This window comes from Ursus arctos, unplaced genomic scaffold, assembly GCF_023065955.2.
Source record: "Ursus arctos isolate Adak ecotype North America unplaced genomic scaffold, UrsArc2.0 scaffold_13, whole genome shotgun sequence".
In the NCBI taxonomy this organism is placed as follows: domain Eukaryota; kingdom Metazoa; phylum Chordata; class Mammalia; order Carnivora; family Ursidae; genus Ursus; species Ursus arctos.
In genome coordinates this window covers 47809628-48075305 of record NW_026622797.1, presented here as the reverse complement: position 1 = coordinate 48075305, position 265678 = coordinate 47809628, and the positions used below count along the sequence as shown (strand labels likewise).

Here is a 265678-nt window from a genome sequence, read left to right as displayed (position 1 = left end):
CTTCTAACACTGCCTTTCCTAGTGTCCTTATTCTTTCCGCTGCCTTCCCCTCATCAAAAGGTGCTCTCAGGAAAAAAACCTGAGCGCTCATTTATACCTAAGCTACATGGTGTGAATTTAAATCAGTATGCCACCTCTCTGAGGGGTGCTTGCATTTTAAGCCTCATCACCCTCTATGAAATGAAAGCCTTTGTTCCATATTAAAGGAATTTCAGGCATCAGGGAGCAGGCGGGAGGATCTGGAGGGTGGTGGTGGCAGGCAGGGCAACCAGAACCCAAAGAAATAAAGTAAACGGTGGAAACTTCAGGCACACAGTTAGAAGGGAGATCTCTTTTATGGACAGACTGATCTTTCAGGGCTCAACAGAGATGTGAGGTGTGGATGCGAGGGAGGTAGGTGGACACTCCTTGTTAAACCCTCCCCTTCGAGCAAACTTGGTTGCCTGAGTGCCAGACCCTAGTCTGGTTTGGCCTCAGAATCTAGAGGGTTGATTTCCTCAGGGCATCATTCGCCTGACAGTTCTCAATGCCTCTTCTCTTCTTGTTCTATCATGAAATTCTAGTCTCAAGCAGTCAGGTGCAATAGTTGGAGATCTCTGTCCAAAGAATCTGAGCATTCGCTCCTTTAGTGTAGAGAACGCACTTTATGCACACGCTAACATAGCATGTTGTACAGAATCGAAGGCAAATCACGTGGCTGCCAATGCCCGTCTTCCGGGCGCTCACAACCTAAGACTAGCAATTCTCAGGGAGTGGGACGGACATTATTACCAATAGCGTCCAGGTTAAGAGCCTGGGCTCTGAGTCAGGCTTCTGGTTTGGGTCCCCATTCCTCTGCCTGCCAGTTGTGTGACCTTAGGAAAATTTCGTCACTTCTTTGTACCTTACTTTCTTAATCTCTGTAATGGGAATAGTAAGGCCTCTCTCTCACAGGTGAGTAAGCCTCCCAATACAGCAGTTTTGGCTGCTGTCTTTGTGTGAAGAACACATTTTTGCTCCAAGGGGATGCAGCCTCTCCCTCAGCACAGCACTTGGAGAGTGAGGGCCAGGGTAGACTTTAGCCCCACTTGCCTCCTCAACCGGGCACAAACGGCACAGCTGTACTCTGTAGCCCGGTGGGATGGGTATGAAGAGCAGACTGAATGATCTGTGTGCAGTGTCTGGCATTGTGCTCAATAAATATTAGCTGCTATTATAATAATAAATATTAACTATCAATCAAATGCATAACTCAACTAGAATCAGTTATCAGTCGATAGTGTAAGGGGAAAAAACAACAAAATAGTAGATAATACAAATATTCATATGTAGCAGTACGATGTACTTTTATGCTACCAATTGACTAAGGGAATATTATATGTCAGAGAATTTACTACAGATCAGAGCATCCAACCACACATGAGGACTCGAGGAAAAACCAAAGGTTGAACCACATACCTGGTGAGGGCTTTTGCCTGCCCTGCTCTGCACTCTCGTCTGGGGACAGACGGACTACTTCACCTCTAGGCCCCCTGAAAGCACAGTTGTCTTCTCTCTCCAAGCTTGCTGCATTGGTGATCACACCTTCCTGGCAGAGAAAAAAATATGGATTCTTTCCATGGCAGAACGCATATAGAAGTAAGAGTAAACAGAAGTGGTGATGCTATCTGTAAGAAAGATGTTCTTAGAATTGCATCTTAAAAACAAAAATGGTCAGGAAATTTTATTCGTGCGTGTGTGTGTGTGAGTGTGTGTGTGTGTGTTGGGGGGGAGAGATATTTCATTAGTAGATTAAGCCAAAACACGAAACCAAAACCCTGCAACCCTTTTTTTCTAGGATTTAGTCTGTCCTCATAAGCTCCCACCCCACTACGGAGTCAGGAAAACACCTTATGCTTCCAGTCAGAGTAATTCAGTCTCAAGTCACTCTCTCCCTGGCAATTATTCAGTCTTTTGCATTCTCCTTCTTTCTCTTCAAGATCGGGTCTAGCAGTAGAGGAAAGCCCGTGTGTCTTCACAGGAGTGGCGCAGGGTCTCAGGCCCATGCTGGGCTTTCCTGTTCTCTGTGGAAGTAGTCTTTGTCTCACTGAACACCTTGCTTTTATCTGAAGATGATGACAATGCATGACAAGCAAGTCCCCTTTTAATGCTCACCTTGGCTTTCCTGGTGGGGTGGGCTGACTTGTTCTTCCCCTTCTCTAGGAGACTCTTTTAAGGAAATGGACCCAATTTCAGCTCACCTCAATTTGGGTTGTTGATGTTTGCAGCAGTGGCTAGGAGTGAACCCCAAAATCCAGTCTCTTCTTCTGGCACAGTAATAGACTCTTTAGTTGGGCAAATGGCTGCCCAGAATAAAGAAGACACTACCCAGCCTTCCCTGTGGATAGGTATGGCCATGTGGACTAAGTTCTGATCAAGAAGACATGAAAGTGTCATGCCCTTCAAGGGAAGAGTCACGCTTTCCTCTTTCTTCCCCTTATCATTGGCTAGACAGTGGATTTAGCTGTGGGTGTAAGCTTTTGGGGACCATGGGGTTGACCATAACACCCCAAGAATGGTAGAGCAGCAAGATGGAAGTAGTCTGGGTCCCTGATGACACCAGACCCTATGTTCTAGGTTTGAAAAAATACAGGACTCATATTTGACTTTGATTTGCCTTATTGTAATTTTCCTCATTTTCTCACCCCCATCCCCTCCAACAACCTCAAATAGGAGATAGATTTTCCTTGAGAATTGTAGGCATTTCCATTATTAATAATCTCAAGAAGAGTTCAACCATGGAAAGGATTTGAGGACTAAGATTGGTCTTGGACCAGAATGGGAGAATTGGCTCTTCCTCTCTTGGGGCCCCTTGAATAGGGCAGGACCCTGGATAGAGGGATGTCTTCTGTGGGGAGGTAAGCTAGTCTATGGGAGGAAGTCACAGACTTGGACTCTCTGAATATGGGTAGTTCTAAGTTGGAAACAGACAAGCAAAGGGGATCCTGCTGCTGACTGGCACCTGAAGCTGACAAGGTAGCTGGAGCCACAAGACCCTGACAACCCATGAGACAATCTCTTCCTCTCTCTCTTGCTCTCTCTGTGTCACACACACACACACACATGCACACACACGTGGTAGAAATGTCAGCATTCTGGGGAGCTCATAGGCCCTTTTGAAGAAGCTTAATTTCTAGCAATTGATGTGGCTCAAGCTGTCGCACTTTGAATCTTTTAAAAGCGGTCTGACCGGGGCACCTGGCTGGCTCACTCAGTGGAGCATGTCTCTTGATCACAAGGTTGTAAGTCTGAGCCCCACACTGGCTGTAGAAATTACTTAAAAATAAAATCTTAAAAAAAATAAAATAAAAGAAGTATTACTGACATTTGGGTGAGAGGCGGAAGGCTGGTGCTAATAACAGCTGGGAAGGAGGTGATGTTTGTCTTCAACCTCTTTTCATTTATCAATTCCCTTCACTGGTTCCAAGTGCCCTTCTTTCAGAGCGCCATCTTCCCAAGCCTGTTCTGTCCCACTTCCTCCAGCCTCCCAGTGTTATTGCCACCCTTTGCTCTCCTTTGACCCTTTCCTGCCCCAGATCTTGCTAACCCCTGCCTTCCGGTGCACCCCAGGTTCATGAGGCAGATGTAGAGTAGGGAATGGAAGGAAGCTTAGGCCACTTGCCCAAGGCCACAAGGCTAGTGAGTGGTGGGGCTGGCATTTGAATTCATACAGTCTAATTTCAGGCTCTGAGCTCTCTGCCATAAGTCCTCCAGACTTTCGAGATCATCTTTCCTTTAACAAACAAATACAGTGACATAAATCTATCTCCCACATCCTGTGGGAAGTCCAGCACCTCCCCACCATTTCCAAGGCTTCCTGGGTAGTGGGAGTTGAGTTATATTCTCCTGCTTATTCCCACTTAAACTCCCGATCCCTTCAAGTCCTTGCCACCATCTGCTGGCCTCTCTCCGTGTCCCTTGCCCACTGCAAGAGTGCTGTCTCTCTCCCTTCTTCCTTGAAACACACCTAAGCCCAAAACTGGCAAGTTAAACCCGCTCTTAAGGACTGGGGAATGTTTGGTCATAACAGAGGGTTGCCATACCACAGCAGAGCTCCGCAAAGAGCTGCAAATCAAAATGGGGCACGACTGTCTGCAGGCTCATTCCTGCACTTAACAGGGATGGGGCGGGAGCCCTGCTCTCAACTCCCTCCCACGCTCTTCCTAACTCCAGCTCCTCCGAGGGGCCTCATGTGTGGACACCCTGGCCCTGTTTAAACTCTGTACCACCCCCTTGGAACAGAGGCCTGCATGGGATCAGGGAATTCTGTGGTCCCAGAGGAGGACAGAGGCTTGGTGTGGACACACCCCATTGGCCCCCGAGGCAGGGTGCTGGCTGGTACAGGTGCCTGAGAGCTGAATCATCTCTCCCTACCTCTGCCCTCCTGCTACCGCACTAGTAGCCTGAAATCAGCTGTGGTGTGGTAGGAATATGTACACAAGGAGAACTGGCAAACTTGCAACTTTCAAACTTTACACGTCCTAGCACAATGCAGTGCGCATATAAACTGCCTGGGCATCTTTTAAGTGACAGACTGTGGTTCAGCAGGTCCGTGGTGAGGCCTGGGATTAGGATTTCTAACGAGCTCTCCGGTGCTACTGATGCTGCTATTCTGTGAACCACAATCGGAACGGCAAGGGTCTCAAGCACAGGGCCCAAGGACTGCTATTCTGAGGACCCTTCGCTTTGCCTGCCATGGAGAATTTCTCACTGGAGTTACCTTTCTCTGTAAGCCTTGACCGTAGCCATTTTGGGGAGCCTATTCTGACCCCTTTCAACATATTCTGGGTCATGGGGCCATGGTCTCCCTTGGTGCCTGGGGAAAATCCCCAAATTCCTGCCATTTCATTACGTGGGTCAAGGTTCTGATATCCATGGTGGCCTTATCGAGGCTGATGGTACTTTACAAGGTCCTGTCACAGTGCAGGGTGGGTTCTGTCTGAGCAAGTTCACATGTCAAGGCCGGTCCCTGCAACGAGTTGTTTGGGGATGTTCATCATAGAGATGGGAAGTGAGATCTCCTCTAAGCTGCCCCAGTGTCTCCACAGAGTTCTGGTTAACAGGCTGTGCATTTTGACAAAACTTGTCACAGAGAGGGTGAGTCTCAGTTTCCGGCCTGGACAGAACATTCACTGAGAAGGACTTTCTTGTCTGCATCTGACACTGTGGCTTTACCTACGGTGGCTCTGGTTTTCCTGCTCAGAGGCACGGTATTCTCAGGATAACCTGGAAAGCCCCAAGTCTTCTATTGTCTGCAACTACCTTTTCCTTCAATATCTACTCTAAGTGGTAGTGAATCCCTACCTCATCTCCTGTAGGGTTTCTGAAGTGCCTAACAGGCAACTCTGATTTCCTGCTCGCACTGAATATGGGTAAAGTTCAACCTCTTCCGTGGTGAGAGCCCTTCGCCCCCTTCCCTGTCCCTCCCATGCTCCTGATCTGCTCATAGGGCCACTATCACCACTTCGTGACACATTTTAGCTGAAGGTTTAGGGACAACGGAGGGGAATGGCAGCCCAGCGCAGACCAAATCAGCAATCTAAAACAGACTCTGAGGCCTTCTAACTTCATGGGCCATCTTTCACCTTAGGATCCCTGACCTTGGTGTGGCTCCCTCTCTCCAGACACCTCTTCTTTCCCTCCTTCCAGGGCCCTTGTCTCAGTGCCACCCAGGGATGACAATAGTTTCGCATCTTTATCAAGGCTGTACCAACTACTTCTTTTTCTTGGTGGCAACTTTCTCCTTCTGGACCACTGTAAAGGATCTCACTTTTTACAGCCAAACATGTCCCATCGGTGTCATTCCATAAACAGCCATCTCCCACTGAGATCGATACTAAATGCCAAAAGAAACCATTATTTTATATTTTTGTAATGATTTTTTTCTTTCCATTGTATCAGAAATTCTAGGAACATTACAAACAAATTAGGAAACAGTCTGGTGATTCCTCAAAAAGAAATGTACCCAAAAGAATCAAAAGCAGGGACTTGAACAGATATCTGTACACACGTGTTCACAGCAGCATTATTTATAGTAGTCAAAGAGTGGAAACAACTCAAATGTCCATCAACAGATAAATGGATAGAGGCATGTGGATGGCTCAGTCGGTTAAGTGTCCAACTGCTCATCTCAGCTCAGGTCTTGATCTCAGGGTTGTGAGTTCAAGTCCCACGTTGGGCTCCATGTTGGACATGGAGTCTACTTAAATAAAAAAAATCCAAAACCAAAGAGATGAATAGATAAATGAAATGTGGTATATCCATAAAATGGGATATTATTCAGCCCTAAAAAGGAATAACGTACTGATGCATGTTACAACATGGATGAACCTTGAAAACATTATGCTAAGTGAAATAAGGCAGACACATAAGAACAAATATTTGATTTCACTTATATGAGATCCCTAAAGTAGTCTTGTTCATGGAGACAGAAGATGGAAGAAAGGTTACTAGAAAAGGGGAGAATGAGGAGCTGTGTTTAATGGGTACAGAGTTTCTGTCTGGGATGATGAAAAAATTCTGGAAATTGGGAGTGGTGATGGTTGCATGACATTGTGAATGTACTCAGTGCTGCTGAATTGCACGCTTGGAAATGGTTAAAATGGTAAATTTTGTTATGTATATTTTACCACAATAAAAAAAAAAAGCCCAATTAGGAGTCTTGGCTCCTTCATCTTCCACACCCTCCGTACACACCCCTGGAGAGCCCCAGAGGGAACAGGTGAGGGCTGAGGGCAGGGTGAGCTGACTCCCGCAGCACAGCTGTGCTTGTAGAGCAGGAGGGGCTGTTTGTCAGATTCTGCTTCTCACTGGGACTCAGCATCAATGCTTGGCTCACAGGTAAGCCTTCCCTCTAAAGATCCCAAATGTTTTGCTGTTTTCAGTTTTCACCTGTCTTTTGATTGGGTTGAAGCCAGCTCCCTCCCTGGGATTAATATTCACAACAAGCAGCGAGCGATTAATTTAACCAGTTGAAATTTATTGTGCACTCGCCTTAACTCAAAGCCAGCTTCTGCTGGGTGTTTATTTTTCACCGTTGATGCATGGCACATGACAGCCCCTAAGCACCTGAATTTAAAGCACACCATTGTACAGAACTCCTGCTGCCCCCCCTTCTTCTTGCCTGAGCCCCTGAAATCTACAGAGCTCTGATTTCCACACTGTGTCTCAGAGAAGGTAATTCTCATCGCTGGCCTAGGGGAACAGTTGGTAGCCTTGAAGCACTTTAAGATTTGGATTTCATGCCTGGTGCATCGAGCTGGTGACTCGTTTCATTTCAGGGGACTTCAGTCAATAAATTCTGACTCGAACTTACAAACACATCCTCCCCCCGCTCCCCCAGGGCCATGGCAGAAACAGCTAGTTTGGGCTTGTCTCTCAGAGCATGAAACCCTATCTGCTGGGCCCATCCTCACTCAGTGCTGCACACGTGCCATTGGGCACCACGCAGCTCATCCAGCCCCAAACCCCTCTCCTCCTGCCTCCCTTGCTTCGCCTCAGCCCACTGGCCCTCCCTGCAAAGTGCCTGTCTGGAGAGGACTCTAACTGCGGGTGCCTAACAAGGCAGAACAAAGGCCCGCGTGCTCGCAGAGTTCCATTTGGAGTGCACAACAATTTCAGAGCACAAATGAAAAAAGAAAAAAAGAAGGTTTGAAATCTATAGCTGGCTTTTATCAAACCAGGACTTGTAGCTCTCAGCTGACAATCAGCCAGCAGCTAAAACCCACGAGGAATGGTTCTTCCTCGCGGCTTCTGGCTGGCTATTAGCCACCAGCGGCCTTCTGACCCTTTTTCCAGGGAACTAACAGCTGGCAGCCGACAAGGGCGCTGGCAGAGTGGGCAACTTTTGCCTCTCTGGAAGCGAATATAAGATTGGCAGGAAATAAGGCGTTTAAAAAATGACGATTATAGGCATTTTCACTTGCTTTTCTTTATTATGCTTTTGGGTTCTGGCTCTAATTGCTAAAATGTATTATGTGCTAAGGAGCTTTGATGGTTTTTTGGTTTTTGGTTTTTTTTTTTGCCAAGTAGATGTCTTTTCTTTTTCCCTGGCACAAATGCTAACCCAGATAAAGGTGCATTCTGCGAGTGTTGTCTACCTAGCCCTCTGCAAAGCAGCTGTTAATAAACAAGGATGATAGACAAATGGCCATGAGATAGGAGCTTAAGTGTGGTGCTGCTGCCTAATTAAAATGTGGCTTTGGTTTAGCTGGTCCTTTCGGGCAGGACCCTCTGCGGTGTGTAGCAGCTGGGGAGAAGTGAAATTGGGATGAAGTAGACTATAGATGGATTAACTGGCAGTGGTGTAGGATAGAGATGAATTGAATCTAATTTTTCTCTTCTATGCTCTGGATGGCTCTCCATTTTGCTGTCAGGAAGGGCAGAAATGGTAGGAATGGCAGGGGGAGCCAGCTGAGGGGCGAGTCGTGGGATGGACAACTGTCCCTGGGAGAGTGGAAGGCCATGGTGTGAGGATCCCACCCTTCAGCCACTTGGGTTCGAGAGGCTTTGCCACTCACCGTGTCTCCCGTCCTAGGGCACAGCACTTTGGGACTGAAGCTAATCTGTTATTTGCGACATTGCTGTTTTTATTCTGATAATCATATTACAATCTGCTATTGTAACGGTTGACTTATATAGAAAGGTTTTTTTTTTAATATTTTATTTATGTATTTGACAGAGAGACAGCCAGCGAGAGAGGGAACACAAGCAGGGGGAGTAGGAGAGGAAGAAGCAGGCTTCCCGCGGAGGAGCCTGATGTGGGGCTCGATCCCAGAACTCTGGGATCATGCCCTGGGCTGAAGGCAGACGCTTAATGACTGAGCCACCCAGGCGCCCCATTATATAGAAAGTTTTAATTAAAATGTATGTTCAAGGTAGCATTTGTCCAAAGAGCACCAGATGGATGAGGGCAAAATGCCTGGATCCTGAACCCATGTGGGCGACAGGATAGAGAAATAACTAGAAGGTCAAAAGGACAAGACTAGATGGAAGAAGTATGTTTCCATCACAAGCTTAAATGACACACATGTGTATGCATTTTGACTTAGTAAGCAGAGAATTTTCAAGACAATGGATTCTGCTTTTTATATTCTTGCCCAAGGAAAAAAAATTAGTCAATGTTGAGGAGAAGGCTTATTTTTCAAGATGGGCACATGGGTTTCTATATGCTCCCTTCCAAAGACCCATTAAAATGATAATGAAGAAATATGAAAAAGGTCTAACCCGACAACATGAAGAAAATTGAGAAGCAGGAATCTGTGGACAGTGGGAGAAGGAAGGTAGGAGAGAGGACAGTTGATTTGTTAAAGAAGTCTTCTCTACCATTTGTTTTTTAAATTGTGTAGATACATTACTCTGGTAAAAAAAAATACATTTTTTTTAAGTTAGAAGGGATCTTTGTTGTCTTGTTCCTACTCCAGTTTTTTTTAATTGAAGTATAATTGATATACAATTAGTTTCAGGTGTAGATCTTAGTGATTTGATATATTATACATCATGAAATGATCCTCATGCTAAGTCTAGTTACCATCCGTCACCAAAGTTATTACAATATTACTGACTAGATTCCCTATGCTTTAAATTACAACCCTGTGACTTGTTTATTTTATAACTGCAAGTTTGTACCCCTTAACACCCTTCACCTATTTTGTCCACCCCAACCCCTCCCCCTCTGGTAACCAACAGTTCATTTCTTGTATCTATGAGTCTGTTTCTATTTTGTTTTTTTAGAGTTTACATATAAGTGAAATCATATATTTGTCTTTCTCTTTCTGACTTATTTCACTGACCATAATACCTTCTAGTTCTGTTTACGTTGTTACAAATGGCAACATTGCATTCTTTCTTATGGCTGGATAATATTTCAGCGTGTGTATGTGTGTGTGTGTGTGTGTATACACATGTATACATACATACATACACACCACATCTTCTTTACCCATTCGTCTACCAATGGACACTAATTTTTCTTCCATATCTTGGCTACTGTAAATAATGGTGCAATGAACATGGGGGTGCACGTATATTTTCAAGTTGTGTTTTCATCTTCTTCAAGTAAATATCTAGAAGTGCAATTGCTGGATCACATGGTAGTTGTATTCTTAATTTTTTGAGAAAACTCCATACTGTTTTTCATAGTGTCTGTACCAATTTATGTTCCCACAACAGTGTGCAAATGTTCCAATTTCTCCACATCCTCACCAATACTTGTTACTTTTTGTCTTTTGGATAATAGCCAATCTGACAGCTCTGAGGTGATACCTTATTGTGGTTTTGATTTGCATTTCCCTGATGGTTAGTGCGGTTGAGCATCTTTTCATGTTCCTCTTGGCCACCTGTATGTCTTTTTTGGAAAAATGTCTATTTAGGTCCTCTATTTTTAAATTGGCTTGTTTTATTGATATTAAATTGTGTAAGTTCTTTATATATTTTGGATATCAACCTCTTATTGTATGTATGGCTTGCAAATTTCTTCTCCCATTTAGTAGGTTGCCTTTTCGTTTCGATGGTTTCCTTCGTTGTGCAGACGCTTTTCAGTTTGATGTGATCCCATTTGTTTATTTTAGCTTTTGCTGCCCTTGCCTGAGGTGATTGGTCCAAAAAAATATTGCTAAAAATGGTGTTAAAGAGTTTACTGCTTGGGTTTCTTCTAGGAGTTTTATGGTTTCAAGTCTTACATTCAAGTCTTTAATCCATTTTGAATTTATTTTTGTGTATGGTATAAGATGGTGGTCCAGTTTTATTCTATTGCATGTACTTGTCTAGCTTTCCCAACACTAGTTATTGAAGAGACTCTTCTCCCCATTGTATATTCTTGCCTCCTTGGTCATAGATTAATTGATGGTATATGCATGGATTTATGTCTGGACTTTCTATTCTGTTCTATTGATCTAGATGTCTGTTTTCCTGCCAGTACGATATGTTTTGATTACTATGGATTTGTAGTATAGTTTGAAATCAGGGAGTGTAACACCTTCAGCTTTGTTCTTCTTTCTCAAGATTGCTTTGTTTTTTTGGTTATTTCTTTTGTGGTTCCATATAAATTTTAGGACTTTTTTTTGTTCTAGTTCTGTGGAAAATGCCATTAGTATACTTTTTTTTAAAATCATGTATTTCATTTTAATTAATTAATTAATTTCAAGTAAGCTCTATGCTCAATGTGGGGCCTAAACTCATGACCCTGAGATCAAGAGTTGCATGCTCCATGGACTGAGCCAGCCAGGCACTTCACTATTAGTATTTTGATGGGGATTGCATTGAATCTGTAGATTGCTTTGGTTAGTATGGGCATTTCAAAATGTTAATTCTTCCAATCCATGAGCATGGTGTTTCTTCCCATTTATTCATGTTGTCTTCAATTTCTTTTATTAATGTCTTACGGTTTTCAATGTACAGGTCTTTCATCTCCTTGGTTAAATAGATTCCTAGGTATTTTATTTTTTGATGTGGTTATAAATGGGATTTTACAAAAAATTTCTGATAGCTTGTTATTAGTATATAGAAATGCAACCAATTTCTGTATGTTAATGTTGTATTCTATGATTTTACTGAATTCCTTTATTAGTTCTAGTAGTTTTTTGGTGGAATCTTGAGGGTTTTCTATATATAGTATCATGTCATCTGCAAATAGAGTTTTCTTCTTCCTTTCCAATTTGGATGCCTTTTATTTCTTTTTCTTGCCTAATTGCTGTGGCTAGGACTTGCAATATTATGTTGAATAAAAATAGTCAGCATGGGCATCCTTGTCTTTTTCTGATCTTAGAGAAAAAGCTTTCAGCTTTTCAGGATTGAGTATGGTGTTAGCTGCGGATTTGTCATGTATGGCCTTTATTATGTTGAGGTACTTTTCTTCTATACCCACTTTGTTGAGAGTTTTTTTCATGAATAGATGTTGACTTTTGTCAATGTTTTTCTGCATCTATTGAGATAATTATATGACTTTTATCCTTCATTTTGTGTGGTATATCATGTTGCTTGATTTGGTTTTGAATCATCCTTGCATCCCTAGAATAAATTCCACTTGATTGTGGTATATGATCCTTTTAATGTATTGTTGAATTTGGTTTGTTAATATTTTATTGAGAAATTTGCATCTATGTTCATCAGGGGCATTGGCCTGTAATTTTCTTTTTTTCTTTTTTTTAAAGATTTTATTTATTTATTCGACAGAGATAGAGACAGCCAGCGAGAGAGGGAACACAAGCAGGGGGAGTGGGAGAGGAAGAAGCAGGCTCATAGCGGAGGAGCCTGACGTGGGGCTCGATCCCATAACGCCGGGATCACGCCCTGAGCCGAAGGCAGACGCTTAACCGCTGCGCCACCCAGGCGCCCCTGTAATTTTCTTTTTTGTGTCATGTCTTTTTCTGATTTTGATAACAGAGTAACTGCCTTGTAAAATGAGTTTGGAAGTGTTCTTTCCTCTTCAATTTTTTGGAATAATTTGAGATAGATAGGCTCTAACTTTTCTTTAAATGTTTGGTAGAATCCACCTATGAAGATGTTTGGTTTTGGAATTTGGGTTTTTTTGGAAATTTCTAAATTACTGATTCAATTTCATCACTTATAATTTGTCTATCCTGATCTTCCGTTGCTTTTTGATTCAGTCTTGGAAAGTTGTGTCTTTCTAGGAATTTAGTCATTTCTTCTAGGTTTTCTAATTTATTGGTATGCAGTTGTTTGCAGTAGTCTCCAATGATCGTTAGTATTTCTGTGGTGTCAGTTGTAACTTCTCTTTCATTTCTGATTTTATTTAATTGGATCCTCTTTTGTTATTGATGAGTCTAGCTAGAGGTTTATCAGTTCAAGTTTATCTTTTCAAAGAACCAGTGTTTAGTTTTAGTCATCTTTTGTCTTGTTTTGGTTTTTTTAAGCTCTATTTTATTTATTTCTGCTCTGATCTTTATTGTTTCCTTACTTCTACTAACTTGGGGGCTTTGTTCTTCTTTTTCTAGTTCTTTTAGTTATTAAGTTGTTTACCTAGGAGTCTCCTTGTTTCTTGAGGTAGGTTGTATTGCTATGAACTTCCCTCTTAAGCTGCTTTTGCTGTGTCCCATAGATTTTGGAAAGTTGTGTTTTCATCTTTATTTGTGTCGAGATTTTTTATTTCCTCTTTGACTTCTTCATTCACCCATTGGTTCTTTAGTGGCATGTTGTTGAGTCTCCATGTGTTTGTATGTTTCCAGTTTTCTTCTTAGAATTGATTTCTAGTTTCATACCATTGTGGTCAGAAAAGATTCTTGATATGATTTCAATCGTCTTGCATTTACTGAGACTTGTTTTGTGGACTAACATGTGATCTATACTGGAGAATGTTCCATGTGCACCTGAAAAAGAATGCGTACTCTGCAGTTTTCTGATGAAATGTTTTCCATATATCTATTAAGTCATCTGGTCTAATGTGTCATTTAAGGCCAACATTTCCTTATTGATTTTCTGCCTGGATGATCTATCCATTGATGTAAGTGGGGTATTAAAATCCCCTACTATAATTGTATTACTGTCAATTTCTCTCTTTATGTCTGCTAATATTTGCTTCATATATTTAGGTACTCCTATGTTGGGTGTATAAATATTTACAAATGTTATATCTTCTTCCTAGATCGACGTGTTTATCATTATTTAATGTCCTTCTTTGTCTTTTGTGTTACAGTCTTTGTTTTAAAGTCTATTTTGTCCAATATGAGTATTGCTACCCTGGCCTTCTTTTCATTTGCTCTTGCATGGAATATCTTTTTCCATCCCTTCACTTTCGGTTTATGTGTGTCTTCATATCTGAAGTGAGTCTCTTAAAGGCAGCGTACAGGTGGGTCTTGTTGTTGTTAATCCATTCAGCCACTCTGTGTCTTTTGAACGGAGCATTTACTCCATTTACATTTAAAGTAATTATTGATAGATAGGTGCTAATTGCCATTTTGTTAATTGTTTTCTGGGTTGTTTTGTAGTTCTCTGTTCTCTACTTCAGTTTTTAATCGAGACCACACTTATCCCATCTGAAAGACACAAGGTGCCACCCTATTTTAAATAGTCCCTGGAGAACGGCAACACTAGCCTCTCCTTAACGAAGCCACTTCATTGTCTGACAATCTTCCTGGTTTTGATTCATATTTTCCTTGCAGCCTGAAGGTGATAATGTCCTGTCTGAAGGAGCTAATGTACATGCAGGGAGTAGCCCAGCTCCGTTCAATGAAGTAAAATATTCAGAGCTGTTCTCTTTATGTTTTATATAGCAACACATTTTTGTATGTGATTAAGAAACAAAACAACAAAGGGAAGAATGTACTAAGCTTATCAAAGTACAATAGTTGCCGCTTCACCAGAAAAACTAGTTTTCATTCTATTTCTGGTGCTGTTAGGCTGACCTTGGGGAACCAAAGATGTTTTGCACTGAAATGAAGATTAACACTTAACAGCTCTAGTCAGCCCATGGCAAAACTGTCAAATAGGCGAAGTTTGTCATTAGGATTTTTCCATCAGCCCTTGCTGGGTCTCTCTTCTGTCCCCTCTCTTAGCTCCAAGGCACCTACTGCTCTCTAGGTGCCAGGAAAACAGAACAAACTATTTTACACTAAAGTGTCATTGACTTTTTGTGAATTTTACCCTAAGGACATTCGCATTTCACATCATTCTGGATCCAATGAAGAAAGAGAATCGACACAGTCATTTGAACAGGGTTAGTATAATACAAAGAATTATTAACTGTAACAGGGGATTAAAGTCACAAAGAGTAAGAAGTAGAGAGAACTCTAGAAAATATAAGAATGGCAGACAAGGAGCAACGACTACCCTGAGGACTGAGATAGAGTGCTCCAGCAAGGCCAGCCGAGGCAGGCTTCCAGCCTTATTGAAGAGGTCACAGCTGTGGCTCCCAGGATGGCAGAGAAGACTCTGGGAGGCTGTACTGGTAGAACTTGCTGGAAATCTGCTTTCTAAAGTGTTAGGAGAAGATGATCATAGGGAGATATCTCACTGGAGGTACTCTCCTGCAAAACCACCCAAGGCAGGGGAAGCCAGTGCAAGCTGCTGGCTACTGGGGGCTGGGGGCCACTGGGCGTTAGAGGAGCTGGAGAAGCTGTCCTTGCTACGGGGCCTGGTAAGCTGCCGGTGTCTGCCAAACAAGCACAAGGGAGCTTGGACGGAAAACTCCTTCCTCCTGCGGTGTGTTTCCACGCATCCTTATTGACAAAGCTTAACCTTGTACCCGCTGCAAAGGAAAACTATTTAAAGGGTGCATGTCTGATTTTGAATAGCAGGCAATGACGGATGAATTTCGAGTTAAGAAGCAATAAATTGATCACTGGCACACATTTTAGAAGAGAAAGAAAAGATCAGGGTAATGTTGAACCCCGTGGGATTCTCTAGCGTTACCTTTCCAGAAGGGGCAGGCTAGAGAAGGTATGTTGGAGTAGGAGAGCCTTCTGACAGTCCAGAAATTACATCAGGTAGTTGACAGAACTATATATCCACATGAGATGGGATTATTAAGTGTTGCTTCTAGGTGGACAGGGAGGCTGTCAGACCTTGAGCTCTTGGTTAGTCTCCATTCCTAGATGTAGATGAAACTGGCTGCCTGCCCACTAATTTCACTTCTTGCAAGTACACAAGGAGACAACATTCCTCCGACTCCTGGCTTCTAGGTGAAGCTTCTGACAAGTTCTGCTAAAGAGAATGTGAGAAGCAGTAATAAATGCTACTTCCAGATGGGGCCCCTAAAATGTCCCATTAGAATATCTGTTCTTTATCCCTTCACTGATGACCAGATGAAGGCGGAAGATTGAGCCTTAGGCGCCAGAGAAGCTTCATAGGTTTTGGCGGTATCACGAGATAGAGAGAGCCTGACTAGGAGAGGTACGCAGGAGAGCTGTTCAACTCACATTAAACTAGAGTCTGACTATATTGTAAGTCTCTGAGACTTTGGGGATTTTTGTTATTGCAAGTAGTATTAATTTCCCTGACTGATACACCAGGTAAATTAAGACCCCCACCCCCAGGACAGCTGGTCTGAAACTGGAGTAGCAGAGAGACAGTGCCCATTATTCCCCCCCTCCTTTTTTTGAGCTTGTCAAAATGAAGAAGCTAGATCGTGTATAGTTAGTTGTTGATACAAATAGGTTTGACGTGCAGAACCACACTTGGCCTCCGTGCACAGAGCACTTGTGCTGGAGCAAGAAGGGAGTGCTTTCTGCCAAAGCTCCGCCCCAGCTGCGTCAGGGAGCCCCACTCCCAGCCCCACTCCAGGTGCCCCAAGAAGAGTCCCAAGGTCTGGGCTCTATTCTCCCCATTATTCACCGAAGAGCAGAGGCAGATTCGGTGTTCTCTATAAATATTAGAAAATGTATTGTCTTCCATATTTAAATATACATGTATAATTCCATAGATAATATGTGAATATACATTTTCCCCTTTCAATACGTTCAGACTCTCTTTGGGTGCATATCGGTAAGAAAGGAAAGATACAACACATGGGTTTTCTGCCATCCACAAAAACAAGGCCTCCTCTGTTTTACAGTTGTCAGGCTTTCAAGCCAAACAGGAGACCCCTCTGCCATCTCAGCCTGGGAGAAGCTTCAGTCCAGACCTCTGTGACTCAAGGCCCTGCCGAGAACCACTCTGCCTCGTCAGTGGTGTCTTGACGTGACATCAGCGGGGTTAGCACAGATCTCCTGAAGAGCTGCCCCCCATGATCCAACACCTGGTGAGTAAATCACTTTTAGCAGCAGCAAGGCGCTGAACAAAGTTTATGTAGGATGGACATAAATTTGGTCTGGAAAGAGCAGTTTCCTGTGGTGACAGGCAGCCAGGCTGGGGTGCTCTAACACCACTCACCCCTTTTATTGGATTGCAAATTGTATCACCTGGAGGCCTTTGGAGCAGAACAGAACACAAACCCAGGTCTGAGGTGGGCCAGCCAGTCAAATGCTGGCACTCAGCTTCCATCCCAATCCAAACTCACGACAGCCTTTTATGCCGTGAGTTGTGTTCGGTGTAGGAGATCTGTGACCCTGAAGACAGCACTCTTGAACCCCTAGAGGAGGTGGCCGTGCAGAGATTAGGATAGTGGAGTCCATCACCAGGCAGTGTGCACTCGGTTCCTGGCTTCCCCCACTTAGTAGCTGTGTGACCTTGGACAAGTCACTTAGTCACCCTGTTTTCCAGTTCTCTCAATGATGAAATCGGGATAATAGCCTTACTACATGCAATTGAAAGAGAACACGGCAACTCAGGGGCTAATTGAGTAGTAGGAATCAGTCTAAGCATGTAGAGGGGAAGAAAAGGAGATGCGAGCCCCTCCCCACCTCCATGCTGGGGGCCAACATCGTTCTTCATGAACACAGAAACTTTCTGGCAGACACAGAGGGCCAGACACATAAAAACCAATGCAGAATTAATACTTCCCTGGTTGTTCTCTCCCTCTCTTTTTTTCCAGGCAGGTGGTGGAAAGACCCTGGCAGGGAGTCAAGGGACCTGCTTTTCCGTCTCAGCCCTGTCACAGGAGGCATGGACCATATACCCAATCTTCCTGGCTTTCATTTATCAATAGATGGATGCTTACAGCAGCTGACTGGGGCGTTGAAGTTAATCTGGTCCATATTCATAATATTGACAATAGCGATAATAACTGCTACTCTCTCGATATTGAAAGCTTCCTGTGTCATTGTTCTTTAATTTTTTTTTTTAAAGATTTATTTATTTATTTATTTGACAGAGATAGAGACAGCCAGCGAGAGAGGGAACACAAGCAGGGGGAGTGGGAGAGGAAGAAGCAGGCTCATAGCGGAGGAGCCTGATGTGGGGCTCGATCCCACAACGCCGGGACCACGCCCTGAGCCGAAGGCAGACGCTTAACCGCTGTACCACCCAGGCGCCCCTGTTCTTTAATTTTTTTTAATTTTAATTTTAAGTAATCTGTATACCCAACGTGGGGCTTGAAGTCACAACCCTGAGATCAAAAGTCACATGCTCTACTGACTGAGCCAGCCAGGTGCCCCGTTTCACTGTTCTTAGTGCTTTATGTGAATTGGCTCAGAATTACCTTCTGATAGGAGGTAGTTACTATTTTTACACCTATTTTACAGATGGGAAAACTACGGAAGAGTGGTTAAATGACATATTTTATGTACATTACCTCATCAGATTAATGCATCTGGAGTAGGTGTTATCTTTATTATAGAGGACAAACTGAGGCTCAGAGAAGGTAAACATTCCACCTGTTCCCCAAAGAGAGAGTAGACTTAAAATTAAGTCCTTATAACATCTCTTCTAATATGAGCAGTCTTTCTCAATTATTTTTTTTTATTGAGGAACAATTTACATTCAGTAATGTGCACTAGTATGAAGTGAGCAGCTCAGTGGATTTTGACTTATGTATAGACTAATGTAACCACCCACCTGATCAAGATTCAGAACATTTCCTTCACTCCAGAAGGTTCCTCTGTGCCTTCTCCCAGTTAATGTCCCTCAACCCCTAGAAAATCACAAGGCCAACTTCTCTTACCATTGATTAGTTCTGTTTGTTTTTGAACCTCATATAAATGGAATCGTATGGAATGCACTCTTCGTGTATGGTTTCTTTCACTCAGTATTATAATTTTGAGATCTTATCCATATTGTGGCTTATATCAGTGGATTCCTTTTTATTTCTGTGTAGTATGCTCCACCGTACGAATTCACCCACAATTCACCGATCCCTGCTTGTGTTGATGAACACGTGGATTGTTTCCAGTCTGCGGCTATGGTGAGTGAAGCTGCTGTGAATATTCACGTACAAGTCTTTTTGTACACGTATGTACAGATTTCTCTTGGATATATAGCTAAGGGTGAGATTGCTTGCATGGTAGGCACATGCTTAACCTTATTGCCAGTTTTCCAAAGTGGTGGAACGAATTTATATTCTTACCAGCAATGAATGACCTTTTAGTTGTTCCTCGCCCAACTTTGGGATTGTCAGTCCTGTTGTCGGCTGTTCAGTGCTATCCCACTGTGACTTTAATCTGCATTTCCTTGATGAGTAATGTTGTTGAATACCTTTTCCTATGCTTATTGGCCATCTAGATATCCTCATTTATGAGGGGCCTGTTTAAGTCTTGTGCCCATTTTTAAAATGAATTGTCTTTTTCTTGTAGATTTATAATTCTTAATATATTCTGGGTATGAGTACTTTGTAAAAAATACATGTTGGGGGCGCCTGGGTGGCTCAGTTGGTTAAACGTCCAACTCTTGGTTTGGGCTCAGGTCATGATCTCAGGGTCATGAGATTGAGCCCAGAGTCGAGTTGAGTCCCTGCTCAGTCTCCCTCCACACCTCCCTTGCTTGTGCCTTGCTCACACGTGCCAGTTCTTTCTCTCTCTAAAATAAAATAAGTAAATCTTTAAAAAAAATTGATGTTGTAAATATCTATTCCAAGACTGAGAACTCACGTATTCACTTACTTAATGTTGTTTCTGACGAATATAAGTTCTTATGTTTAATATGACCCACATTTATCATGTTTTACTTTAAATAGTTGAAATCTTTCATTTATTTATTATTATTTTTTTAAAGATTTTATTTATTTATTCGACAGAGATAGAGACAGCCAGCGAGAGAGGGAACACAAGCAGGGGGAGTGGGAGAGGAAGAAGCAGGCTCATAGCGGAGTAGCCTGATGTGGGGCTTGATCCCGTAACGCCGGGATCATGCCCTGAGTCGAAGGCAGACGCTTAACCGCTGTGCCACCCAGGCGCCCCTATTTATTATTTTTTTACAGTTGAAATCTTTTAGAGAAATCTCTGCCTAGTCCAAGATCATGAAGATATTCTACTATGTTTTCTTCTAAAGGACTATTATTTTACCTTTCATATTTAGGAATATGATCCACCCTCAAATTAATTTTTATATATGATGTAAAAATTACACCATTTGAGGTGTGAAAGTTCATTGTTCCCCACATGGATATGCAAATGATTTGGTACCATTATATTGAAAAGACCATCTTTTTTTTATTAGATTACAATTGTGCCTTTGTTGCAAATTAAATGACTATATATATGTATGAGTCTATTTCTGGAGTCTCTATTCTGTTCCATTGGTCTATTTGTTTATCCTTCCCAATACCAATACCAATACTCTGTCTTGTAGTTTTATAGTAAGTCTTCACATCTGGTAGTATAAGTGCTGCAACTTTGTTGTTCTTATCAGAATGGTTTTAGCTGTTCTAAGTCCTTTGCATTTCTTATAAATTTCAGAATTTTGTTAATTTCCATAAAATTGTTCTGTTGGGATTTTGACTGGGATAGCCTTGACTTGATAGATCAATGTAGAGAAAACTGACATCTTAATAGTATTAAATGTTTTAATCCATGAAGATGAAATATCTCTTCTCAATTATCTAGTTTGAGTAAGAATAATTTGAGTAAAACTTAGTATTTTCAAATGGTTAAGGATAAAGTTACCATATGGTCTAGTACCTCCACTCCTAGATATATACCCAAGAGAAGTGAAAACATATGTGTAGGGGCACCTGGATGGCTCATTCAGTTAAGTGTCTGACTGGCTCGGGTTGTGATCTAGGGGTCCGGGGTCGAGCCCTGAGCCCCTCCTGGAGACCCGGGTAGAGCCCCAGGTCCCCTTCGCACTCAGCAGAGTCTGCTTCTCCCTCTCCTTTTTTTTTTTTTTTTTCGAGTTTAATGATTTTTTATTATATTATGTTAGTCACCATACAGTACATCCCCGGTTTCCAATGTAAGGCTCGATGATTCATTAGTTGTGTATAACACCCAGTGCACCATGCAATACGTGCCCTCCCTACTACCTATCACCGGTCTATCCCATTCCCCCACCCCCCTCCCCTCTGAGGCCCTCAGTTTGTTTCTCATAGTCCATAGTCTCTCATGTTTCATTCCCCCTTCTGATTACCTCCCCTTTCTTTATCCCTTTCTTCCCCTACCGATCATCCTAGTTCTTATGTTCCATAGATGAGAGAAATCATATGATAGTTGTCTTTCTCTGCTTGACTTATTTCACTTAGCATTATCTCCTCCAGTGCCGTCCATGTTGTAGCAAATGTTGAGAACTCGTTCTTTCTGATAGCTGAGTAATATTCCATTGTATATATGGACCACAACTTCTTAATCCAGTCATCTGTTGAAGGGCATCTTGGCTCCTTCCACAATTTAGCTATTGTGGACATTGCTGCTATGAACATTGGGGTGCATATGGCCCTTCTCTTTACTATGTCTGTATCTTTGGGGTAAACACCCAGTAGTGCAATGGCTGGATCATAGGGTAGCTCAATTTTTAACTTTTTAAGGGACCTCCACACTGTTTTCCAGAGTGGCCGTACCAACTTGCATTCCCACCAACAATGTAGGAGGGATCCCCTTTCTCCACATCCTCTCCAACAATTGTTGTTTCTTGCCTTGTCTATTTTTGCCATTCTAACTGGCGTAAGGTGGTATCTCAGTGTGTTTTGATTTGAATTTCCTTGATGGCTAATGATTTTGAACATTTTTTCATGTGTCTGTTAGCTATTTGTATGTCTTCATTGAAAAAGTGTCTGTTCATATCTTCTGCCCATTTTTTGATTTATTTGTTTCTCGTGTATTGAGTTTGAGAAGTTCTTTCTAGATCTTAGATACCAGTCCTTTATCTGTAGTTTTTCTGACTGTTTCCTTGGCTGTGCAGAAACTTTTAATCTTGATGAAGTCCCATAAATTCATTTTATCTTTTGTTTCTCTTGCCTTTGGGGATGTATCATGAAAAAGGTTGCTTTGGCCGATGTCATAGAGGTTGCTGCCTATGTTCTCCTCTAGAATCTTGATGGATTCCTGTCTCACATCTAGGCCTTTCATCCATTTGGAGTTTATTTTTGTGTATGGTGTGAGATAGTGGTCAAGTTTCATTCTTTTGCATGTAGCTGTCCAATTTTCCCAGCACCATTTATTGAAGAGACTGTCTTTTTCCCACCGGATGTTTTTTCCTGCTTTATCAAATATTAGTTGCCCAAAGAGCCGAGGGTCCACTTCTGGGCTCTCTATTCTGTTCCATTGGTCTATGTGTCTGTTTTTGTGCCAGTACCATGCTGTCTTTGTGATCACAGCTTTGTAGTACAGCTTGAAATCCGGCATTGTGATGCCCCCAGCTTTGTTTTTCCTTTTCAACAGTTCCTTGGTGATTCGGGGCCTTTTCTGTTTCCATACAAATTTAAGGACTATTTGTTCCAGTTCTTTGAAAAATGTCCTCGGTATTTTGATCGGGATAGCATTGAAAGTGTAGATTGCTCTGGGTAGCATGGACATTTTAACTATGTTAATTCTTCCGATCCATGAGCATGGAATATCTTTCCATCTTTTTATGTCTTCCTCAATGTCTTTCAAGAGTGATTTATAGTTTCTAGAATATAGGTCCTTTACGTCTCTGGTTAAGTTCATTCCAAGGTAACGTATGGTTTTTGGTGCTATCCCTCTCCTTTTACCCCTTCCACCGCTTGTGCTCTCTCTGTCTCTTTCTCTCTCAAACAAACAAATAAATAATAAATAAATAAAATCTTAAAGAAAACATGTGTGTACACAGAAACTTGTACATAAATGTTCATAGCGGTATTACTCACAATAGACAAAAAAGTAGAAACAACTCACATGTCTATCAACTGATGAATGGATAAATAAAATGTGGTATATTCATACAATGGGATATTATTTGGCAAAAAATAAAGTACCAATAGAGGTGACTGGCTGGCTCAGTCAGAATATGCTACTCTTGATCTCAGGGTTGTGGGATTGAGCCCCATGTTGGGTGTAGAGATTACTTAAATAAATAAGCTTAAAAAAAAAGTACCAATAAATGCTACAACATGGATGAATTCAGAAAACATTATGCCAAGTGAAAGAAGCCAGTCACAAATGACCACATATTGTATGATTACAGTTAAATACAATGTCCAGAATAGGTTAATCTATAGAAATAGAAAGTAAATTAGTGGTTGCCTAGGACTAGGGGAATGGGAAGGGATGGTGGGAGTGCCGGCTAAGGGGTGTGGTTTCTTTTGGGGTAATGAAAATGTTCTAAAATTGATTGTGGTCATGGTTACAAAACTGTGTGAATACACAAAAAGCCATTAAATTGGGCACTTTAAATGAGTGAATTGTATGGTATATGAATTATGTCTCAGTAAAGCTGTTTAAAATTTTTTTAAAAGTTATTTTAATCTATTGTTATGGGTTTAGACACGTTCTAATACAATATTATGTTTGACCCATGGCAGTCACATTCTGAGGTACGGGGGGTTGGGGCTTCAACATATGAATTTATGAGATTAAAAAGAAAAATTTTATGTATTTAAAAACGTAGATTTCTGGGTCTTGCCATCTTGCCCCCGGATTGGATTGGTAGACTGCGGCAATCTGCATTTAACTAAAATCTCACACCCTGTTCGTTCCCTTAGCTGCCTGAGTGGCAGTGAGCTTGCAAGGGGGTAGCCAGCCAGGGTAAGAGCTTGAGTAGCCAGGGCCAAAGACAGACTACAGGATTTCCCCCGTGAGTGGGAGGTAGAGGCAACTTTGCCTGAGGGTGTTTCAGTTTTAAGAAAGCCAAATGGGGTGTGAAAGCCCTAGCGTCATTCAGCTTCTGAAGAAAGTTCCTGTTAAAGGCCGCAGTCCCCTCTCCTTGGTGGTGCTTCTCCATCCCACTGGGGTTCCATCCTCCGGGGGGTGGGGGGGCACATATCTGCATCTCTGAAGGGTAGGGGGAGGCTCTTGAGATAGTTACATTTATCAAAAGTGGGCCTAAGGAGTGAGGTAGGGCATCCCTTAAATAGGCCGGCCCAGGCCTCTCCACATGGAGACATTCTCGGTGTGCGAAGGACGAGGTACGGGACAGGACTAAAGCTACAGGAGATTCCAATGTGGTTTTTTTTTTTTTTTTTTTTTTTTTTACCAGTTTCATCTATAAATCCAGGGCCATTCCCTGAAGACCAGGTCTCTGTGCCTCTAAGTTTGTGATGTTCTGGGGCTCTATACCGGAGGCCAGGTTCATCACATCCAATAGCGTAGCCCTGCCTTGAAGTGCTGGTCTAGAAGGCCAGACCGAGGCCCTGCCCTGCAGCCCCAGATCAAGTGGGGGAAGAGCTGTGAGCTGGCAGCTCACCCTGCTGTGCTGGGAGTCTGGCTCCCCTGCTCCCCAGATCTCTGTCTGACTTCACCACTGCTCTCAGGGGACTGACCACAGGTCACAAGGCCTTGTCGCAGCAAGGACTTGCTTTCTGAGGGATTGAGTCAGGCCAAGCCCAGCTGGCCTGACCCTGTGGACTTCTCTAAAACCGATGGCCCCATGGCTGGCACTGTCCCGCTGCCCTGCCTGGAAGTGAGCGCTTACAGCTGCCTCCTGGGGTGCCCCGGTCACCAGCCTTTGGTGTCCCTCCTTGCCAGCAGGGGCAGACCATGACGCAGTTGCCAGGGCTGCCCAGACCAAAGCTGAGGCAAGTGGGACTTAAAAGGAGAAGTGTGTCATGAATCATCTGCTGCTGTGACTGGCCAGCAGGGGGTGAGTGGGGGCGTGGGGGCTTTGGGGGGGAGGGTGTGGGGGGTGCAGGTGAGAGGAGAAAGGGGCACTTTCCCGGGTCCCCTGCTGAGAAAACTAGATTCAGCGAGTCTGGGGAGGGGCCCAGAAACCTGCATTTTAATGGATTCTCTTAGGGCCTGCACAGGCAGATTTGGGAAGTGTGGTTTTAGATAACCCTGGTGGGGCTTTGTGCAGAAAGCTTGAGGTAAGCGTCAGAGGTCAGCATCTGAAAGTGGACTTCGCTTCAGGTGTTGGGAGCCTCCCTCCAGCTGGCTGAGCAGCAAGGGCGTGGCTCATCCCATAACCTAGAACCCAAACCCACTTCCCTTCATACAGGGGGAGCCTGGGACAGGCAGGTCAGGCGGGGAGAAGCCTTGGGATGAGAGGATAGCAGGAGAGCAAGGCCGGGCCATGCCAGGCTGAGGGCCCAGAAGGAGCTGGCGGGCCCACAGCTGCAGGAAAGGTGGCCATCGGGAAAATCTCACATGTTTGCAAAAGGCAGCTACCGCGTCAAGCACCGTCTGCAGAAGCAGCTGCTTTCTATTCTCAACATGGGTCCGCGGGGCCTCGAACCTGAGTGGACGTGTGTGCCCCCCACCCCCGGGGCAGTGCAGACATACCCTCTGCTGCTCACAGGAAGCTGCGTGTGCCTGTGACTCCAGCCAAGGGCAGGGCCCACAGGTTCCCCGCCTACACGGAACGCTTCCTCTAAGGCAGGCTCCCAGGCTACCAGCCAGTTTCAGCTCTGGGCATGGGCACCCAAATTTTAGACAAGAGCAATCCTAACACTCACAGTCAAGAGGCGACCGACTTTCTGCCAGGCTCAAAGTTTCAGAAAGTTTTATATTACAGCACCGAATCCAGTGTTATGGTTCCAATCAATTCAGGAAATAAAATGTCTACAATTTATTTGGGTCTCTAAGACTCAGAACTCCCGGCCAAGAATGTGCCCTTTGATCTTCATCCCCTTCATCTGAAGCATTCCCTAAATGCATTTCCATTTTAAGGAACAATGTCTTATATTGGCATAGTACTCTTGATTGAAGAAACTCAGATTGTGTTTTAGGATTCCAGCCCTTGGATTAAATTCAGTGCAACATCCGAGTGCCTGATATGTGCCAAGTTCCTACCCTCAGTGAGCAGAGGCAAGGGGGAAAAGGCGGGGGAAGTGTGCTGTGGGTGCCACGGAGACATGGGAAGTCAAGTGCAGCGAGTTCTTAGGACAGAGCCATCATGTGTGACTGGGGCATCAGAGAAGGCTGCCTGGGGTGGGGGGGGGTTGGTTGAGTTTGGCCTCAAAGGATGGAGAGGCTGCTAAGACGCAGAGAGAAGGCAAAAGAACATTACAGGCCAGGGGAAAAGACTAGAGCAGGGGAGGGCATGCTTGGGGAATGGTAGGCAGGTCAGTGTAGCCAGGAACTAGGGTGGGGGTGATGGAGAGGGAAAGGGAGAGACTAGGCTGGCAAAAGGGCGGAACTGGACTGCAGGGGCCCAACCCAAATGCCCTTGAGTTGGCTCAAGTGACAAGACGGGGTGCTGCACAGGTTTGAGGAATCTCACGGAGACGGCGTTCAGTAAGTGCAGCTGGACCTCCAGATCCAGGAGTGCGGAAAGCAGCTTCTCCCAGTCACTCTGTCTCTGGTGGCCCAGGAGCTCCAGCCACCACCTCACCCTGCAGACTGTGGCCTCTGCTCCCTGACGGGCCTAACCCGACCTGTAGGCCAAGTGTCTGTCACCACAGCCCCTTGATTCTTGGTTCCTTCTCCAAGCCAACCATTCCATTAGCTAGTGGCCACTCAATGGATTGGTTCCTCCTGGTCAGGCATCTGCCTCTGGTATCAGCAAGCTATTCTGGTGCGGGAAGCAGATGCAGCCATCAACAAGAAACAAAGCAGCCAATGCCATGGACGGGTAATGGTGGACCTAAGTATAAGCCAAGTCCACCTCTCCACTGCATCCCGAACATTCAAATTGAGCAGCTTTCTATCTCTGAGGTTTCCTACAAATTTACCCAGTGTGGTTTGGGCTTTATCTACCCATCAGTACCACTGCCTGGGGCTCTTCGTATCTTCCAGAAACTGCCCCTCAGCCATCTGTGATCATGACTGAAAGACTTAGATTTTGAAATTGCAACCTGTCATAAAAAGACAAGACTGACCTATTGGGCCTCTGATTTTTAGACAGGCTTCCAGGATAGCTCAGGTTATTTCCAACTCTGGGGTCGTCACATACAGCTGAGCCAGGTGTGTACCACACAGTTTTTGTGTGTGGGGGGCACCATTCCCATGATCTCTTGGCATATTTACTACGATAGTTTCCTGGCAGATGGCAGCAGTGTCTGGAGGTAGGGTAGCTTTTTCTAATTTGCAAAAGGTAACTTATGGCTAGTGGCAGGAGGCATAAGAATCAAACTAGTGTCCAATAAATCTTGGGCCACCAGCAGGGGTTGGTGGGAGAGAAGGAAGGACTGGGGAGGAGTACTGGGGAAGGTCCCTTTGGCTAACCAAATTGGGCATCAAAGGGCTAAGAAATGTTGGTATTTGTGGGGTTCAAGGTTCAGCCCTGTGGGGCCATCAGGGTTATTGAGGAGGCAAGAGAGGCTAACAAGGTGAAGCTGAAGCATCCAGATTTGCCCTGGCAGGTGGGACTCTAAGGGCTGCGTCTAGTAAACAAATAATGGCCCTTCGTGGAGACATGGGGATGAAGCGAATGTGGAGTGTCTAAATAAAAATTCTATGGTTCTAGTGGGGAGGGGAGCAGGGTGGGAGGATGGGAGCGGCAGGGGAGGAGGGAAAAGGCACAGGGGCTGCTGTGGGAGTGCACGGCTGAGTTCAGGGCATCCGCCCCAGCTCTGAGTGCTCTGTTTCTGCAAACCTCCCTCAGTCGTGCCCAGATAGCAGCATTCATAGCCCCAGCAGTGCTCCTGAGCGGCTAGGGGGTTACACAAGGACTTTTAATTTCAAATACTGTAGACTGCAAAATCTTTCGAGCTGGAACACTGCTCTCCATTTTTGCATTTGACTCCGAAGCAGACTCCCAGCCAAGCACAGCTTTTGGTTTGATCTGTTTATCTTCCAAGGTCTCCTCTGGCTGCGTGCACACTGCTTTTGTTCTTGGCTTGCTGTTTTAAGTATAGCTTTGCTACATTTCCATTTTCTCTACTATTAAAAACCAAGTGCTTACTTGAATTAGAGCAGAAAAACACTGAATAGAGAGAAACACTGCTTCCCCTCTGAAACATGGTGAGGCCGTGGGTTAGTGACAGCTATGACGATGATTAATGCCCCGCGCTCTCACTTCCAGACCTTCAGGAACATATAAACAAACATTTTCTGGAATTTGCAGGTGAAAGGAGGGAGGTGAAGTGGCTCAGGCAGGATTGCGCTGATTACAGTCTGATTCCTCTCCCCTTCCCAATTACCTCACAAATTACGCTCTGGTGAACAGTGCGGGAGCTGTTCATATTTTAAATCAAACTAAAGTCCACTGAAGTAGGAAAATTATGCATTTTCCATAAATGATGTGGGCAAATTATTATTCAATTTTTAACAGGGTTTTTCCATCACTTTACTGTGCACAATGTAATATGGTTAATTTACCAGAAAGCATTGTTATTCATTCCCTAATTCTCAAGGCAACTGCTGCCATTTCCTCACCATTTCCTTGCTGTTCTCTGGGAACTGGCAGACCTTCCTGGCTCCGGGCTCTGTTGGGATGGTTTGGGTTCCAGAACCATCTCCAGAGGCTCTGCTTCCTGGTTTCTCCCGAGCTCGCCCCTCGGGAGGAGTCTGAAAGTGAAAGGATTCACATACCTGGGTTTAGTTTGTGAGTAACTTTAAATGAATCCTTTTGTAAAGACACACCAAAAAAAAAAAAAAAAAAAGAAAAAGAAAAAGAAAAAGAAGATGAAACCTCTTGCGATTTGGTAATATTTCCCCACAGTATTACATGTACGGTTTTCATTAAAAACACTATCTAATAACCATTTCATTCTCTCCTGCTTCTAATTAGCTACTCATTGATTACTACAGCGCAAGCACTTGATAATTAACCAAAGGGAAAAAATTCCAAAACAAAACAACCAAAGAACATCCCTCAACTGCCCCTACGTATCTTCTCTCATGAGTTTACATGTTGCATGGGGATTCAAGCAAAGCAGGCTAGCAAGTGGAAGGACAGGAAAGAATGCCAATGAGATCAGAAATGGGAGAAAAGCCCCCCACCCTGCTCATTGCTATCAAGAGAATGGGGAGGAGCTATTATAAGCCTCTTCCCCTGCCACTTTTTTATTCTCATATTCTGTAAATATATTTCAAACTGCTGTACCATTCCTGCTGGGACACTGGAGCCAACAACCTGCCTAAAACCTTTCTCTCTGTCCTTTTATGGACACCCTCTTATTTAGCAGCTCAGTAATCAGACTAACTGATGCATCAGGATGGTTTTGTGTGTGTGTGTGTGTGTGTGTGTGTGTGTGTGTGTTTCAGAGAGAGAGAGAGAGAGAATGAGATTGACTTAGTTTTTTTTTTTTTTTGGTTTGTTTTTTCTTCATTTAGATGCATTTGCTGAATACCTTACATATTTAAAATATGTGCCATCCCCTAACAGGGGTTGGGAATCAGAAGGAAACACATCTAAAGGCAAAAAACACTGGGCCTACAATTAAACAGTACATAACCTATTTCCACTTGTCCTTTAAGAGCAAGTTCAGGCATCACCTCCTCCATGAAGCCTTCCCTACACTCCCCATTCTGGGCTGGACAGCACTCCTTTGCTACCACCTAGCAGACAGCTTATTATTATTATTATTATTTTTAAAGATTTTATTTATTTATTCGACAGAGATAGAGACAGTCAGCGAGAGAGGGAACACAAGCAGGGGGAGTGGGAGAGGAAGAAGCAGGCTCATAGCGGAGGAGCCTGATGTGGGGCTCGATCCCGTAACGCCAGGATCACGCCCTGAGCCGAAGGCAGACGCTTAACCGCTGTGCCACCCAGGCGCCCCTTATTATTTTTTTTTTACTCTTTTTTTTTTTTAAAGTAAACTATACCCCCAACGTGGGACTCGAACTCACAACCCTGAGACCAAGCATCACACGCTCTAGGGGTGCCTGGCTGGCTCAGTTGGTAGAGTGTGCAACTCTGGACCTCAGGGTTATGAGACCCACATTATTACTTAGAAATAATAAAATCTTTAAAAAAAATCTTTAAAAATAAAATCTTTAAAAAAAATCTTAAAAAAAAAAAGGTCACATGCTCTACTGACTGAGCCACAGAGGTGCCCTGCAGAGAGCTCATTGCAACAGCGTTTTATGGGTCTCCGTCCTCACTGGACTGGGAATATTGTGTCTCTGACTTCCTAGTGCTAGCACAGGGGCTAGCCCATAATAAGCACTCAACAAATGTATGGAGATGGAATGAATGTTAAGTCCTTATATATATCCATAGTCATATCTACCATTATCCCACTACCTTGAACAGCCTTGGCAAAGGACGACTCTCATTCCAGCTCTGGTTTCTTCATCCTTGTCCAATGTCTCCATCCTGTTTACTCCCATTTGCTGCCATCTTGGACCAGCAGATTGACCTGACCAGACTTTCACTTCTGGGTGGCTCTGGTTGGTTTTCTTCTTCCCATTATCAAACCCTCCTGTTTTCTGTCCCATTCTCAGAGGGCTGTTCTTTGCTAGGTGAAAAAAGGGAATCAGATAAGAGAATTGATATGAATGGGGGTTAATGTCACCTCTCCCAAATACATTATTTTTATGTTAATAGTAATATTTTATGGACAACATCTTCATGCTGTGATTCTCAAGCAGGGTATGGGTACTCCCTGGGTCATGCTGAAGTGTGCCAGGAATCCTATAAGCTGTAGCCTGCTTAACAATGCACAACCTAAAGGTCTGGGAAAATAATTTTATGTGGAGGTAAAAAATGGATATCTTAGGGAGAATATACAAATTTCATGAAAGTACAAAGTTAGAATGAGATCTTGAAGGCCCCAGGTCCCAGGATGGACAAGTTTATCCCCATTAGCATTCGGGTGAATTCTGGGCAAAGATTTGGGAAGCACTAATGGGGTTCACTTCAGGCATAGACTGGGCCTTTAAATTACATGCTGAAGACTGGTGAGCACACATTTGCAAGGGGGCAGGGTTAGTGCATCCGGCAGCTCACAGCAAATTCCAGCATGCTCAGCAAGGGCCTAGGTCAGTGTATCATTTGCAGGTCAATCATATGCCCCACTACATGGAGTCCCTCATTTAGCCACCACCCATCCATCCAATGTCTACCAGCAGCTCATCATTGCTCTGGTGCAGGGAGAATGCTGGTGAGCCAGTTAGGCAGTTACCATTCCTCGAGGAGCTCACAATCCGGCAGGTAAGATGCATTAAAAGAAGAGTCATATTATTAAACACAGTATTACAAGAGGAGTAAGTATTCCAGAAAGGAGTACAGTATTCTGGCGGAGAAGTCGTTGGTCGCTGATCACATTCTTCTTAGAATCATCCCAGCCAAGCTGGGAAAACTCTTTTTATTTTCAGTCCTTAGAACTTTAAAAATAAAGGTGTGTCTCCCCCTGCCCCCATAGGATTCTGGATATTTTGCATGTTTGCAAAGAATGAGGCATGATTTAGGAATTGATTATGGAAAGTTTCTGGGAAGATAGGTAATATATACATTATGAAAGTCTATTTGAGATTTCAAAGATATTAAAGATACGAATTTTTCATTATTTCCTTCTCTGTATTTGGCATCAATTTTTGAGAATAAAATAAACATATATTAGTGGTACTTGCTTGTTAAATATGTACCCCACAATATCATTTTTAGAATAAAACATTTTTGAGCCTCCTTCCCCTTCCCCCAGATTGATTATTTTTTTCTTTCCTTCCTTTTTTTCCTCTTTTTCTCCCCCTCTCCCTCCTTTTCTTCCTTCCAGCAAATATTTTGGACAGCCTAACAGAATCCCCACAGTATAGTATCTAGTGGTAATAAAGCCAACAAAAGCCATCTAAACTTATTAAACTACATTTCAGGAACAAATTGACCAAACACCAATTTATCCAAATATAACTTGTTAGGAAACACCTCCTCTGTCAAGCGAGGCGCCCTTGTCCTGACACAAGGACACTGACACAAGAACGATGACATCCCCCCTGCGGTAGGCTCCCGTGTAGCTCCCCTCTGCACACTGCCGAAAACCTCACCTTCTTTCAAGACTCGTGAAAGAACCATGCCAATTAGCGCAGTATACATTCTTCAGGTCCCAAAGGAAATTTCAGATAAAAATTTTGCAGCTTCAACGCTACTAGAAAAATCCTCTGGTGCCAAGATTTAGCCACAGGAGGATTCCTGTCTTTCTCCGGGCAGGTAAACACCCTCTGGAACTTGTCAGAAAATCTTCAGTAGTGTGGCTGTATTTGAGGGTTTATGAATACCCTTAACTTTTCTGGGGGAGCTGCCTGGTTCCTCATACACCTTTCTTTGCCATGACCGAGTCAGAGCCAAATGCATCATTAGCTTGGGTCTACACCCCGATGCCCTAAGTCATGGGAGGTCCTGCATCCACTGCTGGCTCGCGGGTCCTCCCAGCCCATCAATGCATCATGAACGAAGCACCCCGGAGAGTGTGAGCCGCCGTGAGCCTGGGTGGATGGGAATGGTTTTGTCACATTTTCAACGTCTGAGCTTTGTCAAATGGTCTTCTCCAGAAGCTCTACTATTTGATTTTAAGAAAGTAAAAAAAAAAAATAGTGTATTAAGAAGCCCCCCTCTGCAGCGCAGCAATGCCAGATGCCCGCTCTCTGCAGCAGAGCAAGTACTTATTCACCACCAGTTTCCTAAAGACAAAAAACATTTCATCATCACTTGCTGCTAAGGTACCATTCGAGACCCATGCATACCTCGTTATACGGTGCTTCTCTGATACTGGGTTTCTTACTAGGGAAGATTTGGCGATTACCTGCATGGAGCAAGTCTATCGGCGCCATGTTTCCAACAGCGATGGCTTACTTCGCGTGTCTCAGTCATATTGCTAATTCTCGCGATATTTCACCCTTTTTCGTTATTGTATTTGTTAGGATGAACTGTGATTAGTTATTACAGCTCACTGAAAGCTCAGATGATAATCAGCATATTTTAGTACTATTTTAAAATTAAGTTCATATACTTTGTTTTAGACATGCTCTTGCACACTTAGTAACTACGGTATCGTGTAAACATCACTTTTATATGCACTGGGAAACCAAAGCCTTCGTTTGACTTGCTTTATTGAGGTGGTCTGCGTTGGAACCTGCACTGTCTCCGAGGTGTGCCTGTTGTTTTTCTTTCTTCACCAGAGATCTTTCTGGTCAGTGCATTCAGTTTCCTCACTCCACACTTCTACAACCTGGGAGAGAGAGAGGCTTCTTGGGAGGTGTTGGGAACCCCTGGAGGTGGTTTCATTTGCCTGGACTGGTCTACCTCAGGAATCTCTCTGCGCAGCACATTAGCTTTCAAAAGAAAAACCCTGAAAAGATCTCTGATTTCTCTGTATCTGCAGCTACTCTTTCATCCTGCAGCCCCATACTCAATGTTTCAGAGCATTTTGTCAGAGTGCCCTTGAGTTAACCCAAGTCCTTAGTTCTGCTTCATAGGAGAGAATCCACAACAAACTCCACTGATGAATTAAAGGCTACACTTTGGTTTGAAGAAACCAAGTTTTCTCTTAAAGAATCTCTGTTTAAAGCAGGTTATAACTTTTCAGAATTTTTTTTGAATGACCGCATCAGAACCATAAATAACAATCCTCCCTAGAATATCTGCAAATTATCCAACTTAGTGGATGTGAAGATGAAAAACAAAGTTATCTTTAAAAATATCTAGAACATGTTAACAAATTTCCCAGTAATGTGATAGTAATTGTTGAAGATGTTTGAAATTTTTATCAATTTAGCAATTGCATCAATACCAAAAACAATACCAGAAAGACTGGGTTTACCAGAAAATCCCTTTGTTTAATCCATTTTTAAAAAAATGTTGGAAAACCTTTCAAAATATAAAGGTTATTTCAGAAAGAAAGTTCTCCTGCTTCTATAACTCCCCGTGATAGCAATGATCTCCTAATTACAGGATCTTAGATCTGTAGGAACTTACAGCAAATCTCATCCAACCCCCTCATCTCTATAGACAGGACCCAAAACAGAGGTGCCAGACGGCTGCTGAAGGTCCCACAGCTGAATGAGTGCACAGCCAGGCACCTAGTCAGATCGTGTGGTCTACCCACTGCCCCTCCTACCACATGGGTTGTTTCCCTGCCTAGTGACACACTTACAGAGGTAGAGGACCACGGGAAATAACATATACTGACTCTAGGGCAATAAAGATTCTTCTTGTAATTGTCTTTCCACGACAGGTGGGATATAGAACATTCCAGTTAGAGACAACGTCTGAGAGAGTGAAATGTGAAAGTATGCTTAATCTTGCTTTAATAATCCTCTGAAATAGCTCGACAATAGTCCAGCCTTTTTAGGGGGAAGAACCCACTCCCAGGGTTTTAAACGTTTCTGTCATTTGGAAGTCACTGCACAATGGTTAAACGGACCAGAGAACTCCTTATCACCTGCTGTGGGGCAGATATGTCACTACTCGAGTACCTTCCATGATTTAAACAAATGAACAAAAAAATTCAAATGTAAAATGCTCTCTTTTTAATTACTAAATTAAGAAAGTTAAACAATTTAAAAATGTAAACTCACAAATAAATCATAACAAAAAAGGAATTAAGATTTCAGAGTTGCTACCCAGTATTAAAAACTTAATAGAAATAGGCTTTTTGATTTGTTGTTGTTAAACATGTAATTTAAGGTTGGTACAAACAGCAACTAAAAATGTAATACTTTTTTTTCTTTTTTTCTTTTTTTTTGGTGCATCCCCATGAAATGTAAAGTAGTGCATAGTTATTCCACTGGAGACTTCTTGGACATAGAGAAAGTCATTTCATTAGCAGTACAGGACGTTTGAAACACTTATTTTACAATGGGAAATGTCCAACCCCCACCCTCAGAAGTTTTAGTTGCATGAGAAAGTTTAGCAGGTCGCCATGACTCTAATGCTATGGGTTTTAGACCATTTAAATGTGGTTACAAGGTTTATTAAATAAAAAAAGTTTGAAACATTTCAGCATTCATATTTTTATACAAGAAGTATGTGTGGTATCCATCTTCCAGTTCCCCTGGTAGTTATTGGCCATTTGCTTGCTTCAATATGCTTTTAGGCTTCAAGAACAAATCGCAGTTAAGTCAAAGCAAACACTGGAAACAGAACTTGTGAATTCAGCTCTGGGGCTGCTTGAAATGAGTCAAAGGAACAGCCATCTACAGGTACAATCATGAACCAAAAAAGTGCAATCCAAATTAAAAAAAAAAAAGAAAAAAAGGAAAAAGATCATGCTTTGCAAAAGCCAAAAAGGAGGCCACTGGTTTGCAGAATGACACCAGTGCTTTTATGCTGATTTGGCAGTAAAATCCTCACTCTGGGTCCCGAGGCTTTATGGCCCAGGTCGGCCATGGTCTCCACATTAGCACCCACATGGTGTATGTACAGGGACATATATATTATATATATTCCTATTATAAAAAAAGAAAAAACCAAACACCTGTCCTGATTGGTTTTTGTTAAAACATGAAAAAAAATTTTATTGTTTTAGACAAAGAGGCCACTTTTGGAAAATAATACTTTTTTTTTTTAGTTGAATCAGGTGAAGACAGTTAAAATCACATAGGATTTGCATTTTAAAAAAAGGAAAGCACTAGGGTCGTTGGCACTGGAGTAACTATTTACACTGAACAGAGGTTTGGCCTTTTACATCACATCGATACAATGCATTTTCCAAAGTCTGAGAAATAACAAGGTTCTGTCTCGTATGCTTCACAGAGGAGGTTCAGATTTGGGGACAAGTGTCATTAATGAGGGCCATGGAAGTTCGTCAGCTTCAGAGTCACATGCAATCTGATCCGGGAGGCTCTCACTGCTTGAGCAGCTGGCTACGGAACTGAAAGCTAATGGGGAGGGGGCGGGGAAGCCTCGCCGAGAAGGCCTCTCTCTGCAGACCCCGGTCTTACAGGTTTTCACCGGGCTGATACTGGGGCTCTGTGGCGGTGAAGTAGTCTTCCAGGAAGCCCTGCAAGTACTCGAAAGTGGGCCGTTCTTCCGGGTCCTTTTTCCAGCAGTGGATCATGAGCTCATGAAGAGAGATGGGGCAGTCCTGCGGGCAGGGCATCCTGTAGCCGCGCTCCACCTGCTCCAGCACCTCCCGGTTGTTCATGCCTGCAAGACAAGGCAGTGAGTGTGGGCCCTGCCTCTCCCTTTCTTCTCCTCTGAGCCTGCACGTGGTGCAAACGTGTCCAGAGTTCTGCCTTGGCCCAGGGGGAAGCCCGGCCCTTCGGGGGACGCCGCCCCACTTGGAAATAAGCAAGGAGTGTGCCACTGCTGCACGCGGAAAGCTGGGTGATGAATCTCGAAAGCGTCGTAAGTGAAAGGAGCCAGACACAAAAGGCAACGTACTGTATGATTTCATTTATGTGAAGCTCTAGAAAAAGCAAAGCCACAGTGACAGAAAGCAGATGAGTCGTTGCCAGGGGCGAGGGGAGGGGAATGACTGCCATGGGGCTGCGGGAATGCAGAGGTGATGGAAATGTTGTATGTCAGGGGTCAGCGATCTACCGCTGTAAAGGCCAGATAGCAAATATTTGAGGCTTTGTGGGCTGCATATGATCCCTGTCACATATTATTATTTTTAATAACCCTTTAAAAATATACAAAACAAAAACAGGTGGGAGTTGGATTTGGCCCACAGACGGTCATCGGCCAGCTCCTGTTCTAGATCCCGTATGCGGTGGTGGCACTGTTTAATGCTTGTCAAAACCCACTGTGTTCTTAAAATCGTCGAATTCTGTTGTATGTAAATTACAATTCAATTAAACTGATCAAAACTATGAATGAGGCAGACACAGAAAAAGAAACCCATGGAATGAAAAATGCACTGTTCCACGTTTATAGCATCTATAAACTCCACGTCTGAATTTCATAAATTCATTTTGCTTATTGCCTGGGCCAGCTTTTGGTGCCCCACCAGCTGAGAGCTGCCATCATGTCCTCATGGCTGGGCACCGTCTGGCCCAGTGACCCCGAGGTGCTCTGGGGTTTGGTGACGTTGATGGGGAGACAGGGAGCCTCCAGGGCCCGTGTTTACTGATGACCTTGGACAGGCCATCTATCATTTGAGACCTTTGTGACCCTCCAGGGGAGCTGCCTAATGTTGAAACCTCAGGCTGCATCGCACAAACAGGAGTCGTTTGGGGGAGAAGGCAGCCTCCCTGCACGCTGGCCTTCCTGACAGAGCAGGAAATGCCATAGGCGGGGTGAGATGAATGCCCTGACCCCTCTTCCAATCACTGCTGACACTCTTCTCCACTTCTCCTTCCTTTTCCTGTCGTATCGTGTTCTGCCACTGCTCGCCAAGCACTTGTATGTTTTGGCTGCTCCTTGGCCCCAAGCTTGTAATCTGGAATCCTCTCCAACTTCTGATCTAGTTTACTTACAAAATCAAGAACCTGATTTCAAGCCATACAGAAACCTAGATGTCTTCCCCTACGTGTCAGGGACATCAGCAGAAGACCCCAGGACCCGCACCGAGCAGCTCCCTTTAACTCTGGAGGAGCCGGGCCCAGAGCACAACCCTGTCCCGACTTTCAGGGTCTGTTGCCATTTTCTTTGTTTTGTTGTTCCTTTTGGAACTGGGTTTATCCTGGCTCCATGGCTCCCAGCCACAGCCCTGTCAGTCACAGGCTTATGCGAGCCTTTTTGGGATGCTTTCTTATTCTCTGCCACTGGAACGTCTTGTGATAAAATCCATATTTTATTCCTGCTGTGTTGAAGTAGGCCTTCAACTTAATTATTTTCACATAACTTGCTCACATTTGGGAAGTGACCCTCATTTAGTGAGAGAGGTTTAATGAACCAGCACGGGCCCCCGGCCTCCCCACCATGCCTGACTTCACAGGTGCCCTCTTCAGTTGGGTGTTGGGTCAGCTCTGTGGCTAATTAGCTTAAATCTTCCTCCAACTCCTGAAAACCATTTTGAAAACTCAGGATGGGGCAGGGAGCTGGGAGCAGGGGGAAGAAAATGAGGCAGCCAGCAGGGTGTTCTGCGGTGCTCTGGACAAACCGGGTGACGGACAGGGATCAGCACGTCCTTAGCCACCATCCTGACACCCAACAAGCTTTGGAAACCCATGGTTCTGGTAACTCACTTGCCAGCAAAACTGATCTGAACTGACCTCATGTGGCCATAAAACCCGAGGCTGTTTCTTGTTTTTATGTATTCGTACATACTGCTATAGAAGCAAGAACGTCTTATTTGAATATGGAGCATGGCCCCGGACTCTCTGAGATGTTGTATGATGGATGGTCTATGCATAGTATGGATGTCCTTAAAAAAAAAAAAAAAAAAAAAAAGGCTGGGAGCACCTAGGTGGCTCAGTCGGTTAAGCGTCTGCCATTGGCTCAGGTCGTGATCCCAGGGTCCTGGGATGGAATCCTGCATCTGGCTCCCTGCTCAGTGGGGAGTCTACTTCTCCCTCTACCTCTGCCCCTCCCCCTGCTTGTGCCCTCTCTCTCTGACAAATAAATAAATTCTTTAAAAATAAGTGAATGAATGAATGAATGAATGAATGTCTGAGTTTTGGGCACATCCGGGCCCAAGAGTTTTGGCTGGGAGGCTCTGGCCTGAGTGATGGCAGCGACCACATTCCAGGTAGCCCAGAAAGGTTAGGAAGAGAGTGTAATCACGTATGAGTTCTGGCATTCTCTAAAGCCTCTGCTTTGTGTTTTACTACAGTCCTTGGTTTCATATCTCAGAAGCCATACGACCTGAACCTGCAGAAATCCCCCTTGTCCCTCCCCTGCCAGGAGCCCGTAGGAACTGGAAGGAAAGCCAGGCAGAAGGTCTGAACCTCGGAAGGCCCGATGGGCCCTTCTGGAAGGGGTTTCACCTCCCCCCACCCTCCCTGCCCCAAACGCCTTCTAATGCTTTACTCTGGCATTGAGACTGTCCAAAATGGCACCACAGAGTTTAATTAATCATTCTCCTATTGCTCTGTGGAGCGCATGTCAGTAAATGTTTCATTTCATTAAAAAACAAACTACTCAAATGGAAAGATTTCATGTATTTTTTTAAAACTCTTAGTTCAATCTCTGCCAATGGAAAGTTTAATTGGCCACTTGGGTCAGGCCTATTTTTCCAGTGCTCTGCCCAAGTCCCAGACATAGCAGATAGAGCAACTTGACCCTATACATGTAGCATCCCTTGAGACAGCCTGCTTCCTGGGCGGAGGTAGCCAGGGGACCCACACAGGCCACCAGCAGGCCCACACCATCAGTCACATGCCCACTCCTGTTCTCGCCCTGCCTCCTTTCCTGCCTGACTCCTTCCTCCCACTCCTCCTCTTCCTTCTCTTCTCGTGCCTTCTCTCCACAGGCTTCGTCAAAGCATGGGGACCATATGTAACCCATTCTGCACCCTGGGCCAAACCGAAACATGCCAATGACAGCTTTGCCAGAAAAGTGGGAAAAAAGACAATGCACATTTGGCTGACAATGACAGTGCGAGTGGGATCAGCTCTCTTCCCACTGACTGTATGCCAGAGTCCGCAAGGCCCAGCCGCGGACGGCACTGTCCCCACCCTGCAGTCAGGAGATGCCTGCTGAGCAAGGCTTAGGCTGGTTTTGACTCTACAAATAATAACCAGATTAAGTGGACTGTGTTCATACTTAAAGAAATAGTATTCTCAGCTATAAGAATTTTGATAAATCATTTCAAGAATTTTTTTTTTGCAAAAATGGGTTTTACTCTTTACATTCTATAAAAATGAGCCTATTTCATTTTTCTCTTTAGATGGTTTCATATTTTTGTTACCAAAAGAACTTATTAGTTCTCCTCTTTTAGCCACTTTCCCCAAGACATTGGCTTTACCTAGTACGTGGGAGGTGAAGGACAGGGACTGGGAAGGGGCTACGCATGAGCTTGAGTGCCAGGGCGGTCAGAGGAGAGTCTGGAGGGACATGGGGCTGCCAGAAGACAGGAATCTGGTTACCGCACTTCCTATCAAGGAAGCAGACAGGGAGGGAGGAGGGCGCTTGGGAATGTTTTTCCTTTTTCTCCCTTTTCATGGGGGAGAAGGCTAGCAGAGAAACAGAGAAGACAGAAGCTTGAAAACACGGCATATGGGCATGTTTTAGGGAAACACTGTCATCAACAGTTCGGGCCTCCAGGTTTCCTAGTGGGAGCTGCACTAGAGACCATTTGTCAGCGGGGGGCGGTCTCTCTGCTACCAGTAGGGCCTGACTGCAGGGGCGTGTCACAGTCACAAAGCACAGCTGGGTGTGTGCCCTGGTTCCCAACCCACGACAGAGGAGGACCGAGGGGCTTGGCCAACCCTGTCCTCTTCTGCCCCCACCGTGCAGCCCCCGACTCTCCACCCTCTCACTAGATCGGGAAAAGTGGGCCATTTCCAGGGGTCACTCCTGCAGGGCACAGCTCAGTGGTCCTCAGTCCACAGAACATCCGTGGGGCCTGCTGTGCTGGGGTTTGCTTTCCCAGTCCTCTTCCCTAGATCCTTCATGGGGCCCCCCGTCACCACGGATTTCCGGCTGTAAAACACGGCTGCGGAGAGAGCAGCATTTCCAGTGGGTCTGCCCAAAACCTTGCAGCTGAGATTCTCCAGCCAAGGGGACTGCACTCCCTTCCTGTCATTAGGGCCATATTATCCTTTCTAAATCATCTTGCTGGCTTCCTCGTGGTTTCGGAATTAGCGGCAGGCGTCGCACGCTCACTGCATGCGGCTGCCAACAATGTCGATTTCCATGTGCGTCCGTTTTCTTTCCCTTCTCTCCTTGTCTTTGCCCTCCTCCTCTTCCAGATTTTCCCATTCCTCTCCTTGGAGCTACCTACTAACTCCACAGAGACTCCCCTCCCTCTTTTCTGTCAGATTCTTTGCAGAAGGGAAAGAAAGCTCATCTCCCCTGAAGAACCACTTCACTATTTCCCCCTCTGCACCGCTCACTGATGACTTGACCTTCCCCGGCCTCAGTTTCTTCGTTTGTCAACAAAATACCTCCACAGTCACTGTGCTTTCAGCTGTTTCGGGGAAAAAAAAAAAAAAAAAAAAAGGTCTTCTATGAAAGAGGAGGGTTTGGCTTTAAGGGTTCCCATTTGTGCAGCTTCCTAATATGGATCTCGGAGGGGCCAGCTCTGCACGATCAGGGATTTTCACTGTTAGCAGATCAAGGCTGCATCTGGATTTGACTATGGGTTGCAAGAACCTGGATTTTTGTGCCACGGGAAAATTAAGCACTTTCACAATGGGAATGATGTTAGGTTATCAGACATTGAGATTACTTTTGCAAACTGAGCTTTCCATTCAAAGGAAATTATGTTCTATTGTGCATAAGGCTTTCGTCAGAGGCTCCCCCTTGCTTCTCTGCATAAACCCTGCAAAAAGCTCCTTCTGTTTACTCGCCTGTGTCTGTTGAGCAGTGCTGTGCTACTGCCAGGGGAAGGAGGACTAAGTTAATGGTGCTTGCTCAGCACGAGCTTGTGCTACAGACCATCACGGGCCCCAGCTGCCTTACTAGGCAACAATCAGGAGGTGTCATGTTAGGTCTGGTGAAGGATCAAAGTACAAATTTAGGGCAGATAGATACTGATCAAAGAGTATAGACAAAAATAAAGGAGTGACTCTGAGAAGGCACAATAATGTCTAGTTCTCTTTCTCTTGCCTCATTTGACCAGATAACCTCGGGGCAGCTGTTTTTATTAAAGCCCACCATATTAATAAATACAGAAATGACAGCTACTCAGGGGCCATAATACAGAAAGGTTACTTGAAGTTGGTCATGCAGGATCGTGAAGAACTCTTTTGTCCCAGAAAAGGAGGAGTGAGGAAGAGCACGAGGGTGTCCACCGGGAAGGCCATGGAAACACAGAGCTGAGAACGAAGGGCGGTGGAACACAGGACTCAGGAGTGGGAAGTTCCTCTCTGGCTGCCCTCTCTGCTTGCCTTCTGGTCCCCTCCTCTCACCTCTCACCAGCCACACTGGCCAAGAGAAATCTTGTAGGGAGAGGTGGCAGCATGACTCCTGGGCACTCCAAGCAGGCTTCCCTCTCTGGGGGAACTCAGGAGCTGAAAGGAGAAGCCCTAGGGACTGTGGACGGGGGCAGGGAGGGCAGAGGACAAAGCACCCTTGGCTGAGAGTAGAGGTTCTATTCTGCTTCCTATTTTCCTGGCTGGAGAGTCTGATCTTTTCCGACCCCAAGAAAAATCTGCTCTGTCGTCACGCTGAGCATAGCAGGAATAGTAAGAGTGCAGGTGATGAAAATGGGTTGCTGAACACAGAGGAATAAATGTCTACAATTCCGGGCTGTAGGGTGTCTGAGTGGGGCAGAGGGAAAGAAGGGTGCGACTTCTAATTCTCTAAGGAAGGTGGCTTCTAGCTTCACTAATTTCCCTTGCCTCTTCAAGACACCGTTAGGTGACAGGATATATTCACAAAAGCCAGTCAGCTGTCACTTACTAAAATTGAAAGTGCTTCAAATGCACGGATAAATGTGATGTGCTTAAGAGAAAGCTTCTGCTTTGCTAGATCCTGCCAGATTCACAAAGCAGGTGTTCAGCTGAGAGCCAGGGCACAGAATGGCCAGGACAGTCTGCCTAGAATGGTACTGGAACATGGTGTTTCGACCGACGACAGTGTCAATTTCCCAGAACAACTTTGAGGACAGAGGCTATCTCGTGGCTGGGACAATACATGCTATATTTATGTGTGGAGATGATGGAATAGAATTAAAAGGTTTTGCAGGCTATCAGCAAAACTAAAAAAATCTTGTTTCAAAAACCTCATAGGCATCATCTTTTTTTTTTTTTTTTGCTATCCCATCCATCTACCCATCCATCCACCCATCCATCCATCCGCCCATCCATCCATATGCTTATGCTTACTGAGAGTCTACCATGGGGGAGACACTGCTGGGCACTGGGGATATCTAAAGGAGCTCCTGTCCCCTTGGAGCTACTGCGAATTCCAGACACATGGATTGGGGCTTTAACAGAGATGTACTGGGTGTTGTGGAAGCAAGCAGACAGGGCAAGTCATTTGGCATGGACATGAAGAAAGCTGCACAAAGGAGATGATGTCTGGGCTGGGCTTTGAAGGATTCTGAGGCAGACAGTGAAGCCGAGAAGAATGACTCACATCAGAGGGACAGCTCAGTGTGAGGGTTGGGGGTGGCAAGAGAGAAATCATGTCAGATCATGTCACTCTCCCACTCAAGTCCCTCAGTGACTCCCCATCTCACTAACAATGAAAGCTAAAGTCCTCACATTGACCTAGGAAGACCCTATCTGATCTCCCTGGGGGCCTTTCAGACGTCCTGTTCCCTCTGCTCCAGCCACACTGGCCTCCTTCCCTTTTTCAAGGCCCTGTTTCCTTCAGGTCCTTCCTCAGACGTCCCTCCCAATGAGGTCCTCCCTTGCCACTCTCCATCCCCTTCCCAATTTTACTTTTCTCCCTACCCATTACCACCAGCCAATACCCAATAGAGTTTGCTTATTATCTCAGTTTATTGTCTGTCTCTTCCAAAAAGAATAAACGCTCTCTCACAAGGGCACAAGATTTTGTCTGCTGGTTCAGTGCTGCACTCTTGGTGCTTGAACAGCACCTGGCATACAGCAGGTGCTCAATGAATATTTGTGGAATGACTCAAGGAGCACACCCCCCCCCCCAACAAGGAAAGAGTTATTAAGGACTATGCAAACTAAGGCTTCTGGAGTTTATCTGGAAGGTGAAGGGAAGCCACAGACGTTTTTAACTAGGAGAGTAAGATAACTGGGTCTCCGTTTTCTAGGATAACAACCCCGGTGGTGACAGAGATAGAATGGGTGTGGGGGGAGGAGAAACTGAAGCAGCAAGTCCCATGAAGAGGTCACTGCAGAGCGGATGGCAGCCTGATGCAGGGCAATGGAGGCAAAAAGGAAAAGAAGGATGTGGGGGAGGGTTTGAAGGTGACTTAATGGGTTAAAATGCCTAACTCTGATTGTATGCATCAACCCCAGAAAACCCCTTTTATGTAAGTGTTGTCATTTCTCACATACAACAGTCCATCAGTACAAAATCCGTTCTAAACTTGATGCAAAGAACGGTTCTGCACCTTGGCTCACAGAAAAGCAAGCTAGACTTTTAGGCCTAGAGTGTGTTCAAGTCAGGCTGATCCCGGGGAATTTGTAAAGCGGAGCTGTTCTCTGGAACTGCCTACACCTCTGTGACACGTCTTGGAAGCAACCTCTGTCTGGGAGGGTGTGGTGCGTGCGACTCCTTTCTGCTACCTCCCTATTAATCTCAGTGTCCCATTTCAGTGTTTTTTCCTTTGGCTCTAAGGCTGTCATTCAATTTGAGATTGTCCTTCTCCCCTTCCTTTTAATCCATTCCTTTTACAGAACTCGCTAACTAACCAGCCGACCCATGTTTCATTGTCTCCTCAACCCTTCTGCTCTTCATGTGGTCACACCTCACATACTCCACTCTAAACTCCCTCTCTGATTCTTACTTCTGGAACTCCTTTCATGCTGGGCAGAAATGCCTGGAAAGCTTTATGAACCCATGGATAAGTCACCTTCCTTCCCTTGACCTCCATCCTCATCTACCAGCCAAAGTCCCTCTCCTCTGTGTGAAGGTGACAGAAGGTCATGCTCAGGTATGAAAGAATTCAGAAAAATACCGCCACCTACTGTTCTTGAAAAAAGAATTACTTAAAAATATACTCCAGCCAACTGAGAAATTTCTGCATCCAGATGTCAGACTGGAAGGCATGATGGACGGGGACTGGGAGTCTGTCCTGGGGTATCCCCAATAGGCACAACGATTCAGCACAGCAGAGAAGCAATGCCTGGGCACACACTGACTGACTTGGCCATACCAACAGTCAGAATGTGGAGAGGAAGGTCCTTCCTTTCACAGTGACGTCTGGATGAAGCTTAATGACACTGTGCCTTAGGAACTGTTATCCTTCATTAAGGTAATAATCCTGTAATTGGAATTCCTCTGTAAAAGCCTCTCCCTCAAGAAGAATTTACTGTGAGATCCAGAAGCCCAATTAAATAGGATTATAACGACGTTAAAAAACAAAAACAAGAAGTACCCATGGCTAGGAACAGGCCTGGGAACAATTTTCTGTGGCTGTTTGTGGCTGAAGAGCAGCTCATGGCGCTCACCCGCTGACACAGCTCTCTGGCCGCTGTTGCGGACCCGCCAGGCCCAGAGCCCCCCTGTGGCAGCGCACCAGGCCCCCATGATGACGATGGGCTCTGGCCAGCCTTTCCAGCTGCATAGCCAGGCTTCACGTCATGGCCCTCAAATTCCTTTTCCTGCTGCTCCTTGAAGAAGCTCTGTCCTCTTAGGCCTTGGTGCCTTCCCGTATGCCAGTCTGTATCCAGGACCTTCCTCCCTCTCCCTTGACTTGATGAAGAAACCCTGCTTGCCCTTTCCATGAAGCTTCTCAGACACAACCCGTCCCGTTACCCTCAGAGAAGCAGGGCAGCTCTCCCAGCCCCCTGGCATGTCAGCAGCTGCTCACAGTACGTAACTGCGCAGAATCAAGTGGACCTCGCTCTCACTGCAAACTCCTCCGTCACCCTCACAGGATTCTGAGGGAAAGGCACCTCTGTAGATACCCGCATCACGTGCCCTGACCCCATCATCAGAATTAAGGTTCGAGGCCCACAGGGGGTAAATTCAAGTAATTCATCCCACGAGGATGATTCCCTCTAATAATAAATATCAGAAAAGACTGATTTCTTCCTGGACTTGATACATATTTTATCCATCTAACTGTAAATTCCATGAGTGCAGGGGCAACATTTATTTATTTGCTCATTGTTCTATATCCCCAGCAACCACAACAGTGCCTAGCTCCAGGAAGGTTTTCAGCCGTTTCCTCAGAGTATGAATGTCTTATTTGTACTTATTTCCCAGGTAGAGCAAAAGGCCCGGCACAGTTCATACTCACGGACACTATGCTGAATGAACCTTAGTCTGAGTTATAAAAGGAGGCCATTTTCTTTATGCTAAATCCAAACTTGGGAAAAGCCTCTCCCTCAGAAGCACACACCTGCCTGCCTTCTCTGGGGCCCCAGACCCTGTCCCTTTGTCTTGGTTTCTGCCTGCAACCCTGAGGAACAAAAAGTGGCTTTGTGTCACTGAAAGGAAAGCCTTTACAGAAATGCAAAACAACATTAACCTTTTCCCCTCCGTGGCATTCAACACACTGGCTGACTGTAAACCTGGGGGATTCAGGGAGACACTCAAAATTCAGGCAAAAAAAGAAAAAAAGAAAAAAGAAAAAAAGGTGCCTTCATATCTTCAAAATCCCAAGACCTGCACATCCCCCGCCCCCCCCCCCCAAGAAGCAACTGAAAAATGCCCACGCTGCACTCCAGGCCCCTCTTGGGCAGCCCCTTCTCCCATGCTGGTTGGCTACTCTCGGAGCGTCTGCCCACTCGTGCATGCTGGCAGCAGCCGCCGCCACTGCATCAATAAAACTGACTTCCACCCGCGTCTCCAAACACCCAGTGCTGGCGCTTCAGAGACAGGGAATTTTGTTCATTTTGTCTCTGTGCCAACCTGGCTCTCCTAGGAGTCTCAAGGCCACGCCAACCTGAAAAGAGATCCTCTCTACTCTGCATTCTCCGAAGATGACCAGAAATAATCATAAAAAACGAACAAAGGGATTACAAATTAATCTGCCCTCGCTGTCTCCTCTGACTGCAAAGATAGAATTACAAACCCAGGATTTGCAAGAGATCTCGATTCCTCATTAATCTCCACTATCGTTTCTATCACGGCTTTTTTTTTTTTTTTTAAAGCTCCTTTCTTAGGCAGGGAATGAGGGGGAGCTACGTTCTTTCTTCACTCAGCAGTAACTGAAAAATATGTCCTTAACATTTCAGAAAGCAGATCGTCCATGTGCTATAATATAACCACTAAAGCGTGGAGGTGAAATGGCACGAGTGTCCTTTACACCAGCATCTGTTGAAATTAATGAATTTAAGCGTGGATAACCTAAATCTGTGGTTTCTTTGAAAAGCATGAATCCGATAGCCCAGAAAATTTCCAGGGCCTAAGAAGCTCCGATTTCTTTACTTTACACTTGCTTTCGCAGGGCATATTTTGATTGTTCGGATGGGCGGTGGGTGCGTGGCCTCGAGACTGCATTTTGCGTGTGCCTCTGCTCTCTCTGGCCATCTGGAGCTGGGGCCTGCAGAGAGAGCAGGTCCCGGCATTTTCCTGCCAGTTTCACTCCATGGGTCAATGCTACAGTGTAATCAAAAAGCAGTGGGGGCTTTTCTCCCCTTTCCTGGAAGTGTCTGCAAACTCTATTTGGGTGAGGCTGTGCCAGTACCATTGCTCCTCCTGGAGCCACGGCCGTGTTCCTACTGAGGAAGCACAGGCTCCACGAACCGGGGTGGACTGAAGCGCTCACGCCAGCTGCTATTTACATGAATCCCGGCACAGAATGCACGGCAGCTGCTTGTCTACGTGAGGTGCACGGTGGCTCCCAGCTCTGGTTTTCCCAGGCTAAATACCTGTCCGTGTTCCTCAAACTCACGCTTGGCAGAAAGTTGAGGCTCGGGCTCAGAAGGCAAAGTGTTAAGAGAGCATCCTATCAGAGGCCCATCTCTGCTAGGTCCCGCTCTTACCTGGGTATGGCACTCTTCCTTTGGTGACCAGCTCTGTGAGTAAGATTCCAAAAGACCACACATCAGACTTGATCGTGAACCTCCCGTACAGGGCTGCTTCGGGGGCCGTCCATTTAATGGGGAACTTTGCACCTGCAGAAAGAACATGTGGTGAGTCGGCAGGCAGAGAGCACGGCTCTGGGTGTGGGGCTGGGGGAGAAGTGCCTGGAAGCCACTTTCATAGGAGCAAGTTCGTAGAGGAGGATGGGAACGTGGTGAATAAGAATGCACTACAACTGAGCAGCTGTGGGGTCTAGTCCTGGTTCTGTGGCCTGAAGCAAGCTAGTCTAATTTTATTTTTCCCATCAAATAGTTGGCGCTCAAAGCCCCTTAAAGCTGTGGCTTCTAGAACTTGAATCAATAACCACACTGAATGTCATAGGTTTGGTCTGGATGTGGGGCTGACTTGTGATTTAGGAAACTAATTTTATGTATTTTTTTCCTTTGCTTTGAAATGATGTCATATTTTTATTAATACATATAGTGTTAAATCATAATGCAATTGTCACAAATTCCGTAGTGTGCTCTTAGGAGGCACACAGAAACCATATCCAACCACCATGCTTCTCCCAAGGTGAAGACAATTTGCTGCAGCCCATGTATTTTATGGAAATGGGCTCTATTTCCCAAGGCCTCCAAAACCCACAGCAGAGAAATGATTTTGCCTCTGGCTGCTTCCCTCCACCTTTCCCCCCAACACTGATAGTGGCCATCTTAACTCCTGGGACAGTTTCTTCTTCTGTACTCTATGATCCCTTGCTTACCTCCCTACCTTCCTCCTGCTAGCCAGAGAGCGTACTATTCACTGTTTGTTTTTAAAGAGCAGTCTTGCCTCAATGACTATCTTATGAGTCTGATTTCTCAAGACCAAGCAACAAATTCATGCCCAAGTCAGTAGAATCTTTTCTTTCAAATTTCTCAGATCATTAAAAGAATCCTCTCTCCAATCCAAAAGGAAGGGTGGCATCTACCCTGCTCTTTATAAGGCTAGATGTGTGTACAGGGAATTAAAATTGATTCAGCAGCCTGTGCTCTCATATATTAAGCTCAGCAATTAACAAAGCAGTTTCAGAAATTTCACTGAACAAACTAAAAGAAAAATACAAGGAATTTTTATTACTGATGTGAACACAATGATATGTTTAAAGCATGTTAATTTTACTTAGGACCTCCTAAAAAAAAATCACACAAAGGCTGACAGAAATTTTCATAGTATCTTCTATGAAAAGTCACAAAATGCAAAAGTGGCAAATAATTAAAATCTTTAAATTAGCATGGTTTTAATAACGAGAGGTATGATAAATTACAGCAATTAGATTTTTGTTTTAAACACAGTACATGATAACGTCTTTAGCAAATCTACCCTGGCATTTTCTGGCAATATAATTTTCCTCTCCATCTCTTTTATGCCAGTGTGAAATGAAATTTAAAAAATCCTACTATTTCATTATGTGGCATCTCACATTTACACTGGAGCAGAGAAGTTATTCTATAGTTTTCTTTTCCTTTTATGCACTGAGTTATTTTTAATTAGCTGTGTTTCTCAAGCATAATTATTTCTATCTTTTCTTAAGTGCTGCATGATTCCACACAAGGCCTGGTATTCTCCGAACAGTCGTTTTGTTTTTTAAAGTTTCTTTCAAAGCGTTATGCTGTGTGAGAACCTACCCTCGAGCGTTCTGTTCACGCAGCTTTTGGACTCTGAGCCGCTGGGATTAATGTGATAGATTATCTCCAGTGTTGAGAACAGACTTTGCCCTGGACCAGACCTCAGGTGGAGTTCTCTTATTTCAGAGAATTAAAGGTATATTAAATTCATTCCTATTTAAACTATCTCTTGAGCCAAATGGCTTGGAAATCTATGTCCATCTCGAAAGCAAAAAGAACTTTCTTTTCTCCCCTGTGCAGACACAAATCCTGTAAATAAAATGACAAGCAAAAGGAGCCTTTCTTCCCTTCTTGGAATCATTCAACATTTGTGAAGGTGTGTGTGTGTATTGCTGAAAGTAAACTGTTCAAAATTTGGATGAAGTCACCTTGGATTTTCTGAGAGAAGACTTCATAATTTGAGGTTAACAAAAACCCAAACAAATGTCAATATATCGGCCCGTTGTGCTAGTTGGCTTCATTGTTTTTTCATTACATCATCTACAACAAGAATTATAATATGCAAGCCTTCAATAAATAAATTTAAACAAAGGCTGTAATGGATCTCTGATAGGAAACCATTTGTGGATATGTGCTTTGAGACTTATTAGCAGGAGCTTTCGTAAATAAATTTATTTTGCATTAGTTTTCTTTTTTTTTAAAGATTTTATTTATTTATTTGACAGAGAGAGACACCCAGCCAGAGAGGGAACACAAGCAGGGGGAGTGGGAGAGGAAGAAACAGGCTCCCAGCAGAGGAGCCTGATGTGGGGCTCTACCCCAGAACGCTGGGATCACGCCCTGAGCCGAAGGCAGACGCTTAACCGCTGTGCCACCCAGGCGCCCCCGAAGGCAGACGCTTAACGAGTGCGCCACCCAGGCACCCCTATTTTGCATTAGTTTTCTAAGATAAGCAATATATTTACACCTAATGCATTTTGGAAGAAAAAGAAATAATGTCTTTGTCCGATATCCCTGACTTCTTTTCAGTCTTAAAATAGCAGCCACTGTTGATAAAAGAAGTTTCTCTAAAGATAACTCATATTTTCCTTTTCAAGGCAGAAAAAAGGTTAATAAATTAAAGCAGTGATAATCTGTTAATCATTGACTACGGTTTCAACAAAAGAACTGATGGCTGTCTGCTCTTTAACTCATCTCATTACCTCTACTTCCCCTCACCTTGGTTTCCCACCTCCTGGGGGTACAGATGCAGCTCCAAATGGTTTGTGGGGGTTGGGCGGGGGGGGGGGGGGAGGGAGGTGTCTCTGTCCAGGGCCAGGCAGGTTGTGCATTGCAAACCTCAGTCTATGAGAACGGCATCGCTAGGGCTGTATGGAACACCACCTACACAACCCCCACAGGTGGCCCTGTGGCGGGGGCGGGGGGCGGGGGAGGGCTGCGATGGGCTCTGGCCTCCAGTGAAGTCAAGAAAGCTCAGAAACCTGGAAGGAAGGATCTCCTGGGTGTAAACATTGCCTTTCCCTTGAAAATAAAGTTCTGCCCTGTCATATTTTTTTGAAGATACCATGACAGGCAGTAAGTCAGGATCAAAGTTGTCTCCTAAGCAGTATGGATTTGCAGAAAAAAGGAGACAGTGCCCAGAGGGCCTATACTACAATGAACTTGGCCCTACTGTGTAACCAGCTGATTCGCTCTTCTTGAAGTTCTCCTGTTTGGGAGCAAGATTCAGATGCCAATGCAATTTCCTCTTCTTTGCATTTTATCAGAGAAAACACAGCAAACTGCAGGTAGGATAATCTGTCACTGGTGTCATGGGCTTTGGAGGACACAGTAACTCAGTGAACTTGTTCAATGTTTAGATAAACCAAAAAATAAACACTAGAATGATGATAATTCCTTTATTTCTGACTGAATTACTTTAACAGTTTAGGAGTCTTTGAGGCCAACAGACAAAGGCCGTACATGATATATATATATGTATATGTATTTAATGCATGGACTTGAAATGTCTTTTCCACTGTTTTCCAGGCAGCATTTGCAGATTTTGTACCTCCCAGGGTAAAGCCCTTGCTGAAAGCCTGACCTGGTGCTGTCACAGGCTCAGGTCCTGGAACCACCATCTGGACTGGCGTCATTTACCTTCCTGTAACCCTAGTGAGGACCAATGAGCCTGAGGCCAAGCCATTTTCTGTGGTGAGTAAACATGCTGGTGTTTTAAATAATCATTTGTCACCGACATCCCCATCCTGTTTCTCTAGATTCTGTTGAGATGTGAACTGAGTGGTCATGAGCTCTGTGTAACGAGGGGGCACTGTACTCTCTCTCGGCTTCAACTGCTGTCCTGATCCCGCGTCCCCTGCGTTTGGATCACCCGATGGGCCCTCCGTCCTGAATTCCTGATCCGTGTTACGGATTCTCTCCTCAGCGTCTCCACTGAGAGGCCTCAAAAGGCCTCTCAAATACAACATTCAAAGTTTACCTTTCCCAGAATTCTGCTTTTTTTTTTCACCGTTTGTTGCCTTGTGAACTGCCCAGCGGGGGAGACCAGAATGCCGAGAATGCTCCTTATCCAGATGCTGTGTCTAAGTGCCCATCACCGTGCCCTCACAAGGCAGTGCTGAGCCTGCCCGGGGAGGGAGCTCAGTGCGTCTTCCCCATGTCCTCTTCGGCCCTTGCTGCTTTATCACTCTAGGTTGAGGCTGCTTCACTGTGAATGTGTCCGGGCAGCCTAACTACCCTCACGCTAGTCCTTACTCACACCCCGTCACCTGCCTGCACTCCTGCAAGGGCCTTCCAGCTGGGCCCACATGCACAGTCCGGTCCCTCCTCCCTACTGCTCCAGCCACTTCTTGTTATCCCTCTCCCAACCCCTCCCCCACCCCAACTTCTCCATTGCCCTTCTCTGATGGTTCCTACCTGCCACAGCGCCATGGGGCAGGCTGTTCTCCTTGTGGAAGTCCCTAACCCTTGGCTAGCTCCTGCTCCTTTCTTCTCAGCCTCAATTATTTGCACAGGGAGCCTTCGCTTGAACACTAAGGCTGGGGTTGGCTCCTAGCACTGTGCCATCAGAGCCCCTTGCTCTTTGTGGCTACTACCATTTAAGGGCAGATGAATACATCTGTTGTTTGGAGCATGCCTCTCTCAATAGATAGAGACTGTCCTTGAGGGCAGGAGCGTGTCTTTCTGGATGGCCACCTTATCTCCAGTACAGAGACCAGTGACTGGTGCACAGAAGATAGATAGATAAAGACAGATCTTTATCTATCTAAAGATAGACAGAAGATAGATAGAAGATAGACAGATAAAGCTGTGTTGAACGACGGAGGTACTGGACAGCTGTTAACCTTTTCAGCCTTTTCAGCCTTCCTTTCCAGGCTGAACCATCACAGCTCCTCATGAGGCTTATTATTAGTTCCTGGCTCTCCAGCAGGTCCTCTCCTTGTCCTCAGTGACCAGTGTCACTGTCCGCCACCATCTGGATGCCCTTATAAGGGTCTCACAACTGCCGACTGCAGAAAAGCATCTGTCACACACTAATGACACTTAGAAACACCTGGAAAACCCTGTGTTTTTACTGCCAAATGAAGTGTGGAGTGAATGTGTCTGAGGTGGAAGGAGCTCCAGACTGCTCCGTGAGGAGTGGGGGGCTTAAGTCACTGGTGTTGCAGCTGGGGGGGGGGGGTAGTTATAACGGTAGAAAGTCTAGGTGGCCAGAGGCCTTAAGAGTGTTCACGGCAGAACAAAGGTGAAAATCCTTTTCTGAATAGAATGAGATGAAGCCCGTAACTGGATGCCAATCACTCACACCCCCAGGCCCTGGTCTTTCTCAGGTAAAATAAGGTGAAGAGTCATTCAGGCTACAGGTAGGAGAAAAGAGAGGGTGGTGGATATATTCAGCTACCAAAGTTTGACCACAAAACAACATCAAACCTTCACGACTGCTGGCTGGTTTTGTTCTCTCGTTTCCTACCATGAATACTTCTGAGTTTCCCCCATGTGCCTGGCACCATACCTAGCGCTAGGGATGCGACAGCGACCTCAACCTCTGGCTCTCATGGAGCTTGCAGCTCAGTCTGGGAAGGAGAGGAAATAAATGAGTGCCATGATAGATGTCAGACAGTGACAGACGCTATAAAGAAGAATAAGGTGGGCTACAAGGACAGATTTTATGGGGCTCTGCAAGCCCCACGAAAGTCTTTGGATGCTATCCCAAGTGTGATGGGAAGCCACCGGGGCTTGTGAGCAGAAGAGGATGACATCCCACCTCCTTCTTTCTCCTTGTCTTTCAAATGTGGAAGATAATATATCACTACCTTGAGAACGATTTATGATGAGAAAGAACGTGTAGAGCATTTTGACTTTTCAACACCCTGGAGGAGCATGATGACATGTCAAGGCCCACGGGTGTCTCTTAGCAATCAGCATGGGGTAGATTATGCTTCTGTTGTCACTGCTGACGTCATGTTTATTTAACTAGTGGCTCTAGTCGCATTTGTGCTATTTTAGCACACTTTTCATGTTTGGATAATACTAATAATCTCAGCAACAAAGGAGTAAAACTTGGCATACTCCAACACTGTGCAAAGCTCACACATTTCCATGAGAAATGAATTAATTATCTTCTCTGAATTTATTCTTCCCTGATGTCCTTCCTTCCTTTCCAAGCCTTTCTTGTGTCTCTGCTTTAGGCTCTTCTCCATTCACCACTTGCTAATTGCAAGCGTCTGAGAGGCCGAGGTGTTGGGGACTCACCCTCTCTCATGACTACCCCTGACCATTATCTCTGTGGGAACAGGGCTGGAAACACTACACAGACTCTGTTTTTCATCAGAAGTCCCAGCTCTTGATTTGCAAACATCGAAGGGATAAAGCCTCTAGGGTGTCCCACCTTTATCTCAAATGTGGCAACTATGAATCTAAATTCATTATTTTACTAAATCATCTTACTATGAATAAGACATTATAAAGGAGATTCTTGTACTAGGTAGAAAATTTTAATAAATGACTGACCTGACTTAAAAAGCTTATTCTTACTTTAATATTTTAGGATCCAAATGGCGTACTTTTTTAAGTATCCCTTTTCTGGGGGTCAGATCATCATTCTGCCAGGCTTGTCAAAGCAGGGAAAAACCTAATAGCCAGCTGGAACTTCTCCCTCTCCTCAAACCTCTGAGCTAATCCATCACCAAGGTTTTTTTCCCTTTTCTTTCTTTCCTTTTTTTTTTTTTTTCAGTAATCTCTATGCCCAAAGCGGGGCTTAAGCTCACAAACCCAAGATCAAGAGTCTACTGACCGAGGTGGCCAGGCGCCCCGTATCACCAAGGCTTCCTGTTTTCCTCTTTGACATGTCTTTGCCCTTTCTTGTTTAAGCTCTTTGCTAAAACTTGTCTTGGATCCTTGTCCCTCTGATCAGTCCTCCTGTCATGGTTCATGGATTGTGCCCTGCCTTCGGCTCATTGTCCTTCCAACAAGTCACTTAAACCTCAGCTTCATAACGCTCCCTTCACCAACCACATAGGGGGCCCCCCACTGCATCACCCCCAAGTCTCTATTCAACTTCAGCTCTTGCCACCTCAAACACATCTTCTCCTCTGGTTTGCTGTCCCAGAACCTGTACCCTGCCCCTGGTGTAATCATACCTGCTGCTTCTTAGCTTGTTCTAAATGTCTTCTTCTCTTCCATCTCTATAGCTGAAGCCTACTCATCTCAAGTCCCACCTTCTTCATGAAGTCATCTGTGATTACTTCAGCCTTCATTGATCTCTCTGATGCACTTGGAGCCAATCTTACAAATAAGTGTTTAATGTGTGACAGGAGTAGTCTCAACAATAATTACACATATACTGAGTGCTTGCTAAGTGTCAGGCATCATGCTAAGTACTTTATATGCAGGACGTAGATGCCAGGAACAGTCCTGTTCTCCAGATGAGAACACTGAACACAGACAGGTAAAATGATAGGCCAAAGGACATGTGGCAATGGTGGAACTGGGATTTGAACCAAGGGAGTCTGGCTCCAGAGCCCAAGTGCTTCAGTGCTATAGCCCACGCTGCTGTGCCCATGTGCCCAACATGTCTTTCTGCTAGTTCTGCAGGTGTTCTTTTTATCTTCTTAAGTAGAATGTCAATCCTTTGAGGTTGGAGACCATGTTGTATACTTCTATTCCTTGACAGTACCTTGCCCAAGGCTGGTTAAAGAGTAACTACTCAACAAATCTTCAACTGGCTAAAGACAATTTATCCTAGCAATTTGTCCAACACTGTGATGGCCAAAGAAATTCTCTTCCTTTATACAGATTTAATCAAACCAAAAAAAGAAAAGAGTGAGCACACAGCAGTGTAACGAACTAATAATTGTTTTCACTCTTAGTGTTATAGGAATAAAATAATCCTTATCGTACTTTGGGATGATTTGACAGAATGCTCTTGGTTTTTAAGTGAAAACAGGAAGACCAGTTAAATTCATTAAGTCAGGATGGCTCATTCCAGCCCCCAGGATCCATTCCAGTTAATGACGGTCCTATATCCCTAGTGGCCAGGCAAGCTGTTTTCTCTGCCTCGAACGGAAGCAGTTCTTACTGGATTTGGTTGCTTACTATATTTCATCCTCATGCATTAAGATGATGGCAGTGGCACTGGAGATATTCAAATGAAAATGGCAGAGACTTCCACTTCCAAGTCTACCTCCTTCACTAAGTTATGTTAGTTGGCCAGGAATGGGAGGAAAATGCTCTGAAGTGAGCGCAAAGGGGCCCACTCTGTGGGTTGTGCTGTGACTGAGCGGTCATTTGTAGAAGGCCCAGGATGGCCATTTACAAAAGGAGCTTCAGAGTCAGCAGGTCTGGGCTTGAACATTCAATGTGCCGGGTGACCACTTAAAACCTTCCCCAGTCTCAGTCTCCATGTCTGTAAACTGGGACGATGATAACCTCATGAGGTTGTGGTGAGAATTATAAATAATGTAAGAGGTTCAGCACAGCAACTGGCACCTTGTGACAGCTGAATACATGCCAATGATTATCTTATTTGGACAGTAACGCAAAGGCATTTAGTTGCACCAGGTTAGCCAAAGCTTTCCAAACTTTAAGAGAGGAAAAGAGGATGAAGAAAATCCAGTGCGCTCATCCATCGATTACTGAGAACTTACTGAGGGTCCAATCAGTCCCCGGCACAGGGGGAGGGCCTCCTGAGAAAACCAAGCATGGGTTACCTCCTGCCATATGCCTTTCCAGGCAGCTGGGGAGCCAGGGCTCACAGGCAAACCCAACAGACAGCTAAATAGATTGTGGCACTGGCTTCAGGAAAAAGACGGCTTCGGAGAGAGGGAAAGAGGAAGTGCACAGGGAATGGGGGCTCTGGATAGAGGTGGCCACATTGAAATGCCGCAGTGTGACCCGTGGTTCTCCCTGGGAGGGGCTCAGCTTGGGGGCCAGGACAGGCCTGCAGGGGTGGGTGGCCAGCTCACATTATTGGCTCTTGGTGGAGAGCTGGGCTGTCACCCCCCCCCCCGCCCCCCCCCCCCCCCGGCCCCCAGCGACCAGGCCAATTCCACAGCCCTGTCTCAGAAAACATCCCCTCTGGCTAAAAAACTGGGCCAAGGTGGAGAAGGACAGCCAAATCCTTCCTACAGAGACTACAGTGGTGCCCTAATAGCATTTTCAAGGAGGGAAGGCATTAGCTTCAACAACAGACACTTTTTCTGAACCAAAGATCCATCCAGGGTCCCTTTTAATTAGGAAGCCACAAACTCTGTAAATTATTACATCCAAAATTAAATAATGTGCAGTACTTCAACTTTAAAGTCACCCTGCAGAATAAAGGAAAAGAAATCACAAACCATGCCCACAACAGGAAGCTGATTACACTGGCTGGGAGGGGTGACGAGGCAGGACTAGGACAGGATATCCTGTAAAAGAGGCGAAATCAGGGCTGGCCTGACCTGGAACTCTGTGGTTATTCAAACAAAACAATGAGTTCAAACCCAATAAAACCAGGCAAAGCAAAACTCAGATATTTCACACTAGGCCAAAGGAATGACTTTCAAATTTCCCAAACATGTCTGGAGCAACACAACTGTGTGTTTTCGAGTTATTCCTGGTGACACATTCTGCTGAAATTTCTCCTTTAAGTTCGTAAGATTTTAGCACCATGTTTTACAAGTAAAAGTAAAGGAGAGGTGCATGGTACAATGCATTCATGTGATGTTCCATCTGAAATGCTTCACGGTAAGCAGGGAATCTGAGAAAGAAGGAAGGAGGTAATGAGGAGAAGAGGGAGGAGTGCTGTCCCACCAGGGATGTGGGTGGAGGAAGAACAAGTTCGGCCAAGGAAGACAAGAACCAAGGGCCAGAGGCAGGGCCTGGATACAAAGACCGATTAGTTGGGCGTGGACCCGAAGTCAGGCGTGGCTGACTCCATGGAAGGGATATCTAAGCTGAGAGGGGTGAGAGAAGTCCCAAGGGAGGCCCAGAACAGAGGACCAGACAGAGAAGGGGGGCAAGGTCCATTGGTGAGTATTGAAAACCTAAATAGGACAAGCAGAGGACAGAGGGGAGCAAACCCAGCCACCAGGGAGAACGGGAGGTAAGGCTGAGGCCAGGGCACTAGGCCTGGCCTCCCGTAGTTGAGGAAGGGCAGGTAGAAGGTGAACTAGGAAGGGCAGCGCAGGCGCATGTGGAGGAGAACAGAGAGCAAGCTGTGACATTTCTTCTGCTATCTGTGGGGGAGCCAGCAGGCGAGAGAAGGCTGCTCTGGCCTCTTGTCTCCCTACCACCCTCCTCCCAATGGTGACCACTGGCAACCTAGGAGAACTCTCACCGGCAGCACAAAAGTACGAAATTCATTAGCATCTCCTAAAATCATGGGAAATCTAAGAACCTCCAAGAGGACTTTGCTTGAAGTATACACTGTGTTGGGGGAGGCTTGTTTAAGTGGTTCTCTTGGGTGGAAATGAGTAAAGGAGGAGTTTTGCCAGGTATTCTAGAACCAATGATCCTTCCAGCTTTCCAAGAGCCAAAGAGAAGCAAAATCAGAATCTGTGTGTTGGGCTATCTAACCACGTGTATGCTGCTGTCAGGGTCCTGAGAACTCAGACCTAAGTAATGAATGGGTGTCTGGGATGCAGCTCAACACAGAAATTATTCCAGGAATCCAGCCACCCCCAGAAGGGGCATTGGGTCTGGTTCAGTCTGACATCATGCCACAAAGTATGCTAGGCAGCAAGGACAAGCACTGGGGCTGGGGAATTGCTTGGGAACAGCTGGTGGTCATATTGAGGCTTTGGCGGGAGTTAGCAAGAAATCAAAGGAAGAGAGGATATGCAGAAGACAATAACCACTTCGGGGTGTCTTTTTCAAACCACCCCCACACAGGGCCTGTGCCACTGGGGAGACCAGCATGATGCTGCTGTGTGCCTTCCTTCAGCTGGAAGAAATGGAGGCTTCCAAATGTGGGGCGGTTTTCATCTGCACTGCCTGCCCCTGATTAGCCAGATGATGCAAATGAAGGAGTTCCTTCTGCCAGCAAAGCAAGATGAGGAAGCCAAGTGACATTTTTGATGTTTGATGGCAGTCTGCAGTTCCTATTTACACACTTTAAAATCACAGAGGGTGACCATCTGCTTCCTTCTTGCTGATTACTAAGAAACATGGGATGCACCGACCAAGGACATGCTCTTGACCATTCAGAAACAACCGCCAAACTGCTCTGCCCAAGACAGCACAAAGGAGAAAGACACCCCCCCCCCCTGCATGGAACAGAACACGTGACTGCCCAGTGCAGATAAAGAGGAAAGATATTCAGAGGAGCAGGCTGTCAGTGATCAGGGCTTACAGTGGTCCCATCTGTTTCCCCCAGGCTGTCAGCCTATAGAAGGACTGAGTCCACCTCCTTCCTGTAGTTTTAATCTTAAAAGAGAGTCTGGGGTAGGCAAGGGTGAGGTAAAGTCCCTTTCTTTTCACTGTGATCTTTGGCTTTCCGCATGTTCCTTCAGTGAGAAAAATGGATAAAAGTGTGCACAATTCGTCCCCCTTTCCCCGGCAGAATGACCCACCATCCCTGCGGTCAACCTGGCCCCCGCGGCTCCAGGATGGCTCAGCAGATAAACAAAAGCATCCCTTCGGAAATGCCACGGAAGCCCGGGGCTCCAAGTGGCAGAATACAAATGAAGGCGCTTTTCTGCCCAGTGACGGAAGTGTACCAAACTAGGGATCGGGGAGGCTGGATCAGAACCAGGCTCGGTTCCGGAAGGCACCCCACCGGCTCAGCGGGAGGGCTGGCTTCCACCCGGCTGAGGGCGTTCTGCCCTCCCAGAGGTTCCCCAGGCTCTCACCAGACAGCCCCTCGGGGCAGGAGAGTCAGTCCAAACGAGTTTCCTGCTCAGGACTTAAAACAATGGCTGCTTTGGGAAGGGTTTGCTTTTTGTCAAAGGATAGTTTGCTTCTCTAGTATGGGAAGAATTAGATTAAATCCAATGATTAAAAGGGTTCCCCGCCTACCTCCCCTTCCCTGACATTCGCTGTTCAGGTCATAGCACACTGTGTGGGAATTGCAATGCTGTTGTTGACAGAGAACAAGAAACGCATGTGCCGACAGGGGCAGAGGGAGGGCATCGCATGGCGAGATCAGCCTTGATGTGCCACCGGATTACAGAGGCCTCAGATGAGGCTGATTAATAATTCTGCAGGAGCCCTTGAGCTGGAAAGCTGGTGTTCTGAGTCTGATAATCCCCAGTCATTGTAATACAAAGGAAGGACAGAAATTGAATTCACAGTTCTGAATTGTTGAAATTCAAAATTTGAAAGAAACAGGGATATGCTTCTTCCTGACTGTGTTTGTCAACCTAGCTGCCTCCTTGTTTGTGTTAAATGGCTACTGTGCTTTTTGAATCCAAAATCTGATTATATTTAATTAGTACAGGCATCTGGGATTTCTAATACACAAAGAGTTATTAAAGTAACAAATCTTTCTAAAATATGTTCACCATGAAAGAATGTGTTAATTTATGCAGTAACAATTTTTTAACATGAAATAATTAACATGAAAACTGCAACAATTATGAATTCTTCGCAGTCTAATTTATACGTGAATTTTCCTCCAGATAATAATCCATTCAACCTAAATCTGCAATACTGGGAACGTTTGAACGACACATTTTTCTTCTTCTATTTAATACACAAACCTAAACTCACAGCAGGTCTTATACAAAGTCACGAAAGCCCCGGTTTCTACACACATTCCACAGACCCAAAGATTAAATTGCCTTGACATTTACTCCCCTAACAACGATCCTGTCATAACGTAGACCTTCAAAAAAACAACCAACACATACAGCAACTCTATGTTCCTGTCTTTGTGAGGATTCAAATCAGGAGAGGAGAGGGTTAAATAGGCAGGTGACCCGTCTGGGAGCGGTTAGGGAAAGACCAAGGGAGTGTGTGCTCTGCAAGTGTGTGTAAGCGTGTGTGTGTGTGTAAGCGTGTGTGTGTGTGTGCGCGCGCGTGAGTGTGTGCACGAGCTCGCGGGGAGGGAGAGTAGGAGGGAGGGAGGGACAGAATGAGACAGACACACACAAACAGCTACTATCAACCCACTGGATCAATAGTAGTGATATTACTATTACTACTACTAACTATAACTATACAACTACCAGCTCAGCATTTGCTTTGTGCTAAGCGCTTGAACAGATATTCCCGGGAAAGCCATCCAACAATTCTGTGATGTAAATAACTATTATTATCCCTGTTGTCAGAGGAGGGAATGAAGGCTCAGAGAGGTTAAGGGATTTGTCCAAAGTTTACAGGTAATTAGCAGCAAAGCTAAGATTCACACCAAGATCATTTGATTTCATGTATCGTGCTCTTAACCAATCCAGCCCCTCCTATCTGGTGTGTGTGTGTGTGTGTGTGTGTGTGTGTGTAGGAAAGCGGGGTCTGGCTATCCAGAAAGATGTAAAGCTAAGTGCTGCCAGGAACAGTGGGAAGGAGTGAATAAACCAACAGCTTCTTCTCTGATCCTTAAAACCACCTGAAAGATGACCAATACCAACCCTATTTCAAGAATGAGAAAGCTGAGGCTCACTGAGGCTAGAGCTTATGCAAAGGCCATGAGCAGGAAATGGCAGAGCCGGAATCTGAACCCAGACCATCTAGCTCCAAAGCTCCTGTGCTTCCCATTACCCCAAAGACAACCCTGCTGTGTGCAGGGAGGGTGGGTGTAGCAAACCATCCTCTCTGGAGGGTCTTGCAGTCACCACAGTGTCTGATTCCTGATGAAGAGCTGTGCCCGGTGCTCAGAGAGCAGGAGAGCACGCCTGGGAAGACTGTGGAGAAGTGACAGTGACTTTGGCTATTTTCACTGCTGTAAACAGATATCTATTAAATACCTACTATGTGCTCTGTGCTGATCTTCAGGCCAAATTACCTCTCTAGAGAAGCAGCAAGACTGGGTCCACAGACACTATGGATAATTGCTACAACAGTGCCCATGCATTTATGTGTGTGCCCGTGCATGTGCACGCACAACCATCAGTGACACTGCTGAGAATGCCCACCAGGTACTCAGAGTCAACAAGATGGAAAACAACAGAGGCGGCACGGAGGCAGGGGCAGTTCTCAGCAGAGAAGGCAAATGTGAGCAAAAGGAAATCTGCTGGCGCCTCTGGCTGGTGGCTGTGCTCAGGCTGGAGGGGCCCTCGGGGCAGGAATATAATACAGAGCCGTGACTGTCCAGATAGAGTCAGCTGGAAAATAATCAACTAATTTTTTTTTCTCTTAAAAGACTGATTCTTCTTTATTGTTGACTAGCAGTCTTTTTTTTTTTTTTTAAACATTTTTTTAGGTAAGAAAGATACTTTTCAAGGACAATAGACATCAAACACAAAAAGTTCAGGTCTAAGAGTGGTTTTTATATTCCACAACCCTCGAAGAGCTTTTATAGACAGCTCATGTAGTCCTGCACTACCTGTGTGAGATAATTATTTTCATTTCTCCATTTCACAGATGCTAAAACAGAGGCTCACAAAAGTCAAGTGATTTGTAAGTGACAGAGTTAGTCCAAACCCAGGCCTTGTGACTGCGAATCCTAGGCTCCTCAGTCTCACAGGCCCCGTCTGCAGTCCGGAAGGAAGTACACCACCAGCAAACAACACAGCAACCCTGTATTATACCCTTAAAGATATGCCCACAAAGTCCTCTGGGCGTTATCGACACATGCTAACAAGGCTTGTAGGACTAATGTGGTTTTTTTTTTTTTAAGATTTACTCATTTATTTGAGGGAGAGAGAGAGCATGTGCAGAAGGGGCAGAGGGAAAGGTAGAGAGAATCTCAAGCAGATTCTGTGCCGAGCACAGAACCTCACACAGGGCTTAATCTCGTGAACCTGAGGTCACAACCTGAGCTGAAACCAAGAGTCGGACGCTTAACTGACTGTGCCACCCCGGGGCCCCTAACAGTTCTATTCCTGGGATCTATCCAAGAGATAGCAGGACATCTGTCCACCACCACAGCAGCCGAATTCATAACGGCCCCAAATCAGAAATACCAGTAGAAGAGAGAAACGGATGTATTTGTAGAGTGGAGTGCGGCTCGGTCATAAAAGGGGAAGAACCGATCATGCAGCCACGTGGACGAGCCTCACAGACATCATGGTGGGAAGGAAGGCAGGCACGGGAGAGGAAGACTCTACGACTGGTTGACATGGAGTTCCACCACCAGCAGAAGGAACTCTGCTGACAGAGGCGGGCACAGCAGCTGCCTGCTCAGGTGGCTACAGCTGCACGGGTGGGCTTCTGGGGCTGCGGCAGGGGCTGTGCCTTCACCTGCAGGTGGTTTTAGGGGCAGACAAACGTGTAAAAACATCCTGAGTTGTACACTTCAGATTTACCCATTTTATTGTATGTAGTTACGGCTCAAGAAAAAGTAAGTGTCCACAAAAGCCAGCCGTTCTTATCCACAAGCCAAGTCTATCTGAACTTGTTAGGTTTAAATCAAGACTAGTCAGCTCTGAGCTTCCTGGAAGCTTATGAAGAAGCAAATGGAGTCGATCAAGAATTCTGCCACTGCTTCCTGTCTGTTTGTGTGAGTTTTGAAGGAACTGATGGTTGGAGGGGCTGGGAGTCTTAGAAAGCAAGGCCTGGTGACAGCCACCCACGCTGGTGGTTACGGGAGGAGGTGAGGTGTGGATGTGTGAGGACAGATGGACAGACAGCAGAGCCTTGGGTTGTCCGTGGCATAGGCAGGGCTGGGGCTGGCTCTGCTGATGCTGGGGTAGGGAGGTAGCTGAAGGCAGACCTCAGGCGATGGTGCAGCATGAGCAGAGGGGAAGGGAGTGGAGGGAGGCGCTGGGAGGTGAGCACCCGGTGAGGGCTTGGACACTGCACTGGGACAGACACCACCACAACCACTTCAAGCTCAGCAGACCAAACTCACCCTCTTTCTCTGCAAATGAGCTCTTCTTTCTGGACTCCCTCATTTCTGTTGCTGGCAATTCCATTCTCATGATGCTTGCATTTGACTACATGGGAATCACCGTTGCTTCCTCTCTCCCTTTCCAGCACAGTGTTTGAGGCTTTCCATGGTGTCTACAGTCCATGCATGTGTTTATTCCCCAAAGACTGTCTTGTACAGGACATAATAACAGGAGTATTTATTTATCACCTGCCATGTTCTGGGCACTGTGCTAAACACTTTACGTGTGTTGTTTTTAGTTATCTTGGCAAAAATTAAAGCATGAAGCAGGTAAAATATATTTCCACTTTACAGATAAGCAAACTGAGGTGTGGAAAAGTTAAATAACTTGGCCAAGGCCCCAGGGGATGGTTTTATGTGGCTTCGGTGCCGCTCCTGTGTGTCCCTCTGCAGACCTCCTTGGTTCAGTCTCAGGCTTCCTTAGATACGTAGCTCCTAGCAAAGTCCCTTTCCCAGACAAGGCATTCAAATAATTAATGCTGGCATTACTTAGAGACCCCAACTGAACAGAGTTTAGCAATGCGTTTACGATTAAAGAAGATCTGCTGTGATTGAGGGATACAGGTACGAGAGAGCAATACCAAATAATTTCGAGTTACCTCTCGAAGGCTGTTGGCAGAGGACCACCCTCACAGGCTCTGACCCTGGTCTTGACCTTCTCCCTGACACGGGCTTCTGCTTACAGTCCAGCGGGGTAGGGGGTGGTAGGAGGAAAGGAACACAGGAAGGGCTGTTTAACACATGTCCAAATTTCAATTCTACTTGTGCCCTGGGAAATGTCACTGCGTCTACCCAGGGCAGGGGGGATGGTGACAGACATTTCAGTGTGCCCTTAGATGGGAAACCCACAACCGTGTTGAAAAACAACTGTCACTTATTGTCCCCAAATACCTGTGTTTGGCACTCGCTTCTGAACACTGCCCACACTTCCATAATCAAGATTTATCCTGGCCGTGGCCTGTGGGTGTCATAAAAGCCGACTTGTAAATATTATCAGGCACATGGACCAGCTGTCTGGAGGAGCTGATTAACCCCCAGCAGAAACTTTCCATGCAGCACGCGTGCCATCTGCAGAGAGCACTAACAGATACACACCAGGCCCTTCCTGCCTCATAAAGAGGCCATGGCAGGCCAGACCCTCGGGAGGAATTTTATAAACAGCTGGGTTGTCCCAGAGCTGGAAAATGAAAGCTCTTTCAAACTCCCTCACATTAGAAACTCCCCCTTAAAAACTTTCCCATAAAATAAAGGGAAAAAGGGACTCATGCCTGATCTTAGTTTTTAGTTTTTTTTTTTTTTTAAATGACTGTCTTGATGAAAGGGAGTCAGTACAGCTTACGAGAGCAGAAGCCAGAGTGCTGCCTATACCTGGACTCAAATCCTGCCTCTGCCCTTTGACTAGCTGCATGACTTTGCACAAGTTACTTATCCCCTCTGAGTCCTATCACTTCCCTCCCCACTCTTTGCATGTACCCTCTCAGGCCTGGTCTCGGTAGGTATCCTGTAAATACCCCAGCTCCTTCCTTTCCCTCCACTGCGGGGGGCCATTTCTTTTATTCTCCTTGCAAATCCTGGAGCCCCACAGCCTTTGTTTTTTTCCCAAGTTCAGTTCCCCATGCCATTTACTTCTCCTTATCTCTTTCCAGTGTTTGGCACGGATGTGAAGATATTTGTGAAAGGGAAGAGAGAAGCAAACAGAATTTTAAGAGGGATGGGTGGGACACTCTATTTGGAAGTTAAGCTAAGGAAACACTGTACAAAGGGTCTGAAGCTGATCCTTCAAAAGGCATCAGGACAGCATGTGGGAAAGTGATGGTAGGGGTAGGGAAGCCACCAGAGGGGTGATGGGGACAGCTGGCGGGGGGGGGGGGTAGGACGTGACGGCCAGGGCTGAGGGTGGCCACAGTGGCTCCGCTCCACAGCAGAAGCCTGCTGTCAGGGAAACAGGTGAGGGGCTCTCACACGCCTTCCCCTCGGGCATCAGGCACCCAAGGCCACAGCCAGAGGACCCCACTCCATGAACTAAGCCTCCAGCCCTGTCAGCAGCACCCCTGCCAACATCTTTGGTTTCTGCCCTGCAACCTTCTGGATGGTTCAAGGCCAGAATTTGTAACCACAAATTCTGTAGAGCCCAGAGTCTGGGAGAAGGGGAGAGACAAATCCTGGACTGCCCCTTCTGAGGACTCTACTCACGCATGAAAGGACACTCTCCCGACTGACCGCCGAGACGAACTCCAATCTCACCCCTTCCTGAATCAAATATTCATGTCTCCAAACCTTCATCTGCTCCCCGTCCTTCTGGGTCTGTGAGTTGGGACGTGATGGGTTTGCCGCAGGGTGAACTCTCATTTAGGCCCAGGTCTCAGACCCAGTGACGCTGCAGACCCTCTCAGCTCGCCTTGACTCAAAATCACGTCCACACTTCTCTCTGGATGATCAGCGCCAATTGCAGCTGCCTGTGTGCCTTTGATTAGGGACACGGCCTGCCATCTGGCCCCACAGTAGCGTGTGTGTGTATGTGTGTGCGTGCGCACACGCGCACGTATGGGTGTGTGGGGGGAGGCATGCTCGCAGTGCGGGCATTTGGCTCCAGGACAAGAACTGCCACGTGTTAGGGAAATTCAAAGAGCCGAGCTGTCTGACCAACATGGGATTGAGCACTTGGATGGCATCTGCACCAGCCAGGGTCTCTGTTTAACCGTTTTCCTTATCACTTGAGACTGCTGAGAACGATGAGGGAAGAACTGGTGTGAAATGAAAGGATTTAGAAAGAAAGAAAGGATTGGAATTCCAGGGTGGCCATTCTGAAACCCAGTAGAAAGCACTGCCCTGCAATACATTCCAGTCACTGTTCGGCCCTGCTCAGGACGCCTAGGCTTGAGTAAGAACAACGGCCATGAAGCCTACCCACCTCCTTCAGACACGAGCTTTACGTTCTACAGGAGAGGCCTACATTCGACTGCAAACAGCACACTTAATTCTACACGCTTACCTGCTGACCACTGTGTGCAGATCCAGGAAGATAGAAAATAACCCTGGGAACTACCCCCCTGGCAGCGGGTGCTCTAAAAGTAGCCAAAAAGCTCCCCACCAGAGTGGCTGCTGATTTGGGATGTGTTTAATCTAGTCTGATTTCTATAAATCTTTGGGGGAGGGAGAATGGAGGGAGATGATTTAGAGGGGGTGGGGTGCTCGGGTGACACTGTTATTTTCTATCCTTCTTCTAGATCCCTTTTCTGTTCTTCTCCCAGCCCTTGACCCAGCTGCACTGACCTCTGACCTCTGGCTTCCTGCTGGGTTGGGCAGGACATTTGGAGGAGGCCCGAAGAGTGAGCTCAGGTATGAATTGCCTGGTCTTTCTCTGCCAAACGTGGCCTCTCGTTCTTAGCTCTGGTGGCTGCTCCCTCCCCACTGCCCTTCTGGCCTCAGTGGGTGGATATTACTTACTAGCTCTGGGATATCACCTCATGTTTGTTGGTTTCCCTAACTCTGCCCATACCTTTACAAATAACTCCTTTGTTAAATTCTCCAAGTGCGTGTTTCCGTGTTCTGCTGAGACTTCAATGGAATGATGAGCTATTATTTGACTGATTTTTTGGCCTTCCACAGCCCTCTTTCCCCAAACGCAAAGCGTCCCAGGCCTGGATGTGAGAAGGGCACCATGAACCAGGAAGACCACATCGGTGGACATTCACTCACCAGAAAGCAACACCTTGTCCATCTATTGAACCCACTACAGTCTCCCACCTGCAGAGCTATCAGATTCCTGCCAGATCAAGAAGAAAAACCTCAGCCGAAGAATGCCATTTCAAACATTTTCTGGAGGAAGGGAAGGGAAGGAGAGAGGAAGGACTGTGCAGTAAGTGACAGTTCTCAAGGATGTGATCACGAGCCATCCTCTTTAAATGCCCACCTTGTCTTGCTGTGTATTCATTGTCTTCAATCAATCTAGCCAATCCAAAGTCAGCAATCTTGCATATTAGTCCATTCCCCACTAGAATGTTTGCTGATCGCAGATCCCTGTGGATGTAATTCATTCGCTCGATGTAAGCCATTCCTGCAGCAACCTGTGGGAACCGAGGAACAAGACACGTGTCACACCATGTCTTGATGTACCTACACATCACTAAACCAGAGGCGGGAGTCAGAGGGCCACGCGGCCTACCTGTGCTGCCATATCCACAAGGTTTGGTAATTTCAGAGCTCTTCCTTCCCCATCTTTTAAGAAATCAAGTAGACTTCCTGTGAACAAAAGATTAAACCATTTCAATTTACTCTGAAAGATAAAAACACTGACAAAGGACTGTATTTGGGTTTCTTATTAGAAGTAATGAGGTGACTGAATGAATAATGCCATCAATGAAGAAAAGATTTATACAAAAAGAAAAAGAGGGTAGAAAACACTGTGTGCATTGAGAGGTAGCAGTTTCATCTTTCAGAAACAATGGTGACTCCATTTCTAAGGACAACAAAGGTTTGATAAAACCGCAATACATGGAAGGCGATTCCCTTTATGTCACAAAGAGGGACACGTGGGGATACGTGGGGAGCTGTACCACATCAGCCTCATCCCCCAGCAGCCCTGAATGGAGGAGTGACACGGGGAAGATGCTGCCCAGCTGCGTGGTTCCCGAAGGGCGGTCCCGGGACCAGCAGGGATGGCATCCCTCAGGGGATTTGTTAGACATGCACACTCTCGGGTTCTACCCAAGAAGCAGAAGCAGAAACTCTGGAAGCTGGGCCCACAAGCCTGTATTGTAAGAAGCACCCTGAGTGAATCAGAAGTGATTCTGACACAGAGCAAAGTTTGAGAATCACTGGCCTCGCTTATTTACAGATTTTAGGCCAAGGGAAGACTGAGGAATACAGAGTAGGGCAGGTAGCTCCCCCTGCTAGACCATGGCCAGCCAGGCCTCCAGGCTATCTGACACGACCAGCAGAAGCTTCAGAGCCCCTGTGACAAGCCAGCCTGGGGAGCTCAGGACCAACACCAGTGCTGAAACAATCCCGTGCAGAGGCTGGAGGTTCATGATGGCCATTCGTGACTGCTCTTATGCTTTACTAAGTTATTTGCCAAATAACCCTGGATACAAAGGACAAAGAGTCTGCCAGGAAAAAAAGAATTCCAAATATATTTAAAAAGAAAGTACATGGAAAGGAAAAATTACACTGGTGTCCTCTGATGCACAATGCATTGCCTTTTAAGGTTGTTTCTTGTTTGCTTTGTCTATTTTTCCAAAACAAAGTGATCTTTGGCTTATCCCTGGCAATAATGCTTTGATGAGAAAGAGAAAGAGCAAAAGAGAATAAAATGTGCTCTTTGGGAACGCCTGGGTAGAACAGTCAGCTGAGCGTCCAACTCTTCACTTCGGCTCAGGTCGTGATCTTGGGATCGTGAGATCGAGCCCTGAATCAGGCTCTACGCCCAGCATGGAGTCGCTTGACACTCTCTCTCCTTCTCCCTCTGTCCCTCCCACTTGTACTCTCTCTCTCTAAAATAAATAAAATAAACCTTAAAAAACTGTGCTCTTTAAAAGCATGTCTTTCTTCAACTGATGTTTAAGAAGAGAGCTGGAAAAACACTGAGCCCACAGACCCGTGTTTGATATTAACTGTTCAGCCCTGAAAAAGGAAATTCAGCCCATCGCATTCAAAATGATAGCAAATGATCATAGCCCCCCACACCACCCCTGATATTAAAAATGAATGTTTTCAGGGCACCTGGGTGGCTCAGTCGTTAAGCGTCTGCCTTCGGCTCAGGGCGTGATCCTGGAGTTCTGGGATCGAGCCCCATGTCAGGCTCCTCCACTGGGAGCCTGCTTCTTCCTCTCCCACTCCCCCTGCCTGTGTTCCCTCTCTCGCTGGCTGTCTCTCTCTCTAATAATAAATAAAATCTTTAAAAAAAAAAAATGAATGCTTTCATTATGGCCAGGAGCTGGGACTCCTGACACGTGCAGCACGAGAAGGTGTTGCATTTCATACAGACTTGGGGGGCAAACGCAAGGTCATGGTCTGTTTTAAACATGTTTTCATTAATGAGCACACCCTTTGTGCTTCCTGATGGGATTGCTTGACTCATGCAAAAACTAGGAAAAAAACAAGCAGGCAACACCATTTCCCTCCCCAAAACAACCCCTGTGAGTCAATTGTGAGGTGGGCCCCAACCTTTATTCATGTACTCGGTGACAATGTAGATAGGCTCCTCAGACACGACCGCGTAGAGCTGGACCAACTTGTCATGTTTCAACTTCTTCATGATCTGTGCCTCCTCAAGGAATGACTCCGGGGACATTGTGCCTGGTTTAAGAGTCTTTATGGCTACTTTTGTGTTTCCGTTCCAGGTACCTGCACACATCCCATGATATTAAGTCAAATTCAAGATCCTCTTTTGATGGGAAAAAAAAAGCTTTTAAATCAATAGCTACTTGCATAAAGTTAGAGTTTAACCTAGAAAAACTTTGGTATCTTTTTTTTTGTTGAATGAGGACAATCAAATGTAAGGACTCGGTCAAATATTTTCGACAGGAAAAATGTATTTCCTTGTGGCTATATTATGGTTTATAATTCTTGTAACTTTTTTCTTATTTTGATATATGCCACTTTCCTTTTCTGGTGCTCACTCATGTGATTACAAATTGGTACCAAAAGCTCTGGACAGTTCTTTACAAGGATGAAAGTCCAAAGGTTAGAACAGGCCTGGCCATCCCATTGCTATCCCTTAGGTAGTAGAGTGAGCATGGAAAAAACTAGATGAAGTTCCATTTTATGAAGTGTGCCATTAGGAAAAAAAAAAACAAAACAAAACATGGCAACACACTGAGGATGTCTGGAGATTACCTCTAGACTTTCAGCTGTCTGCAGCAGGTGGGCTACTTGACTGAGTCCTTGAACAGCTGACATATAAGTAAGATTACAAGTACGCTGATGAGCACTGGCAAGAAGCTCACGGTCTACTTGCCCCATAGTTCAACCAGGTAAGGAAAATTCCTCAGGTTTACTGATGGTCAGCCACAAGAACCATAGCTTCTATCAGTTAAGAGTGAAAAAATTAAACAGCAGCTAAGAGGGAACAGAAATATTTAGGCATAACATGTTAAAATCGAGTAGGTACAGAGACAGGCCTGGTTAATGATCATTGTTGCCTTATCTGTAAAATACAGGAATGGAATTGGATTATCTTTTGAATCTCTTTCAGCCCCAAAATTAAAAAAAAAAAATCTAGGATCAATGTGTATTCCATTATTAGTCCTATGACTTTGACTTAAAACTCTAAGGGAAAGAGAAAAATCTGCTAAGTTAGATTATGCCTTTTCTATTTAGAAAAGAAAACTGGTTTAAATTAAGATTAATTTTACATTTAATATAATAGATTTTAGAATTAAAAAATTCTGTAAACTTTGTCACCCTGTTCACATGGTTCATATAATTACAACATGCAACCTACAAAAATCTAAGTTATGAAAGAACAGCGGCTTAAACAAGAGTTCATTCAAACCTTATAAAATATCTGACCACTGAACATAAATGGAAAATCTGACAATCTGTAAGTGGTCTTTGCTATCTGAGTGCTGTTAGCATCCCAAAATTTTAAATAGAGATTTTCTTCTCTAGTAACAACCCAGTTAGTCTCACTGGCATGCCATCTTGATCCTGGCCTACCATAACATGATGTTCTATGCTCAGTGGGAAATAGACTCTTAATAATATGGCATAATGATTTAAAGTTGATAACTATAAAGTTTGAAAATAAATTTCTGTATGATGTCCGATTCTTCCTGACTGCATAAGTGACTGAACTAAAATCCTTGGCACCCCCAACTTCAATTACAAATTGGGCAGATGAGGGAGAGGAAGGCCATATAAAGATATTTATATATACTTATTATATAGTAGCTTACTCATGCACATATAAATGTGTATGTCTGAGTGTCCATCTCTATCCTTATTGCTCTATCTATATCTATGTAATACTTAATCCTTGCCAGGCTCTGTTCCAAGTGCTTTTGCTGTGTTAAATCTTTTAATTCTGACCCCCCCCCAAACGACCTACTGCTACACATAGCAACAGGTACTTATCTTTATTGTGTTTAATTGAATCTAAGAAAGGAGGAGGATTCCATAAGCACCAACATCTGTCTCACTAACAGATGTGTTTGGGTGGGGCCAAATTCTTGGATTTTCTTTAAGCAAAGCTGCAACTGATACAAAGGGTGTTCTAAGGCAGTGGGAGGCGCCCAGTGCAGTCAGCCTTATCAACGATATGACAACCAAATTGAGAGAAGTATGAACATCTACTGAGCATCTACTCAGCACAGGGACTCTAAGTATATTGTCCTATGTAGTCCTCAATCTTATAAAGTAGGTATCATTCCAATTTTACAGATGAGGGAACTAAGGCTCAAAGAGGTTAAATTAGCCCCTTACCCATGGTTAATCAGGTAGTAAAGATTCAAACCCAGGCCCATTAAGCAAAAAAGTCGATGGTCTTTCCCTATAGCAACCCATCTATAGTATCTTACCTTCCCAGGTCTTAGGAAGAAGAAACAACGGATTCTTATTGTATTGGTTTCTTGTTCTGTGTGTGCCTGCCTTCATTAACCATATGAAGAAGGATAGAAAAGTACAGCAAAGTATTGCCATATTCTCAAAATCTGCATGTCTTGTGCCTATCTAGCTATGCAGGTTAAATGTCTTGGTCCCAATGACTGTGTGGGTGTTTTTGCCCCAAACTGTCGAATTGGCTTTGAGATGCAGCCAAAATGAAATGTGCCCTCTGCCTTACCAAGCCACACTTCAGCGAAACACCCCTGACCCAGCTTCTTCTCCAGAAACAATGAATCACGTGCAACTTCCCAAGCATCTTTAGCCAATCCAGAAGTTTGTGGGGTACAACTCGATGCAATCACAGTTAAGTTAAAACACAAACCATCAGCTTTCTCTACAGGAAAGGGAATTAATAAAGAAAACACAATCCTTATAATCCATAATTATGCATGCACTAGGAAAGATGGAAGGTGACTTGCCCTTTAGGGCGACACTGCACTAGGTAAACATTTGCATTTGAAAATGAAAGGCAAGGCATTTGTGCAGGCTGGAACATTCCTTGTACTATTTTCCAGTTTATGAATTGAAACTCATGTCACAGCATAATTTGAGCCATCTGCCAATCTTGACCACTATCTCTCTTTTGGAAATTCTGGAATTCTGAAATCCAAATCAAATGTGTAATTCCCCACTATTAGTAATTTAAACCTTCTTTCAGGTCACACAGTCTTCATTTTTCACCTTCCATCTTTGATGTTTGGGATTTCCCAAACGGGAGAGCTAGTAATAGAATAATTAATTGAGTCTCAGCATACCCATCCATACTTCCCCAAACTGCCCATTTCCCAGTCTCTTGATCAACTGCAGGGATTCTCGAGGGATCTCCCAGACATCTTTGGTTTTGACAGACAGATCGGTAAGCCTTGGCATCCCTTTATGACAGGGAACTACTAGGCGGCAGCAGAGACCTGCGGCTCTCTCTGATGGAGTGGGGACAGCAGCAGGAGAGGGAGAGAAAAGCAGAACACGTGAAACAACACTTACAGTCACACAAACCCAGCGAGCGCACAGCGTTGCTCGAAACAGTGCTACGTTGGCAGAGAACGGCACACATCTTGGAAGATTAGACACCACACACTGAAACATGTTCATTGGAGGTAGAACAGAGGACATTTTACATGTGGACTGCTCCGTGCTTCCAGGTATAATATAGGCTACACACATACAGGTACAGGTATGGCTGTTTTGGTTTCTATAGTCACTAAAGAAGAAAAACGTTTTCCGCCTAATATGCTAATATCATGTCTCTGGAACCCTGAAAATACCTCCATTGATTTCAAAAGGTACATTTGGACTACAGAATGTCAGCACGACTGTCCCCTCCCTCTCTAATATCAAGGGTTCAGGGACTTTCTTTGCTTTGAATATGTTTAAAATTATAACTTCGGTACAGGATTTTTCCATAGAATGTTAGACTGTTATAAATGAATAAGACTGAAGATTATACCTGGCAGGGGAAAAAAGAGGTCACATTTCTCTAGGATTTCTTTGGCATTTTAACTGACTCTATTCTACCAGTCAGATACTCTTGCTTCTTTGATATTTCCCATTAAAAAAAAATCTTTGTAACAGTCTCCAATGTATAATTTAGAAATCTGGTTTCAAAGTAGAAAGAAAGAAAACTGAAATCTGCAGAAACTCAAGGATGTGAAAGCACTCTATTTCCTATGTAAAAGACAAAGGAAAAAAGTTACCATTTATGGGTTATTTGGAAATTTTTTTCCCTTCCTTCTTTCTTTCTTTCTTTTAAGAATATACCTTTTAGAATCTAGCAGCGGTGAGGGAGGAAATTGCCTGAATGCCAAGCGAAACATCTGTCAGGTAAGAAAAGGTAACAAAGCACGAGGAATCAGGGCAGTGACAAAGGCTGTGGAGAGCTGGTTTGTGAGATGGACAGAGCCCCGCCCCACCACACCCCACTGGAGGCCCCTCAGATCCAGGGAAATCATACGTAGTGTTGTTTTTTCTCCAGGAACCAGCTCTAAGTTACTTTTTATTCCTTTCTTTTTGGTAGGATCAGGTTCTGAGATGTTTAGGCAGGAAATTATTTATGTGTCGATATTTCAAAGGCACTTTATTGTGTGGGAGAGAGAAAGAGGGAAGAGGAAAAGCCAATATAAAAACAAATCTAACTTGAGATCGATTTTTTTTTTTGAGATTAAAAAATGTCTATTGCTCTTCATATCCCTTCTCTCCTTCCAGCTTTACGATGTTATTAAGGTGCCCTTTCCAACACAATATTTTCAAATGATCCAAACCCTGGGGACCCTGCTGATGTTTGGCTGTAATGAAATATATTTCGGCATTTGAAAAATCCTTACACATGCAGGCATTCTGAGTATGTCGCTTAAGCTCAGGGAGATATTCTGCTTCATTTCTACTAAATATTTCATTAGAAGCCACATAAACTAAAGCTATTCAATGCCCTAATCAACGAGTACTCCAAGTGTTGTTAATTTTTTCACTTTTTCATTAGTGTCCAGGATTAACTGATAGGCATTTCTTATTGTCATCTTCAAAAGATTGCTTTTTTTGGCGCTAAAAAATTATACACACATTTTTTAAATGAATGTGCATCGAGCAATAGTTGAGGTCAAGTCGTGTACTATTATGGGGTTTTGTTACTGTCCTGAAGAACAATATAAAATGTGTATATGTGTGTATGCATGTATATGTATACATATATACACACACGTACACATATCACAAAAAACCTACTGGGTTTAAGGGGATATAGTTCTCTATCTGTACATATGTGGCTATATAAAAATCCACCTGTGTGTATATGTTATATAGTGGGATACTCCTGCTAATCTTGGAAAGAAAGTGATCATTTTGACACTTGCATATAAGACCATAGTCTTTACTAAAATGTACAGATTGCACACCTAAACACCTAATAAGTATACATTTCTAGGAAAGACACTGATCTACCGACTATGTATAAGTTTAATACAATAGCTGGAACAGATCTAGGAGCTGTGGGTCACAGAGTCTACATCTAATTAGGAAACAGCAGTATCGGTGGAGAAGTAGAACATGATAAATGGATTGCAAACTTCATCGGGTCCTGGGAACGAAAAGCATGTGCAGTCACTCCTGTGAGTGTGGAGTGTGAACTGGGGGACCCCCTACAGGAGCCCCCCATGAGTTCCCTCCCAGACACTGCTCCCTCTCCTGTCACGGTTTCTGATGACAGACTCCAGGGGAACGGGAAAAGATGACAACTTTTACAATTTAACTTATTGCTTTGCATTTGGGAACTAGAATGTTATAGAACCTTTTGACAAACGTACGGAACTAATAATAACTATGGTAGAAAGACATCAACAGAACCTATTCAGCCAAGCCCCACCTTGTACGGCTGGCAAAGAAAACTATTTCACTGCTGACCTTGTATATGCTTCAACCCCCCCCCACCCCGCCGTGCCCACCCATTCCCTCCAGTATACCAGTGGTTAGTAGTTAGTGAGAATCAGTGTTACCTGAGTAATGTTGTACAAGCTGCTGAAGTGTTTCAAACTGGGCCCGGGTGGTAATGTAGTATCCGCCATTGTCAAGTTTGCGAATTTTATAATGTTTGACGTGGTCTCCTTTCATATCATCCCAGTCTCGGATTGACAGTGAGTAGGCACCTGGGAAACACAGGAAGCATTAGCAGCTCCGGTCATTTTGAGAGCTCATTTGTTTTTGGGGTCTCATTTACTTGAGTATTCTGATTAATAATTCTGAAGAGGGTGCACACACGTGCACACACACACTTCCACTCAGTAACAGAAGAAGAAAACATTCTTTCTTGCAAATGTCAGAAGATATTAGCAATTAAGTGATTTTATCCTTGAGAAAGAAATCTTCTTGGATTTTTTTCCTACAACACTCTCTTCCGTACCCTTGTGTTGCCTAACATGGTATAGACCCAACTCCCCAGGGGAGCGGACGAAGAGATACACAGCCCCGCAGGCTGGGGTCGCTCTCCTCATCTTCCAGCTTCTCTTGTGGGCTCCAGTGTGTGGTTCAATAATGAAAGGCCAGTGGCTAGAGGAAAAGCAGTCCTCAGTTTTGAAAAAAATAAAAGGAATGCAAAAACGACCTGTAGGACTGGTGCCTGAGGAAGGAACTAAAAGCTGTAGAAGATCGTTAATTCTAAAGAACTGCTACAAATTCTGTGATCTTGCGTGCCTGCAGGAGTGAAGCTGCCGGCCCCTGTTTCGGGAGGAACAGCTTGGTTCTGAGCCTCTGCAGTCCTTCTGGAGCTGTCTGCAGCTCTAGAGCCTGGAGGGAACACTGAAAATAGGGCTCTGCTCACAAGGCAGGGAGGATATATGCCATTTAAAAATCCTTGTACATTAGAGATAAGCCTTTCATCCCCTCTGACTAATCCACAGATTTGAATGACAACCAAGTTCTTCAACTCCTTATCTTACCTTTGGTGGTTTCACTTTCACGGATAAGAAAGGTACCTCTCGGGTTTCCAAAGGACAAAAGCTGTCGCTCAGCATCTTTTCGGCCAAGTTTTCCGAAGTACCACCTTTAAGTGAGATCAAAGGAAGGAATCATTTTGTAAGGATCATTCACCAGAAGGCAACAGCAATCTTCCTCACCTCTGATTGCATCCTTAGCCTTTCCCTGTCCGTGTTTTCCTAGCCCCATCTAGTTCCCTTTCAGTCTCTTCCTGAGTCCATCCCTCATCTATCTCTTTCACTCTCTGAAGAAAAAAAAGTCAGATTTGAATTGTGGGCGATTTTCCTTTCCTTCCAGAGGCGACAAGAACCGGTTTGTGTTAAAACCGCCGCCTGCATTCACAAGAAGAGAAATCTAAGACCTTGTTTTGAAATGGCGACTGCAAGAGACCCTTCCCATGCACATCTACAAGACCCTGGGATTTCTGAGCATAATTACAACCCCTGGGAAATAATGAAACACAGCCTTAGTCTACATAAGGATCATTAATCAGGCACTAAAAAAAAAGTCAGTCAGAATGGATAAAGAACAAAGACATGATATTTTCAGTAACTTTGTACCTATAGCAACTTTGAAAAAAATTGTCAAGACTACCCCTAATCTGAGATGACTGCTGCCCTTGGATGCTTGTTTTCATGCTCTTCCTGGGCAGCAGGTATGAGGATTTGGGTAAATGAAAGGATCTGCCTAGCAGATGGGCGGGGATCTGCGCATGTGTGCTCCGGCAGAGCTGCGGGGACAGGTCACAATGCAGAGGCGAGCACGTCCTTACAAACGACTGGCTGCTGCAGACGTCTCATATCCTCTCCGTGACAACACTCGGGTGCCATGTAAGAAGGCATCACATCCAGTCACCTCACAACCTCTGCTATTTATCTTTTATCTTCCCTTCTACTCTCCAGCCCTAACCGTGGCCTGGCAATTAGCTGGCATCTCCGTACTGGGTGCTCAATGAGCTGCAGCAGGTGCTGTGAGAATCCGAGGCAGCATTCAGGAGCGCCCCGTCAGAATCTGTGCCTAGAAACAATTTTAGAATATTCAACTGTGGAGGGATCTAGTTTCTAAAATGAAATTCTAATTCATTATACTTGAACATAGCTATTATGTGTTCACTGTCAAATTCTTTTGTGAATGAAAGAGCTTCACTGATGATAAGAAAAGACATGCTGCAAGAGAGGTCCTCAGTGACTTTTAAAGGCACCGGACTACGTAACGATCCTAACCTAGCACTAGATGGTAGAAAGAGAATCATAACAATTATTTATGAGAAATGACTTTCTGGGTTTGCATCCGTCACCCAATGAAAATGCAGCATAAACGCGAATAGTAGTGAAGAGAGAGCTGTTAGAACAATGGATGGAACTAAAACAATAGCATTTTCAGATAATGGTAATTAATTGCCTATGTAAAGCCATATGCGTTATCTTCCTAAAACACTATTTTCTTCTTAAAAAAAAGTATTTTAAAAATTCATTACATTATACATATATATAATTTAAATATATATTTGGTAGGTTCCCAGTTAAATCAATGCCATGTTTTAGTGGTACCTTTTATTCTGAAAGAACACAAAGATGTTTGCAAATCTGCCCTAAAATAAAAATTCAATACACATTCCTTTATTCTCTGATGATAAAACACACTCACTAGGAGAAAAAAGGAGTGCAGAACCACTGAGCGTTGAGAGTAGGGAACAAAAGCGATCTTCTCAGAGCAAATATAAAGGAATTAAAGGCAAGACGGTGGTTCAGTTGGGGATTTGGCGGGGTGTGCAGTCTAATCCTCCTCGCTGTGCCTAAACAAATCCAGGGCAAAATGCAGTATCAGAGCCAGAGGTTGGGTCTCGTGTCTGACTTTCCTTGACTCCCTTACTTGTAAGGGAACACTAGCAGAAGAGGCAGATCCCAGGGTATCAGGGAGGAGCACAGGTCCCTAAGTTTGGGAGTCATGGGCCAGTTTTCTTTCCCTCAGTTCAGAAATGAGGGTCGTCACACAAGCTACTCTGATAGTTCTCCCTTTTGGAAGTGCCTATGAATCTCTACAGGTCAGGAGAAGGAACGATGGTGTCCCTTCTAGAATTCCCTCAGCCTACTGACCATCTTCCCAGACTGGTACCAGTGAAATCCTTGGTCCAACTAACTGTTAGTCACAATTTAGTATCAAAGAAACCAACTAAGACCCCAACTCAAAGGAAAAGAGCATCTGAAATGCATCATCAGAGGATTTCCCCGAGCTGCGGAACACACTGTATGTGAGTCACTTCTACCTGGGGCATGGAAGGTACGTCTTCAGTACTCCCTTACTATTTGTGAGTCCACCGAGAAAGGAAATCGCATGCTGATCTTTAATAATTATGTACCCCCTTGACCCCCTCTCTGCCTTTGTCCTTCCCTCCCCACTCCCATTCTTTCTCCCTCCTTCTCTCTCATTTTTTTTTTTCAGTAGACTATAGGCTTAGAATCTTGGGTTCACAATAATAATATATGCTCTGGCCAGAACTTCACATCTTCCTGGTTAATTACTATCTATGGCAAGTAATATTGGGTTTTCACTAGGGTTCTGATAAAAAGGTCCCTTTCAAAGTAAGTATGTTTTTAAAAAGCAGGTGTAAAGAAAAAATATTAAGTTAATAATAGTACATGAATTACATAAATATGGCAAAAACCGCAGCATGATGCCTGGGAAAACATGGCATCACCATCTCCTCTCAACCCTGAAATTGCTCTAGTGAATTTCTTCTCCTTCCCGCACGAAGTTAATGGCATTTTATTGTGACGGCTAACTTTTAAAAGCAAGTAGTTGAGTGAAAACAACAAAACAAAACAAAACTTACTCTTCTGCCTGGATAGAGTCAACTGGAGCCACATAATTGCTGGGAATGTAACCAGTCTCTCCTGTTGTCAAGGAGCGGGCTTCCCACCAATCTCCTTCCCTGCAGAGAACAAAGAGAAAAGGGAGTGAATGTGTTGACCATTTCAATATTCTGTAGTTACAGACTCAATGCTGTAAGAGTATAAGACTATCTCCTAGTCATTCCACTGCCTGATTTCTCCAAGTTCCAACACAGCCCTCTGTAAGGGTCACATGGCTACAATCTGAGTCAACTGTGACTTGAATCCAGTGCTGTCTCTCATTTCTTATTTTATTTGCAAATTAAGAATGTAGCACCCTGGTCATGAGAGAGCTCTCTTGGGGTGAAGGGGCATTTGTGTGGTAAGTATCCCCAACTTGGACAGAGGGGAAGGGAACCCAGCCTCGGGCTACTTTAGAAAAACCCTGTAACCACAAAAACAAAATGGTAGTTACGTGAGGTGAAGGACATGTTATTGTGTAAACATTCACAATATATACATGTGTCAACCCATCACAGTGTACACAACGCATCACAACCTACACAATGTTATGTGTAGATTATATCTCAGCAAAGCTAGAAGGAAAATAAAGCGTGCCCTGACATGCTAATCTAGCTCAGTCTCTACTTCGTCTCACGTCCTGAGGTAACCAGCATCGTCCTGAGGTAACCAGCATCCTCCGGTACTCTCAGAGAGATGCAAACTGTTTGCTGGCTTTAGTGTTATTTTGTTAGTCATTTACCACCAGATGCATCAGAAAAGAAAAGAAAAACAGATCTGCAGATCATCTGAGAAAGGAAGCCTGCTAGGAGGCCCAGGAAGGACGGAAAGCCTACTCCTAATACCTGCCTTGCCTGCTTTCGAGACAAGGGTAGAACGATAAGGACAATAGGTTAAGCCTTGTTCACATTTTCAACCTGAGGTTATTTTGTTGACGAGCGACAGCACTGACCTGAGTCTGGTGGGCAGGAAGGAAGGGTGGGGGTCGCTGTGTGTGTACAGGTGCAGGGGGAGAACGAATACTGGCCAGGCACTGAGGTTCTGAGTCTCACCACTCTGTAAGACCCCGTGTTGCAGGCGATGGCCCGTCTCAGTCGGGGGGGGGGGGCAGGCTCTCAGAATTAGGGGCAGAAGGACGTGAAAGGGGGGCTTGTAACACCACTCTCAGCTTAGAACAAACAGGTCAGTTCAGTGGTTAGAGTTCATGCGTGTAGACTCACAGTAGTGGACGTGTGACAGAAAGCAGGAACAGAGCGTACGCAGGGCTGCAGCCCTGCCACGTGCGGTGTCCACAGAACCCTGTGCCAGCCCGCAGCGAGGGGTGCGAGGGCAGGGGAGGAGGCGAGGCCACTGCCCTTGAGCATACCAGACCTGCCAGACTGCTCTTCAGCAGGGGCCCAGTGCCTTCTCTCCTTTCTTTTTTGGTCCTTAGAGGCATCAAGAAAAACCCCTACCCTCCCCCCCTTTTTTTAAAATCATTTGTGGCTGGACTCTGTGTCAAAACCCTCAGCTAGGGAAGAAAATGTGTTGGCTTTTGGCCCCAGTCAGGATCTTCCTCAGACTGATGGAATTAGGTAGAGAATAACCGGCCTCTATATTAACACAAGCCTTACTCAAGAGCCCCATTCTCCAAAGGCCGACTCTCTGAGCGAGGTGACTGATGAGCAACAAGTCTAGATAGAATCTAATAAAGCGACAGTGACAAGCCCGCACATACTCTGGGTGTGGTCGCCGGGGAGTCCTTGGCGGTGCAAGTGACGTAAAATAGCCCATGAGAAAACAGGGTGCTGACAAAGGCTTTTAAAAACTTATGTCTTTTTTTTTTTTAAAGATTTATTTATTTATTCTAGAGGGGGGAGGGGCACAGGGAGAGGGAGAGAGAGAATCTTAAGCAGGCTTCGCAATGCAGGGCTCCATCCCACGACCCTGAGATCATGACCTGAGCCGAAACCAGACACTTAACCAACTGCACCACCCAGGTGCCCCTAAAAATTTATGTTTTAATTCATTTTTCAGTCTTTCCTTTTTCACCCTATTAAACAAATTTAAACAGATAAGTCAACCAAAACAGGGAGACAACTTCTCATACCTAAGAAGTCCTTTGTTAATAAAACTCAAATTTAGTTTATGTCCAGATTTGTCTTAGGAAATGACTGATACATAACAAAGAACATATGTGTATATGAACCCACCACTCGACTTAAGAGCCGGTCTTTACTGATCCCGTGGAATCTACTCTGTGCTGCTCCCTATTGCATTCCTCTGCCTTTCGGCCTCAAATCATGAAATTAAAACTGTTAACATTTGAACAGTCTGTACTGGCTTCACTTCTGTGTCCTCTGAAAGAAATTCATGCAGTTGTTAAGTACATCATCTAGGAACACATGTAGAAGTTAATTTTTTTCTTTGAACACATGCTAAGAAATGGCTTTGGAGGCTTTAAGATGGTGACAATGTTTACTGCTCTGAAACTCCACCAGATGGAGACATTTCATCATAAAAAAAATTAACAATACCCACCATCTCCCCACCTTCTCCTTTCTCTTTCCCTCACTCCACCTCCCAAACCCCACACCCAGGAAATGCTCCAAAATCGTAAAAAATTAAGAGCTTTTAGCAGAAGCTGATCTTTAATTGCAACCTTCATCAAGTTCTTTCTAATCAGTTTAAATTAAGAATGTCGTATCAATGTTGGGGAACATGGAAATGCCACCTGAGGCAGAAAGCCAATACATTTTGCTGGGGCTGGGACAAGCCCAGTCTTATTCAGATGATCTGGGATTAATCAAGTATGGCTGACCCTTGAACAACATGGGTTTGAACTGCATGGGTCCACTTATATGCAGATCTTTTCCAATAAAAACAGTACAGTAAATGTACTCTTTTCCTCAGGATTTTCTTAATAGCATTTTCTTTTCTGTAGCTCACTTTATTCTAAGAACACGGTATATATAATACATAAAAGAAATATGTGTTAATTGACTGTTTACCGCTAAGGCTTCCAGTCAACAGTAGACTTCTAGAAGTTTTTGGAGAGTCAGGGTTATATGCAGATTTTTGACCACCAGATGTGGGGGGAGCTGGCACCCCAAACCTCCCATTGTTCAAGGGTCAACTACAATTTCCATTTCAAATCCAGCATTAATATCTCATTTTGATGTTGGCACCGAAATAGTTTAGCACAGATTAGACTCCAACCATCAGCTCATTCTAAAGTCATGTATCAGGAATTCATGATTTTCTCTTAAGTGACTCCATAATCTCACAAGGGTTTTCAGTTACTCATGAGAAAGATAAAATCCTTTTCTTTTTTGAGGCCATCTCGGGTCACTTTTTTCATCAAAGGCGATCTGAGGTGACAAGGAAACAATGTAGTATGTAGTAAGCCTCACAGGTTGTGCCTAGATAGCCTGGTACAGACTCAAAACATCTATCAAAAAAAATCTTTTGAGCAAATAATAAATCATCTTTTTAATACATTAGAAGCCCAATTCACCCACAAATAAGACTCTTCAAATCATTCACCTTGATTTAGGAAAACAGAATCTTTACTATGCTACTTTTTACTTCTTGAATTATTGTGAGTAACATTATTAAAACTGCACTTTAAAAAAACCTGTTCTTACAGTTCAGATATTTCATTAATTTAGCGTTGGTGAGATTTTCTTTAACTGTTATCTTGCTTTGACTCAAATAGAGGATTTAAGGCTCTGATTTAGAATAACTTTCAAGTTTTTATAACAGCTTCCCCTATTCCTCTAATTTAAAGACTTATTAAAAGAGCCTGTTCTCAATCCCCGAAATTGCTCTTTGGGTTTGTTGGCTCCTAATACAGCCAGGAAGTGGCATTTGCACATAGAAGTCAGCCTGATCCGTTTTTATTATAAATGCTATATTCCTTCTCAATTTGGCTACTGCCATCTTACTGTCAGAGAGCATATCCATAACAATTTTATCCTGTGGTAGATGGGACTCTCTAACCCAGGATCTCTCCTTATCAAGATGAAAAGAACTTCAAAGCAGTCACTACTGGAGGCACTATTCCACTCTGTGTAACATGTTTATTATATTTTAAAGAGTGTTTTCAGGTGGTAAATCACTAGTCATGAAACTTGAAAATAGGGAATAAAATAGATGAATTTAAATAGTTTGTAAAATGGGTTCCAGTTGAATGATGTCCAAATGCACTGCCCTGAGCACTTGTAACAGGTCAGTGAAGAACCTTACTCATGCCGGGCAGCAGTGCCACTGGCTCTGGACATACGCACACACATGTACCGCACGGGTCCTGCTGCACTTGAAAACACAAAGACCAGCCCTGCCACCACCCGTTTCTGCCTCTGGATGGGGTAAGGAGTGGGAGGACACAGGCACTAGGAGGTGTGGCAGCTGCCCCAGGGAGAACAGAGCGCCATCCCCCTCCCCCCAGCAGAGGAGAGCCAGGGGCTGGGAGGGGCGGGGAAGGGGGGAAGGAGACGCCTGCCATCTGGTTCTCTATCATTGCTTTGTTTGTCCTTCATGATTTCCTCTTCCCTGTTATTACCCTTTACTTCAAGATACTGTATTTGTTGTAAAAAACCTTATTTTTTCCCCCATAACCCTGGAAAAGGACATTTAAATGGCTTGTAGGATGAGGAATTCCACTGGCAAAGTAGGAAGAACAGTAAATAAGGGAAAAAACCTTTGCAACGTTTTCTTCTAAGAGAACAAGGCCAGAGCCTTGAGGCCTGTAAACACTAAAGGCCACGCATGCAAATCATGAAACACAGATTGAGATAGACTGGATTTTCCTGGAATATTTCTCCAAAATTTCAACTGAATGCCACTGTCGATCCTATCCAGAATAACAAAGGAAGAAGTCATGAATTTGACTTTGGCAAGGACTGGCTTTGGAAGCGGCCTATGATCTGATGTGTAGATCCCCTTGCAGTGTGGACAAAACCCTTAGAGGAACAGCTGTGTGGTACTTCCTACTACTCCTTAGTTCTCACCTTTCAGAAGTTGGTTAAAAGTTCTAACCAACTTTGGGACTGCAAGAATATTGCACAGAATGGGGAGGGACAGTGGAGGGTACTTTGGAATTCAAAGGAGAAGCATTCATCTGACAATCTAAGAGGAGAAGCATTCATCTGACAATCTAACAATAAGGAATCATAAATCAGAAGAGATCAAAGCCAAATTCCCCTCTCCCCCACCTCCCAGCCAACCTTCCAAACTTTCATGTATCTAGAAAGGTTCAGTCCCTTCTGGGCTGGGAGGGGTGGTCCTCTGGGCCTTTCCGAGACCAAATGTGACACAACAGTCAGGATGCCATCCCCACACCTCACCCTTGGCTCTGCCACCTGCCAGTGCCTCTGTGCACCTGGGGCGCTCCCTAATTTGAGCCTCTGGCTCCTCATATGTCAAAGGACGACTGTGAGGCACATCGCAGACAACTGCTGTGAAGGATAAATGAGAACATTTGCAACTTGGTACATGGCTGGCACATAGGAGCCTTCAATAAATAGCAGCTGTTTACTATTTTAAAAAAATCTCTGTGGCTCTGACGGGGCTTGTAGGGGGCGGGTCATGTTCTTGATCTGGGTGCTGGTTGCACAGGCATGTTCAGTTTGTGCAAATACAGCCAACTGCACACTTTCAAAACATTGTGGAGAAACACGCATAGCAAAATTTACCATTTCAACCATTTCTAAGTGTAAAGTTGGGCAGCACTAAGCACATTCACATTGTTGTGCGACCACCACCACCACGCGCACTTCTGATATGTGCATATGTGTGGTTTTCTGCATATATTTAAATAGTTTTAAAAAAACCCACCCACACCCATTAATAATGATGATAATATTTTAAAAAAACCCAACGGCGCTACGATGTAGACACGGTCTTCTGAGGTCCACAAGAGTGACTGGCCTCTTGTGGGAGGAATCCAGCTCCTGTCCTTGAAAGGTGGTGTATTTTGAGAGTTGGGGGCGTCCCAGGAAGGGGTGGGCTTTCCAAGGAGGCAGGTTTCAGGCCTGAGGGAGTTCCCTGTTACAATGACCACTTCTCTTTGCTAGGACAGGGATGAGCTGGGGCGCTTCTCGCTCCCCTCGTTTGCTGCTCCTCTTTCTGGAGCTCTCAATAAAGCTGAAGAGCCAGGCTTTGACCGGTCCTTCTGCCACCACGGTTTGTTCTAGGAACAGAGTACAGAGCAAGTGGACCTGGAGGCATAGGAGAACTTTCTGGTGGGCCCCCAGCCTTGGGGTGGCATTCCTCCCCAATCCCTGGGGAGCGCTCACAAGGAAAACCTGAGGTAGGGCAGAGAAGGCCTGACTTGCTGATGGGGACATCACCATTTTCTTTCTTTTTTTTTTTTTTTAAGTGGCTGGGGGGGGCGGTGGGAGGGCAGAGGGAAAGGGAGAATCTTAAGCAGGCTCCATGCCCAGCACAGAACCTGACATAGGGCTCCACCTTATGACCCTGAGATCATGACCTGAGCCAAAATCAAGAGTGGGATGTTTAATTGACTGAGCCACCCAGGCACCCCTCCTTTTTTTTTTTTTTTTAAGTAAACTCTACACTCAATGTGGGGCTCCAACTCGCAGCCTCAAGACGAAGAGTCGCATGCTCTACTAGACTGAGCCAGCCAGAAGCCCCCACCACCGTTTTCTTTGAAGCCAGAAGTTTTTTGGCAGGCACACTGCCTTAACCTAATAGAGGCAATATTTAAAAACTACAGGGAAATATGTTTCCCTATATATGATGCCAAATATACCTATATTTGCTCTTCTTAATGGAGATATTAAATGTCGAATTTGATTCTATCCTTAGAATGAGTGATTCTTACCCTTGAAATGTCCCCATTGCCTGTTTAACTGTTGTTCCTACTGGTCACATTTAAAATGCACACATTGTAGTCATTCACAAGTGGGCGAAGTCACATCTCCTTCCATCTCACAAAGATTTCAGTCACTTGCGAATTTTCACTATGGGGAAACGCCTCCACAGGCTTCACCAATCAGAATATTTAGCAGTTTTGAAAACAGAAGGAACTTGTTGCCAGCTCTAAGTGAGGGCTCAGCTAGTACAACTTGCAAAATGCAAAACAACAACAACAAAAAACCCATCTTGAGGCAGAGAGAGGGTAATGTGGCTAGGCAAGCGTTGTGCCAATCATCTGAAAATGCAGATCTGCAGGGGGCAATTCTAGAACTTTTCCAACTTTAAACCAAAAGCATCCACTCTGCTACTGTGGTGTCCTCCCAAAGCTCCTGGGACACCAGTGCCATAAAACGCTGCCCTGGTTCATTGTCTCTTCACTTCCTAGGTTCAACTGCCACACATTAATGAACTTAGCAAGCGTTCCTCTAGCATTTCAGGCACCAAAAAGGCACAGGCTGGTAACACAAGTATTCTTTCTCAATCTGAAACACCTGCATACGTCCCCGTCCCTCTCCGAACTTACGAGCTGTTCAATATTTGGAATTTTTCTCCTTTGTGAAAACTCAGGTCATCTTCCGTCCGTGCTTCATAATCATAAAGGGCTACAAACAGGGTCACTCCTGACAAAACAAAATCAAAAGGGGAGAGATTATTACACAAGGGGAAATTAATTCCAAGAAATTACATCTTCACTAAAATCTCATTCTCAAAATCTACATCTAATCGGCACTGATAACATGGTGCGGTGATGTAATTAATGTGTGAAACCAGAGCTGCAGGGCTGAAGTTACTCCCTGGTCTTTGTAGGGGAAGCATGGTTTGATCTGACTAAAACCTAGAGTGGGAGGTGCACTTCTCTGTGTACGCCTCTGAACGAGTCCTCGGGAAGAGACAGATATCAATGTCACGTCCACAACCAAGGGGCAGCAGTGGTGTTACAGGTCAGATCTGCGGAGGCCTGCAGCAATTAAAGCTACAAATTCTCCTCCTCTCAGGAGCCCACGTTAGGTTCAGGGTAAAACATACCACTCTTCCCGTGACCTAACAGTAATGGAGAACGTAACAGGAAATTCCTTCTGCAGCCTGGGACTTGGAAGACCCTCTCCGTAAATGTTCACCCCAATTAGAGGATGTCTTGCTCTTGGCATCTGCAGTTGCTCTGGGGACTCCCTTTCTCCTACCACAAATTTGCCTATCCTTGCATTGATTTGTAGTACTTACTCCTCCTCGCACCCACCGTATGTCTTCTCATCTGGTGGACTCCCCACAGAGGCCTTCCTGCTTTCACAAGTCTGCTGTTAACAACAGAAAATCTCCAGCATCCCATTTGGCTTGGGACCGCCTTCTTATAGTAGGTAGAATTCTAAGATAGTTCTCAATGATTCCCACCTCCTGGTATTAATGCTGTTGTGTAATCCCCCTCCCCCGAGTGTGGGCGAACCTAGTGACTTGCTTCTAACCAACAGGGCATGGCAAAGGTGATGGAATGTCCCATAAGTGATCAGGCTTCAAAAGATTGCGACTTCTGTCTTCCCAGCGGATTCTCTGTATTGCCACTTCGGCTTGAACACTTTGATGAAGCGAGCTGCCATGTTGGAAAGACACACGGCAAAGAACTGAGGGTGACCTCTGGCCAGCAGCTAATGAGGAACTGAGTCCTGCCAGCACCACACAAGCTTGGCAGCAGATCCTTCTCAGTTGGGCTGTGAGGTGACTGCAGCCCGGCCAACACACCTTGATTGCAGCTGGTGAGAGGTTCTGAAATAGGGGACCCAGTTAAGTCATTCCTGATTTCTGACCCCCAGGAGCTGTGAGATCATAAATACGTATCGTTTAAAGCTGCTAAGTTTGCAGTAATATGTTATGCAGCAATTGTTAACTAATACATTCCATTTCTCTGCTGTCTGGCTCCTCATTTTGATCTTGGCACACTTCAAAGTGTCTGATGCGGCCTAAAGAATGCACACCATGGATTCCCCTCTTTACCAAGCTACCATTTTGCTGTGTCAGTGGTTCCGAGGGAGCAGATGGGCCTGTGCAACTATCCAAAAGACAGAGAAGGAGGTGGGTCTTGCTCTTCCAACCCATCCCTAGTGGGACTTCCTGTAGGAGAACTGGCATTCAGGAAGTCTGACCATGCAAAGCAGCAGGGCTCACTTGGCAACTTTAAATTTCTTTGAAAGGTTGGAGAGGAGACTGCCTTAAAACGAAGTGGAGGCCTGTAAGGTCATGCTTATTCTCACTGAACACTCTAGTAACAGATTCCTTTTGTTACATAATTTGAAAACAAACCCAAGCTCCACTGTGTGGAAGACAAGGCACATAAGGACGGTCACCTCCAATCTCCCACTCTCTCCCTGCAACGGGGCCGGCAAGTTCTCACTGGGTTTTTTATCTTCTAAGGATGGAGGGGGGAGTCAAAGGAGGTCACAGGGGCACACAGACACTGTTCTGGGCCTTAAAGCACTAAAAGCAGTGGTGGGGAGACAGACATGCACATGTAACAAAGCCAGATAATACAAGGCACAGAGATCTGCCAATATTTGGGAGTATTATGTTTCAACTTCCAAATTTTAAAAGGGACCAGGTGGCCTCTTATACTAAGATTATCACTGACTACAGTATAGACTCCCATGTTCAAGGCAAGTATCCCTTTCTAGTGACTTTATGAATGATACCTGCAGACACAGGGATTCATATCCAGCATTCGTGAATGAATGAACAAGGTCAATGTCCGCGTCAGCAGAATTCAGTCTGGTTGGCAAAGAACTCAGCAGGCACAGCAAGTGTGTGCTGGAGCATTTTTGGCTCTTTTTTCCCCTCCTGCATCCTCAGAGACAGACTTCCATAGTATGTCTCTTTCCTTCCTGCCTCCATTCCAGGTGCCTTCCAGCAAGGTAGGAAAGATTAGCAAGTGTACTAACATTCATTCCCTCATGCGAGGTCTACTTTAAAGAGAACTGGATCCACTACAACACAATGGTACAATGCCCAAAGCTCTGGGTCAGGTCCCCTGGATAGAACTACACTGCCTTGTTGCATGCCAGCTCCCCAGGTAAAAAGGCACAGTGGGTCCTTATGTAAGACATCTGCTCCCAGATGAGCCAAGAGCATAATGGCTCTTTGTATATTTCTTTAAACTTTTCTAATAAACAAAATGCTTTTGGAACAAATAATGTCAAATATCTAGTTACCATGATTCACATGCTGGGAGATGATTTGGAAGGCTAAGGATGCATGAGATAACTTACAAATATTTTGCAAAACATATGTCTGAGAATGTATGCCAGATATTTTATGAAGTATTAGCTAAGTCAGCAAATGTACATGGCAGTAAAACAGAGCCTCGTGGTGCGAAAGAGAAGGAAACTTAAAGAAAAAAAATGGGAAGGATTCCTTAAGGATACATAAGATTTGATTTTAAAATACATGAGATACATGCGTGATACACCTGAGGGTTGATGAACTCCATCATATGGAAGATGACGGGAAGATCAGAAAGAGAATCAGTGAAGATGAATGGCCAAAAAGGGATCCTGCCAAATGTCCCCACTGGCTGGGAGGTGACAGGCAGGCTGACGATTAGCAAGTGAGGGACGAGGTGCTACCCCCTGCAAAGCGGCTCTTAACTGGGGGATGGGAGGAAAGTGCGCTGATGTCTAGAGAGCTCAAAACAGACATTCTCAGATCCAGTCCTGGAGCTTCTGATTCAAAAGATCTGGGATGGGACTCAGGGTTTTGGAAAAGCTGCTAGTTATTCTGAGTCAGCCAGCCAAGGCTGAGACCACTGATTGGCCTGGAGCCCTTAGCAGAAGCTGTATCTCTGAACCCATGCAGAACCTCACAGAGCAGCAACTTGGGGTCACCTTGTACCATGGTAGCCAGCATTGCATTTGTCCACCAAGCCCTGTTTTTTTTTTTTTTTTTTTTAATAGCTCTTCTTCTGGCAGTGGCTAGACGGAGGCTGATGAAAAACTTAACGTTAAATCCTTAGTCAAAGGGAGCTGACTTGAACACAAATGTTCAATTGACAAAAGAATGAAGAGCACCCTAATTCTTACCCGTTCCTCCCCTGGTACGCAAGGTCCCGGTATGAGATGAAGAGTTCACACCTCCAAAGACAGTGAGTCCTTGGCCTCCGGCTGCGTGGAAGTTGTTGTAGTTTGGGATGGAGGTCACGCCGAAGCTGGGGTAGTGCTGCGGAGTGGGGTCTGTGCCATAGCGGTACCCGGAGCTCTGGTTCAGGCTGCCATCCCTCTCCTCCGTCAGTTTTGTTGCTTCTTTATCCTTACATTGCACACAGCCCATTATCTAAATTCCTGTGGAAAACAAAAGGGAGACACTTTTGGATGCTCCTTAGTTGCTGGATTAAAGGGGAATCATTTATAAGGCTCGCCCTTGGCTATTTCAGGCCTAAAAGGGACATGAGGAAAAGCAGTGGCTAGGTTGATGGTTAGAAGCAATCTCATGGCCCTTAACTTGACAATCACATTTGTTCCCCATGTTCTCTGGGTGACAGGAGCCACACAGAGTATGGTTACCGGCAGCAATGCCCTCAACTGAGGTCTGCACCCCTTAAAATCCTCGAACATCACACATCTGCTTAAAGATAGCCCAATAATACTTATGCTTTTCTTTAGTCATCTAAAAGAATAATGTATGCTCTAGAAAGTGAGTCCATGTGATATTAGAATAAAAACCTTCATTATGGCAAAAAAAAAAAAAAAAAATCTAAGCAAGAGGGTAGAGGAATGCTAGAAAAGCCAGAATACAGTCCCTGCACAGCTCACCATACTTCTTTTCTCACGGGTACCATTCTTTAGGCACACACCTGGTAAATCTTAAGCAGTAAGATGGTGATAAGTATCAAAATTAAAAAATAGTTGCTGGATGAAAAGTAAAATTAGGGACACCTGGATGGCTCAGTTGGTTAAGCGTCTAACTCTTGCTTTTGGATCAGGTCATGATCTCAGGGTTGTGAGATCGAGCCCCACTTTGAACTCTGGGCTGGGCGTGGAGACTGTTTAAATTCTCTGTCGCACTCTCCCTCTGCCTCCCAAATAAAATAAAATAAAATAATAAAATAAAATAGGCAGAAACTAAGAGGTCTGGGTATATTTTCAGGATGTCATGATAGCCTACAGTAACAAAATCATTTTCAGCTGCTAATTAACTTTCCAAATTTCCATTAGCTTTTGACATCTTTCAAAAATATTAAAAAAAAAATCAATCTCATGTTCTGGAGTTAGTGGTAGATTAAAAACTCAGGTCATTGTCACCCCACCCTCTTCCAACCTACTTCTCCTGTGCTTATCTTAGAAATGCCACCATCAATGACTGACTTGCTCGAGTCAGAATCCTGAGAAGCAAACTTATTTGCTTCCTTTTTACTTCTCACTCTCCTCATCTCACAATCTACTATCCAAACACGCCAAACTTCTCAGTTTCTTAAAGGTTCAATTGTTTCTGCTTTCCTTTAGGCCTTGGAATGTGGCCTTGAACATTCTTTGTTCTGAGGGCAACATATCCTTCATGTTCCAGGTATGACACTGCTTCTTCGGAAAGCCTTCTCTGATCCCTGTACCCGCCTTCCAAGGCTGGGGTGATGCCCTTTCTAAGTGCTCCCATGGCGTCTTGATTTCTCCCATCATGGCACCTATTGCACCATATTAAAACACGGTTTGTCCACTTATCTCATTGCCCAGTGGACTGGGGGTTCCAGGAAAACAGGGCCCTGTCCACTTTTGTCATGGCTATAATGCCATTGCCTCGCACACAGCAGGTGCTCAATAAACAGCAATCAAACGAGTGAAGATTCTCTAGCCCAGTATGTTTCTCTTTCACCCTTTCTCTCTGTATCCAAGACCAACCCTTCTCTCAGAGACTTATATTAGAGTTGACTGCATTTTTTAATCTATTGGTATGTGTGAGAAATAAAGAGGATTCAGAAATACAAGGTGAAGTCGGTTAAATGATCATACTTCAGACTGTAAAACCCTGTCGGGTTGATGGGGCTAGACAGAACATGCAATAGATGCCCCTTCCAAAACTCTGAAAAGTGGCCCATATGGAACCAAAGGATCAAATAAGAAACACATGACATCATGTGTAATTACATGTGTTCACTGGGGAGGGCAAAGCTGGTACAGGAATGGAAGGGACTTGCAGTAGTGAGGAAGAATGAAGAACTAGTTTTTCTTAGTATCTTGCAATCCGAAGTGGGGAATGCCACATCAGACACAGAGACTCTGGCGGGGGAGACTGTTCTGAGCACTGCCTTTCTGGGGAAAGGGGACATGAAAGAAGCATCAGACTGTTCTAACGTCCTCTTACATTACACATTTCAATAAATACTTATGGAATTCAATGTCAGTTCCTGAGAATGGAAATATCTGGAAATGAGCCGCCTACTGCTTGAGCTGAGATCACCCAATCTGGAACACATTTATGTGTAAATCATTCAAGATTAATTTACAGTATACTGGGTCCAACACACTCTCTAACTTATGGTAGATGAATGCCATTTTAACAAATTTCCAATAGGAAATGCAAACTACGTCCAAGGCATGATTTATTGAAGGAATTTCATCATTTGTTGTTGCTATTGCTTCCTAAGATTGATAAATATCTGGCTCACTTTATATTAACTCCTTCATGGCAGAAAGTTGCTTTGAGCTCCCACAAAGGCCAGACAGAAGACAGGTCTTGTCCTAGGTGCTTTTTTCAGGGATTTCACTGATATACTGTAATTTGAAGATGGGAGATCTGAATCACAGTCTCACGTCATTTACGCAGGCGATTCTCGGCTGGGGTTGACTTTATTCCTCTCACCCCCATAAGGGACATAATAGGCAATGTCTGGAGACAGTTTAGGTTGCTACGTCTCAGGGATAAGAGGTACTACCGGTACCCAGTCGGTAGAGGCCAAGGATGCTACTAAACATTGTACAACGTAGGACGGCCTCCAACAGCAAAGAATTAACTGGCCCCAAATGTTAATAGCATCAAGGTTGAGAAATCCTGATTTATAGAGGAGAAAGAATTTATATCTATGTCTTCAAAACAGTATATAACAGTTGTTTCTCTTATGTCTGTGATCAACATGCAATTCACAATGCCTTTCTTAGGAGAACAGGCAGGCTGGGTAGAAGGACACGATTTTAAAAATTGATATGAAATGCTGATTCTTCCCTAGAGGCTTGTTCCTTGAGATAGAGAAAAGACTCTAAACCAATGAGAACTCTCATTACAAACTACTCTTTCAACTCCAACAAAACAAAACAAAAATGACACATCAGAAACCCACTGAAAACAGGACCTTATATCTTCTCAAACTAAGAAAAAACTCATCTTTCACAATCCACCAAGAAAAAGTATTACCACTGGAATGAACAACTAACACCGTATATATAACTATGAAATAATGAAAGGAAACAAACAGTAAGCTCCTTGAAGGCAGGGATTATTGTTTGGTTTTGTTTCAGTATCACATCCCGAGGGTCTAGAACAGTGCCGCACGCTATGGCAGCTCAATAAATATTTGTTAAACGGTTACAGTGCAAAAACGCAAAACTAGTCAAAATCATTTTGGAGAAAACAGTTCTCTTTTGTAGAAGGGACAGCTCTGCTACCACTTCACACATTTGCAGTTTAGAGTAAGAAATGTTTCTGCACAGGTCTTGTTTACTCTCTTCCCTTCGTTGACAAACATAAAGAAGCCGAAATAGATCAGTCAATGCAGGCTCAAGACATCACAAGTTAATCACGGTGAGAATATCTATGTAAGAACTTGTGGTTTTCTTCCTCCCACTTGGGGTGGTCAGACTAACCATTTCCTGAGAGAAGAGTCAGAAGCCGCTCTGTGAGCTGTACCCAACATGACTTCAGGCTCCTTGCCATGAGACAAACTTCTGAGCATTCGAGTTAAAATAAAAACATCCTTTATTAAATACAGTTCTGCAGTGTGGCACTTATGGCCAATGCTGTAGGTCCATTAGGAACATATAATGTACTAACATACTTGCCCAAGATCTGTGGGGCACTGGGAAACACTGAATAATGTCATTCCGAAAGTGGGACCTTGGAATTACTCTGACGAGTAAAGCCTACACCATGAACTCTTGGCCATTCTTCTCTCCATGTTGCTGTGCTTAGAGAAACTGCTGGACAAGCACTTTGACCAATAAGATCCTGTGACTGCGGTCCACGTGTTTGGATTATAGCCACGAAGACCCCCTATTCTTCAATCCTTTGGCAAAACCAAAGAGCTCTCTTTCTATTATACAAGGAAAACCTGATTTACATAAGATTTCCTTAGCCCTGTGGATCCTGATGTGCCAACAGTGTTAAGCAACTCAGGGAAGAGTTGTCAGAGAGAGAATCTGAGGCCTGCCACACCCTGTTCCTGTGAGCATGGCAGACATCATCAACTGATCACAGCACCGTCTGCGGCTATGCCTTGTGCGGCCTTGGAATTCGTCTTCACATAAGCCCTTGGGCGATCCACTGAAGCGGGACATAAAAGATGGAATCTCTTCCCTACTCTGGGCCTAGGCTGCTTTGATCCAGAATGAGTCTGGCTGAACGTACATTCCCTCCAGGGATGCCACAGACTACGGCCGGCTGCAAGGTACACATTAAACACAAATACAACAGATAAGCTCACATTTCCCTGTACGCCACTCAGTAAAGCAACACACGTACACTCAGGTTATAACACTGCAGGACTTCCGAGAAGAGTTCAGAGAACCAGGTACCAAAAAGGGGAAAAGGCCACTGGCAGTCTTCTGCAAAGGAAATTACCTTCTCTTGAGACACATACACTTGCAGGCAGAGGAGGGATGGCAGGAGGAAGGAAGGTGAAAGTGACAACAAATAATTTTAATTTCAGCAGTGTGAGCACTTTTGTCTCAGAAACCAACCTAGGTGGGTGTGGAGAAGTGGGGCCCTGAGGCTTAAGTTGCCATCCTTGCTGCTGACAGCGCAGACTTGGAAGAGTGACAGGTCGAGCCACACTGGCCTGCACTCTGATGTGGCATGTTTCCTGCTGGTACCATTCACCATCCCTTTAGCTGGTCTCCACTTTACCTGGGTGAAAATCATAATAAGAATAAAGGAACGAGGAAGGGAACCTAGAAACCAAACACAAGCAACTGAGATGGGGACAGTTGAAAAAGAATTTAAAGCTGAATTGTGGATGGACTGCATGGTCTCATACACTTCTCCGGGAACATGGCAAGAACTGGTAGTTTAACGAGCAACCACCCTTTTCTGGTCAACAGTAGTAACACGAGGCAAGAGGGTGAGATGTGGCAGAAACACATCAGAAATGACTTGACTTCTGGGTAGAACAGCCATGACAGTGGGTTCTTGATCCTTGTCAGACTGGAAACACCGACAAGAATCAACCTGAGGTATCTGCTACATTCCCCATCAAGAAAACAAGTCCCTTGACAGTCTAGGGAAGGCTTGCTTTAGTTTTCACCACGTAAATGCTGGAAGCAAGACGTTCAGTGACAGAAGAGTGCCACGTTGGTAGCAATAGCAACTGGGACACGGAACCTGTCACCCAAATTTCCCAGCACTTTCAATCCTTTATGATGGGGTTTTCCTCTTTGTAGGACATTGGGTCCTGACACCCCACAAGACAGTAGTGGTGGTGCTGTCCTCTGGGGATACCGAGGACAGAAGGTCCAGTGCTGCCCGGGGAGGTTGGAGAGAAAGCAGGACCATTTGGACCGTCTTGGAAGCACAGACACTCCCAAAGGTCCCAAGGCAGGGAAAAGCTCACAGCTGGGATGGGATGTTGGGTGTGTAAATACTCGAGGCCCGAACCACAGTACTGGTATGGGGTCCAGCCAGTAGTCCCAGACTGGCTATAAAAAAAGAATACACAGGACTCTGCTTCTTTGCTGCCAAATGGAAGGAAGGACTGAAAGTCTGTGCCTTGCTGAAAAGTGGCATGGTCGACATAATTCCAAGATATGCCCCAGATTCCTGCCCTTGGTGTTATAAACCCCATACCATCCCTAGGACTCATGACTGATGGGATGATCACTCCCTCCATTAGGCTATTTTATTTGGCATGGTTGACTTTAACAAAGAGAAATTATCCCAGGTGGACTTGACCTCACCAACTGAGCCCTTGAAAAGGACCGGGCATTCCAGGGGAGGGATGTTTTCCACTGCTGGCTTGGCAGATAGAGAGGGCTATATGGCCAGAAGTGTGGGTGGCCTTTAGGAACTGAGCATAGCCCCCGGATGGCAGAAAGCAAAGAAACGGGGACCTCCATCCTACAACCACAAGGACCTGAAGTGGGCCAAGAACCTGAATATGGATTCTTCCCTGGTCAAGGCTTCAGATGAGAATGCTGTTGGCCAACGCAGCCTTGGGAGCAGAGAGGTCAGCCCCACCATGCCCAGATGCTCAGAACTGTGAGCTCAGAAACAGGGGCTGTTGAAGCTGCTACGTTTGTAGTCATTTGTTCCACAGCAGGAGACAACGAATACCTCTTTTCGTGGAATGGGCACCGCTGAGGTGAAGGCTCCAATCTTGGTAGCGATGAGGAGTATTAGACGAGGGCTCACTACAAACTGGGCGCTATGCTATGTATTGGAACGTCCTAGGTCACTCGATTCTCAGGACAGTCCTCCGACAGAGTGGTATGCTTTCCCCTCATTTGACAAGAGAGGAGCAGGGAGGTTTGAGACTTTGTGCACAGCTCCGTCAGGGGTGGAGATGGGATGTGAAGCCAGACAGACTGATTCCATGGTTGGCACATGGAGCCTGTAGACCTTGGACTCCTGGCCAGTCCACACGAGTGTGGGTGTGTGGCCGGAGGAGGGGGCGAGGGGCCTGTGGGGTGGCCCCCTGTTCCCCAGAGCCCAGCTTCATGTGCATGACCAATGGGGGCCCTGACATTGGGGGCTGGGCCTCACTCCCCCACCTGCACACCCTGCCCCAAGACTGTGGGCTCTGTAAGGGGGCTGGAACCACGCCAGGTGTGGTGAGTCACCGGCTTCCTTCATGTAGGGTCTAATAAGCATCTGAACCCATGACACTGCAGCTCCCCTTAGTCTCCTGGTATTTCCTAGACGTGGTGAATGTTGCATAGCCACCACAAAGGAGGGCTTCCTTGGGATAAGTGAGCTTGCCTACTGCATTTAAAACACGATTTGCTTCACAGGCAAAACTGTGGAACATATTTACTGTATAAGCTGAGCATAAGCAATGCCTCCTCCGAGCACAAAATAACAGATTTCTACTCTTGGTGGAGTCCCATGAGGGAGAGCAACCTCCCCGCCCTGCAAGCAATAAAATGTCACATCTTTGAGGTGAAAAGACTGATGCAGACACAGGAACATATATAGTGCAGACGCTAGCCACATGCAATAGTGGGAGAACGGAGCCTATTTAAGAACCAAGTCAAAGCTTTGCTTTGGAAATAACAAGAGGTGCTGTTGGATGATCATTTGTGCGTGACTCTGCAAGGGCCTCTGGAGGGTGAGGAGGAAGGATCTTGTTCTGTACCGCACAGCAAAGGAACTGAACTCATAGAAATTACTCCCACAAATGTCACACCACTTTAAGAAAAAAACCACATTCCTGGCACCTAGAAGATTTTTTGGCTCTCCCCACCCCTGGTTTGTCTTGTCAAATGACCCCTCACGCCAAGAAGCAGTGGCTCACTCCCTGCGGCATGTTCTCCCTTCCCTTCTCTAAAACCTTCCATTCCCCAGTGCCCGGGGAGTCAAAAGTACTTAATAAAAAAAGAAATGGAAGCATTAGACCCCGATGGTGAGATTTAACACTGCAGTCTACGAAGAGCTGGAACCATCCCCAAACCCAAATGGCCAAATGAGGTTTAACACCAAACCGTGGAAAGGCTCCAAAAGGAGGGAAGAACATTTTCTTACACTCACTTCACTTCGGATCTCAGGGTTAAGACAAGAGGGAAATGGTGATAAAAAATAAGGATATGTTTTAACTATCTATGCCAAAGGGTTCAGAAAGAATTAGAGCACAGATTATAAAGTTTTTCAGGCTTCTCCCACCCCTTTTAGGAGTAAAAAAAAGTTCCTTTGTGGTTACTAGTTTAAACTTTTATCTTATTTTTATTGATATATAATTCACATACCACAAAATTCATCCTCTTAAAGTATACAGTTCAGTAGTTTAAAATATATTTTTAATACATATACATACTACATATATATAAATACAGTATGTATATGTAATACATATATTTAACATACAAAGGAACCATTGTCACTATCTAATCCTAAGACATTTTCATTACCTCCAGAAGGAACCTGTATTCATTCAGCAGTTACTCTTCATTCCCTTCTCAGCCTCACCCCTGACAACCAGTGGTTTTATGTCTTTATGGATTTGCCTATTTGGACATTTCATATGAATGCAATCACAGGACATGTGGCCTTTTGTGACTGGCTTCTTTCACTTGGCACATGGTTTTCAAGGTTCATTCATTTTGTAGCATGAATCAGTACTTCATTACTTTTTATGGCTGAAAATATTCCGTTGTACGGATTCACCACTTGGTTACCAATCATCAGTTGATCGACATTTGGACTGTTGCCACTTCCTGGCTGTATGAATAATGAGGCTATGAACGTTCACGCATACGCTTTTGTGTGGACATATGCTTTCAATTCTCTTGGCTTCATATTTTAATATGTAAGGAATTTATATAGATTAAAAAAACCCTAAGATTAGGTAAATGGGAAAGCTTGTTAATTGGCAATTCAAAGAAAGGAAAAAGGACTTGTGCAACTTATGGGAAAATGTTACCTTCAGTAGTAATCAAAGAAACACAATGTAGATTTATGAGAGACTTTCACCTCTCAATTAACAAAATTTCAAAAGGAAGTCTGCCCAATACTGACAGAGGTCCCCTGAAATACCTACTTTCATATACTGCTGATAGAAGACCAGGAATTAGTGTATAATCTTTTCATAAACCAATTTGACAATATTATATATTAAAAAAAACCCTTAAAATGGGCCTGTTCTTTGTGAATCTGTACTAAAAAGACATTTTTTGAAAAATGACACATGAAGAGGTCCTATGATATGTTATAATTTGAAAGTTAGAAAACTTGCTAATTGTTTAATGAGAAGATGATGGCCAAGTAAATGGTAAGGTATGCCCATCGCGTAAAGTAAAACAGAAATTAAAACTTATGTTTAAAGAAAATTATCAGTAATGCAGAAAAGTGCTCATATTATATTCAGAAGGATCACATAATTGTGACTATACGACAAATGCCTAAAAAACTGTTTGGAAGGAAGGAAACCAAGTTGTTTGCTGGTGGTGTGTGAGGGAATAACACTATGGGTGACTGTTGTTTCTTCTGTTTTTTTTCCTTCAGATTTTCTTTTTTTTTTTTTTTTTTTTTAAAGATTTTATTTATTTATTTGACAGAGATAGAGACAGCCAGCGAGAGAGGGAATACAAGCAGGGGGAGTGGGAGAGGAAGAAGCAGGCTCATAGCAGAAGAGCCTGATGTGGGGCTCGATCCCAGATCGCCGGGATCACGCCCTGAGCCGAAGGCAGACGCTTAACCGCTGTGCCACCAGGCGCCCCTCCTTCAGATTTTCTATACTGAGAAAGCACAATTTTTATGAGAATAAATCATTTTTTTAAATAGGAAAGATCCCTTTAGTTTTATCAGTTACTAGATTTAATTTGAATATAAATTTTGTCAGTTACTGATTTAATTTGTATCAAAGTATATAACCACACATTGATGAAGTATGCTTTGTGAACTGAAAAATTAAGAGAAGGAAAGAGAATAACTGATTCTGAAAATTGAGAGGGAGGAAGAGTGACTGATTCTAAACTCTGTTAAGAAGCAACCTCTCCTCCTGGCAGGTTGGAAAGGTAAAAGGTACTGAAGGACAGAGAGATTTTTCCTTTTATTCTTTTTAATTAATTTATTTGAGAGAAAGAGAGAGAGAATCCTCAGGCAGACTCCCCACTGAGTGTGGAGCCTGATGCCAGGCCTGATCCCAGGACCCTGAGATCATGACCTCAGCCGAAATAAAGAGTTGGCTGCTTAAGTGACTGAGCCACCCAGGTACCCCTAGGGCAGAGGGTTTCTGGGTGAGTCTTTATAACATCTGTGCTGGGAAAGTGGGCAGTGAGAGAGCAGTGCTGGGAGGGGTGGTGAAAGCACCCAGATGGGTGGCCACAAAAATCTAATTAAGGGCACAGAATAAGCAAGGCCATAGCACACAACCAACTCAGAGGACCATGTAGGTGGCAAGTGGCAGAATGTGGGATACCAGAACCAAAAGCTGGGTGGCTGGATTAGTGGGTTCTTGAGAACCTTCAGGTCCAAAACTCCTAGGTACCTGGGGAAACGCAATAAAATCAGAATGATGGGACTCTGAACAATGCTGGAATATAACCGAGGAATTCTGGTTATTAAGGTATCTGCAAGATCTCTCGGTGAGCGAGGGCCTGAAGACCACACACACTGGCATGGCTCTAAGGAGGAGGGGAGAATGAAGCAAAACACTTTTGTTCTTTGGATGCTTGCTGTTGATGGAGACAAGGGGACTTGCTCAGGGCACCAGGAAGAAAAATTCTATGCTTTTTTCTCACTTTTCCTCTTGTTGCCCTCAGCCTTTCCTGTTCGGACATTCAGCCTGGCATTTTGATGATTTGACTTTTGACTTTGCCTAGAACTCCCCAGTCCTTAGAATCTGGCGCATTCCAAGCAGGGCACAGATAGTAACCGACACTGGTTTATGCAACCTGAAATTTTTCAGAAACATAGAAGATTCAACAAAGATTACTTCTTCCTAATGTTGATATTTGGTCAAACATCTTTCTACTCTCCTTGGCCCTGTTATATAAAAAAACCAGAGGAAAACAAAAATAAAAATGTAGGCTTCCTTTCATGAACTGACAAAAGGAAACAGGAGAGTCAGTGTCACATGTGGGCCACAGTGGTAGAGACCGGCTTTCTGGGCTGAACTGGCCGAGGGCCCAAGGGTCGGGGTGTCACCTGGCGGAGCCACAAGAAAGCACGTTAGCAGCGAGCAGCTGTGTGAACAGCGTCATCAGTGCCCCCGGCCCGCCAGCGCTGAGGCAGTTCACTCTCCAAGGCCAAACAAAAACCCTCGCTGCCAATCTCTCTGGTCTCCGCGGAGGTTCCTTGCCCGATGATTCTCCAAATGGGGCCTCATCCTTTCAGAAAACAGTGAATTCTTTTTCCCTTTAATTCATCAGTTCCAGTCAACAAGATCTACTCCTTTAAAGAAACAGAATGGACTCTGAATAAGGAAATTTTACTTTTCTTCTTTTTGCCCTCGAGCTCATGTTCGTGTTCGTGTCCCCACGAGACCCCCTTTCTGCTAATGACTTATCCGGTTATGAAGTCAGAGCACATCAAAATCTACCACCCTGAGAATTTGGCTGTGAAGCCACCTGCATTGTGTTTTTGGCACTGAGGCAGATGTCTTTTCTTTGAAGACTGACGTGAAGCCCTGTCCCCCCTCCCCTGGATCTTTATGTTGGCACTTTCTCAAGTTGCAAGGAATCAGCAACACTCTGGGCCACAACTTATGCTTCCCTTGCAGTGGTTTCGAATTTCAAAGCTTCTCAGCAGCTGTTTCGGTGTGAGTGCTGATAAAGTAGGCCTTCAGAAAACACGCCCCCTAACTCCATGGCCTTTAATGGGACAAGGAACAACAGGGACAGTGATGACGGGAACAAAGGAAACACAGAGGCCGGGGGACTCTGTCCAGCCTCCTGCTACCACTTCCGCGCCTGCCGATAGTGACGACCATCTCGGCCTTCCCTGGAGCTGACCTTTCTTACCCCAGCGAGCCCAGGTCGGCTGACTATGTGCTGGTTGCCAGGGACGCTTTCACAAGAGGTCCGCACTCATGAACGCAAGCTGAGCACCCACAGAGACCTGGGGAGACTGACGACGGGAGAGAGTAAGGAAGAGGAAGAGGACGTGGGGCCCACTGAAGGCAGTCAGTGATGCTTTCCCCAGCGACACAAAAAAACGGGATCTGGAGTGACGCACGGTGTGTGGGAAGAGCACGTGTGGCTAGACCACTCGTCGATGACCTACTTGGCACCAGACAGAATTCCTGTCAGGTTTCTGTTAACAAATCTAAAAAGGAAAGATGTGGTTTATATACCAGCAAACATTTTGTAAACACCGTCACTTATAAAATTTACAGTAAAGCAATTCAATAGTGACTTTTCACTTGGCATGCGAATGCGGCACAGTGTGATTTTTAGAGTGTTGTTTTGCCCAGTAATTGAACTTGGGGTTTATCTCCTTAAAGAAGACAGCACAGCAGATTGTCCCCTTGCAGATTCTGGTATCAGATAGGGCTGTCCTTGGCCTAAGGGGCAAGGGACACACAGCCTTGCAACCTTGAGGCCCAAATCCGTATCACTGAGAATGGGTAGCTGGAGGATGAGGTGATGCGTGGGGCAGCCTGCTCCCTGTGCCACCAGACCCACCCCCCTCCTCCATGGCAAGGCCTACGGCTATGCACCTGAAGACTCCACTTTCAGACTCCCTTGCAGCTAGGTGTGGCCATGTCTGATTCTGGCCAACCAGTTGAGAATGGACGTGATATATCCAGCCCCTGTGTCTTTAAAAGAGAGTGGGTTGCTCTCCATCCTCCTTCCCACTTCCTGTGGGCTGGATGGTGGATGTGGTGCTGGGGAATTGGCTTCAGCCAGGCAGAGGATGGCAACCCAACAGGGACAGGCAGAACTGCAGGACAGAGGAACCCAGGCCCTAGATAGTCTTGTGGAGCATGGTTGCTTATCTGCCTTAGAGCTGGGTACTCTGACCCAGCACGAGACAGGCATGAATGTCTATCTTGTGGGAGCTGGTGGATTTCTGTGGAGAAGAGTGAGTGGGGTCTCTTTGTTGTAACAGGCAGCCTATATTCTACCATAAGAAGGAAGGAAATCTAATGTAGAGGTCAAAGGTAGCTCTACTGGTCACTTATTTGGTTTTTAACCCATAGCCTCTAGAACAAATAAGAGCTTCTGACCTCCTTTGATACTGACAGTTAAACTTGTATTAAGGCAGGTTAGTAGGATAACAACAATAACAAGTTGTAACAATAGCTACCATTTATTGAGAACTTATTTTGTGCTTGACACTTCACATTTGGTATTTCATTTAATCTTCAGAACAACCTCAAAAGGGTATTCCACAGTTAAGGAATCTTGGGCTCACAGAATTTAAGTTAACTTGTCTGGGGTTACCCAGTCAGTGGGACTTGGACCCATGTCTAATGCAATCACATCCTCTTCCTACTCCCCCATGTTTCCTTTTGAGAAGCATGCTCTGTTCCTAGCCATTTTCTTCATACTTTTTGAAAAGAACAAAGAATAAGAGATTTAATGGTGTGACAGGAGCTGGGCATTGCTATGTCCTACCATTATTTCATTTTTTGCACTAGGGCTGAAAGTGCTCTGTAAGTGTTCTTCTCTTTACAGTGATCCAGCTTAGGACTGGCTTCTAAGTCTCCAGGACATTTCAGTCCTAGGTACCGGGCTCCTGGACTGGAGAAGGTCTGGGAGCAGTGGCATGGCCTGGGACAAGGCTGGGAGTTGCCATGTGGTCCAGACATGTCACTTGACACTGTGGAGTCCGGTTTCCGTTTTGGTCAAGCAATGGGCCTCAACAAGGAGCTCTAAGGATTCATACCAAGCCTAACACTCCTGAAGGAGCCCAGAGCCCTCCTGTACTCACTCAAGCAGAACTGAATCTACAAATAGGCCCAGAGGTCTCCACTCTCCACAGCCCTAGATGCTGTTATCAATCATGAGGACCTACAGAGTAATGTGACCAAGTAGTCAGGTTTGGCTGTGAATGCTCAGATATCCCTCTGCCATGGCCAGAGTGCGGACCATGCATATTATGAGAGTTTTAATGATGGGGCACAAGCTAGGCATTGCTATGCCCTAGCTTTTTATTTTTTGCACTATGGCTTACAATGTTCTTTCTTACTGTGGTTTTCAGAAGACCCAACTATGCCCTCCACTTCTCTTGGCTGCTGAAGTGAAGGACAACTTATGATAGGACACAACCAGCTCAGGTACTGGAGACCTACTGTGGTCTTGACCCACCTCCCCCTCCTCACAGGAGGCTCCAATTCTCTCTGAGTCTTTCCTAGAATTGCTAGGTATAGCTGTTCTCCGGAATTGCTGGAGATGAGGAAGTTACACAGAAAACAATAATAAGAACAAAGAACCCTCCTCCCCAAACAAAAGTTACTCAGAAATCACCATAGTAACAAATCACCAGTTTTCAACAATTTCATTTTCCTTGCATTCTTATCTCTCTTTTTCTTTACATCAAGCCCTACCTCTAGCCTCTATTCAGTACACATATTTTGCTCTTCTCTATGTGACAGGCATTGTGCAAAGGGTTGGGGATATGGAGTCAAATATACAAGGCCCTGCCTGCAAGGAGCTTATATGTACATAGCAGGGAGACTGTCAAATCTGGATTTGGGTTGGAGAGGGAGGACAGAGGGACCTGAATTCACCCAGGCCAGCCACTGTGAGGTACCTGACCCAGGTGAGGAAGGGGTGGGAGTACACGAGAGCACAGGCATGTGGTAGGGTATGGTTGCATGGGGCCTACTGGATTTGTTCCTGTGTCTACAGAGTGCTGAAACATGTGCCAGGCATCTTGCAAGGCTCTCAGAGGGAAAAAAAGCCAGGCTCCTGCTCAAAAGGAGCTTATGGTTTAATGGAACAGATATATGCAGCTGGGAAGGCGGCTGGAGACGAAGCCAGATCATAAACAGCTACATGTTCATTTTACTGAGCACCCACTGCAGTGCCTGACGCTGGTGCTAGGTACGATAAGCGAACGATCTCCTCTGATCCATCAACAGCATCAACGGCTTTGTGAACTGGGTACTATTATCACTGGCTGCATGTTACAGGTGGGGGAATGAGTGTAGGGAGGGCAAGTTACTTGACTAAAGCCCCACAGCTAGGTTGAGCTGGATCTTAACCCACAAATGGCTGAATCTAAGACATTATCTTAACCATGTGCTAACAGGCTAAAGTATTTGCACATTATCTAGCTGGTACTTACTAAGTATTAAGTGGGACTGGGTCTCGACAGACACAGACTGAAATGGGGTAGGGAGAGGAGAAGCATAGGGGAGCCAGACAGTGAAGCCAATTGTGGGAAGAGACTGCACACAGGTGGACGGAGGCATCCGAGTAAGATGTGACTTCTTCAGCTAGACAAACAACTCCATCCATTCTAGCTGCCTGTCTATGCCTAATTCATACCTCAGAATTCCCATCCCCAACTGTGGCAACACTGTAGCTTTTGTTGCAAGTGAGGATACAGATCTGAAACCATATTGGGGCAGAGGCAGGTTACTATGGGACGATGTAAGTTACATTTTCGGAGAGCCCTGTCACAAAAAGAAGCCCAGAATCTTTTGGGGTCGGCAGGAGTGAGAGATGTGCAGCTGTGTAGATGGTTGCCTAAACATGACAAAGACAGACAACAATGGAGATAGATACACATCTGCAATGCACGACATCTGGAAAAAGATAACAACTGTCCACTAAAAAGGGCATGTAACAGCTAATATGCAACAATGGACTGATGACCTCTGATGTTCACGAGAGGAGCCTGAAGAAGGGGCTAGGAGTAGAGGTGCAGGTGAGTATAAGGTAAAAAAGGGCCCACCACCCCCTCCCCCTCCAACCACGGGCAGTTTACTGCATCAAGCCAAACAGGAATGTCTTTTGGCAGAAGTGGTGGTTACACCTCAGTTTTGCATGGAATATGTAATACTAACAAATTCTTTAGGCTAATACCAGAAGATGGCTTATATTTTAGCTATGACAGTTCTGCTCACGTCTACAAGCTCACCACGGTCAGAGGATGGAAACTGCCCGTCCACCAGCAACAGTCATCAGTCAGCAGCTCTGAGCAGCAGCAATTTGGCCCAGCAGCAGGCAGACCTGGCCTGTCCCCAGAGCTCATGCTGAGCTCCTGTGGAACTGCCTTACAGACTCCAGGTGACAACGACCCAAGTGTGGCTTCATACTCTGCCCCAGTTCCGGTTCAATAAACCCCAACTGACTGGGTAACAATGGTACATGCTTGGAATGAGCCCAGGCAACAGCTCTGCCATAATTCTTTTTGACAAAGGCTGACCTGACAGGCTGATCGTCAGCCCAGGCAGAGGGAAAAAAAAGGTCTTGTGATTCACCAGCCTACACACCTTTGGTTTCTGCCTGGGTTCATCTTTAATCTGGACACACATTCCCTGAATGCACTCTCCACTGTCTCCTCTTAATTTCCTACGCATTGTGCTTCTCTCGTAAGATTTGCATTTTCTACATAGGTTCCATTGTTATAATGAAAATATTGCTAAAAATTAGTGGATCTCTGTATCTGTTATAGAAAATCAATTATTTGTACCAATTCCTGCTTTCCCAAACCCACTAAGCTGTTTACTAAGTTTGTTTTTCTTAACCATATCTCAGCTGTTTTAGATCTGTGTCTGTCTTAACATGCTGGCTGGTTAATCTTCCTTCCCATTTTTTTTCATTATTTCTTTTGTGCCTCAAATATCTGACTCTTCTCCAGCTTAAAATAATGCCTCAATTAAATTTCTCTTTTTCACTTTTTGCTCTGTTTCCCATGGCAAAACAAACAAACAAAATTTATCACTTTTTTGGTACCAGAGCATTTTTGCTTTCTCATTTAGGTCAGGTAACAAAATATCATTTATTTGCAAACCAAACCAAACCTACCCCAAACTCACCCCTTTATTGTAATTCTAGCATAAAGAAGTGATGCTATTGGCAGAATTTTCAGTCTGCTGATACAAAGTACTGGTAAAAATGTGGAACAACAGAATCCCCAAACACTGCTGGTGGGATGTAAATTGTTACGATTACTCTGTAAATTGTTATGATTACTTTGTAAAAACAATTTTATATTATTAGTGAAGATGAAGGTGCATCTATCCAATAGTCACAATTCCACTCCTAGGCATATATCCTAAAAAAACATGCCTATGTGAGCCAGAGGACATGTGTCCGCAGGTCCGGGGCAGGGCCAGGAACCTGTATTTTTTTATAGTTCTAGAGGCAATGTGGGGGCCTTACGCCACAGCAAGGGCCTGGGATTGAAGGCCTACAATATCAACTCAGATCTATCTTTGGGGCCGGGTCGCTCCAAGGCCTATGGTTCCAGCCACAAGAAAGCTCACTGGAGAGGAGTGAGGGGAAATGGCACAAGCCTGCTAGCTGAGTAACTATGCTTAGGGTGCTGATCCCTGGTCAAAGACAGCCAGTCTGAGGGTCTGGGAAAATTCACTGTCATTTCCTCTTCTTCCTTTTCTGTCAGACCTGGGTGCCCTAGCGAGGCTGGGCTTGTGTTCCTTATGCAAACTCCACCTCATCTGGAGACGTGCTTGGAGTTAGCACGATCACCGTCCTCACCTTTGACACAAAGCCCCGAAGCATCCACCCAGAGAGGGTGCTGCTCTGAATGTGCTGTTCCCTGCCAGGAGTGAGAAAACATCTAGGTGAGGCTTCAGGAGGTAAGGCTGAAGGCTGAGCCCTGGTAAAGAACCATGGTTGTTGTTCTTCTCTGTGCAAGCAATAACGTGGCATCCATGTTTGTGATTCTTGGTGTATTGAGTCCAACATAAGTACAACGCTAGGTGCAACTTGGCTTTTAATAAATATTTTCAAATGACAGTGAATAGAAAGTGAGATAAGGAACTTCTCAAGAAGCGAAAGCAGATGTGTGCCTTCCGGTGTGTCAAGTTGCTCTCCACCTTCCTACTGCTCTGTCTGCTCTCATTCAGGGAGTTTGTGTAATGGTGGCTGTCTGTCACCCTCACTTATGTTCATTTTTCCTCCTGAAGCCAAGAATGGCTTCCACCATCCCTCCCTCCCCCATTCTAGGTAAGCAAATGGGGAAAGTGCCTGGCTTGGCCAGATGACCTCCCTCCATTTGTCCATTCCCATAATCCTCCTATTTTGAAACTGAAATATCCCTGGGGCAAAGTACTGATTACCATGTGGCTATTGTTCTTTTAGGTTTTAAAAATATCTTCAAGGTGTCCAAAGTTTTACAGATTCCACTGGGCATCTGAAACCTGCCCTGCTATTCAGCCCCAGTAATGTACTGAGGGTGGAGGCCATTTGTTTAGTTTAATTCATTAACTCCTAATAATGTGGGGTTCTGGCAAGATGCAATATGTGTGGGAGATGATGATGTGATGTTGGGAGGAAATCAAGATGATGATATGATGTCAATACAAATGGAGTTTGGGTTGGATTTCAGGGAGGCCACACAGAGGCCATCTCTGCATGACTTGGCCTCGTTCCCACAGCCCTGCCAGGGCTCTGTCTCTGACTTAAGGCTGCTGTGGTCTCCACTGGAGCACCCTGCCGTCTGCCCAGCCAACTGTCTCAAGAGAGGTCCCGGCCAGGCAGTTCATTATTTGGGCACGTAGGAGAGAGACAGGAGTGATTTTTCTTTTAATGGTTTCAATTCCACTCCTTCAGTTCTAAAATGGGTTGCCTTCTAATTCTCTCCTCTTTTCCTCTTTGCTTCCTTTCTCACTGCATTCGGGTGTCAGAAGGGTAGAAAGCCATGACTGAGGGTTAGAATTTATATTTTGAGTAGGTGGCTAAAAGTATTCTTCTGGTTTCTTCCTTGTAAAATGGGGATTATGCTGATGTTTATAAGAACAGCCATTCTACTATTAATCACGAATAGGAAGTTACAGATACCTGACCATCTTTGATCTGAAAAAAGGCTACATCAATTTCATATGGTTCAAATGAGTAGATAATATCTATACCATTAATTGGCCGTGTAGTAGGTGCTTCACTGAACTGCAGGTTTACTAGGCATGTGTGTGCGGAAAGAGAGGGGGCATGCTGGAGCCTGGGGGTTCTCTGGGGTTATGGCTGGCCTTTCTATCCCAGGCACAAACGACATCCAGTGACTTCCTGGCTGCCCAGGAGATAGCCAATCTGCCATTACTGGTGTCCAGCTACACTGCCAAACTAATCACCTTGGATTAGTAATAACTTTTAATGAGTTTAACTGAGCAGACATAGTGAATTATTTTGATAAAAATTACAAGATAAAAAAAGAAAATAAAGAAGGGAGAAGGCTGTATTTCTCACTAAACTTTATTTGGTTTCGACTCAAGAAAGAATTCACTGGCTAGAATTTTCAAAAGGAACCACAACGTTTGTACGATAGTCACATTGTTAATGTATTAGTTAGAAGGCGGGGATGGAGGACTGTTTACTCTTAGAAAAAAAAGGAGCTTTTAGTATAACTCTTGGGTTAAAAATCTCAGTATGAATCACACCCTTGAAGAGCCAGTTTCAGGGGTCACTAAAACTATAGCACTCCTGTCAGACAGCATTTTTGCATCTACTAAGCTAATTTTCACATAAATACTAGTGTTCGAAGCACAGATTTCTCAGAAGCTGTAGTCTGATGACTGATAACCCGGAGAAAAGCACATGGATCTCAGGCAGAAGGGGTTATATTTAGCTCCACTACTTCCTCGAAGCCACAAGGAGACTGTTCAGACAGCCCTGGCATTTTGGGCACAGTCCTCCTGGCCTGCTATGATCAGAAAGCTCAACTCGAATAAGGAACAGGTGGATGTGGGGCAGTCACATTCTGATTCCTCACAGATCACTTCTGGGGCTCTAAGAAGTGTGGTCAAGCTCTCCCATTACACTATCCGTGCCCAGAGGGCCTGAGTCAGCTGAATGCAGGACCCTTCGTTCGCGCTCTAGGACTTCACAGACCAGTGGGGCTGCTGGATCCAGTAAGGCACCAGATGCTGGGCGTGGCCCCATCTCAAAGGCATTGGAGTAAGGTCATCTGGGCCTTCTCCTTTGTCAGTGCTGGGTTAAGAGCGGAGCACTCTTCCAGCCAGATTAGACACCGGGCCTTTAACAAGAACTGGGTGGTCTAGAGGGATATGGCTTTGCAACATTTTGGGTTAACAGTTTCTGGACTTGTGGCTTTTTCTGATGATAATCATTCTTGCTAGCCATCCACCCACAGACCTATATGCCCAACACTTACTTGTTTGCTGAAAATAGGCTCACTGGGTTTAGTAACGAAAAGGAGTAAATGACAGAAGAGAAAGACAGTTTGCTTGGTGGTGCCTGGAGAATCTCCAGAGTGCCAGTGGCGGCCCTGGCTCTGCGGTGTGCCGGGCTGCCTGGAATGTGTGTGGCTCACACTGGCCGTGGGAGAGAGGTGTGAGTGTGCAACGGTGCCACAAGCACACAAGCCCTGTGCTGGAGGAGTGGGAGGACAACTGCTTCTATAGACACAGAGCTTCCTCCTTTGTCTTCAGTCATTTGCTGAAAGGTCTAAAAGGCCTCAACTTCTACCTGGAGACCATGTATTGGGGTGATGCAGAGAAAGAAACCAACATATAAACTGAAAACTTACTTGGTTACTTGAAGGGTTTTTTTCTATTGGATTCTGGCCAATTTCTCTTTCCTGTGAAATAGAAAAAGCCTCCAACTTTCCCTTTTTTAGCTCTCCAGTTTTCCTGAGAAGGTGGACAGAATTAAAAAGTCTGAGCAGAATGGAGGGACTAAGTGGCCCCTGTTGGGACTATAAGGTTAAGCTAGTTAGACACCCTGGGGGCTTCTAGTGCATTCCACATAGGAGCCATGTAGACCTCCCAGTTGTAACCCCCGGGGCAACTGAGCAGGACGGGGGAGCAGACACTTGTTCACAGCCCTTCATGAGTCAGGGAAAAATAGGGTGCTTAAGACAACTGTGCCCCCACATACCTGTAAGTGAAGAATACGGATCTACACCCATTACCTGCTACATATTTGTGTTTTCTAACTGCTTAAGAATGAAGATGATAATAGAAACATGCACTGTTAATATGTAGCTAACAATGAAATTAATGATGTAACTCTGTAACGGGTAAGTAAAAACAGAATCAAGCCCAGAGACAAATAATTACTTTCTTATGTTTTTCTTGTATAAAAGTGCCAGGACCAGGCCTAGGATAAAGTGAATGAGACACCTGCCCTGAGAGCAAAATAAAGAGATGCCAAAAAGCTAAGTAATCAGGATTTTAAAAAATTGCATTAAGATATTTATCTTGAGGGTTTTTTTTTTTTTTTTTTTTTTTTTGGGTGTCTTTAAATTATGCACCCACGGAGAGGGCCTCACTTGCCTCCCTCTGGCCCCTGCCTGGTAAAAATACAACTAAAGGTGTTATATGACTGGAGGATGCCAGTCATGTAATTACAAATAAAACCAACTAACAGACCCAAGAAAGAGTCTTCAAATTTCCTTAAGATAATTCCTAGAAGTGAGGAAGCACTTCCACGTCTAGGAATTATCTTAAGGAAACAAGAAGAATGTGCACAAAGATTTGAGAGCACTCACTTCGGTGTTATTCACGACAACAAAAAATTGGAAATAATCTAAGTACTCACCCACAAGGGATTAACAAAATATGATATCATACCAGATTCCTATACAGCCATGAAAAATGATGACGCTGCAGAACTTAATCTTGGAAGGTGTTCATGTTAAAGTCAGAGGAAACATGCAAGTTAAAAAACACTGGGTGGAAATATGAGCCTGCTTCTCCAGTTTCCATTCTTGCCCTCTATAATCCATCCTCTACACAGCAATCAGAGTGGTGGTGTTTTTTTTAAGTTTCTCCTAGTCTTAGTATGGTTTCCTATTACATTTGGAATAAATTTAAACTATACAGCCATCCCTGTTCTGGCCCCTGCCTATCTCTCTGGCCTCCTCTTCTATGGCTCTCCCTTCCATGCCTCTTCCTTAGCCAGACGGGCTGACTGTAGAGCCCCCACGTAAGCTTTTCCCTTTGCCTGAAATGCTCTTCCCCCCACTACCCACATAGCTGGATCGTTCCTAGGATTCAGGTCCCAGCTCAAACGTCGCCTTCTCAGAAAGGTTTTTCCTGGCACCAGCTCTTAATTGGCCACTGCCCTGTCACTCTATCATATCATTCTCTCTCTCTTTTCTTTTAAGATTTTACTTCTTTATTTATTTGAGAGAGAGAAAGAGAGAGAACGTGAGAGGGGGGAGGAACAGAAGGAGAGGGACAAGTAGACTCCATGCTGAACTCAGAGCCTGACGTGGGGGTCGATCTCAGGACCCTGAGATCACGACCTGAGATGAAATCAAGAGTTGGATGCTTAACTGACTGAGCCACCCAGGCACCCCTCGTATTACTCTGTTTTATCTTCTTCATATACCTAATACTCTCAGAAGTGAACTTATTTACTTAATTCCTTATTTGTTTACTGTCTACCTCCCTCCGTGAGAATGAAAGTTCCATAAGGGGGAAGGCTTTTCTTGACTGTATACCCATGGATGCTGAATGACTACAGGTAGGTGTTTCTATACATACACATAGGTTAATGTACACATGCACATTCACGTTAAAAAGAAAAAAAAAAAAAAGGACTGGAAGAGCACAGGACAAAACATTATCCCTGGATGGGGATACTGAGTTTCTGGATGGTTCTAAGTTTCTTCATTTTGTTTATTTTAATTTTCTACAACAATAATGTACTACTTTGGAAATAATGAAAACAAAGTTTTCCCTCTGTTTTAGAGTACGATCACTATGAAAATGTTGCCTGGGCACAGCTAGACTGAGATTAGAGCCATGAGATGCCCGAACTGGAAAAGAGCGTAGGGAATGTTTGGTCCCTCCCACCTCTCATTTCAGAGATGAGGAGGTCAAGGCCGAGCAGGGAAATGACTACTGGCTTACAGAGCAGAACATGTAACAAGGAGTCTGGTGTTCTTCTCACTACACTAGTGGTTCTCAAACTTAGGACACACAAGAATTATCTGGAAAGGCTTGCGAATACGGACTGCTGGGCCTTACCTGCAGTTTCCAAGATTAGGTCTGGGGAAGGGCCTGAGAACCTGCATTTCTGACAAGTTCCTGAATGATTTCAAAGCTGCTGGTCTGGACCCACACTTTGAGAACCACTAGGCTATGCCACGTTGCCTCTCATGACTCTCTCAGAAATGTCTTATTCTTTTTGTAGGAATGGTAGTGATTAAAACAATACCTTCAGCCAAAGAATTAATAAAAAACTCTATCTTTCGGGCTCACTCCCCAGAGTTCCTAGTAAAAAGAAGGAAAGGAGACAGGGATACACAATTCTGAGGATCTGCTCTACACCAGGCATTGTTCTAGATGGATCCACATTTTGTTTATCTGTTTTGCTGCTGGAAACCTAAACTACTCAGAGGGATGAAGAAACTCACTTAAGAGCAAACAGCTAGGGAGTCATTCAGACAGATTTTAAATCCATGTCATTTGACTATATGAAGTCCATGCTTCTTCTCCAACCTTCAGAAAAGAAGGCAAGGTTGTCACTTGTGGCACTCAGTGTGGCAAGTCAATGTCTCCCAATGCAGAAACAAACACCCCCCCGGAAGTATTAGCATCATGTCATGCTCCCAAAGATACCGAAGGTGGGTACAACATTAACACCCGACCTTTTCTCTGGGCTCGAAGCCAAAGTTTATTCATTTACATGATATGCAGCTACTTCCAACTCAGACCCTCACAGTAGAGATGATTTGAGTCAATGCCTGGCTCACTGCAAATCATCTGTGAAATAACTGGGAAGGGAGAATTCATCGATCTCAGCTTCTGACAAAAGGAAGAATTCACACATGCTCTGTGGGGATAGAACCAAGCAGACTTTGCAGCTGAGCAGAACTGTCCCACTATTTGAAGAACTAAATCTGAATTCAAAGGCCAAAAGCCAAATATGAGAATGTATCACTTACCATTTTAGGTAAAAAGTAACCTGGACATTAGTTATTGCTCCCTTTTTACTTGTTGCTGAGGAAATTAATGAGAAACAAAATCTATGTGACAAGGTTACCCACACCTACAAACACCCACACAATCAACGAGTCACAGTTTGTCCTATTATTGTGGTCACACTCAATCCACGTTTGAAAAAGCTCTGTTAATACTGTAGTGGCAAAGGGCCTGGATACCATTCTTTAACATTATAGTTTTGACCAGAATTCCAAGTTAAGTACAAAGTTACATATTAGTGGGTTATTTCAGGAGCAACAACAACAAAAAGGTGAGTTTCTTTATTTGTCTCTCTGTATTTCTTATTCCACTTCATGATTCCCCCTTATGTTTTATTCCAGATCCCTGAAGCAGCTGTACAAACAGGTTTCACATGAAAATAAAAGGAAATACTTGCTGTAATTCTGGCTATAGAATCAGAGGAATGAGGGCTTTGAACAAGAGGGCTCACATGATGAGTCCCTTCCCATGCCTTCCCCAAGGATCCTTGGTGCCTCTTCTTTCAGAAGCTCATTTTCTAACTGTGGTCAGTGAAATGTCTGTACAGTTTGGCTAGCAAAGCTGCCCAGTGGAGACCTTGAACGAAAGAGAAGCAGGGAAAAGAGAGAAGGACAGAGTGGATGTAAAAAAAGGACAAGAGGGTCCTAAAGATGGGTACCCAAGAGTGGTTAAAATTTGATATCAAAGGCAACTTTGCTCTAGGGGTGCCTGGGTGGCTCAGTTGTTAAGCGTCTGCCTTCAGGTCAGCTCATGATCCCAGGGTCCTGGGATCGAACCCCGCATTGGGCTCCCTGCACGGCAGGAAGCCTGCTTCTCCCTCTCCCACTCCTCCTGCTTGTGTTCCTTCTCTAGCTGTCTCTCTCTGTCAAATAAATAAATAAAATCTTTTAAAAAAGGCAACTTTTCTCTAAACACAGTTATGAATAGGTTTAAGGTTTGGAGCGACTGTGGTCTTCTCTGTGCACAAATCAGTAAGGTGGACCAAATTCATAGCCTCTCATTTGTTAATGTCTATAAAGATATGGCTCTTTCACTCCCAATAACATGCATGGAATTTTGTTTATGATAGAAAAAAAGAAGGTCTGAAAGACCTTGTAGAACGAGCCCTGGGTCTCAAAGCCAATGAGCTGTCTCTGCAGACGGCTTCTGAGCTAGGTCTCTTAATGCAAGGCACGAGATTGGACTGTGCTGTATTAAGTATGAGCAAGCTGTCTTTTCATTCCCGACTCTCGCCCTTTATAAACAGTTTGGAAAATAGCCATCTTGCCTCCCCAGAGGAATGACGCTGCTGCAGCTGCAAATGCAGTTTCTGCAGCCGTGATGCCATGGTGAAATGTTTGCTTTTAAATATTAGACTGGCCTAGCAGAAAGAGTGGTCTTGTGTCTCCCTCTTCCTCCCTGCCTCCCTCTCTTTCTCCACCCCAACCCTACACACACTCACACACACACATGTGACAAAGCTCCATGTTTGCGTTAGCACCCACCCCTGTGTCCCAGCAAGGATTGAAGAAAAGACATTCCCTAATTTCTATCCAAATGGACATTTGTTCCATAAGTTGCAAATATATTTTGGCAGTGTGTGGCTGCTGTGGATTCTCACAGATTTCATAGTGGCCTTCCGCCTGGGGTAGCTCATGCAAAGACAAAAGAAAAGCTACTTGGCAGATAATACTCTTCAGGCCTTAGGGAGGGCACTCAGCTGGAAAGATCTGTTTTCGCTGGAGATCGGAAGTGCTTTTCCAGCAATTATTTGATCTTTCCTGGGAACTGGTACTTTTGAAAATCTCCCAGCCTGGTGGGAGCACATGGACTTCTATTCTGGTCTCAGCATTATCGCTAACCAGACGTGTGACTTCAGGCAAATCATCTGGCCTTTCCTTCACCTCAGTTTTCTCATTTGCTTGCTGGAATAATGATCCCTTCTCTGCTTAATTCATGGGGCTTTTGTGAAGTTTTATAAAACTAGGTGTGTATGTGAAGGCATTTGGAAAATATAAAAAAGCAAATTTATTGTTAGGTGGTATTCGTATTAGGTTTTCCCCTTTCTCCCTGCTCTGGTTTACATGACGTTGGTATGTTCTGGTTTTCTTTCTCAGAGCTAGGTAGGAATTCCCTCAGGCAGTAAGTGCAACTCAGGCAGAGAACATCATCAGATCTTGTTACCACTTGGAAAACGAAAGTAAAAAAATGCAGGACCAGAACACTGTACCATAGTCCTAGAAAGTCTGCTTCTGCTAGGGACACACAATACTCTGGTCCTCATTTGCCTCCTCTTCAGAGGTCCATACTGAGAAGGCTACTGCTGCAGTGTTGAATGAAGGAAGGAAGGGATCCAACACCCACCCACCCACCTTTTATAGACCAATACTACGTACCCAGCAGCCTGCACAGAATATAGGGAGGCAAAATGCTACCCCCCCTTGCTGAAGAGAGACCAGCCAACCTAAGGCAGACATGCAACAGATTTGTCCTGCTCCAACGTGGTCAAGTGTGCCCTCCAGAGAAACACACGTGTGCTCTGGGAGCTTGAGCATGTGTGTCGTTCCCACCCTGAGGAGGCTGGGACAGGTTCTCAGAGCATGGTTATCTGAGCTGGGCCTGCAGGAAGCACTGGTGAGGGACGGAGTGGGCTGAGTGCTCTCCAGCTCTTACAAAGGCACAGATTCTAGAAGGAACATTCCAGACAGCAGCCTTGTTGGTGTGATGAAAGCCAAGAGTGGAGATGGGCAACTAGAAAGTTGGTCAGAGGCCTAAATGTGAAAGCAGGAGCAGGCCATCCAAGCTTCTGAGCAAGAATTACACAACAGATCGGTATTTCAGAAAGATTACTTAACAGCAAGGAGGACAGACTGGAGGGAGAGGGTGGGGGGTAGCAAACGGATTTAAAATCTAATGTAAACATCTGCATTTCACAACACTGGACACTTTACAGCAAGTACTGGTGTAAGAGCATTCCTCTAAATTTGAAATTAATACAGCCAATCACAAATTAGGGAGGTGAATAGACAATGTCTTCCAGAAATTATTCTCCAAGCAATAAATTTCCCTTGCACAATTTAGAAAACACCCATTTCCCATATAATCTGGAGCAATCTTTGTGAAAAGGGAGTCACTCTATGCTTCCGAAATGTGGCTGATCATTTGTGTACTATGGCACCAGGAAGGGTCCAAAAGAAAAGGAAACTGTTGCCCTACTATGCACTGAGTATAAAAAGGGGGTGATGAACAGCTACCTGGGAGCTAATTTTGGAGAAAATATCTCAGAAATGAAAAGAGAATTTCTAATAATTTGGGGGAGGTTTAGCAAGGATTATGGACTTCTTAATTCCCTCTCTGAGCTTCTTTCCTTTTTTTTTTTTTTTTTTTTTTTTGAGAGAGACAGCGAGAGCTCATGGGAGTGCAGGAACATGCGCATGGTGGGGAGATGGGGGAAGGAGCAGAGGGAGAGAGAGAAGAGATTCCCAAGCAGACACCGTGCTCAGTGCAGAGCCCGACAGAGGGCTCCATCTCATGGCCCTGAGATCACCACCTGAGCTGAAACCAAGAGTTGAATGCTTAGTGAACTGTGCACCAGGCGCGCCCCAGTTTCTTTCCAGTCTAGGCATAACTCACATACGATACAATGTATAGATCTTAAGTGCACAGTTCAATGAGTTCCGACAAAGGTACCTGTGTAACCCGAACCCCTCTCCAGATAGAGAACATCTTCATCACCCTAGAAAGATCCATCAGTGCGCCTTGCTATCAGTCCCATGCAAAACAATCACAGTTGTGATTTCTACCACATAGATGAGTTTTGTCTGGCCTAGAACTTCATATAAATGTAGTCCTACAGTAAGTACTTTTTCTATTTACTTATTTTTGACATTTATCCACAATAAAATGCCTTTCACTAGTTTATTATTGCTGAGCAGTACAGTAGTTTTTATTGCTTCCTTCATTATAGTACTTTTTATTACTGAGCAGTACTCCGTGGACCACTATTTGGCATGTTTTTAACAGTCCTCTCTTTTGCTGGAGTGTGCAAGTGCCTAACCAAGGCAAAGCAAAAAAGAAAGGCATGGTGTGCAAGGTCAGGTGAAGTGGCCGACTGTTTTCTGTGTGGTCGAGGACTGACCTCCTAAGTCAGCTTGGTCTTCAGGACCTCTAACAGCAACAGGGGCTAAAACTTCGGGTCAATCAAGAAAACTAAGAGACAGGCCACCCTTTATGTTTTCTTAGTGCTGTATGTTTGGATCACAGAAACAGATGAAAAATGTCTCCAAAAGGGAGAGGCCAACTTACTGAGAACTCAGGTTCTGGGGATGAATGGTTAGACAAATGATTTAGGTAATTAAAGCATTGTTTAAGAACTTAAAGTGTGCCCATGGAGTCCTGCCCGTAGCCTGGGATTCTATGTCGTTCCTACCACAAGTGGCACTTCAGTAAGGGGACTGACGGAGCTCAGCAGAGAGAGGGAGTGATGTAGAAATACTCTCAGGATTCCCAGTTTCCCATGAGAGAAGTGCACCCACGAGAAGCAAGCAACGATGAGGCGAGACTGTAGCTGCGTTCAACCAGGAGACAATACCTGGAGGCTTTGAGGAGAGCCGGTGAGCTCCAGCTAAGAGGTTTACTGGGCAGCACAGGCGAAAGTCCTTACTCTGTGGAACTGTGTAAAGAAGCATCACAAAAGAATCCAAATGGCATCCAAAATGCATATTCAGTCTTCTCCTGTACATCTGTCACAGCTCACTATGAAAATCAGATATGAATACCGTCCTGATGACTTGAGACACACCACTTGGGTCAGCTCCTCCCCCTGTCACTACACAACGCCTGTCCTTTGAAAGGAACTAGTTATTTGGCTCCAACATTCCCATCATCACTGAAAGTGATGCTAGTTACAGTCACGCTGAAGACGCACCGGAAACACGAAGCCCTCGGCTCTGGGTAGAGGCTGGTTTGGTTCCAAAAATCATGTGGATAATGTGCTGCAAAAAGCTGGCAGGCTCCCTTTCCATTTTTCAGACTAGACACACCTACTTTCTTTCTATTTTGCCCAACCATTTCTTCGCAGCGATTACAAAGTAAATAATAACAGCTCTCATTTTTGTCAAGCACAAACTATGTGCCAGATACCGTGCCTTGCGCTTCATTCTCACAAGCCCTTGCGGGAGGAGCTGTTAGTACTCTTCCTTCAATGATGAGGACAATAAGAGCTAGCCACAGTGTCTACAGTCATCATTACTATTCCATGTGCTGCCTTTGCTCGTCTGCTTGGCGATGGGGGTGGGGAGATGTGAGAGATGATGCTGAACAAACAGAAAGCAAAATGATCCTCTTCTTTGATCTCCCTCCTTACATATTTTAACGTTAAATTTTGTAATTAGGTCAAAGTGAGCGACATCACTGTGGAGAGCTACAGCTAAAGCTGAACAATTATTTCTTAGAAGACCGGTAATTAGACTGACTTGGGGTGCAGGCTTCAGAAGACATACTCATTCTGATAGCAGTTACCGCACAAGACATCTCATAAATAAAAGCCATTTGGAACATTATCCACAGGAAACAGCTGCAGCTGGTAAGGGAACTTCTGACATTAAGGAAATGCAGGACTTCATGGAATTAGAGGAAGGCAGAAGTCATATATCACATGGTAACACTATCTTAGCAAGAGCTGGCCCATGTTTTCAATAGATACACTCATTTTATAGCAGTTTGTGCTTGCTTACTTCTCTTGGGTTTTCAGGAGACAAGCTTGGCATGCTAAGAGCAAAAATTCGAGAGAAATGTGAACTAGACTCAGGGATATTTACAATTTTAAAGGCTATAAGCCTGTGGTTGGTGCAAAGCTTGGGCCGGTCCAGCTGTAGAGACCTGTGCTGTCCAATCTGGGATGTCATCTCTAACCGCATGTGATTGGTCCAAACTGAGATGTGATGTAAGTGCAAAGTATGTAGCCACATTTCTAAGACTGAATAGGAAGAAAAGTATGTAAAGTAAGTCATCAGTAAGTTTTGAAATATTGATTGCATGCTGAAATGATAGTATTTTGGACATGTCATCCTAAATAAAATGTATTATTACAATGACTTTCAGGTGTTTCTTTTTGCTTTTTCATCATGGCTCCTAGAAAATTTAAAATTACCTGTGTTGCCTGCATTTGTGTTTTGCATTATAAGTCTACGGACAGCACTGCTAACATACATACGCAGTAACTGAAAAGATTGACCCAAGTTGAAAATGTACATTTGATCAAAAGTGGTAAACCATCAGCAGTGAAATATGTTCCCTAACAGGTAAATAAAGCAAACATGTGCACTGCTGTTGTGCTCTGACCCACTGATGACCTCAGGTAAGCCACTCATTCTTCCTGGGCCTAGCCTCTGCAATGGTTGATTCGGATAATTTTTTTTCTTTTCTTTTCTTTTTTTTTTTTTAAGAGCAGGGAGAGAGAGGGGAAGGGCAGAAGGAGAGGGAGAGAATATCTTAAGCAGGCTCTATGCCCAGAGCTGAGCTTGGTGCAGCGGCTGACATGAAGCTCAGTCTCACGACCCTGAAATCATGATCTGAGCTGAAATCAAGAGTCGGATGCTTGACTGAGCCACCCAGGTGACCCTGATTCAGATAATCTTGAATATTTCTTCTAGTGCTCACGTTTTAACTCCGGCAAACTCCTAAGGGTTGTTAACTCATGGGTGAAGTGAATAATAATAAAAAAGCCCCAAATATTTGCAGCTCCAAGGTTGCCTACTGATCTTTCACATGTGACACACTTTTGACTGTCTTTCTGGAGCAATAGCTAAAATTTAATGGCAATAATAATCATGTTTATAATGAACAGACTGAGCTACCTGAAAGCAGGAACAATGCCATTTGCCTGTGCACCCAAGTAAGTGGGTTTTATATGATAAGACTATATTCCTATAGTCCTATAAGACTATAGGAATATAGTTTTTCCTATGGAAAAACTTAAGAGCTCTTTAACCCCACAGATACTTACTGAAAAGTGAACCCAAAATGTTATAAAATATCCCAGGAGAGGGCAAAGAGAACCAGTTACTCTTTTAGTTCAGGTTCTGCCCCATTTCTTTTTATTTTCAAAGCATCTAATAATCTGCTGGAAGCTATTCTGCATCTCTCAGGCAAATTATACACTTTTTAGATGATTCCAGAGTTTTCCTTAAAAGGTAAAAAATTTCAATTTAGACAACTCAATTATAACTAATAGGGTAAAGTTTCAGCACAAGCAAGATAGATAGCATTCATGACCTCGTGAATATTTTAAGCAAATGTATGCTCAAAATCTACGTGTGGAAACAAATTTGGAAGTAAGAAACTGCAGGAACAAACGCCTGCAGTACGTAGGGATGGAAGTAAGAAACTGTAGGAACAAACGCCTGCAGTACGTAGGGATGGAAGTCTCGCTTATTGTGAAGACCTCCAGAAATACGGCATGATCTTCCCTGGAAAGAATCCAAGCATTTACACCCCCATTTCTGTTTGATCCCCCTGTTATATCTAATTTAAATCCGACATCTTTAATTCCTGAACATGGAATGGCAGTGTATTCAACTGTCACTAAGACACTTGCCCATTCTGAAGTAGTCCTTGCCTTTATTTACATGGCTCCAGATTCCTTCGCTGTGATTCTGCAACATGACCATAACGCCACTAATACGGACAAATCTTGCCTGTACCAGAGTAACTCAAGAAACACTCGGTGAGAAAAGGAATGTTAGACAGGCAGTCTCTTTCCCCCTCTTCCTCTCTTTTCTTCCTTCCTTCCTTCCTTTTTTTTTTTTTTTTTTTTGGTCTATCCATAATCATGTCACTATAATTCATGCTCTTTTTTTTTTTTTTTAAACTAACATAGAAGGCAAATTAGAAATTTTGACTGAATTGCTGAAATAAATGGCTTGGGCTTCAGCCATTCCAGACTTTGGGGGAACTTATTTTAAAAAGCAAAAAGAGGCTCCAACATCACAGAACAACAAAAGGATAGACTGGCCACCTTCACTTTAATGAAACTGGTAGAGCGGGAGTTGGTCAACCCATGAATGAGAGCAAGTCCTGGTGGGTCTATTGTGCAGGATAACAATTTGACTTGAAAACGGAAAAAATGACCCTGCATTTCTTTCCCTTTGCCACTACCTACAGAACCACATTTGAAAAAGCACTAAGAGAAGCAGATTAAAAAGAATAGCTTCTGGTTGGCTTTTCCTCAGCACTTTATACTTTCATTCCTTTGTTCTTTTCTCGTTCAACCTCATTCCCAATTATTGCACTGTTTTGGGGGCACTGGGGACAGGACGTCTGGGACACATAACATATTAGTCCATCTGCCTTTTCTGTGAGTTCTTTTCAGCATCTTTGCGTGGCAACAGGAAGGATGTGGGCTCCCTTTCAGATTCAAATGAGGCTAATCAGCCCTAGCTCAGGTTGACAACATCGTGCTTTTGTTACAGGGTAGCCTGAGAAAGCCAGAACCACCTCGCTAGTGGGGTAACCATTTCATCCCTGGGCTCAGGCTCTTATTTTTAACATCAGGTTCCTAGCCCACTCCTCACAGTAAAACCAAAAAACTGCTGACACAGTATAACTCAAGTGTATTCTTCTGTTAAGAGAATTCTGATTTTTAGAGTTGGAAAGACCAATGTTTCCAATGTATTTGAAGATGTTATGTGGCATAAAGTTTCCAAAGTGGCTGTGTCTCCTTCTTTCAAATTATTTATGAAGCTTGAAGAATGTGGTAAGAAAAGCCCACCATGCCTTTTCCCCAAATATATATTTCTAAATGTGCAAAAACAAGAGGTATTAAAATCAAATATAGGACTTTTGGTCTAATTCTTAAAACTGGATACTTTCACAAAAAGATCAAAGCAAAACTATGAAATAGAATGTGGTACCGTGTTGGACAAACACCTTATTGTTGAATTTGGGAACTGACTCTATTATCAATTCTAATACTCAAAACTTTGTGATCTTGACGAGTTATTTACCTCTTTTGAATCTCAACACCATCCTTCCATTTATCCATCCAACAAATATGCCCCATCTACTAGGTGCCCAGCCCTTTGTGAGCTAAAAAGGTGAATAAGCTATGGTCCCAGCACCAGAGCAACTTTTGATAAAACAAGTATAGAAACAATTCTACACAACTGTCACTTGGTAATTAAACAGTGCTAACAGGAACTCAGAAGAAGAAGAAATCACTTTCAATGGAGGATCAGTCAAGACTTCAACAAGGAGAAGTATTTATTTTATTGCTTGAGAGAGGAGCAAGATTTCTAAATTTAGAAGTTGATTGGAACATTTTCCACCTCAGGCACATTGGTAGCAAAGATGGCATCAGGGAGTCAGGAAAGCAGGGGAGACATTTAGGGAACAGTCACGACCCCACTCGGTGGTATAAGCCTGAGGAATGATGGTGGCACTGAGCAGACTGTCAGCCAAGGAAGCAGGACGGACCTAGTTTGGAGTGTGGAAGCGAGGCTCTGAAGAGCTCTGAGAGAGTGACTTGGTCTGCTAGCTCTATGCAGAATAGCTCAGCAAAGGGAGTACCCAGAAGAGGAGCGCACAGCTAAGAAGCAGTTTTGGAGGACCAAGCCAGTAGTAATTAATCTTGATTTAGGAAGGTGATGGGGAGGGTGGGGTAGAGGGACGGACAGGGTTGTTGACTGGTGGAATGGCACTGGGGGACTTGGTTTATCTCTAACATTCTAGCTGACACATTCTAGTACTTAATAGTTCAGCACACGTGAGGAAAATTGTTAAACCAAATGCCCACAAAACGGGTAAAAACAGCTTTGGATAAAATTCAGTCCCATATTTGAAATCTCAACATTAACTGGTCTTATTAAAATAGATTGGTCTTACGGAAAAAGTATCAAGGAGTGCTAGATGAAAAAAGTCTAATTTGGGTAATCCCATTAAAGTGTTTCAGCATTTGGTCTGATCCCTCATACAGGATAGGGATGGTTAGCCCACTTTCTATGTTGAAAGGGATCAGAGAAATGTGGTTCTTCATGGACTCTAGCAATGCATCATCCAAAAAGGTCTCTCAGATTCCCTTGGGAGACAGGAGAATGTGGGCTGGATACCAGAGCAATGAAGTGAATGAAAATATTTAAATGGGGCTGATCAATGAGTTCATGCCTACTTAGAAGGTAGGCTCTAAGAGGCATAAAACAGGGCTCTGAGCTCTTCAACGACTTTGCCAACATCTTAGATGAAGATATGGAAAATTTACTTGATAAAATATTCAGATGAGACAAACTTTTGGAGGGATAGGAAATGTTGTGGGTGACAATCTCAAGACACAAAAATATCTTGATAGGCTAGGGTAATAGGGCCAGAGCTGAGATGATAAAATTAGTGAAGGAAAATGTGAGGGCCTGAAAAAAAAAAAAAAAGTTGCATAACTACAGGAAGGTGGGCGTGTGGTTTGAGCAGCAGCACGTGTGAAAAAGATTTGAGGGGTGTTAGCTGAGTAATTTCAATTTGAGTCAATTGTTTGACATGGCTCAGGAAAGCCAGTGTGATCTCATGCGGTGTTTACTGAAATATATAGCATTAGGTCTGGCCTCACTTAAAAGAAGGTTTCAGAAACACTTAGAAACACAGGAGCTTTTATTATATAAACGTGTTGGGTAAAGTTACTTAACAAACCTAGCGTGGCTTAACCGAGAGAAGAGGTTTTGCTGGTTATCATATCCCCTTAGTTAGGCTGAGCTAAGGAGGTTAATAGATCACAATGAAGGACTATCAAACTAGAGGGTGCACTGACCCATTCTTAGCAAATCTGAACTCTGAGTCTTTAAATTGCAACAATAATGAAATTTTAGCCAAGAAGAGACAGAGACCATTTAAAAGGACAATGTTGTCCCTCTCTTCCTCATTAAGTAAATGCTAAACATTGTATTAAGTAATTAAGATATTGTCTGTCTGTTTGAAGGTAGGACTGTTTAAGTGTCTGAATAGTTCTGGAGTCCAAGCTGGGGTTTGCTTTCTTGATGGTTGGAGAGGATCATGAGGGAAAGGGGGAAGAGTGCCCACAGCCAACTCCCTGCAAGCACAATAGGGTACTATTTCCATGGGTGGGGGGAGAGGAGATCTGACACCTCTTACTATTCCCTCAGTGTATAAGTTGTGAATTCTGGAACTTCCAAATGTAACACTTACTTTATGTCAGCAAATCGGCATAATTTCTAAACAAAGTTGGATTTTTTTTTTTTTTTATTACAGGAAATTTGTTGCTGTGTGTTGTTTCCCTTCCTCCTGTAGTTGCTGCTTATCTTCAGGACAAGGACTGCATGGATCCTGGTGTACACCTCAAGAACAACAGACAAGAGCCATAGTCTCTCATCTCGACTGTTCCTCTTGAGAGAGAAATTCTTATATGATGGGGTCCAGTGAGTTTTAGCCTCAAATAGCATATTTTTCTGAGGGGCTTCCCTAGTAATTACCTTATAAGATATTTTTAAAATATATAGAGAGAGATATATACACACACTCGTGCATGTGTGTGTGTGTATACAATTTGAAAGTCTCTCAAGCCATGACTATATAGAATCTAGAACTTGTCGAGAAAATAACAGATACTGAAAAGACCTGGAATTATGTTGGGAAAAACTAATACAAAAACCGAAACTTGTTTTGCTCTAAGCAAAAGAGGACATTAAAGCAGTCTTTAAAAAAACTGATGGCTTGTTACATGGAAGAATATTTTCTTATGACTCGTTTTAATAATGAGAACTCCCCAAAGATGGTAGAGACTTTGTGACACTAGAGATGTTCGGGCAGAATTTAGATAAACAGATACTGGTTGGACTAGGTGAACTTTAAGTCTCCTTCAAGCACAGCAGCTCTTTTCTTTCCCCCTGAAATAACCCACAGTGTTAAATCTAACAAGGTAATCTGAAGGTGAATTCCTGGAGGCCAGGGCTTCTGAGAAACTAGATTGATAGTTACTTAGAAGTTGAAGAAGGGAATCCATGTCCTGAGAGAAAGAGGATGGTGCCGGCAAAGCGCACTTCGACACTCCTCCATGATTAAAGCAAATTGTCAGAACCGTAAGGACGGAATGACAAACATAGAGATTTTAACAATACCTCTCTGAATGACTGATGAATTAATAAGTACATAAAAGATCTGAACAACATAATTAAGAGGTTTCATCTAATGGGTATATTTTTAGAGCTCTGTCTCCCCAGCACCCATCAGAGAATATGCATTTAAAAAATATTTATGGAATGTTTTTAGGAAATCGATCACACACTAGGCCATGAACCAAGTCTCAATAAATTTTGTGGAACTGATTTCACACAAACAACATTCTCTAACAACAACAGATTTTTGAAAGTTAGACTCCTTAACAAAATGGTTACTAAAAAACTCTTACTTGTTTGGGAATTTAAAATAACACTGCTAGTAACTCATGAATCAAAGAAGAAACAATTACAGTAACGATAACATTCTTAAAACTGAGTGATGATGAAAATATTCCGTAATACAACTGGGCAGATTCCTCTAAAGGTGTAGTTAGAGGAAAATATTTAAATCTTATCCTAGAAAGGAAAAAAGATGGAAAATTAATGAGTATCCAACTCAAGAGGTAAGAAAGTGAATGAGAGTAAATCGAAAAAAAAGGGGAAGAAGGGAATAATGAAGGGTAGAAACTAATAAAATAGGCAACAAAGATATACTAGAGAAGATCAGCAAAGAAAAAGCTGTTTATTTGAAAAGGTTGATAGGAAAATCACCTAAATCGATCAAGAAAAACACAGGGAATACTCAAAATAATATTAGGAATAAAAGAATATAACTACAGATTCAGCAGAGATTAAAAAATAAGAGTGTATTATGAACAACTGTACGTCATTAATTTTGAAAATTTCAGTGAAATAAAGAACCTCAGAAAAACACAGCCCTATAACTGTTGAAGAAACTGATGTATCAGTTAAAAATCTACTCACCTCTCCATCAAAGAAAACAAAACCAAGAAGCACTAGGTTCAGATGATTTTAGAGAAAAAAAGATGCAAGTTTCAGAGATAGAGAATGGAAAAGCACTAGTATAATCTTACTATCAAAACCAGACAAGGGCAGTAGGGAAAAGGAAAATTATAGGCCACTTTCACATATAAACACAAAAGAAAATCCTAAAAATATATTAGCAAATGAACCCACAGTGCATTAAGTATATCATGGCTAACTTGGATTTTTACTAATAATGCGAGGATGATTTAACTTAAGAAAGTTGCTGACAGCAAGTTCCTCATTATCAGATTAAAAGAAAAAAACCCTCGATCTTATCAATGGATGCAGAAAAAGCACTGAGTAAAATTCAACACTTCGTTGTGATTTTAAAAAACAGAAACTCTTAGCAAACTAGGATCAGAAGGGAACTTTCTTAACCTAAAGAGTATTAACCAAATCCCAACAGCAAGCATCATGTTCAATGGTGAAATGTTACTAGCCTTCCCTTTAAAATTAAGAACAAGTGAAGGAGGTGTGCTCTCCCTACTTTTGCTTAACACTGTACTGTGGGTCCTGGTCAGAGTGGCAAAATAAGAGAGAGAAATAAATAAATAAACGTTGGGAAGGGAGAACTAAAACTCATAATTATTATGGATGTCACTGCTTATATAGACCCAAGAGAAATTACAGATAAATTATCAGAGTTGATAAAATGCCTTAGCAAACTATTAGTTCGATATGAAAACCCCTGTTCCTATGCACCAGCAACAGTGAGACAAAGTAATTTTTTTCAAAAAATAGAACACCTATTTTTCTTGACCTTTATTTCCTTTTCTTTTTTAGAGATTTTATTTATTTATTTAGAGAGAGAGAGAGTGAGCGTGTGCATGAGCAGGGGGAGGGGCAGAGGGAGAGGGAGAAGCAGACTCCCTGCTGAGCAGGGAGCTGGACATGGGGTGCAGGGGCTCGATCCCAGGACCCCGAGGTCATGACCTGAGTCGAAGGCAGATGCTTAACCGATTGAGCCACGCAGGCGCCCCTTGACCTTCATTTCCTGCTCTTCGATGCACACCTCATTCAGATAAGCATAGGATGATAAAAAAAAAAAAAATTAAGAGAAACAAGTGACTAATTATATTGCAAAACTATGAGTGGCAGAGAGCACAATTTCATGGATGGCTTACAGGACTCCTCTCTAGTCCATGGTTCCCACAGAAAAATTCCACTTGAAAAAAATGGGGCGTTGTAGATGGGGTTACCTTGAACTGTGGTGAATCACATGTATTACTGGAAAAGAAACACAAACAGGAAGTTCCAGGCCTCTGCAAATCAAACTCTGCCTCAAAGGAAAAATAAGGTTGACACCTTCTCTTCCACACAGCTTACAACAAAGTGAGCAGGAACCAGCCCTTCAAATGGCATCCCACACCAGGAAGGAGACAGATGTCTTGAAGAGAAAGGCGCTGGGCAAGAGGTAGGTAGAGAGAGAGGGTTAAGAAAGTTCTTCATCTATGTGAAGATAATATTGAGGGTTACTTAAAAAAACGTTTTTAAATTGAAATTTCACTACCTCAAGCACAAGATGATATTTACATTCTAAGAACTACCTGCTTCAACTGAACCCCCTAAACTTATTCTGTATTTGGGTCTATCCATCAGCAGGGGGCTTGGTCTGCTTGTGTTTTCAACACTCTTAGCGCGGTGTACTATGGCACATGCAATTCTTTTCCACTCAGGGGTTGATTATCATTTTGATAAAGTGACAACAAAAATGCGATAAAACCCCATGAAGAACTTTTTATATTCACTTGGATCGGATTGGGCAAGTCACTCAGTGAAAACAAGGTTATCTGAAAATACTATAGTATGATGTTGTTTTTAAAAATTGGTTAGAACCTAATTCATTGGAAACAACCAAAATAAGCAAAAATAGAGGCTGGTTTCCTATCTGATTAAATAAACACATTCCTGTAGTGGGATAGGAGATAGCACTAGAGTCATACTGTAAAATAACCTTATTGACACACAAAAATATTCACGGTATATTGCCAAGTTACAAAAATAAGATATAAAACATTAAGTGCTATCGAAATCACTTCTAAAGAAATCAAATTTGGATATTGAACAAAAATACTAGCAACATGTGTGATTATTTCTGAGTGAAGGAATAATAGTGACTTTTGTTTTGTTCTTTGTGCTTTTCTGTATTTTCTAAGTACTCTACACTGAGGGTGTGTATTGATGTGGATATTTTAAAATATTCACCATAACGACATTTGTGACAACATGGATGGACATTATGCTAAGCGAAATATGCCAGACACAGAAAGACAAATGCCATATGATTTCACTTGTATGTGGAATCTCAAAACAAAACAAAACAAAAAAATGAACGAATATACAAAGAAAAAGAAACAGACCCATAAATACAGAGAACAAACTGGTGGGTGCCAGAGGGAAGGGGTGGGGGAGAAGGACAAAATTGCTGAAGGGGAGTGGGAGACACAGGATTCCAGCTAGGGAATGAATAAGTCACGGGGATATATAGTCAATGGTACTGTAGTAGCGTTGTGTGGGGACAGACACTTGTGCTGTACAGAGAAGCTGAATCACTATGTTGTATACCTGAAACCGTGTAATGTTGTGTGTCAACTATACTTTGATAATTAATAAACAAACAAATAAAATTCACCGTAATAAAGTACCTAGAGTTCATACAGCACAAACTTCTGGAGCTCTCCAAAAACACTCAAACTTAGTACAGCTTCGTGGTAGCCAAAACAACCAACAAAAACAGTGTCTACTGATGGTCACACTACAGGATCTTTTCCTACTCTTATGCTACCACCCGAGTGGTAGTAGTTGGGCTGGAGTATATCAGGGCCCCCAGGAGACACTGAAAAGGCTCAGTGCCTATCCCCAGGAGGAGTTTGCTTCCCGGAAAGCTTGCTCTCACACGGTCAGCAAGGGAGAGTGCAGAGCCCCTAGTCCAGCATCTGGGGCTGCAGGACATTAATGACAATTTGGGGCATGGACAAAAATTCCACTTAACCATACTTCATAATGTTGCCTTCCCACTCAGCACCCTCCCTCAGCTCTCCAGCTTGGCTTCTAAGCCTTCCACACATTAGGGCTCCCATACCTCTTCCACTATCCTCCCACTGCCCCAGCACAATCTCCATCCAGGAAGGCATATCCATGCAGTTCCCACATCTCATTCACGTGCCAGGCCCCATGCTGATCTTACCCTCCAGAAGCCTTCCTTTTAGCTCCTCCGGCTCACATTGATCTCCCCGTCTCTCAGTTCCTTGGCTTATCCCCCACACTTCATCATGTGGGGGTGGGACAGTCACATTGGCTCACTGTTTCCTGTGCATGGCAGGGTCTTGAAGGGTTGGGGCCAACTCCTGTATTGCTTCGATTCTCCCCATTGCATTCTCCCAGCTCCTAGCACAGGGCTGTGACATGGTAGGCTCTCCCTTCCAGTCTGTCTGTTTGCCTGCTTCCTTCTCTTTTCGCTTGTCCCATCCTACAGAGCAAAGCATGACATTTTCCCTGCTCATTCATCTAAGCTTCTACCTATGTGGCTTCCCCTACTGTCTTCAGCTCTCATTTAGCTGCACTAATGGATGGCACGTCACTAATGCAGACAATTCACGAGAGTGCCTGGTCCTCCTGCCTTCTCGCTCCCAGGGACCCCCACGGTGCTGCACCCATTGAGGACCGTGTCTCTTTCAGTTCCTCCCTAGCTCTTCTCCTTGCTTCTCAGGACTTTGGTGGGCTACATTATCCATTCATTTCTTCACCACTCATTCAACCTAGTTACTGAATGCCTTCTGTGTGTTGGGCACTGCTGCTTAAACTCACAGTTGGAGGTCTGTTTCCCCAACTAGATGGGAAGCTCCCTGATGGCAAATGTTTTCTGTTACAATTATTTAAATGTCCAGACAATCTAGCAGTGTGCTGATAAAGTGTTTTGGGGAAAATACATATATTTTTAGATTTTATTTATTTATTTGACAGAGAGAGAGCACAAGTAGAGGGAGAGGGAGAAGCAGACACCCCTCTGAGCAGAGAGCCTGATGCAGGGCTTGATCTCAGGACCCCAGCATCATGACCTGAGCTGAAGGCAGACGCTTAACCGACTAAGCCACCCAGGTGCCCCAAGTGTTTGCAAAATATTAAACTGAAACTAGAAGGAAAAAGGAATGAAGCAGAAGGCTACAGTTTCATTCTATAACTCTCCCCTTTGTGGTTAGACTATAGAGATGGTGTAAAGACAAGGGAAAACTTCCACTCTAGCAGAGTGAGTAGAGCCCTTGTTTCTTTGAGTTTAAAGCAGACAAAATGGGACAGTGATGTACGTGAAAGCACTCTTTAGATGGCAGAGTATGTTACAAATACGAAGCACCATCATCATCATGAAATGCACTATCTACACCTCGATGTAGAAAGTTTGATCCCAAACAAGAAGCAACTAAGTCACCTCGTTTTGCAAGTTCCTGTAACCAGCAGCAAAATACGGCCTGAAAAGAAAGCTGATAGCCTGACAAAACCCGAATGAAAGATAAAAATGAGAAAGAACAGCCACATACCCAAAGAGAGAACAAACCCACACTGCTGGGAGCAAGAAATCCTCTAATTGCCTCCACACCCCTGCTTACTTCCATCTGCTCGCATTTAAGCCCAACTACAGGGCTCCTTGCAGCTGCAGAGAAGAAAGGAAAGGCGTTCAGAGTGTCTGGATAGCTGCAGCGGGCAGAAGCCAACAGTAAGGACGGGAGATCCACAAGAAAGGCAAAGCAGCAAGAGGACAACGGATTCGATGTTTGTTACACAAAACTGAGCAAACAACCTCTTCTGGTTTGAGACCACATGAAATGATAATGGAAATCATTGTTGGGAGGAGGGCAGCAGGAGCATGCGTGGGCAGGAATGCTGCAGTGGTGTACTCATCTGAAGCAGCCTGGAGCCTGCCGGGGGCAGGGAGTCGGAAGGAGCCTGGGCTGCAAGAGGTTTCCTATGGGAAGGGACCGGAAGTGCAGGCACCCGCACTCCTTAGTGTGCTGTAACTCAGCCTCGACAAAACTCCCAAGTGGCGATCTTACTTTCCCATGCTCAGGAATTTCCCCTGTGCCCCCACAGTCTGAAGGAGCCTCCTAAGGAGCAATTAGTATAATTTTTTAAAAAGTCACAGCATCTTGGAGAACAGTTAGTCCATTTTTAGATGATGAGACTGAGGTGTACAGACGCGAAGAGACAAGATGAGGTCATACCACCAGCTAGTGGCAGGGATATGAGCTCCCATCTTATACCTTACAACGTATCACACATGAGAGAAAAGGGAACCCAATGCTTAGCGACATTAGCTATGCTTAGTGATACTATGTTAGGTGGCTTCACATACTTTTATCTGAGCTCCAACCTTACAATAATCCTATGAGCTGGGCTCAAAGAACTTAGGCACTTTTCCTCAAGTCTCACAGCCAGAAGTGGTGGAAGTTGGGGGTCCACATCCAGTCTGATTACAAAGCCTGTTCTTCCTTCTAGACAGGACTGCCTAAACATTTCAGGATGAAGGAAGCTGATGGAGTAGTTAGCTCAAGAGACCGGTACCTTTTGAGGGCTTTAAATTCTGTTCAGGGCATAGTGAAAGGATAATAGAATAATGGTATGAACATCAGTAAGTCACCTGGGCTCCAAGACTCAATCAGAATTTTGGGAATCAGTGAGAAAGGTGGTTCCTAGAAACTTCTTGGGTTTCCTCATGTGACCATAGTTTTGTAATCTGTGGGGACCCTGGAGGATTCTGGAGAGGTGGCTTTCCTATCTCTAAGCAGCCTCCTCCTGCAGAGCAGGGTAAAGCTGGAATAGTAGGTTGGGTAAAGCCAATGGCAACCATGCTTGGGCTGCTAGGACCCATGGGGCTCTCTGCAGGAGTGGGATGGGGCCTGTTGGCTATACCTTCAGCAATGAAATGCCCTCAGGAATCCCTTCAACAGAGTATCTTTGCCTCCAACCATCACTCTCAACAGAGCAGAGACTGCTCAGCAGTTCCTGGACAGGTCAGGTCACCATCAACACAGGGCCTGTGTTACACAATGCAATGCTTTGGGCAACTCTGTTTTTGATGTAGTATAAAAGAAATGGACTATGTCCTTCCATGAGAAGGAACGGCTTCAACATGCAAGTTGTATGTATGTAAAATGTTCCTTTGGGTAAATGATGGAATCCCACCCAAGTGGCCAGAACTGGAAAAGAGAACTATCACTATATCCAGCTCTAGCCTTCCACGAGCAGCAACAGCAATGAGGCTTCCAAGATGTCAGCTCACAGGCACCACTCCTGGGAGGCTCTGTTTCTGCATGGGTTTTCTGAGTTCTCTTGGACCTTGCCAATGTCAATTAGGTACACCTCCAAGTGATTTCTATCCCTGGCCTGACATTTCTAAAATTAAAATTCAACCAAGTCTAAAATCTGTTTCTTTGCAGCAGACATGAATAGGATGGGTAACTGAAAATAGCTTGTGTGTTTTGTCCACTGCTTGATGGCTAAGACAAAGTTTGCTTCTGTTGGAATTCCCCTCCATCAACATTTTATTGCAAAAAACTTCAAATACATAGTTTTATAGTTTTACATTGAATATCTGCCTAGTTCTAACATTGACATTATACCGTATTTGCTTTAACATATAGCTACCCATCTCCCCATACTGTAAAACTTTTGTATCAGCACATTTAATAATTTTGCATTTGAATATCCACCTAGCTTCTAACATTAACATGATACCATATTTATCATATAGTGATCCATCTACCCCAACTGTAAAACTTATCCATGCATTTTTTATGGTCTTTATTCTCCTAAGGTGCAGCGTGGGGGAAAGCATGGCTTTCAGACCCCTCTGGCAGTGAATCCCTGCTTGAGCACTTACTAGCTGGGAGACTGCACACATGTATGATTTCTTAGCGCTTCAGTTTCCATAGTTACAAAATGTCGGGGACAATGCCTAGGGGTGTTGTAAGGATTAAAATGCCACATGGTGGGGGAAGCACCTGTAAGGACATCGAACCACGTTTTAGTTCATGGACAATGCATGAGCATGACATGCTCGCTCTCTCTCTTTTCTGTGAAACAAAATTGCAGAGTCAAAACACAGTAATAATAATCCAGGCACAGATGAAACAAGAATGGCAGAATGTGGGTAACTGTGGGAGTTGGGTGAAAGATTCTTGGGGGGTTGGTCCATTATGCTACACTGTTTACTTTCTATAAATTTGAAAATTTCCATAATAGGACAAAATATTTAAAAGAATGAATTCATCACTGGATTTTGTCAAGAAAAAGAAAGGAATCCTATATTTGAAAAATTTAATAAGAAACCTTTGAGGAAGTAATAAGATAAATGATGACATGGCGGTTCACAGTACAGGTTTAGGGAGGCCCTGGGTCATCTCACTCTCACGGATGGGAGGGGAAGTGGAAGCAAAGGGCTTAGGGACTTTGTAGACACTCCCCAGGTGACTTGGTTCACTAGTGGGTGAGAACCTTTGTCCTGGCAGAAAAGTGTGAAACCACACTTTCCAGCATATTAACTGTGAGAATAAATACTTTGCATAATGCAAAACTTGTGCCTCCAGCTAATCTGCAGGCGATGGCAGCGTGAGCAGCCTGATTTAGCAGAATAAAAACTATTTGTGACCGAACAGCCTCCCTCTGTAAGTCAGGGATGGGTTAATGAAGGACCCGATTAGACTGCATTCTCCACATTGCTTATCAACGGTCTAAACTGATAGAGCTAAGGGGTTCCTTAGCCACCTTCAGAATCGGGGACTGGGAGAAACCTGGAGGAAAAAAAACACACCCGTGGACAATGTTTAGCAGAGAAGCAAAACGAAACACTTCATTTCTTTCTTTTAAAACAAAAATGTCACCCTCCTGTTCTCAGACCCTGGTTCCTTCCCTTCCCTGCTGTGGATCATTCTCTCTTTCCCCTTCCCTGGCAACCAGGGACAACGAGGGGCTGTGAGGGGACTGCTCTCCTCAGGGAGACGGTGGGTGCCTCTGGGAGCCTTGCAGTGGCAGCAGAAGCAGGGTCTTTGAGGCGTGAGGGCAGCTCTACTGGACCGGCCGGGCAGGGCTCCCACGGGTGAGCGACAAAGCCATCTGCTGCTCTGTGGGCTTTCTGCATGAGGGCCGCAAAGAAGCAAGCTAGTAACGGAGCACACGGGGCGGGGCACGGGCACACACACGAGCACAAACGTACACACACACTCCCTCAGAGGAGCTGGCACTATTTTTATACCCATGTGTTATAGACTGAATAGTGTCTCCCCAATATTCATACACTGAAGCTCTAAACCCCACTATCATTATATTCGGAGACAGATCTTTTAAGGAGGTAATTTAGGTTCACTGAGGCCATAGGCTAGGGCTCTAGTCCAAGAGGTCTGCTGTTCTCACAAGAGGAAGTGATACCAGGGATGTGTCTGTACAGAGAGGCCACATGAGGACACAGTGAGAAGGCGGCCATCCGTGGGCCTCCTTGCAGAGAAGAGAGGCTCCACCGGGAGAGGCCTCTCTAAGCACCTGTGCTGAGAGAGACACAGTGTTGGATGAAGAGGTGAATTTTCCAGCCTGAGGGAGTGGGAAGAAGGGGCATTTAAGATGAGCCTTGCAGCAGACTCTAAGATATGGGAGGAAGGCATCCTGGAGGAGGAGATGAGGGCCGAGGCCCACTGAGGGCACAGATGACTACGGAGCCTTAAGGTCAGATGTGGTAGAAAGGTAGGTCAGACAGAGGGATGGTGAAAGGCCCTGAACATCAGGTTACAACGCTTCTTTCTGGCTAACTGGAGGCTAACTGGAACCCTGAGAAGTTTTTAAACAGGAGGATGACAGGAATTGATATATACGCTAACAAGGGCAAAATAAAGAGGTCTGCCATGGACTAACTAACTGGAACCCTGAGAAGTTTTTAAACAGGAGGATGACAGGAATTGATATATACGCTAACAAGGGCAAAATAAAGAGGTCTGCCATGAACTAAGCACTCAATAGTGCTAGGCATCACATCAGCACCGCATCTTATCTCCCGTGATTCTCAACTCCCACTTTGGGAAGTAGAGGAAGGTTCACAAAGATGAAGTGACTTGCCCAAGACCCTACAGCTGGCTTGCAGTGGGGAGCTCAGATTTCAATCCTATGTCCAGCACCAAAGCGAATGGCCTGTCCATCCTGCCATTTAAAACCCTAAACTCAGTTCCCGTGGCTTCATCTACTTTCCCTGCCACCAGAATGGCTACTTAATGGAACAGAGACTGGAATGCACATTTTGTTTAGGCTTGGGAAGCAGGCAGAACAACAGAAAAACCTTCCACTGTACAGGGCACCTCCGGAAATCTCATTCAGCCTCTAAAAAAAGCAGTATGTGAGCTGGTTCTTGTCGTGGCACTTCACAACAAAAAGTTACAAATGTTCCTGAGATGTTCAGTGGTATCGAAGTAACCAACAATGGTAACTTGCATATAAGCTGCAAAAATGTGTAGGGAGAGCAGTTGTCCCAGGTGAGCTGACACCCTGCATTGACTCTATTTTTTTCAATGCAGTGTCAACGACTACTCTCAAATACTCTTTGCCCCCCAACTCCTGAAAGAGCATCCACCACCCAGGAAAACACAGGGCTGTGTCCCGGATCTGCTGGAAGGACAGACTTGGTAAGGGATGCCATGATCATTTCTTTCTGGCTCCATTGCTTATCCAAAACCTCAGATATATTTAAAAGTGAAAAAGAATAAAAAACTGGGTTAGAAAGAAGAGTTAATGTTCCTTAAATATAAAAATCAAATCATACCATGACACATACCATCAGGAACCACTGAAATGCACCCTCCTTCAAGGGCAAACATTTTTAGTATTTAGGAAGCAATACTTACAGAGGTAACTTGGGTGCTATTTTGAAAATTACACACTACTATTATTACCCTAAGACTCAATTGTGTACAAGAGTTTGTCAGGGGCAGGCAAACTCCTGAAAGCATCGATTCAATCCAGCACATCTCCCGTGCTGCATACGTACTGTGTCAGGCACTGTGACTGGATAGAGCGGGAGAAACAAGCTGAAGAGTATGAAAGGTTGTGGAAATCACTTGAAAAACAACTGATGCCATAACGACTTTTTTTTTTTTTTAACTTTAGAACCAAATCTTGAGAGCCATTCCTTTGAAAAACAGGCATAATATTTTCCACTTCCTTGCCTAATCATGCGCAGGACACATGTTCTGTGGCTTCTCTATGAAATTTTCCTAACACTGCCTACCCCATTCCATCTTCAAGAAGACAGTGGGGTAGAACTGGGAACGTGTGTGTGTGGACGTATGTGTGTGTATGTGCACATGTGTGTGTGTGTCTGTTGGGGGTCTTTTCCTTTTTGCTCCACAGATGTATTCATATTATGCTTTGCGTTTTGCATCCTAGTTGGTGGACATTGGTCTCACCCATAAAACACAACCCTTGTCATGTACTGTGTCTCAATGTACCCCTGTTTTCCCAAGGCAGGAACAATGCCTAGCTCTGCTCCTTAAATGTTTACGGAATGAACGAATGCTTGTTTTGACTGTGAGCTTTATCTCAGAGTTGAGTTTCGTAGTCAGAATATTCTCCATGGTGGGTGTCAAAAATTTCAAAAATTTCAATGCATGCATATAAATATACTTCAGGATATTAAGTTTGTTAAGGTATAATTTACATAGTGTAAGGCTGTCCCTGAATTTTGACAAACGGACACAACTGAGTAAGAGCGGGTGGTTCTTAATACACTTGCTTGGGTCCTGTCCCCAGAGCTTCTGAGGCCTGGGGCCAGGGTTTTAACATCTCCTCAGCTGGTCCAGATAAGAATCCTTGAGGTGGATGATGCTCTGCCACTCTACTCTAGATTTCCTTTCCTTTCCTCAGTCCCTCATCCATCACTCTCAGTCAGTCAGTATCAATACTGAAGATGAAACTGAAATATTCCCACTCAGCACCACACTGGAAGCAAACTTAGTAACTCGGCCACTTGCCTGGAGTCAACCATGATTTCTGGTTGCATAGCAGAAATACAGCTAATAAATGATACTTTGAAATGAACAGGAGATGTCCGAAGAAATAAAAATGCCTTTGAATCGGAGTGAAGAAAAGAGCTGTGATTTAAATGGGGATGGAGTACTGATGTAGGGAAGTGGGGTGAGAGTAGAAAACTGCCCTTACAAAACACATTGTTTTGATTCCAAATGCAATCTTACACTTAAAGATTCAGGGGCTCTATGAGTAAGAGAGACTGACACAAGGTCAAAACCTAAGGAATACACCACTGAAAGAAAATAGAGGAGATTCATTTCTCTGGTTTGATGCTGTCATCCTTCAATGACTGCAAGGGGCCAAAGGATAAGGGGAAAAAGGCATTATCTTCTCTATCCTTTATTTAACTGAGATTGCTGCAAGAAGATGTGCAGTCTGGCCTCTGATTAAGAATATGGGACAATCTTTATCCTATTCAAATTTCTATTTTTACAAATCACTGTTTCCATTTGGGTGAAGTCCATCATAACAAATTTCAGGGGCCTGTCATCCTTCTTCTGTCATCCCCCCCGCCCCCCACCCCAGGGTTGTATTATAATCTAATACTTCGAGTGATAGGGTCAATGGCCAGGAGACTTGACATTTAGTGGAAATGGAATCTGACCTTTACTAATGTTTCACTGTGAATAATGTTCTTGGTTTCACTGTGAATAATGCTCAAAATGGGACTGATGTATTGACTAGTATTTGACTAATTAAAAAAAAAAGAAGAAACCATCATTAATTAAAACAGAGGTATACTTGGTGTAAAAATGGTTAAAAAATGTATAATGCTAACTTGTTCGGCTGAGGTCCTGGGAGACTATAAGTCTGCATGTATTTTAAGAATCCATTGATTAGATTGGGTCTTTCAGAAAGGGTGAATAAAAAAAAAAATCCCCCTGGTTTTGCAAAATGCCATTGAGTTACCCCCTCAGAGAAAGGAAATCATGGAAACTGCTGTGGAGACATTTGGAAGTATGCTTCACACTATCATTTACAAGGCAGGGTATGTGGGTCTCACCAGCTGCCAGGACGGGTAGAAAACTGCTGAGCTAGCCGTTATGGTCAAACCAAGCATCTCCCTGTAATTAGACTTTTAGCTGGGGAAAAAGTGGCACACACAGGATAGAAATATGTGGCCTCAGACTGAGGGGAGGATAAGAAAGCTGATTAAGTTTCTCTCAAGAGATTCAACTAAAGAATCTCACTGGGTGTGGCCCTGGACTGCTCTGCTGCCCATAGAAGTAGCTGTGAGCCACACTGAGCGCTTGAAATGTGGCTTGTCTAAATTGAGATGTGCTGTTGTGTTAAATACACACTGAGATTTCTAAGACTTAGTACACAAATATTTCCATAATTTTTAATACTGATTGATGATATAATAGTTTAGATACATCTTAAGCTAACGTATATTATTAAAATTCATGTCACCTATTTCTTTCTACTTTCATTTAACGTGGCTACTGGCAAATTTTAAGTTATACATGCTCTTTGCCTACTATTTCTATTGGACAGCACGGATTTAGACCTTTATTTCTTCACTTGTTAAATGTTCCTGGTGGAGGGAAGTTGGGTCATGGAGGGTTAGCATGGGAAGAAACACTGTGTGTTTCTGTGTGATGACTGTCATGCCAGGCTGAAGCATTACAGTTAGTACTTGCTGACTGAAAACTTTAACTTCAGGAAGCGTGAGGAGGAATCACAAGAGACCCAAGCTAATTAGGTCTGACCGAGGCCCGACTCAATCTGTGGGTGCCTTAGGTTGTTAATCTGTAAAATGGGAGGGCAGGACTAAATTCCTGCGGGATGATGGAAGACCAGCGGGGCCTCTACCTGCAATCGTGTCCCCTCACTCCAAACTCAAGGATGCTTTCTGCTCCAAATGATTAGAGTTAACTCATCGGTCCTTGGCCTTGGCCAACAGTGACGACCGAGGCCCATTCTGAGGAGCAGTGCTAATCATCTGTGTCAGCTCTGCTTCAGTTCTCATGGGAACAACACACAGTTCCTTCTGTGACGTGTTACTGTAGTTAAATACACACAAAGAATGAGGAGTGCGAGGCGGCTAAAACAGACAGGCTTTATCTCCCTGGTGAGGACTCAGAGAACAATTTTAATAATTTTTTTGAAGATTTTATTTATTTGTTTGAGAAAGAGAGAGTGGGAGAGAGAGAGCATGAGCAGGGAGGGGAGGCAGAGGGAGAGGCAGAGGGAGAGGCAGTCTCCCCGCTGAGCAGGGAGCCCGATGAGGGGATCGATCCCAGGACCCTGAGATCATGACCTGAGCTGAAGGCAGATGCTTAACTGACTGAGCCACCCAGGGGTCCCTCAGAGAACAATTTTAAACAGAAAAATCCTACAGATGATATTCAGAGGGAAGTGTACTTGTTTTCACTCAAAGCCACAGATGAAATATCTACTACTGTGCTATTAACCTACTAATTAAGAAATCCAAGATTTTATAATAATGTATCAGCTAAAGAATACTTCTATAAAACCCAACTTTCCCCCTCTTCAAAAACCAAACACTCCTCAAATCAAATTTCAAGAACATGAATCTCTGTTTAAAAGAGTATGTTAAACACAAGCTCAGAATTCCATTTCCAAACAAAGCCTTGGCTGACTTGAGGGGCTTCAGCCGGCCGCAGTGCAGGTGCTGAAACCTGGTGATTCTGCTGACGAGTGTCAGAATATATAAATGAGCCACCAACATGGAAAACGTGGGAGGGTTAAAATACAGATAGAGATTTCTGATAGCACTGGGCCCCCCGCTGTCTGAGATCCAGGAGCACGTGCACTTTTTAGGTGTGTGTGACTCGTGTTTCTCCAGCTGCACAGCCCCCTCCTGGCTGACGTGGCCTTGTTTCACAGACCTACCCGGTCAGGCAGGCATTTGTCTATGGCAAGAACTGTAGGTGCCAGACACTGACAGGGTTGGGGATCAGAGGGAACACAGCAAAGTGGAAAATCCCTGATGCTAAGCCTGACAGATCCTGCTTGATCTCAGCTCCACCAGAGGAGCTGGGGGGCCCTGAGCAAGTCCCTTTGCTCACTAGCCTAAGCCATTGTGTGGGGAAAAAAGTGAAAGAAGTTCTATAGTTAAGGAGCCTAGTGGTACCCTGGCAGGTAGTAAATAGCTTGTTAAAGTTGCTCCTTCTCCCAAAGACAAGAAAGAACTGTGGTTAGCATCACAGCAAAATCTAGCTGACCACGAGGGAAGTGGCTAATTCTTCACTGTAAAATATGAAGGCCTAGATCATTCACTATAAAGAACTGAGGAAGAGAAAGCAAAGGGTAAAAAATATCAGACACTACCCCAATGTAAGAAGTGATCCAGGTGAGGATTATCCATTGATACTCGAAGCACTGGACGCAAGGTAGGTGGGTGACAGGACGTTCACAAAGGCTCCACAGAGCAGCCCTCAGAGGCCTTACTGACTCAGGGTATATCTGGACACAGTGAGGTCTGGTGACCACCCTGCTCGAGAGAGCAAACTGAGGTCTGTGGATGGAGGCACAAGTTGACAGCGTCTGTCTCCTGTTGTGATGTAGTATCAAGCATGCATTACCACCTACGAAGTATCCTGGGCAAAAAGATGTTCAACCCGCATCTAATACCAAGCCTCTAAATCTAACAATTTTCAGGAAGAGAGAAGGAGCAAGTTGACCAACACTATGAAGAAAACAGGCAAGGCCGGAGTGCAGGACATTCGATACCACAGGCAGCCTGGACAACGGGGGAAGTCTGACTAGGGACTGGATGCTAGACAATATCATGAATTACTGCAAATTTCTTAGGTATAAAAGCATTGTGGTTATGTAGAAGAATCCCATATTCTCAGGAGATGCACGATGAAATATTTAGAGGTAAAGTGTCAAGATGTTTGCAACTTTCGAATATGGTACAGCAAAAATTTATATAATGTATGCCATATAGTTGCATATAATACATATAAATACATATGTATAAATAATTGGAAGGACTAAAGGAAAGCACATATGGCAAATTCAGAACAATTGGTGAACCTAGGTAAAGGGCATACAGGTGTTGGTTTTACGATTATCTCCCAAACTAGTGCCTTTGTTCAGAATAAAAAATTGGGAAAGAAACTGGAAGAGAGAGAAAAAAAATAATAAGAAAGAAAAAATCATATAATATCACTACCTCCTCTTTTCACAATCCCCTCGACATTTATATTCAGGTCAGCTTCACTGCGTGCCTTTTCATTCAATATGGTTACATTTTTTACCACTTTAATAGATTCCATGTGTGCTCATTCAAACTGATGTAGCCACTGTTTTGGCGGCTTTGTTGGCTGACATCAAAATCAAACTTTAAACAAAACTCCAATAGCAGGCTCTAGAAGTGCACCAGGCAGGTATAAAGCCGAAGATATCATATCAAAAACTCCTGAAATTGACACCTAATTGCCTATCTGGATGGTTCTTAAGCCAGAAAGATTGGATCAAAGGCTCTAGGTGGAGCATTCTTTTGGGCTTTGATCTTTTTCAAAGATGGCACTCTTTCCATCTGTGCTAGGCACTGACAGAAGAATGACAGGTACAGGGTGCTGGTCAACCCAGGCCACTGAGGTTTCAGAAAGGCTCTTTCCACATACAGCATGCTGTGCCTGCGTTCCGGTACAGAGTAGCGATGGCACAACCCAAAGAACAATCACTCGGAATTCAATCTTTAATGCAGTGAGGGCTCCCAGTGAAGCAGGAATTCATTCTGTGATGTCTTTAGCGTGGAGAGGGCCATAAAGGGCCTGGATTCAGACAGCAGAGATGGAAGCCCGGTTCGACTGCACAAGTTAGCTGAAAAACTTCAGAGCAGTGTTACTGAGTGGGGGTGCAATGAACACTGTGCCGGGGACAATTCTTCACTGGGCAGGACTGTCGGAGACGCTGTAGGACATTTACCAACCCTACCTGACTTCCCACACCAACTGCATGCCAACACCGCCTCCAGTCTTTGAGAGGAGGACGACATACCCCCATAGCTTCCAAATGCCTCCTAAGACATAGGCTAAATTCTCAGAGTCGCAGATTTTATCTGGGGATAATACCTGTTCCACCACGCAAGAGGTAAGATTTGGGAGGAGCAAATATGCTGCAGCTCCTTATAAACTTACACCAGCTATACCAATGATATCACGATACCCATTTGCACAAGCAGCCGCACCAGTTAGAGGCAGGGCTATAGAGTTGGTCCAAATACCTGTATCCCAGGTGGATTTATTATCCAGTGTTAGCTATCCAGCATGTACTAGAATATGCAACAGTTACTTATTCTGAAAATGTTTTCCCTCTTGTAAGTGGGAAATGCTGCTTTCAGGGCACCCACACTGCTGTGTCAATTTTTGAGGGAGGGCTGACGGCAGATCTACGGGCTACTGGAGCAGACAAGAAGGACGGCAGTCTCAAAGTAGCTTCAAAGATTCTGGCTTAGGATGGCACCCACACTAACCTGGAATGAAAAGGACGCTTCTCTTAGTGAGCAAGGAATAACCTCAAGGATCAAGAGAAGGAGGTAACAGAATATGGGGCTCTACCCTCCCACACACAGCTGAGCAAGGAGCAACATGCGTAGTTCTGAGCTTCAAAAGGCTGATCCGTTCTCTGCATTTTCCAGCTGTGCTTATGGAAGGGAATCTTAGAGGCTGGGCTGGGCTGCGTATTAGTGTGCACAAGAGCCCCCTGGAGAGTGGCATGAAGAACACACCTGCCACACGGGTTTGGATTCTATCCGTCTGCACTGGACCCAGGGACCTGCACTCTTAAATCATCTCTCTGGGTGATTCAGAAGCAGGCTGCAGACTGCCTCTGGGAGAACAGGGACACCTCTCCAGAGACTTCTACAGTTAGGAGGCTTTGCCTTCAACTCTCCCTCATGGAGCATTCTTGCTCTCATTTTATTGTTTTCGTGACTTAGAATTTAGGTAAAAGTGCTTCTCTACCCTCAGATGTGGCTGGTTTATTGGGTTAAAAAATTATTCTTCCTCGACCTCTGTTCCTCCTCCCCACCCATCTACCACACACACTGTGTAAGCGAAAAGTTGATTTTATTTTGTTGATCTAATTTCTCCTTTATCATTTGCTTTCAGATGAAGACTAGGAAATGCTGACTGGGCAGAAAGTTCCAACCCTTCCTTTGAGGAAGGCCAAAGGACTGAGGTATTAACAGGGAAGTGACAGAGGCCACCAAAGGCAGAGCTGGGGAAAGGCACGAGTCTTGAAGAGCAAATGTGCAAATGGATACCCACTCTAGGTCGTTAGCTGTGGTAGAAGGGCACTGAGGTGGCCCCCAAGAACTCCCCGAGGGTCACAGAGGCAATGCCGGCAAATTAGGTAGCTCTACAGGTGTAGCTCTTCTGTCATTTCTCACATTAAAATATTCAGCATCAACATGCCTCTTACAGTCTCACCCCATGCTGCTTACTATTCAGCAGTGGCACGTTCCTCCAAATTCTATTCGTCTTGAAAACAGCAGACTGATAATGTAAAGCCCCTAAATCTCTGGACTTGGCTATCTGAAATGAGATCTTTTATCCTTTTCTTCTCCAAGTTTCCAGAATGCATTTTCATAGCACACTCGCAAGGGAAAGATTATCAGAAAAAGAAAAATGGAGGGTAGTAAAGTCGAAAGAATATTATACCAAAGGTTTTGGTAGGAAAATATTTATGTTCACAAGCACAAGCCACACCCTTTCTGGGAAGATATTACTAGCCTTGAAGCTGGGTTAGTGGATCCCAAAATATACCTCGCAAAAAGCACAGTTACCCTCCCAAAATAAGCCCTATAATTAAAGTCTTTTCAAGTGGATTGTCCTATATCACAACTTGACATATGTTGCTTTAATCTCCCTGCTTCAGCAAATGTAGCCATCTTGGGCTACAAAAGCTCCCAACAACTCCCATTTAAACCAGACTATGGTGTCACTAAGAAATTGATGCAAATAAACAGCCCTGTGTACCAAAATACCCAATCTCAATCATCTGTAATGAGATCCCTCTCCTCCCTAAGCACATTTTCATCACACCAGAATCGCTGCCCTTGATTCAAAGGGAAGGACTAGCCCAGATTGAAATACCATTTCATCTCAGAGACCATCTAGAGGCAGGCACTTCTGAGGAAGCTGGGGCTGAAATTAAAATAGGAGACAACCTCCTTTGTGTGACTGCGGGGATCCTGTTGTATGAGTCTCACTTTTAGTTGACAGTCATCACTATAAACCTTCAGATGGCCATCTGTCTGTCTGAATTCATTTAAGTCAGTTCTTGCTTGGAGTTAGGGGTAGTGTAAGAGAGAGAGTCTCTTACAAGACCTTTCGGCCCTATGACTCTCTGACCAAATTTCTTTATGTTTTCTAGTTATATAGTTACATATAATTAAATGTCAAAATATTTAAAATTTTAAACCTTCAAAATAATAAGTACTTTGGACATTTAAATCTTTTTTATTACTTCCATGTCAGGTTTCTCGGTCGCAGCATCACTGACACGTTGGGCCTGATCACTGTGAGTGCTGCTGTCCTGTCCACTGCAGCACAGTCAGCAGCACCCATGGCCTCCGCCCACTAGATGTCAGTACACACGTCCTCCCACCCCCAGCTGTGACAACAAAAAATGTCTGCAGACATTGCCAAATGTCCTTTGGGAGAACAAAATTAACCTGCGTTGAGAATCACAGGCCTCTCTCTCTATTTATGTATTCATATATCTCCCTGTGGCATGGCTGGGGCGGGGGGGGGGATTCTAGATTTTTTCAAAGCACTCATAAATTTTTGTTTTAAGAATTTCAAATGTCCTATGCTTCATAATGAAGAGCCAGGATCTGTGATACAGTGCTACCTTGAAAGATTTATAAACAGTACTACTGCTGTCTTAACGGGTGGCAAGGCCTGGCCTCATTTCAGTCAAGACGCTTAAGAGAGGATGGATTGCTGTCACCCTGTCTCTTAGAGGGCTATCCTCCCTACTTTGAGGAGTTCCATCCTTGGAACACTACTGTTCAGAAATCCTTCACAATCTATTACCAGGCACTCAGTACTGATTGCAAAGGAAGAGGACTAGGGTTGTATCTACTGATATTGTCTATAGAAGCAACAGCCCTCTGTACTGCTTGTGGGCCAGATCACCTCAGGGGCAGCGTTTCTAATGCTGGAGAGGCAGGGTGGGGAGAGAGAGAGAGAAATAATATCAGGAGACAAACAGTACAAGGATGGAACATGGTTAAGTTCAGCCCAGAGAAGAGAAGATGAATGATGACGGAGAGGGTCTTCAAATACCCGAAGGGCCGGAGTGTGAGAGAGTGGGTAGACTTGTCTCTGTCTGCTTAGAAAGTGACTACAAGCATAGTTGGCTCAATAAGTACTTATAATAGGCCTTCTAGGTGCCAGGCACTGGGACCAGAGGAAGGAAGAAGATCAAGTTTCTGCCTCATGGAGCACATGCTGTTCAATGTAAGGACTAGATTGCTTTCCTTCTCTCTCTCCTTCCCTCCTTTCTTCCCTCTTTCTTTTTGACAATTTGAGGTAAATGTCCAGGTATTTGTCTAACTGGTTGGGTCTTTTTTTTTTTTCTATTTTAAAACTGAGGCTTAACTGACATAGAGCAAAATTCACCCTTTTATCATACAGCTCTGTGAATTTTCATGAAACAGACAGCTGAATAAATACTGCCACAAATCCAAGATTCAGAACAACTGTGTCACCCCCTAAACTTTTCCTGTGTCCCTTAATTTTTTTCTTTAATCAGAGTACCTGCTCTGTGCAGTAGCAAGCTCCTCATCTCTGAGAGAATAGGGACTCCCCTCTGTCACAGGTTCTGTAGAAGAGACCTTGTTTCAGGAAGTGGGAGAACGGGCCAGACAACCCCTGAGGCCATGTCCATCTCTTCGAGTCCATGAAACTGGCGGGGTCCACCTAGGGACACCAATCTTCAACACCAGCCCATCTGCACTGAGTGACATGGCTGATTCTTTCCAACGACAGATAAAAGCCCTACCCCAAAGCCAAATTCTTTTAGTCAAATCTCAAAAATTTCAGCCCAATAACTGGATCTCTGAGAAGGGTACATAATAAGCACAGATGAAAAAAAATCAAAAGAAAGGTTTGGAAATGAAAGCCTAAATATGGTAACAACTCCCGACTCCTCTTTTCCTTCTCGTTATTTTGATTCAAAGTAACATTAACTTCAAAACTGAACAAAACTTTAACAAATGTAACTGTACTTGTCTGCAAAGGTCACAGGAAGAAAGTTAAATTGGCCAAGCTTGTCTAAGAATGGGTAGACAGGAGTGGAGAAGATGACAAAAGTCTTGGGGTTGCCACAGTGTGTTACGGAGTGGACTCTGCAGGACAGACTGCAGTGACCAGCTGTGACATCCTTTGTGACAGCAAATGTGGTGTGACCAACCCAACCCCAGTGGCACTCCTGCTGGGAGATATGTACACCTTTTGGTGGTTTGATTTCAGTGGTAAATGTCCAGTTTCCAAATGAGGCTGTCCCGCTATCAAGAAAGTTATTCTTTCTTGCTTTATTGAGCACCTACTATGCCCCAGCACTGCCCAGCTCATTTTATTCTCACAATAACCATATGAGGTGGGTAACATTACGAGCCTTGTTTTACAGATGACGAAACTGAGGCTCAGAGAGTGGAGATAACAACCAATTAGTGCAGAACTTATATTTTACCTAGGTTGCCTGACCCTGAAGACCGTTCTTTTTACTACTGCTAGCAAGGTATTCTGGGTGGTTGTTGAACTTCATGTTCTTGGTCTCTTGGGCCACTGTCATGCTGGGACTGGCTCCCCCACATGATGGGATTCTTGATTCCCTTCAGTTTCCCATCCCCCAAACAGATGACTGCCATTTCTCATTTCAACAGATAGGCCATAAGGATTTCTCTGCTGTGGAGACTTTTTGTTGTTGTTGTTATTCTATTGGTCTGCACTTTATTACTCTTATGTTCCAGGGGTTACCTAGACCATAAGCTAAACTGTCAAGGGTAGTCTTTACCCTGCGTCCAGAAGCTTCCCTAAATCTAGACTTACTAAATCTTAGAAAACCCCGTATTTCTTAATAACATCAGCAATAACAGGAAAAAACGTCATACTGTCAAAAGAACCAACTGAATGTCACAACTAATTATAAAATCCCATTTTGTCTATGTTTAGTGCAGATTTAAAAGATGCATGACATAAGGCAATGGCTTCCCTTTTGGGCACCATTTTAAAGGTATTAGAATTAAATGCAGCAACACTTACCAAAATTTCCCCCAACTATCACAAACTTTATATACACCGCATGTCTTCTTCTACAGCTGCTGGACCGGTCCTGAAAAACAAACCACGACAAAAGGAAAAATGCATCATTTACCCTTCTGGAAACCACGTAGTCTTCCTTGTTTGGGGCACTCATCCACGTATCAAACTCTTACTGTCAGATTCTTCTGTTTTTCACAAAGACGAAATCAATTTATAAATTAACAAATAAATAAAAATCTGGACAACGAAATAAACCAGAAACTATGCTCATACTTTATTTGAATTTTTAGCCCTTTAAAATAACTGAAGACAAAACAATGCAAAAATATCTAAAATTGAACTCATAAAAATTTCCTCAAACCAATTCTTTTTCCTATTTCTTTCAATAACACACTCTCTCCTCCCTTGCTGGCTGTGAGACCCTCACCTTTCGTTTCTAGACTTCATTTTCTTATCTGTAAAATAGGGATTATTGTACTGACTTCCCAGGGTGGTTATGGAGATTAAATGAGATAAATTTAATGACACATAAATGTCACAGCAGGGCTTAAAACAGCATCTGGCACGCAGTAAACACCCAGTGCATGCAAGGAGCTATTATCTGTCTCCTAATCACCCAGGCCTGAAAACAAACATGGCCTTCCTCACCTCCTCGGTAAACCAAGGTCCCAGTCTGCCCTTCTAGTCCTGTGGAACTCACCGCCTTCTCTCCAACTTATCATCACACCAGCTGGCGTCACTCCTTGCAGAAACCAGTTTCCCAGCCCCGGGTTTCTTCCCGTCCAATCCTGCTCTCGTGGCTCTGCAAGGCATCCTTCCTAAATATAACTTCAAGCCTTGTGGAAACACCTTCCACTGCTTCCCGTGACCTACATTAGCTTGGGACCCCAGCTTCCCTCTGCTTTATCTCCACATCCTCCCACCAGAAGCTGTAGTGTCCAGTCACCTGTCCTGCCTGAGCCCGTGGGCATGCCAGTTCCTTCCCCGTGTGTCTCTGTTTCACAACTGCTGGTAGGAAGCCTACCCATTTTCTGAGGAAGGGCCTCTTTGTCCTTTTTGTCCCGTAGCAGTCTAGAGACATGTTTCTCAGAATAATGTTTTAAATGCTTGAAATTAATGCATGAAATGAACAGGATTCAAAAGAAGTATATTGATACACAGTTATCAAAATATATCACAAAATTGTGATGTGTTTCTTTCCATATTGAAGTAAGTTCCAGCAAAAGTCTAAAAATTACTGTAATTTGAAGTACTGTTGGGCATAAATGATATTTTATGATATCTATAACCATAATGTAATATGAAAATACCCATAATTTCCATTGGTGACAAAGAACTAATGCTACTTCGTAACAGAAGGAAATACTAGATTTTGGTTAAGGGTTAGTAAAAATAATTTTTTTCCCCATCCAAGTTCACAGAGCCCGGAATTCCATTCATGGACCCAGGTCATGAGCCCCTGCTTTTAGGCCTGGCTTAACTCTCTTCTTCTTCTTGAACCTTTTCTTTTTTTTTTTTTTTTTAAGATTTTATTTATTTATTTGAGAGAGAGAGAGAGAGAGCACAAGCAAGGTGGAGAGGCAGGGGGAGAGGGAGAAGCAGGCTCCCCACTGAGCAGGGAGCGTAGGGCTTGATCCCAGGACCCTGAGATCATGACCTGAGCTGAAGTCAGAGGCTTAACTGACTGAGCCACCCAGGCACCCCTTCTTGAGCTCTTTCTACCTTGATTTTCCCAATGGCTATGATCTTACTCCTCTTTTTCTCTCAAAATTTCTCATAATTTCTCAAAAATTATGTTTTATTTGATATAGATACTTGAAATACCCTTACTGTATCCTACTTTTTAGGCTGCAAGGGAAGGCGCTGTTTTTTTATTCCTCCCATAGCTAATAGCCTTTTGCCTCACAGTACACATAGCCGGCAAGGCATGCGGCCAGCACTGTTTGAATCGATCAGTGAGTCAAAGGGCTTTCTTGCCTGCCCCACACAGATCAGCTGATATGACAGATCTCCCGGGAACAGACCAGTGGTCCAGTCGGCCCGTCACGCAGGAGCTCCCTGTGTGACGCACGCACAATCCCTGCCTTCACGGAGCACCGAGTCTAGCAGCTTTCCCCACCTGGTGGAGAGTAGCTGGGAATCTCTCAACCTTTCAGGGCTTTTGCAAAGACAAGAAATATCCGGTGATTTCCTAAGTATGGGCACCTTGGGGACCTATGTAGGCAAGGCCAGTGAAGAGTTGCTTGGGCTTCCCATTGGTCTCATGGATGTGAGCCCGAGGTTCCAGTAGATGGAGCAGTAAAATGTCATCTTCCCTCCTCAGTGACACTGTCCTTGCACATGAGGTTGGGGATGACAACCCCACCAAAGACACTGTCTCAGGAAGGTCTACTTGACATCTGGCTGTGTATTTCACTCTGAGCCCCACTGGATCTATGATGGATCTGCCCCAGATGGACACTAGTCCTTTGGTCTTACCAGCTTTTCCTAAACAGCTGCAGCTCAGGACTCCTGTGTATCTTTTATTAAGAAAAATTTAAAAACAATAGAATAGGGGTGCCTGGCTAGTTCAGTCAAAAGAGCATATGATTCTTGATCTCAGGGTCATGGGTTTGAGACCCGCACTGGGTGTAGCGATCACTTAAATAAGTAAATAAACTTAAAAAAAAAATAACAAAACAGTTCTTCCTTTTCAAATGATGAGAGCATAATGATTTTCTCCACCGATAATCACTGATAAAGGCATTGTGACCATTTGCTTTGGCATAAATCCACCACTGGCAGCATTTTTCATGTTCAACATCATACCAAGTGACTCTGAGGACAGTAGGGGTGTACTCTCTCTCCCCAAGAACTAAGACAGGTGACATAGTCACTCAGATCAAAGGCTGGGCTTGGCACACTCTTTTTAAACTGAAGGACATTTACATCCATCTCATTTGAATTTGGTTTTTTTTTGAGACACACTAGATATATGGTATTAAATAAGAAGAACTGAATGATAATGAAGAGGGCAACATGACCGTTTAATCTTTTCTTTCAAGAATTATGACATATATAGCCTCATAAATAAATAGTAAGATATTAATAGGCGTTCCTACACAACACATCGCCCTGCATGAACTTTTTGCTTCTACTACATATCATAGTCCCTGTGTGGCTCCTGGTTTAAAGGTTAACATTCTCATTACCACTGGGAACAAGTATCTCTAATACAGTTCTCATCTGCATGGGTCATTCCTTCGTCCTTCTTCCTAACAGATCCCCTATATCCCTTCAGCCACAGTGCCTCAGGGGCAGGTGACAGCACTCCCAGCTGGAAGGTAGGGACCTGAAGGGCCTAAAACTTTGTAGTGTGCCACCCAGCAATGTCAGCGTCACCTGGGAGCTTCTGAGAAATGTCAGCTCTGAGGCCCCAGCCCAAACCTACTGAATGAGAATCTATTTTACAAGATCCCCAGGTGATCTGTGTGTTCACAGGGTTTCAAGAGCACCGATCTAAGAGGAATGCATTCCTCCTGACAGTAATTGGCTTAAGATTAGGCATGTGACCCAATTCAGGTCAACAAGATGTGAAGAATGTTTTGCTGGGAGCTTCTTCTCATTCAGAGACAAATTCCCCCCTGCTGAATGTTGTGTGGGATATGATGCCTAGGATTTCTGTAGCTCCCTTGCTCCAGTCTAACGATAAAGCTGGCTCAGAGAGGAGGGCAAAGACAAAAAGTCCCAGTGAAGCAAAGCTGGGGTGACTGCATCAGGTGAACCCTGAAGTCTGTGGAACCAGTGCAGCTCCAGTAAATTTCTTATTGTTCAGGCCTCCTTGAGTTGGGTCTTCAATTATCTTCTGCTGGAAAGCATCTTTCCAGCGAATCAGTGCGCCGTAAAGCATTATAAAAAGAACAGAACACGGAGACACTGGGCTCCGCCACACACCGAAGAGTCCAGACAAGTCAGTGCATTGAGAGACCAGAGCAACAGTTCAGAGACTTGTTTTGTTTGGGAAACTGACCCAGGCATATTTCTGGTTCTGACAACCCTTGTTCGCTTTGCGCATTTCCAAAAGCTTTCTAAATCAAGCCAGTTCAAATGATCAACCAGAGGAAGTGCTGAACACTTTCCAAATTATTTTAACCAGAGCGGTCAACAGTTGCTTTCCCCAGAAGCCACATGGATGTCATTTCCTGTAAAGACAATAGGAGACTAATTGCTCAGCCTCAGACTCCAGTAGGGAAGACAACCTGTAACATGTCATTACTGGCAGGGTAAATAAGGAAAAGCTTGAGGATCTCAGAATCTGCTTCTGGATCCACTCCAATAACTTGGGGAAAAGTAAAAAAGCACCAGCTGGTCTAGGAAAAGATTTGAGGGGCTAGCAACTTAGGTAGTCACCTCTAGCATTTTTCCATACACTGGTAGATATTAAAGACCTTCCTGAGGAAACCAAATAGACCCGCTCTTGTATAAAACCATGTATGACTCTGGGGTAACTGTGCTTCTTATACAGGAGTGATGTAGTCAAGAAGGGCTGGGTGTCTAAATGGACATCATCTCTTCTGTGTGTTACAGCTTCTTAGCCACAACAGGATATTTTGAGGATGGGTGTGCTGTGTCAGCTTGATGAAGAATGTGCTATCATGAAGTGAAATTAGTTTGTTCTCCACAGAATGTTTCTTAGGTCTTTCTATCACCTCAGGTCTTTTTTTTTCTCTCCAAACCTTTTTGCTTTCTTATATGCTTCCAAAGCTCCAACCATCACCCCTTGTCATGAGTTTCAAACCACAACCCTAGATCTATCACCCATGCTCCCAGTTCCTCTGCTGCCTCCTGGGCATAAAGTACTTTGAAGGCAGGAACTTCGTTTTGGTCACTGCGATATTATCAGTGCTTGGCACAGGGGCTGGCGCTGAGGATCACATGTCTGTTGAATGACTGAGTGAGAGCCCTCACTCAGAGTCTTAGGATGGCTCACAGAAGTTCTTGCCACCACCTCCTAACTGGCCTCTCTCTGAGTTTGGTCTCTCCTTTCCCCACTCTATCGACACGCATGAAAACTCTGAATTACAGCTCTGATCATGTCGGTCCTAGAATGACCCAGATGGGGTGACTTATCAGTACAGCCCTACATTTTCCAGGTGAGGCACTGCTCCCTCTGAGACCAGGAGACTTGCCTGTGGTCTTACAAAGAGCAGGTGGCAGAGACAGGATTTTAACCCAGTGGCTCTTGCTACCATGCCATTAGCTAGTTCGAAATCTTCAATGGTCTTTCAGTAGAATCTAGTACAGGGCTAAGTATGTAGGAGTCACTTCAAAAATATTTGTTAACTATCTGGATAAATGAATGGGTCTCTTTTGCATATACCAATGGTTTCAGTTTTTCTTCAAGTGGAATACTCTTTAAAGAATGGTAATTCCCCAGTACACAAAACGGAGAAGAGAGGAGCTGCTCTGGACCTCGGCCCCTGCAGTGCTTCTGAGCCACCTCCTAGGAACCTCAGGGCTTGGTGACACTGCAAAAAACCAATGACTTACGTAAACTCAAACTCTTCAGCTTTGTACTCAAAGCCACCCATTATTATTCCAAACCCACCTCAACCTTGTCTTCCATTTTTTCTCCTCCTTCATGTTTCGTCTTACGAAAGCACGTGCTGTTCCTGGCACTTGCCCCTCCCCTAGGCCTTCATGTGCCCTGTTTCTTCCCTCCTAGGTGCTCTTACCTCCACCTGCAAGAATAGAGAACCAACTTGTCCCTCTGGCCCAACTCTACCATAAATCCCTCCCTGAAGTTCTTGCCTAATTTCTCCCACTGGAATTAATCTCATTCTATTTGTACCTCTATTATAGAACTTACCATACCATCTGCTTCAAGGGAAAAAGCCAGCTCCTTGAGGGTAGGAACCTACTCTAAATTTATCTTTGAACCACTGGCACCTTGCCTGGCCCAATGCCTTGCAAAGAAGAGGCACTTCTGGCCATTTCGTTACATTCAAAGGGCATTATCCTTTTTGGTTTACCTTTATAACCAAATTCCATTAAGTTCTGTAATGGGGATTCCAAGTCTTCCTATAGACAATAAGGGCTGACTGATAAAGCCAGCACACACTTGTGTGGAGCCCACTTGCTAAGAAACAGCTGTGGGAATCTTTGCTGAGTCTTATTTTCAAAAGCAGGGGCAGGGAGAGTGACTTCCCCTCCCCTCCATAGCTCTCCTGTGGCTACGGCTGTCCTGCACGGCGTGAGGTACAGGCAGCTTGTGCACAAAGGTAACAATAGATTTAAAATACAGTCCTGATCCCTCCATGCTACCATATTCTCTGTGAGTCTAAAGTCAATTGTCTGAAAAATTAAAGCGTTCCAAATGGTGGGATAATGCATTAAACAAGCCAGCACACAAAGCCCAAGCGCAAGGGAGGAGGATGGGAACCAGAACACACAGGGTTCCCTAGGAAACCAAGCCCACTTTATGACTGACTGTAGCCTTCGTTCCTCTTGGGGGAGGAGGGAGGGTGCTCTGAGAAGGCACCACTGACCCATCTGCTTTCCCTGCCTGCGAGGCCCTATTTCTTCTGGCTTCACGCCAAGTTATGAAGACTCGAGCGAGGCTTGGTTGTCGCTTGTTTTATTATTTGCTGGAGGGGGAGTAAAGAGCAGAAGAAAAGAGAAGGAAGAGAGAAGGACAGAAAAAGAGATAAGCACAGAAGGCACTCGGCCAGAGAAAGAAATTACTGACCACAGAATAAGAGTGCAGGAAGGTAGAACGACAAAAGGCCAGCTCAGGGAACCAGAATCTCACTGTGAGCAGGGCACCACCAAAGCGGCACATAAGTTTATCCTCAGCTGCCCAAGAGGCCAGCTCTCAAGTCAGACAGACAGGTATATATTTTGGGTTCCCTGGCACAAATGGTTGGACTGAGTCTTACAAAGGGGTGGCTGGAGGGGTTGGGTGGGGCTTTAGGGCTCCCCTGCGCCCCTGTAAGCCCCATCAGCCCCGAGCATGAATAATAATGATATAATTTCTAATAATAATAATAATAATAATAATAAATTATTAAGTTTAAACTGTTGGGCTGAAGATGCCCAGTTTATTTGGGGGAAGAAATGAAATGCCACTGGAATAACTAATTAGTTGACTGTCAGAAGGAAAAATAAAGATTCAGCTTCTATAAGACTCATGAGCATGAAGTATATATTTCTAACAATCATATCTTTTCTTAAATGAGTTACAGAATGAACAATGAGTTTCTGTCAGGTGATCATATCACTTATGTATCAGATAAAAAGAAAAGAAGCTGTTTTTGTAGTGCACTTGAGTTGTTTCTGACTTGTCCTTGTAAATGAAGCTATTTCTAGGGATCCGCAGTCCAGGGTCTGAACAGAAACACTGCTTTGCTATGATGCAGGTGCAGCCTCTGGACAAGTCCCTGAGCTCTCTTCCAGCCTGAATACTACTCCCAAGGCCCTCCAAACAGACATTCTGCAGTGGCTCCTGGGACGGCCCATGGAATGCACGTGGTATCACAACGCTGCCAGGTTAATAATGATGTGTGCAGAGCCCCTGGAGTGTGTAGGCTGGCTACAATATTAGAATCCCAGAATCCTAAGGATGAATGAAATGTTAAAGAATATCCAGTCCGATAGTTTTAACGCTATATATTTTTTAAATATGAGGACCTTGTGAATTCATACATGTGTCATAGTTTCAAGGTTTATACTAAATGCCAATATTAAATGAAAGTAGAGTAGAACAGTCCTGGTTCAAAGGGGAAAGGACTCAAAATGCCACCACCTGGGCCATTCTCCTGGACCACCTGGCACTTTTGGGGAACCCTAATGTTCTAAGAACACTGAACATCCCAGATCTAGTTCCCTACACCCACCCAGGATCTGCATCTTGTCTTCATCTCTTCCAGCCCAAGCACAGGTTTGCCATGTGGTAATGTGGGTAACCAAACACCTGTACCTCTCCTCTACCAAGGGCCTATTCTACCCACCCCCAATGGCTTCACATTATGAATGATTTCACCTCTCATAAAAACTGCATTCCTAAGCGATAACTAATTTATTTGCCTAGTGAGACCTCAACTTGAAGTTTAGCCCTGCTGTGCTTGCTTAACTTGGGGAAATTCCTTGATAATGTAAAGTAGAAGTAGAAACCCAGTAGAAGCTTTTCTTCTCTTCCTCTGCTTCCTATGTCTTCAAAACAATCTCCATCAAAGAAATATCAAATACCTAGGAATAACTTCAACAAAGAATAAGTCCGACACAAAACACTGAAAGAAATTAAAAACCTAAATAAAAGAGGGTCATGCATGTAGGAGGACTGGAAGTCTCACTATTTTTAAGATGTCAGTTCTCCCCAGGTGCCTGGCTGGCTCAGTTGGAGAAGTGTGCGACTCTTGATCTCAGGGTCATGAGTTTGAGCCCCATGTTGAGTGTAGAGATTACTTGTTTTTTTTTTTCTTTTGCAAAACATTACACAATTTTTTATTATTAAATGAGAAAATCTTATTTGTTACATTGTAGAGATTATTTAAATAAAAACGAAACTTGAAAAAAAAAAAGATGTCAGTTTTCCCCCAAATTGCATCTTCAATGCAATTTCAAAAAAAAAAAAAAAGTTTTATTTTTTTCCTGGTGGAAACTGACAAGCAGATTCAAAAACTTATATGGGAATGCAAAATGTGAGGAGTCAAAATAATCTTGAAGGACAACAACAAGGCTGGAAGACTTACTCTATCAGATTCAAAATTCATTATAAAATAATAGTAATTAAGACAATGTGGTATTTGTTTAAGGATAAATAGGCCAAAAGAACAAAAAAGGAGATCCCAAAATAGACCTACACAGATAGTCACCTAAATTATGACAAAGATGACACTGAAGTTCAATAAATGGTGTTGGGTTCACTGGATGTCGTGGCTAGAATTATGTGCCCCAGAAAGATACACTGAAGTCCTAACCGCCCCTCCCCCACTTGAAAAGTTGACCTTATTTGGAAATAGTGTCTTTGTAGGTGTAATTCATTAAAATGAGGCCATAGTGTATTAGGGTGGGGCCTAAATCCAATATGACTGGTATCCTTATAAGAAGGAAATTTAGACAGACACAGGGAGACATGAGGGGAACAGGGTCATGTGCTAATGGACACAGAGATCCAATCAATGCAACTGTAAGCCAAGGAGTGCCAAGGATTTACTGGCTACCACCGGAAGCTAAGAAGATTCTTCCCTAGAGCCTTCAGAGAGAGCATGGTCCTGCTCACACCTTGATTTTGGACTTCTAGCCTCCAGAACTATGAAAGAACAAATTTCTGTGGTTTTAAGCCATCCACAGTTTGTGGTACTTTGTTACGGTAGTCCTAGCTGATAAACACATTGGGTATCCATATGAACAAAATTATTCTTAATCTCTACCTTATACCATGTAAAGGTCTATTCCACATGTATGGTAGATCTAAATGTGAAAGGTAAAATATACCTTAAGAAAACAGAGAATACCTTCACATTTTGCCAGAGGTGAAGATTTTTAAAAAACAGAACCGAAGAAAATGCTATTCACAAAGGGAAAATACGATAATTTGGAGTATATTAAAATTAAGCATCTCTTTGTCAAATGACATCAACAAAATCAAAAGGCATGCCCATGGCGGGAGATAACTGCAGTATTATATCCAGCAAAGAACTCTTGCAAATCTGTAAGGAGACGGTTGGCACCCAATAAAGAAATAGGCAAATACTCCAGAAGAAATTTTGCAAAAAAGGAAATCCAGATGGCCATTAAACAGATTAAAAGATGCTTTAGTCATCAAATAAAAGTAGAGTAAAATCACAATGCATTACCAATACACACCAACCAAATTGTCTAAAATGACAAAAACTACAAAGTGTTGGTGAGGCTATGGAGTAAACGGAACTCTCGTACCAATGTTGATGAGAGTAAGTTGATAAAGACACTGGACTACTGGCAGTATCTGAAAGCTGAACACACCCATAACTAATGGCCCAGGGTCTTGTCATCAAGGGATCTATCCTACAGAAATGTTACATATGCTCACCCACTGACATGTACAAGAATGTTCCTAGTAGCACTCTTTGTGATAGCCCCAAACAGGAAACGACATAAAAGCCCATGCAAATAGAAGAAGGGTTAAATACATTCTGGTGTGGTTATACAATAGTACATAGCAGCGAGAATGAACAAAGTGCAACTCATAACAACATGGAAGAATCTTCCAAATATAATGTTAAGGGGAACACAAGATTACAACAGTACAATTTTATTTATGCGAAGTTCAAAACAGACGAAATCGATGTTGTTAAAAATAATGCTATCAGTTACTTTTTGGTTGGAGTGGGGGTGGTTAAGGGACTGGGAGGGAGTCTAAGGGGCTTCGGGTATTTGGGTGACATTCTTTCTCCATCTGGCTGCTATTTACACAGAAATGTTCACTTCATGAAAATTCAGTATCTGTGCACTTAATTTCTGTGCTCTTCTGTATGAATGTTACACTTCAATTAAAAAAAAAAAAATCTTGGTGGTTAATGCAGTGAAACCAGAAACAAAACACGGCTCTTATACGTACTGAAAGAAGAAAGCAGAGCAATTATTTTAAGCAAGATAATTTAAAAATTTACTTTGCTAAAAGCTTAAAAAGTGCTATTTCATTAAACTGTGTTTTTTATTCACTTAAGAGGACTCTCATGCCAAAGCTATTTTATTATTATATGTTAGGATGGAATGAAGTGAACACAGTTTCAAAATAAAATAACACATTTTATCTGATTTCTTGAAGTGAAAATTTAGATATTAAGCCCAATCTTTCCATGTCAATTAAACAAAGTTTTCTGGGTCCTTGGTTTACAATCTGAAGATGGGAAAGCCCTGGGGATAAAGGAGTTTTCTCTCTGTGCACACAGGTACTCAACGTTTCCCTCCCAGAGTCACCCTGTGAGATCAGTCATTCCTGCCAATGGAAGCAACAGCAGTTCAGCTTGCTGTCACAACCTGGTCGTGGGTAAATGTACAGTTTCTACCTGACCGTCTGAAATACTGGAAATGACTCCCAGGACACCAATCCAGCGTTGGCCGACTTCTGTGGCTCTTTGGGTTCCTGCGACATCACAGGCGGAGTCCTGGCCTCCCTCAGAGCAGCCAGCATTAGAAGGATGGAGCGAGAATTCTGTCCCCTAGTCCTGGGTGCGGCTTAGCCTACATCTCCCGCTAGGCCCTCTCCCCCTTCTGGTCAGTGTTTGGTGAGGGGCGAGCTCATCATCATTAGACACGCGCTCCACACAACTGCTCCAGCTACCACTGAAATAAATCCCTTGGAGCATAGACACCAGATGGCCGGACTCTTGGCTTTCTCAGACAGCTTTGTTCTCTCAGACCCACTGGTAGGGAGATTTGTTTGGGTGCTTACAGGGCATCCTGAGGCTGTAGGCAGTCCCCACAGGAAGTGAGAGAAGGCCACAGCCACCATGGCCTACATGGTGAGCTGGGAAAGAAACTGTGTGAGGGGACCATGGAGGATGTGGGGCTGCTCTGAGGGCAACGTCACTCACCCTCACCCTGAGAAAAGCATGGGGACTGGAGCCCTGGAGCTGAGCTGCTACCCTCTATCAGCCTTGAGAAAACCTGGGCCTTTCTCTGGCTGCTACATTTCCCTAAATATCAACTTCCCAAAGGAGACTCCTTTTTAGATTCAAGCTCTGTTGTTTTTGTGTAGACTTTCTGTGCTAATTCTATTCCTAATTTTACTGCCTGACAATGATTTTCTGGGTGCTTTAAGAATGTTTCCACATCTCCAGTTAGGGTTTCCTCTGGTAAAAAACAAACAAACAAAAAACAACACTTGCTTTTTAGATAATTTTTAAAATCGCAACTACAGAGATTTTTCAGAATTTACAGGGACTGAGGAAAATCATCCAGGCCAAATTCCTTGAGAGCCTTTTAGCTAGATAATTTGGCTCTACCAGCCAGGGAAGGGGTAGGCAAATTACAGCCTGTGGGCCAGATCTGGCTCACAGCCTGCTTTTGCCACAGCCCATGAATTGAGAATAGTTTTTACATTTTAAAATTGTTGGAGGAAAAAAATCAAAAGAATATTTCATGACATGTGAAAATTATAAGAAATTCAAATTTCAGTGCTTATAAATGAAGTTGTATTGGAATACAGCCATACTCATTAGTTTACCTACTGTCTCTGGCTGCTGTCATGATACAACAGAGTTGTCTTGGCAAAGATCATTTGGCCCATAGAGTCAAAAATACTTACTATCTGGCTATTTACAGAAGTTTGCTAACTCCTAAGCTTAGGTGACTGTTACGTGTTTGCAGAAGGTTGTCCCCTCTGATCTTCTTACTCTCCCATACATGTTTTCAGCCTCTGAGGCTGTCTCTACAGTCAAAGGCAAGTCCTAATGCTGGTGCTAATTTCACACTAACCAACACAACCCACTAGAGAAGTGCCTTTCAATGGTCTGGTAATCAATCTAGTGGGCTGCAAAAATCTGAGTTGGTTGTGCCCAGCATTTTCTTTGATAACATAAAAGAGAAAAATATCAAGGGCATTGCTAGGGACTGGATTATGTCCCCCTTGCCAATTCATATGGTGAAGTCCTAACCCCCAGCACCTCAGAATGTAACTGTGTTTGGAGACAGGGCCTTTAAAGAGGCAATTAATGTAAAACGAGGTCCCAGGGTGGGCCCTAATCCAACATGACTGGTGTCCTTATAGGGGGAGATTAAGATATGCACAGAAGAGCGGCCATGTGAGGGACAAAGGGCAGAGAGGGCCATCTGCAAGCCAAGGAGAGAGGCCTCAGAAGAAATCAACCATGCTGACACCTTGATCTTGGACCCCTAGGCTCCAGAACTGTGAGAAAATACATTTCTGTCATTTATGCCACTCAGCTGTGGTCCACTTTGTTATTGTACTGCTAGCAAACTAATATAGGCATCATACTAACATTATTTGGTGAAATTTTCTTTTTCAGCCACATATGCATGTGATATGGTTGTAATGTAAAAATGTATTAAATACTGTGTGTTAGATCAAAAATAAATTCACGAATACTACACGGGGGAGAGAGATACACATGCCAGGCGCAAAATGACAGAGGGACGCTCTAACTGAACCAAGACAAAACAGGGGAGAAGAACGCTTGCTGACCGCGTTATTTCCTTCTCACAGTGGCCCTGTGCGTGGCTCATGCTGTATGTCTTCAGCCGAAAAAGAAACTTCAGCCGAAAAAGCGCAGGGAAGTTAACTGCCTCCCACAGGCGGCAGGGCAGGTCTGACTGCAAAGCTTATGGTGTATTTTTCCTCATCATGAATCAGTTTGTACTTCTAAGTCCCTGAGATTAGGCTGTAGTTTGACAATACTAAGGGATCAAAAGAAAGGGGAAAACATTTGTAAAAGTAAAAATAGCTAGCACTTACCAAACACTCCCTATGTGCCAGGTGCTGTGCTATACTTTACATAAATGACCTCACTCCATCCTCATCAACAACCCACAGGGTAGGTTCTGTTAACCACGATTTTCAGCTAAGGAAGTCTGGAAAAAATTAATTACCTTGCCCAAGGTTACAAAGCTGGTAAACTGCAGACCCAGGATTTGAACTCTCATTGGTCTGATATTAGAGCTAGAACTCTTGCCTACCACAATCTCTCCTTTGACCTGACTATACTTATTGTCAACCCAAGTATATAACTGTTTGCTGGTAGTTTCCACCTGAAGAAAAAAGAGGCACACTTTTTGTTCATAAATCCAATAAAAAACCAGCTGAACACATACCCCAGGCCAGGCCCTGTTCTGAGAGGTAGGGATACAATAATGAACAAAACAGAATTCTTGCCATCATGGTGACTATCTGGATAAAACTTTAATAATAAAACCATATCGTGGTGATTGAAATCACCTCGTGTGTGTCATGAGGAGTAAGATTCAGGTGTGTTAAAGGTACAGGCTAATGAAACTGAAGAAACTGTAGAAAACATAGGAAGGTGGGTAAGGTCTACTAGAATTTCTGGTAATTTTATTTAATATCTATCTTCTATCCAGGTTTACTTATCATGAGGGCCTGTTGAGTCTCCAAGATGACTGGAAATTTTTCAATGGCAGGGGCTACGTCATACTTTAAAATAATCCCCTTAATGCTTGGCACAGTGCACAGTAGTTTGAATTTATTTACTTAGTTTTAAGTTGTTTTCAAGAGAGATATATGGAGGTTACTCAAGGACTTTCAAGTGAGATGTAATGACAAGATTCAGACAGTCCTTGGGAAGTCCCAAGAGGATAGATAGATCCTGTCACATGGCATCAACCATGTGAGCAAAGAACTAAACATCCAATGGGAAGAATTTTAGCTAAATCAAATGAGATACCAGTACAATGATTAAGAAATTATAATGAGTGCCTGGTCATGAGAGTGTGAGAAAAAAGTATTCTGAGTGAAAGGAAACCAGGGGGTGGAGTGTTAAGAATTTTAATATATTTGTGGCAAGTATTTTTCCTATGGTTCTTTTTGTCTTTATTTAGGATTTTACATGTATAGAAACTTCATATTTTTAGTCAAGTCTATTGATTCTTTCATTAAGAAAGAATCAAGGAGATAAGCAAATATTTAGATACCAGAATGTTTACTACATGTTATTTATAATATCAAATATGAGAAAATTTAATTGCATCGTAATACAGTGGTGAATGTTTAATTATGTTTCTTCACACAATGGAAAACCCCATAGTCATTATTTAATTACATTAGAAAATGATCATAATTTACTATTAAGTAAAATCAGAATCAAAACCTTATGTATGTATATATGGTACACATCCCTGACATAAAGGAGGGGAAATAAACACGGAGCTTAACATTATTATCTTAATAGAGTGTGATTAAGAGATGTTTTAATTTTCTTTTTTACAGCTCACTAAATTTTCTATAATGAGTATATATTTTAAAGTCAGGAAAAAATAACCATTAAAAATAATCTTAAAGAGAAAGTTTGCATATGGTACCCTCATTGTGCACCTCTGACTCGCTGACGGTCTTGGCTGTGCCAGAGGCCTTTGACCACACTGACACATATGGCTAATTCTAGTAATGTTATTTAAAAAAGAAAAAAAAATTAAAAATATATATTTTTAAAACTTACCTGCAAAGAGGTTTCAAAATAGATTTGGCAGTGGCCAGGGCAGTTACAAGGATGTGATGATGAATTATAATGAATTACTTGGCTGTGACAATACTTTCATTCAACAAGCATTTATTGAGTGCCTGTCATGCTCCAAGTACTCTGCTGGGTACTGAAGGGTCAAGTTGGGTCTCTGGGAACAAGTGACCCATTAGGCTGACACTGGGCCTACACACCCCGACTCTAGCTAAGATCCAGCAGCAGGCAGGTCTGGGCAGTAATCGTGCAGGCCTGCCATCAATCCTCCCACCTCTTTTGGGCCAGGATCTGTGGCCCTGAGAAAGGCTGGCTTTACCTCCCCAGCGCCGGCCATCTCATTTGTAAAACAAGAATAATCCTGACCCAGTTCCCAGTGCTGTGGTGAAGAATAAGTAAAAAGCATTCTGGGCTTGTTTCTATCTGTTCAGTGCCAGATAGATTCCACCTGTTAATAGCCAGCATTGCTTCCTTCCTTTGGAAACTGTGTATTTATTCTTTTTAAAAAAGGGGGGGGGGTTGGAACTGAGGTTCAGTGATTAAAGGCATGTTCTGTATTCTTCTTCCTCAGAATATCCAGATGAATAATTACAGAAATGAAAACTTGTTTCTCAACCTCCGACAAAAGCAGAGGAAACTCAAAGTTCTTGCGAAGTCTGATGACATTCCAAGGACAGAACTAGGCGAGATGCTGCCAGTCTTTAGGGAAATAATTCAATTATAACAGCACTTCAAAGCCTAATAAAATTAACTTACAGTTTTTCATCTCCACCTGTTAGGTAGGATGATATTCCAAAGAGCAACATTTAAAAACAAACAAGTGTTAATCTAAGTGTTTTAAAATTTTAACATTTCTAAGAAAGATTAAGGGGCACTGAAAGGATACCGTGCGTTATGCCCAAATCAGACATAAATATGAAAATACCTCCTCTCTAACCGAAACTGAACTCATTTTCCAAACATTGGGAATATTTGTGTAATAAGGCGCTATTACAGGCAGAAGAGGTAGGGAAGGAGCAGGGAAGACAGAAGGAGAAACACACGGACCCCAAAATGGGGCAAATCAGGAGAGAAGTCTCCCTCGATCGGCTGTTACGGTGAATACGTACGCATTGTAGAAAAACATGCAGCAAGAAAGTGCAGCGCTAACACCCAGTATTTGCATTTTACCTAAAAGGTGAAGGGTATTTTCAAGTTGTTTCTACAATGTCTTCCAATTCTTTGTGGTTCTTCTACCCTAGTAAGGATTGGTAAATGGAGGGTTTCAACAGCTTTACACGTATCTGGACTGACTCCCCCCACCTCTCCAGTGTTCATTTCAGAGATGTCACCTGTCTATCCCCACACCAATAGCTCAGGTGAAGCAAAAACCTCTATTTACTTTTCTCTGTCCTGCGGGTGACAATGGGTATGGTCCCCTTCCCATTGTTCTGGTGCCTTCTCCAGTGTTGTGAGGCTGAGTCCCAAACGCTCCAGCAGCCCCCGGATGGAGGGAAGAGTGCAGGAGCAGCAGCCACAAGGCTCGATCTCTGACACTGACACCGCCTACCTCGGACAAAGCTCGCAGCTTTCAGCCTGGGTGGGGCAGGACTGTACGGCTGGCAACGTCATTTAGTCTGAAGGACTTGGGCACGCTATGATGATATATTCAGTAATTGCTCTACTTTTTAAAAAGGAGTTGTAAAAATCCTATTTAAAATGCTTGCTGATGCCCTGTGGGTATGAGTCACTTTGTAAAGCAGGATCAAAATGGATCTTCTGTTACGGGCTCCTGCCGGTTCTTTGATTCTAAACAATTTTATAAATGTTAATGGGAGTTACGCACACATCAATGAGAGAATAAATTCCTTGGGTTTAGTGGCGCTTCAATTAATGATTTATAATAAGCAACGTAAAATGCTTTCTAATTTTTTCCCAAGTAATGACACACTACCCCAGAAGAGCTCAAAATTAGGCCCAGGTCTCACCCTGGGGTGGGGAAGACTGAGGTGGGGGTGTGGCAGAAAGAAGGCTCTCCAGCTGGTCGGAGGCCTGCCCGAGGCTCTGCAGGAGAAGTCCTCGGTGCAGTGCAGTGCGTGGGAGGCATAGCAGGAAGGACAGACACAACTCGCCCAAGAGATGATGAACGTGATGAAGGGAGGAAGAGAAAACTCACAAGGAGCGAGCCTGACGCAGAAGGAATTTACTATAATCTAAAATGGGAATGACTGCAGCCCTGCTTCTTAAATCTGTCACGGGATCATTCCGTTTTTTTCAGAGCATAAGTTAATACTATTCGTTGACTTCCAAAAATATCCACCAAGAAGAAAATGGGAATTTAAGTTCCAGGGATGATGCAGCAGGATTCCTAATGAATAGGTTAGTTTGCAGTGACACAAAGCTCTGCCTTGAATTTCTGGAAACCCAGCTTCCAACTTAACCCTCTCTTGCCCAGGCCTTCCAGTCTCTCCTCACCCACCTTGGGAAACCAGGTGTGGATGACTGATACCCTGTGAGGATGGGGTGGGATGCCAGGGGCACCGCAGCAGAGACAAGTGTAAATTACAAATGCCTAAATTCTATCATTTGGGAGAAGAACAGATTAAAATTTTCATCTAAGAGTCTCCTTGTTGTTTGCTGTTTCATACTTAATCACCTTATACCTCCTTTCAATTTTATCCTAATGCTGCACAGATGCTGAGAAGACCTCTGCCAACAAATAAGACCCCACGACATCGAAGACCAGACGCACGGGGCATCTGCTCTTAGCCACTGAAAATCTGGTGTAACAGCTGAGAGATGTGGAAGCACTATGTGCATCACTTGTACAGCTGCTGTGGCCAAGCGACCCTCCAGCCTCTGGCAGCAACAGGGCAGCACCGATTCTCTGGCTCAGCAGTCACCTCCCATTCGGCCGATTTTGGAGCACTGCGGACTTTAAGGGTTTTGTGTTTAGACATTCCAGTGTAAACCACTTCCAAAATAACCAAGGCAGGGGTCCATACACTGTGTGCCTTATTTGCAGGATTAGATAGTTTTGCAAGGGAGTTCTTCCTGTACTATCTGCCTACATGGAATACGACGAAAACAGAATTCGGAAATCGTTACGATGTGTAGTTTAACTGAACAGATATTTATACAGAGAGAAATCTGCTGGCTAGGGAAATGAATACCAAAATTCAACAGAACTTCTATACCAGCCACTCAGACATACCTGGGAATGGCATCATTCATTCTAGCAATTATCAGGAAACTGAGGGGTCTCTTCCAGTGGTCCAGATCATACTAGGAAACATGAACCAATTACACAAATAGCAAGGGAAGAGAACAAAGTATCCAAAACCATGTTAGCCTTCAAGACATCTCAGCTATATCCACATGCCAAGTTGACTTACTAACGCAATACTTAACCACTGACTATTTGCCAAGATCAATGCAGAGTGGGTTTTGAAGAAACTGGGTAAAACTCCTTGATTTCCCAACCATACATGTTTTTCTTGGCTAGAGAACTATAAAATTTTGGACCAGAAGATGACCAAAATCCAGCTGAAGTTTTTCTAAGTGAGAAAAGTGACAACTAAGTAGTCTAACTGTTTACCCACTTTTCTCCAGAAAAAGGCCCCATCCGCTTTGGGAACTGTTTCCCGGATCCCCATCTGCCTCAAAACAGCAAGTTCCCACTGACCTTTGGAGGCCACTGGGAGTTCCAAGGGCATGGTGCTGCTTCGTCCTCTGAGTGCTGCTCTGGGCTAATTTGTAGTTTTTTGGATTTTCCAAATCAGGTACCTTTCAGGGGTACATATTTATCTGGCTCTTTTAAAAGTATGAATTCAATCAGCTTAAATATTTGGGCTTCATTAAAAAAATTTTCTTTCCCAAACTATGCTGCTTCTGTGGCTTGACTCTCCAAGTGAGGTTCCTTTCACCCAATGGATCATTTTCGGAAGTCACCAAGTAACATTAATAAACGTTCAAGAGGCTTTCTTACTCTCAAGCTACCCTGAATTGAGGACCACAGTCTGCAAAGCCCATTGGCTCCTGGCCAGTTTCATCCTGTTCTCTGATCAGCACATGGTCAAGTATGATTCCTGTGAACATCAGGGAAGGAAGTAACGCCCTCCACGATGTTTTCGGCAGGCGTGGGTGTGGGTGGTGGAGGCCACGGAGGCAGAGGGCAAAGGAAGAACCTGAGGAACAGGTGCCTCTGTCGACAGCTCTATGGTCTGTGTTTAACACTATCGCTCCCGAGATAATACAGCAACAGTCTGCCGAAGATAATTTCCTTTCTGCAGCAAACAGTGCAAACTGTTGCATTACCTGAAGAAATAATCTGTGGAGAAGCGTGTGGAATTTCAGCTTCCCAGAGAAGCCATGCGACATTAATGTGAGATATTCTGCTTTCCAAGAAAACATCGCAAACATCCACCATGTCAGGAATGGGGCAAACCACATGAGTAGAGAAGAAGAAAAGCATCTTCTTCCCATAAATGACCTTCTCCCCTCTAAATAGTTTCCCACGTGCTAATTTACTGAGAGGATAAGACAGTGTGGACACAGCTATGGGTTCACTAAAGTACTCCTATCCTCAAATCCATAGTTTACATCAAAAGCTGCTAAAGTAAACAAAATAAACTTAAAAAGAACATTTAATTTCCGCATGTTTAAAAGCCAGGAAAAGGCACAGTGGTCCTGAAAATATAGGAAGGCCATGCTTAAGTATTCAGAAGAAAAACAGGGTCAAGTCAGGCTTTAGGTAACATCTACACCTCCTGTTATCATAAAACTCTCAGTCCCTGGAGGAACTGGATGCAGGTGATGGTTTCTCCAAGTCAGAAGAACCCTCCCCTTTCCACTCTACCCCGAGCATTTCTTTCTTCCCAACTGGGCACTGTGGAGGGCCCCGAAGAGCTCACACGCAGGCTTCCGCTGACTAGTCCCCTGCCACATTTCAGTCCTAAATAGGAATGAAGACTACATTGCAAAATCACTGATACTTATTTTTTAAAAGATTTGTTTGAGAGAGAACAAGAGAAGGCGAGAGAACGTGCACGAGTGGGGGTAGGGGCAGAAGGAGAACCAGACTCCTCACTGAGCGGGGAACGCCATGCGGGGCTCGATCCCAGTACCCCAAGATCATGACCTGAGCCAAAAGCAGACACTTAACTGACTGAGCCACCCAGGCGCCTCATGGATACATATTTTTAAGCCAGAAGGAGACACAACTTTAGGTTTTTCTTTCATGCTACCGAGTAGCCAGATTTTGGAAACATAGACAACTGCCCCAAATAGCACCTAATGCGATGAATGGCAAAACCTGGATGTTTCTGGTCCCTGGTTTTTGTTAACTGGGGTCTAAAATATAACCCAGTCTCTTGGTAATAAGGGGCTACCGAGGAGGTTCTTACACCAACAGAAAAGAAAATGAGGACAGTGACTCATAAGCAGAGTGTAATCCCTCCCGCCAGGTTGGCCCAAATGCGGAGAGCATATAGAGCCTCGCTTGCGTGGAAACTCGGAGGGCTGGATGAGAGTCTGCTGTGTCAGCACCATGTAGTGGAAAGAACCCGGGGGGACTTAAGAAACCCGAGTCTACTACCAGCTTCACTGATGCTGTTCTTCTGTGACTGAGTGGTCGCTTCACCTTTCCGTCCTCTACTTCCTCTGAGGAAGGATAGACCAGGTGACTCCTAGGTTCCTTCCAGGCCTCTGCTCCAACCCCACCTGTGCGTTCACTTCCTGGAATCTCTGTCCTCCCAGCTCTCCGGGTCTTTTGGAAGGGCCTCTCAGACAGCGGAGCCCTCTGCCAGCCTCACCTCCCCCCAGGGCCCTCTCTGTCACCGAGATTAACACCAAAGTGTGTTTGTGAGCCTGCTGTCTAGTGCTACAATGCGTTCTCATGGTTGGTCTGGGGTTGGGGACACCAGCTTCTGGAGGCTTTTCCACCAGTCAAGAGGCTATAAACCACAATCCCTCTGAGACTCGGCTTTCCCATCACTGAAGTGGGGCCAACAACATCTTTCTCACAGAACTGTTGAATGTCAGGCGCTCAGCCGTTCTGAACAGTGCCAGATAAAATTCAGAACACCCACTTAAATCTGAATTTTGGATAATCTGGACAGACTTATACTTAAAAAATTACTGTTTCTTTGAAATTCAAATTTAGTTAGGCATACTCTATTTTTTTTATTTGCTAAATTTGGCAACCCCATATATGATAGATGGTGCTGTTGGTGATGTTAGGTACCAAAACAGCCTTACACAAAACAAAACCACTGCTGGCCTGACTTCTGGGCCTTAGGAGAAAGACTCTATGTGGTTAAGGTTCTTTCTCCTTAATCTTCTCACCGTTCCTAAGCTACTCCTTCTAGTCCTGCTATTGGCTTTATATCACTACACGGCCTACCTGGGTCTCTCCCGGGGACCCAAATTGTCTACTGACCACTTTCAATCACACTCCCCTTCCCCCTGGCTGGGAAATCTGATCCAATGAATTCACGTACATGTGTCACTGATCATGAGTCATCAACCTCCTCTGAAGCAACTTTTTTCTTTTTAAAGGTCACTTATAACCCCAAATTAAAATGACTGAATTGTAGGCCATCAAAAAATTGAAGTGAAAAAAAAGTAGGTTGTGTGGGGGAAAAAAAAAGCATGGTGGGGGTTGGAGGAGGGCTGGCCCCATCTCATGGCAGTTCCTCTAAAATGTTTCTGCTTCTTCTAGCCTTTTCCTTTTGTCTTCTGAGCCCACAGCAGCTCTCGTAGTAGCTGAAGACGCTGTGGATTAGGGGCAAATGGAAGGGTGAAGTGGAATGGGGTGAAGCAGGAAATGGGGGTCTGTCTCCTAGGACACTGGTCCCCACACTGCCCCGGCCTGCAGCCACCCTCCCAGTCACCAATGCAGGTCCTGGGGGCCCCTATCATATCTAATTCAGTCAGACTGTGGAAAACACAAACTCTGACCAGCCTTTCTTCTTTTGAGCACCGTGTGTTTAGAGATGAAACCGTACTGCACACACTTATTAACTCCTGGCTCCTGAGTGCTGGCCAAAGTAACTCCAGGGGCCTTAGGAGCCACCTCTCTCTCTCTCCAGAGCACATGAGTCTAGATGGCTCTGAGAGCTAACCTGGAGTGGCAAGGGGTGGCTTGAGGTGGTGGGACACATTTCAGTCAGAATTGCCCAAGCACTTCCAAGTGGGTCAACTGAATTCCTACTGGCCCAGCTAGGCCCTCCCGGAAAGGATCTCTGCTCCTAGGCTGTTCTATCCAAGATGACCTTTTATTTTAATCCCCACAACCCGTCAGCTAAAAGCACTTCGCCAAACCATTAAAAGGAAAAGGCTTAAAACGAACGAAATGGCAAAATATTATATAACAGATAATTTATTATCCTTCTCTAGCCATTACCTCTCAGCGGAATACCCCTCACTCAACCTTTTGGGAAGACAGAAATGCTACGTGTCCTGGCTCACTATTCAGGTAAGATGAATTACTGCTTAACTTGGGACTAAGAAATTCTCTTATAATTTTGCAAGGCCCATTGCAGGGTAGATGGAGGCATCTGGGGTCTGCCCCACTGACTCAGCAGAATACACTTTGTAATTATCTTTACATCTTTGTAACTGCCCCGAGATTAGGGATGCAAATTTTTTAAGATAGCAAGAGTTCTGGTGGGGACAGTGGTTGGAGTGGAGGTGGGGAGTAACACTGAGAATCTCACATGTCCCAACAGCTTAACTAGGAGAAACAAACCACTTGGTCCAAGCAGGATTTGAACCTGTGTCTTCTCCCCATTGTCCACAATACCATTTTATTCCAGGTCTTGAGCCCTGACCTCACTTTTCAGCGAATGCTGACGCTTTTTCAGAGTGTGGTCACCGATGGGGACTGACTAAGCATTTCATGGGCTGATAAGTAACAAGTGCTCTCCTGAGGGACTTACTGTAACAGAGGATTTAGAACTTTTTTGCAGGAAGCGTCCAGTATTTACAGAATTACATTTCGTATCTTGAGTGACACTTTGGTAGTCAACAAGATTTTTTCCTTAACAGATGATGGTGAGGAACTCCGTGACACAACAGACACAAGGCTCTCCTCCTGGATAATAGGCAATGGTCTCTTCCTTTCCAAATCTTGCACAGGAACCAGGAGTCTGGCCATTCCGGCTAATGCATCACTTCACCGTTAACAAGGAGTTAAGAGAGTAGTTATTCTCCTCTTTGAGGTTTAGTTTTCTTTTCTTTCTCATTAAACTGTATTTTTCAGGAGAATTTGTATTTACAGCCATCAGGTGTTTTTCTCGCTTCCGTCCAGGTAACAGTGAAACATGGCTCCAAAGGCCTTGTGCCCTTGAACCAGTTATCTATTCAGGAGGCCATATGGGTTTGGGGTATTATAAATTATCATATTCTGTGTCTAGTGGGTCAAAAATTACAAGGGCCTTGGAGCCATCCTCAGCACCCCAAAGCCAGGAGTTGGAGGAGTGGGGCCCAGGAACCTGCATTTTCACAACCTCCTCAGGTGATCTTGAAGCAGCCTTAGGTTTGGGGGCTATTCTAGTATACAGCACATTGCTATTAAAGCTAAGGTCAGAGGTCAGTCCGTTTGGAACAGTCAAGGTTCCAGCAGGAAACAGGCGACATTCTCAAATTATGATAATTTGAAGGGAATTTAATAAAGGGGCTATTTATAAAGAGGTGGGTGGGGTGCGGAAAGCCACAAGGCCTAGTATAGTCCCCTGGGCTAATAACATGGGGGAATTGAGTAGGGCAGGCTCTGTCACACCCCAAGGCTGAAAGGGCAAGATGAGAGGGTGGCTACCTGAACCTGGGACAGAAATGCTGGTTGGACAGCACTGCCTGACAGCAGCTGTGACCACCCTTGAAGAGCCAGTGCCTGAGAAACCCCACAGAAAATAAGGATCCTGACCTCACTTCCACCCTCCAGGCTCAGGTGCCCCCCTTGCTGAACCCAACTGGGAACCAGAGGCAATGGAGCCCACCAAAGCAGTGCACAGAAGTCAATTTTGGGGGGCACAGAGCAGGGCGGAAGATGCCTAGTAAGATACCACTACAGAAACCTAGAGAAAGTGTACCAGGGCGTGTCAAGCCTTCACCACTGTCACAGATGGCAGCAGTCCGCCTGCAAATGCCGGGCATCTATGCTTCTGCCATCCCCACTCCTGAAAGCCCCTGATGGGGTTGATAATTACAGGAAGGACACAACTTTGTCCAGGAAAGTATTTCAAAAATAAATTCACCAATGTACCTATCAAATACCTACTGAGCAATGACTCCATGAAAGACATGATATTCTACACTTCAGTAGTAAAGGTCTAGGTTTTCTTTATGTTGAGCTCAATAGGGCTACTGCTGAGAGACGTGTTCATAGGGTTTAGCAACAGCACCTGTTGCTGTTTCCTAAAAAAAAAATTTCTGTGTGTGTGTGTATTACAGAAAAGGAAAATATCTCAGATTTTTAAAGTGAAAAACTGAACTTTTGCATGTACCCATAGCTTATAGCAAAAGTGACTTTTCCCTCCTTTTAACATATGTGACTTTCCAACTGGGTTTTACCTGCATGTGAGCACAGAATGTGAGGTCGGGTGGCCTGAAACAAATGGGGTGAGGAATGATTTATTCCATCCTTCGACTTCCACCCACCTACTGTTGGTTCTGTGGAAGTTAAGTTCTCAGGAGGCATCATGTTTAATCGTCATCTACTACGGTCACCTTCACTGGGTGCTCAATAAATGGGTTTTCAGTCTCACTGTCTCCACAGTGACCTGGTTCACCGGCCTCCGTGAAGGAAACAGTCTCCTCAGTTCTCTGGGTTAGCCATGTGGTGCAGCGGTATCTGCCGCCAGGGACGCCCCAGGCGCCTTCAGAGGCACAGCACAGAATTACAGAATGAAAACCTGGTTCCTTTTTCAGTGCTTTTCAAGTCTTCTCAAACACAGAAGTCTCGGCTGGATGCTGCATGTCTACAACAGCTCTCCTCTGTAACACCTGCCAAGGCCCCTCCTTCCCTGGAGTGGTGTGGCCTTAGGCCCTACTCTGATTTCACTTATTTATTTTCATGATGATCATTTATTTGTAACAAATGATATTGGTTTCTCTACTTGAGAAGGTCACACAGCCTCCTTTTAAAATAAGTTTGGTTTAGTATAAAAAATTAAGGGCTATTATGTAAGTAATGCAGGTGGTACACAGATATGAAGACAAGACAGGTGGTATACAAATGACTAGAGTCTGGGAAACACTGATCGAATGCCAAGTATACCTCGTGAGTCAGAGAGACCTAGGTTTAGCTCTAACTGCCATCCAATAGCAATAATGACTAATTTTATTGCCTTGTAAACAAACAATTCTTTCACTGAAGGTAGCAGTTCTGGTCAGAGGGTTGCAGCTCAAAGAGAGTAATAAAAATTTAGTAAAATTGCTTTGTAATCCGAATCCTATCATGTTCTTAACAGAGATGCCTGTGATAAATATTAAACATTTATACAGTATACTACTGTAGGATGGAAATACGGCACAATAAATTATGAAGGGAGAGGAAAACAGCTAAGCGCTGCTCTCCTCATCAGGTCTGACAAGAGGGCCTTCAGCAGTCCCTGTAACGTGAGGAGAAAAACCTTCCCTCATTCACGTACGATTCACTGACCATATTCCAGGTCCATCCAGGCAGAATAAATTACAAAAGCTATCTGTCATGCTACGTGAATCCTTTTGATGTTTGGCAAAAATACTGCATATTCTGTGGTGCTGATCAGGGAAGACATGGCCAATGGTCCCTTCCTACACGAACTCTAAACTCTTAAGGCATTTTACTTCAGCCCCGTTTTGTTTCAAGTCAGCCAAACCCCAAATTCTAACCTCTTGAAAAATTTACATTTATGTTCATGTTCCTTTCAAGTCAAGACCTCAGGAAACATTAAATCAACCAATGTACGGTGCCTTTTTTCTCCCTACTATCATGAGGATGAGCAAGCTGAGTGCTGGGGTGCACTCACACCCACTTGTGCGTACACCTGCACACACACTTGCCCCCACCTGCAAACTCACCCTGCGGGTAGAGCCAGAAACTAATTCTGCCAGGCTCATTCCAGAAAGAGGTGTTTGAAACAAAGTGTGCTGTCCTTCTGAGCCCTTATTTACCCTTGCACTTTGCTAAATATCACACATCAGCAGACACTCTGGAGCTGGGGCCCTTTCCCTATGCACTGTCTGCTGTTTACTTGTTTTAAAAATATTTCTACAATGCATCTATTGTTCTCCATTCACTATATAATTGTATGATACATTGGCAAACAACAGTTCCTCAATGAATAAAAGTGTGTTTACCAAAGAATAATTGGAGTTACTTGGCACAGGGACCAGACCTTGCCCAGCACCAGCTGATGTATGTTGCAAACATGCAGCCCTCAGCCTCCTGCCCTTGCTGGATGTGTAAGTAGTCAGTACTTGTTAATTCTGGGACCTCAGTTTTAGCCATGTAAGATAAAGGAATGCTATTTTATGCCGGATGATTTCATTTGTAGAATTTTTTAAATTAGTTGTTAGAATTATAGGAAATAAACAGACTTTAATTTTACTTAAATCCTAAAATTGAGATCCAAACAAAATGGTTTAAAACACACCATAATAGATAGTAGCTTATTTTTGGAGGGGAGGGGAAGGTTCCCAAAACAGCATTTCGACTTATAAATGTAAGTAGAGTGCATAGAGGGCAATAGGGATCAAGATGCCGCTATGCTCCTTATTCTAACAGAACCCAGTTTCATAAAGAGACTCGATGAGGACAAAGGGCAAGTACGGTTTTATGTTTCAGGACTCTCAAAATCGTATCTGTACCGTACATGTTTTTGGGTGTCTGCCCTATCCTTGTCCTGCTCTCTGGGAGTCCGTCCTGCCCATGGCTCAGCAGCAAACCATGTAACCATAGTCCCGCAACGCATGGTCGGACGGAAGTGTACAAATGAAATTACTGAGTATCAAAGAATAAAAGGAGCTCCCAGAGTAAATGCTACAGGGATGAGAGTAAGAATCATCAACTGAGGATTTGACGCTCTCAGAGGAAGAGACCTTTCTGAGGGCACTGCCACAGCCTGGTGGTAAGGAAGACTCATAAATGCCCCAGCAGATCCCAAGTGATTACTGAACAGCGCACACCAATGGTCACATGCGAAGTTTTCGGATAAGGAGGAGAAGGTCGTCACCCACATGCCACACATACATGTGGCACATGTGAGTCCTACTCAAGGTCACAACTGCTGCTTTGCTGTGACTCTCCTCTACAGTAGTTTTTAAACGTTGTGGCAAGACACCAATGACTACCTCATCAGACAACACAAATATACGTATTTCAAATTTCTAGGAGGTAGAAGAAATGTCTGATACTGATGCTTTATGCATGCCCAAGGCCAGCTTTTAAATACACCATTCAGTGATAACATAATTTGCAACAATGAAGAGAAACTGGCAAAATCCACCTCTTGCCATTCAACTGAAGGAGGGAGGCCCACCCACAACTGCTGGCTAGGAACCTTCAAGCTGTACAGCTTGGCTTAAAAAGATAAGTTAAGCCAATCAGATTGCTCTGCCAGGAATCTGGAACTAGAAAGTGGAGAAGCTGTTACTGGTTAGCTCTGGGCTGCTAAGCTGACAGAGCATTCCAGTCGAAAGGCTTTTTAAATTTCTTTTACTTTTGGAAGGGGAGTAATAAATAGAAATGACTAGATGAAGTATCCACAGAGTTTTTTCCTCCCCCAAAAATATTCTGGGTCGAAAACGGTTCTGAATCACTGCTCTTTAAATACAATTAATAATTATTCACCTAGGGAGAACATTTGAGAAGGAAGAAAAGCATGTACATAATTCCTTGGTGAGTGGTACAGAAAGCAGGGGCTATGGTTTGGTTCATCCGGTGCGTGAAGTCTTGCAGGCCAACAGCTGCTGGCTCTCCAGGCATCACAGGTGACAAGGAAAGCTGCAGCCTTGAAATCAGAATACAAAGAAGAAACATATGTGCCGGCTTCCCAGGGAGGACCCTCTGCACCCCAGGCCCAAGGCTGGCTGTGGCAGGTGCTCAAACACGTCTGTGGAACTGCGTGGGATTGAACCTGGCCCAAGAGCAGCCTTGGGTGGAAGTCGGACAGGGTTCGCGTGAAAGCGGCTTGATTGAAGAACGGAGCGCCTGCTATCAGCACCGTGTATAAGTGAACGAAGGGCGTTCTGAAGAAGAGGCCAGGGACTGCCTGGGCAAGAGGGGAGGGTGCCACGGCCTCGGAGAGGAGGGAGGGCAGATGGTGATCCTTCAGGGGAGCGAACAGAAATGCCCACAGCAAAATCCCGGGACTCCTTCATCTAAATGGACGTGTTAATGGCTCCCATGGAGCGGGTGTAAGCGGCCTTAGCACATATGCCTCCGTCTACTGTACTGGCTGTAAATAAACCATGTGCTTGTCTGCACCATCTGCTTGGTGTGCACTTCGTGGAACTGCGTGAAGAGAAAAAAGTGTTTGGGGCCAAATGTCTAGAAATACTTGAGTTGTATACTTAGAAACCAGATATGCTTACACAGCTAAATTATTACATTTCCTTTAAAGTGGGTGATTAATTTAAAATGCTCCTCTTTTTTAATAAGGGGGCCAATGCTGGACAGCAGGAGGCCACACAGCTTTGAAAGGTCAAATAGGAGGTCGCAGGCACAGAATGAGGCTGGAGACAAGTTATCCTACAACTAGAGTTAATCAATCTTGAGTTAGTCATACTTAATCAGTCTTCACCTATAAAAGAAGAGTGTGTCACTCATCTTCCTCAGAGTGGTATTTTAAGGATTAATTAGTTCTTTAGAGGGAAGATATTATGAACATACAACATGTTTTTCTGGAGATGGTCATGCCCTCTATAAAATACTGAGTATACATCATACATGATCATTGCCCTCAGATACACACTGAGATTGCTTATTGTTCATTATTTTTAGTTCCTCCAAATTATATAAATAATGCAACTAATTCACTCATGAAACAATTATTTACTGAGCATTCAGTATGTTCTAGACCATGGAATAATTTAAGTCAGAAGTAAGACACCTACAGTTAGGTTCTAAAATCACAGACTTAGTATGTTGCAAGTAATTTCCAAAATACACAGTTGGATTTGTGTTTTCAAAATTAAACAGTTTACAAAATTTAACAGTGGGGTATTTTCCCACTTCTGTATTTGTGATGATCTAAGTTTAGTGATTTCAAAGAGTTCAAAGAACTCCCTCATCTAACCTGGATGACCCTTTTCCCTAGGACTAACACAGCAGCAATTTAGGTAGGTACCATACACACTCCCAGACAACCCAATGACTTTATGGAAAACTCTACAATACAGCACGAACACCTGGTTTATGAAATGCAACCCTGAAAGAATAATCACACTGTATTAGATTGATTTACAAACTATACTTCATCTTAACAGAACCCCCAGAGATAATGTAGGTCAAATCCCTGATAAAGCGAATTCCGAGGACTGCTCAAATACTTTTTATGGAGCTGAACTTGGGCTCTATCAGAATTTGCTTGGAGGAAGGAAGAGGTAACGACTGCAGTAGTTGGAGCTAGCGTTTTGGAAAACTCAAAGTCCCACACCACGATGTATCAGCCACGGTCTTACATCAGCTATTTTACCTCTCTAGGCCTTGGTTTTGTCATCTACAAAATGGAAATGATAATACCGCCTATCTCAGTGGATTTCCAAGTGAAACAGTAAAGGTCTTAGCATATGGTAAGGACTCAATAAATATTAGCTAATATAGAGACCTATATTTTGTGGAAACAGATTTGTCATGGAAGCCAGAGGGTCATCAAAGAAGTGTTATTGAAACTGCAAAGTGGGTTGAGAATGGGGAGACCCTGCTACTTCTATGTTCCCATTGGCAGCTCTGTCGCCCTTGCTAGGCAGAAAGCACAGAGGTGCCAAGGAACTTGAGGGAGACGGATCATCCTTCTAGTCTGTCTCAGCAAGACTTGAGCTAAAGGCGAGAGTATAGGCCACTCTGGGAGCAGCACAGGTGAACCTTAATTTCCCATCACGTCCCAACATGGGAGTGCCTCAATACCATCTTGATCTGTGTTAGTTTCGTAAAGAGAAGCACAGTGTTTGCTCTGGACGAGTTTTAAAACTAAAGGGGAAAATCCCACACTCACAATGCATTTTAACACTGTTCTTATTAAATACTTTAAAAACAGGTCAAAATGGTGGGGAGAAAACCAATCCTAACCACTGGGTTAGTTTCAGAAGTGGCTTTGGTTTTACAAACAAAAGTGCAGAGGAGAATGGTAAAGCTGCATCCCACTGACCAGGTCCCAGATTCTCACAAAAACAGAACGAAATAAAAGCCTAAAGCATGAAAAGATCTTTTTCTGCAAGCTTTTGGAATTTCCTAGGAGAAGGAAAAAGATACAACTAGAGCTGTGAATTTAACGCAGGTAAATTTTGATTTTCTCTTTTGCCAAAAGGTTGGAAATAATTAAGCACTTGAGATGGAATCAAGTTTATGCAAAAATTTGTAATACATGGTACATAAAATATATACTATGTGTAGAATCAAGGAAATATATACTTAAATTGTGAATTTCACACTGACAAGGATATTTTCAAGGAGTATTCCTAAACAAAATATTTTGAAAACATCTATTTGGTTTAGGCTTTTGAAACAACCCCATACTTGTTCCAGAAAAAAAAAAGAAAAAGAAAAAAAAAAAGGAAAATGGCAGTAAAATTAAGATGATTTTTCAACTAAAATAAATTCACATGGAAATCCTAGGAGGGCAGAAATATAAGCCAGGACTTGACTGTGGAACATATAAGCACAAGTACAGAGAATATTTGAGTTCCCTCCTTTCAGAAAATTTATGAAATGTAATTTCTGGATAATCTCAACATGCAAGGCAGATAAACTGGTGAGTTCACAGTTGTGTGTGTGTGTGTGTGTGTGTGTGTGTGTGTGTGTCTGTGAGCGCTTTAAAAAAAAGATACACAACAAAGCTTCTCTGAAGAACTGGCTTCAAAGGAATTTGAAGACCTTAAAAGAAATGTGATAACAAAAACTTAATTTTGACACTATAGTAACACAACTATCTCATGAAATCCAGCTCAGCCACATGGGATGAGACACGGAGAGCTGAGAAAGATTCAGTCCACATTTGGTCAGTGCAAGATTGCCTTGCTGTTGTCTTGGAGCGGAAGCAGTGTAGACAGCCTACAGCTTCAGCCTCCTACAGTCTGTAAACTGTTTAAACATCTTCAGAAATAATGGAAAAAATGGCCACATTACTTGATTGCATAACAAGAAGATCTGAATGATGAATTTGGAGGAATTACAATGTTTGTAGTTTTAATTGTCCAAATGTCTTTCAATTACACTTAATCCTCACCCTAATAAAACATGTATTACAAATAAATAGCAACACAAACAAAATTCTCAATTAAACCACAATAAAAAAAATCAATCTGGGTAACCACCCAGATTGTTGAAAAATTAAGTATACACATTTGCTGAAATTCAAAATCTTGTACAATTTTAGTATGGTCCCACTTTTGTAAAACAGGTATCTAGAGAAAAAAAGATTGGAATAAAATACCCCTAAAACCAGAAACACAGGTCATCTCTGACTGGTGGAATTTCAGTAAACGGATTATATCCTTTTCTGAGTGTTTCTAATTTTGCTAAAATTTCCTACAAAATGTAATAATCATTGAGCATGTATTAGAGGCCAGGCGGTATCCAAGATGCTTTCTGCATCTCACAGAGTGCTCACATCTGCATGAAGTGGGTATTATTATCTCTGCAGATGTGGAAGCAGAAACCCAGGCAACCAACACTGGAGGGGTGGGGACTGGAATTCAGACACGCCTGTCTCATAATCATTCTGCTGCAACTGAATTTCATTTGTGGCCAGAAAACAAACAAACTTAAAAGTAAATTTTAGTGCTACATAGCCAGGTGAAGGGTGACTGGAGACAATACACTTTTAGGCATTTATGTTTAAGATTTGTATTAGGTACTCCTTAAATTTAGTGACTGTGATTTTTTTTGTTGTTGTTGCTATTTTCAAAAGTATGGCATCTATTTGAAAATAAAAGTAAATTAACGAAATCTTACATGATACTAAACCAATGAACTGGATTTAGATCAGTTATCATGTCTACACAACGTCCTTTCAGTGAGGATTCTATTACCTAAAGTAGACAACCTTCTCACTGATTCTAACCTGACTCTGAAGAAAAAAGTAAAAAAAGAGTCTTCCCTTTTAAGAGGTATAGCGATAGGACTCACAGAAAATGGTACTCCATAGACCATATATGGCGGCCATGATTTCTTGGTGGCTAAAACTCCCGTCCAAGCACAATAGAAATCAAAGAAATAGAAGTTAGAACAGTGGAGCATCATTCTCACCTGTCACAGTGACAAAGATGATAACCAATGAAAAGTATTGTAAGAGTATCAAAAAACTGGCACCATTGTAAACTTTTAGTAGAGAGAGGGTAGGCAATAAATATGGATCAAACTTCAAAATGTGTAAACCACTGACAGCTAACTCTCTTCCTAGGGACTTATTCTAAGGAGAAAATTAGGTTATGTATGCAAAGGTAAACATGGCAGTAATTGCTGTTCAATGCTGTATTACTTATAACATAGGAAAACCGGTAATAACCAAAATATCCTTTGATAGGGGAGTTTGCTGCTTATCCCCAGAATTTAGCAGTGTCTACTTGTAGAAGTAAAAATAAGTATCTGTGAATGAATAAATTAACAGGACACAGCTATACAACTGAGTTTTATGCTGGCAGTAACATTCTTGATGTAAAGCTATATTCAACATACAAAGGAGTCCACAGCATTTTGTTAAGCGATCAAAACAGATTACAGACTAGACTATGCAGTATGATCCCACTCAGAAAAAATCGTATGTATGTCCAGCTGTGTATACATGTGTAGAATGGCAGTATAGGCGGGACTTGTGAAATTTTCACTTTTTTTCCTTATACTTTTCTGTATTGCTTGGATTTATTTTAAAGCGGTAGCTACAGATTTTCTATTTGGCTGAGGAGAATCCTATTCTTTGAATTCTTATCCCAACCACTCAAACTATGGAGAAGGATAATCCTACTCAACAGATAACATTCGGAGGACCTAATTTAAGACAATTCCTTTTCCCTTGAATTGCTGCGCTGGTTCTCTTTTCCGCAACTTACTCCTGCAACACGCCTAAAGCAGAACGAACACAAGGCACATCTGTTTTAAAAAAGTTGCAGTTGACGTCCTGGTAACCATTACACTGAAGAGAAAAACTCAATGCATGATATTTCACTCTTTTGACTTTCTCTGTCCACAACCCTTTGAACCGACCCTTGTTCACTTTCTGGCCGACCCTCATAGTCCAAGGGTGCTCTCTTGGGCTCTGTGTGCATTCGAGTGTAGTCGCCATCAGTGGACTCCATCTGTCAGCTCTACACACAAAGACCTTCAAGTTATTTGGCAAAGAAACACTGCTTTTCTTGAATGCTGGACTGAGTTTAAAAGTGGACAGTTTGTATTAATAACTAATGGCTTCTGGTAATTTTTCAGTGTAGGAGAAAATACAAGCATTCCTGGTAAACAAATGACAAAGTGTCTCTCTTTGGATTCAAAGAAGAGCAACGTGATTCCTCCATTGGGGCACTGTCTGGTTATAATAGTGCCCGGCTGCGATTCTGGCCGGGGAGTCAGGGCCAACAAACACTGCATCTGTGCACATGTGCCCTGAAGAATCAGCCAACTGTGAGAAGGGCAGAGAGAACACATGAGCTGATGACTGATAAGCTGCCTCTTCTGGATGCCACTTATCTGAAAGTGCAGAAGTTTGCTGATGAAACATGCCATGCCAATGCATGGGTTCATCAAGTCAAGAATAAGCTACATATTCTGGTCCTGTCATATCTTCTCCCAAATAATGGAGCCCAGAGTAAGAGCACGATGGAGGGCTGAGAGAACAGAGACAGAACGCTGGAAGACAAGGCACATGTACCGATTCGTCCTTGCAGTTCCTGGGTGTGCTATCAATCCAGGTGGGTGTCGGGGACAGCAACAGCAGACACCCAACATGAAAAGCATTCTAAACCCCAGGCATGAGGGTGGCTGGCTTGATCTGATCAAGTAGATTATGGATTTAATGTTGCAAATCCTCTTTTTTTAAAAAGGTACCACCGTATATGAAGACGGGCCCACTTCCATGAGCTCTGAGCACATGGTCAGCGGTGGCGACAGTTTGGAATCACCCCTGTTGGACGTACCACTCATTTACAAAATGCATGGACAGCCTGGGGGCCTGGGCTGTTGGATGCCCTGGGGCCTCCTGAGAAGAGAGCCCAGACCACGGCCTGCCTCGGGAGCCGGGCTCCATCACGGTGACAGGTGCTTGATCTTTCACCTGGCCGCTGCCGCTGACTAGCTTTCTCTGATGCTGCTGTCATGTGCCTTGTCTACTCTGACCTGTCAGCTTCTGAGCCCCAGCTATTTCCTGAGGGATATAAAACTCAACAAACGGCAGATAAACAATACAAAACATGATTTCATGCTGTCATGCTGCTGTTTCTCTGGATTGTAGCCTTGTGGCAGCTCCCTGATTTACAAGTATCATTTGACACTCAACTTTTCTCTTCCGGTTACTTCTTTTTCCTGATTTTACCCTCAGTCCATCAGCAACCTCTACTGCCTATACCCTTCCCCAGCCCCACTCCCGGGACCCTGGCTCTCAAGGTCACCAAGCTACAAAAAGCATTCTTGTAAGTTCACCAGCAAGTTAACCTACCTTGTCCCCAAGAGTTTAACACTGTCTGCATGTGGCTTTTGCTGCCAGTGTTGGCTGTGCCTGATCATCTTCTCTGTCCAGATCAGCTCTGTGTGCTCTCTTCAGTCAGAAGCAGACATCCTCCCAGGCTGAGAAACTGTCTTGTCTCTTTTCCCTTATCTCATCCCCTATATCCAGGCAGCCTGCCTCCGTCAAACCTCGAGACACAGTGTTCAAAAAAGGCTTGCAATTCATCAAGATTTACTACAGATTTAATAAAACAACATTCCTAAAAGGAGTCTATGAACCACAGTATGATATACTAATACAAGCTATCAGTATGGGCATAATCATTTTACTTCAATTCTGTTTCCTGTTGAAGTCATTCAAAGTCTTATTCCAGTATTTAAATCCTTCTGTAATCTGGACTCACTTTAAATCTCCAACTACATCATGATTGTTGTTTTATGACGGACCCTAGAAACGGAATATATCCTTTCCTCTAAAAGCCTTCCTTTAAAAACGCAGCACCACCTTCTCCAAGACCTTGACACAGATTAAATTGAGTTTTAGCCACACCAGTAACCCCTCGGGCAGAATTTGAATTAGTTTAACAGACATATGTGCATTGCAGAAGTTTTTATGTAGTTTCCATTTTCCTGCTTCTTTATTTTCTAATTTGTGTTTAGCACAAGCAGGGATCATGTCTTAATATGGACTATTAGTGACCAACAGACTTCAGTTCACTACTGATGACAGATTAGTCCCACCTCCCTCACTTTTTAAAATACATAAATATTAAAATATTATTCCTATACACTCACCCTTGGTGTCTCCTCCAGAGGGTCCAGTGATGAGAGAGTTACTAAGAGTATTTAAAAGCCTCATTTCAACTCAGGAGCAAGAAATTCATCCGCCCCTGACAAAAACACCTTAAGAATAAATTCTAAACACCCAAGTGTTATTTTCTTCACCCCACAAACCCACGAACATTATGCGACCATGACACAAGCTTGGATGACATCCCATGGTGATCAGATGATAGATGCTTTCATTGGTTTCTCCTTAAATCAGGGCTATTAACAGCAGCATGATACTGAATGAAAACCCTCAGCAAAAGGGCTCAAATTGTATCTGACAAGGCTCACTTTATAAACCTCAACTATTTTCCTACTGAAGAGTTGTTGTATTAAGTCAACTCTGTTTATACAACCATTATGTATTTATGTTCTCTTTAAAGATAAATGATACTTTTATGAAGAATGAATTGCACACAAAATACTATCTGCCTTGGAAAGATGCCAATATACACAGTTAAGATACACAAAACAAAAACAACCAGCTACCAATACTTCTTCCAAACAGAACAAGTGGTATTCAGAATTCTCTTCTGCATAGTAGGGTGATCTTAATGAGGGAAGCAATATTAATGTTACTGATAGAAAACCTGAGAAATAGATTAACTGTACCTTATGATAATTGCACTAATATATTCACTATAGAGCTTAGGATATTTTAATTTGAATTTAAACTATAGTTTAACATTATATATAAATTAGAATGATCTACTTGAATGGGCAAAAATACCAACTTCACTAACTCACTAAATATTTATTGACAGGTGCTTTGATAGGGGAATATGAAAATACACTGTCTCTACCATCTCAGAGTCTTAGGGAAAACAGATACACGACCATAAAAACAACCATATGTTAACTACTATAATTATTCAATCGGCTTTGCTTGGAAACACCCACATTTAAGAATCTGGTGAATCATAAAATGGGTATGATGGAGATCTATTTATCCTGAGCGATGTCATCTCCAAATTAAAAAGCAGTATGTATAAAATTATCCCATTCATGTTGAACAACAACAAACAAACCAGATTACATAGAAAGGGTCAGGAAAAGAGACCCACTTGCCTCTGGGATAGGGGTGGGTGGGTAGAAAGGAACATGGTTAAAAAAAAAGACTATCATTTTACTTCACATACTTCTATTATTGTCTGAATTTTTAAAGTCATCTATATGTTCATGTGATACTTGACTACTGAGTAAATAAGTGACTGAAGCGGATAGCATAGGAGAAGCCAGCAAAGCAGACGAGCTCCCAGTAGAAGACAATCCAGAGGAGGGTAGAGTCATGGAAGCCACTGGAGGACAGTGTGGAGAGAGAGGGCTGGTCAACCAGATCATCAGCCTGCGTAACAGATGTGGAGGAGGACAAAGACGCAAGAAAGGACATGCTACAAAGGAAGAGGACTCTAGTTTGGGAACAGCAGCAGTGGAAATAAGAGTGCAGCAGGGTGAAGATGGGGTGTGAGGATGGGATGAGCAGCAGCTGGAGATCAAATGCCGTAGGACAGGTAACATGGGAATGAAGTGAACTGGGAGCAAGCTGCCCCTTCTGTCTCTGCCATGTTGCCAAATAGGTACAAAAAAATACTTGTCTGTTCTGTGACAATCAACAGCACAAATGTGATCGTGAATGGCAACTAACACTTGTGGCCACAGACGTCAGGTGTGGGGACCCACGAAGAACCTGACAGACTGCCTAGGAACAACTGATGGGGTGGCCGCTCTGCAGCTCTGTCTCCAGTTAATGGCTGCCAAGTTTTTTTGGGTTTTTTTAGGGTAAATATCTTGACTTTTAAATGTTGGCTCAAATTAAAACAAAAACAAAAAAACACTAGACTAGGCAAAATATGCCTGTGGGCCACCTTTAGCATTTTGACCCTTTCAAGTCTGGCACTGAAGAGAAAATGTCAGGTAAGAAAAATTTTATTTATTTATTTATTTATTTTTATTTTATTTATTTAAAAGAATGAGAGCTTTTCACATGTTGCTAGGCTAAGAGTAAAGATCTAATAGGCAAAAACCATCCTCTCATTTTTTAAAAATATTCAATACTTGAACAAAAAAAGGGCTCACTTTGTTTGGTTTTAAGAGTCTATATACTCATGGGGCACCTGGGTAGCTCAGTCTGCCTTTGGCTCAGGTCATGATCTTGGGGTACTAGGATTGAGCCCCACGTCTGGCTCTACACTCAGCAGGGAGTCCTGCTTCTCTCTTTTCCTCTGCCCCTCCTCCCTGCTCCTTCTCTTTCTCTCTCAAATACATAAATAAAATCTTAAAAAAAAAAAAGAACCTACACATTCACATACTCTACTGATAAACATTTAATCCACACTCTTGTATCATGCTAACATAACAGACCTCAGCTAACTATTTATTATAAGAGTTAAAATATGTGTTTGGGTGGGAAACACAAATTAACTGGTAATTTTTGAAAGGAAAACATGAGGAAGGACGCAAAATTCTCACAGAAAATATATAAACACTCAAGTGGACTTTCAGTTTATCAAATTTCCTCAGGAAAGAACTTCCCATTTGCAGCTGACTTATATTACAACAACACACCCAACAATTTCATTAGAATGTTATTTTTAATCAGTTCATCATATCGCTTTGCCTCAGGAACTGGAAGCAAGGAGTACATAAAGTCGCCAACTATGGATACAGAACATTCAGAATTCAAATAGCATTTTAACTGGGAAAATAGTTAGAAAAGCACAGCATCTCCACAAAAGAAAGGTATCAACAACTGGTACTCTTATATGAATACACACTCTTTAAAAAAAAAATCTTCATCACAAACTTTTGAAAATTGAAAAACATCTACTGCAAGATGTGAAGAATCTATTTGGTCATGACTCATCTGTGATAACATCATTGGCTGGGTCATTGCCATAGAATCTATTTTAAGCTCATTTCACTTTGCTCTAGTTCTCCTAGTTTATTAAAGGGCAATGGATGATGGGAAATGTTAGTGGTTTTACTTTCAAATGATTTTTCTCCTGACCCAACAAATACAATCTTAGGCACGTGGAAAGAGAACTCATGCGAAAGCCATCCGTATACTAGGCTTAACTTTCTACTGAAACTTCAGGCAAAGCCTGACTACCACCCCCACCCCTCTGTTTAGCATCTTTAACACTGGTTGACATTCTTGCCTGTGGCTCTGTGTCTTTGTCTTTCCATCTGCAGTACATTTCTCTGGCTCGTGTCCTTCGTCTTCAGCTCATACGTAGCTCTGCTCTAGCTTCTCCAGGGAAGTTCACTCTGTTCATCTGTTTTGCCTTACTTGCTCTCAGTCATTATTTTGTATTTGCATTTGTTGAGGTTTAGCTATTTTGCTTCTCTGGTCTCTTCTCCCTTCTTCCAGTTAGGACGCTTTCCCCTCCCTGCCCAAATTAGGTGGCCAAAAAATGCATTCTTTGTATATCCTTAAGAACCCCTAAGGTTCTTATTTGTATCAAGTTCACAAATTCACACGCTGAACCAGTGTGTTTGTCAGAAAATATATTTATACTTGTGACAAAGGAACTGCTTAAAATTTCCTGTATGTTTGAAAGCTCCTTCCAGCTCCCATCTCTGTGCACTGCAGGCATTTCCTTAGACTGCCAGGCCCAACATGAGCAGGTTGTAAAACCTGCTGTAAGACAGAGTCAGGAAGATATGGCCTTGGATGTGTGGGACCAGTGGTCCACAGAACTTACTCGGATCTCTCTGGGCTGTGGGCAAAGAGGCCCAGACCGTTCTCTCTGTTTCCAAACAAGACAAAGATTCCATTCCACTTTGGGGGAACATTCTCTTCTCCATTTAGCCCCCATCCTTTCAAAATCTTTGCTGAAAACAGATTTAACTGCCTCAAACAAACACCAAAGACTTAGATTTACAATTGTGCTTCCCACCCGAACAAATCTGCGACTGAAATAACATGAAGCCTTCTGGGGTTTATATTACTAAGAAGCCACACCACACAGGACCAAGAGCACACTTTTTATAACCAGACAGAACTGGGCTCACATCCTAGCATTCTCTACATAGCATACCAGCCAAGTGACTTGACTTCCCGGGCTTCAGTTTTTTTCATCAGCAAAATGAAGATATCAATACCTATCACACAGGATTGCAGTGAGGCGTAAATTACATGAGGCACTAGGGAAGAATGACTGGTGCGGCAGTAAACAGTGGCGCGAGGGGAACGGAACTCAGGAACGCCTGCTTTCGGGCTCTCTTCCCCCAGCCCCAGTGTGGATTCTGACTTTGCCTGGCTGGTTCTTCCCCTCGCCTACCCTTCTGGGAAAGGCTTGGTCCTCTTGATCCTGGCTGCCTCTCTGGGGACAGAGGCAGAATGAGGAGGGAAGGTGGAAAAGCAAGTGGGTCACGGTTAGGAAAGGAGTGTAAGTGTGCAAGTGCCGTAGAGTGTGAGGGCGTCCAGTGGGAGAACGAGGGACTTGAGGGGCTACTGTAGCTAGCCCACCTGTGCACTGACAAATACAAGTGAAGAATTCACTGTTTGAAACTGTCACCACTGGACTGCATTTGTTTGACCCTAACATCATCCTGAAGCTGGACTGTGTGGCTCTGGCTGTATAAGGATTAGAGTATTGTACCAGTCTTATTATTATTTAATTATCCAGACTTGGGAGTGGAGGTGGCTCATAAGCAAAAGGGAAGGGGAAGTCAAAACAACCAAGCTGCCTGCCTCATTGTAAAAGGAATGTAGGGAGGCACTGGAGGCGGGTGAATGATGGTCCAAGGGCCCCAGCCAGGTCTTATTACCCATCCCTGATTCACTCTGATTCTGGTAAGTCATTAGCATTTCTGTGTTCCAGTTCTTCCCCTGTAAAACGGCAGGATGGGAGGGTTACATTATTATGGTCCACCAGCTGACCTTTTAAAAGTTTGCTGGGAGATATACCAGCAGCTGGGTTCACCCAACTTTGGCTTGTAGTGCTCCTTAAACAGGAGTTCATGTGTGTACACATGAGTGTAAACACCTATCGTGTGTGCATACGTATGCATACACACACACACACACACACACACACACACACACACGTACAAATTCTGGAGCTGTCCCTGCACAAACAACTGAATCACTGAAAAAGAAAGCCTTCAAAAGGATCGTCTGGTTAATCCTGCTATATCCAAACAAGAATATCCCTGAATCTAAAAAGATGAGTAGAATTTTCTTTTCAGAATTTTATTTTCCTAAAATCTCCAAGGAAGAGGTTTACAGTTTCCGATTAATGATGTACTTGATTTTCTAACAACTCTCATAATGGAAAAGTTCCTCTTTGCTACATTTTTTAAATTGCACTCTTGCCTGCATTCTCGATTCCTCTCACCACGCTACTTTGTTCTCGCACAGAACATACCACCTTCTAACAACATATATTAATTTACTTATGCATTAACGTTTACTATCTATTGTCTCATTTCCTTGCCCCCTGACTGGAATACGCTGCCTCGTTCAGGGATTTATCCCAAGCACCCACGACAGTGCCTAGCTCATAAAAGGCACTTGATAAACATTTGTAATTTGAAGTTGAATTCTTTTTGTGTTAATCTTTGATAACAATCACCCAGCTACAGAGCTGGAAGGAACCTCAGCAAACAACATTCAGCGATGAGAAAGCTGAGGCCCCATGAGGGGAAGCAGATTGCCCCAGGTCCCCAGGTCGTACGGTTTCATCGGTCCTCTTCCACTTCGCCTCAGCACCTCCACAGGGAACTGCCATCCTGGGGGAACAGCATGGCTGGAAGTGGGCCAATGAGCGAGGCCAAGTCTGAACTCATTTAAAGCAAAGGAGTCCGAGAGAATAAGCTATAGTATTTATTTACAGAACATGAAGTCTCCTGTAATGATAATAATTTGTGCATCAGTAGCTGCTTTTATCTAAGGATCTCAGAGAGCTGATGACATTCTCAGCCCACGGTGCCGGCTATCATTATCTGCTGGGGCGCAAGGGCGCTAAGATGCTGGCTGTTCTGCGGCCTTACTGCAGGCTGCGTCAAGCTCTTTGGGGCTACACATCCACTCCGTGGTTTTATCTTCTATGTCCTCATCCTTATTAACATTGCAAACAGCTTGACAAAGCTACAGCAGCTGTAATAACCTCCCAGTCTGTTCTCTTTCAGGTGCCCCTAAAACCATTCAGGCACGTGCCAGTTTTCAAACCAGTGCACAGAGAAACAACACTGAGCATGTGGGGCGTCTGATCATGTAGCATGTCCTTCAAGTCACCAAGGGCTGGGCCTTCCTGAGCTTGTCCTAGACACAAGGCCATCTGAGGTACCCAGCGGCTTTTGGGGTTGGGACTTCTCTTCTTTCCTCACTTTACTGCCTTTGCCCCACACACCCCTTTTTTCCATCTGTGGAAAGCAGATCAACTCTGCTGGAATTTTTACCTACCCACACAATGATAGTATTTACTACTACCCCTCAATTATTTAGGAACCACATTAAGGGCCAATTAGATTGAGTCAACACAACAAGTCCTGTGGAGGAGCCCTTTTATACGTGGTTTTGACCAGGTGGCATTCCTTCCTCCTCGAGGAAAGAGAGAAACAGTGGATTCTGCACTCCGACACTTCTCACCACGAATCCCTCTCCAGGCCCCTCACTGCACGTAGGCAGGGGGTTACTGTCCTGTTGCACAAAGGTGCCAACCTAACCAGTGCTGCCTACATGCCATCAGCGCCACAGCAGTCTCTTCACCGGGGCCAAGGTCACAGCGTCAGCGGCAGGCGGAGGAACACGTGCTGCAGTCTCTTGTGTGTGCTGTGAGCTTCCTCTGCTCCTGCAGGTCCTGGGACCACCCTGCTCACTTGGCCTGTGGGCTGGCAGCTTTGTGGCTGAAATGCCCGGCCAGCATCCTGAGGTTTGCCAGCTCCCTGGAACAGGAGGAAATCCTTGGAACAAGCGGAAATAATCCCAGGCTCAGGATTTCCCAGTGTTTTCTGGGAGGCCTGTGTTCTGGGGGAAACTCAAAGGTATAATGTGGAAAAAGAATTCTGTGATCAAATGAATCTGTGAAACTTGGGTAGAAAAATATGGTAAACAATGGTGGTTGCATAAAAAACTAAAAACAGAATCACCATATGATCCAGCATTTCATTTCTGGGTATATATCCAGAAGAACTGAAAGTAAATTGTTGTTGTTGTTGTTGTTGTTGTTGAGAAAGAGAGAGCATGGGGAGGCAGGGGAAGGGAGAGGGAGAGAGAGAATCTTAGGCAGACTCCATGCCCAGTGTGGAGCATGAGATCATGACCTGAGATCATGACCTGAGCCAAAACCAAGAATTGGACACTTAATGAACTGAGCCACCCAGGTGCCCTGAAAGTATATTCCTGAAGAGGTATTTGTGCACCCATGTTTGTAACAGTATTATTCCCAATAGCCAGAAGGTGGAAGCAACTCAAGTGTCAACCCGTGTTGGATGGATAAACAAATGGGGAATATCCATACAATGGAATATCACTCAGCCTTAAAAAGGAAGTTCTGATACCTGCTACATGGATGAGTCTTGACAACATGTTGCTAAGTGAAATAAGCCAGTCATAAAAAGACAATACTGTATGATTCCATTTATGTGAGGTACCTACGCAGAGTAGTCAAATTCATAGTAATTCAAAGTAGAATGGTGGTTGCCAGGGGCTGGGGGAGGGGAGAATGGAGTGTTATTTAAGGGGTGCAGAATTTCAGCTTTGCAAGATGACAAGAGTTCTGGAGACTAGTTGAACAACAAAGTGAATATACTTAACACCACTAAACTGTACAATGAAAAATGGCTAAGATGGTAAATTTTATGTCATGTGTATTTTACTAAATTAAAAAAAAAAGTACCTTCGACAGTCATCTTTGCAGTAGGACTTGTCAGAACCTTTAAATGCTAATATGCATTGGTATCCCCAAAGAGGGGCATACAGCAAGCAGCTATGCCCAGCTTATCTGGCCATGCAACCCATTTTTCACTGAGTATCTCACCGGACCAGCGTGCTTCAGAACGTACTTTAGGAAATGAGCCTCTAAACTAGAAACTGTTAGAAAATAGGAAATCCTATTTCTTTTATGTTTACATCAAGGAAGGAAGGATTCCAGAGCCCAAAGCCAGATTTTTGAAAACAGTTTTAACCTGCTATCATCCTCTGGCTGAGGAGAACCAGGCTCTATCCTCAACTGAGTTACTTATTAGCCACATGGTCTCGGTCTCGAACAAGTCACTACTTTTATCTCCCGTGATGTGTGAGAATGATACCAGCTCAACCCATCTTACTGGTTTGTGGTGAAATCTAATGGAAAAACGTATGTGAAAGAACCTGAAAAGTACCAAGTGCTATTCAAAATTTAAGATAATTATTAAGTACTTATGCTTATTAAAGTGCAACAGATAACTTCAGGCAGTATGAAGAGCTCAGAATATCCATGGCACCAAACAGGCACCAATACGCACAGAGATGAAGGAGAAGGGCAAAAGGAAGAATGGTGGATGGAGCACTTGTAATGTAGCAAATAAGAGAGACTGGGAGTCAGAAAACATAGGTTCAAAAGCTGATTTTATTGCTGTCTGACCTTGGACAGGTCACTTAACCTCCCTGACTCTCAGCTTGCCCAGCTGTCAAATGAGGTGGCTGGAGATCACGTCAGATCACTTCCAGCTATGAATCTATCAAATACTGAGAACGATGTGCTGCGGCACCTGCACACGTCCCTTATCAGACACTTAGGCTGGCCCTCGCCTCGTGCTAGGATGCAGGGATGAGCAGACCACGGTCCGTGCCCCCTGGCTAGTGAGAGGGGGCCGCTGGCCTGCAGGCCAGCAGGGGAAGATGAGAGGGCCCACGTGGGGGATGCCACGGATTTATTCGCTTCGCACTATTCTCCTAGTCCCTTGCACCCACGCTTTTTTAAAAAAGGTGCTTCCAAAGTATCTTTACTGCAGTACTGACTCAATTGAGCTAGATCGTGGGGAAAAGTTGCTAAATGAACAGAAGTACATACTTCCACAGCAGCAAGGCTGCCCAGACCTGGGGACCCATCTTCCTTCCAGGTTCAGTGACTGCTCACAGAAAACGTGTGGCGCCCAACCACTGCCTGTCAGCAGACTGGTCATCTGGCCTAGGCACCCTCTTGGTGGGGCACAGCTGCTGGTGGTGCAGGAAGATGGGAAAGGAGTGGCTGGATAGGGACAGGCAAGGAGCTCAGGGAAAGAAAGTCTCTGGGGGAAATGGCAGGAGGAGAGCTGGCCCTCACTGCGAAGGAGCTGGTGGCTTTTAACTGCCTGTGTGCCATGACAGAGAACCCCTGAAGCTGTCCAAGAGGGTAGGGGGCAAGGTAAAAGTGTGCCTGTGTGAGGCAGGCCACACCCAGGGAAGACTGAGTCCCAGATGAAGGGTGGGACGGAGGGAGTGCAGAGGAGGGGAGGCTGGGACTGTTTAAAGGACAGAGGTTTGAGGCTTAAAGTAGGGCGGTGTTGATAAACGACAGAAGGGATGAAAACAGTGGGAAGAACGTGTGACCAAAGGGTGTCAATATATTAGCTGCATGGAGTAAGACAGCACGCTTGTTCCAGCTTTTGGGGAGACAGGGCAGAGGGGGAAACTGGTGACCACCTGTAAGGACTGAAGAAATGACGAGATGAGCTGGAAATCAGTAGTGGTGGAAAAGGGATCTCTGTTTCTGTCACATTTAGACTGAACTAACTGGTAATGGAGACTTTGAGTAAAAATGTCCTCTGGAGAAAAGGTATAAATGAAAATGAATTTGCAGACATGGGCAGGGGAGAGACTAGACATGGGGGATGTGCAAAACAGAAGGGGCTATTTGTACAATTTGCATTTAGATCAAGGATTCACATCTTTGGGTCCACGAAGAGGCATTCAGGAAGTCAGTCCACAGACCTCCTGAGGTAGCATACCGTATTTGTGTTTCTGTGTATGTGTGCACACGTTTTTCTTAATGGAGGATTTCCCTAGCTTTCATCTGGTCCTCGAAAAGGCCGCCAAATGGTGGTTTAATTGGTAGTAAGATCCTCAATATTTGATGGAAAATTTCTCTCCTATCTGCTTGACAAATCTACCATGTCAGAGCACATTAAGAATACAGTGGTAGAACTGCACTTTTTTTTAATAATAATTTTTTATTATGTTAGTCACCATACATATCCTTAGTTTTTGATGTAGTGTTCCATGACTCATTATTTGCATATAACACCCAGTGCACCATTCAATATGTGCCCTCCTTAATACCCATCACTGGCTTATCCCAGTCCCCTACCTCCCTCCCCTCTGAAGCCCTCAGTTTGTTTCCCAGAGTCCATAGTCTCTCATGGTTCATTCCCCCTTCTGTTTACCCCCCCTTCATTCTTCCCTTCCTTCTCCTACCGATCTTCCTGCTATTTCTTATGTTCCATAAACTGCACTTATTACCAAATTTAAGATCCAAGGCATAGTCACTCTCCTATCATCTTATTAAAATTAAGGTACATTGTAACACTCCAAAGACTACTGACACTGGCAAACATATTTATTTTATATTAAAAATGTTAAAAATATATTCAAAATTTTGCAAGCGCAGTTCCCTTGCAAAAGGTTTACTCTGTATGGTATTTTAATATAAAAGTACCTGGATCTATTAACATTCACAGCTAGATTCAAAGACCTGCCAAAAACAGTTATTGGAACAACTTTTAATAGTCATGAACCCTTTTCCCCCAAAAGGATGTTATCAAGTACACTGTGCAGTAATGACTATAAATACATGACATGCCTGTTACTATAAATAAATATTGCACATTCTCCCAACCCATTTAATTACCATTCACCCAACGCAGTGCAACTAAGAAACTGTCTGTTGAATTCTGAAAATGGGAAAAGCCCTCGTCTCTCTCTTAGGTAGTTTTACAATCCTAACAATAGACTTAATGAAGCCTTTTAAAACACGGATGATTACGTTAAAATGACCAGGGCATGTAAAAATTCATTACATAGACCCTTCTGCTGTCTGGTGGATTAAATGCCTCATCACACCCTAGAGAGAAGTAAGAACAAAGAATAAAGAAAAATCACAACTTTCTGAGTGAACATCTTATGCATGAGATTTAATTTGGCCCTATAAATCACTCAGGACTTCACCCTATACCCAAACTGCAGAGGAGCTATGCTTGGTATAAATCATGAAACGGCCCTAGGAGTGCTGCATGGCTTGTTGAATACAAATCCACATCTCGATGATGCTAAACAATTATGCAAGTTTTAGCTTTTTCCCTTGAGAAATGGTAAGGGCTACAAAAAGCAAGTCCACTCCCTGGGGACTGTCTGGGACTGTTAGCACCCATTACCCTTAAGTGCCCTCAGAGATCGCACCAATTGGTAGTTTTGTTACATTTATTTCTAAGAGTTTTATGTTTTTCTGTTGCTGTTGCACATGGAATTGTTTCTCAGCTTCCATTTTCACCTATTAGCTGCTAATATATAGAAATATAATTGATTTCTGTATACTGACCTCATATCCTAGGTCTTTACTAAGTTCATTTATTAGTTCTTTCTAGAAGTGGTTTTATACATTCTTTAGGATTTGCCTATGTAAATAGTCATGTCACCTACAAGTAGAGAGAACTGCACTTCTTCCCATCCAGTCTGTATGCCCTTCATTTCTTTTTCTTGCTCGATTCTCCCTCTTAAAGGGCTACAGCAGCTTGTTTCACCAGTGAGGAACCTCCTGCCACTGCACTCCAGTTGGCCTTGTGCCATCTTTGATCTTTGTAGAGCCAAGACCATGCCATGGGGAACCGTGGCCTTAGCAGAAAGATCTTGATCCCATCAAGCCATCCACAGAACACAGGGGGCCTGATTCAGAGCCTCAAACTTGAAGGAACAAGAATTTATAGTTGATTTCCCATAGTTTAATTACTTGTACCTCTCAAGATGCTGACATGTAGAAGAAGAAGAAGAAAGAAGAAAGAAGGAGAAGAAGAAAGAAAATAGCCAAAGGAATTACTGAATGTTTGGACTTTGGATCCAGAAGGGTCCTTAAGAGGTTAAACCTCTCCTCTTATAACAAACGTGAGGCTCAGCACATCCAGTGACTTGTACAAAGCCAGCTGGAGGCAGAGGAAGAGTCTGCTATTCTAAAAAGGACATTAACTGGGAGTGTACAGACCTGGATTCTAGCCTTGAGTAGGTCAGGAATGTACTTCTGTCTTCAGACTGTAAGTCTAAGGGTCTAGGCAAGGTCTCAGATACTCTGAATACTGGTCCAAGTAGATAGGATAACTCGGGCCCTGGGAATATGGGCATCTCTCTTTGGGCCTTTGCTAAGGATGTACCCTGAACCAGGGCAAGGTAACATTTTCCAGTACCGGCCCATTTGTAGGTGGCTATTACACTTAAGAAATGAGTTTTCTGGGCGCCTGGCTGGCTCAGTCGGTATAGCATGTGACTCTTGATCTCAGGGTTGGGAGTTCAGGCCCTAAGTTGGGTGTAGGGGTTACTTAAAAATAGAATCTTTAAAAAAGAAAAGAAAAAAAGAAATGAGTTTTCATCTCCTTGCCTGAATAAACTTACACTGAAGTAAGTTAAACACTAGGATCTCCTTGAGCATTTCTGGCCCTTTTTACACCAACTGCTGAATACGATCATCTCCCATCATCATGGAGCTGTTAGCATCTTAGGGCTCACACACAGCCCCTGGGGATCCTGCTAAATCTTCTCTTATATATTATTTGTATTTGTCTCTTAGAAGAACTTGACAGAGCCAAGAAAATCACCACTCTGTTTAGCAAGCATATAACATGTTCTCTCCTTGTTAGCCAAGGGATGTTAAGATGTCCTCAAATAAGCAAGCATGTTTCTGTCAATCCCATATATATATATTTGAACAGCTGAAATTCTCGAACTTTAGGAAGTCCAGTTCCTCAAATTTCCCCTCCTTGGTGAGTAAGGCCAAACATTCTTACTCACCAATCACTTCTCTAAAATAACCATCAGTTGTCACTGCTAAAACAGAAGTTCCAAGAGGTCAAAAGTGTTTACTGACATCACAGTGAGGCCCCAACCAGACGAAATAGAAACCAGATAATAAAAGAGCATCACTCATGGCTTTTGGGTGTGTACTGGGCAAAGCTTGTTTCACAAGGGGAAGCTGAGGAGGGTAGGAAGCACCAAACTAGCTACTTGCACCAGGGGTGCGGTGCTTGGGAATATCACCTCATTTGACTAGCGACAACCCTATGGGGGTAGATATAACATCTTGAGCTCCTGAGGAAGCCAGTTAAGTAGCTTGCCCAAGGTCAAACAGCTGGTTAGTGGCAGAGTGGCAATTTGAATCCAGATTGATCTTTCTAAAGTCCAGCCTTTTAATTAGTTTTATTATAAAAGTAATATAACCACATTAACAAACACGGAGACAAAAATCCCTATAATCTCATAATTCAAATACAACCGTTAGCATTTTGGTATAATTTTTGTAGGTTTTTCCTATGCATGCATTACGCTTTGCAAAATTATGATCATATTCCACAATTTGGTATCCTGCTTTTTTCTTAACACTTGTCTAACTTATTTAACCATTTTTCTAATCATTTTAATTAATATATTATATTCCAAGAGTAGACATGTTATAGTTTACATAATGAGACCTCAAACTGTAGAACACTGAGGTCCTTTTCAGTTTTGGGGGCAAAGCATGGTGTTCTCTCTCTTTTTTTAATGTTCAGTTAACCACCATATAGTATATCCTTAGTTTTTGAAGTAGTGTTCAATGACTCAGTAGTTGTGTATAACACCCAGGGCTTATCTTGAGTATACCCATGCTGCCTTCCCAAATATGTACTGTCACCACTGAAAGCTTCAAATAGATAATACCAATCAACAGATGATTAAAAAAAAAGAAAAAACTATGATGAAAATATCTTGAAAATGCCACCATCCCTAAGCTCTTAGGCCTAGAATCAAATAAATCTGATGAATGCTATTAATGAAGGGTCACCCAAAAATAACAAGCCCAAAAAGGCTGCACTTCTGAGACTCCAGGCAGCAAGTGCTGTGAATGGTTCAGTGCTCTACTTTCAGTTTCCTAGGAATGCCAACAAAAGAAGTTATCCTCACTAAAATCTAGATTTAGAAGAATGAAAATTCTTTGAAAAGAAAACAAGTCCTATCCGCTTTATGTGTCAGAGTGGTCAGAACTTACAAATGAGGCCAACATGTTCACCCAGGACTGTGTCATATTTCAGAGTTAGTTTGCTATTCAAAATGCCATGCGCCCATTCTTCTCAGGTCAAGTGACTGAACAACAGCAGAGGAGCTCTGAGTTTTTGGCAAATAACCCTATGATGTAAAAGAGTCAGCAATATCGAACCCTATGTGAGTTTACTGAATTTATAAAGTATAATGCATGGCTGCCAGAAAAATCTCCTACGTTTGTGGGAGAGTAATAACCAAAATATCTGTGTGTGACTGTGTCCGTTTTGAAAACTTTATTAGAATCCATGCCGCCATCTGTGTGATGTGGAAACAGTACACTTAAATGCCTGGAAGCATCTATGTGCTCCCCAGATAGAGCACTAAAGACTCCTGCTGATCAGGGAGAGTAGTAAAAATGGGGGGAACTGGGGAATTCATTCCTACTGAGATGGAATATACCACTTAATGACAACTTGACTACAGTCCATGCGAGATAACCTTTTACCCTATCCACAGTGCCTGTTTAAATCCATATCTTTGTCTTCATATCCCCAGTTCTCTCTACTCCACACTTTGATGGGGAGTTGTACTTCATCAGACCCTAATGATATCCTTTTCCTCTCCAATGTTTAGCCAATCCTGCACTTTGGACTTCCCCTTCTCTTAAAAGTTAATATGTTTAGGGGCGCCTGGGTGGCTCAGTCGTTAAGCGTCTGCCTTCGGCTCAGGTCACGATCCCGGACTTCTGGGATCGAGCCCCGCATCGGGCTCCCTGCTTGGCGGGAAGTCTGCTTCTCCCTCTCCCACTCCCCCTGCTTGTGTTCCCTTTCTCGCTGTCTCTCTGTCAAATAAATAAATAAAATCTTATTAAAAAAAAGTTAATATGTTTATTCATGAGAATGTCAAATGGAATGTCCAAATATAACCGCTATGGAAAACAAATTATCCAGTAAAGTTGAAGATGCACATACTCTAAGACCCCAAAATTCTTCTCTTAGGCACCTGTCCTAGAGAAATTGTTTGCAGCAGGATGCATGTACAAGAATGTTCACAGCAGCATTGTTTAAAATAGCACAAAACTGGAAATGACCCAAATGTTCATTGAGAGGAAACTGGATAAATAAATTGTGGTGTGTTCACACAATACAAGACCATACAGCAGTGGGGATACGTGAATTTTATGTATGTCATTTCATGCATCAACAGGGATGAATCTTTAAAAAAACGACCAGTTAAAAAAAAGCAAATGGTACACGAATACCATTTGTATGTGTATGTATGTATGTGTGTGTGTATATATATGTATATATATGTATTCTCAGGTCAAGTGATTGAACAACAGCAGAGCATGTATGTATGTGTGTGGATATATATATATATATATATATATACACACACAGTATTTTTGTTTGCCTATGGAAAACATAGGCAGAGCATGTATGTATGTGTGTGGATATATATATATATATATATATATCCACACACAGTATTTTTGTTTGCCTATGGAAAACAAAACTTAATAAGAGATCACATAGTAAAGCCGTGGGGAAACAGTTACACAGACAAGCCAGGAAATGACAAACACAAAATTATTCAGCAGTGGTACCAGGAGAGAGGAGTATGGCCAGGGAGAAACACATAAGGACTCCCAAAGTACTGGTGATATTCTAGTTCTTATGTTGCAGGATGGGTACAGGCGGTTGTATTTCTTACCCTCTTTTTCCCTCCACTCCCCTCTCTGTGTATGTATATATGTATATAACTGATGCATATACACACTTCTTTGTGTGTGTATTTATATTTATATTTATATTCCCTTGTAGACATCCTCCTCTTCCTCCTCATTTCCCAAGTTACTCCGAGCCCTGGACTTACCTCCCTCCTTCCAGATCTTCTGACCCGTGTGGAGCCCTCAGCTCAGACCTTTGTTTTAGACTTGAGTGCTGGCTCTGTTCAACTCCCTCCTCCAAACATGATGACCACTGAAGACCCAACATGACTTCCTTTATTCTCTATACAGACTCACGTGGCCACCATGGATGGGAAGGTCAACTTTGTGGTGAGGTCTTACTCAGAAGGTAGTACCAACTGCACTGCAAGGGGACCTAAAATGCCACTCCGAGCGTGATAGCTGTTTGCTAAATTATACCAAGTTGATGCAGGCAGCAATGCTGGCCTTGATCTCCCAACCTGACCCAACCACAGTGTGTCCTATGTTCCTGAGAAGCTTGTCAAGTTTGCTCCGTTGCATTACTGCTGTCTAGCCTGACTTCCCAAATCACGCTTTTTTCCTTCCTACAAAACAATCTTAATTCTACCCATCTCCCAGACACCCAGGTTCCCACCTTAACATAATTCTTCATCTTTTTTTTCTTTTAAGATTTTATTTATTTATTTGAGAGCGAGAGAGAGCACGAGCAGGGAGGAGAGGGAGAAGCAGGCTCCCCGCTGAGCAGGGACCCCCCCCCCCCCCCCGAATGCAGGGCTCGATCCCAGAACTCTGGGGATCATGACCTGGGCCGAAGGCGGACGTTTAACTGACGGAGCCATCCAGGTGCCCCAATTCTTCATCTTTTTGCCTCTTTTAAAGGTAAGCTCTGAGATTACTTTTCTGCTCTAACCTCAGTTAGGTTCCCTCAGGAGTCCTTGATCTTGGTACCACAGCTGTAATTTAGACAAAACAAGAATTTGTTCTATTTCAGTAATGTTTATTCTAAAAGCTTTTTTATTTCCTGTTCAAAAATTAAAATTGATAAAGAAATTATTTCAAAAACAAATGAATTTGGCAATGTTTTTTATGTTGGGTTTTCTCTACTAGACTATTATGAAAAATATACATAAACTGTAAGCACTGTCCTAGAGATCTGAGTTTAGGGAATTTGATTTTCTTCAAAAATGTTTCATACCACTTGCATTGTAACATTAAAAAAGCACAGCACATCTCCATTTTCACTTTAATGGGCCAATTTTCATTTGCTCATAGAAGACACACTAAGTGAAGAATGAATATGAAAAAAAAATCACAAAAAAAGGAAAGGTTTATGCAAAGAGGTGGTAGGACACCGCAAAGCAAACCCTACATGAGCACGATGCTGTTACAGTCAGGGGCCGAGCCTAGTGCACAATTCCATAGAGAATGCTGAATTCAACAATAAACAGAGGAACTGAAAGACAGGTCTGAACTACCAAGCCAGCAAAGGTGATTCCAAAGTGAGAGGTAATAACCTGACTCAGGCCCGATTTGTGGGAAAGAAAACAGAAGAAAGGAGAACCTTTGGAGAAAAGCATCAGAATTGGCCAATTCCTTCAATTTGGGTGAGAGAGCTCTCAAATGATCACGGAGTTGGGGCATACGTGATATAAGAGAAAACACAAAACTCCGTCATTCGCCACACAAATTTGAGCAGAAATACAGCAATGGACGTTTGTGGGTTAAAGCATCGGGTGAAATGGTGGCTGACCAAATTTACATGGAAACGAGCCTATGGCATGCAGTGATTTGGGCTCTTCCCCCAAGAAGAAAATACAAAACAATTTCTAAATTCCAACAAAGAGCAAGTGCTTTTTATCACACTCTACGGTATTTACCTGAAGGATCTGAAAACTTACGCCTACACAAAAACCTCTACACAGATGTTTCTAATGGCTTTATTCACAACTGCCAAAATTTGGAAGCAACCAAAACGTTCTTCAAGAAGGTGACTGGATAAATAAGCTGTGGGACATCCAGACAATGGAACATTATTCGGCGCTAAGAAGAAATGAGCTCTCAAGCCATGGAAAGACATGGAGAAAACTTAAATGCATATAACTAAATGAAAGAAGCCAATCTGAAAAGGCTACATAGTGTACGATTCCAAATACATGACATCCTGTAAAAGACCAAACCACAGACAGTTAAAAAAAAAAAAAAAAAGATCAGTGGTTGCTGGAAGTTAGGTGAAGGAAGGATGGATAGGCAGAGCACAGAGCATAGTTATGGCAACGGATTCAAACCCACAGCGCATTCAACACCAAGAGTGAACGCTAATGTAAACTATGGGTTTTGGGGGGTAATGCTGTGTCAACGTAGGTTCATCAATTGTAACAACTGTACAACTCTGGTGGGGCACAATACGCATGTGGGGGGACAGGGGCACTTGGGAAATCTCTGTACTTTCCTCTTAATTTTGCTATGAACTGCTCTAAAAAATAAAGTCTATTAAAAAAACAACTTGAAAAAACAAACAAAAAAATAAACAAGTGCTTTTTCCTGATACATCTTGCTCCATTAGTCTGAAATTGTTTCTGAAGCTTTTTTACTTTTTCCTTCAAAAAACATTACATGGCATCTTTTCGTTGGTGTATTGACTACCTAGAAAACGTGGAAGCTTAATTATATTTTCCTCTAAGCCACTGTAAAAATAGAATAATAATAAAGTTACATGATTGGCTAGTAGCCAGTATTTACATTAATAAATATAACCGAATATGAGAAAATACAGTAAATATTATGGTAACTGTCAACATTTTTTTGTTCTTCCAGTTCATGGGTTATACATGAAAAAAGCGCTCCTGACACTTTGCCAGTGAGGCCTCTCCCATATCTAAAACTTCACTGTGGATCACTGTGAGGACTTCCAAACTTCATGAGTAGGTTATAGAAGTAATTTCATTTTCAGTACCTAAGGGCTGTTCAAACTTTTAACCCCATTATCAAATTTACTTTTTTGCAATAAGCGTCACCTTGACACATGGGTTAAGCTCTCTGGTCAAGGAAAAAAAGTTTTTCCCCTTATTTGATAACTGTATAATAGGCAAAGTGGCAGTTACTTTGTTTTTTAAACTACTGCTTCCTATACCACCAGTTAAGGACTACTTTGCAGAATAGTCTTCCAAAGATGAACAGAACCTCCCCCTACACCCCCCCCCCACAGGTTCTGTTTGTTTTAAATTACTATGGCATTCCTACAATCTTGAAGAAGAGCAACAGAAAAAATAATGTCGTGGAAAGGAACCTCCCGCCTGCCCATTCTTCCAGCCCAAGTATGAATCTGCTCCCTGCCACACTTGGAAGTTATTCAATCCGTGGCTGGTACTGCCCAAAGAAAGAGGGAAGAAGGAACAGACGTTGCAAACTCCTCTCTGGGATGCTCCCATCTGGTCTTCCCAGCCCCCCGCACCTCCCCTCAGACACTCACCACTGTGGCAATTCTTCATTTGACTCCCCGCTTCCCCCACAGCCAACATCACACAGCTCTTCGGTGGTGACAAAGGAAGACCTACTCCAGCCCCTGAGGCCCACACACTCTTTCCACTACATCACGCCGCCTCGTGACTGACCCTGAAATCATCTCACTTGGTCTTGGCAGTCTTATTTGGAAGGACTATGCAAATGAGTGAATTGTTGTCTTCCCCCCTTCTTCTGTTAACATAAATGATCCACACAGCATCTCACTTCCTTTCCTGCACTTTACACGCTGACTACATTTAGTAGTGGCACATTTCACAACTTAATGAACACCCCTACATCTTCCAAGAAGCGGCCTTATGCACCCAACAGTGAGGTTGGCTCTTCATAGACCACATGTACTCTGCAAAGGAGGATGTCTTTAATAATGGTGAGCCCTAGAAACAAAGATTAGGACTCCACATCTGAATATGGGCTTCTAGTCTCGCCTTAAAAATCACCCACGGCTAACACCCACAAGTGTGTTACAGGAAGTGGGGCTCAGGATTGAAACCTACAGACATCAGTGAGAAGAACCAAGGGGACCTCTGCCCTCACAGCCGTGACTAACCAAGATCGCTACTAACTCTCCTTTCCTGGGGCACTGCCCTCATCTCAGGGCATTTTCATAGGACTATCAGAGCGGTACATTATGGACACAGAGCACCTGGATCTCAGCAAAGCATCTGTGGCTCAAAGCATAGCTGCAAGAGATCGGAAACCCTGGGCTAAGTGACAATACGGTTTGAAGGCCCCAGAGGTGATGAGCAACAAACCCAGGGGTGCTAACATCACAGAGGAGCAACACTGACCTGGAGGGAGGTCCTGACAGTGGGACTTTGTAGGCTCATTCCTCGTAAGGTTTTCACCAAGATGTGCTTAGGGATATCACAAATAATTCACAACTGAGGGGACAGTCAACCAATTAGAGAAAAGAATAGAGATTTTAAAACCTTTCGGCCTGCTGGAATGACTGCCGGAATAGACCAAAAAAGAACCCAAAGAATTAACAAAAATAAAACCCTGCTTTTAACGGTAAAAAATCAGTTGTGTATTTATAGGAGGGTGTTATCACCTACCCTACACCCTCCAATCTGCTCAGCTGCTACAACTCAGTCCTGTTCACAAGTTCTGCCACGTGAGGCTGACCCCAGGCTCTGAGTGGGTGAGGCTCCAGGCCACTGACACACAGACGCACATCCACGTTGTGACTCTGACTTCAGACCAGGGGCTTCCTTTCACTCTCTGGACTCAAGCTCCCATCTTGGGCCTTCCTGTTTTGGCAGTTGACTCTAACTCGTCATTCAGGACTCATCTCTTTCCATGAGCTTCCCATCTGAGTCTTGTCCCTCCATGCCTCTGGTCCTCCTATCTGCCCCGTGGCCTGCTCAGCCAGACAATTCTGCTGCCCACCATCTGTCCATCTAGACTGCCATCTACGGAGGCCTTTCTCCAGTTCTACGCCTCACCAAATTGCCTTAACTGCCTCCTGTTTACTGTCTGCTGCGGGTACCGACCCCAGGAGCGTGTCCCCGCTCATGGATGTACCCGTTCTCTGGATCCCTGTCTGGTCTCTACTCTGGGTCCCAAGCTGACCACATCCTGCTACTGACAGAAACCCGGCTCTTCTATCTGGCAGGGGCAAAGGGGATAGGTTTAAAGCAATTCATATTTTAAAGTCTTAAGGATTTTTACTGAACACAAGTTCAGTGTAAGCCAGAAGTGTGACAGGGTGGCTAGATGGAGATGTAACCTTGACTCCCCTAAGTGTAGCACATAATGATGCAGAAAACATGTGCAGCTCATAAGACCTAACAGTTCCAGGAGTAGAGTCCTTACCCTATACTGGGCAAGCCATCTCAGAAGTATTGTTCATGTCTGAGTGCTATGTTCTTAAAGAGGCAATGACATCAAGGGAATGCACCAGAATGACAGAATCCTGGTATCAGGTAATATTTGTAAGAACAGGGTTTTTGGCCGAGAAAAGGGGGATTTGCAGGGATGGAGTTCTCCAGTGCTAAAGAGCTGTCACATGAAGGATGATGCGGAGACTTACACGACGAGAGACAGCTTGGACACACACAGGGACACAGCAGAAGAGGTGGGCTGAAGCAGTAAGTGCTGGTCCCATCTCTGCTCCTGACTCGCCTGACCCTGCATCTCTGGCCTCAGTTTCCCCCTAAGACTGGGAGACTATGATTTTGAAGGCCCCTCCCAGCTCTCAGAGCCCATGATTTCTCATCCTCATATTAACCCCAATCTAAGAAAGAACACAAGCATGGCCTTGCCTGTTCTATGGTCTGGGAGACCAGGTGGGTTCTTAGGTCTCCCAAGGGAAGGGCCCCTTGTAGGAAAAATCAAACTCACTGAAGTAATGTGTGAAACCAGTGGTCATAAGCTTTATGTTTCAGGAAATGAAAAATGTGGAATTTCTCAAAAGAGAAGGTGTGGGAGGCAGAAAAATGTTCACCCCCACCCCAATACTCACTTCCTAATCCCTGCCGTCTATGACTGTCACCTCACACGGAATGGAATGATACGGTCTAATCAAGTTAGGGATCTCGGGAGGAGAAGCTTATCCTGGATTATCCAGCGGGTTCTGAAAGCCATCACAGGCGTCTTTACGAGAGGAATGCACAGGAGATCTGACAGACAAACACAGAGGAGAGAAGAGAATTTGAAGGCGAAGGCAGAAGCTGGAGTGATGTGGCCATAAGTCAAAGGAACGCCTATAGCCACCAGGACCTGAAAGGCAAGCAACAGTTCTCCCCCAAGCCTCTGGAGGGGATGCGCTCCTGACATCCTGCTGTGGGCTCTGACCTCCAAAACTGTGAGAGCAGAGATCTGTTGTTTTCAGCTGCCAAGTGTGTGGTCGCTTGCTATGGCAGCCACAGCAAACTAACACGGAGATCTTCTGCACGAACTTTTGTGTAGCCCAAAAGTGGGAAGTAATAACCTTCGTTAGGGGAAAAGCTAGAATTTTAATGTATTTTTAGGTCTTTTCTCCATATACACACCAGCTCAGACAAGTGCAGCTCTGCTTTTAAAAGTGTTTCAGGGCAGTGACAAAAGTATCTTCCAAGCCATTCTTTACACATATTTTACTAATAATCTCTCCTTCACAGGTGATTTCAGCAGACAATAAATCTAGGCAAGGCAGACAACCGAGTGATTCCAACCTCTCCCCAGCAGCCCTGGCTGCAGTGGAAGAAATTATGCAGCAACTCACGGCGACAAGAGAAAGCCTACAGAGTAGGTGGGAGCTTGTCTTGGTTCTCCATCGTGACGTGGGCTGAGTTCCTCTCCACTCTCTCCTGGCAGCATCCAGCTCTCTCCTTGTAGAATGATGAATGCTACTGAGATGAGGACAACGAGATGATCCCAAGCCCAGGAACAGGCCGCCCCGGACTCCAACCCCTGCAGAATGCCATCCCTGGGAAGTCACTCTCATGCTGTCACCCCCAAGGGACCACCTGGTGGGGGCAGGTCAGGTTCAAAGAGATGGTTCCCCTTTAAGTTTCTAATTTCTCTTTGATAAAAAAACATCATTACAGTTTTTAAAGCCACAAATAAGGGTGAAAGTCTTAAATTCAGGGAAGAGAAAATGAAAGATGTGTACATAATTACCAGTTAACTTGCATGAGACTAGATGGTTCATTTGTCTTCTGCTCTTTTGAGCTTCAGTACAAGAGAATATCCACCACAGAGTTGAAACAGGAAGGTACTCCAAGTCTGAGAACTACTTTTGGATCTTGTCACTTCGTAGCTGTAAGTCCTTGGGCAAATCATTTCACTTCTGTTGGGTTTCATTTCCCTCACACGTAAAGCAGGGCTGCTGAGTAAGATAACATGTGGCCTAGGAGAGTGGTTAGTCCACTGGTTTTTGTTACTGTTCGAGGAACAAATGAATTATGTGTTCTGCATCCAAGACTAGACAACTCACCCCTAATTTTCCAACTCTTTCCTTGGATCACAACATAAATTCTGTTATCTGTAGCTCTTCCAATGGTTATCAAGCATCAATATCTGCTGGAGTTTATGTCTAGGAAGAAGGATATCTTATTATCTTAGAAATTCCAATTGGCAGAGGGCATGTTTTTTCTTCTCCAGCAGCACTTAGGCTTATAATGCAGACTTATATAAAAGAAAGTTGGTCAGTTATGGGTGATGTATAACAACTGTTTTTGGTGCAGGACTAAAACTGCTCTTCAACCTAAAGCAGAACTCTATGCAAGTTCCTCCCTCCCAAACAACCCCCTCCAACCCAAACCATTTCCTAGTCACCAGGACTTTACTCAGCTATAGAGAGGCTGGTCCTTCCCCATGTCCAATCTCCAAGAGAATGGGTCAATCTACATGGAGGCTGGGGCAAGGCATAGAGAATGGGAGACAAGTGGGCATCCTATAGGCCCTGGGGCTGACAGCCCTAAGTGTATGGATCAGAGAAGGCCTAAGGAGGAGTCCCATCTGCGCACCAGGGCTGCCTTCTCCATTCCCCACACCCACCTAATGAGCCCTCCAGCTCATTCAGGAAGCAATGGCTTCTACAGAGGGCAGGGAGTTCTGCTTATGGGTGTTCTTCCCTCTTCCTCTTCACACCTCCTTATAGCAACCAGCATACACAGGGAAACACTACACCCCAACACCACCCCCCACCCCCACATACACATTCTCACTCGAGACACATCCTCATGTCTTTGGACTCCCCATATAAGCACTGCTGAACTTCTCACCCCTGGAAATCCTAGTCCCCCTACTAAAGAAAAATCTTACATGAATTAATTTTTCCACCTCTCAACCAGCTATGTAGGAATCCCACATACATGGCTTTAAAGCTTGGTTCCAGATGCAGTCTCAAATTTTGAACCAATTGTTTAGAACCACATTTTTTTTTTTAAATAAAAACTATTAGCCCCACAATATGAAACTAGGATATTGTTATCACTTCTCTTGGGACTTATTAAAACAAAAGAAATTGAAAAATGGAGCAACTTCTACATACATTCTACATTTACGGATGAACACATTTTAAGGAATTCACCGGGGAAAAAGAAACATTCTAAAGCATTCTATTTACTTTTCTTTTGAATGACAATTTTTATTTGGGGTGGTCTCTGTATTCATCAAACAGGCAGTAGTATCTATGACCATATTTGTGGCCTAAAGGCAGCTATCCAAACCCTACAAAGAGAACAGCAATATAGGGATTCTTGCTCTCACTGAAACTACAAAAATGATGGGTCTCTCTCAAGGCCAAGTGCCAAATACTTTCAACCATGCTAGACAAAGCCATGCAGGATAAATGAAAATCATGTAGGATACATGGAAATCAAACCTCTCCTTACCCCTTTGAAAATCGTTATGACCAAAACAGATGTTATTTTAATCAAATCCATTTAAATCATGATTTAAATTACCAAACAGGATAACCCAATTTAATCAGTTTTATTATTTTTTTTTCTTAAAGATTTTATTTATTTATTTGACAGAGAGACAGACAGCGAGAGAGGGAACACAAGCAGGGGAAGTGGGAGAGGAAGAAGCAGGCTCATAGTGGAGGAGCCTGATGTGGGGCTCAATCCCATAACGCCAGGATCACGCCGTGAGCCGAAGGCAGACGCTTAACGACTGCACCACCCAGGCGCCCCAATCAGTTTTATTTTTTTTTAAAGTACATTTTTGTCCTTCTGATATAACCTGATTACATATTCTTTAAAATTCAATTGAGTATGGGTTTTACTTTTAGAAGATACACTGTGTATATTTAAATCGGTGATTTATGTAAACCATACTCAGAAGTGTATCCCTTAATAATTCAAGAAGATTCTGTGAAAAAAACAAAATAAAGCAGTATTAATGTCTCCCTTGTGCTCTTACTGTTCCTCCCTCTTTTATTCTCACACTTTCTTTGCTTGTACGGATTACATCATTTTTAAGAATTATCTATTTGTCTCCTTGTCACTTTGTACTTTAGAAGAGGAAGCCAAGGAGTCTTATTGCCATATACTGCTATTAATTAGCATGGTTTCCACAGATAAAACGTATAGATGGAGAAGAAAATCATGATTTCTGGAATACCCAGTAAGATTTTTACTTTGCCACTTACCAAAGTGGCTTTCATGGACTCTCATTACCCCCTAATTTGGTCATGTGCCATTCACTCATGCTTGTAGTCAACATTTTAAGAGGGCATTCTAGAAGTCAGGGACTAGGCTTAGCATGTCTAAGGATTCAGATCTGACAAAGCCTACAGTTCAAGAGGGAACAGACACTAGATGGTTATTGCACAAATAACTATACAACAATGATAGCTTTGGAGAAGTGCCTGGTAGCAGGGCAACCCCATCCAGATTGCAAGGGAGTGTCAACGAAGACCTCTCTAGAAAGTAACACTGCTTTTTTATTACTCGTAAAACTTTTTAGAAAGAGGTCACACAAATATATCATTCCAACTATTGTATCAGTTTCAAGGTAAGGCAGGGTATGAGAAACAGAAGGCTCTAGACCCAGACAGATATAATTAGAATCCTTGCTATTACTGTGCTGCCTCAAGCAATTCATGGTAAGGGACAAGGCTCCCTCACAAGATTGTTGTAATGGTCAAGCGTGACACACAGAAAGCACTCAGTATAAGCTCAATAAACTACACATAATAATAATTACAGAATTTAGGTGGTTTATCTTTGCGATTTCACATGTCGAGATAAGACTAATTTTCCATTCATAGTTTCTATCTTTACAAAAATGTTCAACTGAAAGAGAAAACTCAAAAATCCATTTAGAAAAAAACACACCAAGACTTCTGTGATTTTTCTTCCCTTGGGTTGGCCAGCAGGTGTCATTTAATTATACAATGGAGGCACACCCTATTCTAGATTCTTCTTGGCAGATATATAAATACAGGCGAAAAGAACAATTTATACATCTGTGCTCAACAGCCTTCTATCAGCATTAGAAAAAATGTTGGAACTGGAGCTTTTGAATTAGAACTTTTAAAACCGTGAACTCCCCTGGGGTGGTTGAGTGTTTTCCAGGTCATTAACTATGTGACCGGGGGTGCAGCGGGCAGGGTCCTCTGCAGGCAGCTCAAATTCACGCAGCCCAAGAAGCATTTCCCACCACACTTCTAGCTTCTCTTATTCTGAATTTCCCTCAGTACTTACAAATACCCAACCCACACGACAGGGTCGGTCGTGGTATTCATTCCCTCGTTAGACACTCACTGCTGCCAGTGTTGCACCCAAGGGTACGTACAACAGACAAGGCTGCGCCTGCAAGGAGCTCCCAACCTGTGGTGGGCCTTATTAAGCAACCTTCAGACGCGTGGCCAACAGCACTTTATGCTTTTTGGTACAAAGCCTGAGTCAGAAAACAAAGAAATACGTGTGGTTTGTGTTTTTAAGTTAAAAGACGAAGAATTTTACTTCATCCTAGAAAAGGGACCATGTTACTGATGAGAAAAATGAGGCTTACACGGGAAAAAGATCTGCGTAAGGTCACAGAGCAAGTGTAGAGCAGGGCTGAAGCAAGACTCTAATTCACTCACTCAGGGCTTCCCAGCCGATTTACTGAGCCCTCTTGCCTGCCTGGCGTTGGGTTGTACTGAGAACACAATGAACAGACCCGCCTCCCCATAAACTGGACCGCCCCCTTTCATGGTTGTAGGATTCACCTCGCACAAGGCAGGGCAAGCCCTGCAACCTAGAACAGCTCCAGGCCTTTCCTAAACCGTCCCGTCAGGATTCTGGCTATTCTGACTAGTTTGCACTACACCGTCCTGAGGTGGCTCCTGGCACCCAAAGGCTCTTCTAGCCTGCTGTGGGGCCAGCCTGGGCCAGGAGGGCCACAGTGCTGACCCTCCTCCCCACCCCCCCACAGGAAGTACCTTTGTCAGCCCCTGGCTTCCACAACCAAAACTTAAGCACACCGGGATTTTGAAAAGGCTCCGCTCCAATCTAGCCCTGACTAGAGCCTGAGTCACCTTGGTTTGCATGAGCTGAAAAGGCCATGACTGAAAGCAGATCACAGGCCATTCTGCAGAAGCTAGGGGGCCGCATGGGTCAAAGACCAGGGGTTGCTCATGATTGTTCTAGGATGAGCTTTCAGATAGTACACCTCCTCAACTTAAAGGTACACTGACTGCATACAGAATGGCTCTAGTTCAGGGAGAAGAACCTCTCTTACACACAAATTCAAAATGAGAAATAACACCAAGTCATTCTTAGATGATGAAAGGAGCCCCTGAGTGTCCAGGGAATAGAGGACTGTAACTCTGAACTGCTGAAGAATTACCCCCAAGGCAATGTGATTGGGCAGTGGAGACTGCAGAATAGGATCCCATGGGTGGCTAGTGAGACGTGTTTAAGTCCAGACTTCCACGGGGACCCAAGGCACCTGGTTGACGAGAGAAGTACAAGCAGAGAAGACTCAGTGAATGTTTGCAGAAGCAGTGAATACGTGCTTCCTTCACACATCCCCTCCATCAGGGAGCTTTTCTGGACAGTCCAGCCTCAGCCTGAGCTTCCAGAGCCCCTTCTGCACACTTCTATCACACTGTACAATCATTGCCTGTGTCCTTGTCGGTCACATTCATTTTTGTCTCAACAGACTCCAGCATGGTGCTTAACACCCAGTGCGCATCAAAAAAAAAGTTCAGTGAATGAAAGAATGAGCTGTGACACAGTGACTACAATTCGAAGGTACAACTAGGGCAGAGGTAAGCAGAAGTCATCTCAGAGTAGAGAAAAAACAAAAGTGGATGGACTGAAGGGGACCTTCCTTAACCAGTCTGAAGACCCTGAAGAGCCCCTGAAGGCTCATCAGCCACAGGACAGCTGTCCCATTCTATTTCTGGGGTAAGGAGACACATTGTATAGCTAAAACATATGTTCCCACAATTATCAAAACCAAGTGTTACAACTAAGAGAAGGGGGAAAATGGTAGATTCACCTAAGGTAAGACTTTCTATTCATGTACTGGCTCCATCCCCAACTCAATCTCTCAAAAACTTAGACTCAGAATCACAATCCCAAGTTCAAAGTGGACCAAGTCCTGGGTCCCAATGGGACACCCTTTCTAATTCAAAGGACCTGTGCTCTCAGCGCAAAACTTGCCAACTTACTTTTTCCACGTCTAGATCAGCATCCTCCTTCTTCAAAAAACTGTAGAAGAAAAAAAATAGACATCAAAAGAGAACTGAACACTCTTTGCCTTTAAACCTCCCACAAAGTACCACCATAGAATTTCCATTTGCTGCAATCAACTTGCCCACAACTTTTTTCTCATTCACACAATTGTTGCTAAGTCACAGTTGCCACAAACACCTGCCTGCAACTGCAAAGACCTGGCCCTGTACCATCAAAGGAAGCCAACATGAGATTTTGAGTTTCTGGAGTCAGGAAAGATAAAAATGGAGGTCTTACACACACACACACACACACACACACACACACACACACACAGTCTTCTGAGTGCTTACAAGTCTTCCATAGTTGGAACACATTAAAAAAAATGAGTCTTCCAAGATCTTACTCAACTCACCTCCTGGGTTAGATCTTCCCTTAACCCCCAACCCGTATGTGCCCCACTTCCTGTCTGACTGTGGGTGGGCCTCGCTGTCAAAACAGCCTTCTTAGGATGGCCCCTCTTTCCCATCAGCTGGAGTTCCCCTCTCCAGGAGGTATGCCAACCCACCAGCCTGCACCAATTTGTCCATGGAACTTGAGCCCCAGGAATACCTTAGAACCTTGTGCCAACCCCCTGGCAGAGCTGAGTGCTGATTCTGTGGCACCCCTGCCCATTTCATGTTAATCTTTAAAGTGCCAGGAGCAGGATGGCAGATTTCCAGTTTGCTCATGCACTCTGCCCACAACCTGTCAATATTATGGTACCTCATTTATTATTTGCAATCTTAGCTATTGGAACAAAGATTCAATTTTAATAAGATGTCTAAAGAGAATAAAAATGGCTGAATGGATTTTGTTGACAATGTTAGAGAAGAAAGTAAAAGGTTTGAGGAATGTGAATAAATAAGCAGAAACAATTTTTCCTTAGTAGAGACTCACACTTTTTTTTCATTATGGTTCTTAGCATCCTGGTCCACTCTTTAAAATACTGCCATCATAAATTACTATCCCCATCAAAACCATCCCCACACACACACAAAAGAATTTTTGCACTGTTTGAAAGGGTGCATAATTAACAGTAACATCTTTGTTTTGTTTAATCAAAGATGACTCAGAATGAACGAAAGAAAAAAATGACCATGGGGAAGAGAATTAGAAACTCATATATTGTCTTCTGCAGATGGGTATTCAAATCATGAACTGACTGCAGACATGCAAGAGAACCAGCATGGGGTGGAGGGAAAGAATGTGCTAATGAGCTTGCCACTACTGCTGGTACCTGAGCAACCCACATCACCCCATCTCTTTCTTGCTTCTAACATGCTGTCCCATCCGAACTGAGGAGATGCCACCAGGTGCTATAGGCCTTTTCTTCTGGTAACCCACTGGGGATGTAGACACTGCTGTGCTGGAAAAAATGGGAATCCCCATTGTCCAAAATTTTTAACTAGCCTTCCTATAACCAGCAAAGAGTACTTCAGTACCATGAAAATTTTCACCAGAGGTGCCTGTGTGGCACAGCCAGTTAAGTGACCAACTCTTGGTTTTGGCTCAGGTTGTGATCTCAGGGTCGTGAGGTTGAGCCCTGCATTGGGCTCCATGATCAGTGCAGAGTCTGCCTAAGCTTCTCTCTCTCCCCTTCCCCCTGCCCCTCCCCGGCTCTAAAATAAAGAATAAATCTAAAAAAAAAAAAAAATGTTTTCACCAAAGGAAACATATACAGTAGAAGTCTGACTTCCACTTGAACACTTTCCAAAGAGGTCTAGGAAGGTGGTCATTCTGATTTACAGAATGGAATTTTCCATTTGCAAGGTGAAAGATTCCTTCATCTGCCACAGAAAGTGCACTTGGAGAATCACTACCCTTTCCAAAGCAGTAAGGAAACTCAAACCTCTCTCATACAGACAGCTCAAGTGCAACTGCGTGGGATGCCCAGTTCAACAACAGGCTCTAGAAGAATGAGCCTTAGCTCCAGAGCACTTGAGCAACTGGTAGCAAAAGGGAAACTAAAACCTGTTTGGAGCTGCTGGTTCACTACTGCAAAAGCAGTATTATGCATCCGTACATATATGCAGCTTCATCCAATTTCTATTTCAGGCTCACAAAACAGGTGGAGTTAATTAACAAAGACAATACATACATGCATCATCCTGCAGCCATAAAGCAGAAGGACGCCAGAGCTTTAACTTCAAAGACTCCCAGCAAGCCCAGCCCGAGATATTTTTAGGCATCAGCTCCATTGTTTCAAAGAAGATATGGTTTGGTAAAATAAAATCGCCAAAAAGTAAAATTCACAGGGCAACCCTGTCTAGTATGAAGAGTGGCATTTGTTTTTAAAGCCACGTATATCTGTCTTAAATAAAGGGTGTGTTTCTGAAAAGCTGAGAATAAATAAATTTTGTCACCAAATATTTAAGTGAAATAGAAGTACCTTTTATTTGGGGTGCTTGGGTGGCACAGTTGGTTCAACATCCAACTCTTGGTTTTGGCTCAGGTTATGCTCTCAGGGTCATGAGACTCTCTTTCCCTCTTCCCCTGTACCTCCCCTCTCCCCTGCGCCTCCCCCTTGCGTGCAGGAATGCTCTCTCTCTCTCTCAAACAAATACATCTTTAAAAAAAGAAATACCTTTTATTTGTCTTAGGAATATTCAAGTTTTAAGTTCCCAAGGCTTAGGGCAAGATATACCTCTCCTTCCCCTTGGGTGTGTTTTTGTATAGACACAGATATGCATATGGAGTTATACAGACACTTTGAATAATTAACTCTATATCCAACTGTGGGCTTGTGGGCATTAGAGTATTTCCCATGCTTTTATTCTTCCTGCTGAAGTAGTGCTAACGTTTTGTTTGAGAAACATGACTGAAGTGACCCAGATTCCCCAGTAGAAAAGGCTGATCCATGAATGTTGCAAATGTGTGACTGCCTGCAGGAATGGAAGCCAGGGGATAAGGCCCTGGCCAAAACTGAGCTGCTCCCCACTATTTAGATCGGATCAAATCCTCTATCTTTGGGAGAATACATAGAGATCTCTGTTTTTAGAGAAAAGTCTAAAAATAAAACTGAGAAGCCTTCAACTGTGAGTTCTCTCTTGATGCAGCCATCCCTGTAGCCCCACTGCTCTCCTATCTAAAAATGCCCAGCAGACATTTCCCTGGGCACCCACCACAGGCACCTTACCACAGGCCAGAGGAACAAACAGACACAGTGAATGGGGCATCAGCCACATGTTCAGAGAATGGCAAGACGCTTGGCAGAATTGCACTGGAGAGAGGGAGTTAAGAGGATGGTGGTAGGCTGGTAGGAGAAAGGTGGGAAACTGAGGCAGAGGCCAGCTAAGAAGTCAGCCAGTTAGAGGCACACTCCTGTGGTTATCAGTGTCTTTTCTACTCGCCTCTATCTCAGGAAAGGGCAGAAAAATAGATATAGCCCCCAGCATATTCCTGGCCCCAGACGAAGCCTTGTCACTCCAATCTCACCATCCCAGCTGGGTCAGGACAGCTTTCTCCTAATTAGCTGTCGCTGTCGGGGCCCAGGACAAAATCACCTTTTCACTCCTGTTTTCCTTTGGTCCCACTTCTGCACCGAATCAGATTTCCTCTCCTTGGTGTTCTTACAGCACTTTACTCAGTACCTGTTTCAGGGTGTCCCCTGCTCGGACGCCAGCTCATCTGTGGCCGGGGCGGTGCTGAGCACACCAGGGGGCTTTTGGCAGCTCTGTGATGGAGGGGTGAAGGGTGAGGAGCGGTGGTGACAGAGTGACTAATGGAGAACTGACCGACAGGGATGAAGGAAACGAAGCTGCACTGACTCAAGCTGCAAGTACAGCGGGGGTGTGCTGGGAGGGGCGGAGGAGACAAATTCGGGTGTGCCCGCATACCACACATAGCGTATAGAGAACCAGAAGATGACCTTTCTTTCCATTTAGTCCTGTGTCTTTAGCCATAAATAAGTGACAAAGATCCAATCTGGAGATTCTGCTGTTATTTTTAATATTAGCCAGTGTTTCCTTTCTACTTAAAAAAATGTGACTGAGAAACTGAGGTTCAATACATGAGAGTCATAATCACAACTCCCATATGAAGAAGGAGACGTAAGGGATATGACAAACCCAAGACTGAAATCCTGGTTCTGGCTTTTGTTTGATTATTTTAAGAAAAGAAGATTGAGAGAGAAATGAAATATACTTTTCCCTTGCCACAGAATCTTCTCTATTTCCAATTCAAACCCTTTTACTTCTTGAAAAAGATTTAAAATATTCATCAACCTGCCAAAAAACATCTGCATGGTACTAGACACGTCTATTCACATCTGAATGGCTGCTTTCTGCTCCAACGATCATAGCTCTAGTCAATCAAAACTAAAGGGAGAACCTCAGAACTGTACGTGGTGTGATGTCAGTGGCAACGAGGACAAAATGGCCACTGGACAGCAACTTCCATATCAAGTGTGTCAACAGGGGCACTGTTCCTTCGGTTATTAACTTAGGATCCAAGGCACAAAAAAGACCAGGCAGGGCCAGACTCTGCCACAATTCCAAAGAAAGCTGAGACACATACAGAGCGTACACAGAAGCTCTTCAATGTTCCCTGGTGAGGGGAGGCCCCTGGCTCCCTGCCTGAAGCCTGGGAACAGGCCCACTCTCTCAGTGGGCTTCCTGAGGCCTCCACAGCTGCACGTAGACACGCGGCGCAGTGTTTGGGACCATCCACGCTCAAGGTCACCACAGTCTCCTGTGTGCCCAACAACTGGGGCAGGCCCCGGAGACAGGAGTCAGTCAGACAAGGCCCTTTGTTGTGGGGTATTCCTCATTGCCTGGTTTCCCCAGGAAAAATGTATTTTCCTTTAGCCATTCACTCTGGCCCCAGACTAGCTCATTCTCCTGTGTCCTCCTCCACACATGAACCTACCAAGGTTCAAGATGGCAGCACTCACCACCTCTTCTCCCATCTTACCCATCCCCCCCACCCAGCCCCCTGCCAAAGGTGCAGTGACAGGTCCACATTCACAATGGTGAAGGGCACAGGGATTTGCTAACAAGTCGAGACTCCTGAAGGAGTCTGAAGGAAAGGGTCTAGTCTGGGAGAGGACTTTGTCCTACTACCTCATTCTTATTTATCCTATATAAACACTTATTTACTTCATTGAAAAGGTAATCTATGCTCATTGAAAATCTGGAACCCCTGTTACGATGCTGGAGCTTTCCCCCTCTGGCCAGCTTCTCTATGCTCAGGTAACTGCCAACTTCTAGTACAGCACCTCCATCGTACACGTCATGACTGACAGCTCATACAACACATGGGGAAGTACCCGCATGTGCCCCAATCTGAACAATGTACCTAGAACAAGTAATTGCAGGGTCTATTTCGAGTAGTAAGGTGCAAAAGAGGCTGCCTCACCTAATGATGCCTCTGACCACTGACCTATGAATTACTCTCTAAAACACAGAATTGTGGTCCACAGCGAGGGAGGAAGCAGTTGGAGCCCGTTCTATCCCTAGCTCTTGCTATTTATTTGTTCCGTGACTGGGTGAGGGAAGGGGTGCAGGAGGGGGTCACATACTTACTACATAACCCACAGGGCCAGGCAGGTAAAACAAGTGAACGAAGCAGGTGAGGTGGAGCTGGGGGGAGCTGAAGAGCCCTGCCCCGACCCAGGAGGACAGCTACAGGACTGCTGAGGCAGGCTGCTGTCATGGGAGAATGCGGGCTCGGTTTTGCCAGACCTTCCAATTCTTTTCAAAGGAAATGGAAAATCTCAGTTTTTATACAAAACTGCCCAATTTTAAAATGTTAGTTCAATTTTTTTAAATACATCATGTGGCCTAACAAAATATAATTATCGAGGGTATAATCCAGCCCGTAGACTGGTTGGCTATCTTCTTGAGTCATAAGATCCAGCCCTTGGTTTCTCTTAATATTAAATAGGAAATTGGCTGCTATCTGCCCCTTGGGGTTATTTAAGAGCACAGAGGGGGCTTTTATTAGTAACAAAATAATCCAAGCACATTCAGATGCACAAAGCAGAGTAACACGAGCCCTTGCATTTATGTAAATGTTAATCCTGTGGGGCTTCATGTTTTGTAGAATTATTTGAAATGTATAATTACACATGTTAGCTTCTAAATAAACAAAAGAGGTAATTGTAATAGCCTTAGAGGATGACAGTGTGACCAACTGAATCAAGCGGTGGGGTGGAAGCCTGAGTGGAAAGGTGATGAGGGGTGGTGACAAACCCTGTGCAGAGACAGGTAGTGTAGACAACCCTCTCAAGAAGGACAGCAGTAAAGGGCAGCAGAGCAGTGACGTGGTTGTTACATGAGAACACGAGGTGAAGATAATGTATCTTAAAGATGGATGAAATCACAAATGTCTGTATGGTGATGGAATGGGCATGATGTTAAAGTAAACAAAGAAAACCCCAAGGACCAAGTAAAGGAACTGTGTCAGCAAAATACTAGACAGTACTGCGTGCAGTAAAAATTTTATTAGTAAGAGTTAAGAAGCCAAGATCTAGTTATACAGGTTTTCCTAAACAAGAAGTCAGAAAAAAAAAAAAAAAAAAAACAACCTTTACTACAACACACATTGCCCCACATTTTACACTGTGCCATTTCTGTATTTGTCCTTTTTAGCCTACTTCTAGCAGTCTGTCTTTGCTAAAATACATTAGTTGCCATGGAAACGATGTCCTAGTGTGTAAAACCATTTACTGTCCTTGGAAAGGCATTCATGATAAAAATTGAACAGGAGCATGTTTTAGAAAGAGATCCAGTAGAGAGCAGGTGTGTAAGTACACCACAAGATCTCAAAATCGTGACTTCAAAGTATTCTACCACCACCATCATACGTCCAGTTCCCCCAAGTCAACCAGAGAGGCACCTTTCCTCCTCTCGTACACCAGGAGTACTTGAAACAAAATCTCTGATCTAATGTTGGTGAAAACAATAGACTCCCTGTAATGCACACTTACTTGCCTGGGTGGGGAGAGGCTGGGAGACTGTAGAATCAGAATGGTTTGTAGGCATCATAACCACCTCTACTAATGGGAAGGATTTAGTCCTATTATGATACCTTCTGCTGTCCAACTTTGTTATGAGAAAGAGAGAAATAATATTTAGGACAGAGACACTTAGACTTGCTTTCCTTATGGCCACAGATTAGCAAGACACTCCCACTTTTTTCCTTTCATTAACTCAAAGTAGACCATATTTATTCCTCTGAGGTAAGATATTAAGCCGCTCTCATGTGCTATGTTGGCAAAAAAACAGACAAGGTATGGGTCCCCTGGAAGCTTAAAATCTGGTGGGGCCAGTTTGGTGAGGGTGGGAGCATGAAAGGCCTCCTGGGCTTTGGTGAACAGCTGGATTTTATTCTAACTGCAATAGGAAGACAATTGAGTGGTGTTACCCAGCAATGTGAGCTCCCAGATTTTTAAAAGCTCACTCAGCTGTTGTGGGAATTGGAACTGGAAGTCTACAGTAGGGGAGCATAGAGCTATTCCAACAAGAAAGGACAGTACAAAGCAGATGGAGAAATAGGATCTCTAACTAGGGTGACTTTACACCTTGGCTCCTCTGTGAAAGTGCTAGATTACACCTATTATAGTCCTTGGAGCCTGTCAGATTAAACATTTGTCCAGATGTTTCATTTTTAAACCAAGTATTATTAAGAGTTATATCAAAATGTACCAAGATTGAATTTGGTAAACTCCACTTTGCCTTTGAAAGTGCTAGATTACACCTATTATAGTCCTTGGAGCCTGTCAGATTAAACATTTGTCCAGATGTTTCATTTTTAAACCAAGTATTATTAAGAGTTATATCAAAATGTACCAAGATTGAATTTGGTAAACTCCACTTTGCCTTTGAAAGTGCTAGATTACACCTATTATAGTCCTTGGAGCCTGTCAGATTAAACATTTGTCCAGATGTTTCATTTTTAAACCAAGTATTATTAAGAGTTATATCAAAATGTACCAAGATTGAATTTGGTAAACTCCACTTTGCCTTTCCAACTTCTGCCATAGTCTTGCCTGCCAGTGGGTGAGATAATCCCATGGTGAAGAGTTTTCACCCTAATGTGATCAAGTCTGAAAGGCGAACAGTAACAATCCATCTCTTTTCAGGTCCTTTTCTAATCTTGGCTTAAGTAGACACCTCCTTTTCAAGGAAAACATGCAGGAAGCTTATAAAATAAAGAACACTTAGATATGAGCAGTTAAGGGCAGCTAACTCCTCCCAGTCTCAATGGGTGGGGTTCCTGCCAGACTCTGGATGCAATGACTGGTTGTGGTGGCCGGAGTTACACAAGACACCTGTCAGAAGGGTCAACGGGAAACAGAAAATTACAGGTTAGGTGTATGTGAAATATTTTCGTGAAATGACCCTTCTCAAGAATGGTCTAAATGCCTGCATTACAGTGTTTTTGTCATTTATTGATGGTTATCTATTTCACTTTGCAATATTCCTTTCAGCGGTAATGAGATAAAATGGAAAAAACTGCAAATTCAGTGAAAAGTTAAGCACTAAATCTCTATTTTTCAAGGAGGCTAATGATGAAATGTTAACTCACACAAAATGTTTGTTGATGTCTGCTCTCCAGCATGGGAGCCACAGCGATATCGTTCACGACATGAACCAGGGCCACAGATCTGCAGAAGCGCAAATCAATGACTACTGCAAACGTGAACCATTACCGTAACAAGGCTGTGCCTGAGGACAACTTAACACGTGCAGCAATGGAAGATTCACGACCACAGCACTCTAGGAAGCACGACCTTTTTTTCAGGTCAAATGACTGCTCTTCTAACCTGATTCTGCTTGTTTCTGAGTTCAGATTTTCTGTGCATATATGAAAAGTAAAGTGATAGCTTTTAATGTGTTGGTTTCATTAGAAGAAAAAAAAATTTAACAGTTAAATGATTCCAGTTTTAGGTTAGTATTATCAGGTGTTTTAAGAAGAAAAATCAATTAATTCCAATAGTGGTTTGATTTTTTTCCCCATCTATTTCCTGGGATCAAATAAAGCTTGTGAAGTTCATTCTGTCAGTGGTGAAACATCTGGTATTGTGAACGCTACTGTAAATTGTAGAAAGTTTAACATGAGAGATGAAATTGTTTTTGTAGTGAAATACAAATACAAATTTTATGATGCTAAGAACAACTGTCCTTACTAAATCAAGAAACCTGTGGAGCAGAGAAAGTCACCTGGAATTGCCTATGGCATATGCACAATTCGTAACTGCCAATTCAAGTAAGTGGCTATATCATACCAAACGCAAAAGAAACTATAGATGTAGAAATTGACAAACAGGAAAACTGAACTACAAAAATACTATAAACACTTCAGCACCGTAATACATGCCTTCTATTTTGCCACCTGTCATCAGCAACCAAGTTCTAGAAATGTTTGAGAAACGACTCTCTACATCAACCTAGTTGTTTCCTAATGGTACGATGATGAACCTGTAAAGTCTGGGTGCGTTCTGTTCCAAAACAGCTGGAAGTCTCTCATCAAAGCAGTGAGTGAAGCACCGAAACATTTCAGCTTTTGAAGCCTTTAGCCAATTGCAGTTCTTGAAAACAGGGCTTGCAAAAGGAAGATGCTGAAATTTATCCCAACAAAGCAAAGGAGGAACTAAACGCAGTGTCCAAGATTTAATTCTGAAATTATTTTATGATGTTTTGAAGGAACTCGACTTGAGGTGATCTTTTGATGGTGCTCCTAATTTTAATTGGATACACTGATATTATGAACCGGAATGCAGTGAAATTACGAAGATCTATGATTTGCGTCATCTAAATGTGATAAGCCATTCAAAGGGACCACAGTGGATTTTATTTTCATGAGTTTTGTAAAAATATTTATTTTTCTAAAGATCTATTTATTTGAGAAAGAGAGAGTGTGTGTGTGAGTGAAAGCAAGAGGAGGGCAGAGGGAGAGGGACAGGATCTCAAGCAGACTTCCCACTGAGTGCAGACCGCAGTTGGGGCTTGATCTCACGACCCTGAGATCACGACCCGAGCTAAAATCAAGAGTCAGACAATCAACTGAGCCACCCAGGCACCCCTGTAAAAATATTTATTAATGATAAAAATCCAGAATGGGGGTAAAATGGGGGTGAAAATATTTGGGCTAAAATATTAACACATTTCTACGTGAAAAAATTAGTCTGAGAAAAGCCTCCATTTAGCAGAATTTGCTCTGAGCTTATTTGCATCCGTAGAAAGAACTATTTTCTCAGTGAAAAATATTTTGATGTATACATAAATGCCAAGTGAAGACAGCGACAATTTCAAATACTGACTATAAGACACAACTTTGAAGGAGACTGCAAGCAAATCTATGAGAAAATTTAAAACATTCATTCTTCATAAAAAAATATATGACATGGATATTAGAGACATATGGCTAAAAACTGACTAGAGTGAATATATGCTCCCAAATAATTATGGTCTTAGGTTCTTTTAAATGCTTAATCAGTATAAAAAGGTTTGTTTTTTTTTTCTCTAATGTATATGGACATGTTTTTAATTTTTAGAAATTTTATTTTTGAGATTTTTACTAGAACTATTTCCAAGATCCAAAATATTATTGAAATGATGTCAGTTAATAAATCAACTTTTTAAAATTCTGTATTATTATTTCAGTGACTCCTCTCGATATTGTCATGATCCCACATTTCTAGCTCTCTTGGCTCCCACTGACAGATGTGGGAAAATATGAGATGCATTTATGTTTTGAGAAGATATGCTCAAAGCGTCACAGTAATTTTCTAGTGAAAAATACATAAGCAGTATCCTCACCACATCACCAAACCTACACTTTTTAAAGCAAGACATAAAAAAAAAAGACTGAAGATTTCCCTTCCCAAATTACTAGGCATTTCAAGAAACAGCAGGTTTTAAAACATCTTCTTAAACGCAGCATCATCCTTGTATGAATGTCAAAGAGAGATGAAACATAATTAAAAAGAGCTAACTGGTTTGTTTCCCCCTCTCTCATTTAGTGTTCTGGTAACTACTTATGAATTATACTTGAAAATGAATCCCTTCATAAACTCATTCTTTATTTAGCACGTGAGGACCAAACAAAAACGAAGAGCTTCTTCTCTTACAGTCAGACTATAACCTCGAGTATTCACCGATACCTTTAAAATGTGGAACTGAAGGATCACACCCAGTAAAAATTCTATCCTAGTCTCCAGCATCACAGTAAACTCATTAATGAAAGGCCTGAAATTCTAATACTTTCCACTGACCTGAGGCCCCATGGCAACTGAAGTCCTTCCTTTCAGGGCACATGGAACAATTGCCACAAGCTAAACAATGGGAAGCCCCCGAGTCCCCACTTCACTTTGGAATATCTGGTACACAACTCTGCTCCTCAAGAGGGCAGATCTTCCCACTTCTTGCCCAAAAGGAACCTAGTACAACTATACTAAGACATGACTTCCTCAAAAGAACAAGCGTACTATAAGAATATGAGCAAGTGAATACGCTGCCACCATTGTTACCATCATCAAGACAAAATACAGCTCAGACACTGTGGCAGGATTGAAATTTACACCTAATACACAACTGTAAACAAAAATGTTACTTCAGGGGCACCTGGCTGGCTCAGTCAGTAGACCATGTGACTCTTGATCTCAGGGTTATGAGTTCAAGCCCCACGTTGGGCATAGAGCTTGCATAAACAAAGTTTTTAAAAAGATTTTATTTATTTATTTGACACAGAGAGAGAGAGAGAGAGAGAGGGAGCGCGCACGTGCACAAGCAGGGGGAGCAGCAAGCAGAGGGAGAAGGAGAAGCAGGCTCCCCGCTGAGCAGGGACCCCCCCCCCCCCAACGTAGGGCTTGATCCCAGGGTCCACGGATCATGACCTGAGCCAAAGACAGACACTTAACTGAATGAACCACCCAGGCACCCAATAAATAAATTTTTAAACAACGTTACTTCGTTTCTCCATAGTTGAATTCAATTTGATCATACCATTGCATTTCTCATTATGGCAGAAAAAACAATCTTGCCACTTCAAGATAACTTAATCTCTCCAGATTTAAAATTTTTAGTTGCCTCAGCACAATTAGTCAAGTTAAACCTACCTCAAACTTTGTCTCCGGGGCTATGTTCCTTGCCCTTGCCCTTCTCCGTGCACCTTCCCACCCCCTGTACCTCCATCCCCCTTGGTTAGATGACAGACCACCACAGGATGGGTGAGGGCCTAGTCCAGGCGCTGCCCTCCACGCCCTCAGTGGCCTCCTGGGATGTTTTGTCCCTTTGTCTTTGGGTGTTGGCCTGGTTTTGCTGATCCGCTCATGTGACTGGTAGATCGAACCCAACCAGTCTCTAGGAGTGAGACTGCATAGTTCATTCTGTGCCTCCTTCACTCTGCCTCCAAGCCTCTCCCACTCTCCCTCTGCTCCTCCACATGTGCCTGAAAGGGCCTGCAGGGCTTGGGATCTCTCCTATGCCACATGCAGGCTTTGGGGAACCGGGAGGGGACAGCACTTCAGGGCTTGTTTCTGCATACACATGCCCCACTGCAGAGCACACTGCAGGTGGTTTCCTTCCAGGGTTCCAGACAAGAGGCAGATTCTCCTCCACCCTCCTGAAGTGGGGGATCTCGGAGAACCATTCATTTCTCTCTAATCTCCTCTAATCTCTAAAGGCTCCATGCTCCGTCTCAGGAAGGTATTTCCTCCTTCCTGCATGGCTTACTGTACAATATATGCCAGGCCTTCTGAGATCTGCCTCCTTGGAATCCACAATCATTTTTCTTCTAACAAAGCCTGTCTCTTTTGAGTGAAGGCCTGGGCTAGCTCTGGTCTCTGAAACATGCTTCAAGGGCCTGTTTTGAAAGTCAAAAGCTGAACAACGTCTTCTTTGTCCTAGACAATATTCTGTCCTCCCCCTGAAGTAATGGAATCATTAGCCTCAATGGGGGAGACTCCCAGGGCAACAAGAATTAGAAGGAAGGGAAAGTAAATTGAATACTAGTTTAAGATATTATCACCACTAAAACAGCTCCTCATAATGCAAAGTTTCAGAGATCCCAGAACAGTCCTCCAGAGTTTTTAAATTTTTTAAAAAGTGAATTCTACACCCAATGTGGGGCTAGAACTCACGACCCCAAGATCAAGAATTGCATGCTCTGCTGACTGAGCCGGCCAGGCGCCCCATCATTTAGGATTTTTTAAAAAGTGCAACATACTGACAAGTCATTCTTCTAGAAGACATAATTTATAGTCAACCCTTGAACAACATGGGATTGAACTGTATAGGTCTATTTATACATGGATTTTTTTTTATAAATACTGTACAATAAATGTATTTTCTCTTATGGTTGATTTTCTTAATATTTTCTCTAGCTTACTTTATTGTAAGAGTATGGTATATTACACATATAACACACAAAATATGTTAACTGACTTACTGACGATCATTAAGACTTCCAGTCAACAGACAGCTACTAACAGTTGCGTTTTTGGTAAGTCAAAAGTTATACATGGATTTTCGACTGCCCAAGGGTCAGAATCCCTAACCTTTGTGTTGTTCAAGGGTCAACTACACACGTATTTGAACCAAGGGCAAAAGAGGTCTATGGCTTTTGGTTTCTTGAAGTATTTATACGTAATGTCCTTAATCGCTCTTCTACAGTTGAGCGGAGATCCACTCAACAAGAAGCCACCCTCGTTCAGCATCATTTTGGAACTCTTCACTCCCTTGATTTCCTCTTCCTAAGGCCTTCCTGCCTTTGTTTCCCCTTCACCATACCTGCTGTGTTCACTCATCACATCCCTAAAACCTCAGACCCTTCCTTACTGTACCTACTATCCCAATTCTAGCTTGCTCCCCTATCCAGCCTGAATCCTACTTGCAGCTGATTCAACTAATATTTTCTTCAGTCTCTTAGAACACCCTTCTCACTTGACTGTTCAAATCGATTCTCAACTCTAGGTCACCACAAGGTCAGATTTTCCATTCCAAAGTAACAAGTACTACCAGGCAAAAATCACAAAACTGGCCTAAAGGAAACTATTAAAAAGACCTACAAATTCCAATGTGGCCTCACTGTTTCTCTGTAATACTTTTCTTTTTTTAAAAAAGATTTTATTTTTAAGTAATCTCTACACCTAGCATGGGGCTCGAACCCACAACCCCAAGACAAAAAATCACATGCTCCACCGACCAAGCCAGCCAGGCACCCTCTCTGTAATACTTTTTATCCACCTATTAACTATATGTTACCCTATATTTTCATGGCTGTTTGGACTTTTTCTAGATTCTCCAAACCCCTCTCCCATATTCAAGCTTTCCAACCTTGGATGATGGCTCAACCTCCAATTTTACTGAAAAGCTTCAAGATACTCCATGTGTCAGTATCTTTATCCTTGCAGTAATAGTTAGAATCACACATGTAAAATACTGTGCTTTCCCCTCAGTGGGCATTCAAACTTGCAAAGACCTTTCCATGTGTTCTTTCTCATTCCAAGTTACTGCTAATTTTTATCCCTTTGAGAGCTATAGTGGGTTGAAAAGTGGCCCCCTTCCCATTATTAAATATGCCCATCTGGAATCTATGAATATGACCTCATTGGGAAAAAAGGGTCTCTGAAGATATAATTAAGGATCTTAAGATGAGATCATCTTGGATTAGGTTGGCCCCTAAATCCAGTGACAAGCATCCTTATAAGAGGAGAAGGTCATGCAAAGACACTCAGAGGAGAACTGCATGTGTATTGGAGGCAGAAATTGTAGTGATGGGTCTAATAGCCAAGGGACGCTAAGGACTGCCGGCAGCCACCAGAAGCTAGGAAAGAGGCATGGAACAGAATCTCCCACAGAGCCTCCAGAAAGAGCCAACTCCAGTGACACTTTAATTTCCAGACTTTTGGACTCCAGAACTACAACAGAAATTTTTCCTGTTGTTTTAAGTCACCAGTTTGGGGTAATTTGTTGCAGCCACAGAAGACATACAAGGGCCCCTTCTATACCCATCATGATCTTGCCCCTGCCAACTCTTTGCTGATCCATTATCCCCTCTCTCTCCAGTCTCACCAACATGACCCTCATTAGTGGATCATTTCTGTGTGTTCTAGCTCATGTAGGAGGTTCTGAAAGCCCAGCTGGGTGTCCTGGTGGGGAGCACATAGCGGGGCTGTTCCCACGTGGCAGTTCTGAATCTCCAGTGCATGGGAACATTCTTGTGGGAGTGGAGGCCAGGGTACTTCATCCCCTACAAACCTCTGTCACAGCTAGGGACAGGAGATCAGGGAAGGCAGTAGAGTTTGCCTTGGACACCCTAGATCAGGGACTCTTAACTTCCCACGCTGGGCTCTTCCTCATATGCCATACTTGAGTCAAGGTACAGTCAAAGAATGTTTGGGGCTGCAGTTCTCCAAGCGCCAATCCTTCTTGTATCACACTTAGGTATAAACTAACCAGAACTTCCCTGGAACTACTGGCACCTACAGACACATCTGGCTCTGCTCATTATACTGCAGTCCTTCTAGGAGCTTCCCAGCCACACATCACTGGCCTTCACTGAGCAATTCTTGGCCTCTTAGAGAACTACCTCCAACTCTCAGTCTGAAATCAAGAATCTGTTGAACAATGACTATAGGACAGTGGGAATTATATGGGCAACCACACTTACATGACAAGAAGGGTGTGGTATGGCACACTATCTACCTATGCTTTGGCCCTAATTTGCAGACAGGATTAGAAGTTGGCATCACTGCATTTTCACCCAAGGAGGTAGAACATAAGGTGGAACCTAAAACACTGTGCAACCAAAATCCGGATTCTAAACATGACTCTGAGGATCTACCAATGCAGAGGACCTAATGCACCACGTACAAGAAGAACATTTATTCAAGATGCATCTCAAGCCAGAAGTACGGGAAACATTTGTAAGACCTCCCAGCTTGGCAGCTTAGAATCACGATCAGCAAGCATTTAATAAACACTCAGCTCAGTGTAGTACTAGACAGCACAAAGCAAATTAAATGAGGTGGGCTTTCAGCCTTCTGGAAGCATGCTATTGAAAATGGACAACATTGACGATGCCACGTACAAAAGTGACTGAATATGAACAAATTAGATAAATACATGAAGTGGTGACATTACATGCCAGCTAAGAAGAAAGTGCATTTCGACAGTGACATGTGATCTCCCACATTTAAGGAGGTGGTTGTGTGGTAGTGGGGGTGGAGGGTATGCTCAAATCATCAACTATGTATGGTTAAGGAAGGAAAAAACGTTCACTACCACTTTCCAAAGACCATAATGGCATTTCAAACAACAGTGGAGCACCAGGTCCCTCCCCTTTCCCCTCATGGCTGCGGCAGTTGGTCTATATCCATGGAACGTGTTCTTATTGTTCTCCATCCCTCAGATACATTAAAGCTGGCATCCAGGTGAGGGCTAGGCAGGGGGACACATTAAAGAGGAATCACAGAGAACTTTTCACAGGTAGCTGAGAAGACTCTTAATAAGTGGCTGACAAACATTGACTGTTGTGCTGTTGTGCATTTTGTTACAAAAATGACTCAAGTAATGACCCTAACCATGGAAAACGTTTTATAAGGTTTATTTTTAGTCATTCTTTTGAAGGATATATAGAGGCTCTGGTTAGGATACAGTGTTAGTCATTACTTTGTAGGACATTAAGTCTATGGAAACTTCCTCCCCTACTAGGGAGATTCTTCAGATGGTGACACTACCAAGTGAACAAAATTGACACACGGAGAGGAAGGCACTCCCACAGCCACAGTCATGTGGCTGAAGGACTCAGGTAAATGCTGCTTTGAGAGGTGTGGAAATGGGTGGGCACCGACCTTCACTAGTCCTCACAGACTTCCAGGCACAACACTGGTAGCCACTCTGCATTCATCCCACTTCCACCATCCACTACTGTATTCTCCCAGGTTCCTCCTGGTATTGAAACAGTCTGCATTTCCCATGGTCTTGGATGTCATTGCACCACTGGTAAATCCCTATGATTTTGGTGAAAATCTTATTGGTGAAAGCCTAACAGCAGAGGACAAAGAAGTAACTATTTCCCTGCCCACTCTAAATTTTTAAAAAAAATATTTGTGTGTGTGTGTGTGAGAGAGAGCAAGAGCGAGCAAGTGTGCACATGGGTGGGGGGGGGGCAGTGGGGAGAGAAGTGCAGAGGGAGAGAGAATCTCCAGCAGACTCCCTCCTGAGTGCAGAGCCTGATGCAGGGCTTGATCCCATAACCCTGAGATCGTGACTTGAGTCAAAATCAAGAGTTGGACACTTAACCGACTGAGCCACCCAGGCACAGCTCCCCCTTCTCTGACCATTCTAAATTTTTAACAAAAAGTTCAAGATTATAAGAAAAAGATCTCTAAACACATACCATTCTTAAAAATACAATGGTGGTTCCTGAGACAGTCTGGGACAATCACTGACCCTAAACCACGTGCGTTGGCAAAGAGTCAATCTGGTGCCATCAGAAATTACAGAAGCTCAATGTCCAAGGAGATGCTAGCCTAGCCCCATAGATGGCTGGGAAACCAGCTACATATTCCAGTGCCCTGATCCAGGGCCTATCTGAATAACCACCCACTGAGTATCTGCACTATGAATGACATTGTGCTACATGGTATAGAGGGACAAAAAGGGGGGACAGGCAGCAAACAATATTTTTGCACACATGGGGCCAACAGTCTCTTGAGAAAACAGAACCCATATACATAGATTTCTCGAAGACCTGGATTCCAGTCTAAACTAAATTATTGGACCTTGGGCAAGTCACAGAATTTCTCTGCACCTTGGATTCCTCATATGAGAATTTAACAACATAATGCATCATTTATTAGGAGACAGTTGCTCACGAATGTTCAATTCGAAAGGATGAGGAGATTAGGGGAATCCTCCCAGAGCTGGGATTCCAGCTGGGCCTTGAAAAATGGGTAGAATTCTGAGGGGAAAGAAGGATTAGGGGATTCCAGAAAGGAAAACAAAGGTCAGAACACATACTTAATATTAATGAGAGAGTAGACTGACATCTGGCTAATCAAGTGTTAGTGTAGTGGTGAATGAAGTGAGCCAGGTATGACCAAGGATGTGGAGATGGTGGAAGGCATTGAATGCCAGCCTATGGAATGTGGCCTTTCTCTTACTCACTGGGCTGTTAGTAAAGGGCCGAGGCAAGAGCACCAGTGTCTACATCAGCCAGCACATCCATTTTACATGGATCGACATCTCCTCCCTCAATTTAGAAGGTACAGGAGTGAAGCAACTGCAGCTGTGATCTGCAAACCATGGGAAAGGCTGAAGGACATAACATATTAAGAGAATATAGATCGGGCAAAGGTGTATATAAAGGACAGCCACACAACTGACATTTTCAAGTAAGAGATGATGATAAGAGATAGACAATGACAGAATGTTAGCGTTCTTTGATAACTCAGCTGTTACATCTGAAAACAATGAGGTGCTCTGTTTTTATTTATACATTGGGACAATAAACTCCACAATGAAAGGTGAAAGTCTCCAAATTCTGGGAGCAAATAAGAGAAACCTTTAACAGAAATCGCCACTTTTCGAGTAGCCTTGTGTGCACGTGCCTAGTTACAGGCAACACATCACACGGTTCTGGAATAAAATGAAAATTGAAATGAAAATCAAATTTCACAAGTGACAATATTTGAAACCATTATTGCTTTTAAATAGACATGACAATGTGTGGAAATGAAGAAACTTGTGTTTATTTGCTTTTTCAGTAGAATTTAAATTGGAAGGTGGGAGGACCTCATAGAAATACAAATTCAGTAACTTTTTCTGAGGATTAAAAGAAGAAAGGATTGGGAAAAGTGCCCTGGGCTTTGTTGTAGGAAAGGCGATCTGGCTCATTTTTAATTTTCCATTAAAGCCCTACTTTTTGGTATAAAGCAGATGGAATCCTTATACAACTCCATGAAAAGCCTACTATTTTTGGGAACCTCAAAGATGGAAGCTCTGAAAAAAATGAAAGTGTTTAAATTCATCAGATAAAATCCCACCAGCACATTCAAAAGAAGCAGGTACTTACGAATCTTAAAAATACAAAGTAAGTGGTCTTCCTGTGATTGATTTCTGATCCCCAGCCTCCCCTGGGAGGCTGCTTGCTCTGGCTCTGGCTGATTGATGATTTTCTACCACTTCACGGCCTGCTCTCATGCATGTGGCTGAGACTCGCTATGCTTGCTTCATCCCTTGTCTTTCAGAAGCTACCTCCCTGATGGGTCCATCCCCACTGCCGTTCTCATTTCCAGAAGAGATTTCGGTGTTCAACCCTGCCTGCCCCAGACCTACTGAGTCAGAAGAGGGCCTGGGAATATGCACTCTATAAGATCTTCAGAGAATATTCATAACCATGACCCTGAAGTTCTCTCCTTATTATTATTATGAGCTAAGACCTAGTTCAATATATTCTGTTTGTTGTCCTGCCAGGGTGCATGGAAGAACAAGAGGGCTGATGTTTACTGGGTGTGGACTGTGAAGGCACTGGGCTAGGAGGTGATATGCACGGTCTCCATCCTTACAATTTACGATCTCATTTGAGAGATGGAATAAATTTAGTGTTAGGAGCATAGATTCTAGAGTCAGACTGACTGCTTGGATTCAGATTCCAGCTCTGCTGCTGACTAGTTGTGTGAGCCTGACTAAATCACCTCCTATACATCAGTTTCCCCCTGTTAAATTGGAATAGTAATAATAGTACATCATAGAATAATGCTGGGTGTTGTGCTGGCCAATCAACCATGAATCTGATATAGTCCCTGACTTCCAAAGAGCTCACAAGTCAATGAAAAAGACCAGTATCCCCCCATTCTCTCACCCAGCTGACACCATTTTGCTTTGTAAGTCAGACTGGGATGAGGGTGACGATGAGGTGGTAACCAAGTGTCATGGGGGCCCAGAGAGAGGACCAAAGAGGGGGCTTCCCAGAAGGTAAGTCTTGAATGGAGCAATGAAGGAGTGAGGTTTCCACTAGGGGGTGAAGGTGTCTTTATATCCTCCAACACTTAACACAGAAGCAACTGCAAAGCGAAAGCAAGGACATTAGAAAGCAGGCAGGGAATGAGGAACCACAGCTTTGGAGCAAAAGCAGGCATGAGCTTAGGAGCCAGACAGACCTGGCTTCTCTAGTAATTAGCTGTGTGACAATGTGCAAGTTACTTTACCTTTCTGAGCCTCAGTCTTCCCATTTGATCGATGGGGATAATAACACCTGCCTCACAGAGTTGTTATAATTTAAGTAAATTACTGCACTTAACAAGGCCTCTGGGGTGCAATAAAAGTGGTAGGTATTATTATTTTTATGGTGTATTTAAGGAGGGGTGAGTAGCTGTGGTGTGCTACATGCTTTTTTACATCATCACAAGGCCAGAAATAAGTAGCCCTCAGAAAAAGCCTTACGAATCGAAATAAGCAATGGGCTAAGACCTTCCCATACTCTATATTTTTCTCCCCCAAATTTATAGTTAATAGATGTTCAATACATATTTGTCCAAACCAACAAGGTGCTGCTTGCGGTCACAGGTCTACAAGGGCTGAAATATGTGATGATCTCTGTTTCCTAAAAACATCCAGGAAGGACCCAAGTCAGCTTCACATCCAGAGTGAGGCCTCCTGCGGGTCATCCTGGAAGCCCTGAGACAAATGGGAAAACGCTCTCATCCAAACATTACGACAACTCAGAGCCTTACAAACGTTGTTAAAGTTTCATGAGTCAGTAAGCATTATCTTTTCTTCCCACGTTTTTATTAGACCATAAATCCAGTTCAATTTATATCCTTCTAGGATTACTGTGTTCTAATCAAGTCCAGAGTGCCACTTACGCCTAGGCTGTCTGTACTGTATGTCCCCCAAGTCCATTCTGGTAATACGGTTCAGGCTACTCACGTGTTTTAGCAGCTAAAAATTAGATTTGCTCAACTAGAAACACTGAGGGGGGGGGGAGATATTTCTCTAAATAATCTGAATCACCCTTTTTTCAGAAGAAGCCAGTGCATGGAAGTCATACTCATGTTTTCTCCCCCTACTCTGTAGTCTCTACCTTCAGGAAGCATGATGACATTCCGAAGCCAAACTCAAGGGATTTACATTATAAATAGGTTAAAATTCTGGTTATCTGGCTAAAACCAAGAAATCCTTTCATTGGGCTAATTTCAAAGAGCTTTTATGTTTTCTATTCTCAAAAATAAAAAAGTTGCTGCATTTCTCAAGAAAACTTGCTAAATATGCTGTTTTCAATCATACTATATAAACTTTCCCACCTTTCCAGTAATTCTTGACCCAGACCTGACATCACCCAAATCTCTTTCTAAAATACGCAGTTTCCTTTTATGCAGACAATACATCAGGGATACAGGAATACAGGGATATATATGTTGTATGTATATGTTACATGTGTGTACACATGGGCGCACACACGAAACAGCAGCAGCAGCAAACTCACAGCTTTTCCCATGTGTGGGGCACTGTTCTGAGTGCTCTACGTTTATTATCTCACTGATTCCTTACAGCAAAGCTTTGAGGTAGGAACGATTATCTCCAGTTTAAAGGTGAAAAAAGGGAGGCACAGAGCGTTTAGGTAACTTGGCCCAGTTCACACAGCTGGAAAGGGAACCAGGAGCACACCCCAGTCCATGCTCTTGACCACATCCCTCACCGGGGCTGAAGGGTGGACACCTGGCTTAACGTGTGATTCTGCCACCGTGGACAAGTCACTTAGCTTCTCTGGGCCTCAGTTTTCCTCTTAAGTAAAACAGACATGTTGGACCACGTGATCTCTCGTCCCTTATGGTTGTATGTTCTGCGGTTCTGATCCATGTTTCTGCCTTGGTCTGGGGAGCAGGAGAGTTTTAGACTTCCACTCCTTAGTCCCCTGATACTGCTCTGGCCAGATTCAGAGATCTTTGGTGCTAAACCAAACTACACTTTTCATTCTTAACTTTGCTTAATCTCCAGGGCATAACCCTCCCCTCCTGGGGATTAGGGATACCTCTCTCCCCTGGGCCTGCTCAATACTCTGGCTGTATCTCTCCCATTCAGGGCCTGGGCTCCTCTCCATCCTCCATTCCTGGGCTCTCCCTCAGCCCTGCCTACAAACTCCCTGAGTGATACTGCCCACATCCGTTGTTTCAAGCAGTTTCTAATTTGCTGCTAATACTTACATTTAAGTCCCAGTCTTCACTCCAGACCCATCTATTCAATTGCTTATGACATACCTCGACTTGAAAGTCCAAAGTGTCCATGATAAAGCCATCATTTTACACATCTGCCCTCTCTTGTCTTACTGTATTATCTGTTTGCATGTCTCTCTCCACCTAATTTTTCAGGACTCCTCTTCTGTACCACCCCCCCATATACTGTCTCACCCCCTCTTATTCTTTTTTGTTCCATTCCCACTTCCATTCCTTCATCTATTGCTCATCTGAGTTTCCATAACTACCTTCCCTGCATCGGTCTTGTCTGTCTCTGGTCAACAGCCCACACAGTAGCCAGATGCTCTTTTATTAAATACAAATTAGATCAAAGCATCATTTCCACTTACAACTCTTGCATGGCATTCTGCCATTCTGACCCTTGAACAACGCAGGGGTTGGGGAGCCGATCCCCACTCAGTCTAAAATCTGTGTATAATTTTTGACTCCCCAAAACTTAACTACTAATAGCCTACTGTTGAGGGTGCTGAGAACAAAGTATTGATTAACACATATTTTGTACATTATATGTATTATATACTACATTTTTACAATAAAGTAAGCTGGAGAAAAATGTTAAGAAAATTATAAGGAAAATACATTTCTAATACTGTACTGTATTTATCAAAGAAATGCATGTAAGTGGACTGTGCAGTTCAAACCCATGTTGTTCGAAGGTCCACTGTACTTACAAAAACATTCTCAATCTTTCCTCTAGCCCCATCTTCTTCCTTTGTCCCTCTCTCTACAACCCCCACCTACTCTGAACTACTTGTAATTTCCCAAAAGGTTTGTGCATTGGCCTTCTGGGCTGCTCCTTCTGAGGCAATGACCTTCACACAACACTCTCCTAGCTGACTCCTACTCTTCATCTCAAAGACACCTCCTCCAACCTTTTCTGCCTGGCTGCCCCACTTTCCCACCTCTTTGCAGAGTTCCTGCTCCCTTCTATATGTTCTCTTGCTCTTGTGAGGACCTAGAATCACGATGGTCAGAGGCTTCCTTTATCCAGGTAAGTTCCTTGGGGCAGGATCACACCTCTGCCCCTGAAGCATCTAGTTCAGTGTCTGGCATGGTGGATACAAGGAATGAATGCTGCTGAATGAGTAAATACACGGGACAATTCACAAATACAGACCTGTCTGTGGCCCACAGAACGACCCAGCTTAAAACGGAAATCACACAGAGTAGAATTATTTCCACTATCAACATGCTTTGCTTTCCCATTTTTAACTTTATTTTTTTATTTAAATACGAAGTTACTTCACAACCAGAAGTATCAATCTCCAAAGCATTTAGTCATCCCCCCTCCTGGCATTTTAATTAATATCATTATATCCGTATATAATATTTTGCATATTGTATAATGGCTGAGAGCAAGGGCTCTGCAAGCAAACTGGCCCGAATTGTGCCTCTACCACCTAATAACTCTATGATCTCGAGTTAGTTACTTAACCTCCCCTGCTTCAATTTCCCATCCGTAAAATGGAGATAACAAAAACGATGTAATGTGGTTTCAGTTAAGACTAGAATTTCAACACTGCTTGACACATGGTAAATGCTCAATGAAAGTTAGCTATTATTTATTTATTTTTATCTCTTCTAGGGGACTGTGAGCCCCTGAAGAACAAGGACAGCAGAAGCATTCATTTTCATGACCCTATCTCCCAGTGCCTCACACACAATAACACTCTTGGCTAATGTTTGCAGATCAGATGAATATAATGAACTGTCTGTTGCAAAAATATGTGCATTATCAAGTATGATGAATAGTATGGAGTGCACTGCTCCAACAGTTTGGAGGCCTGTGGAGAACAGAGACTATCCAGAACACTAGCAGTTCGCTCTGCTCCTGGAGATCTGGAAGCTCACTTAATCTCCATGGAATACGCAGGGCAGGGTTCACAGTCACCAAGTCAGAGCAGCTGTGTGGTGAAGGGGACCCACCCAGGCAGGACCAAGAGCTGGGCCTGCCAGGGCTCCCCCTTCCCATCAGCATGGCCCCAGGCAAGAAATTTCTTCTCTGCAGCCTGCTTACTTTCCTCTTTCAATTAAGACGACGTAGAACTGTGATTTCTAAGGACCCTCCTAGCCACTTTGGGAGTCTTTAAATCATCAAATAAAAAAACTGGGCCAAGAAAGATGCTCCTGGAGTACAAGAACCAAATCAAAGTCAACACTGGAGGCCTAAGATCACTGTATTAAAAGTAATCACTGAGTGGGAACTAGCTACTTGAACCGACCAAAAGCAAAGTTTTCTGAAACACGTTTAATATAAAAAGATCTGAACTCATGAAATCAAAAGAATAAAAGCAATGATGGGTACAGGCTCTGGGTCTCCATATATTTTAAATCTCACCGGCCTGCAAACTCCTTGAGGGCAAGGACTGTGCCTTGTTGAGTGGCAACATATGGCAAAGCTGCTGGCCCAAAATACATTTCTTCTTGATTTTTTTCTTAGTCAAGTGGCTAGCCTATATTTCCCAGGCTCCCCTGCAGTTAATGTGGCCATATAACTAGCCTTTGTGTACAGGATGTGAATAGAAGTGATGGGTGTCATTTCCAGGCCAAGGCATTTAAAAAGGGGACTACTTCATGAGGAATAATAAACATCTATTGCTTTTGAGCCATTATATTTTAGCAGGCCTATTTGTTACAGCTGCTAACATTAGCTTAATGAATCCAGGTGCCTGGCACATACCAAAGACCTAACTCGCATTTACTGAAACAGGATTAAGTAAGACCAGGTTCCTTCTCTCAATGTGCTGACCGACTAATGATGGAAACAGAGACATGCCAAACATAATGCCTGCTGCTGAAGTCGGAAAACAAAATTGGAGGTGTGGTGATTTGTTCGGAGGGGAGGATGGAAAAAGCATCAAAGACTTTTGAGCTGAGCCCTAAAGGTTAAATAGAACCCAAGCAAATCAGATGGAATTGGAGAGTCCAGACCCAGCACAAACACAGAGTAAAGTACAGAAAGCAGAGTGTGCATTTGTTCACATTCAACCTTATCATTAAGTCTCTTCAGCTTGGTCAACACAGTGTGAGCTTATTGTGCACTGACTTTCCTTCCTGGGTCTGGCATCAAACAAACAACCCTTTGTTTTTACAGTACACTCATTAATCCTATTGCTTTTTTTTTTTTAATATAAAAAGTTCCACGATGAAAGTCCTTAGAAAGTGCAGAAGTAAATGTTTTAATGAATCATAACTCTTTTCTAATAAAATTCTTGAAGAACAAACTTGAGACAGATCTATTACAATCGTCCAGGAGCCATGCTCTTAGGAATCAAATGGGTTCAAAGTAAGTTTTCACATTATCAATTAAGCATGTTGTAGTCACTGGCTTACAAAATGGAACATTAAGCCTCTAGATTTACATTAACATTTCCTCTTTAAGAGGAACACCAAACAGATGGTTCAAAGTTCTGTCAAAAGATTCTCTACATCCTTTGCTTGTAGTTAAGTACCCCCAAACCTGAGATAGTTAACAAACCACTTCCTCCAAAAGTCTGTGAGTCCCTTCATCTGCAAGCATAGTACCCATGGGACCGGGACTCAAGAGAAAGAGCACAAAGGGTGGAAAGTATTGCCATTCTTGGTGGTGAGAGGAAGGATGTGGGTGTTTGGAGGCTACCCTAAAGCAGGGAAGAGACACGGTCTCCAGTGGTCTTCCAAATCCAATTTAGGCTGGTTTTTATGCCCCCAGAAACTTGTTTAAATATAAAGGTAAAACACCGCCACGGGGCAGACAAAATTTCATTTCAAGACTTCAGCACTTCTTAGACTTCAGAGAAGAAGTCTGGCTGCCTCACTCTTATCAAACACCAATTTAATTATCTGATTCAGAAGCAAAATTCTTCTGCCCCCACACCAATTTATCCTACCCCAGCTCTTTAGTACCTAGCCCCAAAAGAGAAGAGGTTAAAACAAGGCAGAGGAGGGCTACCTTGACAGTAAAGCAACTCTTAAGACTGCTGGAATCATTTCCCCCTTAAATCTAAGAAATACTGCAGCTGCCAGTCAACACTACTGGGTCCATGAATACAGCAAAATGACAGCACCTGCCACCCTGAAGCATCTGGGGCCTTTTATTTTTTGGTAAATGTGGCAGGAAAGACTCTCAGAGAGAAAATCAACCGCTTTATCTGAGAGAAAGGGAAGCCCCAGTGAAGAGAAATAAGAATCATCGTGCCCATCCTTGGGTACTTTGTGCGTCTCCTCTCCGTGCACTGAAAGGGCTCTTTGTGTCACACACACACACACACCCGGCGAGTCTGTGTGATTTATTAAGGGAGGAGGGGCAAGAAGGGTGATTTTATTATCCCTCTTCTCACTGAGTCCCAGCAAATCTCCGCCTGGGCCCAACCTCGGTGGCCTCTTTCTGGCCCAGTCCCCTCCGCCTGTGGCCGCAGAGATAAGAGAGGGGAGGCGACCAAACAAAAACAGACATCGATCTGGGGAAGTAGAGAGGAAATCCAGCGAGCAGGGAAGGGAGGAGAAAGGAGCCTGAGGGAGCAGAAGGGGTGGGGAGGCAGAGGAAGAAGAGCGAAGGCTCCAGCACGGGGGACAGGCGAAGGTTGGGTGGGTGGTGGCACAGGAAGAGTGAAGGGGAGGATGGGGGAAGTGCTAGGGAGGTGCCAGAAATAGGCAGGAGGATGCGCTGAGGAAAGCGACGACCGCAGGAGGAGGCCGAGAGGTGGAGGAGTGGGGCAGGGGTGGGGTGGGGTGGGGTGGGATGGGGTGGGGAGAGAAGCAGCACGGGGCATCAATTATTAAGTGATTACATCATCCCTGACATTAAAACAACACACACAGACCAAGTCCCCGCGGGGGGCCCCCGAAAGGAGGGCGAGGGTGGAGTCTGGGCCAGCCTCGCCCCCCAGCCAATTCCTATTCTCACCCCGCGCCCGCTCGCAGCGAGGAAATGGGCCCCCATCCTCGCGCTACCTCAGGGCCGCACCCCGCAGAGGTGTCCTCCCGCGCACCCGCGGGAAGACTCCGAGCGGGGCCAACTCCCCAGTAGCCCCGCGGGGCGCCCCGGAGGCGGCGGCGGCAGGGAGACTGCAGCGCGGGGCCCCGCGGCGGAGGCGGCGCAGCGCGGGGGCGCCGGTGGCCGGCGTCTCCGCAGCATCACCATGGCCCTCCCGCGGCGCATCCCCGGCCGCTTACCTGCGCGGCGCTCAGGCTCCGGAGCCCATTCACATGGTCTTCTCCCCGCCCTCCTCCGGCGCAGCCGAGGCGGCTCCGGTGGCTCCTCGGCGGGCCCGGGAGCCGGTGGGCCTTCGAGAGCGCCGAGGGGGCGGCGCCTGGTGTCCCCGGCCCGGCGGCCGGATCCCTCCCTGGCGCGGACGGCGGCCGCCGGGCGGTGCGGCGCGGGCGGCGGCTTTGTGTGCGCCCGGAGAGCTCTCGGTGCGCTGGCTGAAGCGCGGCGCGCCCGGACGGAAGAGGACGCGCGGCTCGGAGGGCCCCCTGCCTCTGCTTTTGCGGCCGGCCGGCGGGCGGGTCTCGGCGGCCTTCGGTCACGACGACCCCTCCTCCTCTCCCGCGGCAGCCCCCTCCCCGCCGGCTCCGCTCCTGACAGATGGCGCAACTGCAACAACGCGCCGCCGCCGCCGCGGCTGCTCGCAGCTACTCACGCTGATGCTCCGGCCCCTCCAGCCCCAGCCCCGAGTGAGGACGGGGCGGGTCGCACGCTGAGAGTGGCAGGCCCCACTGCCCTATCAACGCACCCGTCGGGAGCAGCGAGCGGCGACCATTGGTGTCTGGGGCGGGGGCGGGGCTGAAAGGGGTGGGGCCACCGAGTGGGTTGAGCGTTACTGTGGCAGCAGGCATCCTGGCGTGCGTGCCGTGTGGGTTGCGAGAGGGGATGCGAGGTTGGAGGAGTTATGTGTGTGCTTTTAAGGATTGTGTGGACTTGCGAGGTAGTGGGTTTGGGCGGGGGAAGAAGGGGAGAGTGTGAGCTGCAGTTTCTGCCTTGCGGAAGGTTGCAGCTGCCACTGCAGAAAGGCATCTGCCATTCCCCCAAAACCATGGGAACCTGCCTTGAGAAATGGCTATCTTGCCTTTCTGGTGTCTTTTCATTTGAAGGTGGGAGGGTAAATTGGGAAAGTGTTAGGTGGTGAAAACGTTTTCGCTGATCAAATTGAAGAGTGCGGAGCAAGGTAGAATTCCATTACAGAAACTTGGAAAAACCAGGAGAACCCTGGAAACGCACAATTAATATTAATAATAAGAAGAAGGAGGAGGAAGGGGAAGGAGGAGGAAATTAAGATTAATCCATTAGTCTCCTATTTTCGCAGACACACGCGTATTTATTTTCAAGCAAAAGTCTGGAGGAAGTATTACTGAAATAGGGGGAGGAGTGGAGAGGGCAGGTGGCAACTTAGGAATCTGAAATCACAGAGTAGAGATTTGTTTGTATAGATTTTCGCAAAATCATGTTTAATTGTAGCTGTTAGTTGTCTTTGGTTTCTTGTGACATTTAGCCTTCTCATATTTTTTTCCTTTACCAAATCTGAGCTTTTGCTCAGATTTTCCTTGATGAAATAATAGTCAGTTTCGTATACAGTTGGGAGTGCATCAGTCTTTATTTCCTATCCAGCTTTTCTATGGCAGGATGTAACTTCATAAAAAGAAACACTTTGGCTTCCTGATTTTCTTTATAGTTAATTCCTGTTTACTGAAAATTCCCCTTTAAGGCATGCTCAGATTCATTCTCCTTAGTGATTCTGGCAAGAACCTTACCCTCCCCCCTCAGCAAATCTAATGTTCTGAGAAATAGAAGTGAATTAGCTTCTGCTTCTTTGCTCAAAATCTATATTACCTTTCCTGCACACTAGTTTTTTAAAACCGTAGTTTAAAAATATCAGTTGCTTTTGCTGACTTGTTTTGTACACAGCACTTTGAAAAAAGTTGCCTGGATGCCTGACTGGCTCAGTCAGAAGAGCTCGTGACTCTTGATTTGGGGGTCATGAGTTCGAGCCCAACGTTGGGTATAGAGGTTACTAAAAAATAAATAAATAAATAAATAAATAAATAAATAAATAAATAAATAAAAACTTTTTAAAAAATTGCCAACATTTAGGATCCCCATTTTATGGATGAGGAAACTGAGGACAAGAGAACTTAGTAACTAAACTCAAGGTGATAATATAGGGTAGGTACTGTGGGGTGTTGCTTCCTCCTTAAACAAAGTGATAAATGAAACCGTGTTTAAATTATGTGTCTGGTAATTCATTCCACAGTCCCAAGAAATGAAACCACAATGACTAGAGGATTTCCATAAGAGAGAATACGAACTTCATCTAGCCAAGAATTGTTGATCTCCAGAGAAGGGGCTCCTCTTCCTTAGCACTAGCCTGACACGGCTGTCCTAGATTTGAATTGGGATGGAAAGGCAACTGTCTAGAACAATGGTTCTCAAACCTTAGCATCTTTCAGAATTACCAGAAGGGACTTGTTAAAATACAGATTGATGTTCCCCAATCCCACAGGGTCTGATTCAGTAGGTTTGGAATGGGGCCCAAGAATCTGTACTTCGAACAGTTCTCTGGTGATGCTGATGCTGCTGGTCTGGGTACCACTTCTTGAGAACCACTGGTCTAGAACTAGGCTGTCCAGTGTGGCAACCACTAGCCACAGGTGTCTGTTAAGTACTTGAAATGTACTTGTGCATTTGAAATGTGGCTGGTGCAAATTAAGGTATGCTGTAAATGTAAAAGACATATTGGATTTCAAATATTTAGCATGAAAAAAAGAAATGTAAAGCATCTAATTAACTTTTATATTGATTACATATTAAGATGATAATAGTCTGTATTGTGCTCCATAAAGTATATTATTAAATTTTACTTCACGTACTTATTTTGATTTTTAAATGTAGCTACTAGAGATGTTTTTTAAGATTTATGTATTCATTTGAGAGAGAGAAAGAGAGAGCACGTGCAGGGGAAGGGCAGAGGAAGGAGAGAAAGTCTCAAGCAGACTCCCTGCAGAGTGCAGGGTATGGGGCCCAATGTAAGGGGGCCCAAGGTGGGGCCCAATCCCAGAACCTGGAGCTCATGACCTGAGCTGAAACCAAGAGTAGGACACTTAACTGACCGAGCCACCCAGGAACCCCACTACTGGAGAATTTTAAATAGCATAGGTGGCTCACATTACATTTCTATTGGACAGCAGTGTTTCTGATTCCAGCTCCATAATACACACTGTTAGCACCTTGATGAGGCAAATCACTTAGTCTTTGTGGACCTTTGTGTTCTCATACATAAAATAGGGAAATAGTAAAACTGATCTCATATTACTTTGTGAAGACTAAATGGGCATGGAAACGGTTTATGCATACCTTCTTCCTTTTTAAAGATAAACTGTCGCTACTCTCAGAAAAACCACTCTTAAGATATGGACCTCCTTGATATCCCACGTTGGGTTCAATTTATCTTATGTGAAACCTGGAGTAGGTGAAGTAAGACGTCTCCTTGTTTAAGTTTCCTTCAAGAAGAGTCGCTTTTTAGCATCTGTAATTCTAATAGCTTCTTGATCTAATTAGTGAACAAAAGAAAGAGACAATGCAATTAAAATGCCAGATTAACCTGCTTCCATCACGACTTCATCCTGTTTTTGTAATTCTTTCCCTGCCTACCTTTTTATCTGTTGCCCTTCTTAAAAGTCACTTTAAATGGATTTGGCCTCCTCTGGAGGATTTGCTAATGGCCTGAACAAGTATAGAGAGTACTGTGAATGATTTGGATACTATTCCCCATTTTGATCTAGTGTGCAGGTCTCTGCAGACACTGTGATTAAAGGTCCATGGCACTGTCCCTGGCCTACCTTCAATAAGTCATATTGTCCTCTGCACCCCTGATTTTTTAAAAAATTTCTTATGGACAGTTATGGACAGATAATATTATACAAATCAGAATGTAGGCATTGTTCTAGAATTTTGCTTTGATTTGACTGGTCCTAGTTATTTTTATTTTTCCCATTTTTATTTTTCTTTCTTTAACTTAAAGTTTCCTATTTCTATCTGGGCTTTATTTTGTCTCACCTGAATTTCTTACCCTTTCGCTTTTAAAAGTAACATTTTCCTTATTTTTGTTTTATTAGTTAAAATATTTTCTTGCCTTGTTGTTGCACTTAGTTTTAATCTTCTCTTAAATGTTACTTCAACAGCAACACACATGACAAGGCTAAGAATCCAGAATATAGAGTTCTTACAAATCAACAAGAAAATAAAGATGAACACTCTGATTGAAAACACGGGCAAAGGAAACGCATTTGAAAATGGCCGGTAAACTTGAAAGGAGATTCAACTTCACTTGTAAACAAACCAATGCAAAGATAGTTTTTTCTACTGCACAGTTGGCCAAAGACAGAAATGGATGTAGGGAAATGGATATGCACACCCTAATGTTAGTTGGAATAGCACTTCTGGAAGACAGTTTGCTGACATTTCTGAAAAGTATTTTGAAAAGTATATGCCTTCGACCCAGCAATTCTGCTTCTGGGAAAGAATGCAACAAATTTGCAAAAATATACCTATGATATGAGTAATTGGAACATTGTTTATAATAGTGGACAATCGAGAAAAGTCCATTGTAAGAGATTGGGTGTGTAACTATGCTATAATAGAATACTGCATAGTCCTGAAAATGATGATGATGCCATTTATTTTTTTATGCAGAAGGATTTTCAGAATAACTTAGTATGTGTGTATATGTGTTTTATATATGTATTTTTATGCATACGTATTCCATTGTTCTACAGTTTACGTATGTAAATTTTCATAGAAAAGCATGCAAGTACATACACGGAAATTTTAACAGTGATTGTCTCCAAGTTATCAAATTATAGGTCATCATTACTTTTTATCTTTTTCTTAATTTTCTGAACTTTTTGTATTGGGAACCTATTATCTCACAGAAGAAACAATAAAACAAACTTTTTCCTGTCTTTGCTACTTTAATATTCCCTTTTATCTTGCTTTTATTTTCCCTGCTGATTTTCTTCTCTTATGAAGAGAAAGGCTCCCTGCCAGGGCCAAGAGGGTTGGAGGCCTTCTGTTTCCACCTGCCCACGCCCCTCCATCTAGCTTCTGGTGGACCTCCTTGGCACTTTTAAGAATGATTCTCAAAAAACTTTACTTACTCTGAGAGCAGGAGGATGCTGGGAAACTAGTCCCAGGGCTAACATCTCTGTACCGACACACCTGGTTTACCATGAAATTCTTGCTTCTGACATCTCATATTATCAAGTTCTTATAGAAAGAGCTACATATTTTAAAATCAGTGATGTTCTGGGGCACCTGGGTGGCTCAGTCGTTAAGCGTCTGCCTTCGGCTCAGGGCGTGATCCCAGGGTTCTGGGATAGAGCCCCGCATCGGGCTCCCTGCTCCGCTGGGATCCTGCTTCTCCCTCTCCCACTCCCCCTGCTTGTGTTCCCTCTCTTGCTGCCTGTCTTTCTCTGTGTCAAATAAATAAATAAAATCTTAAAAAAAAAAAATCCATGATGCTCAGAATATAGCCAATAGTAGGAGATGGTCCTGGGGAAATCTCACGTGGAATGGGAAGGACCCTCCATACTATACCCCAGCCTGAGCTCAGGAAGGGGTAGGAGTAGGTGGTATTAGACCTGCCTTTGGAAGAGGCCCAGCCAAGCTGCTGACGCTGGGATTCTGGTGGTACTTTATTCCAGCTCTCTCATGTTCAATTTCATGCGATCTGGATAGTTTTTACTCTTGGCAGGTCACAGCAGAGCCTTCTTGGTGTGTGGCTCCCCAGCTCCCTTCCCTCTTAAAAAGATGGAAATTGGGCTAAATCGACAGGAGTTATTATGAATGAGGTTCTAAAGCCCAAATCCACTGACCTCTGCTGCATGCTCTTAAGGTGTCAGGGTTATTACTGGGCAAGCTGGGCCTGTTAGAAAGAAAGGATTTGGCTTATAGAGGAAGAGAGACCATATCCCATCCAAACCACAGGGAGGGCGGGAAGGGTGGTGATGAAAGAAGATGGTCTTCTTTGATTCTTTGCCTGACTCCTCCCCAGGGGAGGCCTGGATTATTGTCTGGTGTGGTTGAAGTGTCTGGGGATAGGACTAAGTCAACGTTGAAGGTCCCAATAGGAACACCTTTGATTTCGCATTTCTGTTTTCCAACAGATCTCCTACAGGAGCCCTTGTAGGAGTCGAAAAAGAGAGGCTCTCTTGTCATAAGATGGCCTGTTCCTTTCTTTTGCATCCTAACTAGCTGTCCCTCCCACTCTGGCCAGGACTGATTACTCACTTTTCCCTACTTCCTGGCTGCACTCTATGCGGTGATGGTCCTTGAGTCTCCTCCTGTGTGGCCACTGAGCCACGGGGCAGATAGCTGGATTCGAAGCCTTCAGACTTCCCTGTTTGCAGGCACAGGTTGGTGAGGCCTGATCGTTGGGTGAGCTGAACCTGATTTACCATTCCTGAGGAGACATTCAAGACCTACACAGTGAGGCCCAACAGGAGGCGTGTGTGTGTGTGTGTGTGTGTGTGTGTGTGTGTGTGTGAGATCTGGTAGAACTCCTAGAGAGTGCCCTTGGTGATTCAGATATTTTTCTGGTCATAGCCTGCTGCAGTCCTAAAGAAAAGAAGATAATGTCTCAGCTTCCTAATTACTTTAGTGATCTACATCTGTACGAAATGTGGATTTTATAATATTTATCTGCCACTTTCAAGAGTTCAAATATTCTATGTGTCAGGTTGTCAAAGGAAAAAAATGAACAGAAAGAAGTAAATTATTTTATTTGTCAAGGTTCTTGGTTGCAAGCATTAGAAACTGTGTCTAGTTTAAGCAGAAAAGGAGTTTATTAGAAGGATATTGGGTATCTCATAGAATCAGTGAGAAGAGTTGAAAGGTAGGGTCAGCAAATGAGCAGGAATCGGGAATAACCACCCAAGGGCATATCTGAGGGCTGGTTAGGATGCTCTGTTGAGGCCCTCCCACTGCCAAGGACTTCTGTCACTCCTGGACGTGGATTCTATACTGTCTCTTCATTCTCGTCTCACTTGCTGAGGACCCAAATTCTTGGGGGATAGCACTCAGCCGGCTGGTCGTGCTGTTGGTGTCAGGAGGATTGGAGAGAAGGAGGCAGAGGAGGGCAACGGGTATCTGGCTTTATTCAGCTGCTGTGGAAAATGGTAAGAACTTGCCCCCAAACAACTCAGATGTTAGGACTCTTCCCAATATGGAGGGGAAGTGAGATATTGGGTCAAAATTTTAAAATGACAATGCTCCCCCTACCCTGTAATTGTTCACCCATATCTCTATGAACCTCAAATTTCCATGATTGAGTGCCACTGCTCATTTAAAAAAAAATTTCTTCCTTTCCAGTTAAGATTCTGTTTTCTGGCAAGAGGTTGACAAGCTAGGTCCCACATTTACATTTCTCCAGCAAGGTACACAGTATCTTCTCAAACATAATGTCTCACATAAATGATCTTTAACTTTCATTTATTCTACATTCACGTGGGAGAGTTAACTGTCTCTGAGAGTGAAGGATTTATGACAGGTCTTATAAGGATGTGAAGCTTCTGGGGAATGGGAACATGGGTAGAATTTTTACCCTGGCTCCTACCCTGAGAGGCAGCATAAGAGGCTCGTAAGAGACTCTGCCAGCTCTAGCCTCTTCCTGTTTATTATCATCCTTCTTGTAGGAAACATTCTTATAGTGGCTTCCCAGAGCACAGTGATTCCCACTTTGGCGTAATAGTTCCCAAAACCCAGAAGTGGGCTTCTAGAGACCACGTCTTTATGAAGTGACTGTACAACACCATGGTCTAGCCATTGCCATCAGGACTAGGCACTTATCCCATAAAGAGCCAAGTATTATTTACCAAGAATTTGAAAATTGGATCAGAGATATACAGACATGAATGTATTAGCAGGAAAAGCCAGCTGCTGTAACAAACAATCCCCCAATCTCTATGGCTTTATAGAGCAAAGATTTGCTTGGGTTTTTGTCGGACTACTTTTCACAAAGTGATTCAGGGACCCAGGCACCCTTCAACCAGGATTTCACTGGATTCTTTTCATACCACTGGGTAACAAGGGAAAAGAGAGAATTGCGTGGCAGGTTTTAGGAGTCAACATAAAAGTGACATATTGCGTTTCTGCTCCCATTCTATTGGCTAGAAATAGTCACAAGGCTTCCCCTATAGGCAAAGGAGCTGGGAAGTGTAGTCTCACTGGTGTCGGCAGGAAAAAGAGGAAATGGCTTTGGCGAGTATCTAGCCAGTGGGCCACACTGGGAGATGGTAAATCTAAGCCATGCTCTGGGGAGATGCTCTACAAAGTTCTGTTGCTGCAGTTCCTTCAGTGTTTTGGCTCCTCTTCCCCTAACATGATTAGTCAACTCCTTCTTAGACACACTGAACTATCTCAGTAGCTGTCCGATACGTATGTTCCCATGTTCAAGGTAGCCAGATATGTTTACGTGTGCACAAGATGGTGTGTGCATAAGGACAGTAAGTTCAGCATTTTTGAATCACAAAAGATTGGACATCTTCAATATCAATAGGTGACTAGTCGAATAAATTAAGGTACTTGCAATTCTTTGTGCCTTAAAACAGACTAAATTATCTTTTTTCAACCTGGTAGAAACTGCTTATTTCCCCTGTGCCTTGCACTTTAGCATGGCTGACCGAGAACGTGCCTTCACAAATCTGGGGAAAACGGGGATTGGGAAAAGAATAAGGTAAACTGTGGAATTTTCAAAATATACTCATGAGGAATAAAACTTGAAAAGTTTTGAGGAATACAAAGTCACATCTAGGATTCTTCAAGGAAGAACTTCTGCCCCGTACACGCTAAGAATGGATATGGATGCTAACCGAAAATTGGTGCAATCTCACCTATGCCCAGCAAAGCCATGACTTGCCCTCCTGCTGTCTGGCTTGATGAAGAGGGCTAGGTTTAAAACAAAGCAAAATGCAGGCCAAGTTTGTAAAGCAACCCCCAAAATGAAATTTAGGGGGTGATAGCTGATATTACTTCCCAATTTTAAGATCATCTTACATTTTTGTAATTTGTGTTTCCATGAACACATTTGGGTCTTTTGGAACTAATGATAAGAGCAGAAACAGTTACGTGGGGTGTGTATCTGGCAAGCATGGATATGGAATCCCAGATCCCTGTTACATTTTAGAGGCTTTATTTTTCTAGCTTATAAATCAAGGTCAACTTCCCTGAACTTTGGAAGTCCCAGACCAATCTGAAGAAACAACTTCTTCATATGATCCGTGAAATCAAAAGTTCAATGAAAATGAAACTGCCAGAGAAGATCTCAAATAGACTTAAATTAGAGATGAGCTTATAGAAATTATATTCATGTTCAATTAAGAGAATTAAGTTTGTTAGAAATGGTCTATTGAAAAATCAGAAGATATTTCATGCCAGCGTAAAACTGAAAGTTAGTCCATCCTGCATTCAATGTATCGTTTATTTTAATTCAGTTTAATTTGTCATGTATTTTATTAAAGTGCCTTTGGATAAACTGTATGCATTCCCCAAACACTTTCTTACACACATTATCTCAATAAGAAGAGAAACATTCTATTTCTATTCAAATATGAAATTAGACAAGGACATTCCTTTCACCAAAAATACTTAACATTGTTCTGAAAATTCTAGCAAATGCAATAAAACAAGATGAAGAAACCACATGTATAAATAATGAAAAGGAGACAAAATTCTTATTATTTCCTGTTGATGTGATTGTCTACCTGGAAAGACTAAGAGAATCAATTGAAATGCTATTAAAACTAATAAATGAATTCAGTAAGGAAGCCAGTTGCCAAAGATCATGAGGTAGTAAAAACAGTGAGCAGGGCAAAAATTGTGCATAGGCAAAATCACAAAATTCTCCAAATTGCCCCTGAGATACTGTATACATGGAGGTTGTGTATGCAACTCTATGCACTATGTTTGTGTAGACGTATAACACATACGCTATTTGCAGAGTATATATGTAAACAATTTAACAGTACTCATTTTTTATGGCAAAACTAATGTTTGAGTATATTATTATATGCACATATAGTTCTACCATAAACAAAAAAATCAATAACTTTCTTATATTGCTAGTTAGGAATTACCATTTTTAGAAGTTCCATTTACAATAGCAACTAAAAATAATTAGGGGTTATGCCTTGGTTGGGGTTTCCCTAGAAGCTGACCCTGAGACAAAGATGAGTGTTAGAGCCATTTACTGAAGAGTGATCCCAGGAACTCAGTCTGGGAATGAGGAAGAGAGATGGAGAGGGGAAGAAAGTAGAGGCGTGTCATCCAGTTAGTGTTTTCTGGGGAAGGATAGAGCCTCACCCCACTGGGTCCCTCTGGGGGACGGCATGAACATATGTCTAGGAACTTGAACTCCGGATTTCCAGCTGGCCCAGCCAGCAGGCCTAGTGTGCTCTTATGGGCAGAAAAGACCCCTTGTACAAAAGGTCTCTCGTCCCAGGGAGGCCCAGTAAGCAGCCCTACCTTGGCACATGAACAGGAAGCCTGAAGTCATTTGGTAAGCAGGGCACTGGCAGTGTCTACCACAAGTTAACCTAAAAAGGAGTGGGACCTATATATAAAACCACACATTCTTACTGAGAATTGCAAATTTACAAGCTTAAATGGAGAGATGGACCATGTTCCTGGGAGGAAAGACTTAATAATGTTAAGATTTTAGTTTTCTCCAAATTAAACTATAAATCAAATACAATTCCAATTAAAATTCTACTGGGTCTTATTTTTTAAGGTTTTCAGGTCAGAAAAAATGAGTAAGAACACTTTAAAATGTTTGAACACTTTCAGGGAGTCAATACTGCCTTTGGAAATCCTTTAAATAATGAGAGCATATTGGCCTTATCAGATAATAAAAGAGTGGCCCTGGAGTGGGGATGGACAGACAAACAAAGGGAATATTCTAAAAATGGCAGGGACACACCCAAATACTTGTTAGCATGTAATATAGCTCCACGTGGCATTTCCAATTATCCAAAAATGAAAGGAATACTGAAAAACATTATTGGTGTAAGTTAGATCTTACATCATGTCATCCAGCAAAACGGATTCCACATGGACATAAGATTAAAATGTAAATAAGTCAAAATAGTAAAGTACCAGATAAAACAAATGAGGGTGAATAGAATGGGCAAGTCCAGCCTGAGCTTGACACTTGAGACAGAATCTTAGAGGACAGAAAGTACATAAATGTGAAAAACATCTATTGACCTAAAACACTACAAACAGGAGAGAGCAAAAGATGAAAGAGAAAGCACTACTATACTTAACATAAGAAGTGCTTGAAGTTCTTGAAAATCAATAAGAAAATATTAAAACACTAATAAAAATTAAACTGGGCAAAGAACCCATCCATGCATTGTTCAACAAGTATTTCTTGAGAGCCTGTTCTACGGGAGGCACTGGGCCATGAAGAGAACAGGGAATATGGAGTGGAAGTACTGTGATAGTGGCCCAGGTGAGGCCTCTCTGAGGAGTTGCGTACACGCCAAGAGCTTTAGGATGAGAAGGAGGACTTCTAAGTGAAGACAAGAGGAAGTGGAAAGAGCATTCCAGTAGGCGGGGACAGGCCCTGCAGGAATGGAAAGGAGGTCAATGTGGTAAGGGAGAGGGCAGGGAGAGTGGTAAGTACTGAAATGCAGGAGGGAGAAAAGCATCAAGTCATGCAGAGACTTCTTGATTGTGTAACTAGTTTCGAATTTATTTGAAAAATTATGGGAATCCAATGAAGGGCTTTAAGCAGGAATAACATGATCAAATTTTCCACTTGAAAAAAACATGTCTGCCTTATGGACAACAGGTTGGAGGGATGCCAGAGAATAAGCAAGGTGACAGGTTGAGAAGTTATGGTAGTGGTGGAGGTGAAGCTAGGTGTCGTTGGCTGGGACCGAGGTTTATGAAGGAGGGAGAGGAGGAGAAGGTTAAGATCCTATTTTGGAAAGAGAAACAATAGAACTTGCTTACAAATGGGGGAGAGAAAGCCCAGTGGGGAAGAGGAAAACAAGCAGGAATGACCCTGGTTTCTAACATGATTGGCTCTGAAAACGGTAGTGATGTTTTTAAGGCAGGGAAGACTGAGCGAAAAGAAGGGGGAATCCCTGTTTCTTTTAGAACATGTTAAATTTGAGATTCCTGTGATACATGCAAGTAGAGATGTTACTATCAGTTGAATGTCTGAGTCTGGAGCTCAGGAGGGAAGTTTTGGTTGGAGATATAATTAGTATATGTGGTAATTAAATGGAAAGTGAGTGAGATCACCTAGACGGGCCCAGGAATAGGCCATGAGGGGTCAGACAGAAAAGAGTGAGGAGGAATGGCCAGAGAGACAGAAAGATGCAGTATCTCAGAGGGCAAGAGAGGAGAGTCTATTAAGGAGAAAATGGCTAATGGTGTCAAAAACCACCAAAAGGTCTAGAGAAAGGAGATCAGAAAAACGATCGCAGAATTAGGTGAAGTGGAGGTAACTGGTGACGGGTGGAGAGTGGGCTGGGAGGTCCGTGAACAGCCGTGCTGGAACAGGCAAGTCTCAAGGACAAAACAAAGGTGTCCATGAACAATGAAAAAGCATTTCACGATTTCACATCAGTAGGAACTCCTGAAAAATTAAAACAGAAAAGGCAAATCACTGGTAAACGACCAAACTGGCAAGTACTGAATATTTTCTAAGGGGCGGGGTGGCACACGCTACTGAAGGGATTGCAAATTCATGTAACAGTTCTGGAAACTTAACTTTGTATTCGCCATTTTGACTCAGCAATTTTATTGGTAAGAATACATCTGAAGGAAATAATCAGGGATGTGTGCAAAAATTTGGCCGCAAGTAGTTTTGTCACGGTGTGAGGCATATAAAACAGTGATACATTGGAAACAACTGAAATGTTCAACAATAAGAGACGGGTTAAATTATAAAATATTGTTACGATTCAGTTCTTCACAGTCACTAAAAATTATGTTGTAGAAGACTGTGAAATAACATGAAAGAGATTAAATAGCGTATGTTACAAAACACACAACGGCTCTCATTTATTTAGTGTTTAGTACGTACCAGCGCTATTATTAGTGTTTTGCACGAAGTAATTCATTTGATGGTCACTAAAAAAAAAACCTATGAAGTAGGTATTAGGATTATTCCCACTTTACAGGTAAGGAAACCAAAGCCAAGATTGGTTAAAGAAACTTGCCCCAGGCTGTGCAGCTGGCACATGATGGGAAGAGCGCTCTGGGGCTGTCTTACCAATACTCCGTTTTTACTCACAGCAGCAGAATATATATATTCATTCAGTTAATGCATCCATGATGAATTAGAAATGTTACATCCCGTGGTGGAACTGTGGGTGATCTTTACAGTTTATTGTTTTGTTTTGTTTCGTTTTGTTTTCTTATCCCTGTTTTTTAAGATTTGCTGCAAAAAATACGTTGTTTTAGTAATAACTTTAAAGAATAAATGAGTGCTTTTTCATAGGCAGAGGTTAAGGTTTTCATATCATGAATTATGATCTGTCTTAATAGACAAATGGAGCTGTGGCTTAATTTCTGCCAGAAAAAAGTGGGTACTTGATCATAATTTCAAAACTGAAGTCATCTTTCTGGTTAGGGTCCCCTTGCTTCTCGATGTAGTTTCTACCCCTGTGGTGGGCAGGCCATTCATTCAGTTATGTGGATTGGATTATGCGGTTTATTTCAGCTGGGTACCAGGAAGACTGTTAACGACAGACATTCTATGTCTGGGAGCTTTCCTGAGAGTTCTCTGCACGATGCAGGTAGGCTCTGATTATTCTTGCGTTCAAAGATCTTCTAAGCCAAATTGTCACCCTTTATGATGTAGAACTTCAGTGCCTCAATGACCTGTTTGTGTATGTATTAGAATAAATTTAAAATTATTTCCTTAAGAGAATCTTGACCTCTGTGGGTAGTCTCAGCCCATCTCTGTAAGAAGATGGTAGTAGTGTTGGAAGTAGGTAGCTATTACATGGTTTTGTTTATACCATAGGTCAAGTCCTGTCTCTTGAAAGGTAAAACAACAAACATCACCTAAGTGTCCATAAGGCATGAGGCCTCCCTCATAGCATTAATATGAGGACAAATTTTTGCTGTGTTTCACCAGGTGGTGAATGCATTCAGATGCAGGAAAGAGACCTCACATGCATCTTGGTTCTGCTTCTTAGTGGCTGTGCAGCTTTGAGGGTGTTACTCAGCCTCTCTCAGTTACAGTTTTCTCATTTATCCAAAAGGGTTAAGAGCCTTCACTTTAAAGGATTGTTGGAAGGTTAAATGAGATAATGTAGACTAAACCTTCAGCATGGGGCCAGGAAGGACTTCAAGATAGGTTAGGTAAGAGCTCAAAATACATTTTTAATCATTTCAAAGATATAGACTGTTTGGTTTATCTTGAAAAGATGACAGTGATTGTTTTGGTTCTTATTCCTCATCTTATAAATAAGGAAATAGGTTTTGAAAGGTTATTCATTATATTTTAGTTTTTTAACAAGGTCTTTTTTTTTTTTTTTTTTTGGCTCAATGTCATGCTATGGTTTGGTTTTAGAACCAAGACTATAATTTCCTTAGTAACTAGGAATGCTTTCAGCTGCAAATAACAGAAAAATTGAGACCCGTGGCTAAAACAAATGTATTTATTGTTCTCATATCAAGAAGTCTAGAGATAGCCAGCTGCTGGCATTGGTTCATCTTCTCAATGGGGTCGTTAAAACCTCAGGCTCTTTCTATCCTTCTGTTTTTACCATCCATGGCGTGTTGGCTTTTCATCCTTTCCTGGTTGCAATATAGCTGCCACAGCCAAAATCTTCACAACATTCAAAGACCAGAAATGGCAGAGGGTGGGTGGATTGGGTTGGCCTGACAACAGCCAGGCAGAAAGACCTTCTTCTTATACACCTCTTGCTTTTTACCCAGAGCAGAATCCCCCAACAGACTTCCCCTTATGTATCATTGTAAAGAATGGGATCATATGTTCACCTCTCAAAGAGGCCAGAACTATGTTTCTTATTATCAAAGGCTCTCTTCCTAATATCTGAATAAGGTGAGGGATCTGCTGGGTACGCAACTATAGAGGCTGCCAGAGTCCCCATCTCAAGATATGTAAGCCAATATTCCTTCCCCTCTTCCATGATGCCTCTCTGCTCTGATCCCAGTCTATCCGTCTAGGCTCTGCTGTCCTGCCTATTTTCCATAGCATTTCTGACAGGGACCCTGCAGATAGGATTGCTGAGTCTGTATTTTAGACAAGTCTGTTCACTAATTAGTTAAAAAAAAAAACAAAACTCTCTTGTCTGCTTTATCACCCCCAGAGTCCCAAACATCAAAAAGCCAGTAAGCCCTGAATGACTGATGAGAATTTTTGGTTTGCAGCCAAGCTATTAAACTTTTAATATAACTTGAAGTTTGTTAAAATTCGTATATTGGTCACATACATTCATAAAATGCATCTATCTTTGCAACCTTTAAAGGAAAAGCCAATAAATCCAGATTATATATTGAAAGCCCTTATATGTTGTCAGGGCCCACACTGGAATAAAGAAAACATATACTTCTCAATGCAACTTATTTCTCTTGAGATCTTTAGCTAGATTCTTATTATAGTTCAATTTCTAGCGCTTTCTTTGCTATGAATGTTTTCCTCATGAGTTCATAAGATAGAGAATAATTACTGAGGACACAGCTGTGGTTCAGTCAAATTAGAGATTTCAATATTTCCGGGAAAGCATAGTCAGAACTTGACAGGGGCACCTGGCTGGCTCGGTGGGCAGCGCACGTAACTCTAGAGCTCAGGGTTGTGGTTCTAGACCTATGCTGGGGGTAGAGTTTACTTAAAAAAAAAAAAAAAAACTTGACAAGCCAGGTGATATATTGAAAGGAAATCACTGATTTAAAAAAAAAAACACTGAAGGGGTGCCTGAGTGACTCAGTCGGTTAAACATTCAACTCGATTTCAGCTCAGGTCATGATCTCGCGGTTGTGAGATGGAGCCCTGCGTCAGGCTCTGTGCTAGGCGTGGAGCCTGCTTAAGATTCTGTCTCCCTCTCCCTCTGCTCCTGCCCCTTTTCTCTTTCTCGCTACCAAATATATATATATATATATATATATTTATATTTATATTTATATTTATATTTATATTTATATTTATATTTATATATTCACTGGAAAACTTACTTTGCACAAAATTTGGCTACCTGAAAGGCCCAGAGTACACAAGGTTATTTTAGAAATAAGATGATACAAATTACTTTAGCAAGTATCACGTCGTCTTTATTCCAGCCAAGAGGGTAACAAAGTTGGATCTTGCAGTTCTTGGTAGGACCTTGTTAACAAGAAGCCATAGATGAATTTAATTATTAAATCATTTGGAATTTCTCTTCTTCTTATCTTCTATCTTACAGTACCCAATATTGTAATTTTTTCCAGCAACGTGGTCTTGGAGTTCTGCCTACATTTCTGGTAAATCTTTTAAGACTCAGGATTGCTCCAGGATTTATTCTTTTGAAATCTATTAAGAGGGTTTCCTCTCTGCTAACCCCATGGTGTGTGTTCTTTCTTTCTTTGTGTTCCCATAGCTATTTCCACTGTGTCTTTCAAATAGCACAATGCAATGATGAAGAGAGGGAAACTGGCTGAGAATTTTGAAGATTGGAAAATTGGGTCGATGCCAGAAAGTATGAGCCAGCCTGTTTTCCCCCTTTGCTCGTCTACTTGCTCAGTCCACTGAAGACTGGAAAGTCTGAGGCCAAAAAAGATATGAAGCTTATCTCGTGTCAATAGAAGCAAGCAGATGCACAGGTTTGTACCTCTTAAGCAGTGTTGTAACTCTTCAGTGGGAGGAAAGGGAGCTCTCAGGCAGATCCATGAAAAATGATATGTGTGGAAACAGCAACTCAGTCTAAGAATTTTAAAAAACATTTATTATTATTAATTATTATTAATTATTTTTATTATTGCTCCTGCTTCTGCAATTCTGAGTCTTCCTCATTTACTTCCTAGTTCATGGTATGTTCAGTCTCAGGTCTCTCTTGTCTTCAGAAAAGAGGGTTTTGGCTTTCTCTTTAATTGGATACTCATTAAAGCCAAGGCAGCAGCAGGATGCTTGCCCCATCTGAGGAGGAGGGGCTCCAGCTGGGGAAGAGGACAGAGCTTCCAGAGAGAAGCCCCGAAGGGAGTCAGAGATGGACCTCAGCAGGGGCTTAACTTTTCAAAGCTACTCTTCCCTTTCGGAGGAGAAAGAGGAGGATCAGAGGGTTCAGGTTCCCTCAGCACTTCTAAAAACCTACTCAGGACTCATCACTACTGAAGCAAGGCGGCAATGTACAGTTGCTATGCCCATTTCCGTTAATGCGGTTGGAAAGAAAAACACAGGCCTACCCACTTGCAGATTTGGAAACAAAAGCCCGGAACTGCGACAGTGGAGGGCCCAGGTGATTATTACCATCATCATCTTCTTTGCCAATGAAAGGTAGTCATATTTTTGCTCATACATCCTCAGGAATTTCTGGCAGGATACCCAGTGACTCCTGCTAATGGTTACCTCCGAGGAGTGGTCATAAGGCAATGATAGGCTGGGCAGGGGGGCTTTTATTGTTTGCTTAATATCATCTGCTCTGTTGGAACTTTTTATAGTATTTTTATTTAAAAAAAACCAAGTGATTCAGCTTGTAAGCTATTGAGTAGATACGATGTTTTAAATGAGCTGCTTTACTCCTTAACATAAAGAGAGGTAGAAAGAAGGAATTAAAGAAATCCTTTTTTCTAGAGTGCCCCTCCCCCAGCCCCAAGACTACAATACCAAGCCTGTCTATTCAGATGGAAAGATGGACAAGATGATGGTGGCCTCCTAGTGCCGGGGAAGTTGAAATTCAATACAGCACTACAAACATGGACGCACCGTGTTGTATTTCTTCTTTCTTTTTCTGTTCAGAGATTTCCTCATCTGTTTTTGATTGGCGGTGTAGTCTTCCTACAACCAAGAGGAGCTTTAGGCTTTGCTTTCCAGAATCCCATTGTCCCACCAGGTTCCTGAAGCCTTCTCTCCACAGGATTGCATGCATGGCTTCAGTGGGATTTCTTTTTCCTGTTTCAGTTTCAGCATGTAAATTGAAAACTTAAAAGCCCTTGGGTTGGAACGAATGAAGGCTGGGAATAGATGCATCTTCTTGCACTTGGAGCTCTGAATACAAATCATTGTTTAGCCGTGAGGAGAGAGAGGGAAGCAGGGCTGGAGGGAGAATAGATGGAATTAATGGGCATAATCTCATTTTATAATTAAAAATAGGAAACTTAGATCCATGGGTATGTCTCAGAGATAATACAGCAACATCACAAGTATGTCTTGATTTCTACAACTGAAGTACTTCTTACAAGAGATGTAAATCTATTCCTTTTGCAAATCACACAACAATTTATGGGCCCATGAGGAGTCTCCCACTTAGAGGACTCTAATTAGGAATATTTTTATAAAACTCATTTTATTAATTCTTTTTTCTCATTTATAAAGCCCTCAGACTTTTCATTATACTACTTTTTCCTTCTCATCAAATAGACTTAATTATGACACTTTCATCATAAAACAAAAAAGAACTCTCTTCACTAAAATGTCTCCACTAGCTACTACTCTTTCTCTTCCCCTTCATAGCTAAGATTCTTTTTTTTTTTTTAAGATTAATTTATTGGGGTGCCTGGGTAGCTCAGTCAGTTAAACATCTGACTCTTGATTTCGTCCCAGGTCATGATCTCAGTGTCGTGAGACCGAGCCCGGAGTCAGGCTCTGTGTTCAGCAGGGAGTCTGCTGGAAACTCTTTCTGTCTCCCCCTTCGCCCCTCCCCTGCTCATGCTGTGTTCTCTCTATCTCTCTCTCAAATAAATAAATGAACTCTGAAAAAAATAAATTTACTTCTCTGGGAGAGATAGAGAGCACAGGGGGAAGGGACAGAGGGAGAGGCAAAGAGAGTCTCAAGCAGACTCTGGGCTCGATGTGGGGCTTGATCCCATGACCCTGAGATCATGACCTCAGGTGAAAGCAAAAGTCAGTCACTCCACCAACTGCGCCACCCAGGTGCCCCACTAAGATTTTTCAAAAGGATGGTCTTTCCTTCACTGAAACAGTGCTATTTCCCTTAAGTTACCAACTCCTCGATATGAAATCCAATACACACGCTTTGGACTCACTTTATCAGACCCTCCAGTGTTCTTTGACCCTGCTGGAGTGCTCTCCTTAAAACACTTTCCTTCCTCCCCCCAAGTGTCCTCCTATTTCTCCTCTTGCTTCTTCTCATTCTCTTTTGTGTGTTCTGCCACTGATACTCAACTTCAAATGTTCAAAATCTCATGCTTGTACTTCAGCGTTCCCACTCCCCTTGAGATTGTATTTTTGTCCTTTCAAATATTTCTTGAGTTCCTTCTGTAAATAAGTCAAGTTCCTGCCCTCTGAGCTTGCAGTTTAGTGACAGTGACTTTTACATATGTGCTAATGACCACAACAACCAGAAGTCCAGCCCAGATCTTTCAGGTTCTAGACGTTTCTGCTTGTGTGTTTTGTCGCCACTTCAAATCAAAAATGTTTAAAACAGAATCGATCCTCTTTCCATCCCTACTCAAATACTCTCCTTATGGGAGGTTGGTAACTCTATCTACTCAGTCACTCAAGAGGAACATGGGACCATTTCTTGGCTGCTTCTCCTTTAGCCTGTGTGTCAATTTTGTCACCCAGGTTAGTTATATTTTCTTGAACATGACTCGGATCTGTCCTCAATGCCCCCTAGTCCCGATGTGTTCACCTTTCTCCCTATCACTATCATTTTTTTCTTGCATCCTAGCTGGTCTTCCGGACTCTGCACCTGCCCTCTTCTTTCTTTTTCGTATGTTTCCCAAATATTTCTAAAATGCAAGTGTAATCCTGTTACTTACCCATTTAAAAACCTCTGCTCTCTGTTGCCTGCTGGAAAATATCCAAACTCTGTACTATGACATGCTAAGCAACATACTAGGTACACAGTAAAGTATCTGTACAAACTTCCATACCAGCCATCTTGTACTGTGCATTTATAAATAAGTACCAGTGTGTTCCCGGAATGTGTTGGCTGTTCTCATGCCTTTGTACCTTTGCATCAACTTCTCGTCTTCCTGGAATGCTCTTCTTTCCCTCAACTATCTACTTTACATCTTTTCTTTAAGACCTAGTTCAGTGTCACATTGACCAAGAAGGCTGCTAATCCATCAGTCTGGGTAAGGTACCTTCCCATGAGGTTCCCTCTCACATAGGACTTACCACATATGTTCTATTCTCATATATTATATTCCTGTATAAATATATATTTATTGAATGAATTAATAATGAATGTAATCTCCTAATTTATGTTAGAATCATAGTTTTAATGCTAAAAGGGATCTTACGGAATGTCTAGTCTACAGAGGAAGAAACTAAAACTAGTATATAGCTCTCTTGAGTCCTATTTCTTTTCCCCTTTTCATGCTTTCTGAAAACTTTTTTTTCATATTTCTCATCTGATGAAAGGGAGGTGTCTTCATCATGACGTTCTGACTAGAAAGTGACCAAAGTTATGCAAAGGCATGAACATACTGACTATTAAGGGGGCACCTAGCTAGGCTCAGTCGGTAGAGCATACGACTCTTTTTTTTTTTTTAAGATTTTAATTATTCATTTGAGACAGAGAGATACAGAGAGAGAGAGAGCAGGGGGAGAGGCAGAGGGAGAGGGAGAAGCAGGTTCCCACTGAGCCAGGAGCCTGACATGGGGCTTGATCCCAGGACCCTGGAATCATGACCTGAGCCAAAGGCAGATGCATAACCATCTGAGCCACCCAGGCACCCGAGCATACAACTCTTGATCTCGGGGTTGTGAGTTCAAGCCCCATGTTGGGGTAGAGATTACTTTTTTTAAAAGTTAACATACTGACTGTTAGAGGAAAGGTGTAGTATGCTTACTAGGGCTCGGCTCATTGGTACTGATTTATGAAGGCACAATGTGTTCTGCCAGTATTTAGTATGCCACTTTTTGTTGGTGACATGGCCATTTAAAAACTGTTCTTTAAAGGGAGCAGATAATAAGTATTTCTCAGACAGAATTTTCATTCTCCCTTTCCCTTTTCTTTATAGGTTTTCTTCTAATTACCATCATCACTACCATGCAGAGAACTAAACCAATGAGCAAAGAGGTTGCCGGTATATTGGAGACCAGCCAAACAAATTACAATGTGGGTTAAAGGGCATATGTTTAAGAAGCAACGAAAATAATTTGGCATCCACACCCTAGAAGAATGGCAGGAAAACAAGGATATGGTGATTTATAAATAACTGAGAGCCACTAGAAAGAACGGGAGGAATGATACATCAGATGTGGTCAAAGCCATCGAGACAAGAGAAGAATGAAATAAGAAAGAAAATACAGTCTGTGAAAACCACGTTGGTAAGTAAGCCCGGAAAGAAAAATAAGGAATTAAACTATAGGTAACACTAAATGTCAGGCACTATTTTAAGAGGGTTACACATATGAACCCTTTAAATTCCCATAACAGCCCAGTGAGGAAGGTATTTTATTATCTCAGAGAAGGAAACTGAGCCCTAGAAACATCACCTAGGCTTCTCACCCAATGGTCCTTTCACTATTTACAGTAAAATAATAGCTAGCATTCATAAAAGGTTTACACTTTTCAAAAGAACATCCAGACATGATTTCATCATTCTTCACAACAGTCCTGTTATTATTCCTACTTAGAGATAAGGGAAGACAGAGAGGTTAGGACTTTTCCAGGGTTGCTCAGTCAGTAAATGGTACACGTGGGTTTGAAGCCAGATTGGCTCCTTTTGCTACAGCACGCAAACCTCTAAGACAATGAACCATAAGCGTAGATGGATAGCACTCAAAAAGACAGGCCTGACCCCCTTCGGTTAATCTTTCTTTCTTTCTTTCTCTCTTTCTTTCTTTCTTTCTTTCTTTCTTTCTTTCTTTCTTTCTTTCTTCTTTCTTCAAAAACGTATGCTTGTTAATGGCTTTATTGAGCTATAACTCACATGCTATAACATTTTTATATTTAAAGTATACTCTTCAATGTTTTTAAATATATTCAGAATTGTATAACCATCACCGCACTATAGCTTTGGAACATTTTCAGCAACGCCCCACCCCCACCCCACACCACCAAAGAAGCCCCATACCCATTAGCTGTTGTTTCGTAGCCTTTCCCACCTCCAGTCCCTAGCAAACACGACTCTACTTTCTGTCTATACGGATTTGTATTTCATACAAATGGAATTATAGAATACGTGCTCTTTCATGTCTGACATCTTTCCATTTATCACGCTTTTGAAGTTCATTCTTATCATTGCAGTACCTCATTCCTTTTTATGGCTAAATAATAATCCGTTGTATGGCTACACCGTGTTTTATTTATCCATTAATCAGTTGATGGACACTTGGGTTGTATCTGCTTTTGGACTATTATGAATGAGATGCTATAAATGTTCACGTATGAGTTTTGTGTGAAATATATGCATTTTTATTTTTTAAAGATTTTTTATTTATTCATTTGAGAAAGAAAGAGAGAGAGAACATGAGCAGGGGGAATAGCAAAGGGAGAGGGAGCAGCAAACTCCTCACTGAGCGGGAGCCCAATGCGGGGGCTCGATCCCAGGACCCTGGGATCATGACCTCAGCTGAAGGCAGATGCTTAACCGACTGAGCCACCCAGGTGTCCCAAGACATGCATTTTTAAATAACTACTTTCACAAAAGTCTTGAGTTCCATAGAGGACCAGCCCCATGAGATGCTCTGCAAAACAGACAAACAAGTTCTGTGGTCAAAGAAGTTTGGTTAGTGCTTCTTCTCCAGGCTCTTTTAGGGTCACATTACATGATAAAGGCACCAAGAAAACCTGCTCTAAGAAAAACTGTTTTAATTTTTTTTTGCCTCGTATTCTTCCAATGTCTGTAGCACTGGAGACTTCTTTCACAGAACACATTAACATTCTGAAAAACTAGTGTACTATGGAACACATTTCAAAAAATGCTGCCCCAAATGTTTAGCAAAGAGAGCCTTTCAGGGAGCAGAATGCTTGGAGCTCATTCTGGGATTCTCCCTTTCCTTAATCTGATCCAGCATCTTTGCATATGACACGCAGAGTATAATAATAGACCTAACATTATGGTCTCCATTTCTATTTTGGGCTGGGGAAAACAGGTTAAAATTTCCTCTTAAAATATGGCTTTTCTGGTAAAAATAGTCAGTAGGTCGCTCTGATAGCACTGTCTCAGGAAAGCTCAATGTTAGTTGGTGATCAGCCATGTCAGCAATGAAGATTTTGTGACCACATGGTTCATGCCTTCACTGTCTCTGTGATTTCCCCGGTACCCAACAGAGGGTTTGCCACTTAGCAGGCACCCAAACTATGAGTGAATGACTGCATGTAGAATACAGAAAACGTTGGCACCCACCATCATACAGATGAAAACTGAGTCCCAGAAGGCCAAAGAGACTTGCCGACGGTAACATGGCCACCAGCAACAGCACCATGACAAGACCCAGATCCTTTGGCTTATAAATATGTATTTTTTCTGACATGCACAATTTAGGGTTAGAAACTTATTTTTTTAAATCCAAATTTCAAATGACACTTAACATTTTCATGAACTAGGCTTGAACTAGGTAAGGCTAAAGGGAATTGGGCCAAGAAATCAAAGGCTGAGGTGTACCTTCCTTGGAATGGCGGAGTCTGGGAGAGAAGGTCAGCACCGATCCCAGCTGGAGGCGGAAACTGCTGGGGCGTGAGCAATGAACAGTTAAGGGAAAAACTAAGACCATGAAATGAGAGCCACACTGCCAACATCACGTGGAGTTTTGGTGTGCTGCCATGCATTTTCAGCACTAATCTACACACCCAGTTTTCGGAGTGGCAAAACTATCATAAAAATGTGTGTCTAAATACAGTCTGTACTAAACAAGCCTTGCAAAGATGAGCCGCCTGCGTTTCCTTTGTGATTTTACTGGGTCATTCGACCTTCGCTATAGCAGCGAATCTGGTGTGCCGCGATGGAGAAAAATACCATTTATATATTATAGGAAACTGTATTCAAAACAAACTAGACACCCAAAGAATAAAAGTTCTGCTTAAATTATTTACTGATACTCATAAGACTACTCTAAACAATTACTTAGTTCCACATTCTTTAGAAAGATGCTATCACATTGGAAACTAAGTATAAACTCAGGAATCCCTTTTTTCTCTCAGAAAGAGTTACCTTGATCCCCTTTGCCATTTCAGATATAATTTTGATATCCTTACACAAAGAGAATTTCAAGTCAGTTGACCTTGTAAAGCATTCTTGAAGTCATTTTGCTCATTTTCACTAGAAGTTATGAAGATGCCAGACAGCTCTTCGGGGTCATTTCCTGGGCTCCCAAATTTGTCCTCTTGACTTATTTTCTTGAATGACAATGTACGCCCCTGGTTTCTTTTCTCTTCACTGCCATGCTAACATGGTGTATTTCCCTAATATTTAATTTGAAACAAACACACTGTACATTCATAATATCCTGTTTACCTAATAATAACAATAGCAATTCTCCCTAACGCTAGTACGTTGCTAAACTCAGTGTTCAACACAAATACTTGCCAAATATAAGGGAATACGCAAAATAGAAGTTCCTTTTCTGGGAATAGGAATCAAGTGTGAAAAGTGATTTTTCTACCATAGTTTTCAGGAACCTGCCAGTCTGGGGGCTGGGGAGATTATAAACCAGAGGTCAAGGACTTTCCCAGAGTACAGAACCATCACTCTCTCCATCTCTTACTCTGGCCCACCCACCCACAGGGAAAAGGGGTTTGGTCCTCACCAGTGGAATTAGCTGGATATGGTGCTGGCTGTTTGGCTCTGGAAACTGGGCTGCTTCAACCCTGCATCTGGCCTCTTGTACTGCTGGTCCTGCACGTTTTCTCGGCAGTGTGGGGCCAGTTCCCATCCTCTTATGCTTTCTGTTGCTAGAGAATGGTCTTTATTATTTTGATACCTGGTAACATAGATATAGGTAAAACCACTTCTGACACATGAGACAGCCCCTCATTAGAGACAGCAACATCCTTAATGCCGGACTGAGGACGGAGGAACTTTGCAGAGGTGGAGGCATGGCTGGTTTTGGAATGGAGCGGATTTGGTTTTGGACTGTTCATCAACTGACTCCCTTGTGCTAGTCACTTAACTTCTGGAGCCTCTGTTTTTCCATAAGGTCAAACAGGATTAATTCTACCAGCCCTGAGGCAACTCATGGAATTGTTGGGAAAATAATAATAAAAAACTCGTAGACTTGAAGACCTTTAAAAACACTGATAAGCATTACCCCAAGGTAGCAGATATTATTGGTTACCATGTCAAAGTCTTTTGACCATGCTCTTATAATTTTAACAAAGAGATCTGCAGAAAATAGCAGTTTCCCTGCTGTATGAGCCAGAACTTTAGATATTCAAACAAGTACACTGACAATCAAGAGAGTATGGGAAAAGT

At 43.5% G+C, this 265678-nt stretch overlaps 1 protein-coding gene and 2 long non-coding RNA genes across 8 annotated transcripts; 2 read left to right on the top strand and 1 right to left on the bottom strand.

The window, feature by feature from the left end:
- Nucleotides 1-14385: 14385 nt before the first annotated feature.
- LOC125283642 (uncharacterized) lies at nucleotides 14386-18752 on the top strand. The gene is made up of 3 exons (XR_007191591.1): nucleotides 14386-14689; nucleotides 16526-16711; nucleotides 18665-18752. It is a non-coding gene; the product is annotated as an uncharacterized LOC125283642 (long non-coding RNA).
- A 15469-nt stretch (nucleotides 18753-34221) lies between these two features.
- On the bottom strand, nucleotides 34222-240385 carry FYN (FYN proto-oncogene, Src family tyrosine kinase). Of its 5 annotated transcripts, XM_044388806.3 has the most exons (15): nucleotides 240295-240385; nucleotides 212891-212930; nucleotides 148547-148616; nucleotides 95216-95381; nucleotides 90356-90613; nucleotides 86818-86914; nucleotides 79355-79453; nucleotides 76485-76588; nucleotides 75546-75695; nucleotides 72816-72980; nucleotides 69622-69801; nucleotides 67622-67698; nucleotides 67370-67523; nucleotides 47346-47477; nucleotides 34222-35862 (listed from the first exon to the last, which is right to left on the bottom strand). In XM_044388806.3, exons 5-15 carry the CDS (start codon nucleotides 90600-90602, stop codon nucleotides 35654-35656), a joined length of 1614 nt encoding a protein of 537 aa, XP_044244741.1. In that variant the 5' UTR covers nucleotides 90603-90613; nucleotides 95216-95381; nucleotides 148547-148616; nucleotides 212891-212930; nucleotides 240295-240385; the 3' UTR covers nucleotides 34222-35653. The 5 variants fall into 5 exon arrangements, with proteins under 5 accessions (XP_044244741.1, XP_026367405.1, XP_026367408.1 ...); XM_026511620.4 differs by lacking the exon at nucleotides 95216-95381; XM_026511623.4 differs by lacking the exons at nucleotides 72816-72980; nucleotides 95216-95381 and adding an exon at nucleotides 72239-72394.
- LOC113264723 (uncharacterized) lies at nucleotides 47217-68977 on the top strand. 2 transcript variants are annotated; one of them, XR_008958984.1, is made up of 6 exons: nucleotides 47217-47495; nucleotides 49076-49368; nucleotides 50553-50779; nucleotides 51021-51185; nucleotides 66684-66795; nucleotides 67066-68977. It is a non-coding gene; the product is annotated as an uncharacterized LOC113264723 (long non-coding RNA). The 2 variants fall into 2 exon arrangements; XR_006410989.3 differs by lacking the exon at nucleotides 50553-50779 and having other exon boundaries at nucleotides 47387-47495; nucleotides 49076-49188; nucleotides 49293-49368.
- Nucleotides 240386-265678: the final 25293 nt, after the last annotated feature.

What these genes read in the sequence shown, in the direction of transcription:
- FYN (XM_044388806.3), bottom strand. Translation starts at nt 90,602, where the DNA reads ATGGGCTGTGTGCAATGTAAGGATAAAGAAGCAACAAAACTGACGGAG. An exon ending in GACTCTATCCAGGCAGAAGA is followed by an intron (nt 76,589 to 79,354) that starts GTAAGTTTTGTT and finishes TCTCACTTAAAG; the next exon opens with GTGGTACTTCGGAAAACTTG. An exon ending in GTTTGGGGAAGTATGGATGG is followed by an intron (nt 69,802 to 72,815) that starts GTATGCTGAGAC and finishes GGATGTGTGCAG; the next exon opens with GTACCTGGAACGGAAACACA.